The sequence below is a fragment of the Rana temporaria genome, chromosome 13 (genome assembly GCF_905171775.1).
Source record: "Rana temporaria chromosome 13, aRanTem1.1, whole genome shotgun sequence".
Classification (NCBI taxonomy): Eukaryota; Metazoa; Chordata; class Amphibia; order Anura; family Ranidae; genus Rana; species Rana temporaria.
Window position 1 is genome coordinate 74,171,996 of NC_053501.1, and position 288,358 is coordinate 74,460,353.

Genomic DNA, 288,358 nt, shown 5'->3' on the forward strand with positions numbered 1-288,358 from the left:
CGTCAATTGACGGCAGTTTGGAGATTGGGATCCGCAATGTAGCCGTCAATTGACGACAGGCGGATCACAAGTGGTTAAAGAATTGTTCTTCCTCCTCAGTCTTAAAGGGGCTTCTACGCTTCCAGGTCTTAAGTCTCAAAACTTTAAGTTCAGGTTCTTTCCATTCTCTTATAACTATTAGCTGGATTCAGAGACGCCGCCGCAACTATAAGGCGGCGTAGCGTATCGTATTTACGCTACGCCGCCTTAAGTCAGAGAGGCAAGTACTATATTCACAAAGTACTTGCCTCCTAACTTACGGCAGCGTAAATGGGGCCGGCGTAAGCGTGCCTAATTCAAATTAGGCTGAGGGGGCGTGTTTTATGTTAATGGAGGGTGACCTGACGTGATTGACGTTTTTTTTTTACCCCAGTGTGCATTGCTCCAAAGTATGCCGCAAGGACGTATTGGTTTCGACGTGAATTTAAATTACGTTCAGCCCTATTCACGGACGACTTACGCAAACAATGTAACATTTTCAAATTTCGACACGGGAACGACGGCCATACTTAACATTGATTAGTCCAGCTATTTGATGGAATAACTTTACGCCTTACGTAAACCGGCGTATCTTTACTGGGACGGGCGCACGTACGTTCGTAAATAGGCATATCTAGTCATTTACATATTCTATGCCGAACTCAACTGAAGCGCTACCTAGCGGCCAGCCTAAATATTGCACCCTAAGATACGACGGCGCAAGCCGTCGTATCTTAGCTAGGTTTAAGTGTATCTCAGTTTGAGAATACACTTAAACTTAGGACGGCGCAGATTCCGAGTTAGGTCGGCGTATCTACTGATACGCCGGCCTAACTCTCTCTGAATCTAGCTATATATCTTTAAGAGATTGGTGCACTGAAAAAGACTTGGCCTGAGGTTTGCCAAGTCCCCTGTACACTCTATCCTGTGACGAGACCGGAGTAGACCGCATCTGAATATCCTCTGATGCATAGATTGTCTTTAGGAGACTCTCCATGTCTTCGGCTGCGAAGAGATGCTCCCGGGCCTAGCCTCAAACTGGCTTTCCTGGTCTGAATCCTATCCTTCCTCTCGAGAGGTCTGGTCCGAGGACTCTGCCTCTTCCTCATCAGAATAACAGGGGGTCGGTCCCTGGGATCCCCCAGTGTTACTTGCCGGGGTTCCCTCCTGAGAGGGGGAGCTCTCCCTGCCTGAAGGGTCTTCCTCCCGCTTCTCAACCGCAGTCCTGAAGGATTAGAAGGTCGCCAGCATCTCAGACTGTAGCGCCCGGCATTCATTCATAGCCTGCGCTGCCTCTTTGCCTGCTAACCTATAGATGCATCTGAAGCAAAAAGGTTTAGCGTGGTCTTGCGGGAGTTTCTCATTACAATTCCCACAGCGCTTAGACTTATTAGTGGCTTTGGACCTACCGGCCGTCCCCTGTGCATGGCATTCAGTCTCTGTAAGAGATAAACAAATAACCCTGAATAAGCCATTTACCCATAGTGTATTTTGTAGGGGAGAGGGAAATAGGCCATCCCAAATTGACTCCCCCCACCAGCCGGATCACTCACCCCCTGTGGTGACCTCTGATCTCGGTCCATCCCGCTTAGGCAACCCACCCGACCGGGTAGCATCCCTTAGGGTAGATCTTGAGGGACACAGGACCGCGGACCCCCGTTTTGTTACCGCTCTTGTTTGCATTCTTGCGCTATTCGCCGCCATTTTGCTGTAGCCTGGAATGCCTGGATATGACCTCAATCGAGCGCGCCGTCAGCATCCGGACATACGCCGTGGACCAGCAAGGCAGTGAGAAGCAGGAGATCTCTCGGCTCCGCCGGCCATCCTGACCGGGATACCACAGCATGCCTGAGCCCTTGCCTCCATCTGGAATTTGCAAGTAAAAGAGACTCCCTCCCCATCAGAAGAGGGATATGCCAGCGGCTCCTCATTACCATCCGCCACTGTCAGGTACAAAGAGAAAGTGGGATGTAAGGTCCCTGGTGTTATAGACACCCTCACTGTGTCTAGTGCCCCCAGTCTCTTAGCGGGGTTCTTGAAACACTCCTCGCTCTCATGTTCCCCCTGTTGTTGATTGTGTTTCTTGTCAGGTGGGACCCGTCATCTCTGAGACCCGGTTCACACTGGGGCGACTCAGCCGCCTGACAAGTTGCGTCCCATTCTAGTGAATAGAACCGCTCTAATAGAAGCGACGCAAGTCGCTCCGACTTAGGCCCCGTAGAGACGACCGAACATGTCTGCTGAAACGGCCGTCTGTACAGCCGAGCGGACAGGATTCCAGCGTACATTTGCCCGCCGGGCCTTTTTTCCAGCGGGCAAATATTTCCAAACTTGTTTAGAAAACAGTCCGCTGGAATCCTGTCTGTCGGACATGTTCGGTCGTCTGTACAGACCTACCGTACATGTCCGAGCGGCCGCCATCCCTCGCATGCGTCGAATGACTTTGACGCATGCGTGGAAGCATTGAACTGGCAGGGTCGCGCACGTCGCCGCCTCGAATCGAGTACGCGCGGATTTCTGTATGATGGTGTGTACAGCCATCATACAGAAATCCCCGGGCAGACATGTACGCTGAAAATGGTCCGGCGGACCGTTTTCATCGTACATGTTTGCCCGTGTGTACAAGGCCTTAGAGAAAGGTTCTTGTACTACTTTGGGGGCGACCTGCATTGACTTCTATACAGAAGTCATTTTGCAAGTCGCCTTAGATGTCGTCTTCATGTCGCCTGGCCGAGTCGCCCCCAAAGTCGTGCCGCCCCTGTGTGAACTGGCTCTCAGGTGTGCCATCCTGAAAGATGACTTGGGAAAGCTTGTTAACCGCGTTACTCGCAATCCAAAGTATTGCTGTATAAATGACACTGGCAGGAAAGGGGTTGTAAAGTCTTGTTTTTTTCACCTTAATGCATTAAGATGAAAAAACACCTGGCAGTCACCATCTCCCTTGTTTTACTTACCTGAGTCTCTTCATCTCCTCTGTGTGTCCCACCGACCTCTCCACTGAGTCCTGGCTTTGATTGAATAGATTGATAGCAGTGCAGCCATTGGCTCCCGCTGCTGTCAAACAAATCCAATGACGTTGAGCGTGCCCGTAAGGTAACCCCCTCGGGCGAGCGCTTCTCTTAGAGCAGGGATATGCAATTAGCAGTCCTCCAGCTGTTGCAAAACTACAAGTCCCATCATGTCTCTGGGTGTCATGCTTGTGCTGTCAGAGTCTTGCTATGCCTCATGGGACTTGTAGTTCTGCAACAGCTGGAGGTCCGCTAATTGCATATTCCTGTCTTAGAGGGTTATCTAATGTGGGAGGAGCTGCCAAGGGACCCCAGAAGAAGACCTTCAGGGCCACTCTGTGCAAAACTAGCTGCACAGTGGAGGTACTTGCAAATGGAGTCAGTTATTTGATACATTCTATTACAAGTATGACATGTTTGTTATTTAAAAAAAATTAAAATCTTTAGTATCACTTTAACTGTGTTCCTTGCATGGAGGTGGGCTCACTGGGGCAACACAGAGATCGCTGTTGCTGATTACTTCTTGAAACTGCACGCACTGGTGTGAACTATTGCATTGAACACCATATAACTTGAAAAACAAAAAACACGCACTGGACTGCGTGTGGTGAACTGGCCAAAGTTAAAACACTTGCTTCAGAGGCAGCCAAGAGGCCATTTCCTGTTGTGTTTGTAGTACAGTACTTTCACCTAACCACCGAGAGCTTATGAGTTTTTCCTCTGTCACTGCGACAGGCCTAGTAATCTATCCCCTTCTCACTCCACCAAAGCACGAGCCCGCACACAGGTACGCGCACGCAATGACCAATGCTTTTCTGGAGGTACGTCCATGTGGAAGTCACACGCCCTCTGTACTCTTGGATCAGATCAATTACCAAGGTGAACGTCCTGCGTCACTTCCCCACCAAGTCTCGTGACGATTCTCCGAGATTTCCTTGTTTGATGGAGTGACGTCACCTCAGCCGCGCAGCCATCTCCTCTGCACAGGACAGGCTCGCTCAATCGAGATGCCTATCTGATCGATGCGGACCCCTTCCAAACCTTTGTAAAACGTCGTCTTATTGCAAAAATGAACCCACGGCCATATATATTCCGTCATCAGTTGTGCCTGGCTGCAGCCAGCCGGTCTTTCTGCAGCCGCTGGGTATCGGGAGGGGTAGAGGAGAAGAGATGCAGCTCGATTATTTTGGCCTGGGTAATGGCGCCGCTCCCCCCCGCCATGGCTCCCTGTCTCTCTGCTCGCTCAGAGAAGGAGAGTGGCCGCTGCCTGCAGGAACTAACCAGGCCGGGCTCGCTCCGAGCAAGCCCCGATATCCAGCGGCCCGAACCGGCGCCTGGGGAGGAGACCTGAGGTGAGGCCTTGGGGGGAGCGGGAGGAGCCGACACGGCTTCTAATGCCATGAAATGGAGCAGCTGCTGCATACAAAACGTGCTGCGTCATACGGGCCCGGATTAGGGCGAGGAAGCTGAGGGCGGCTCGGGCTTGGTTGTAGGCCGAAGTGGATGAAGGCAGTATAGGGGACCGTGTGACACCTGTAAGGGGGGCCGAGTGGGAGGAGAAGCAGGGCCACATGGGGGAGGGGGGAACCACACTGCGCTCCTCATTAATTTCATATTCTCTTAGCTGAGGAACCCCTGGAGAGGAGGAGGCTTGGACAGAATGGGATTTGTTTATGATCGTTCCCTGGCCTGTACACATGACTGGGAGAGCGGGGATAGAATGGGGCCTCCTCTACTGTGTGCATGGGGCACCACTGACCATTGGAGGAGATGAGGGGGGACACCACTGATCATTGGAGGAGATGAGGGGGGGGGACACCACTGATCATTGGAGGAGATGAGGGGGGGGACACCACTGATCATTGGAGGAGATGAGGGGGGGGGGACACCACTGATCATTGGAGGAGATGAGGGGGGACACCACTGATCATTGGAGGAGATGAGGGGGGACACCACTGATCATTGGAGGAGATGAGGGGGGACACCACTGATCATTGGAGGAGATGAGGGGGGACACCACTGATCATTGGAGGAGATGAGGGGGGACACCACTGATCATTGGAGGAGATGAGGGGGGACACCACTGATCATTGGAGGAGATGAGGGGGGACACCACTGATCATTGGAGGAGATGAGGGGGGACACCACTGATCATTGGAGGAGATGAGGGGGGACACCACTGATCATTGGAGATGAGGGGGGGGGCACACACCACTGATCATTGGAGGAGATGAGGGGGGCACCACTGATCATTGGAGGAGATGAGGGGGGCACCACTGATCATTGGAGGAGATGAGGGGGCACCACTGATCATTGGAGGAGATGAGGGGGGGGGACACCACTGATCATTGGAGGAGATGAGGGGGGACACCACTGATCATTGGAGGAGATGAGGGGGGACACCACTGATCATTGGAGATGAGGGGGGACACACACCACTGATTATTGGAGGAAATGAGGGGGGACACGGCTGATTATTGGTGGAAATGAGGGGGGACACGGCTGATTATTGGAGGAAATGAGGGGGGACACGGCTGATTATTGGAGGAAATGAGGGGGGAAACAGCTGATTATTGGAGGAAATGAGGGGGGATACGGCTGATTATTGGAGGAAATGAGGGGGGATACGGCTGATTATTGGAGGAAATGAGGGGGGGGACACGGCTGATTATTGGAGGAAATGAGGGGGGGACACGGCTGATTATTGGAGGAAATGAGGGGGGACACGGCTGATTATTGGAGGAGGTGAGGGGGGACACGGCTGATTATTGGAGGAAATGAGGGGGGACACGGCTGATTATTGGAGGAGGTGAGGGGGGACACGGCTGATTATTGGAGGAGATGAGGGGGAGGGGGGACACGGCTGATTATTGGAGGAGGTGAGGGCTGTCCTGGAACCAGAACCTTCACCCTGAGCACTTGGCAGCATTTTCCTCCTGTTTTGGGGGAGGGAAGCTCCCTTTTCACTGGGACATGCTCTTCCTCATTTCTCACCTAGGCAAGGATGACGTTCTTGTCCCACCCCAGTACTGTAGCTTCTGACTTTTATTACTTTAATACAGTGTTTCTCAATTCCAGTCCTCAGGCCCCCCCAACAGGTCAGGTTTTCAGGATTTCCCTCAGATGAAAAGGCTGTGGTGATTACTAAGGCGGTGAAACTGATCAAATCACCTGTGCAAAATAATGGAAATCCTGAAAACCTGACCTGTTGGGGGGGCCTGAGGACTGGAATTGAGAAACACTGCTTTAATAGCACAGTGAAGTTCCTGTTTAAATTGATATTAAAGGATACATTTTTTTTTTTTTTTAAATTATAAAATAAAAGCTGTTATACGTGCCTGCTCTGTGCAACAATATTGCACAGAGTGGTCCATTGTTGGCATTGACTGGTTCTCCCTGCTACAGGTGCCTCCTGAGCAAGCCATGCACACTGGTAGCTGATGCACTCCTTAGCCAGGCAGTGTGCATCCACACCCAGCACTGGTAAGCCACGCACCCGCTCCCTCCTCATAAGCATTTAAACCAAAACGTACCCCTTTTACTTTACGGCCAAGGAAGCTGCCATCTTGGCCTCTGTTTGACTCACAGGTGCCATGATGGTGCACAGTTATAACACCAGCCATATTATTTTTGACAGTTTGGATGAGAACACAAGCAAATGTGACCGTTGGCACTTCCTGTATCCCGGGAATATAACTGTTTTTTTAAAACTGTTAAATCGATGGATTTAGTTCTGCTTTAACTGACAGCAGCAGGAGCCTATGACTCCCGCTGCTGCCTTTGCCTCCTGTAAGAGGAGGAGAGCAGTTCTGCAGAAAGGGCAGCAGTGAGAGGAATCTAGTGTTTAGGGATGGGGGGGGGGGGGGCAGTTAGTGGTATGCGCTTTACCTCAATGCAGTAAGGCAGGGATCAGCAACCCTTTTCCACTTAAAGCGGGGGTTCACACTAAAACTACTTTCTAGTATTACAATGTCCCGACACATTACAATACAATTATGCCTATTTTTTTTTTTTTATGCTGTACATACCTCGGTACAGCTAATTCACCCGCGGCTTCCGGGTTGCGAATCCCGCGGGAGTGGGCGTTCCTAACTTGCTGGTGATTGACGTGATGACCAAAAACGAGCTCCCCCCGTCGCGTAAGCTGCGTCACGATTGCCGAAAGGAGCCGAACGGCGGTGCGCATGCGCAGTATAGCTGGATGGGGGCGGGAACTGCAGAGGGTAACTTTTCACATTAGCAGGCTGGTGATTGGTTGCCGGGCAATCCTAGCAACCAGTCGCCTACTGTTTAATGTGAAAAGTTAACTAGCAGTTCCTGCTCTCATCCAGCCCTGTGATACCAGCTGCTGTCCAATAAAGAGGAGAGTGGCAAAAATGTCCGTGGGCTGGGTGCCTGTGACTACATCACAGGTACTGATGGGCCGGACATTTAGTGGTGGCGAGCTGGGTACGGCCTGCTGGTCGTAGGTTGCCAACCCCTGCAGTAAGGTAAAAGATAGTTTGATGGCTGCCGACACGCCTGCAAAGTGCTTTGGCAGCAGCGTTGGTAACCCTTTATTCGGCCGCTAACGGGGGTTAAAAGCATCTCGCTAGCGGCTAAAAAGCACTGCTATAACAGCGGTAAAGCGCCACTTAAGACCCGGACCAAAATGAAGCTAAAGGACCCAGCCAGGTTTTGCAATTCGGCACTGCGTCGCTTTTACCACTTAAGGACGGCCTCCTGCATATATACGTCAGCAGAATGGCACGGCTGGGCATATGTACGTACAGGTACGTCCTGTACTAGTACCTAGCCGTGGGGCGCGCGCCTGCAGTGCGCTCCCGCGACCCGAAGCTGCGGGACCAGCGGACACGATCGCCGCTGGAGACCCGCGATCGCTCACCGGAGCTGAACGGGGAGAGCCGTGTGTAAACATGGCTTCCCCGTGCTTCACTGTGGCGGCTGCATCGATCGTGTCATCCCTTTTATAGGGGGGACACAATCGATGACGTCACACCTACAGCCACACCCCCCTACAGTTGTAAACACACTTCAGGGAACACATAACCCCATGAGCCCCCCTGTGGTTCACTCCCAAACTGCGACTGTCATTTTCACAATAAACAATGCATTTTTTGCTGTGAAAATGACAATGGTCCCAAAAATGTGTCAAAATTGTCCACCATAATGTTGCAGTCACGAAAAAAATCGCTGATCGCCGCCATTAGTAGTAAAAAAATAATAAATAACAATTTTTATCTTCCTCTAACCAATAAATCTTTTTTATTTTTTATATATCTTCTGTGTTTTGGTCTCTACTTGCTGGCACTGCAATAATCCCATATCCCTCCATTTCCTTCTTCAAAAATAGAGCGACAATTTTGAAAAAAAAATCTGTATTTTTTACTTTTTGCTATAATAGATATCCCCAAAAATAAATTGAATAAATACCCCCATATATTGATTGGTTTGTGCAAAGGTTATAGCATTTTTTTTTTTTACTAGTAATGGCGGCGATCTGCGATTTTTATCGTGACTGCGACTTTATGGCGGACACATCAGACACTTTTGACACATTTTTGGGACCATTGTCATTTTTACAGCGATCAGTGCTATAAAAATGCACTGTTTACTGTGAAAATTATGCTGGCAGTGAAGGGGTTAACCACTAGGTGGCGCTGAAGAGGTTAAGTGTGTCTTAGGGAGTGCTTCTAACTGTACGGGGGATGGGCTGTGTGTGACATGACACTGATCCCAGCTTCCGATTACAGGAAGATGTGATCAGTGTCCGTGTCACTAGGAAGACTGGGGAAATGCTTGTTTACATCAGCATATATTACACGTCCTTCTGCCTGTCCGTGCCATTCTGCCGACGTATATCGTCCTGCGATGGTCGGGAAGCTGTTAAAATCATTTTAAGGGCTCTGTGCAGGAAAGATCAGAATCTGAACCCAGAGAAGCTGGAGGCTGCTACAGTGCATTCATAAAGTGTTCAGATTCCCTTCACTTTTTTTTTTATTTTGTTATGTTGCAGCCTAATACTACAGTTTAAATAATTGTATTTTTTTTATTAACTGCTTCCCGACAAGGATATATTTCAACAGAATGGCATGCCATAATATCGCAGTCATGATAAAAATCCCTGATCGCTGCCATTACTAGTAAAAAAAAAATATATATATATTAATAAAAATGCCATAAAACTTTTCCCTATTTTGTAAACGCTATAACTTTTCTGTAAACCAATCAATAAACACTTATTGCGTTTTTTTTACCAAAAATATGTTGAATAGGTATCGGCCTAAACTGAGGAAACATATTTTTTTTATATATATTTTTTGGGGGATATTTATTTATTATAGCAAAAAGTAAATATAAATTTTTTTTCAAAATTGTCGCTCTATTTTTGTTTATAGCGCAAAAAATAAAAACCGCAGAGGTGATCAAATACCACCAAAAGAAAGTTCTATTTGTGGGGGAAAAAAAGGACGTAAATTTTCTTAAGGAGCCACGTCGCAGTGGCTCCCAAAGAATTGTCCGTTAGGGTCCTTTCACACTAGCGGACCGTTCGTCCGCTCATTACAAGTCAGTTAACGGACTTGTAATGAATCCCTATGGGAACGCGTCCGTTAGCGGATGGAGCATCCGCTAGCGTCCGCGTCAGTCCGGATCCGCTTTTCCGAACGGAAGAAACCCTATTTTTCTTCCGTTCGGCGAAACGAACCGGATGCAGACGGTCCGTCTGCATCCCGTCCCCCATAGGGGACAGCGGAGCAGAGACAGGGCGGTCCCTGCACTGTGTGCGGGGACCGCCCTATCCGCCGACAGCTGAGCGGGGATCCCCGTGGACACACAGAGCCAGAAACGCTCCGCTCCGTGTGAGCCCTTAAAGCGACGCAGTGCCGAATTGCAAAAAGTGGCCTGGTCTTTGGCCAGCGAAATGGTTTGGGGCTTAAGTGGTTAATCTACACTCAGTACCCCATAATGATAAAGTGAAAACAGAATTTTAGAAATGTCTGAGCCTGGGTTCACGCCTAATGCGAATTGGATGGCAAATTCGCATAGCAGGAGATTGTGTCCGGTTCATGCATCTCCGCAGTGGCTCCTGTGTGTCTTTTGGTCAGTTTCAGGTTTGAATTCAGCCCCAAATTCAGATTTTAGCCCGACCTGAAACGGTGATGGAGACGCACAGGACTCCCGCTGTGAGCTGCTGCGTGTTATCGTGTGAACCCAGTCTGAATTGATAAAAAGAAAATACTGAAATATTACCTTGGCATAAGTGTTCAGTATTCTTTGTAACAACACTAGAAATGTACCTCGGGTGCTTCCCATTTCTCTTGATTGTTGCTGACATTTTTGGATTGGAGTCCACCTGTGGTAAATTACGTTGATTGATTGGGAATGATTTGGAAAGGCACACACTTCTGTATAAAAGGCCTCACAGCTGAAATGCATACTGTATCAGAGACAGGATTATTGGAAGGCTACCAAAAAATTCTGCTGCACTGAAGGTTATCAAGAGCACAGTGGCCTTTCTAATTCTCAAATGGAAGAAGTTTGGCACAACCAGGACTCTTTCAAGTGCCTGTCGCCTGGCCAAAATGAGCCATTGGGGGAGGACTTGAGTAAGAGGTGACCATGAACCCAATGTTAACTCTGACTGAGCTCCAGAGATCCCTGTGTGGAGATGAGACGAGTTGCAAAAGGAACTAGATAGAAGCCTCTCCTCTGCAAAACACGTGAAAGCCTGCTTGGTCTTTGTAAAAAAAAAAAAATGCACCTGAATGACTGTGGAACAAAATTCTCTGGTTTGATGAAACCAAAATTGAACTGTTTGACCTTAGTTCTAAGACCCCTTTTACACTGAAGCGTTTTTACAGCGTTTTAGTGTTAAAAATAGCGCTCATAAAACGCTCTCCATGCATCTCAATAGACCCTTTCACACTGAGTCCTGCAAGCAGCATCTTTGGAGCAGCTTTTGAGCGCTGAAAAAATGCCCCTCTCCATTAAAATGAATTGAAAAGCGCTGTAAAAACACCTTACCCTTTCACACTGCGGCGTTGAACTGGCGGGCGTTGAGAAAAGTCCTGCAAGCAGCATCTTTGGAGCAGATTTTGGGCGCTGAAATAAATGCTCCAAAAACGCCCCTCTCCATTGAAATGAATTGAAAAGCGCTGTAAAAACTCCTTACCCTTTCATACCGAGGCACTGCGAAAATAACCTAAAACTTTAGGGTGTTAGCGGTGCTTTACCAGCACATTGGGATTGCAGATGAGGCTTCGCTCGAAAAACGCCCCAATGGGGCCTAAATGTTATGTCTGGAGGAAGCCAGGCGCCACTTATCACCTTCCCAATGCCATCTCAGGAGTAAGGCCGGGTTCACACTTGTCTGACAAACGCTCCGACATTGGGAGCTAATGTCCCATGACGTGTAAAAATCAATGTTTCCCTAAGCGCCGTCTTAACTGGTCCGACACAAGTCGGTCTGACTTTGAAAATGCTCCCTGTACTACTTTGGTCCGACTTTGATCCTACTTCAGCCCATTGAATATCATTGAAGTCGGACCAAAGTAGGATCCTTGTCCCAACCATCTGACTTTTGACATCCGACATGGTGATTACAGCAGCAGTAAGCCTAGGTTCACACTGCTGCGAATTCAAAATCGCGGTAAAATGTGCGATTTTACCGCGATTTCGCGGCTGCGATTTCGGCCACAATTTAATGTAAATCGCGGCCCGAAATCGCAAAAAGTAGTACAGGAACTACTTTTTGAAATCGCAGATGCTGCGTCGCACTGATTAGGACAGTGCCATTGCCGCCGATTTGAGATGCCATTTGACATGTCAAATCGCATCTCAAATCGTTCCAAATCGTACCCAGTGTGAACCAGGGCTAAAAGGAATTTATCTCACTCTGGGATTGTTTTGATTGGTCAAAGAACAAGTCAGACTACCACAAAGTCGGATCAAAGTAGTATCCTGTTCATGAAAGTCGGATGGATGTCGGACCAATGTAGGACCAATGTGGGACTGATGTCGAAGAGCAAAGTAGGATGAAAGTCGTATAGTGTCGTAAAGCATGCTGTTGGGGGTGTTTTTCAGCAGCAGGGACTGGGAGACTGGTCAGGATTAGGAGAAAGCTGAATGGAGCAAAGTACAGAGATCTCCTCAATGAAAACCTGTTCCACAGCATTCAGGACCTCAGTTTGTGCCGCAGGTTCACCTTCCAACATGACAACAATCCTAAGCACACAGCTTAGTGTCCTTAGGAGTGGCTTAGGGACAACTCTGTATAGTGGCACAGCCAGAGCCCTGAATTGAACCCTATTGAGTATTTCTGGAGAGACCTGAAAATGTCCGTCCACTGATTGGTCCCCATGCAGCCTGACTGAGTTTGATTGGATTTGCAAAGAAGAATAGCAGAAAAGCTTGTCGTGTTATATCCAGACTCGAGGCTCTAGTTGTTGCCAAAGGTTCGGCAACAAAGTACTGAGTAAAGCGTCTGAATACTTAAGTACATGTGATATTTCAGTTTACTTCTTTTGAATAAATTCAGACATTTATTAAATTCTGTTTTCACTTTTGTCATTATGGGGTACTGATTGTAGAATAATTAGAATGTTTTTTTTTTTTTTTAATAACTAGTATCAGGCTGCAACATAACAAATTGAAGGGGGGTATGAATACTTTATGAATGTACTGTTTACTGGAGGTAATTTAAGGCAGCGGTCCCCAACCTCCCTGGCACCAAGGAACGGCCTTGTGGAAGACAACCCCTTCCCCATGGACTGGGAGGGGTGTGGCGATATCTAAATACATTTGGACCCTAAATGCTGTTTAAACACCTGCTACCCTTCCAGCATATAGTGGTCGTAGCACAAAGCCATTCTTGCTCAGGTGGGAATTAAAGCTGGCTTAACATTGATGTAACATTGGGGTGCCAGCTGTAAGTGACCATTTCTGTAGGGGTTAAAAATAGTGGTGATCTTGCGCTAAAATGTGTAGTGGTCTTTCGGGCTACTGTGAGTAAAGAAAATTAAACGGGTGTAGATACAAATTCCAAAGCAGAAATATCTAAAAGTGTTCACTGTAGGGGTTTCACATGCAAAGCCTTACGCTACTTTTTATCCATGGTTGCCAACACAAAGTTCCCATTACTGGTAAATGTTGACTTTGTCAGTATTACACATTGCTTCCATGAGTGGCCCTAGCAGTGCTCACCTGTTTGGCAGTCCTGGCTTGGGTGAAGCAGAGCAGCAATGCGCATTTTCCAATGGAAAGCACAAAGTAACTCAAGCAGCAAAGCATAAAGGGTGCATACCAGGTAGATGGCGCGGCGGCAGCAAGACAGCCCCTCTGAACTTGCTCTGCTGCTGCCTCAGAGAAAGTAGACTGCAGTAGGAACATGAACATGGTGATGACCACAGTGAAATCCTGACGGTATTGAGATTCTGCCACTGACCCCACAAGAGGCAGGGCCCAGGCGGCAATGCAAGCTGCCGCAAATACAAATCAAGCTACGCTTGCCTGCATCCCAGACCTTGGACCAGCTCCAGGCTGGGGGTTGGGAACCTCTGATATAAGGCATTTCAATTAAAGAGGAGGTCCGCCCACCCCTGCAAAAATGAAAAGCCGGCAGCTACACATACTACAGCTGCTGACCTTTAATAATAGGACACTTGCATGTCCTGGAGTCCAGCGATGTCGCCACCGCCGCTGATGTTTCCATCAGCTGTCGGGTGCTGCCGCCACCATTGCCAGTAAGGGAACTCGGCAGTGCAGCATTATGGCTTCACGCCGGGTTCCTACTGCGCATGTGCGAGGCACCGCTGCACTCTCCTGCTGGCTCGGCAGCGGGGGAAGGAGGAGGGAGCCGAGCCGCTGACGTAATTTACTGCGGCCCGGACTCCTGGAAGTGGGAACAGTGCTTCCCCCCCGAAAGGTTGCAAATGTGACATCGGGAGGGGGGGGGGATTGGAGACAAATGAGCGGAAGTTCCACTTTTGGGTGGCACTCCACTTTAAGTATAAAGTTATTTAAAAAATGATATCCATGCAAATAAAGCCTTTAGTAACCCCCCCCCCCCCCCCCCAATAGCTTCATGTCTGACTCCTAGTTAAAAAAAAACGTGTATATTCTACATCTGGTTATATTTATTAATAAATCTATATACACAGTTGGTATAGAAAATAATCACCCCCCTTTAAATAATCAAATTTTGTTCATTTGCAGCCTGAAATGAAGACACGGTTTTTGTTTTATCTAGCTGTATTAAAATATATAACACCAGCATGTCGGAAAATAATACAAATTATTCAATAATAATCACGAGTTGGAAAAAGGATCACCCACATCCTAAAAATGGCTTGTAAACTCAATCAGGTATAGCTAATCTTCTCAATGGCACACAAAGCAATTTGACTTTCAACTGTGGTCATTTAGGTTTGCTCAGCATGAAAAGAGCTTTTCTGCAGCATTTGTGAACTTGGTAGTGCAACTGAAGCAAACAATCAACTATGGGTAGCCAGACACTGTCAACAAATCTCCAGGATAAAGTTGTGGACAGGCACAAGTCAGGAGATGGATACAAAGAAAATTTCAAGGGCTTAATGCCTGTAAGCTCAATGAAGTATATTATTAAGAAGTGGAAGGTATTTGGTACAACACAGACCCTCCCTGGATCAGGGTGTCACTCCAAACTGGATGAAAGAGCCAGGATGAAACTGGTCAGAGAGGCTACAAGAGGCCTACAACAACTGAAGCAGTTGCAGGAATTTATGACAAAGAGTGGTCATTGTGTGCATGTGACAACAATATCACAAATTCTCTACAAATGTGGCCTGTATTGGAGGGATGCAAACGAAAGGCCACATGCAGTCATGAATGAGCTTTGCCAAAACACAGCTTGAAGATTCTGAGACCACATGGAAAAAGGTGTTGGGGGCAGATGACACTAAAATTGAATTATTTGTCCTCAACACCAAAAGATATGTCTGGCAGAAATCCAACACAGTAAAGCATGAAGGTGGTTATATCCTATTATGGGGGTGTTTCTCTGGAGCACTTGTCAGGATAGAAGTACAAATAAACCGGTCAAATTCTTGAGGAAAATCTGCTGCCCTCTGCCAGAAAATTGTCAATAGGAAGAAGGTTTACCTTCCAACAGGACAATGACCCAAAGCACACAGCAAAAATGACCACACAGTGGTTGAATGGGAAAAGAGTGAATGTCCTTCCATGGTCTAGTCAGAGCCCAGACTTAAACCCCATTGAAAACCTGTGGAATGACTTGACTGCAGTCCACAAATGATGACCACCAAATTTAACAACTTGAGCAGTTTTGTGGGCAAATATTGCAAAATCTAGATGTGCAAAGTTAGTATAGACCTATCCCAAAAGACTAAAGGCTGTAATTAAAGCAATAGGTTGTTCAACAAAATACTGACACAAGGGGGTGATCTTTTTTCCAATTCTGATTCTGCTGTTTTCTGACATGTTGGTGTTATATCTTTCACTTGGATGTTCTAAGTTGTACTGAGTGAATACTGCTGGATAAAACAAAAACTGTCTTCATTTTGGGCTGCAAAACAACAAAATTTGATTATTTTAAAGAATAAGTTTGCCTTTCATAACATGTTACACCCATTTTCGGGATGTAACATGTTATGAATGCACCGCCCCCACACCTTCCCGATCCCTGCTGTGCCAGCAAGCGGGAGTTCTTCTCCACCCCATTCACCCAGCCGCATCGCTCATTCACAGCGATCTGTAAATGGAAAACTGCAAGGTTCGGCAGCCTTCGCTGCTGTTGGCTTGTAGCTTTCAATGTACTAACACGGCGCTGTGACTGCTGTGGTAATTCATCCATTCTTCCTGTCAGCATGTATCGGCTTCCTCTTACAAGGTACAAGTAAGCCTATACACTGACTGGTCTGCAGGAGAACTGCATGGCATCAGCGATCAGTGAGGCACTGCAGATACTTCGCTTTTGTACTATTAGGGGTAATTTTTGTTTTTTAACCCTATCATGACAGGTGATACAAACAGCATGGTGCTGCTACTACATGTCTTACTGACAGCAGGCGCAGGTAGCTTGTATCAAACTACCTACCCAACACTAGGGGATGATCAAGGGGTTAAATGTGTTCCCTAGGGAGTGATTGTAACTGTGGGGGGAGGGGACTGACTGGGGGAGGTGACTGATCGGTGTCCCTATGTACAAGGAAGACACCATCGGTCTCCTCTCCCCTGGCAGGACGTGGATCTACACACACGTGGGTTTACACACACAGATCCACGTCCCTGGCTCTGTAACCAGCATTTGCGGGTGCCTGGCGGACAGGCGCGCACCCCCTAGCGGCCAGGAAGCTGAGGGCGTCCTATGACGACTGCCCAGAATGGCAAGGCCACCTTGCGCCGTCATTTGACTATACGTAGGATGGGAAGAGGTTAATCCAATAATCAAAACAATAATTGGCCAACTACCATATTATGAAAATAATTGTCGCAGCACTTCTATACTTTTCTAAAACAGTTAAAGTGATTTAAAAGCTTTCTTTTTTATTTTCCTAAAATAGTAAACAGGTAATACTTACCTGCTCTGTGTAATGGTTTTGCACAGAGCAGTCCCGATTCTCCTCTTCTGGAGGCCTGGAATTTGCATCTGAATCAGAAAACACAAAGGACTCTTCAGATTCGCATTGAAATGGCACTGCCACTGCACTGCAGATATGTGAACCAGCACCATACGAGGCCGGTTTGGTTCATGTGTAATGCTAATCAGATGCAATTCAAACTGCATTCAATTTGTATATATGTGAACAGAGCCTTAGGGTGATATACATAGGCTGTAGGAGGAGGGGTAAAGTGAGGACATTTTGAAGACAGGGAGCATATTGGAGGGAAGAGAGTTGGAATCGGGCTTCATAGGAAATTAAATATTAAATGTTTGTTTGTATCTTCATACTGCTTTAGTTAAACTGTTGTGTTGAAACTGCTACAACACTCGTTCAAGAAACATTGTGTCCACGACTGAACACTGCGTGTGCTTTCCCTGTAAGCTGATCTAAATATACAGTGCCTTGAAGAAATATTCATACCCCTTGAAATTTTCCACAATTTGTCATGTTACAACCAAAAACTTAAATGTATTTTATTAGAATTTTCTGTAATAGACCAACATAAAGTAGCACACAATTGTGAAGTGGAAGGAAAATGATAGGGTTGTCCAGATACCGATACTAGTATCGGTATCGGGACCGATACCGAGTATTTGCGGGAGTACTCGTACTCGCGCAAATGCTCCCGATACCTAAATAGAATACTTTTTTTGTATTTATCAACATGTTCTATGAAAATTCTTTGAGTTTTTTACTACTGCGTGACAAGCAAATAAAACATTTTTATTCATTTTTACTAATTTTTATTCTTTTATAATGTCTTGAGTTAGAGTTCTTCATAATTCTAAAGAAAATATCCTTAGTCTGTATTGTGGTTTGAAAACTGTCACATGACATTTAAAAAAAGTATCGGTATTCGGTATCGGCGACTACATGAAAAAAAGTATCGGTACTTGTACTCGGTCCTAAAAAAGTGGTATCGGGACAACCCTAGAAAATGATAAATGGTTTTCCAAAATGTTTACAAATAAATATGTGACGTGCATTTCTATTCAGCCCCCTTTTACTCTGATACCCCTAGCTAAAATCTGGTGGTACTAGTTGCCTTCAGAAGTCACCTAATTAATAAATAGAGTCCGCCTGTGTATACTTTAATCTCAGTATAAATATAGCTGTTCTGTGCGGCCCTCAGAGATTTGTTAGAGAACCTTGGTGAACAAGCATCATCATAAAGGCCAAGGAACACAGCAGACAGGTCAGGGATAAAGTTGTGGAGAAGTTTAAAGCAGGGTTAGGTTATAAAAAAAATATCCCAAACTTTAAACTTCTCACAAAGCACTGTTTAATCCATCATACAAAATGAAAAGAGTATGGCACAACTGCAAACCTATCAAGACATGGCCGTCCACCTAAACTGAAAAGCTGGGCAAGGAGAGCATTCATCAGAGCAGCAGCCAAGAGGCCTGTGGTAACTGGAGGCGCTGCAGTGATCAGCAGCCCAGGTGGGAGAATCTGTCCACTATTAGTTGTGTACTCCACAAATCTGGCCTTTATGTAAGAGTGTCAAGAAGAAAGATATTGTTGAAAGAAAGCCATAAGAAGTCCCGCTTGCAGTTTGTGAGAAGCCATGTGGGGGGAGGGTGCTCTGGTCAGATGAGACCAAAATTAAACTTTTTGGCCTAAAGGCAAAACGTTATGTGTGTTGGAAAACTAACCCTGCATATCACCCTGAGCACGCCATCTCCACCGTGAAACATGGTGGTGGCAGCATTATGTTGTGGGGAAGATTTTTTCTTTAGCAGGGACAGGACAGCTGGTCAGAGTTGATGAATGTAACCAAATATGGGGCAATCCTTAGACGAAAACCTGTTAAGAGTCTGCAAAAGACACGAGACGTGGGTGGAAGGGTTTGGATCAAAGCATATTCATGTGTCCCAGTCAAAGTCCAGACCTAAATCCAATTGAGAATCTGTGGCAAGACTTGAAAATTGCTGTTCATAGATGCTCTCCATTCAATCTGACAGAGCTTGAGATATTTTGCAAAGAAGAATTTGCAAAAATGTCACTCTAGTTGTGCAAAGCTGCTAGAGACATCCCCAAAAAGACTTGCAGCTGTAATTGCAGCGAAAGGTGGTTCTACAAAGTATTGACTCTTGGCTTTTTTCAGATATTTTTTTGTAAAAAATAATTGAAAACCATTTATAATTTTCCTTCCATTTCACACTTACAGCATCTCACAAAAGTGAGTACACCCCTTACATTTTTGTAAATATTTTATTATATCTTTTCATGTAACAACACTGAAGAAATGACACTGTGCTACAATGTAAAGTAGTGAGTGTACAGCTTGTATAACAGTGCAAATGTGCTCTCCTCTCAAAATAACTCAACACAGCCATTAATGTCTAAACCGACCACAACACCATCTGCCTGGAGTTTGCATGTTCTCCCTGCGCCTGCGTGGGTTTCCTCCCACACTCTAAAGACATGCTGGTAGGTTAATCAGATCCTGACAAAATTGGCCCTAGTATGTATGAATGTGTGTTGGGGACCTTAGATTGTAAGTTCCTTGAGGGGTAGGGACTGATGTGAATGTATAATGTACATGTAAAGCGCTGTGTAAATTGGCGGTGCTATAAAAGTATCTGAATTAAATAAATAAACCGCTGGCAAAAAAGTGAGTACACCCCTAAGTAAAAATATCCAAATTGGGCCCAATTAGCCATTTGCCCTACCCAATGCCATGTAACTCATTAGTGTTATGAGGTGTTAAATTTGGTGTTATCGCTCTCTCTCTCATACTGGTCACTGGAAGTTCAAAATGGTTCCTCATAGCAAAGAACTCTCTGAGGATCTGAAAAAAATGATTTCTCTTATCGTCCATGGACGGACACAGCTCCTTAAATCTTGACAAGTGGGTTTTGTTCCCTTCATTGAATGCTGCGCCCTTGTTATCCAGGGCTTGGCAGGAGAGGACTACGCAGAAACATGTTAGATAATTAAATACATGTTACATTAACAGAGTTGAACAGCCCCGCCCAGGGGGCGGTCACTCCAGACATAACCCTCCTCACTGCAGCATGCAGCCTCAGTTTCGTTCTGCTTAGCAAGGAGAAGGACGTATGGCTCCCTTTGGGCCCAGCGCCCTGAGGAGAAATGTTATTTTATTTGACTTTTTCTTGAAGAATCTTCTTTCAACTGTCGGCTGAGAGACAGGCTGAATAATATAGATCCTTGTAGTCTACTCAGTCCGACCAGCAAGCGTTGGCACACCTTTGCAAAGAGGCTGGGTCTGCCACGCCATACCCCATGACTCCTGGGGGGACCGGTGAGCTTTGCTCCGAGGTCCACATATGACTGGGCTGTGGTGTTGTCTCACTCACAGTGGACCGGGCCGACAGCTACCTCCATTGCGGTTGTAGTTCTGTCAGAAATGCGTCAGCGAGTCCTCGCTCGGACGGGTAAGTACAGTCCCTCCTGCTTCGGTGGGTTGGTACGGCTGGGCATTCCTAGGGTTCGGGGTCCTCTTCTCCTCCCTTCCCTGCTCCTTTTCCCTTGCTGCATTGCTAACATTGTCGGGGGAGGAGGGCCTTCCTGAGGGGACTGTGTTATCTGGCCTGTGTTTTTTTTTTTAAAGTGTATTTTGTGCGTGTACTCGAGAGAGGAGCCGGACTGCAGGAGTTGGGAGTAGGCAGGCTTCCCCTGGAGGCAATCTGCCACCTTTCTCCATGCCCCGGGTGGCAATGGTGGGTGTGTGAGGGGGTCCTCCCACACAGCCCGCCCTACCTGCTCCGCTTTGACGCCCAACGGGGCAGAGGGACTCCCTATAAGGGAGTGAGAGGATCTAGCCCGCTCGACCAGCCCCGTTAGTCCTTCGCCTCTCTTTTTAGAGACCGCGTGGTCAAAGTGCGTGCATGTTAACCCAATTTTGAGTGCGTGTAAGTGTGGTGGTTTTTGTGGGAGGGGGGTGGGCATACTAATCGCAAGCTTACCTCACATAGCACACCCACCGGGAGCCGGGCTGAGACCACCAAACTCAATTCACATGTAGCTGAGACCGGGATCCGAACCTCTAGCTGCAGAGGTGAATGGCTTGTCAGCGCAGTGCCAATCGCGTTGAGCCACCGCAGCTCCTGTGTTTTTTCTTTTTTTGATGGGGCTTTCCTGTGAGGGGTTTTTCACTGTTAAAAAGCCAGAGGAGGCTTTTCCTGTTTAAACGCAGCATTTTGCCACCATTTGGCACACAGATCCCTGCAGATGCTGCACAGTTACCTCACGGTTCTTTTCCTCTCACACGCTGTGTGCTGAGAGCGGAAGTCTCCTCCTGAGGTGAGTCCCCTGGGTACCCCTGATCAGCGCAGCAAGTGGGTAAGAGGCCCTGAATAGGGTTTTTGGAGCTTTTGTTTATTTGTAAGGACAGGTGTGCATACATTTACATACACACTATGTAAATATTAATATCTGGGTCCTTCCCCAACATGCTGGTGGTGGCAACAGGTGTTAGCACCTGGGATTCCCACAGAGGTTTTATTGTTAGTCCTGGACACATTTGTGCCAGGGTGGGGGTGGACTGCGGACGGGCGGTAAAAAAGTGCCCCCTGCCACCGTTATCCCCTGGGGAATGCTCTGTTATGGAGCCATGGATCAGGTACCTGGGTAGTAAAAAAAAAAAAAAGCAGGATAAGGCATTTTGTGGGTGCACTTTTCACTGCTGCAAGGGACTCTAAAGCTGGATAGTGCAGCTGGGTTTCCGCCGAGGGCTCTGTCTTTTTTGAAACACACAAATGAGACCACTCTGTGTAGGTTTTTTTCCTTCTGTGCCCTTCTTTGATAACTTCTAAGAGGCGGAATGAGAACAGCCACTGAGGGCTTTTGTGGTCTCTCACCGCCGGGTGGTTCAGTGCCCCTTTGAGGAGAGCCTTTTCAAAAGGTGGGCTTTTTCTCCGGTGGTGGACCCTCCGGGTGTCATGTATAGGTGACCACTCTCCCTATTGCGGGAACCCCCGCTTGTATGGATCTGACTGGTAGAAGATCTGAAGTACTGACCCGTTCCATGTTTACCATGCTGGGGTCTGACCTGCAGCCTATTGTGGCCACTACTCTGGGGTCTCAGTCGGCGCCATTTTTTGGGAGGTTTTTCAATTACATTGAAAACTCCCATTGGCGGCCATTTTGTTGTAGCCGCGCTATGGCGCAGCTTGCAATGCGGTCGGCCATTTTCCTGTGGCCACGTTCTGAACGCTCGGCGGCCATCTTGGAGTAGTCCTGACCCCTAGTGCTGTATACAACTCAAGGAGTGAGCATTTTGCACCAGACAGTGGAGGAGCACCAACTCTCTCCCGAAGTTATTAGGCTAGTGGACCATCTGATCCAGGGCCTCATATAGGTCTGTGACGTGGGTTTTTCTCCCGGGTACTCCGGTTTCCTCCAAGGCATGTGTGCATACACCTACATAATATACATACACACTATGTGTGTGTATTATTTTGGGACAATCCTCCCAGGCCGTCAAAGGCGATCACGCGGGCACCCAAATCCTGCCAATGTATGTAGCCTTCCCTCCCTGTCTCTAGGTGGGAGGGGCGGCTTGCAGGTTCACAATTCGGTGGGTCTGCGAGGTGGTCTCTTCGGAGTACTAGATAGGGTTTCCTCCTATCCACAGAACAAAGTTCTTTCCTCGTGTCTTCCTCTCCCGGCCCGTCGGTCTGCCTTGGGCTAAGCTGCGTGTAATTTCACCTTTCCTGCAGGACAAGAGGTTTTGGGTTTTCTATGGGCCTCAGGCCCTAAATACCTTTGTGAACGTCGGGTAGTTCCGTATGGAATCCATTCATTAAGGTGGTAGCTGCGCTCTATCTGGGGGACGTCCTGGCGTCCTTGGACATCAGGGACGCATACATGCATGTCCCGTTTTGCGCATGTCGCAGTGTTTTTTTCTGTGCTTTGTGATGAGAGAGGGTCTCTGTCAGTCTGTGGCCCTCCCTTTTGATCTGGTGTCAGCACCATGGGTTTTCAGCTGGGAGCTCGCACTTATACTAACTTTGTTGGGACAGCAGGGCTTTGCCTCATTGGCTACTTGGACGACTTTCTTCTGAGAGCAGCTTCTGTCTCAGACCTAGTGGATGGGTTATTCCCATTCAGACCCTCCGAAGATTCAGGTAGGTGTTAAACGTTTAGGCCAGAAGGTGTAGCTCAGTGGCAGCAAGCCTGCCCTCCATGTGTGTGACCCAGGGTTCAAATCCTGGGCATGCAAGGTTCCGACTCGGAGTTGGAGTATCTAGGGTTGATCTGGACTCCTCGGTGGCAAAGGTCCTTCTTCCCCTAGAGAAATTGCAGACTCTTTAGTCTGCGGTGAAGGTATTGGCATCAGGTAATCATGCTTCTCTCCGGGCGCCTGCTGGTCCGGGGGCCTGTGGGTAGCCTCCTTCGAGGTGGTACTGTATGCCCAGTTCCGCACTCGGGTTTTCCAGGGGAAATGCTGTTCTGGTGGTAAAAATCTCGTCTCTGAAATCATCAGATTCCGGTGGGCCACCTAGTCAGAGTCTCTCTGAGTTGGTGATGGAGATCCCCGACTCTTCGGTCTGGGAAGTTGTTTCTTCCTTCCAGTGGTCGTGTTTACGACGGATGCCAGCCTCACGGGTTGTGACCTGGGGGGTCCAGTCGGCCCTGAGTCGCTGGACTTGCGTGGACCTACGGCCACGCCTCCCTGAATGTGCCCGCTCTCGGTAGCTACCCAGGGTCGGGCCTGGCTAGTGCCTGGGTGGGAGACCGTCTGGGAATACTAGGTGCTGTCTACCGTTCATTGTCCTACTATTTTAGGCGATCAGGCTATGCTTCTCCTCGTGGTCGAGGTGGTTGCAAGGTCGTCCGATCTGGTTTCAGCTGGACAATGCCACGACTATGGCTTCTGTCTACCATCCGGCAGGCGGACTACTGGAGTCGCCAGATGCTGGACCAGGGCGACTGGTCTTTGTGCTTGGGGTGTCTTGGCTCCCTTGCAGGAGGTCACAGGGCATGGATCTCCTGGCCGCTTGTCTCCACCGCAAGGGTGTCGAAGTTAGTGGCCAGGTCTAGTGATCTGGTACAGACGCGTAGTTCGCGCTTGTGGCCCTGTGGGGTCTGTATTGGCGACTTTTTGCTGTTCCTCCATTGTAGTTGCTTCCTCGGCTGCTCCACAGAGTGGAGGCTGAGGAGATCCCAATGATTCTAATCGCTCCAGATTGACCTCGGCGTCCTTGGATCTAAAAATTGCTTAAAGCACCGTTTGGGGGCAGATTTCAGCCTTGGCTGTGTTCTTTCAGTGGCCTTTTTGCAGCCCGTTCCCTGGTGGGTTTCTTTTTGTGTGCAGGGGATTTGTCCTATACTTTCCCCTCTTGGTCCATCTCTTCCCCCATGAGTTTTGACTTTGGTGCTCTTGGTTTTTCAGGAACCTTCCTTTTGGAAACATTAGAGAGATTTTCTCTTGACACTATCTCAGAAGGTGGCCCCTTTAGTGGCCTTTACCTCTGTTAGAGGGGTTTCTGGGTTGGCGGTCTTGTCTTGCAAGCTGCCATGCTTGATCCTCCATAAGGATTGGGTGGTGGTGTGCCCGCGACCTTCCCTTTTTCCGAAGGTGGTTTCGGCCTTTCGCTGGAATAAGGACTTTGTTCTTCCATCCTTCTGTCCTCGGACGGTGCATCCTACGGAGGTTGCTATTCATACTTTAGGCGTGGTACGCGCTTTGCTGGTGTACCAGCCTGCTACGGCTCCATTTCGGAGTTCTGACTCTCTTTTGTGTCAGTGTCTGGTCCACAAAAGGGCCTGGCGGTCTCGTCGACCACCATTTCTCGGTGGATCAGGCAGGCTGTCATACAGGCCTATGCTCTTAAGGGGCGGGCCCCCCTTTCCGGTCATGGCACTTTCGACCAGGGCAATTGGTGCTTCCTGTTTTTTTCCCCCCGACATCATGCATCGGTCTCGCAGGTGTGTTCACGCTTTTTCCAGAATTTACATGGTTGCTGTGAGTGCATCTTCTGATGCTTTTTTCGGCCGCTAGTTTTTACGGCGGCTGTTTAAAGTTGTACCTCCTCTGTTGAGGAGCTCTGCTTGTTTTGGGGTGAAGTTATATATATATATTTACCACCCCTCGTTTTTGACACTGCTTGGGGACGTCCCACTTGTCAAGATTTAAGGAGCTGTGTCTGTCCATGGACGATAAGAGAAAATAGGATTTTTTGTATTTACCGTAAAATCCTTTTCTCTGAGTCCATGGACGGACACAGCACCCACCCCTCCTTTTTAGGTTTGTACTGCTTGTTACGAACTGAGGCTGCATGCATGCTACAGTGAGGAGGGTTATGTCTGGAGGGACCGCCCCCTGGGTTGGGCTGTTCAACTCTGTTAATGTAACATGTATTTAATTATCTAACATGCTTCTGCCTAGTCCTCTCCTGTAAACAGGGAACATAACCCACTTGTCAAGATTTAAGGAGCTGTGTCCGTCCATGGACTCAGAGAAAAGGATTTTACGGTGAGTACAACAAATTATATTTTTTGCTCTACATAAAGATAGCCTAGGCTATAAGATGATTGCCAAGACCCTGAAACTGATCTGCAGCACGGTGAACAAGACCATACAGGACAGGTTCCACTCAGAATAGGCCTTGCCATGGTCGACCAAAGAAGTTGACTGCACATGCTCAGCGTCATATTCAGAGGTTGTCTTTGAAAAATAGACATATGAGTGCCGCCAGCATTGCTGCAGAAGTTGAAGGTATGGGGGGTCAGCCTGTCAGTGCTCAGACTGCACACTGCATCAAATTGGTCTGCATGGCTGTCGTCCCAGAAGGAAGCCTCTTCTAAAGATGGTGCACAAGAAAGCCCACAAACAGTTTGCTGAAGACAAGCAGACTAAGGACATGGTTTACTGGAACCATGTCCTGTGGTCTGATGAGACTAGGATAAACTTATTTGGTTCAGATGGTGTCAAGCGTGTGTGGCGACAACCAGGCGAGGAGTACAAAGACAAGTGTGTCTTGCCTACAGTCAAGCATGGTGGTGGGAGTGTCATTATCTGGGGCTGCATGAGTGCTGCTGGCACTGGGGAGCTACAGTTCGTTGAGGGAACCATGAATGCCAACATGTACTGTGACATACTAAATCTGAGCATTATCCCCTCCCTTCAGACTGGGCCACAGGGCAGTATTCCATCATATTGACCCCAAACACACCTCCAAGACGACCACTGCCTAGCTAAAGAAGCTGATGGTAAAGGTGATGGACTGACCAACCATGTCTCCAGACCTAAACCCTATTGAGCATCTGTGGAGCATCCTCAAACGGAAGGTGGAGGAGTGCAAGATCTCTAACATTCACCAGCTCCATGATGTCATCATGGAGGAGTGGAAGTGGACTTCTGTGGCAACCTGTGAAGCTCTGGTGAACTCCATGCCCAAGAGGGTTAAGGCAGTGCTGGAAAATAATGGTAGCCACAAAAAATATTGACTCTGGGCCCAATTTGGAAATGTTTTACTTCGAGGTGCACATCCTGATGTGGCCAGTGGTTTAGCCATTAAAGGGGTTGTAAACCCTCTTGTTTTTTCACCTTAATGCATTCTATGCATTAAGGTAAAAAAACACCTTGCTGTGTCCTGCCCCCCTGTTTACTTACCCAAGCCCCAAATTTCCGTGGGTACGATCCCAGGTCGTTCTCTCCAAGACTTCTCGGTTTCTTCATTGGATAGAGTAGTTGGCTCCTGATGATGTCAATCAAATGCAATGACGCGGCTGCTGGGGGTGGGGCCGAGTCATACACTCAATGGCTATGGACGCCGAGTGTATGACATGGGAGCGCCCCCGCAAGGTAACCCCTTCGGGAGAGAGCTCTCCAGAGGGGGTTATCTATTGCGGGATGAGTTGCAAGAGCTGCCGTGGGACCCCAGAAACAGACGATCAAGGCCACTCTGTGCAAAACGAACTGTACAGTGGTCTGAAATGGAGCCAAAGACGCACAGGACCCTTCTGCTGTGCGCTTCGCGGCCTCTCCATTGAGAGCCGGTCACACTCCTGTTCTTTGCTTCCTGCAAGGGTCACATCTGACAAGTAAATAGATAAAGTAAAACTTATGTAGGTGGATTTCTTTCATCTGTGTATTATCTGAGGATAGTCACTTCAGTGAGTAAATGTAAGAGTTTATAACCACTAAACAAATATTAAAAAACTCTTGTCCACGTTTATTTTTAGCAGAGGTACATGACTCCCTCATACTAACACTCCCTTTTGGTATCCCATGCATATATTGTAGATATACACAGTTTACATACATATAGGGGGAGATTTACTAAAATCTGTGCATGGTAAGCAATCGGCTTCTAAATTCAGCTTGTTCAAATAAACTTTGACAATAAGCCCACGTTCGCATTGGGTCGATTTGGCATGTGATTGTCAAATTCAGAGCCTATTGCCGGCAATGGCACCATCCGAATTGGTGAGATGCCGACTTTGCGGCACTGCACCGATTCCCAATAGTAGTTTCTGCACTACTTTTGGTGACTTCGGGCGATTTCAATAGACATCTGTGCTTGAACCCCTACAGATATATTTGTCAAATCGCCCCGAAGTCGGACTGAAATGCAGATTTGAAATTGGTTGAAGCCCTCACTGTGAACAAGGGCTTCAACCTAGAAGCCAATAGGTTACTTTGCACAGCTGCACCAGATTCTGTGTGCACCAGTTTTAGTAAATCTCCCTGTTGTGGTTGGACCAACAGAAACATGTCAGTTTCAGAGATGCATATTTTGTCCTTGTGGAATATTCAAGGGAACCTCAAAGTGTTTTGTGGGAGAGATCTGCAAAAGTGTAGCAAACCTAATCAAAAATAGTATGGTAATCCTTGTTATTGGTACTAAAATTTAACAGTTCACAAAATGAATGATGGTACTCACTGCATCCAATACTGTGAAAAAGTATTTGCCCATTCCCGATTTTTTATTTTTTTGCATATTTGTCACACTTGAATGATTCAAATCGGCAAACAAATTGGAATATTACAGAAAGATAACCGGAGTAAATACAAAATGCAGTTTTTAGATGATGGTTTTACCCAAAAATTGAACTTCCGCTTTTTGGAATCCTCCCCCCCTCCGGTGTCGCATTTGGCACCTTTCAGGGGGAGGGGGAGCAGATACCTGTCTAATACAGGTATTTGCTCCCATTTCTGTGCATAGATCGCTGCAGTATCCTCGGCGATCTACGTCATGTTCAGCCCCCCTGCTGTCTTCGGGGAGACACACAGGTCTCAGAAGACAGCAGGGACCAGTGAGATAGCGCGACTCGCGCATGTGCAGTAGGGAACCAGGAAGTGAAGCCAAAGGGCTTCACTTCCTGATTCCCTTACTGAAGATGGCGGCCAAGGGACAGATCGGCTTCAGGTGCTGACATTGTGGGTGCCCTGGGTAGGTAAGTGACCTAATATTAAAAGTCAGCAGCTGCAGTATTTGTAGCTGCTGACTTTAAATTTGTTTGGCGGAACTCCGCTTTAAGAGAAAAAAGCTGTCCAAACCTGCCTGGCCCTATGTGAAAAAGTAATTGCCCACTAAACCTGATAACTGTTTGTTCCACTCTTGGTGGCAACAACTGCAATTAAGAGTTTGCGATGACTGGCAATGAGTCTTTCATATTGCTGTGGAGGAATTTTGGCCCACTCTTTACAGAATTTTTAATTCAGCCACATTGGAGGGTTTTTGTGCATGAACTGATGGCTGTACATCTCCTTCAGGATTTTATGTTAGAGCGCAGAATTCATGGCTCCATCAAATTTAATTTGACTCCACCTTCCAAAAAAATGTGGTTAATCACAGTTTATTCATTATTAGGCAAGGGGAAGGGACAATTACTTTTTCACATAGGACCAGGCAGGTTTGGACAGTTTTTTCCCCCCTAATAAATGAAATCATCATTTAACCGCCTCCTGCCCACCGTATAGACAAATGGCAGATCGGGGTGGCATATCTATTCAAAGCTTTATTCATTGTGTTAAAACTTTTATATGTAAGCAAGTAGGCATGTATAATATGACCTTTAACCAATAAAAATAATACACATTTATTCAAGGAGTATATATTTTAGCATATTCATAAGTTATGAATAAATCAACGAAAACACTAGCCATTATTCTAGCTTTTTTGTGGGGAAATATGGTCTTCTGCCAAAGTATGTGCCTTTATCAGAAGTTAGATTCGTTCACGCAGTACTATGCCACCGTTATCTTCTAGTTACATTTATCAAGGACATAAGCTCAAGCAGAACACAGAGAGGAATGAGAAACAGACAGAGACTTAAAGCATTTGTTTACCCCCCCCCCCCCAAAAAACAGATCCTATTCCCTTAAAGCATGCTATACAGCACCGTTCTTGTGCTGTGTAATTTGGACCCCTGTATACCCTAAAAAATCTGTCTGATCCTGCCTGGCTATACCCTCATGGCTGCTGAGCCCTGACACCCCATCCTCCAGGTCGTTTATGAATAAATTAAATAGGATTGGTCCCATGACAGAACCCTGGAGGACCCCACTTTCCACCCCCGACCATTCTGAGTTATCCCCATTTATCACCACCCTCTGAACTCCCCCTTGTAGTCAGTTTTCAATCCATGTACTCACCCTATGGTCCATGCCAACTGACCTTACTTTGTACAGTAAACGTTTATGGGGAACTGTGTCAAATGCTTTTGCAAAATCCAGATACACCACGTCTACGGGCCTTCCTTTATTTAGATGGAAGCTCACCTCTGCATAGGTTAATAGATTGGTTTGGCAAAAATGATTATTTCTGAATCCATGCCGATTACTGCTAATGATACAGTTTTCATGACTAAAATCTTGTATATAGTCTCTTATCATCCCCTCCAAGAGCTTGCATACTATTGATGTTAGGCTAACTGGTCTGTAATTCCCAGGAATATATTTTATCTCTTTTTTAAATATTGGTGCTACATTGGCTTTTCTCCAATCAGCTGGTACCATTCCAGTCAGTAGACTGTCAGTAAAAATTAGGAACAATGGTCTGGAAATGACTTGACTGTGTTTCCTAAGGACCCTCGGTGCACGCACTCTTGTCCCGGTGACTTATTAATGTTAAGTTTTTCAAGTCTATTTTTAATTCTGTCCTCTGTTAGCCATGAATGGGTTGTTAACCCATTTGGCTGGTGGGTTAACAACCACTGTTAACAGTAACTCTATCACGTACTAAGAAAAGCAAAGAAGCTTAAAGGGTAACTCTATCGTCTCCTCCTTTTGTTCCAAAGGAACAATTAATGACCAAATGAGGGAGGATACTGTCTCATTATTCATATTTCATCATCCTAAACCTCCTCTGCTGCTAGGATAGTTTTCTTACATATGCATCGACATACCTATGTCCATATACAAGAAAATAAAAAAATACTTGAGTTATTATGGGAAAGGAGATTGATTAATTTCCCTGGACTCCTGATACATTTTGTATACTTACTGTAGGGGTGGCATTCAAAAAGGGAGTGATATTCACTGGTGCAGCCATTAAAGGAATCCTCATTGTACCTGGGTGTAATTTACTGCAAACCCAACAATTGTATACTGACTTTTGTGTATACCCATTGTGAAACTGTAGCAACAACATTTTATCAGTAAGAGATGTATCCACTGACGTTAAAGTGGTTGTTAAGCTTATTTAACATCTTTATACTATACTATCCGCATGGTCTCCTAATGCCATGTGCCCGTGTGTGTGTGTGTGTGATTTATAAAAAAATGCAGTATTTACAGTGCCTTGCAAAAGTATTCACCCCCTTGGCATTTTTCTTATTTTGTTGCCTCACAACCTGGAATTAACATGGCTTGTTTTGAGGATTTGCATCATTTAATTTATAGAACATGCCCACAATTTTGAAGACAAGTTTATTTTTATTTTTATTGTGAACAGCAATCTTTAAGTCTGACCACAGATTTTCTATTGGATTGAGGTCTGGGCTTTGACTATGCCATTCCAACACATTTATATGTTTTTCCTTAAACCACTCAGGTGTTGCTTTAGCAGTGTGTTTGGGGTCATTGTCCTGCTGGAAGGTAAGGCTCCGTCCTAGCCTCAAATCACACACAGAGTGGTAAAGGTTTTGCGCAAGAATATCCCTGTTTTTAGCACCATCCATCTTTCCCTCAACTCTGACCAGTTTCCCAGTCCCAACTGCTGAAAAACATACCCACAGCATAATGCTGCCACCACCATGTTTCACTTTGAGGATGATGTTCTTTGGGTGATGTGATGTGTTGGGTTTGTGCCAGAAATAGCATTTTCTTTGATGGTCAAAAAGTCCAATCAATTTTAGTCTCATCAGACCAGTGCACCTTTCTCCATACATTTTGGGAGTCTCCCACATGCCTTTTCGCAAACTCAAAACGTGCCATTTTGTTTTTTTTTGCTGAAAGTAATGGCTTTCTTCTGGTCACTCTGCCAAAACTCTATGGAACGTACAGCTTATTGTCCTCATATTTACAGATACTCCCGTCTCTACTGTGGAACTCTGCAGCTCCTCCAGGGTTACCTTAGGTCTCTGTGCTGCCTCTCCGATTAATGCCCTCATTGCCCGGTCCATGAGTTTTGGTGTGAGGCCGTCTCTTGGCAGGTTTGCTGTTGTGCCATGTTCTTTCCATTTGGTTATGATAGATTTGATGGTTCTCCTAGGGATCATCAAAGATTTGGATATTTTTTTTATAACCTAACCCTGACTTGTACTTCTCAACAACATTGTCCCTTACTTGTTTGGAAATATCCTTGATCTTCATGGCAGTGTTTGGTTAGTGGTGCCTCTTGCTTAGCTGTTGCAGCCTCTGGGGCTTTTCAAAAAGGTGTATATAAGTAATTACAAGTCATGTGGACATCATTTCATGAATTATGTGACTTATGAAGGTAATTGGTTGCACCAGAGCTTTTTATGGACTTCGTAAAAAAAGGGGGTGAATACATACGCACATGCCAATTATCGTTTTTTAATTTCTGATATTTATATGTATATATTTTTCTTATTTTACTTCACCAACTTAAACTATTGTGTTCTGATCCATCACATATAATTCAGATAAAAAAAAAAAACATTAAGCTAAAGGCTGTAATGTAACAAAATGGGTAAAAAGCCAAGGGGGTGAATACTTTTGCAAGGCACTGTACCTCATTTCAGAGCGCCTCTTGGCCGTCATGTGACCGGGCTGGTCTCTCCTCTCCCTGTCTGACAGCTACAGCAGGCAGGGCCGAAATTCCCCCATTGACGTTAGTCGGGAGGAGAGAGGTGGCCAATCATGTGAGTACCAAGCGGCGTTCGGAAATGAGATATATACTGCATTTTTGTTTATAAATCATACACACAATGGGACACAGGATTAGGAGACAGTGTGGATAGTATAAAGATGTAAATGGTATTCCAGCAGCAGATGACAGGCAGGGATGGGAGAGGAGGACAGGGGAACTGCAGAAGATGGAGGTACGTAAACTGACCACAGTGTCAGGGCTCAGCAGCCATGATATACCATGGTCAGTTTACAGAGGGGAGGGCATAGCCAGCCAGGATCAGCCAGTTATTTCAGGTGATACAGGGGGTCAAATTACACAGCACAAGCACTGTGCTGTATAACATGCTTTAAAGGGACAGGATCCATTTTTTTAAAGTTAACAAACGCTTTAAGTCTCTGGTGTGTTTCTGGTGTCTATGGCGTGTCTCATTATGTGGTACATGACCTGGACAGAAAGTCAATTCCTGTGGGTAGTACCAGCATATGGAGCTAATCCATACAATACCGTAATCTCAGTGAGTTTTCTGTAATCAATCCAAAGTTCTTGTAGGCATAGTCTGGAAGAGTAACATCTTCTTGGCCCAATGGGTGGGGGGAGCATTCTTGACTGTTGATGCATCTATCCAGGATTGTGAATCTGCTGTTAATACTGCTGTTTTGGTCACTAAGGTTGGTTCTCCATAAGGGGGGGGGGGTCTGTTGACTTGTGCTTGTGGAGGGCTTTCACTACCACGCTGTCTCCTGGTTGAAACGTATGTTTCCGTTTCTATGAAGGTAAAGGAAAAGAGACAGATACATCACTGTAGGGGTGCAACGGATCAAAAAACTCACAGTTCGGATCGTTCCTCGGATCAGAGTCATGGATCGGATAATTTTTCGGATCAGCAAAAAAAAAAAATCATAAATGTACATAAAAGTTCATTGAAAATATGGAAAAACGGTTATAACGTCAATGAGTGATAACAGTCCACCCGTGCAATGGCCGATAAAATCCACCCTCATACGAGGATTCTTCAGATTTTGAAAATAAACCAAAGTGATGTCCACTATAGTATTCAGAGAGGAGGATCTACCATCACTTACATGCAGTTACATATTAGGTTACTGTGGTGAAGAAGGGAGCGCAGCATTGTATATTTTATTGTAAGATTTACATAGTATTTATATTGTTTAAATATTAATTTGTTTCATTCTAATATGCGTTTCCATCATAATTTGGAATGTCAATAAACATCAGAGCCCCCATACATCAGAATCCCCCATCAGAGCCCCCATACATCAGAATCCCCCATCAGCACCCCCATACATCAGATTCCCCCATCACAGCCACCATACATTGCATGCTCACCTAGGCTGCCAACGGGTGGACTAAGATGGTGGCCATTCCGGGAGCTAGGCCGAAGCCGTGGCCTTTCCTATGGCCGAGGCAGCAGAGCTCACAATTAGCAGATCATGTGGTGTGTCGAACCAAATATGTTGACCCGCTCAGATCACGGATCAATGACGATCCGTTTCAGCACTACATCACTGTAGACGCCTTTCAACACACGTATTAAATTTACCACATATTCCTCGTATCAATTCCAGATCATCAGGCATTAGGACCATGAGTTGTCTCGTCCAAGGGGTGGGGAATGGTCTACCCAACACAAATTCAAAGCGTGACGATTTGGGAGTTTTGTTTGGGGTCATTCTGCGTTCTTACAACCTGCTTTTGGGCAGGCTCACTGCTGTGTGCAAAAGCTTCTCCTCTGTCCATGCCCCTTTGGTTACAAAGAGCTGCAAAATCTATAAAGACAGGCCCCATTAATGAACAAATAGAATAGGCAATTTATGACAATTGGATCACTTCAGAAAAAGATTTTCACACCTTCAAAAATCTTTGCTTAAGGGCTCTTTCACACGGGCGGACCGTATGTCCGCTTTTTCATCCATCCGTGTACGGATGAAAAAGGGACATACATTGGTCCCTATGAGATTGCGGGTGTCCGCTGACACCCAATCTCGCCCGCTTCCGCAATCCTCCGATTCTGCAGATGGAGGAAAACCCTATTTTTCCATCAGTCATCGGATCGGGTGAACACGGACAGACGGTCCGTGTTCATCCGATCCCCCCCATAGATGAGAGCGGAGAAAAGACAGGGCGGTCCCTTCACAGTGTGCGGAGACCGCCCTGTCATCCGCCGGCTCAGTGGAGCGATCCCCGCTGAGCAAGTGGAGGTTCACGGGGCGGATCATTACTAAAACGTGTTAATAAAAAGTCTCTCATAGCTTGGAACAGCAATAAATATGATCATTTCATAGAGTTGTAACTGTGTAATGAGATGAAGGGTGCACCTGACGATGTCCGTTGTGATAAAACGCATAGGGTGGAGTCACGGCGTGTGACATCATCACACACTGGCACAGACCGCGACCATCTTGATGGTTAGATTCCTAAAAGTTTTTTTACATGCTTTTTATTCAGCTTTGCATTTTTTAATTTAAACAATTTTGGTTTGGAAACTTCCTCCAGTATGAGGAGGTTGTTCTCTCTCTCTCTCCCCCAATATACTGTATATGCTAATCTGGTGAGGAATGTGAGCGTTACTGCAGTACTGGATCTTGAAGTGATGTTTTGGAAAATGTTTGGCTAATCTTGCCTGGAGCGGTTAAACTCTGCTATTTGGATGCTTGTTCTGATAGCCAAATCTCTGTGGTAAGAGGCTGCATGTTTGGAGTATTGGTGGAGGATTTTTTTGCCCATATCTCATCACACAATGACAATTCTATGAATCCCAAGTTTATGAACTGATCAAATTTATTGGTGTTCCAAGCTACGAGAGACTTTTTTTGTTTTTATACTATTTACTTATAAATTTTATGTTTTTGGTTGTAACATGACAAAATATGAAATATTTTAAAGGGGTATGAATACTTTTTCAAGGCACTGTAAGTGTTTAAGGGGGAGCGAACAACAACTAGTGGGAATTTTTTTTTCCTAATTCAGGCAGTGTACTAAGGTTTAGACTTTAGAACCACTTTTCAAAAGCATCACACCTCTTGCCTCTTCCTTCTTATTTCACTTTTTTTATGCATAAAAAAAAAAAGTCATAAATACTATGGGCCAGATCCACAAAGAGGTTACGCTGGCGTATCTATTGATACGCCGCGTAACTGCTAGGTTGCTCCGGCGTATCTTTGTTTTGTATCCACAAAACAAGATACACCTGAAGCTGGGCTAGATCCGACTAGCATACGTCTTAGTACGCCGTCGGATCTAGGGTGCATATTTACGCTGGCCGCTAGGTGGCGCTTACGTCGATTTCCGCGTCGAGTATGCAAATTAGCTAGATACCCCAATCCACAAACGTACGTCCAGCCGATGCATTTTTTTACGTTGTTTCCGTAAGTCTTTTTTCGGCGTAACGTTACCCCTGCTATATGAGGCATACTCAATGTTAAGTAATAGAGGTCAGGCCAGCGTCAAATGTTATGTCGTTTGCGTAAAACGTTCGCCAATAGGGCTTTGCGTAGAATTTACGTTCACGTCGAAAGCATTGGCTTGTTGCGGGTTAATTTGGAGCATGCGCACTGGGATACCGCCACGGACGGCGCATGCGTCGTTCAAAAAGAAAAGTCATTTACGTCGGGTCAAGACGTATTGACATAAAACACGCCCACAACTTAGTGATTTGAATTGCGCGCACTTACGCCGACACAGTTACACTACGCCGCCGTAACTTACGGTGCAAATTCTCTGTGGATACGGGAAATACGCTGTAAGTTACGGCGGCGTAGTGTATCTGAGATATGCTACGCCGGACGTAAACATGTACGTGGATCTGGCCCACTATGTTCTTTGTTACACTGACATTTTTGTCTTCAATGTTTACCAGTGCTCTTCACCAATTTTGAATAAAGAAATACTTTATCGTTTTTTAGGCTCCATGCTCACTAGACTCTCGAAAAATGCTAAATAAAATATTGGATTAAAAAACACTAAGGCCCCGTACACACGAGAGGATTATCCGCTGGAAACGGTCCTCCGGACCGTTCCCGCGGATAAATCCTCTGGCGGATTTTGATCTGATGGTTGTACTAACCATCAGATCGAAATCCGCGCGGAATCCATCCGTGGTGACGTGTCGCACCGTCGCCGCGATGATGACGCGGCGACGTGCGCGACGCTGGAAGGTAAAGACTTCCCACGCATGCGTCGAATCATTACGACGCATGCGAGGGAGGGGATCGGACGGATTGATCCGGTGAGTCTGTACAGACCACCGGATCAATCCGCTGGACAGGATTCCAGCGGATAGATTTCTTAGCATGCTAAGAAATTTTTATCCGCTGGAAATCCATCGGCCCGAAAAATATCTGCGGATAAATATCCGCTGGGCCGTACACACCACAGGATCTATCCGCTGGAACTGATCCACGGATAAATACCAGCGGATAGATCCTCTCGTGTGTACGGGGCCTAACATTTATCGTTTTTTGCCAGCATTTTTGCAGTGTTTCGGAGTGGTGGCACTTTTGTTAAGGAGCCAGCCCGGCAGTCTGCTCACATAATTTTTATTAAAAACATCTTTGCCATTCTGAAGCTTCCCTCCAACCACTTTGCATATGATTTTATATATACTATGATTCTGTACTTGCCAAATATACTGCAGAAATCTCCCTCCACTGAGTCTGACTGCAAGCATTTTAACTGTGGGCTGCTAAAGCTTCTGCCTGTTCCTGGATTTACACAGAGGCACCACCTGCTCTGCAACTCTCATTGTCTCTCTTCCTGGCAAACTCTGAGGCCCCGTACACACGACCAGTTTCCTCGGCAGAATTCAGCTTCCGACCGAGTTTCTGGCTGAATTCTGCCGAGAAACCCGGCCGTGTGTACACTTTCGGCCGAGGAAGCCGACGAGGACCTCGGCGAGGAAATAGAGAACATGTTCTCTATTTCCTCGTTGTTCTATGGGAGAACTCGGCCCGCCGAGGTCCTCGGCGGCTCCAGGACTGAACTGGGCGAGGAACTCGATGTGTTTGGCACGTCGAGTTCCTCGGCCGTGTGTACGGGGCCTCACAAGAGTGAGGGAGAGAGCTGTGCATGATGTCATAAGCCTAGACTTTTTACCAGAAAAGAGCTAGTGCACCCTCCCCCCTCCTAAACCATACCAGGCCACATAAAACTTTAAAAACATGGGTGGGTGCTTTAGGGTTGTGGGGCTCACCCCCCCATAAGCACCTTGTCCTCATGTATATACCCTGGTTCAATGATTGTGGGGGTGCAGGGGGTGACTTATCGGAATCTGGAAGCCTCCTTTAACAAGGAGGCCCCTCCCATGTGAGTTAGAGGTACTGTATTGTACCCCTACTCATTCACCAGAAAAGTGTCAAAAAGTAAATAAAACGCACAAACAGTTTTTGACAAGTCCTTTATTGACCCACCTGGCGGTATTTCCGAGTCTGACCCGGGGTTACATTTTCGTGCTGCGATCGGTAACCCTGAGTCAGACTCAGGCTCGCCTCGCTGACTCCACAGGCAGTGTTTACTTACCTTGTCCCTGGATCCAGCGATGCTACCGTGCTGTGTGAGCGAGCGGGTGCTCTCTCGATTCACACAGTGCCTCTGTGTGCCGCCGATCTCCGTTCCCTGCGACATTACGACGCAGGGGGGCGGAGAACGGCGCCAAATTCAAAAAGGAAAACAAACACATTACATACAGTATACTGTAATCTTATAGATTACAGTACTGTATGTAAAAAATACACAGCCCCCTTGTCCCTAGTGGTCTGCCCAGTGTCCTACATGTTCTTTTATATAATAAAAACATTTTTTTCTGCCTGCAAACTGTAGATTGTCCATAGCAACCAAAAGTGTCCCTTTATGTCAAAAATGGTTTTAGATAATAAATTATAATCACTTGCAGAATTGTGCGATAGCGATTTGTGGGGAAATTCGTCATAAAAAAAATAAAAGTAATGACAGCGACAATTCTGTAACTGAGCAAATTTCAGTGATTTTGAGTTGATTACATTATTGAATAATTTTTATTATAATTATATTATTATTTGTTATAATTATTTATTATATTATAATTTTGTTTTTAAAAGAATGTCATACCCGTAATGCCTACTAGACTCTTGTTTGGTCAGATTTAAGTGAGTTATTCCTAAAAATTACAGACCTACAATGTAAAACACCCAATTTCCTTGCAAATAATGGTACCGCTTTCAGCACCTAAAATCTAAAATAATCATACCGCCAGGGAGGTTAAAAAAAAACAATGTGTCCTAGTGTAGATCTGTTGTCAATCGCAATGAACGCCAGCCGCCGAATAAAGAGGAAAAAAAAGGTCCGCACCCAACGAAGGCTTCTGCAGTTTGACAGCTCCGCCGCTAAATATCCGAAGGGGTGGGGCCACCTGGTGACATCACTGGGTGACCCCCACCTACTTGTGGTGTCACTGGGGCATGCTGAGCCAATGACGTCACAAGGGGGTGGGGTCACCATGTGGCGCCGCTCCTTAGTTTATTTAGCGATGGAACTGTCAGACGGCGGAAGCCCTCAACAGGTGCGGCCTTCACCATCTGACAGCTCCACTGCCTCCCGTCATTAAATAAACTAAGGGGCGGGACCACTCAGTGATGTCACCTGGTGATCCGGCCCCTTTCTGATGTCATTGGCCCAGCATGCTCCGGTGTATGACGTCACCCCTTTAGTTATTTAGCGATGGTAGGTGGTGGAGCAGTCAATCTGCAAAAGCCTTCATTGGGTGCGGACCCTATTTTTATACTGCTATACACTGGTTGTTAAAGAAGCTGGTGGGCTGCTGGATGAGGAAAAACATGTGGGGGAACTGGTGCTTTGCAGGTGCGTCTAGGAGCTGTCAGCATTTATTTCTGCTAGTAAGTCGCTCCCATAAACGCTAAAAAAAAAAAAATTCTGCTCCTGGATGCCGACGCTTGAAAAAAAAGCTTCTAGCCTATAATAGTGTGCATGGACACATAGGATAACACGATTTGCTCCTCAAAAAAAATATGCTCAAGGAGTTGCTAGGTGCTTAAAAATAAGCTAGTATGCATGGAGCCTTAAATTTTTTTAAAGTTTGAAAAACATTTTAAAGTTTTATGTGGATTTCTTGTTTGCAACTGGAAAAAAAAAAAAAAAAAAATCTAAATTTGAATTTGTTAATGTAAGAATTTTTCTTCCACAGCCTTGAGCTCCTTGAGGCTCACATTCTGTATGAAGAGAGGTTGGGTCTATGGCAGCAGAGCTAGAAGCCACAGAGGATGGCTGTTCCACAGACCTTGCAAAGCCCCTCTACCTTCAGTACCTGGAGCGCTCCCTGCGACTGGACCAATTTCTTCGGCAAACATCTGCTATATTCAATAGAAACATCTCCAGGTATATACCTGCATGTGAACAAATGACATTTAACTTCCCTGAATATCTTCATTCAAACTGACAGCAACAATTTTCTATATAAACTGTTTAGAATTTATTTTGTGTGTGTTATTATTATCATTATATATATGTGTGTGTGTGTGTGTGTGTGTGTATATGTATGTATGTGTATATGTATGTATGTATATATATATATATATATATATATATATATATATATATATATATATATATATATACATATATATATATTATGTGTGTGTATATATATATATATATATATATATATATATATATATATATATATATATATATATATATATATATATATATATATATATATAGATATATATAAAATCTGGTTTAGGATAGAAAATTTACCTGCAATTAATACAAACTTGATTTGATATATTTGTGGATTTGATTATTCTTGGCTGTAAATAAGCACCTACAGTTGGCCATTCACAAAAGATATATAGCTGGATTCACGTAGATGAGCCTAACGTTAGGCAGGCGTAGCGTATCTCATATATGCTACGCCGCCGTAAGTTAGAGAGGCAAGTGCTGTATTCACAAAGCACTTACGTCCTAAGTTACGGCGGCGTAGCGTAAATGTGCCGGCCTAAGCGTGCCCAATTCAAATTGTGAAGAGGTGGGCATGTTTTATGCTAATGAATCGTGACCCGACGTGATTGACGTTGCACCGTCCGTGGACATATCCTAGTGTGCATGCTCCAAATTACGCCGCAAAGACTTATTGGTTTCGACGTGAACGTAAATTACGCCCAGCCCCATTCACGGACGACTTACGCAAACGACGTAAAAATTTGACGCGGTTCCGACGTCCATACTTAACATTGGCTGCGCCATCTTTTTGGTGGAATAACTTTAGGCCTGAAAACGCCTTACGTAAACGGCGTATCTTTACTGCGACAGGCAAGCGTACGTTCGTGAATAGGCGTATCTCGCTGATTTACGCATTCTTTGCGTAAATCAGCGTATACGCCCCTAGCAGCCGGCCTAAATAGACAGCTAAGATACGACGGCGCCCGCGGTCGTATCTTAGCTAGATTTAAGTGTATCTTAATTTGAGAATACACTTAAATTTACGACGGCGCAGATTCAGAGTTACGACGGCGTATCTACTGATACGCCGACGTAACTCTCTCTGAATCTGGCTAATAACCTACACAAGTTTACTAGTTTATCCATTAGCATGTATCAGAGCAAAAATGAAGCCCATCCTCTGTCCCAATGCTGACCTTACAACAGGAAAAAAATGAACATACTGCCAAGGTTTCCAGCCCAGCCACCCCATAAATAATAAGCTTTCACAATGCCAATCAGCCGATCACCTCTAACCTGGCCTCATACATTTTGTTGTCAAGAATTGTTGCAGTTAAAACTATTTCAATGGTTGTACTTTCACACAGAGCAGTGCAAACAAAGAAATATATTGCAACCAAATTACATTATTTAAAAGGCTTGTGTCATTGGGATTTCGCTTGCAATCCCATACAATCTATGGGAAGGGCAGGCAAGTTATTTGCAGATGGAATGCACTGTCAGTGAATTCTGAATGATCTTATAATCATCTCAAACTGATGCCGTCGACACAGACCCCAAATTACAAAAACAAATGTTAACAACCGTATTGAATTTTTGTGCATTGTTGGATATAATAATTGTAAAATAGGAATTATAGACAGACGGTGCTCATTTTTTATCATGTTTTGGATCTCTTTCACCTAACATGCCTACACCACATTCAGTGATGAGAGTGAGGATGGCTTGGATGAGACCCCCCTGCTTACAGAGTCTGAAGATCCTTCCATGCAGGTGAAGGAGGAGCCCATGTCGCCTCTGCTTGGAGAACTGTCAGGAGAAGGTAATCCAGGTCTACCTTCTGTACACTCGCTCAATGGAATCCTACAAACAGGTTTGTTTTAAACGTTAAAAACTCTAACTTCTTTATGCTTCCAGTTGTTTGAGAACCCTTTTCAAGCCTAGCAGTCTACAATTTAATTAGGCTACATAGTGCACTACATGCATAATGTCTTGTCATTCCATGTAAAAATGAATGCTGTGTCTATCCCTATTGGTATGCCTTGACTGTTAAAAGTTGCAGTCACAGTGAGGATTGTAACTAACACCCCAGGTAGATACCGTGTTTCCCCGAAAATAAGTCCGGGTCTTATATTAATTTTGGCAACAAATGACACAGTAGGGCTTATTTTCGGGGTAGGTCTTACCATGTACTGTGCTGTCTTTTCTCTCCCTCTCTCTCCCTGCCTGACAGGAATCCCCAGTGTAAATGGAGTTAAAATGTTTGTAAAATCCTATAATCCATTCTATTACAGTAGTATATAATGTATAATGTGTGTGTTTCTGTAATATAATTGTGCCAAATACCTTCATTCAGCACTTCTGTGATCCGCTCTCTTCCCCGCAATTATATTACAGAAACACTCACATTGTACATTATATACTACTGTAATAGTATGGATTATAGGATGTTACAAACATTTTAAACTAGGGCTTATTTCTTTATCGTACATCACGGGACACAGAGCCGCATAGCCATTACATGTGGGTTATAGAGTCTACCTTCAGGTGATGGACACTGGTGTAATCAATTAAACAGGAAGTTCCCTCCCTATATAACCCCTCTCCTACTGGGAGTACCTCAGTTTTTTCATCAGTGTCTAAGGTGTTGGTCACGAGTTAACATGTGCTCTTAGGAGCTCCACTGGAGGGATCCATGCTGGATGTAAAAAGCCTCCATAAATCCGGATCCGTCCAAGGTGCTTCATAGCCAAAGTGGACGGTACCCGGGCCTCGGTACGAAGAACGAGGTTTAGCCTATAATGCCTCTCTGCGGAGGGCTGGATCCTGGGTTCCAGAACTTTGTGCCTTCTAAGGACCAAATGTTTTTTCTGCTGCCAGGGTGCTATATAGGTCCAGGGGTGTGGTGTTCCTGCCATGGACCCCAGTCCCTGAAGGTCTAGGACTATACCCACGGTGAAGGGGGAAGATTGGGCCTCTTGCTTGGCAATACCCTGCAGCGTGGAAAGGTAAGAGAGGGACCTACGGGACTTGGTTCGACAGTAGGTCTTCTGTAGGGGACTATGGGTCTCGCCTATATTATGTTTCTATGCATGGGCAATGTAAACCACAATGTCTTCTGAGACGGGATGGCTCAGGGCACCCATATACCTCCCCTAGCCGGCATGTAGCCTGGGCCACTATGTCTGTTCAGACAGGATGGCTGTAGTACCCATATATCTCCCCTTGAAGGGGCTGGTACATAAAAAAAAAAAAAATGCCCTTAATCCTATGCAAAGGATTGTCTTCCATGAGTAGCTGCAAGTCTTATCTGTTTTTCCACTACTATGGGCAGTAAAAGACATGCCTGATGTTTTCGCTTACCATGCTTTCCAAAGACGGAAGCTTAAGTGTTAGCTGGTCTATTGTGCGTCCCACTTCCTCAGCTTCAGGCTCTACCATGTCGCACGTGCTCACCGGCTCAGTGCAGTCGCAGAGAGGGCTCTTCAAAAAGGCCCAGACATCAGAGCTCTGTAAAGCTAGGGGGACACAAACGTAAGCACCTTGTGTGAGTTGGATACAGATTCATCTAAGACGCCTACTCCGCATCTAGCTGTGCAGATTAGCAGGCATTGTTGCTGCCAGACTAGTTCAGCTGTTGATGCACCTGGGTTAAGCTCCTCTGCTTTTAGCTTAGGATTTTTGTCTCCCCATTGAATAAGGTCAGGGGTAGGAATATAAAAAGGAATCGCCACCTGAACCTGGTGGCCCCTTATTCTCCCCTGTAGAGACTTAAACAGCTCACAGATTGAGCCATCAGACCTGTCAGGCAATCAATGCAGCCTCCCCCAACATTGCAGCCACTGCTATGTTCGCAGCATCCTCACAAGAAGCAAAAAAAAAAAAAAAAAAGCAGGGTGTGTCCCTTTTCCTGCTTTAATCCTTAAACAAAGGGATTAGAAGAGCTGGGGATGAAGGTTCACTGTCAGAGGACAGGAGACAGGAGCTGCAGCCTAATGAGGAGAAGCTATCAAAAGCCCTACAGGTTCTGATTGCACCTGCAGTCTTTTCAGAGATTCATGCTGCATATAATTTCCCTCTGCCTACTCGGCCAAAGCCTCTATCTTCTCCTTAGAGTGTAAAGAGAGGTTTTCCTATAGGTGGCTAGTAAGACCTCCATATGGTCCTCAGCCTGGTGTCGGCTTCAGGCTAACCAAATGCACATCTGAGGGATGCACAGTTGCTGGTACACATTGCTAACATCTCTTAATTGAGGAAACGCACATCTACAGAGGATAACTTCCTCTTTACCGGTCCACATGTTGCATAAGATACATGCGTTTGGAATGCAGGTGGGATAAAAACAAGTAACAGAGCATGTTTTATTGTGGATCGCATAAGGATACATGTTTCTGTCTGTATGGTGTTGCATGTTTGTTAGAGTTGCATAGAAATGCTTGAGTGCATAAAGATGCTAGTTACCTGATCACTCAGGTCCTGGATTACCCAAGGATATTTGGTCACACAGAGAGACTTGTTTCCACAGAAAGGCCTAAAATCGCATAAAGACGTTTGTATGCATTAAAATGCTGGATCACACATTCACCCAAATCCTTGATTACCCAAGGATGTTTGGTCACACAGAAGAGGTTTGTTTCCACAGAAATGCCTAAAATCGCATGAAGTTGCTTGGATGCAAAAAAGATGCTGGATCACACATGGTTACCTGATCATCCACGTCCTGGATTACCCAAGGATATTTGGTCACACAGAGAGGCTTGTTTCCACAGAAGTGCCTAAGTTCACATAAAGATGCTTGTATGCATAAAAATGCTGGAATCACACATGATTACCTGATCACCCAAGTCCTTGATTCCCCAAGGATATTTGGTCACACAAAGAGGCTTGTTTCCACAGAAATGCCTAGAATCGCATAAAGAGGCTTGAAGGCATAAAAATGCTGGAATCACACATGATTACCTGATCACCCAAGCCCTTGATTCCCAAAGGATATTTGGTCACACAGAGGCTTGTTTCCACAGAAATGCCTAGAATCGCATAAAGAGGCTTGAAGGCATAAAAATGCTGAATCACACATGATTACCCGATCACCCAAGTCCTTGATTACTCAAGGATATTTTTGGTCGCACAGAGAGGCTTGTTTCTACAAGAATGCCTAAAGATTGCTTAAAGATGCTTGAATGCAAAAAGAAGCTGGATCAACCATGGTTGTCGGATCAACAGCATCCTGGATTACCCAAGGATACTTGATCACATAGAGAGGCTTGTTTCACAGAAATGCCTAAAGTCGCATTAAGATGCTTGAGTGCATAAGGATGCTGGATCGCACAGGGGTGCTTGGTCACACAAGGGTTCTTGTCCGCACAGTAGTGCTTAAAATGCATAAGATGTTGATCGCATGGAAGATGCTGAATTGCATAAGGATGCATGATTACTTTAAAGTTGCACATGGCGGCCTAATTAAGCAATACAGGATTCCTTGTGTTTGCATAGAAATACGTGTCTGCATGGGTTCATGTTGCACATTGTTGCATAACACGTTTATAGCGCATGCTTGCTTGCAAGATGCTTGTTCCAGAGCACACATGCTATATGCATGTTTTGCTTAAAACATATTTATATGAATTCATGCTTCCAGGAACACACGCTGCCATGTACACACACTTCCATTGAGGCATATGGCTTTAACACTTGCCACATACACATATGGGGAGCCAGTTGCATATGTGTTTATTTACTTGGGTCTGCAGAGGTTGTCTGCGTTTCGCAGGGGAACAGCACTATCTCCAGTTGGTGGTCTTGCCCTTTTGGGTTAGCCTCCGTGCCTGGGTTGTAAGGGTGCTAGGGCCGGCCTCTAGCAGGTCTGTAGGCCCAGGGTATAGCAGTAATGGCATACCGAAGCAAACTCCTGCTGATGGGTCAGTCAGTAGCATGGCTGGACCTAAGGGTGTCCAGCATGGTCAAGTATCTGGAACTCCTGGGTTGGGATTCCAGTCTAAAGATACATTCTTTCATTTGACAAGAAGCTGGGTATGTTTGGCACAGTCCAAAAAGGAGATTTTTTTTTTGGCCTCAGACAAGAGCATCGCTATAAGAAAACTGGTCTATGTGGTCACGGCAAGGAACAGTTCCTTACTTTTGGCCTTTTGATTAAGGCACTAGGGAAGATGCTGGCTTCATTCAAGACAATTCCCTATACTAACTTTTATTCAGGGCTGTTATAAACAGTATTTTGTCGGCCTAGAAAGAGTGGATCTTGACCTAGCTTTTTCCAAAGAACCCAGTCCCAGAGATATGCTGGAATTCCTCTTGGTGATTCTTAACTAAAAGGGTTTGCCAGGTCAGGAAGAGACCATGGCCCAGGGGAAGTAGTCAAGCTCCAAGGGAGCCTTATCTGTCAGCTAGAGCTACCAATGGAGCATCTGGCTTAGGGGCCTGAACGTTCAGGTGGCAGGTTGGTTCTGTCAGAGTACAATCAGACTATGCCATACTAGTGATTTACTTAATTTACCAAGGAGGAGCTTGTGCCTTGCCTATAGACATTCGTCATTTCATGAAATGCAGAATTGTCAGGCGATTCGCTGGAGCCGTCAACAAGTGTCTCTGGGAGAATGACCTCTACACCCTGACTGTTTTCCTGACCAAATGTCACAGAAATAGTACCATGTACATAAGATGTATTGGCGTCCAGGCTCAACAAGAAATTGAACAGCTTGGGGTCAAGGATAAAGGGTCCACCCGCATGCGGGGCAGATGTGTTTGTAATCCAGGGGGACCAGTTGTCACTGGTTGTGTCTCTCCCCCCAGTGCCGCGACTTTTGTTGCTTCTATGCAACATTAGAGGAGAACGGAAGCTGGCCTTATTACTCCGGCATAACCCTGACGACCTCTCGGTGCAGGAACAGTAAGGGTGGTAGTAGAGGACCCACGGTCCCTTACATCTTGTCCAGGCCTACTTTGCAGGGGGTATTACATCCTGCCTTGCAACAGGTGAATTAATGGTCTGGCTATTATAGCCCACATTCTCGAGGATCGGGGCTTTCAGAATCAGCGGCAATTCCCTTGATTCATACAAGAGAGCTGGCCTCCAGGACCAGATATCCTACAGTCTGGAAGGCTCATGTTCCTGGTGTGAAACCAGATGGTGGCATCCGTGGAAGTCTGTCAGGTAAAATTCCTGCCTTCCTACATTTGGAAAGGTGACGGAGCTAGCCTTAAGTTATAGCAAGGATCCGATCTCGGCCTTGCTTCCAAAGGTCGATTACTTCACACTCTTTGGTCCGGGCTGTTATACAAGGGGTGACGTGCATAAGTCCACCAGTTGGGTCGCCCTTGTGCTCGGAGGATTGGCTCTAGTTTTGTCGGCTTACAGGGTCAGCTCCTTGGGCCGATGCACCATATTTCCCTTCATCCTTTAACAAGGGAATTGGTGTTCTTGGTTGTGGTAGCCTCCAAGAGAGTTTCAGTATTGGCAACTTTCTTGGTATAGAGCCATACTCAATTATTCTTACAAGTAGAGTGATATTCATCCTCACCCAACCTTATTTACTAGAAGGATCTAGTATTCATTTGAATCTAGATATTCTTACCTTCCCTTTTTTCAAAACCTTGTTTCACGGAAGGAAAAGTTATTGCTTTTCTCTCAATTGAGATGAGAGCAGGTAAATACCTATCTGAAGGTTTCAGATATAGAAAGCTGACGTTTTTATTGGGCTGCCAGAAGACCCTAGATGGGCAGGCAGTGTTCAGGTCAGCTATTAAAATGGTTACACTCTCTCTCTCGTTGGAGTAAGAAGGGTCTAGGCCTATCTGAAGCGGCTGCTCGGATACGGAAAACTGATGTTGTTGCGCTACCAGGAGGCCCCAGGAAAGGGCAGGCAGCGTCTAAAATCAACTGTTTTTAAGGTTGATTCATCAGGTTATTATTCAGGCTTGTGGTTTAGTGTAGGATTCCCCCTGTTTTTTTGTGGGGGTGCTCGCTACCAGGATGGTAAGCGCTTTATGCTAAATGCATTTGCAAGCCTTTATGACGCAGATTTTCAAGGCCGCAACTTGGTCATCTGTGCTTACGTTCACTAATTCCTATCAGGTGAACATAAGACGGCAAGAGGATGCAGCTTTTTGGCGCAGTATGCTGCAGGCAGCATTATAGGTCCTCACGTCTGATGGCGGTCTGCTTTGTTGGTGTCTCCCTCCCCTCAGTAAGCATTGCTTTGGGACATCCCACATGTAATGGCTATGCGGCTCTGTGTCCCGTGATGTACGATAAAGAAAATAGGATTTTTATAACCGCTTACCTGTAAAATCCTTTTCTTGGAGTACATCACGGGACACAGAGCTCCCACCCCTCTTGTTTGGGGATATTGGGACACTTATTGCTTTGCTACAAAAACTGAGGTACTCCCAGTAGGAGAGGGGTTATATAGGGAGGGAACTTCCTGTTTAATTGATTACACCAGTGTCCATCACCTGAAGGTAGACTCTATAACCCACATGTAATGGCTATGCAGCTCTGTGTCCCGTGATGTACTCCAAGAAAAGGATTTTACAGGTAAGCTGTTATAAAAATCCTATTTTTCCGGGTAGGGCTTATATTGCAGCCCTCCTGGAAAATAACGCTAGGTCTTATTTTCGGGGTAGGTCTTATTTTCGGGGAAACACGGTAGTATTTATAATCGTGTTTTGCTGTGGTTCGATTTTTATACAAATGTTTTGTCTCCTTATTCCGAAGTGAAGATACAATGATGCATATTGTTCAGACATTTTTAAAAGCAGAACATTTTGAAAAAATAAATAAAAAATACATTCATAAAAGGTCAATTGTTGCAGAATAGACTATATATTGTATCATTATCATTATTGGTTATACTTTTCAGGAGATAATTATGTTTTCTCTCTTTAGAGCCAAAATTTGAGCGAGGAAGTTTGTATAACTTTTCAAAGTTAAAGAAAAGTCGAAAGTGGTTAAAGGTAAGTAATGACGCGACTCCGCTTCATCATATTAGATCTCTCTACTATGGAAGATACCCTTACCCAGCTAGCATACCCTATCTGTAGGTTAATATTCCTAGGCACAGGTAACCAAGAAAAGCAAATGTAAAGCATAAATGACTTTGGGTAAAATGATACATTCCCCATTTTGACAGCTGGGGGATTGTCAAGGTGCGTGTTCCCAGCTAAGATACCATGCTGTCTGAAAGCTCTGGTTTCTATTAATGACTGGGAAACAAGCTACATGGTTCCTAAACATGTAATTACATAGCATCTATGAAAATAAGCTATGCAGTGTCTTTATGCATAAATGACTTTGGGTAAAATGATACATGCCACAAGAGAAATGCTAATTTTCTGCTTTTCATGCAGGTTCTTCTGGCATGCAAAAATAAAGTTAAAGGGCCAGATTCACAAAGAGATACGACGGTGTATCTACAGATACACCATCGTATCTCTGACGTAAACTGGTCCTATCTATGCGCCTGATTCATAGAATCAGTTACGCATAGATAGGGCTAGATCCGACAGTGTTACAATGTGTTACACTGTCGGATCTTTTTTTCAATTTAAAAATGGCGCCGGGGGCGTTCCCGCTGATTTACGATAAATAATATGTAAATCAGTGAGATACGCAAATTCACGAACGTACGCGGACCCGTCGCAGTGTTCTTACGTCGTTTCCGTAGTGGTTTTCCGTCGTATACTTACCCCTTCTTTTATCAGGCGCAGCCAATGTTAAGTATAGCCGGCGTTCCCGCGTCAAATTAGAATTTTCCTACGTTGTTTGCGTACGCCGATTCACGAACACGCGCGTCGCAAGTCCCGCTCACGTCGCAACCACTGACGTCCTAGTGACGTCAGTGGGAGCAATGCACGCCGGGAAATTCCCCGGACGACGCATGCACATTTAAATCGGCGCGGGAACGCGCCTGATTTAAATATGACACTCCCCTAGCCGCGGAATTTGAATTCCGCTGGGGGATTTAGGATCCGCCGTCGCAAGTTTGGAGGCAAGTGGTTTGTGAATTAGCCACTTGCCTCCTAAACTTGCGGGAGCGGATCTTAATTCACGTAGATCGAGCGGATCTATAGATCCGCTGAGCTACGTGACTCTGGCCCATAAAGTTTTTTTTACTGTATGTGTGTTTTTTGTGATTGATTGCAAAAGAAGTTTCTTGACTACAGTAAAAAATTTATATTTTAAAATTTTCTGTGACTTTGATTTTTTTTTTGATTTGTGTCTTTTTAGAGCATTCTGCTAAGTGATGATACCAGTGATTCTGATTCAGTGAGCGATGAAGAAGAGGATGGCTACACTCTTTCTAAAGAGGAGCTTTATAACATGCTGCGGATCCACAAATACAAAAAACTTCACCAGAACAAATATCATAAAGACAAAGAGGTACTTCCAAGAGCTCCGTTCTTTCTACTTAAAATAGAACTATAGGCAAAACATTTTTTTTCATTTTGGATAGCGTAAGAGAGGGGTATATTTTTTACCATTTGTGCCCCATTAGAGAGATTTACCTTCACTTCCTGTCCTAGCCTAGCCAGGAAGTGATAGGAAATCCCCGGGTGACCACAAGGTCTCCAGAACTATTGTCCCCATTAACCACTTAAGGACCGCCTCCTGCACATTTACGTCGGCAGAATGGCACGGCTGGGCACATGCACGTACTGGTACGTGCTGTGCTATTGTCCAGCCGTGGGGCGCGCGCCCGCGACCCTGTCCGAAGCTCCGGGACCCATGGACCCGATCGCTGCTGGAGTCCCGCGATCGGTCCCCGGAGCTGAAGAACGGGGAGAGCCGTGTGTGGCTTCCCCGTTCTTCACTGTGGCGGCGTCATCGATCGTGTGATGCCTTTTATAGGGGGACACAATCGATGACGTCACACCTACAGCCACACCCCCCTACAGTTGTAAACACACATGAGGTCACACAACCCCATCAGCGCCCCCTGTGGTTAACTCCCAAACTGCAACTGTCATTTTCACAGTAAACAATGCATTTTAAATGCATTTTTTGCTGTGAAAATCACAATGGTCCCAAAAATGTGTCAAAATTGTCCGAAGTGTCCGCCATAATGTCGCAGTCACGAAAAGATTGCTGATCACCGCCATAAGTAGTAAAGAAAAAAAAAATGCATTAAAACTATCCCCTATTTTGTAAACGCTATAAATTTTGCGCAAACCAACCGATAAACGCTTATTGCGATTTTTTTTTTTACCAAAAATAGGTAGAAGAATACGTATCGGCCTAAACTGAGGAAAAAATAAAGTTTTTTTTTTTATATATTTTTGGGGGATATTTATTATAGCAAAAAGTAAAAAATATTGAATTTTTTTCAAAATTGTCGCTCTATTTTTGTTTATAGCGCAAAAAATCAAAACCGCAGAGGTGATCAAATACCACCAAAAGATAGCTCTATTTGTGGGTTAAAAAAGGACGCCGATTTTGTTAGGGAGCCACGTCGCACGACCGCGCAACTGTCTGTTAAAGCGACGCAGTGCCGAATCGCAAAACCTGGCCGGGTCCTTTAGCTGCATTTTGGTCCGGGTCTTAAGTGGTTAAAAGATTTCCCCTCCCATTTCTTTCTTTTACTTTCACTTTCAATGCTAATGGTAAACAGGATAAATAGAGAGGATGAATCTCCCTAATGGGGACACAGACAGCAATAAAAACCTGGGGTTCTAATTGTTCTCCACTACATCCAAAACTATAGAAAAAGTTTTGCCCTTAGTTATACTTTATTGATTTTAGTAAAATTGTGCAAGTTTATGGATGTCTTATCTCCAGCTCTTTTTGTGTTTTGTTAGAACGTCCTGTCCTGATTTATTTGTTAGTTGTTTTCTTCAGAAATGTGTCCTTTCATAATGCTACCCGTGTCTGTCATTTTATATTATTCTTATTTTGTGGTCCAGCTGCAGGGGTATCAGTATTACAGTGCAGGTCTCCTGTCCACCCATGATCCTTTCTATGAACAGCAGCGTCATCTCATAGGCCCAAGAAAGAAAAAAATCAAAGATGAAAAAAAATTTAAGGGTGAGTGTATGAAATCAGATATTCATGAAATGTCATACTATATCAGTTTGTTTAAACAAATGGTTGTTGCTTTAGGTAAATCTTTATTGTCAGGAAGCACCACCAATGTAACAATGGACTATTTTGTTAAGAAAAACTTTACCACTTGGTAGAAAATGTACACAATTGTTCCATAATTGTTTAGTCCCATGGTCTGCTTTTAGATATTCACACACCATTAGGGCTCATATACAGTATATGGGGCTGTATAAAATAAAGTCTGCGTTTATTTCCGCATCTTGAAGGCACAGGCGCTGTGTACAGCTGCATGAATGGCTGTATGTGGATATACAGTTTGCCTTCAGGGTTTTACATCTTTATACTGTATGTGCAAGAGACTTTAAAGGATAAGATCACCTTTGGAAATATGTTGTTTCACCCGTTTTTAGGGTGGAACATGTAATATGTTCTCACTCCTGCAGCCTCTTGCTGATCCCTCCCCCCTCATTGTGACAGCGGCTGGGAATCCTCTCCCTGCACCCGCTGTCTCCATTTGAAAAGAACGTGGCCATGTGGGGCTCTGCTTACACAGCGTCGTCATTCATTCACAGAGATTTGTGAATGAATGAACTACAAGTACCAATAGCCTCTACAGCTGACAGAATGTAGTTCTCAATGAACTGCCAAGGAGCTAGTGAGCATTCTAGGTAGTTCATTGAATCTTCCCGTTATTGTGTAAATGGCTGTCCATATGTGGTACAAGCAGACGGATATACTGACAGTCTGTAGGAGCCTGAGATTGCACCGGTACAATGCTTTACAGGCTGCTAGAAAATAAATTTACCTGCAGAAAAATGTAATATATTTTTTTTTTTTTTTTAGAAAGGTGAACTTATTTTTTTAATCACTTTTTTACATCTATTCTATAGCAGTGTAGAACTGGTATGTGCTATAAATTGAAGTGAGATAATACAGATTATACCTTCTGTAAAATTAGATACCTAATCTGTCCATTTATATGACTTGGTAATCAAGTTCGATGTATAGGCTCAAATGCACACCCGAAGAGCAGTTACTTTTGTATTCTAATGAATGCATTTTGAATTACTTTTAAAAACAGATTTTAAGCCCTTTTTTTCCCCCTATTTTCCTTTAAGTGGTTGCATACCACAGACATAAAATATGATAGAAGCATATCTTTTAAAAGTGGGTGCTTGTCTCAGTACAAAGCACTAAGTGTCATTTTTGTCTGCTGCTTCATTCCTCTGATATCTGTATGAGTCATGTCTGACAAGTTTCCTGAAACGAAGCGTTAAAAGGTGACAGGGCACAGAACTCCAGCCTGTGATGACAGCCACAACTATGTTTCTGTGTGAAAGAGGTGTTTGTCTTTCATCCAATCTTCTCACTGAGTGTAACTTCAACTCCCTGTACTCTGCTTTCTGGAAGCTCAGCCAATCTGTACTAATTCTGAGCTTTGATTGGATGTAATGGAGAGAGAGAGAGGGCTGCATATAACCATGTACAACTTATGTAGGGGGATTTGTTTCATCTCTGTGTATGATCTGAGGGCAATGATTTCACTGGGTATATGGAGGGTTTACAGCCACTTTAACCACATTCTTCAAAAATGATCACTCTTCCCCTTTGCTTCCTAAAGCTAAGCTTAAAAAAGTGAAGAAAAGAAGACGGCGAGATGAAGACCTTTCTGAAGATGAGTCTCCTCATAGGCACCACCGTACTAAAGTGTTTGCAAAGTTCTCCCATGATGCTCCAACTCCTATAGTGAAGAAGAAGCACATGACACTAGAACAACTTAATGCTCGTCGCAGAAAAGTCTGGCTCACTATCGTAAAGAAAGAATTGCCAAAGGTAGATGGGGGGGGACCTTGAATTCAGACTCGGGTAGGCAATTTTTTTTGTGCATTATGACCTGATAGCATGGGAATGTTGTGAGCTGATCTCCAGGCAGATATAAAGGACACAGTTTAATAGGGCTCTTTATTCATTAATATATCCATAAATGTAAGCAGTCTAATTGCATTCATTTGAGTTGGTATGAGCCTTTTAAAATCCCTGTACAACAGAGCTCAGACTGGGAAGTCTGTTGATTATGCTGCAGTGCATATGTGCTAGCAAGAAACATCCTAATAGGAGAAGAGAGAAGCGTGACAGGTAAAATAGCTCCTTTATACAGTATGTATTTCATCTATAAAGTCAGCTGTTTGCCTGAGCTGCTACTTTTAATACTGTGGCCTAAATCTACAACGTTGCCTGTAAATCTAAGTTTTTTTACTATGTTTTCTATAAATGGCCATACTTCCAGCTTGGCGTTCTTGTTCCAAGCAGGTTGCATGCCATTCTTTTTAGGGAAACACGGAGCAAACCATTATTTGAACAATGCTCTTATAGAAAACCACAAGCCATAGTGGAAAAGAGAAGTTCTGTCTTTTTTTTATTTTGCACAGTACACCCTAGCTACAGTTGCTTTGTGGATTTGTGAATATACAGTATTTGGGCATTACAATGGCCTATTCGTACCCATTGGACCCCAAGTCTAACCTGTACACTGTCCAATGCAAGATTAGCTCCTGCCCCGATCGTTTTGTTTTCAGGTGGATATTGAGGGCCACTTTGTTGCCGGGGCCTAGAACCTAAGTATCTTCACATGGATCAATTTAAAGATTAACACATATTCCTGGTCTGTCTGCATTTCATAACCATTGATATATAAAGTGATATTAAAGGCTTTTTTTTTTTTTAAATAACAAACATGTCTTACTCACCTGCTCTGTGCAGTGGTTTTGCACAGAGCACCCCCGATCCTCCTGTTCTCTAGTCCCTTGTGTCCCTCGCCAGTGCTCTTGGCAGCTTGCAATGGGGGCACCCAAGCAGGCTCATTCCTGGATCTATTCACACCCAGAGCTGTGGCTCCACCTCCTCTCTCTCCTCATTGGCTCCTGCTGCTGTCTCAGCCAATGAGAAGGGAGAGTACCCGGAGAGCCAAGGTTCTCGTTCACATTCCTGGATCGAGATATTGGGGGGGGGGGGGGGGGGGGGGCGACTGCTGCACAGAGAAGTTTTTTTACCTTCATGCATTCTAAAAACTTAGAGCAAAACTCTGAATATTTAGCCCACCACCCCCTGATGCTCTCCTAGATATTTTTTACTTAAAAAAAGCAAACGACTATGCAAAGAATAAATTCTAAAGTCTTTATTTTCCACGCTCTATGCCCTTACATAAGGTTTGATCTCACAGGAGATGATTTTAACCACTTCTTGACCGCCGCATGTATATGTACGTCCACAGAATGGCACGTACAGGCAAATGGGCGTACATGTACGTCCTTGCCTTCTAGCGGGTGGGGGGTCCGATCGGGGAGCGATCCGGGACGACGGCGCGGCTATTTGTTTATAGCCGCTCTGTCGCGATCGCTCCCCAGAGCTGAAGAACGGGGAGAGCCGTATGTAAACACGGCTTCCCCGTGCTTCACTGTGGCAGCGTATCGATCGAGTGATCCCTAAGGGAGACTCGATCGATGACGTCATTCCTACAGCCACACCCCCCTACACTAGTAAACACACACTAAGTGTACCCTAACTCCTACAGCGCCCCCTGTGGTTAACTCCCAAACTGCAACTGTCATTTTCACAATAAACAATGCAATTTAAATGCATTTTTTGCTGTGAAAATTACAATGGTCCCAAAAATGTGTCAAAATTGTCCGAAGTGTCCGACATAATGTCGCAGTCACGAAAAAAATCGCTGATCGCCGCCATTAGTAGTAAAAAAAAAAAAATTAATAAAAATGCAATAAATTTTGCGCAAACCAATCGATAAACGCTTATTGCGATTTTTTTTTACTAAAAATAGGTCGAAAAATACGTATCGGCCTAAACTGAGGGAACATTTTTTTTTTAGATATGTTTTTGGGTGATATTTATTATAACAAAAAGTAAAAAATATTGAATTTTTTTCAAAATTGTCGCTCTATTTTTGTTTATAGCGCAAAAAATAAAAACCGCAGAGGTGATCAAATACCACCAAATGAAAGCTCTATTTGTGGGGAAAAAAGGACGCCAATTTTTTTTGGGAGCCACTTAGCAAGGACCGCGCAATTGTCTGTTAAAGCGACGCAGTGCTGAATCGCAAAACCTGGCCTGGGCATTTAGCTGCCTAAAGGTCCGGGGCTTAAGTGGTTAACAACTGTGTTGACAGAATACTTAAAGCTGTAAGAGATGGGCTGAGCCCCAATAAACAGTCAACTCTTTCAATCCAGGCACACTATAATTTGTGGCACTTTTGCAGGCAGCCCCAATCAGTTTATTTCTGTTTTTCAATCAAGACGACGCAGCACATCTCTCAAAGCCAGTGTAATATTACATGTGGAGAATTGGAGGGCGTCTAGCACTTTTGTTTTCTTACTTTGCAAAGTTCCTTGCCCACAGCATCAGCGGGATACAGGTCCATAATAGATATGTCCAGGTAACCGAAAATTAGAGGGTTGCACTTCAAGGAAGGATCAAATGCCATATCTAGCAGGGAGAAAATGTGACCGTATCGGTGCACTTTTGGGTATCTCTATAGAAGAAGAAGAAGATCTGCACCATCCCTCCCACATTTACCTCAGTTAGACTCTCTACACAGTCTGATATTAAATAGAAACAGATGCATGTAATATGCAGGATAAACAATTAAGACGGCCTGCCTGTCAGAAAACCACTTTTTTTTTTTTAATACAGGAAGGGGTTTGGTGGGATAGAAAAAAAATATGAAAATGGTGTTCCACTTTTTTTTTAATACAATACAATTTTTAATTTATCAATTTCAAAGCTGTAAAATATCTAATTGTACTACAATATTAAAATGTTGAAAAGATGTGTAAGCAATTGTAAAATAAAGAGGAATGCGACAATCGGTATTTATGTTTTGCACTTTTGGGGTTCTGTTGTTGTATCATAAACCTTTATAATAATTATTTAACATTTTTTTCAGGCCTACAAGCAAAAGGTTTCAGCCCGCAATTTACTGTTAACAAACAGCAAAAAGGTAAACCTTCCGTACACTATCATTTTATGGAGAAAGTTCTAATTTTCTTGTATTGTTGTATTTATTATAATACTATTATTTATTTGGATTCCAAATGTAATACTGATGCATACCTATAATCAGGGGTCAAGTCCTAGGGAAAAAGTGTGGGAACTCCCACCCAAGATCCACTCCCCCACCAAAAAAAAAAAAAAATGATACCCTTGTATGCATAATTACTAAACTGCATGTTTTGTTTTTCTCGATCCACTGTACCTTAGTAATCCTTTTTGTTACTGGCTGCTTCCTGTATATGGATTTATCAGGTAGTGTGCGGGTATTCCGTCACTTCCCCGATGCCGCAATGTCTCCTGGGAGCTTTTGTCATTTTTCCCAGGAGACATTGCGGAGGTCTGCCGCGAGTTATCACAGGAACTTTAAGCAAGTTCTTTCTAAATCCTGTGTTAACTCGCGGCAGACCTCCGCAATGTCTCCTGGGAACAATGACAAAAGCTTCCAGGAGACATTGCGGCATCGAGGAAGTGACGGAATACCTGCACACTACCCGATGAATCCATATACAGGAAGCGGCCAGTAACATAAAGGATTACTAAGGTTCACCTGCCCCTGACAGTGACTCAAGCTGGGCATCGCCGCTTAGTGAAGGATTGGCTCGGGCGGCTCGGCTGCTCTAGTCCTGCAAAGGGAACTGTGTTCCTGATGTGAAAAAAGTGCAGGAACTCCGTTCCCACGCGTTCCCGCAGGACTTGAGCCCTGCCTATAATGTACAAGATGCTCGCTTCATTGAAATCAGGATAGGAGGGGTTGATTTGGTGAATTTTTTTAAATTATCTTATTTGTTATTTCTATTGCGCATTAAGTACAGTAAAACCTTGGTTTGAGAGTAACTTGGTTTGAGAGTGTTTTGCAAGACAAGCAAAATGTTTTTAATAAATCGTGACTTGATATACAAGCGATGTCTTGATATACAAGTAGCGTCATGTCACAACTGAGTATAAAAGAAGAGAGGCGCCTCTAAGTGTAGCAATATGGTTACATTTAATGAAGGTACAACATATTGCTACACTTAGAGGCGCCTCTCTTCTCTTTTGTACTCTGTAGCTCCTGCTGGATTTTGCTTCTAATCCCCTTGGGGACACTTCCATTTGTGGAAGGACATTTTATGGTTACACAACCAATCACATTGCTATAATCTTTTTTATATGGACTATAAACTGAAGGACATATGAATAAATGGTTGTGGAAGGAATCATTTGAGTTTCCATTATTTCTTATGGGGAAATTTGCTTTGATATACAAGTGCTTTGGATTACAAGCATGCTTCCGGAACGAATTATGCTCGCAATCCAAGGTTTTACTGTACATGAGTTTCTGACTAAATATAATCTTTTTTTCTATTAGTTGGCTCATAGAGTATATATAAATATACCTTTTTCCCTGTTAGCTGGCTCATCAATGCATGCGGGAAGTTCGCAGAGCTGCTATTCAGGCACAGAAGAATTGCAAGGAAACGCTTCCTAGAGCACGCAGGTTAATGAAGGAAGTGTCGCTGTACTGGAAAAAATATGACAAGGTGGAGAAAGAGCATCGTAAACGGGCAGAAAAAGAAGCCCTTGAACAGCGCAAATTGGATGAGGAAATGAGAGAGGTAAAGGAATTAATCGTTTATTTTGTTTACTGCCGAAATATACTGTGCATGGAGCTGCTGGATACAACATCCAGCGAATGTATCCCTACCAAGATTAGTCTGTCCAGTGGCCACCAGCCTCTATAGTCCAGTTTGCCATACCACAGCTAAAACTGTGGGTAGCCATTAGGATTTCTTTCTTGTTCATTCTGGGATACCGGCACAAGAAAAAAAAAATTATATTGTGAGCCAGCCAAGGAACCTCCTTTCCACTACAAGCATGTCTCCGTTTTTTTTTTTTTTTTTTGTGTGCTTGGAGGACTAACCTAATATTTTACTAGTAAGTTTTATGTCTTTGACTTTTCTTCAATCAAGATATTTGTCTGCACCTCTGCTTGCGGTTTCCCCCCAAGTCAACAACTATCTGGTTTGGTCATCCCCAGCATGGCCTTTGGTGTAGTACTGCATCCAGACCCTCTTGGCTAGATGTTGCAGGAATAGCCTTGAAGTGACATTCAGGCACTGGCTTTCACACGGGACACTTTCCAGACTCTGTTATGGTAAAAGTTATCTGCGTATCATTATCTACAGTCACTGGCATTGCCTCAGCGCTTTCCCTGTCTCTCAGGGCTCAGTGAGTAGGCAGTCTAGCCGAGCACCAGGAGCTACCTCATTTTCACTAGTCACTGAACGCCATTGTTCCCCTTTCCTTTTGGTCATCTCCAGCCATCTGACACTTGCCTCTTAGTTTGAGCTATGAGGTGTTGGAGGGATACAGTCCTGCTGTATTGGGTGCTCCCAGATCTCTTTCTACTAATAACTCTTTTCACTCTGGGGCTGCTTGCGGCACACCTACTAATACTGCTAATGTCTGCACCCAGGAGAAATTCTGTCCTCTGCTGTTAGTCTCTCCCATCCTCATTGGGTGTGGCTGGGTCATCTGCCATCTCTGCTAAGGTTTTTTCAATGGTTAAGCAAGACTTATTCATCCACATTACCCAGTTGTTTGATGACGCTGATCTGGGTGATGCAAGTGCTCTCCCACACCCTCTCCAGCATATTCTTTGCCTGATTTACCCATAGCCATAGTAGCTTGTGAGAAATAGTCCACAGAGACTGTCTGATTCCGAGCTGACTCTTCAGGAGTCGTAGTCTACTTTTACTCCTAGATTTTTTAGATTTTTTTATAAATTCTTTAGTTAATGAAATCAACCATGCAATATAACAATGAAGGTCATAGAATCATTTAAGGTGTCATATTCTGTAAATACAGAGCATGGAGTAGAAAGACATTATAGTGATATGTTCGTGGAACCATAGCATTGCAAATTCTGAAGTTTTTCTGATTTTTAAGAGCATGAGACACAGGCTAAGGGAGTAAATAAGAGATTATATGTTTCACATTTGAGGCTGGGTTCACACTTGTCCGACAAACGGTCCTACATTGGGAGCCTCATGTAGCATGACGTGTGAAAAATGTTTCCCTATGAGAGCCGTCTTAACTGGTCCTACACAAGTCGGTCCGACTTTAAAAATGCTCCCTGTACTACTTTTGGTCCTACATTGATCCTACTTCAGCCCATTGAATATCATTGAAGTCGGACCAAAGTAGTATCCTGTTCATGAAAGTAGGATAAATGTAGGACCAATGTAGCAGAGCAAAGTAGGATCAAAGTAGTGTAGTAGTGTGAACCCAGCCTCAGGGAGTGTGCTGGGTGCTGGCAGCTTTAATTAATTAATTAATTATTTTTTGGTTTGACAGGTAGTTCCTCAAAAGAGTAAAGCTGGCCATACGTTATACAATTGTCTTCAATTGGTTCAATTTCCTTTAGATTTACCTTCAACTATGTGGTACAAGAGCCTGCCTGATTGAAAGTAATTAGGTTTGAGCTCATATTATATGGTTTTGGTAAATCTAAAGAAAATTGTATAATGTATGGCCAGCCTAATACAAAAATGTATTGGAATAAACAAGAGGGATAGGGAAAAAAAAATAGGTTGGGGGGGGGGGAGAAGTTGGGGAAGGGGGATTTAGAACCCAACAGGACTTTTTATACAAGTAAGGGGTCCAGATCTTCTGTAGCATCTGGTAACGCCTGATATCTACTTGCTAATATAAGAAAGGAGTAAAATTCTTTATTTTTGTGCCTATGAAAAACGTTAAGGTCGCTCTCTAATTGTTGCTAGAAAGAGAGTTCCTGTGGGGTCCCAAGCACTGTTAAGGAGGGGGGCAGATATTGTATTTAAATTCTATTAGCTAGATTCAGAGAGAATGGCTTAACTGTGAGCCGGCGTAGCGTATCGCATATACGCTACGCCGCCGTAATTTAGAGAGGTAAGAGCTGTATTCACAAAGCACTTGCCTCCTAAGTTACGGCGGCGTAGCGTAAATGGGCCGGCCTAAGCGCGCCTAATTCAAATAAGGAACACGGGGGCGTGTTTTATGTAAATGATTCGTGATCTGACATGATTGACGTTTTTCCGAACGGCGCATGCGCCGTCCGTGGACATATCCCAGTGTGCATTGCTCCAAAGTACGCCGTTTCGACGTGAACGTAAATTTCGTCCAGCCCTATTCGCGGACGACTTGCGCAAACGACGTAAAAAGATAGGCTTGTTCCGACGTCCATACCTTGCATGGGCTGCGCCACCTAGGGAGCAGCTTTATCTTTACGCCGGCGTATCTCTTACGTAAACGGCGTAACTAATTGCGACGGGCGCACGTACGTTTCTGAATCGGCATATCTAGTCATTTGCATATTCTACGCCGAACTCAACGGAAGCGCCACCTAGCGGCCAGCGTAAATATGCACCCTGAGATACGACGGTGTAGGAGACTTACACCGCTCGTATCTTAGCCTAATTTAAGCGTATCTGGTTTCCAGAATACGCTTAAATTTACGACGGCGTAGATTCAGAGTTACGACGGCGTATCTACTGATATCCAGCTATATGTATGTCTTTACAGTGGTCCGTTGTGCTTCCATTGTGGTGTTAAAAATTCAGCTTGGTGCATTTTTGTTCAGTTAAAACGCACAAAAAAATGCACCTCTCAGTTCAAATGCATGGAAAACGCAGCAAGAACGCATCATTAACGCACTCGTGTTAGGTTTTTAATGCATTTTTTGAGTCCCTTCACCTATGAAAAACTCACCATAAGCACAGTGATCATGGTAAAATCGGCCCAAAATGTATGCAAGTTCGCAGTAAAAACGCGGTGCGTTTTTGGTTCATTCTGCAGATAACACAATTTTCCGCCAAAATGTTTCAGCGGTCGAAATTTTGTTGCAACTCTAGTTCCTAGTTTACCCATGTTTCTTTGTCTCGATTGCACCAGTCTATCACTCGGACTAAGTTGGCAGCTTCTTGATATTTTATCGTGTCCAGAAAGCTGATCCTGCCTTTTGCTTTTAGCAGGGATAGTATTGATCTACGCACCCTCGCAGGTTTGCCTGCCCAGATGAACCTGGAGTGCAAGTTTCTTATACCCATGGCTCTGACTTTGAATAATTTACTCCTGGATTTAAAGGGTGCTCTTATTGATGCAGTTTGCACCACTCTGAAGCTGGAAGGTCAGCTTATTGCTTCTGCCAGTAGCGTTTCCAGTCTTGGGTCATTTTAAACTCCTAAAACTACAAAGACTTTGGCCCGGATTAACAAAGCACTTATGCCGACGTATCTCGAGATACGCTGTGTAAGTGTAAATATGCGCCGTCGTATCTGTGCACCGTGCCCACAAAACTAGATACGCCTGAAAATAGGCTTCACCCGACCGACGTAACTTTTCTACGCCGGCGTATCATTGGCGCATATTTACGCTGGCCGCAAGTGGTACTCCCATTGATTTCCTATTCACCTATGCAAATGAGGGAAATACGCCAATTCACGAACGTAATTGCGCCCGGCGCATAATATACGCGCTTTGCGTAAGTCCTACGTCCGGCATAAAGTTATTCCCCATATAGGGGGCGGAAGTCATGCAAAGGTATGGACCAGGGAACACAGCCGTCGTATTTTACGTTGTTTACGTAGTACGTGAATAGGGCTAGGCGTAGGTTACGTTCACGTCGTAGGCAGTGATTCGACGTATCTTAGGCAATTGTTTCGACGCGATTCTGAGCATGTGCACTGGGATGCGTCCACGGGACGGCGCATGCGCCGTACGTTATTCGTAACTTTGACGCTCAGTCCTTCATTTACATGGGATCACGCCTCATTAGCATGGCTCACGCCCACTTCCACCTACGCTGGCTTACGCTGAGGAAACCCAGCGTAGATTTGAGAGCGACTGGGGGTGAGTGCTTTGTGAATACTGTGCTTGCCTCTGTGCGCTGCGTAGCGTATATTCGATACGCTACGCCAGCATAAATATGCGCCAATGTATGTGAATCCGGGCCTTTTTCTTTACACCTGCTTTTCCAACTCTTAATAAGTTGCTTGCTTCCCTCAAGTGCTTGTTATTGTTGCATATTTTGTGAATATTTTGTTCAGAATTTGTTCATTATTATTTGTGGACCCATTGTCCGGATCAGAGGGGTAAACTGGCGGCTGGGAGACCATTCAATCAACTTAAAATACACTTTATTCAGCAAAACAGAAAATAATGACAAACTTTATCTTCAGGGGCAGCTCAAAACAACACAATGAACTTGTCATCAGTACAACACAGTATTTTCTAAATAATGTTCAGCGTCCCAGCCACAGCGTATATATTATTGCAAAGTCCCATTTACAGACAAGATCACCCAGCAGTTTCAAGTAAGTAGGCTTCCATGCAGGCATCCAGGTCTCCTCACCACTGATGGAAATACAGCCATCCACCAGCCTCTCTGACCAGCTGCTTAATAAACAGGCATGAAAAGGGAAGTAGCTTCCCTCTATTATAAACCCCCTCCTAAACCTGCTCCAGGCTGAGACTCTACACCAATTTTAGAGCTCTATTTTTGCTGGTGGATCTTGCTGTACCCCAAATCCTGGCTGTGATTTACCTTGTCAATTCATGTCTGACTGGTCAAAATCCTAAAAGAAATCTAGGCACTGCCACAGATGATCCCATTCTTATTTTGCTGAAAGCCCCCATCTTATTGTTTGCATGTGCCTCATGTTGGTGCAGATGCAGAGACCATTTTGGCTAAAAAGCTGAATTTCTACAAGAAGCATTTGAGGGACAATGTCTCTTCGGACCCACTCTTGGTAACATTATCAAGCAGCTTTATTTTAAGCTGCTTTGTCTGGGAGTCACTGTTCTTACTGCACAGCCAGGCACCTGCCTATCCTTCACTGCCTTTTATGCTTCCCAGCCCCGTCATTACCTGTTGTAGACATTGCTTTCTCTGCACACACTTCTTTGCTATATCCAGCAGTGGAACCCCTGAAAACCTCTCGAGGAACCCCAGTTGAGAAACCCTGTCCTTGTGCATCCGAAATTTCTACTCTGTCATATACACTACCAGTTTGGGGCCCTGCCCTTTGCCCCTTGGATGTTGACAGTTTCTGGCTCCAGTTGTAACCTTTGTGTTCTCATGGCATTCCCACTATGACACCTCCTGATGAGGTATAAAGTTGGCCTCTGAAAAATACATATAAAATAAAATTAATAAAAAGTACCATCATCCAGGATTCTGAGTAGAATAGAGATAGGCATTTGGATCCCAAGCCAAAAAGGGGGAGGGGCCAGTTGGACTATTGCGGTACAATAAGCAAATGTAAAATGCACGTGTAAGGTAAAGTATAAAATGTTTTTTATTGGTATAAGCACAGAACATACAAACAGTACAGTTTAAAATAGTGACGATCCATATGTATCACCACAGTATTCAACCCCCACAAGGGGGAAGGTCACAGTGGGAATAGGGGTCACTGGGGGTGTCTCTACTAGTTTTGCGGCTTTAGAAAAAAAGTGGGGTTGAGGCTCTGGAGGTCTTTCTTGCCCTAATATAGTTGCTTCCTTTCACTTTAACTACGACTTTGTTATTCCCTTTGTCTCGCTCCAGTTCATCAAAAGGTTATTGTTGTGATGTGCAAAACGGGCCATAGATGGATCAATTCAGCAGAGACCACTGTTCGACTCCTCTCAAGTGGGACTGTTGGTAAATTTTTCTGCATCACTGATCAGTGTATTCTGACAGCAGAGGAGACCTGCTAGCGTCCCACAGTCAGAATACAATAGCACAGCAGGGAGTATTCCTCCATCCACCTTGCATTAGTGCAGTCATTTTTTGTCTGGCATTCATACACTTTTTTTAAAAAAAATCTTAAGTCTGTTCATTTTGTTTGTATTTTAAGGACTTTTCTTTCTGTTCTTTCCTCTCTTTTTTTCATACGACCAGGCTAAAAGGCAGCAGAGAAAACTGAACTTCTTGATAACGCAAACAGAATTATATGCTCACTTTGTCAGCCGCAAACGAGAATCTGGTCCCGATGAAATACAGGAGGAGATTTTACGAAAGCTAGAAGACCATTCAACCCCCCGACAAGCAGGAGGTGCCTTCTTGAGTATCACACAGGAAGATTATGGTATTACAATTTGACATGATTTGCATTCACATGACAGTGGCCATAACATTTGTTATTTTAATACAATTGACTAATGTATTTAGTATATGGGTAGGAAGTTGTTCTCAATGAGAACTCACTGTTTGTTCATTGTGAACCAATTGTTTGTTGGTAGAGTGGCAACATCAGTCTAAGATTCTGATCAGACATGAAATGTCATATAACTTAACGCCTCAATAGGGGACATTCCCCCTGATTTCTTTTAAGTCTGTGAACCACTTCCCCCTTCTGATAATTAATATGAAAGTTGGAGAGTTCACTATATTATTGAAATTCAGTCACAGGTTTGTGACAGTAATGCTCTTTTGACTAAGAAAGAAAATCAGGTCATCTGCATATACAGAGACTTTGTGGTGTTGTTTTCTACCCACAATCTCTGAAGTGTTCAGGTTCGTTCATATGCACTGTAAGAAGGGTTCTAGGGTTAGAATAAACATGAGGCAGACAGTGGGTATCCCTGTTGGGTTCTGTTATTGATGTCAAATGGTGTTGATAGGATCCCATTTAATTTGACCCATGCCATAGGGAAGGAACACAGGGTTTCCAACCTAAGCTTGCATATGCCTACATCGATGGTTATCAGGGTAAGTTGAATAAAAAACCAGCGGACCTCATGAAAAGCCTTTTTGGCATCAACAATATAATGGTTTGGTCTGGTTTTGACAGAGCTGAACGGATGATGTTTTTTGCATGAATGCTGCTATTTTGAGCCTCCCATGTGGGCATAAAGTCAACTTTATAAAAGTGTATTACTTTGTAGAGGTGAGGCATAAGTCTTGAAGTGAAGATTTGGGCAAATAATTTTTAATTTATATTGAGGTTCAAAATGGGTCTGTAGTTAGAGCAGTGTAGAGGGGATATTTCCCTTCTTTATGAATAACTGAAATATGGGCAGATAATGCATCTAAGCGTGGTGTTGGTTGTTGACAAATACATCCCTGGGAATCACAGACCAGTTAGCCTAACATCAATAGTATGCAAGCTCTTGGAGGGGATGATAAGGGACTATATACAAGATTTTAGTAATGAAAACTGTATCATTAGCAGTAATCAGCAAGGATTCGTGAAGAATCGTTCTTGTCAAACCAATAGACCTTTTTAATGAGGAAGTGAGCCGCCATCTAGATAAAGGAAAAATCGCAATAAGCATTTGATTGGTTTACGCAAATGTTATAGCGTTTACAAAATAGGGGGTATTTTTATGGCATTTTTATTAATGCTTTTTTTTACTAGTAATGGCGGCGATCAGCGTTTGTTTTTTTCGGTACTGCAACATTATGACGGACACTTTTGACACATTTTTGGGACCATTGGCATTTTTATAGCGATCAGTGCTATAAAAATGCATTGGATTACTATAAAAATGCCACTGGCAGTGAAGGGGTTAACACTAGGGGGCGGGGAAGGGGTTAAGTATGTTCCCTGGGTGTGTTCTAACTGTAGGGGGGGTGGCCTCACTAGGGGAAATGACTGATCTTCTGTTCATACATTGTATGAACAGAAGATCAGCATTTCCCCCCCTAACAGGACCGGGAGCTGTGTGTTTACACACACAGCTCCCGGTCCCCGCTCTGTAACGAGCAATCGCGGGTGCCCGGCAGCGATCGCGCCTCTCGCGCAGGGGAGCCGACTTGCCGCCGTAAAATGACGGTGGGCAGTCGGCAAGCAGTTAAACTGTCACTTTAAAAAAATCTAAAAATATTATGTTTTTCTATTTATTTATTTTATTTACCTGTAGTTCAGATACTTATGAGGTGTTGGTAAGTGGCAAAGTTGGTAGCAAATGTAATATTATACTGGATCTTTTCAGTTTGTAGAATACAACGTGGAAGTGCCCTTCTTACTGTGCAAACCTTTTAGGCTTGTAAACCTTCTTTGTTTAAAAAACAAAAACATCATGACTATGTAGTACTTAGACTGAGTCTGCTAACTTTTTTTCAGACAGTGACTATTTCAAATCTCAAGCATTGAAGAATGCAGAGGAGGCTTTCAGGATACACCAGGCACAGGTGAGATTCCTATTGCTGTTTTCCTGTGTGGTCTTTTTTGTTATTTAGTTAAATTTATTGTTACATTTTAGGAAACTGTTCTTTTCTTTTTTTAGGGTAGGTAGTCATGACTCCTATTTTATTGGTCTTCGTTCGAAAAATTGCTACTTTAGCTGATGTACTCTGCAGAGCAGTCATCGTGAGGAGGCAATATGTATAGATGAACTTATTTAATTAGCTGTTACATTTTCTTACTTATTATATGTGGAATTTGTTATTAGCTTTAATTGCATATATGAATTTTATTGTGTGTTTTTAAAGTGGATCTTCACTCGCATATAAGACAAAATAATCTAAACCTTCACTGTTGCACATTTAGATAAATTTTTTGGGTAACAAGTACCTTTTGCAGCAGATACTTACTACCATTTTCCTATTCCTTGCCTAGGCAAGGGTAATGTCCCCCTTCCCCCACAGCCTCCTGGGATGCATATCACACATCCTAAGAGGTTTCCCTGCGCCCCTTGATCTGGCGCTGGCTTCGACTGATCAGAAAAGTCAGCAGCTACAGTAATTATAGCCGCAGACTTACATTTTTTTTCAATACCGAGTGAAGTTCCTCTTTAAGCCTTGTTATTCAGATTACAAGAGCTTGAAGATCATAAGTCACCCAGCACTTATTTTGAGACATATACTACTTTCCAGACCAGATCGTTTGATGAAGATGCCAAGGAAAGCAGAGCAGCAGCTTTACGGGTAGCTCAATCAAGCTTTGGAGAGAGTTACAGTCTGGCTAATCCATCAATACGAGCAGGGGAGGATATACCCCAGCCCACAATTTTCTGTGGGAAACTTAAAGGCTACCAACTTAAAGGCATGAACTGGCTGGCAAATCTTTATGAACAGGTGAGTTAAACGCACGGATTGTGTAATGAATTGTGAATAATTCCATTGTACTCGATATTTAAGGGATTCAATTGTGTTTTTTTGTATGTTTTATGCTTCAACTTCAAGGAACAACAAAAAGTAAATGAAAATGCCACTTGATTTCATAATTTCAGATGAAGTTTAGTAAACTTTTTAATAAAATGTATCTAAAGCCCATTTTCTGACGGCCTATGTTCCCGCTGGTAAAATTCACCCTCCCTTCCAAATGATCCTTGTAACTAGGACAAAAAATTTGGGAAAATCCAACATATTGGGTAACATTGGCGAAATCTTTTGTTGGTGACAGTAAGAGTCGGTTCACACTAGGGCGACACGACTTCCAGCGCGACTTTCAGAGGAGACTCCGAAACGACTTCAGCATGAACCACAGGGTTATCTACAACACGACTTGAAGTTGTCTCCAGGACAGGAGACTTTCCAGTGGCCAATCAAACAACAATCAACTCTAGGGGAGGGAGGGGGAGGGAGGGGTTTGCCTGAGAAATGTATGTTATCTTCCTGGAAAGTCGCTTCAGTTAAGACAGTGATCAGACTTGGATCAGACTTGGAGGCGACTTCCATTGAAATCAATGGGTACAAATCGCCTACAAGTCGGATTGAAGTAGTACATGAACCTCTTCTGAAGTTGGAGCGACTTGAGTAGTGTGTATTAACACCGCTCCCATTCACTTACATTGTTTTTCTCTACAGCGCGACTTGGGACGACTTGAGGCGACCTCAAGTCGGATCCCAATTCGCCCCAGTGTGAACCGACTCTCAGGAGGAGATTTACTAAATCTGGGAAGTGCAAAATCTGGTGCAGCTGTGCATGGAAGCCAATCGGCTTCTTTTTTTCAGCTTGTTCAATTAGGCGTCAAAAAAAAAAAAAAAAAAAAAACTGGAAGCTGATTGGTTTCTGTGCAGAGCTGCAACAGATTTTGCATTCTCCAGATTAGTAACTTGTCTGTCTAGGAGAGGATTTCTATTCCTTTGGAGAAAGAAAACCAAAGAAAAAAAGGTTTGACTTTTGATACAGCTTAATATTTCATTATATGTTGACATGTGTTTCATGTGCTATCTCTGAACAATTCTTTCTCTAACAGACTGCCTCTAGATATGATTGGATCAGTTGCATTACAAGCACAAACCAAGTAGTTAAATGCCATAACCCACTTTTGTTCTTTTAGGGTATTAATGGAATCTTGGCTGATGAAATGGGCCTGGGAAAAACTGTGCAGAGCATTGCTCTGTTGGCTCACCTTGCCGAGGTAAGGCTATTTGTTTCTTTAAGATTATGTTTCAGTTGTTGAACCATTAGTAAGAGAAAAAATAATAATTTACAAAAGGAAGCAGTTGGGCTCATTTTTTTTTGTGATAGACCAACACAAAGTGGTACATAATTGTGAAGTTAAAGGAAAATGATTAATGGTTTTCACATTTTTTTACAAATAAATATCTGCAAAGTGTGGCGTGCATTTGTATTTGCCCCCCTTTACTCCGATACCCTGAACTAAAATCTAGTGGAACCAATTGCTTTCAGAAGTCACCTGATTAGTAAATAGAGTCAATCTGTATGTAATTTAATCTCAGTATAAATACAGCTGTTTTGTGAAGCCCTCCAAGGTTTGTTAGAGAACCTTAGTAAACAAACAGCATCTTGAACACGCCAGACAGTTTAAAGCAACGTCGCACGGAACACTGTCATCATCCGAAAATGGAAAGAGTATGGCACAACTACAAACCTACCAAGACATGGCCGTCCACCTAAACTGACAAGCCGGGCAAGGAGAGCATTAATCAGAGAAGCAGCCAAGAGGCCCATGGGAACTCTGGAGGAGCTGCAGAGATTCACAGCTCAGATGGGAGAATTTGCCCACAGGACAACTATTAGTGGTGCACTCCACAAATCTGGCCTTTATGGAAGGGTGGCAAGAAGAAAGCCATTGTTGAAAGAAAGCCATAAGAAGTCCAGTTTGTGAGAAGCCATGTGGGGGACACAGCAAACAAGTGGAAGAAGATGATCAGGTCAGATGAGACCAAAATTGAACTTTTTGGTTTAAAAGCAAAATGCTATGTGTGGCGGAAAACCAACACTGCACATCACCCTGAACACACCTTCCCCACCGTGAAACATGGTGGTGGCAGCATCATGTTGTGGGGATGCTTTTCTTCAGCAGGGACAGGGAAAGTGATCAGAGTTGATGAGAAGATGAATGGTGTCAAAAACAGGCCAATCTTAGAAGAAAACCTGTTAAAGTCTGCAAAAGACCTGAGGCTAGGGCAGAGGTTCACCATCCATCAGGACAATGACCCTACAGCCAGAGGAATGGTTTAGATTAAAGCATATACATGTGTTAGAATGGCCCAGTCAAAGTCCAGACCTAAATCCAATTGAGAATCTGTGGCAAGACTTGAAAATTGCTGTTCACAGACCTTCTCCATCCAATCTGACAGAGCTTGAGCTATTTTGCAAAGAAGAAAGGGGAAAATGTCACCCCCCCTTTACATTTCTGTCTTTAGCAACCCCCCCTATGTATATTACCCCCTCCTTCTTCAATCACCCCCAGCTTTCCCCCCACAGGTCCAGGGCTGACTTCAGGAAACGGACAGTTCTGGATGGAGGGTTGGAGCTGCACAACTTATCCTGGTAACCAGCTTGTAATTGGTTGCTTGAATCACCCTGCGCCCTAGCAACCAGTTACCTGCTGCTTAACTTAAAATGTTAATTAGGCAGTTCCTACCCTCCATCCAGAGCTGTCCTGTCTCTGACATCAGCAGTGATGGCGGCTGAGAGGAATAGCCTGCTCCTAAATGGTGGAACTGCAGCGGTCTCGATGGGACAGTGACTTGGTCCGGATCTGGACAGCGGTCTGCCATTTGGTGATGTCTGCTGTATATAGTCCGCAGTGTGTCATCTGTAGCGGATAACTTACATGTCACCTCTGACCGCTTTCTGGTTTACGGGTGCACATTTATATCACCCAGACTCCATCCTTACTATGTTTTTCCTCTCACTTCTGTTTGCACACTAGTTGCTGTGATGTGCACTGCTCTATGCACACTACACATCCTATAGTCAATAGTTCCTAGTTCATCTTGGGAGCAAGTGAGATAGGGTAGCTATGTTCCTACATACAGTGGGACCATGGAGAACAAATGTTGCCTCTTCCTAGCACCTTTCACCTCAACCAGGATATTGAACTTCCATGCCTCTGTTGGACCCCAGTACATCAGAGGGATATTTCCCTTCACTGTCTGAATGTAAATTGTGCTGTTTGTGTCCAACTTGCAGCCAATTGGACTCCATCTTAGCCATCCTGGATGGTCCATACAGAGGGGGGGGCAGGCTTCTTGCTTCACCACTTCTGGGTGACTTAGACAGATCATTGTTCAAGCCCATGGTCTTAGGATTGTGTTCCACCCTTCTCTATCAAAACAAAGTCCATTAAATCTGTGAATGCATCTTGGGATTGTTTGGCATCAGACAACTCTTTTCTCAAATTTGTAAAGCTGCCACCTGGTCTTCTGTTTACACATTCCCCATGTTTTGCTAGGTGGATGTTTGGGCCTCATCAAATTCCAGATTTGGGCATAAGGTCCTCTGGGCATTTTTTTTTTTTACCTATAATGGGGTTAAGCTTTACGAATGTTAGTACTGTGGATGTTGACGCATTGGCTTCGGTGCTTTCTTATGCAAACACATATGCATATGAGGAATTCGGCCACTTTTCCTTTTTTAAGACATGCTTTCAGAGTTCATGACTGAAAACCAGACAGAGCCAAGCTTTTTTTTTTTTTTTAGAAAAGCCCTGATCCCTGTCATTCAACTTTTAAATACCAGATCATCTATTGCCCATCGAGGCTTTGTCAATTGGAAGTTAAATGATGGGATGAGCTTCATTTTAAGTTGGAGAAAAGGCAATTCCTAGTGTACTTTCTTGGCCCAGTGTTCCAGGGGATGCCCAAGAACATAGGGATCAATTTAAAGACATGCATTTGTACTTTCAGGCACCACACGGTGATGGGGTACAGTAAGTAAATGTTCACATGTCAGTGTGTCCTTCAGCTATGTGGAATAGTAAAGTCAGGTACCTGTCACACAGGTGAATGTGATAGTTTTGATGTCAGTTACTTTCTTTGTGAGCTCAAGGTTATTTATTTGAAATAAAGAACAATCTTAATTTGTGTTTCTTTATACAGAGAGAGAATATCTGGGGCCCTTTTTTAATTATTTCACCTGCCTCCACCCTAAACAACTGGCATCAGGAATTTTCAAGATTTGTGCCCAGGTTCAAGGTAAGGGGAGGGCAAACATGTATTTATCCATGTAATCATGCTAATTAAACATTTGAAAGATAAAAAAATCAATGCACTGGATTTTATATGCATTATTGTTGTTAAAGCGGTTGTATACTGCTGGACGTCTCCCCCCCTGCAAGATAAAGTCACAATGTGCTAGTATGCATCGCATACTAGCACATTATGTGAAACTTGCCTTAAAACAAAGCTGTTCCAGCGCTGCAATGTCAGCGCTGCTTCCATCTTGACCCGTCTTGCTTCCGGGTTCACAGGCTCCGGCTGGCACTTTCATGCATTCGCATGGGAGCCACTGTTCACGGCACAGGACTCTGAAGGAATGGCACAGGTGGCCATCCTTCAGAGCGCATGCACCAGTGATATCACTGGCTGCATGTAATGTAAATATCTCCTAAATGGTGCATGCTTAAGAGATATTTACGCTACCTATAGGTTAAAGGCAGTAAGCAAGTTTGCTTTGTTTTTTTTGTTTTTTTATGTTGTACTTTCAAATTTTTGTTTAGTGACTGTAATAGTAATAACAAATATATATATTTATTCAAGACCCGATTGTATATATTTTTTCCTGTATTTTTAAGTTTGCATAATTTGCAAACTGACATTTTTTAACATCCTTAAAATTATTACATAAAATCTTTAGTTTACCAATAAACATTTTTTCATGATTCTCAGAATGCAAAGCATTCTTCGCTTTCTAATATCAAAGCCCAGCATGGTCCCTTGTCCTTTTTCATTCATCAATTAGTGCAATCTAATTTCTACTGCTATTCAAGTCTGCTTTATATAACAACAGTAGAAAGAGCTTCTCAAAAGCTGGCAATCCAGCTTTGAACTTGCCACCTGCAGGCAGCATGTGGTAAATATGAAATGTTTTATATTTACCTGATTGAAAAGATAAAAATAAAGTATTAATAAAAATATTTATATACTACTATATTTAGTTTTTTGTAATGTTGTGTTTCATTTTAGGTGCTGCCATACTGGGGCAACCCTCATGAAAGAAAAGTCATCAGGAAGTTTTGGGGCCAGGTCAGAATCAATAAAACATATTTGTGTGATTTTATTTGCCTGTACTAATCAATTGTTAGAATTTACTTTATGGTCGTTGTTCAAAATGACTGGTAAAATACGATAGTCATTATGCAAAAGTTCTTATGCAAACGGACATAAAAAACATATTTATTAATAAATTTTTTGGCATTAAATGCAGGTCTATGTAAGCCTATGTGGTCATCAGACATTTAATACCGTATTTTCAGAGCAGCGTTTATAGGCATAAAATAAGTATGCACCAAGAGAGGGAGAAGCTTATGAGCATAATTTACTTGTGTATTCCAATAGCCAGACTAAATTAATATTCTAGTCAGTATTACAAGTACACTCAACACCATACGTGCGTGTGACATTAGAGGTTTTTTTTATTTATTTTTTTCTGCCAAGTTCTGACAGAAAAAATCCAGCATTTTCAGAATATAAATTCATATGCCAATGTGCATGAAGACTTAATTATATCTGAGCCCAAATCAAAAATATGTTGCAGCATTAGATCCTTTTTTTTTTTTTCATTTTTTTTCCCCTTAACTTTCCAAAGGTAAAACCGCACATTAAAACACTTTCTGTCACGTCATAGCTACACATATTTCTTCACTGTATACATAGAGGGAATCACTGTTTCCACACGGGTTGAATTTCAAGCGTGTCTGCCTATATCAAATTTACATCCTGGATGATGTGATCAAGGAGGTAAAACCTTCCGGATCTGAAGTGGTTCATGAATGATAGAAAAAAATTGTATGTGCTCCATTTCAAGATGAGCATTTGTAATGTAATAATTTTACTAGAATCCAACATTGTTTTGTTGGTAAAATGCTTGATAGGGTATTCCACACATTGCTTGAGTACTAAAATTTACCCAAGAACCCTTCAGCCAAAACACAGTATTCAGTAATGAAATGTGAACAGCTGGTGTTATTTGCTTTTAAATGCTCTGGCTAGAAGTACTGTTCTACAACATTTGAGCCTGCACCATGATTAGGGATGAGCTCCAGCGTGTTCGCACAGTCCACATGCAGAGCCCGCCAGGAAGTCTGCACCGCGCTGCGCTAATCACAGGCAGGGAGACATTTCCCGATCTCTGCAGCCGAGCATTGGGACAATGTCTCCCTGCGATTAACGCAGCGCGGTGCAGACTTCCTGGCGGGCTCTGCATGTGGACTGTGCGAACATGCCAGAGCTCATCCTTAGCCATGATGTTACACATCTATTGTTGTCATAAGTTATCCCATCCCCCGTTCCTGACTTTTGGCTAGAGCGAGGTAATTGAATTTACCTTGATATCAACAACCTGTAATTCTTTGTACAGCAGCATTTAGACTGAAAGTATGAGAGCCAGCATTGGGTGCCAACCAGGTTGGCGCAGTAGTGCACATGTGCTGACAGAAGGAGAGAGAAGGGGTGTACCTTGTCATTGTGCTGCTGCTCCATTATTGACTGATCAAAAGATTGGAGTGTTTTCTTGAATACATACCGTATATACTCGAATATAAGCCGAGTCTTTCAGCTCTTTTTTAGGGCTGAAAATACCCCCCTTGGCTTATACTCGAGTCAGTGTACCTGAATTGTTGACAGGCGTCCATTTTTTTTTTAAAGTCGCGGCTTCCTCCTGGCATTCCATTCTGTGATAGGCATTTGACACTGTGTTCCGCCTATCACTGAGGTCCTCTCATCCTCGGACAGTTTCTCAGCAGACACTGTGTTCAGTGTTCCGCCAATCACGGGCGTCCTATTGTCCGAGGATGAAAGAATGTCTCTGATTGGCGGAACACTGAACACAGTGTCTGCTGGGAAACAGAGGAAGAGAGGACCTCCGTGATAGGCGGAACACAGTGTCAAATGCCTATGATGGAACGCCAGGAGGAAGCCACGACTTTTAAAAAAATGGACGCCTGTCAAGAATTCAGGTACTCTGGCACAGTGAGACTGCAATGGGCACAGTGAGGTATGGCACAGTGAGACTGCAATGGGCACAGTGAGGTATGGCACAGTGAGACTGCAATGGGCACAGTGAGACTGCAATTGGCACAGTGAGGCGTGCAAATGGGCATTGTTGACCCTCTTTTCCACTTACAGTGGCTGCTGCATTCTCACCCTAGGCTTAAGCTTGAGTCAATAAGTTTTCCCATTTTTTTTTCTTGTGGTAAAATTAGGTCCTCGGCTTATACTCGGGTATATACGGTAGTTGTGCTGTCTGGCCTGAGTTTTCCCTATTACAAAACTAGCCACACAAAATTCGAAATTCCTTAACAAATAAATCCATTGCTGTCTATGTATTTTAACTGTATGTATTTTGCTCTTTTAGGAAAACCATATCTTGAACAGTCATTTACATTTTTCTCAGGGACACAGAAAGAATCTTGTATCAGTGTTGTCTTGTTTGTTATCATTTATCAAAGCACAATTACAAGCTTTTTTCTAAAATGTTTTATTCACCATTATTCCCTCTTCTTTTGACCTAACAGAAAACATTGTACACACAAGAAGCCCCTTTCCATGTGGTGATCACCAGCTACCAGCTGGTTGTACAGGATGTGAAATACTTCCAGAGGGTAAAATGGCAATATATGGTGCTAGACGAGGCCCAGGCGCTGAAGAGCAGTTCTAGGTAATGTTTCAGCAAGTTACCATTATTTTCTGTCCAGCATTAGAGATACTAACTAGATTTGATTTGCCAGTATCTAAAGATAGCCAGCTGCTGAGTAGGCCTGCGCAGAATATAGCTGTCTCAACACAGGAATTCGAGTGGGCATAAATGGTTACTGAAAAGTCAAATGGCTGTGAATCTACTTGGTTAAAGCGAAGACCATCACCCCAAGCACCAAAGTCAAAAGTCTCTGAGTCATCTTTGACTCTGAGATGTCGATGGATGCACAAATAGGATCAGTAGTCAGCGGATCTCACCACCTTCTCTGCCTGATGCGTAGACTCATCCCCTTCATCCCAGAAGAGGAGATAGCAGTAGTTGGAACAATCATCAATTCCCGACTGGACTACACAAACTCCCTCTACATAGCACTAACTAAATACCAGATTTTGCGCCTGCAAGTCGTCCAGAACACGGCAGCCAGACTGGTAACAGGGAAAAAAACGTATGAATCCATCGCCCCATCCCTGAGGACCCTTCATTGGCTAACCGTAAAGGATCGGGTCACTTTCAAGACCCTCTGCCTCATCCAGGAAACGCTCCTCAATATTTATGCGAGAAAATAAAACACTACTCACCCAATCGCATTCTCCGATCAACTAACCAAAACCTCTTCCACATCCCCAAGTCCCGCTACAAATTGAAGGGAGAGCGAAGATTTGCAGTCCAAGGACCACGGCTATAGAACGCTCTACCCACAAACATCGGCATGGAAGAAAACCACCGGGCATTCAGGAAAAAACGTAAGACCCACCTCCTCTGAAGGTGTCAGGATGACACTGAATGGAAAAAGCGCCTTGAGGCGATTTAGTTTGCATCTGTAGCGCTATACAAGTTACTCACTCACGCTTCCTAATGCATAATATAGGGGCTGTTGAGAGATGTAGCAAGATGAGTTAGAACCCAACTGCTAGCTTATGGCGAGATTATGAACCCCTTTTATTTTCCTATTTAGTATTGTGTACAGAATATCTTGCACATGTTCTGCCCAATAATAGTTCTTGTGTAAGGGCCTTATTAAACATATGCATCCATGTGTCTTTTTTATTTGTTACTGTATGCATTTTTTATTTTTGTGTCTATTTAATGCAAAGTTTGATAGGGCAAAGATTTTAGAGTGGGTTATATATAGACCATGGGCTTTATACTGCGTCCTTCACTTGTTTTAGCATGGTCTGTTTTGATTGTGACAATGAAAGCTGTAAGGACATTCCCAATATATCCCCCGACTACCAGCCAGACTCTTGCTAGTGTCTCTAGATCAGTGTTTCTCAACTCCAGTCCTCAAGGCACCCCAACAGGTCATGTTTTCAGGCTTCCCATTATTTTGCACAAGTGATTTAATCAGTTTCACTGCCTTAGTAATTACCACAGCCGTTTCATCTGAGGGAAATCCTGAAAACATGACATGTTGGTGCGCCCTGAGGACTGGAGTTGAGAAACACTGCTCTAGATCATGGGTCCTCAAACTATGGCCCTCCAGTTGTTCAGGAACTACAATTCCCATCATGCCTAGTCATGTCTGTGAATGTCAGAGTCTTGCAATGCCTCATGGGATGTGTAGTTCCGCAACAGCTGGAGGGCCGTAGTTTGAAGATCCCTGCTCTAGGTGATGGATGTTCTGTTAAAATATTTAATTAGCATAATTGGTACTTCACCCAGGTAAATGCACAGTGATTTCAGTACTTATACTTTACGAACTTCACATCCTCCATTCAACGTACAGTTTTCTCTTTCCAACTTTTTTATTGAACTGAAATCTAAATGATTTTGCTAACATTTTGTTTTCTTTTTATTTAGTGTTCGGTGGAAGATTCTGCTACAGTTTCAGTGCCGCAATAGGCTTCTTCTAACTGGCACTCCTATTCAAAACACAATGGCTGAGGTATGTTTAGTGAATGACACTAGTGATTGGAAGATGTAATGAGTTGTTAACAAAAGTTTTCCTTTTGAACTTTGTATAGATTTGTTTCCATATGACATATACAGTGGACCTGAAGATATATCAAATTAATGGAGAACAACATGGAATTTGGGGTGTGTGTGTGTGTGTGTGTGTGTGTGTGTAGATAGATACATAGGGTAAAATAAGTATTGAACTCATCACCATTTTTTTATGTAAATATATTTCTATAGGTGCTATTGATGTGAGCTGTTCACCACATGTCAGTAACAATCAATGCAATGCATACATACAAAGCAACCAAAACAAATAAGTTCAGAAATTAAGTTCTGTGTAAAAAAAAAAAATGGAATAACACAGGGAAATAGTATTGCACACACTGGGCCAGATTCACGTAGGGCAGCGGCGGCGTAAAGTATCGTAGATACGTTACACCGCCGCAATTTTTCATCGCAAGTGCCTGATTCACCAAGCACTTGCGATGAAAACTACGCCGGCGCAAGGCAGGCCAATTTAAATGGGCATGTGCCATTTAAATTAGGCGCGCTCCCGCGCCGGACCTACTGCGCATGCTCCGTTTCTTAACTCCCGCCGTGCTTTGCGTGCCGTGACGTAATTTTTCCGAACAGCGACGAGCGTAGTGTAATTCCGTATTCCCGGTTGGCTTACGCAAACGACGTTATTTTTTAAATTTCGACGCGGGAACGACGGCCATACTTTAGACAGCAATACGTTTGCTGACTAAAGTTAGGGCACCTAAAACGACGACTAACTTTGCGACGGGAAACTAGACTAGCGGCGACGTAGCGAACGCGAAAATCCGTCGTGAATCGCCGTAACTCCTAATTTGCATACCCGACGCTGGTTTACGACGCGAACTCCCCCCAGCGGCGGCCGCGGTACTGCATCCTAAGATCCGACAGTGTAAAACAATTACACCTGTCGGATCTTATGGATATCTATGCGTAACTTATTCTATGAATCAGTCGCATAGATAGAAACAGAGATACGCCGTCGTATCTCTTTGGTGAATCTGGCCCACTAACTTCAATGTATTTAACCACTTCCATACCGGGCCTATTTTGGCACTCCTCTCCTACATGCAAAAATCATCATTTTTTTGCTAGAAAATTACTCAGAACCCCCAAACACTATATATGTTTTTTTAACAGACACACTAGGGAATAAAATGGCGGTAATTGCAACTTTTTATCTCTCACGATATTTGCGCAATCATTTTTCAAATCGCCTTTTTTGGGGGAAAAAAACGGTTTCATGAATTAAAAGATAACAAAACAGTAAAGTTAGCCCAATTTTGTTGTATAATGTGAAAGATGAAGTTATGCTGAGTAAATAGATACCTAACATGGCACGCTTTAAAATTGCGAACACTCATGGAATGGCGCCAAACTTCAGTACTTAAAAATCTCCATAGGCATTGCTTTATTTAGAGTTACAGAGGAGGTCTACACATGTGTGGTTTGAATGCCGTTTACATATGTGGGCGGGACTTGCGTGTGTATTCGCTTCTGAGCGCGAGTTACTGGGGATAGGGGCGTTTAAAAAAAATATATATATATATATATATATATATATATATATATATATATATATATATATATATATATTTTTACATAATTTATTTTATTTTTACACTTTTTTTTTTACATATTTCTTTTTTTTTTATCGCTTTTATTCCTATTACAAGGAATGTAAACATCCCTTGTAATAGGAATGGTGTGTGACAGGTACTCTTTATGGAGAGATGCAGGGTCAATAAGACCCCACATCTCTCCTCCAGGCTGGAAAGCATGAGACCATGAACAAAAAAAATCACGGATCTCATGCTTTCAGCCGCGATTGCGGCTTTGTTTACATTCCGTTACGGGGGCGTGACGTCATAACATCGCGCCTGAGCCGCCGACGATCAGAGATGACTGGTGACCATCTGGTCACCAGTCATCTCTATGCCTCTCATCCGGCGCTGGCAGATAGTTTCTCCGGGTCTCCGATGGCACGGGAGAGCCCGGAGTAGCACCGGATGGTGGAGGGAGGGGGGACGTCCCCTCCCGTCGCATATAAGAACGATCAAGCGGTGGAACTGCCGCTATGATCATTCTTATGGTGCACAAAATCGCCGGCTGAAGAGATGGATATCTGAATGATGCCTGTAGCTGCAGACATCTTTTAGATATCCCCACTGAAAGTCCAGGACGTCATATGACGTCCTTGGGGTGGAAGTGGTTAATGTTTGGTACAACATCCTTTGTTGGTAATGACAGCGTCAAGACGCCTTCTGTATGGAAAAACTAGTTGCATGCATTGCTCAGGTGTGATTTTGGCCCATTCTTTGGACGGAGTCTTCAAATCTTGAAGGTTCTGTGGGTCTCTTCTATGAACTCTGATCTTTAGTGCTTTCTATTGATTTTTTTTTTATTGGATTCCAGTCAGGTGATTGGCTGGGCCATTCTAGCAGCTTTATTTTCTTTCCTTGAAACCAATTGAGAGTTTCCTTGGCTTTGTGTTTCGGCTGAAATATCCACCCTCGTTTCATCTTCATCATTCTGTTAGATGGCAGCAGATTTTTAGCAAGAATGTCTTGGTACAATTTTTCATCCATTCATCCTTCCATCAATGACATGAAGCTTGCCAGTACTGTATGCTAAAAAAAAAACAGCTCCACTTGCACCATGATGTTCCCACCTCCAAACTCCACTGTTGGTATGGGGGGTGTTTTTGGGGTAATGTGCAGTGCCATTTAACCTTCAAACATGGTGTGTATTGTGGCATCCAAAGAGTTCAGTTTTGGTCTCATCTGACCAGACTATATTTTACAGGCTTGTGGCGTTTGAGTGCATTACTTATTGTTTTCTTTTAAACAATTGTACATGCTATTTCCAGGTCTTTCTTCAGCTCTCCACAAGTTTTTCTTGGCTCTTGGACTCTTCTGATAATTCTTTTCACTCCTCTGTCAGAAATCTTGCGAGGAGCAGCTGGTCTTGACCCGTTTATAATGAATTGATGTTCTTTCCACTTCTGGTGCTCACTGGAACATTCAGTAGTTTAGACATCCTTCTGTAACTAATGCCGACAGTATGTTTTACAACAATATGGTTGCAAAGGTCTTGAGAGAGCCCTATGCTTTTACCCATCATGAGATGTTTCTTCTGTGACACCTTGGTACTGAGACATCTTTTTATAGGCCATCAGTTGAGCCTGAACCACATGATATTAATTAGACAGATTAATTTGGTTTAGTGCTTCTTGGGCTGGTATTTTTGAGCCTGGTCATTATGGAAACAATTTTTTATTTTCCATATTTATACTTAATCGCATATTGCTATAATCGCATCTCATTTAAAGTCCCAATCTTCCATTTTTTAACCCTTGCAGGGATGGAGGCCCGTGGCGGTCTAAGCCACGTGCCTCATACAAAGTCCCAACTCCATTTTATATTTTTTTAATATTCATGAAGGGGTTTGTGCAACTAGTTGGCATTGATGAGTCCTGTTTGTTATTGGAATTACTCAGACAAATCGCTCCACCAACTAAGAACGGCCATGCATTCCAAAACTCAACTTCCAGGGGTGTTTGTTACATGGTTTCAATACTCTTTTAAGGGGTTATACCCCTTATATGACTTTTGTGTCATTTTTTTTCTATATAAGCCTGGTATAGAACAAGAGCTTAGCCATTAAAGCCTTTTTTTCATTTTGGATAGAGTTGCACCCTTGTCAGATTATTGTTTGCTATCTTTATCACATTTGGGATATTTGGGATACGTCCTGTTCCATAGCCAAAACAAGAAGTAAGAGGAAATCTCTTCAATCCCTAGTTTTCTTTCGGGATCTCCAGAACGAATGCCCCTACTGGAAGATTTCCCCTTTTATTACTGTGCTTACTACCCAAAACGTGGGATTTTCTTTCACTTTCACATTTGGTGCTAATGGTAAACAGTACAAATAGAGAGGGTGAATCTCCCCAATGGGAGCACAGATAGCAATACAGACCTGAGGGATGTTCTAGACCTTCTCCACTCTATCCAATCCAAAAACAAAAAGGTTTGCCTTCAGTCATACTTTTAATCTTCCTTCAGTTGTAGAATTAGGAGCACACTCCTACTTTGAAACTTTACTATAACTCACAAATCCTGGTTTGAGCTAATGACCCGTAACAAATCAGCATGGTTTCTAATCATGTGATCACCAACAGCTTTGAAATAACCTGGTGTGGACTGTTGGCCAGAAAAACTGTTAAGCCCTGTACACACGATCGGTTTGTCTGATGAAAATGGACCGATGGATCGTTTTCATCGGACAAACCGATCGTGTGTGGGCCCCATCGGTTTGTTTTCCATCAGTGAAAAAAAATATAACATGTTTTAAAGTTTTCCTATGGATAAAAAAACGATCGTCTGTGTTGAACTCCATCGGTCAAAAATCCACGTATGCTCAGAATCAAGTCGACGCATGCTCGGAAGCATTGAACTTAATTTTTCTCAGCCTGTCGTAGTGTTTTACGTCACCGCGTTTGACACAGTCGGATTTTTGACCGATGGTGTGTAGGCAAGATTGATGAAAGTCAGCTTCATCGGATATCCGACGAAAAAATCCATCAGATATCCGATCGTGTATACAGGGCTTTACTGTCTTTTCCTAGCCAGACTCCAAAACCTAAACGCTTAGTTCACTTGCCTGTTTAAAGCGGAGCTCCTCCCAACTTTAGTACTTGGTCTTAAACGAAAGATCATCCCTCTACCCCTCATTTTTGAATATACCATTTTTTTTCTCCTTACCCTAGTAAGGAAACGTGAACTTTCGTCCCAGCCTCGCCGCGGCGATGTATGTCATTTCCTCTTATGGCTCTGCCCCCCCCCGCTGCCTTCTGGGACCTGTGTTTGTCCCAGAAGACGACGGGGCCATTCATTGCCAGTTTCCCTTAGTTACAATGGTGGCGCCTGCACCTGATCTGATGGACGGATCCATCCCATATTGCATTTCTAAAAAAGGTAGTTGAAGCAATGCATTTTATCAAATTATAATGTTGCATGCAGGGGCGTACCTAGAGCATTTGGCACCCGGGGCGGATCCAATATCTGGCCCCCCCCCCCCCACACGTTAAAATGTAAAAACACCCCACTGTGCCCCCTGCATACCTCTGCATCCTTCAATATCTTTTTGTTACTACTGTGTACCCCTCTCCACAACTGCACCTCTGGACCCCTTTACATTGCACAGTACCCTGCACCCCTTTACATTACACAGCCCCCTGCATCACTGGACCCCTTTACATTACACAGCCCCCTGCATCACTGGACCCCTTTACATTACACAGCCCCCTGCATCACTGCACCCCTTTACATTACACAGCCCCCTGCATCACCGCACCCCTTTACATTACACAGCCCCCTGCATCACTGGACCCCTTTACATTACACAGCCCCCTGCATCACTGGACCCCTTTACATTACACAGCCCCTGCATCACTGGATCCCTTTAAAATTACACAGTACCCTGCATCACTGGACCCCTTTAAAATTACACAGCACCCTGTATCACTGGACCCCTTTACATCTCACAGCCCCCTTCACCTCTGGACCCTTTTACATTACACAGCCCCCTGCACCACTGGACCCCTTTACATTACACAGCCGCCTGCACCTCTGCACCCCTTTACATCACATAGCCCCCTGCACCTCTGGACCCTTTTACACTACACAGCCCTCTGCACCCCTTTACATTACACAGCACCCTGCACCTCTGGACCATTTTACATTACACAGCACCCTGCATCACTGCACCCCTTTTACATTACACAGCCGCCTGCACCTCTGCACCCCTTTACATCACATAGCCCCCTGCACCTCTGGACCCTTTTACACTACACAGCCCTCTGCACCCCTTTACATTACACAGCACCCTGCACCTCTGGACCCCTTTACATTACACAGCACCCTGCATCACTGGACCCCTTTACATTACACAGCACCCTGCATCACTGGCCCCCTTTACATCTCATAGCCCCCTGCACTTCTGGACCCTTTTACATTACACAACACCCTGCATCACTGCACCCCTTTTACATTACACAGCCCCCTGCATCACTGGACCCCTTTACATTACACAGCCCCCTGCATCACTGGACCCCTTTACATTACACAGCCCCCTGCATCACTGCACCCCTTTACATTACACAGCCCCCTGCATCACCGCACCCCTTTACATTACACAGCCCCCTGCATCACTGGACCCCTTTACATTACACAGCCCCCTGCATCACTGGACCCCTTTACATTACACAGCCCCCTGCATCACTGGATCCCATTAAAATTACACAGTACCCTGCATCACTGGACCCCTTTAAAATTACACAGCACCCTGTATCACTGGACCCCTTTACATCTCACAGCCCCCTTCACCTCTGGACCCTTTTACATTACACAGCCCCCTGCACCACTGGACCCCTTTACATTACACAGCCGCCTGCACCTCTGCACCCCTTTACATCACATAGCCCCCTGCACCTCTGGACCCTTTTACACTACACAGCCCTCTGCACCCCTTTACATTACACAGCACCCTGCACCTCTGGACCATTTTACATTACACAGCACCCTGCATCACTGCACCCCTTTTACATTACACAGCCGCCTGCACCTCTGCACCCCTTTACATCACATAGCCCCCTGCACCTCTGGACCCTTTTACACTACACAGCCCTCTGCACCCCTTTACATTACACAGCACCCTGCACCTCTGGACCCCTTTACATTACACAGCACCCTGCATCACTGGACCCCTTTACATTACACAGCACCCTGCATCACTGGCCCCCTTTACATCTCATAGCCCCCTGCACCTCTGGACCCTTTTACATTACACAACACCCTGCATCACTGCACCCCTTTTACATTACACAGCCCCCTGCATCACTGGACCCCTTTACATTACACAGCCCCCTGCATCACTGGACCCCTTTACATTACACAGCCCCCTGCATCACTGCACCCCTTTACATTACACAGCCCCCTGCATCACCGCACCCCTTTACATTACACAGCCCCCTGCATCACTGGACCCCTTTACATTACACAGCCCCCTGCATCACTGGACCCCTTTACATTACACAGCCCCCTGCATCACTGGATCCCTTTAAAATTACACAGTACCCTGCATCACTGGACCCCTTTAAAATTACACAGCACCCTGTATCACTGGACCCCTTTACATCTCACAGCCCCCTTCACCTCTGGACCCTTTTACATTACACAGCCCCCTGCACCACTGGACCCCTTTACATTACACAGCCGCCTGCACCTCTGCACCCCTTTACATCACATAGCCCCCTGCACCTCTGGACCCTTTTACACTACACAGCCCTCTGCACCCCTTTACATTACACAGCACCCTGCACCTCTGGACCATTTTACATTACACAGCACCCTGCATCACTGCACCCCTTTTACATTACACAGCCGCCTGCACCTCTGCACCCCTTTACATCACATAGCCCCCTGCACCTCTGGACCCTTTTACACTACACAGCCCTCTGCACCCCTTTACATTACACAACACCCTACACCTCTGGACCCCTTTACATTACACAGCACCCTGCATCACTGGACCCCTTTACATTACACAGCACCCTGCATCACTGGCCCCCTTTACATCTCATAGCCCCCCTGCACCTCTGGACCCTTTTACATTACACAACACCCTGCATCACTGCACCCCTTTTACATTACACAGCCACCTGCACCTCTGGTCATGTCAGCTTTTTTTTTTTTAAATCGGGATGGTGTCACCCCTCTAGTGGGTGTCACCCGGTGCGGCCCGCACACCCCGCACCCCCCTAGCAACGCCACTGGTTGCATGCTAATATGTCTTGCTGCTATAAATGCTAAGCTTTATAAAAGCACTACACTAAATATTCACTAGGTGGCAGTGCTATATTACAAATAGATTTTGGTGTCCTGATTTCCATATACAAGGCATTAAATTTACTAAGGGTTCGCTCACATCTGTGTTTTTTATTTTTTTCTGAGACACATAGGACGGAAAAGGCAATACTGTAGAAAATGCCCAAAAGGTTCAATATTTTAAATTGTCTACGCTAAAGTGTAATTTTTTTTTAAAACAGCAGAATGTTAACGCTAAAACAGAATGCATGCCTTTTAATTTAGGAAAGATTGTTTCACCACTGTGGACGCTAAATTGCCAAGCTTTCGGGTAAAACAATCGGTTTGCATTCATTGTTGGAATAAGATGAGATCAAGTCTGGTTCGCAAGGACACAACATCACATTTTTACAGATTTTAGATCCCCAAAGCTGTCCATAAATGGATTGAAACTCAGATGAAAATTCAGCGGGACTGGCTGAATTCCAATCCATGTATGGGCACTGTGGTAATACAGAAGTCAATCTACTGATCGACGTCTGTACATCTGTCCTCTTGGAAAATGTTCTCTTGATCAGCGCTGCAGGCTGATAAGTGTGTTCTGCCCCCCCCCCCCCCCCATCACAATACAATGACACAGCAAAACATTCCCCCTTCCACCTCGAATGTGTGGATGGGGGAATTGGGTCAGTTTTTCTTTGTTCAACCTACCCGTTGAGCAAAAAAAAAAAAACGTACTTATCTATGACCAGCTTTAGATTAGGAAAGATATTGGGATTGATGATGTGACCATGTGGTGCCAAAAAGTAAACAAAAGTATCATCTCTAGATTATAATGTATAATTGGGATTTAGTTTTTTTACATTAGGTGGGAGTGTCTGAAGCTGTGCAGCAACAGAAACCTTGTAAGCCCACAATCTGCTTCGCTCCTAAACTTAGTGCCGTTACTGAGAGTAGGGGGCACCAGCACAATTTGCCACCAGGTTTTTCAGAAGCCTGGAGTCCAGACGCGGTTTTAAAACACTGGGATGAATAGCCACTCCTTACTAAAGCATTTAAAAAGTATTTCATAGAAAACCTAACACCTACCCCCCCATGTAAAGAGTGAGACTCTTTCCATTGTTACATACATGACTTGGTAGACAAGTGAGATGTGGTATTGTTGTGAGACCATAGAGTTTGTTGGTTCCCACAAACCATGCATTTGCATTTTTTTTTAATGCCCATTTTAAAGCAGAAATCCAGGTAAAAATAAAATTTTAATTTTCTGCTCACATTAATCTTATAGATATAAGCATACAATTATCACCACTATATTGCGGTCATCTCTGTGCTCTTTATTTCTGTATAAATGATCAGAGAATAATGCTAGCCAAACATGCAATTTTCAACTTTCCATTAGATTTACCAAAACCTTATAATATGAGGTCAAACATAAACACTTTCAATTTGTATGCAATCGGGGCAGGCCCTTACATTACATAGTTGAAGGTAAATCTAAAGGAAATTGAATTAGAAAATTGTATAATGTATGGCCAGCTTTAGACTGGCTCCGCTGATAGTCTCATACTTCTGATCTCTTCCTGTCAGTCTGGTCACTGCTAAGCTAATATAAAGGTAGGTTATTTATACTAGGTACAAAAATATATGTACTAGGTTTATAAATATAGTATATCTAACTATTTTTATTGGTTACATTACACATTTATATAAATTTTTAAACATTTTCCTGGATTTTTTACACTACTTTTGGCATCTTTTCTGGTTCAAAAGTTTTTATTTGCCATAACGCAGATGAAACAGCATTCTAAATAATTACAGCAATCAAAATAATTCCTTGATAAATAATACTGTGGTATAAAAACAATAGAGACAGCAGTGCATATTTGCTCAATTGAGTAGTGTAAACGGAACAAGAACCCCCCCCCCCCCCACACATCCTCTATGACAGGTGGCACGAAAAATAGGGACAAACTCATTAAGCCGTGTTGGGACCCAGTCCGTCATTCGGATGGTGTGGCGGTGCATTAGTGATGGTGGAATGGGCAGCTTACACATCTGGAAAGGCATCATTGATCCTGGTTTTAGAGCAGTATATGCTCAGGCAAGACTGAGACAACATTCTTCTCTCAAAACTCCAGCAACTGGTCTCATGTCCCAGACATTTATAGAGTGTTGGTAAAAAAAAGACTGGGATGCTACACCGTGGTAAATATTTTTTAAATGATTTATAATATTTTGTATTTTTTTTTTTTTAAATGGTAAATCGTCTCAGTTTAAACATTTGAAATGTTTTCTATATTCTGTTGCGAATAAAGCTGGGTTTATGAGATTCGCAAATCACTAAATTCTGTTTTTATGTAGATTTTTACACAGCATCCCAACCTTTTTGGAATTGGGGTTTTGTAGCTTGTTGATCATGTAGGAGTATAACCCAGATATGAGGCCAGTGAATGGAAATATTTGGTACACATGTTTTAAAGGAAGAAAGTTGGTCCACGGATGTCCGCCACTGGATAAGAACAATATAAAATAATGGATGGCGAATGAAAGATAATAGCAGGAAGTGTTGGGAGAAGACTAAACTTTTGTTTTAAGTGATTCTTTATTCATAAGTCCTGAAGTGAAATAGGGTTTGATGGCCCACTACGTTCAGAGGGTTTAAGCCATTACATATTGTCTATGGAGAGAGGGTTGAAGTCTGCCACTTTGAGACCAACCCAGAGTAAGATTTCCCAGGTAGTGTGATACTTTGTATTTGGGCTAATTGGGAAGCATGGTAATAATTCAATAAATGAGGAAGGCCTAGAACACCACATACTCTTGGCAAACATAAAGTGGCCTTTGGTAACCTAGGTTTTAAGCCTTGTACACACGATAGGTTAACCAGAGGACAACGGCCTGAAGAACCTACACACCATCAGTTAAAAAAACGATCGTGTCAGAACGCGGTGACGTAAAACACAACGACGTGCTGAAAAAAACGAAGTTCAATGCTTCCAAGCATGCGTCGACTTCTGAGCATGCGTGGATTTTTAACCGATGGTTGTGCGTACTAACGATAGGTTTTGACCTATCGGTTACCAATCCATCGGTTAAATTTGAAAACAAGTTGTCTTTTTTTTAAACCGAAGGTTAAATAACCTATGGGGCCTACACACGATCGGTTTTGACCGATGAAAACGTTCCTTCAGACCGTTGTCCTCTGGTTAACCTATCGTGTGTACGAGGGCTTAAAGCGGAGGTTCACCCAAAAATCCACTTTTTGACATTAGCTGTAGCATACTGCTAACATCTGCAGTATGCTGTTTTTTTTTGTTTTTTTTCTTGTACTTATCGTTATATGAGCCCTTGTTATCCGGCTCCGAGCGGGGAATCCTGCGGGGAATGGGCGTTTCTAAGCGAAGAGGAGTTGATTGACAGCTGCTAAGGCGCGTCACGCCTGCCGAAAATACCCGAAGTGACAGTCAGGCGTTTACGGCGCCTGCCGTGTAGAGCTGACTGCGCAGCCGCCGTAAACACCTGAGTGTGACTTTGAGTATTTTCAGAAGGCGTGACACGCTTTAGCAGCCCGTCATTCAACTCCTCTTCGCTTAGGAACGCCTATACCCGGAAGTAATCCCCAGCTCAGAGCCGGATAACAAGGGCTCGTATAACGATAAGTACAAAAAAAAAAACAGCATACTGCAGATGTTAGCAGTATGCTGGAGGGATGTAGCTAATGTCAAAAAGTTTATTTTTGGGTGAACCCCCGCTTTAAGGACCCCCAAACATAGTGAAATACTGTATATTCCTCTGGAGAGCCTTAAAAAATGTTCAGGGACTGTGACCAGTAGTACGTGGAAGACATACACGTTTTTTGGTAGTAAGGTAATTTTTACTGCAGCTACTCTTCCCTAGCCAAGAGGTCAGCAAGGGTCAAAAGACCGATTAGCTTTTGAAGAATAGGTGGGTAGTTCATAAACCTTTTTTTATATTGCTGTAATGACATGTTACAAGAATTTTTTTATATAGTTTTGGTTAAGCAGAATTTTTCCATAATAGTAATAGTATTCATGATTTTAACTGATGCTTTAAAGCAAAATTCCTGAAGATTGGTAAACTTATAATAATAATTTTTTTCTAGCTATGGGCACTGCTGCACTTTATCATGCCTACACTGTTTGACTCCCATGATGAATTCAATGAGTGGTTCTCTAAGGATATTGAAAGCCATGCCGAAAACAAGTCTGCCATTGATGAAAGTAAGTGTTTGTTTGCTTTTAAAGCTTCCATTTATAAAATGTGTAAAGGCTTACTCATTTGGGCATTGCTAACAGTAGTGCAAAGAGCAGTAATCCATAGCAGCTAAATAGGAACCATAAAGGGAATTCAGATTGGCTGTTCTGGGTTATTGCATTTTACACATTTTGCTTGCTCTTTGTACTGACAAACATACTTATTTTACATTAGTAAATTTGCATAATAAATGGACCTCCTCTACACACTAATACTGGCAATAGTTACATCGTTTGGTTGAAAAAAGACACACGTCCACCTAGTTTAACCAACAGCAAAAAAAAAAAACGAAAACCTTTACATACACAATCCTATACCCACAGTTGATCCAGAGGTAGGCAGAAAACACTAACAAAACATTATCCAGTTTGCTCCAGCTGGTGAAAGATAATTCCTTCCTGATCCCCCATGAGGCAATCATATATTCCCTGAAGTAAAATGTTAAAATACAGTTATATTTTCTGCATTTAGAAAAGGCATCAAAGCTCTTTAAAAAAATAAATAGAAATCTACTGAGCTGGCCAGAACCAGTTCTTTACATATGCACTGCTCTTACTGTGAAGAAGCCTTTCTGTATATGGAGGATGAGTGTCTTTTCTTCCTGATGTGAACCATGCAACTCCACCCCTCCCATAATTCCTAATGACCTGAAAGTACAGACCATTTGTGTATTTATAGGAGATGAAGATCATATCTCCCATTAATCATCTCGAGAGAGAGAATAAATTAAATTCAGATACCCTTTCCCTGAGCTCCTCCATGCCTCTTATCAGTTTGGTTGCTCTTCTCTGCACTTTCTCTAGTTCTTTAATATCCATTTTGTGAACTTGTGCCGAAAAATAACCTGCATATTTCTGATGAGGTATTACATTAGTAAAATTTGTACAATTATAAAATGATGTCTTTCCCCCTGGAGTCCATACCTCGTTTTTTGCAAGAAACTATTCTGCCAGCTTTACAAACTGCTGTTTGGTATTGCATGCTATTATTAAGTCTATGATCTACCAGAACACCCAAATGCTTCTCAACCATTGACTCTCCCAGCAGTTCTCCTTCTAGAATGTATGATGCGTGCATGTTTTTAGCCCCCAATTGCGTAACTTTACATTTATCAACATTAAACCTCATTTGCTACAAAGTTGCTTAAGTTCATTGGGCCAGATTCACAAAAGAGATACGATGGCGTATCTCCTGATACGCCGTCGTATCTCTGTTTTAGGGCCGTTCTAACTATGCGACTGATTCATAGAATCAGTTACGCATAGCTAGCCCTAAGATCCGACAGGTGTAATTGAATTACACCGTCGGATCCTAGGATGCAATACTTTGGCCACCGCTGGGGGGAGTTTGCGTCGTAAACCAGCGTCGGGTATGCAAATTAGCAGTTACGGCGATCCACAAAGGTTTTTCCCGTCGTTACGTCAGTGCAAGTCTTAGTTTCCCATCGCAAAGTTAGGGGTACTTTAACATGGTGTAAAATTACTCCACCATGTTAAAGTATGCCCGTCTGTCCCGCGTCGCTTTTGAATTTTTTTGTTTTCCCGGCGTAAGTATGTTACGCACGTCGCGATTCTCAACACGCCGGCGCGTCGTAATTTCGCGCAAAGCACGTCGGGAAATTTGCGAACGGAGCATGCGCAGTACGTCCGGCGCGGGAGCGCGCCTAATTGAAATGGTAATTGAATTGGGCCGCCTTGCGCCGGACGTGTTTACGATACACCGCCGCAAGTTTACAGGTAAGTGCTTTGTGGATCGGGCACTTAGACTGAAAACTTGCGGCGGTGTAACGTAAACGGGTTACGTTACGCCGCCGCAGGTACGAGAATCTGGCCCATTGAGTTTAGCTTGTAAATTGGAGGCATCCTATAAGGATGATATTCCACTACATCGCTGGTGTCATTTGCAAAAACCAAAATGGTACTTTTAATCCCAATTTTCTATATAACTTACAAATGGGTTAAAAACTAAAAACCCTTCCAACACTACTTTCAAGTGTAGCTTTGTACATATGTGTGTTTATTAAAATGTGTTTAAACCATAGCAATGTTATCAGGCCCTTCCTGAGTTCTCTCTGTGGACTGCAGATTACAGGTCATGTTATAGAGATGATTGGGGGTGTTCTGTAGTCTCAACCCCCTTCCTGTCCTAGGGTGACAATGCTGCTCCTCTATAAATACAGTGCAGTGAGTGAGAATTGTCACCCTAGGACCAGATTAAAGGTAAACATAAACTAAAAAAGATGGGCAAAAAAAGAATGGGCTGGTAGTTCGCTTATCCACAACTCTTCTTAAGGAGAGCCTAGCAAGCATCTTCTTACTTCATGCGGAAGTGAAGCCCGGACACCCTTGCTTCTTCCAGGAACAGGGTACACATGACATTTCTGAGACAAGGTCACAGCTTTTCATGACAGGTATTTTCTCAACATATGTGCTAATAGTGCTACATTACAGCTCTAAAACTGCATTTTTTCTTTGATTTATATTTTATTCTATTCCTCCATATATTGATAGCAGTTTGTGGGAGAGTTTTCACATTATTGTTTGAAAACCTATTTATTAATGAAAAGGATAAATTGCAATGACTCTTCATTGTGGCAAAATCGGGGTATATTTTAAGATGACTAATACATTGGGTTGAACTGAGGATCCTCTGTAGAAACCATATTTGAATAAAAATGAATGAAGTAATATATCCAGACTTTTGACCCATCAAACCAGATTCAAAATAAACCTATTTTGTATATATTTTCTTTTATGTTCTTGGCCAATTAGCTAAATGTAAAATAAATGATAAATATATTTCATATTGACCTCCTGGCAAAAGGACCAGGTTTCTGGAGGCTCAGGCAACAGCTATTGCTCTGACATGGATCTGAATATCATAGGTACATAGTTACATAGGTGAGGTTGAAAAAAGACACAAGTCCATAAAGTCCAACCTATGTGTGTGATTATATGTCAGTATTACATTGTATATCCCTGTATGTTGTGGTCGTTCAGCTGCTTATCTAATAGTTTCTTGAAAATATTGATTCTCTCCACTGAAACCACCGCCTGTGGAAGGGAATTTCACATCCTTGCCGCTCTTACAGTAACGAACCCTCTACGCAGTTTAGGGTTAAACATATTTTATTCAAATTTTAATGAGTGGCCACGTGTCTTATTTAGTTTTATTACTATTATCCCTATTGTGGGGTCACCAGTATGGTATTTGTAAATTGAAATCTTATCCCCTCTCAAGCGTCTCTTCTCTAGAGAGTAAAAGTTCAGTGCTTGTAACCTCTTTTCATAACTAATATCCTCCAGTCCCTTTATTAGCTTTGTTGCCCTTCTCTAAACTCGCTCCATTTCCAGTACATGCTTCCTGAGGATTGGTGCCCAGAACTGGACGGCATACTCCAGGTGAGGCCAGACCAGAGTCTTGTAGAGTGGGAGAATTATTGATTTATCTCTTGAGTTAATCCCTGTCACAAATCGGGTGTGACCAAAACTGAGTGGATAGCAACAGAGGAACACCAAACACATGTAAAGTGAAAATATAGTGATTTATTAAGATAATTGAATAATATAAATACAACCACTTCCAATATGACACAGTGCACAATAAACCAACCAACAGACAGGGACCCATAAATAACAGTCAGACAGGTATATACAAAAAATGGGAACTACCGGAACCATAAACAATAGCCAGGCCAGGGTCATTCACAGGAGATCAGCAGATGGGTCAAGGAGCAGGACAGGAGAGGGAGAGGAGAGGATGGACAGGATCAGACTGCGGGGCAGGGATGCAAGGTAACAGGTGCGACAGGATAGGGATCAAGACAGGGAGACAGGATCAGGTTCAGGGTACAGAGTACAGGATACAGGTTCTCAGACAGTACGGATCAGGGCACAAGGACAATACCAAGGCAACTGTGTGTGTGTTTCCGGGTATTTGTACACATCTCCTGCAATCAGGCTTAGGTATTGCCTGATTGCAGGAGATAATGTCGGCTCCACACTGCCGAGAAACACCTGCTGGTGGACGTCAGTACTGCGACCCAGAGATCAAATAGTGTCACCAGCATTGCAAACCTTTCCTGACAACCCCCCCCCCCTCCCCCTCGAACAAGCGGCCTCCGGATGCTCCAACTAGCTGCTGCTGAGAAAAGTCCATGGCATGAAGCCCGGCAGAGGCATATCAAACTGGGCATGAAAAAGGTCCATATCTGTAAACCGGGCAACAGGCAGAGGCAACTCAAGCTGGGCAGTGGACAGCGGGACATCAAGCCAGGGGAAGTTGGCACAGGTACATCAGGCTGGGCGGCGGGCACAGGCACACCAAGCCGAGCAGCGGGCACATCAAGCCGGACGGCGGGCACATCAAGCCAGACAGTAGGCACATCAAGCCGGACAACGGGCACATCGAACTGGGCCTTGGGCATCCGATCGAATAGGTACTAAAACATCAGGCTGGGCAGTAGACTGGACGGCAGGCTCCGGGTCACCTGGCTGGACAGCAAGCTCCGGGTCATCTAGCTGGGCAGCAGGCTCTGGGTCACCAGGCTGAGCAGCGAGCACCGTAAGGTCAGGCTGGGTAACAGGCCTCGGCCCAGTGGGCTGGGTAGCGGGCCCCGGTTCAGCAAGCTGGACGCCGGGCATTGGGCCAGCAAGCCGGATGATGAGCAGGCCAGGTAACGGGCAACGGTTTAGCAGACTGGGTAACGGGCACCAAAACTTTAGGCTGAGACACAGGCACCGGATCTTCGGGCTGGGACACCCGATCTTCAGGCTGGGACACCCGATCTTCAGCCTGGGACATAGGCAGCGGAACTGGAGGCGGGAACACAGGCACCGGAACTTCGGGCTGGAACATGGGCACTGGGACGTCAGACTGGACAGGCTGAACAGCAGGCTCTGGCACAACAGGCTGAACAGCAGGCGCTGAACAGCAGGCTCTGGCACAACAGGCTGAACAGCAGGCTCTGGCACAACAGGCTGAACAGCAGGCACTGGCACAACAGGCTGAACAGCAGGCACTGGCACAAGAGGCTAAAGAGCAGGCACAACAGGCTGAACAGCAGGCACTGGCACAACAGGCTGAACAGCAGGCACATCAAACTGGACAGCAGGCCCTGGAACATCAGACTGGGCGGCAGGCACTGAAACAGCAGACTGGACAGTAGGCACAGGTGCTGGCACAACAGGCTGCGGGGACATCAGGCTGGCACAGCACGCAGAGAGCAGGCAGGATTAGGTGGGTCATCAGGTTCAGCTGGCATGAAGGCAGACTGGGGCAGGTTGGTCGGTGCGGAAGCAGGCTGGAGCAGATTGGCTGGCGTGGAGGCAGGTTGGGTTACTGGCAGGATTGTGTGGGTTGGAAAGAACTTCCGTTTCTTCTTTGGCTTGGCTACTGGAGTTCTGTAGGTGACTGCAGGACTGTAGGTAGGGGGTGAAGCAGACTGAAATGAAGGGTTGGAATATGGTAAGGAATGGGGGAACAGCGGCCAGAGGAAGTTCTTGTGGGGTAGTTGTAGGTAGCAGAGAAAAGGCAGGTGCAGCGAGTAGAAACAGGGAATTGATATTTGGTGGGAAGCAGAGTATATTGGGCTGAAATGGAGGTTGCCATGGGTGAAGGGGAAAAAGGCACTTGGGCAGGTACGGATCAGGGCACAAGGACGATACCAAGGCAACTCTGTGTGTTGCCGGGTATTTGTACACATCTCCTGCAATCAGGCTCAGGTGACGCCTGATTTGACGAGATAATATCGGCTCCACACTGCCGAGAAACACCCGCTGGTGGATGTCAGTACTGCGGCCCAGAGATCAAATAGTGTCACCAGCATTGCAAACCAAAGCACCACCAGCAGATGGAAACCTTTCTGACAATCCCCTTTTTAATGCATGCCAATATTCAGTTTGCTTTGTTAGCAGCAGCTTGGCATTGCATACCATTGCTGAGCCCATCATCTACTAGGACCCCCAGGTCCTTTTCCATCCTTGATTCCCCCAGAGGTTCTCCCCCCAGTGAGTAGATTGCATTCATATTTTTGCCACCTAAATGCATTTTTTTTTTTATTTCCACATAACCTTATTTGCCATGTAGTTGCCCACCCCATTAATTTGTTCAGCTCTTGTTGCAAGGTTTCCACATCCTGCGGAGAAGTTATTGCCCTGCTTACTTTAGTGTTGTCCGCAAATACAGAGATTGCACTGTTTATCCCATCCTCCGGGTCGTTTATTAACAAATTAAATATGATTGGTCCCAGCACAGAACCCTGGGGGACCCCACTACCCACCCCTGACTATTCAGAGTACTCCAGATTTATCACCACCCTCTGATCCTGCCCTTGTAGCCAGTTTTTAATCCATGTACTCACCCTATGGTCCATGCCAAGGGACCTTATTTTGTACAGTAAACGTTTATGGGAAACTGTGTCAAATGCTTTTGCAAAATCCAGATATACCACATCTACGGGCCTTCCTTTATCTAGATGGCAACTCACCTCCTCATTGAAGGTTAATAGATTGGTTTGGCAAGAACGACTCTTCATGAATTCATGCAGATTACTGCTAATGATACAGTTCTCATTACTAAAATCTTGTATATAGTCCATTATCATCCCCTCCAAGAGCTTACATGCTATTGATGTTAGGCTAACTGGTCTGTAATTCCCAAGGATGTATTGTGGGCCCTTTTTAAATATTGGTGCTACATTGGCTTTTCTCCAATCAGCTGGTACCATTGCAGTCTAGACTGTCAGTAAAAATTGGGAACAAAGGTCTGGCAATTACTTGACTGAGTTCCATAAGTACCTCGGGTGCAAGCCATCTGGTCGCAGTGATTTATTAACCACTTCCAGACCTTAGGTGTTTTTCAGATTCGGTGTTTGCAAGACTAAAACATTTTTTTCTGCTAGAAAATTACTTAAAACCCCCAAACATTATATATTTTTTTTTCTAACACCCTAGAGAATAAAATAGTGGTCATTCAATACTTTTTTGTCACACCGTATTTGCGCAGCGGTCTTACAAGCGCACTTTTTTTTGGAAAAATTCACTTTTTTGAATTAAAAAATAAGACAACAATAAATTTGGCCCAATTGTTTTATATATTTTGAAAGATAATGTTACGCCGAGTAAAATGATGCCCAACATGTCACGCTTAAAAATTGCGCCCCCGCTCGTGGCATGGCGTCAAACTTTTACCCTTAAAAATCTTGATAGGCGACGTTTAAAAAAATTCTAACAGGTTGCATTTTTTGAGTTACAGAGTAGGCCTAAGGCTAAAATTTTTGCTCTCGCTCTAACGATCGCGGCGATACCTCACTTGTGTGGTTTGAATACCGTTTCATATGTCGGCGCTACTCGCGTATGCGTTCGCTTCTACGCGCGAGCTCGTCGGGACGGGGCGCTTTAAAAAAATTTTTTTTTTTGTTTTTCGCATTTATTTTTATTTATTTTAAAATTTTTAACACTGAAAAAAAAAAAAAAAAAAAAATTATCACTTTTATTCCTATTACAAGGAATGTAAACATCCCTTGTAATAGAAAAAAGCATGACAGGTCCTCTTAAAATATGAGAACTGGGGTCAAAAAGACCTCAGATCTCATATTTGGGCTTAAATGCAAAAAATAGAAAAAAAATAAAAAAATGTAATTTTTTCAATGACCAAAAAAAAAATTTGTCTCTTAAGAGGCTGGGCGGGACTGACGTTTTGACGTCACTTCCGCCCAGCCGAGCTATGGGACAGGCGAAGGAGATTTTCCTTCAGTCTCGTCCCCGCTCACCAGGCCGACAGCATCCGATCGCCCTCCGCCGCTACCCGACGGCTCCGGTAAGTGGCGGAGGGCGGCGGGGAGCGGCGGGAGGGGGGGGGGCCCCTCTCCCGCCACCGATAACGGCGATCTCGCGGTGGAACTGCCGCGGAGACCGCCATTATCGGATTCCAGACCGCGCACACTAAAGATGGATACCTCGGTTGTGACAGGCAGCTGCTGCCGTTACCGAGATATCCGTCTTTAAAAATAGGACGTACATCGTCGTGCGCAGGTCTGGAAGTGGTTATTGTTTAAGTTTCCCAATTCTAATTTTAATTTTGTCCTCTGCTACCATGGAGGTGCTTCCTGTATGTGTCATGAGGATAAACACAAGCAGTTTTGGTTACTGAAGCCCCCCGATTCCCATGGTGAATAAATTATGAATAAATTCAATACCTTTGCCATCTCCCCATCCTTTGTAACCAGAATGTCCTTAATCATTCTTTATGGGGCCAATATGGTCGGTCCCTCCCTTCTGATTAATTGCAACTGGAGAAACCAACTTAACATTAACATTAGTCCATACACTAGGTTAATGTAATTTATAGATCTGGAGTAAAGTAGGATTCAACCATAGGGCATTTGGAGAAATTGCATGCTCTAGGATAGTGCTCACATCTAAGACCAGCCCCTCGAACAGTTGTAGCATTGATAAGGGGCCCAAGGGCCTCTGAACAACAGAACTTTACAGCTTCTATAGATTCTACCACTGGCTGCTTCAACCGAATGGAAGATTAGATCTGGGCATAAACACTGTGCGGCCGGTCACCAGCTAAACTAGAAAATATTTTTTAAAGATCTGGAAAAGCAGGGGCGCATGAAAGTTGTCAATTTATATCTCGCTTTTTTTGGGCCCCATAAAAAAGAGAAGAATCGTTGATTGAGTCTTACAAAAAACTGATATAGGGATCCACTGAGGAGAATGTCTTAAATAGTATGGTAAATTTTGGAATAATTTTAATTTTTAGAAGATTAATGCATCCAATATGGATAACCGTAAAGATTCACATGCTTTCAGTCTTGGCCGCATATCCCTCAAGACTGGGTCAAATTAATAAAAATCAACTCCGAAGTCTACCGAGATATCACCACTCATATGTACTTAAAATTCTCTACCCCACTGTAATTGGATATCAGAAGGAGCTGTATTTCGAGCTTTAACCACTTGCCCACCAGGTTAATTCTGGCACTTCTCTCCTCATGTGAAAATCACAATTTTTTTGCTAGAAAATTAATCAGAACCCCCAAACATTATATATTTTTTTTTAGGCAGACATCCTAGGGAATAAAATGGCAGTCATTGCAATACTTTTTGTCACAACCGTTATTTGCGCAGCGGTCTTACAAGCGCACTTTTTTTGGATAAAAATCACTTTTTTTGAATTAAAAAATAAGACAAACAATACATTTTGCCCAATTTTTTTATATATTGTGAAAAATAATGTTACGCCGAGTAAAATGAATACCCAACATGTCACGCTTAAAAATTGCGCCCGCTCAATGGCATGGCGTGAAACTTTACCCTAAAAATCTCGATAGGCGACGTTTAAAAAATTCTACAGGTGCATTTTTTGAGTTGCAGAGTAGGTCTAGGGCTAGAATTATTGCTCTCACTCTAACGATCGCGGCGATACCTCTCTTGTGTGGTTTGAATACCGTTTTTCATATCGGGGCGCTACTCGCGTATGCGTTTGCTTCTGCGAGCGAGCTCGTCGGGACGGGGCGCTTTAAAATAATTTTTTGTGGTTTTCTTATTTATTTTTATTTAGTTTTATAATTTTTTACACTGAAAAAAAAAAAAAAAAAAATTGATCACTTTTATTCCTAGTAACAAGGAATGTAAACATCCCTTGTAATAGAAAAAAAGCATGACAGGTCCTCTTAAATATGAGATCTGGGTCAAAAAGACCTCAGATCTCATAATTAGACTTAAATGCAAAAAAAAAAAATTTCTTTAAGAGGCCTGGGCGGGACTGACGTTTTGACGTCACTTCCGCCAGCAGAGCTATGAGGACGGGTGAAGGAGATTTCTCCTTCAGTCCCGTCCCCGCTCAGCTGCCGGACACATCCGATCCCCTCCGCCGCTACCGACGGCTCTGGTAAGCGGCGGAGGGCGCTGGGAGAGTGGCGGGAGGGGGGGGGGGCCCATCTCCCGCCACCGATACGGCGGTCTCCGCGGCGGATTCGCCGCGAGATCGCCGTTATCGTGTACACCACCGCCCCCTGAAAAGATGAATATCTCGGTTGTGGCAGCAGCTGCTGCCGTTATCGAGATATTCAACTTTAAAAACAGGACGTCTTTTTGACATGGGGCGGTGGTCAAGAGGTTTAATATCTATTGGAAATAACAATGATTTTGTCAAGTTAACTTCAATCCCGTAATGGATGAAAAGGAATTTAATATCTGTAAAGCACCCTGTAGGGAAGGTTCCGGCGTCATTTAGGAACAATAGGAGGTCTTCCGCATATAGGGCTACTCTCTCCTCCAGCCAAACCAACTCGCAATCCCCTGGAGAGTGCCCCTATATAAATAAAAAGGGGATGACAACCCTCCCCACAGTCTTATTGCAGCTGTAGGACATCTATATAAAACTTGTACCCATTTAATGAATGTCAATGGAAAACCCATCCTACAAAGTACCTCCCACAGAAAAAGCCACTCAACAGTGTTGAAGGCCTTCTCTATGTCCAGGGAGGCCACAACCCTGGTACTGATATTAAGATGTGAGGCATGAATGTTAGTATATAGCCTACGTAAATTCACATTTGTGGCCCTCCCAGCCATAAACCCAGTCAGGTTTTGAGTCAAATATTGTGGGCAGAATGGGTTGAATTTGTCAGGCAATGAGTTTGGTCAATAGCTTGAAATCTATATGAGAAGAGCAATAGGTCTATAGAGTGCGCAAGAGGATGGATCTTTTTGTGATTGTGAATCGGAACTATATGAGCGTGACTCCGGCAATGCCCGCTCCTTCAGACAGTGGGAATAGAGAGAAGCAAGAAGGTCTCCATGAGCCTTATAAAATTCATCAGGTCCCGCTGACTTCCCGTAGGGAAAGAACCAATAGTTTGGAAAACCTCTGCTGATGTTATAGGACTTCTAAACCCCTTTCTCTGTGTCCCTGACAACCAGGCAAGCGCCACTGGATCCAACTAAGCCACCATATCATTAGGCAAAAAATCTGCGGCCAACTGGGATTTAGACAATGTCTGGTAGTACTGTTGAAAGGCTATAAAATATTAGATTGCAAAGAAACCGTATCCCCCAATGAGGTACGTATCTGAGTTCGAGGTGGTAGTAGAATGCTCATGTTGAGCCATCATTGGCAAAAAACAACCCTCCCGGTCCCCCTGCTCAAAGACCTTTGTTTATTTATGTAAATATCCATTTTCGTGGCCTCTGTCATATGAAATGTAAAGCTCCTTTTGCATGTAATAAACTCTATTTGTGGGATGTCCCACAAAACGTCAATTTTGTTTGGGAGCCACGTCGCACGACCGCGCAATTGTCATTCAAAGTGTGACAGTGCCGAAAGCTGAAATTTCGCCTGGGCAGGAAGGGGGTATATGTGCCCAGTAAGCAAGTGGTTAAATAATGGAAAAACAGCGCTCTCTTAAATTTAGAATTAAGGCCACGGCTTTTAATATTACTTTAAATGAACATCCTTTAAGGGGCTGTTAATTGCAAATGTATAGGAATATTTATGTTTTTTGTTTTTTTTTTCCAGATCAACTTTCTCGCTTACATATGATCCTTAAGCCGTTTATGCTCAGGAGAATCAAAAGGGATGTTGAGAACGAGCTTTCTGACAAGGTGAGATATAAAGTACATTTTGGATAATTCTGAATCCGTAGATTATGATAGTTTTAAACACCTCATAAATAATGCCCACAAGCTTTTTTGTTTTAGTAAACTGTATGCCAGCATTGTCCATCTTTTGTAAATAACTTTTTCATTTTTTGGTCTCTGCTATTTATCCATTGCCAAGTAAAACCACAATGGACCAGAAGAGCCTTTAGCTGTCATACAAGCTAGCAGCATTGCGTGGCCTTGAACTTATTTATAAAAGACATTTATTACTCTCATTCGTGATGTAATAAAAAGGAAACTTCGCTAAGCACATTTTGCATCTGAACACATATTTTTTACCACTTGTAGCCAGACAGCTGACTCGTGGTGTGTGTGTGTGTGTGCGTGTGTGTTATGTATGTATGTATTGTATGTGTGTGTGTATATATATATATATAATGTGTGTGTATGTGTGTGTATATATATATATATATATATATATATATATATATATATTATATATATATATATAAAATATATAGTATCTCACAAAAGTGAGTATACCCCTCACATTTTTGTAAATATTTTATTATAAACTAAATTGTATTGTATTTCTCAAAGAAAAGTATTGCAGTACCACATGTTTTGCTATACACGTGTTTATTCCCTTTGTGTATATTGGAATAAAACAAAAAAAAAGGGAGGAAAAAAAGCAAATTGGACATAATGTCCACACAAAAACTCCCAAAACTGGGCTGGTCAAAATTCTTGGCACCCTTAACTTAATATTTGCTTGCACACCCTTTGGAAAAAATAACTGAAACCAGTCGCTTCCTATAACCATCAATAAGTTTCTTTCACCTCTCACCCAGCTTTTTGGACCACTCTTTCCTTTGCAAACTGCTCCAGGTCTCTCTTATTGGAAGGACGCCTTTTCCCCAACAGCAATTTTAAGATCTCTCCACAGGTGTTCAATGGGATTTAGATCTGGACTCATTGCTGACCACTTTTGAACTCTCTGAAGGACCGTTGTCCCTAGGTTAACCTGTGAAGCTGACCGATGGTCCGTTGTGCATACACACCATCAGTTAAAAAAACGATCGGTCAGAACACGGTGACGTAAAACACGACGACGTGCTGAAAAAAACAAAGTTTCAATGCTTCCAAGCATGCGTCGACTTGATTCTGAGCATGCGTGGATTTTTAACCGATGGTTGTGCGTACTAACAATCGGTTTTGACCTATCAGTTAGCAATCCATCGGTTAAATTTTAAAGCAAGTTGCCATTTTTTTAACCTAAGGTTAAATAACCTATGGGGCCCACACACGATCGGTTTGGACCGATGAAAACGGTTCTTCAGACCGTTGTCCTCTGGTTAACCTATCGTGTGTATGAGGCCTAAAGCTTTATTATTGTCAAAGAGATGGGTGTAAAAATTCTTGACTTGAAGGTAACGTAATAATTCAGATTGAGATTCACATAAATCTGGAAAGGAACGGATTTTTGTTTTTAGAATGATGTTGTGTAAGCGTGGGATACCTGTTTTGGACCAGGCCTGAAAAGATCTGGGAGATATCCATGCTGGGTAAAAGTTTTTGAGAAAAGAAAGAAGTGGGTTGTGTGTTGATTGTAGACTGTGTGAGCTTTTGTGTCTATCCCAAAAAGATAGGGAATGTTTAGCGATTGTGTTCTGGTATAGTCTTACGATCCTATTGGCGTAACCACAAGATATTATGTTTGGAGAGAGGGTCACAATCCATTGCTTCAATGATTACCCAAAAGGGGAATTTCTACATTGGTGTGATATTTTGTTAAAGTGGTTGTAAACCCGTTACAACCAACTTTTACCTACAGGTAAGCCTAAGATTAAGGCTTACCTGTAGGTGCTCAAAATATCTCCCCAAAACCTCCATGGTTTAGGAGATTTTTAGAAATGAGACGGGCACCAATGCCTATGGCGCATGCACCGTAGACCAAGGTGCAGGTGCACTTTAGACTCCTTTAGAATCGGCGAGCGTGCCGTGACTGGCAGCTCCCGCACGCATGATGTCATCGCAGCTCCGGCCAATCACATCACTGGCGGACCGTTTTCATCGGACAGTCCGTCCGTGTGTACGAGGCCTAAGATGCACATCTAATAGTTTTTTTTTCAAACTATCGACACCTTCTGATACCACTGCTTGTGGGAAGAGTTCCATATCCTTACCGCTCTGACAGTAAATAACTCTCTACGCAGTTTAATGTTAAACTTCTCTTCCAATTTCAGTGAATGGCCGCATGTCTTTTTTAAATTCCCTTTCACTGAAAAGTTTTTTTCCCTAAACTAGGGTCACCAGTATGGTATTTGTACATCGCTATCATATCCCCTCTCAAGCGTCTCTTCTACAGAGAATAAGTTCAATGCTCGTGGTCCTTCCACATAGCTAAGATCCTCTAGTCCCTGTATTAGCTTTGTTGCCTTTTACTGGACTGTCTTCAGTTCCAGCACATCCTTCCAGAGGACTGGTGGCCCAGAAAATGGATGACATACTAAAAGTTGCGGCTGGACCAGAGTCTTGTAGAGCGGGAGAATTGGCATGCCAGTGCTGAGCCTATTCATCTACTAGGACCCCAGGTCCCTTTCAATCCTAGATTCCCCGAGAGGTTTCCCCCCTAGCCATTAGCTTGTGCTCAAATTTTTAGCACCCAAATGCATTACTTTACATTTTTCAACATTAAACCTCATTTGCCATGTAGTTGCCCCCCCCCCCCCCCCCCCCATTATTTTATTTAGATCTTCTTGTAAGGTTTCCACATCCTGCGCATAACTTATTGCCCTTCTTAACTTTGTATCATCCGCAAATACGGAGATTGAGCTGGTTATACTATTCTCTATAATGTTTATAAATAAATTAAACAGAATTGGTCCAAGGACAGATCCTTGTGAGACCCCACTTACCACACTGGACCACTCCGGGACATTTTGAGTCACTAAGACTCGCTATTTTTCAGCACCCTTTCAATCCAGGTACTCACCCTATGGTCCATGCTGACAGACCTCAGTTTGTAAAGTGAACATTTGTGGGGAACTGTATCAAATGCCTTTGCAAAAGTCAGATACACACACCACATCCACAGGCCTTCCTTATCTAGATGCCAGCTCACTTCTTTATAGAATGTTAATAAATTGGTCTGGCAAGAACAATTATTCATGAATCCGCCGTGGTGATTACTACTAATGATACAGTTTTCATTACTAAATCTTATAATCCCCTGCAATAGCTTGCATACTATTGATGATAGGCTAACTGGCCTGTAGTTCCCAGTGATATATCTTGGCCCTTTTTTAAAAATTGATACCACATTGGCTTTTCTCCAATCAGTTGGTACCATTCCAGTCAGTAAACTGTCCATAAAAACTATGATCAATGGTCCTAGCTATCACCTGAGTTCCTTAAAGCGGGGAGTTCACCTAAAAATCAACTTTCTGCAGTTAGATCCAGCATACTGCTGACATCTGCAGTATGCTGGTCTTTTTTTATTCATAAGACTACACACAGGAAAATTTTAATCAAATATTTTGTGGATTTGTTAACCTTAACCAAAAATAAAGTTAAAGTGGTTATAAAGGCAGAAGTTGTTTTTATCTTGATGCATTCAATGCATTAAGCTAAAACGCCTTCTGTGTGCAGCAGTCCCCTCAGACCCCCTAATACTTACCTGAGCCCATCTCTTTCCAGTGATTTACACAAGGAACTTTCCCTTCTGATTGGCTGATTGGTTAGCCAGTCAGGAAATAGAGGGCGGGGCAGAACAACAGCTCCATGTCTGAATGGACATTCACTCAGCTTGAGTGCCCCCATAGCAAGCTGCTTGCTGTGGGGGCTCTCGACAGGAGGGGGGCAGGAGCACTGAAGAGGGACCCGAGAAGGAGGATCCGGACTGTTCTGTGCAAAAACCATTTTACAGAGGAGGATAGTATGACATGTTTGTTATTTTTAAAGAAAAAAGAGCCACTTTAAATATGCAGTGAACAATATGAGTATCATTCTCTTTTGGGCAATATATGTGAGAATATGTTAAAACGATCAAGGAGGGCAATAGATTAACATTCCAACACCTACACTGACCAGGAAGGCAGTATATAAAGGAGCATGGTAATCCCATGATAATAGGGAAAAGCGTAAATGACCTAATATATACTATATTGTCAAAAGCATTGGGGCGCCTGCCTTTACACGCACATTCATTTTTTATGGTGCCTTAGCCCATAGGGTTCAATATTAAGTTGGCCCACCCTTTGCAGCTATAACAGTGTAAACTGTTCTGGGAAGGCTGTCACACATTTGTGAGGTCAGGCAGTCATGTTGGACAAGAAGGCCTGGCTCGCAGTCTCCGTTCTAATTCATCCTAAAGGTGTTCTATCAGGTTGAGTTCAGGACTCTCTGCAGGCAAGTCAAGTTCTTCTACCCCAAATTCGCTCATCCATGTCTTTATGGACCTTGCTTTGTGCACTGATGTGCAGTCATGTTGGAAAAGGAAATTGTCCAAAATGTCTTGGTATGCTGACGCATTGACAGTATTTTTATTATTATGTGTGTATGTAAATATATATATATATATGTGTGTGTGTGTGTGTGTGTGTGTGTGTATGTGTTTTTTAAAGAATATACACATTTCCTGTGTGTGTATGTGTGTGTGTGTGTGTGTATGTATATATATATATATATATATATATATATATATATATATATATATATAATATATATATATATATACACCTTTTTATCTAAATCAAGTCTTCATATATGTGTTTGGATCGGCACATACCTGTTTTGATTTGCATGAATTGCACTTTATTGAATATATGAGATTTGCATATATAAAGATTGTGAGGCACGGTTATATGTTGCACAGGCACAGTTTATTATTTAAGATGGTAGATATAAAATGTGGCACAATTATTCCCTGCTCCTCACAAGGCCCATTAGGTATTGTCTATCAAATGAAGAAACAAAATACAATAACTAACACTGTACTATTGATTTGCCTTTCCAGATTGAAAATCCTGATGTACTGCAATCTGACCAGTCGACAGGAAACTGCTCTATCAGGCTCTAAAGAACAAAATATCCATTGATGATCTCCTTCAGTCCTCCATGGGTACAACCCAGCAAGCACAGAACACCACCAGCAGCCTTATGACCTGGTCATGCAGTTCAGAAAGGTAGGCTGTTCTCACACAGTACTATATGCTTCCGCTGAAAACACGTTCTGTTTCATTCTTTTTTTTGTTTTTCGCCTGTAGTCCTGGATAACCACTCTGACGGGTAGGGCAGTCATACCTACAAACCTATTGGAATATACTTGTGTACAATACAGATACATGTACACTTTTGCTTCTATTTTTTTAATTATAGCTATATCTCCACCCATTGTTTTGAGTGTTTTGGGTTAATCCTGTATACAAAAAATTATTTTTTTTGATTAACCTAGGCTATATATATTTGTGATGGGCTTTGTGCATTTATTAAAAGTAGTTATTCTAAGAGCCCTTTCACACTTTGCGCCTTTAGCGCTATTACCGCGTTCTTAGGGCACTAGCGGTAAAATTAACGCACCGCTGCGGGGCGTTTTAAACAGAGTTTTTTAAGCGTTATTGAAGCATGGGCAATTTTCAGACCCGCTGTTGTAGATGCTCCTTTTTTTTTGGGGAGATCATGTGACTTTTCTACAGCTCAGAGCGGATTATAGGCGCTATTCAGGCGTTTTTACAACGCCTTAAAAATTCATTTCAATAGAGAGGGGAAGTTTTTGGAGTTTTTTTTTTCAGCGCCCAAAAGCTGCTCCAAAGATGCTGCTTGCAGGACTTTTCTCAACGCCCCGCCAGCGCAACGCCTCAGTGTGAAAGGGTCCATTGAGATGCATGGGGAGCATTTTATGAGTGTTTTTAATAGCGCTATTTTTAATGCTAAAACGCTGTAAAAACACTCCAGTGTGAAAGGGGCTTAATACTTGACCGCCTTGATCAAAATGAACCCACCCTTTCCTGCCCCAGATGTTTACTTACCTTGCTGTCACACAGACATCTACGTACTGCTCATCCACAATTCCTCCATATAGACTTCTATGGCACGATCTCCCATCACAGGGGGCACTCAGAGCCGGTTCACACAGGGGCAACCTGACTTACAGCGAGACTTTGCAAGGCAACTTCAGTGCGACTTGGAGCAACTTACAACGTGACTTAAAGTTGCCTCCAGGACAGGCGACTTTGGGTGTGGCCAATCACAGAATAATTCAGCTCTGTGGGAGGGAGATGTTTGCCTGAGTAAACAATTTTCTCTTCTTGAAAGTTGCTTCAGTTAAGACAGTGATCCGACTTTGGAGGCAACTTCCATTGAAATCAATGGGTACAAGTTGCCTAGAAGTCGCTTTGAAGCAGTACAGGAACCTTTTCTGAAGTCGGAGTGACTTCAGTAGTGTGCATTAAGAAGGCTCTCTTTCACTTCAATTGAATTTCTCAAGTCGGATCCCAAGTTGTGGTAGTGTGAACCGGCACTTAGTGGTCTATTTAGGTTTTGTGCTGCCCTAGGCCTGACTAAACTCGTGCACCCCTAAATATGACCCACCCCTTCCTGTTAAGGCCACACCCCTTTTTTGAGTAGTGACACTAGTTTTTAGGGCCTTGGGGAGCAATGGGTTCCCTTAATTTGCATAGATTTCCTCTCACTTCGTGTTTGGCTATGGGGCAGGAAGTGAAGGGAAATCTCTGCAATGGGACAGGGATGGTATAAACTGACAGGGGATATAACCCTCCCCTACTCTATCCAAAATGAAAAAAATGTTGCCTATAATTCTACTTTAAGCTAAAATTTCTGATATTTTTATGAATAGGACTAAGAAGATATAACCATGCCAATGGTTGCAGCAGAAACCTAGCACAGTGAGAAAGGTTTGTGGTTCAGGCTGATAGGACAGTCAAAATTAACAGTGAGCAGTGTAGCGCAAGCCAGCGGGGACTCTTTCCCTGCTGCCCCCCCTGCAAAGTTCTGCCCTAGGCCTGGGCCTTGTTGGCCTAAGCCAGGATACAGCATTGGTTGGCACTATGGGAGATGGCCCCATAGAAGTAGGAGGGGAGGGACAGGACAGGAGCTGCTAGTGCAGTTGTGAAGTGTGCTGAAGGTCATGGCTGTGAGATTTAGGTAAGCATCTGGGGGAAGGGTGGGTTAATTACAATGAAAAGGTTTAGACAATTAAAGCGGGATTTTCGGGCATAATGTTTTGTTTTTTCAATCCACAAATATTCTTTTTACAATTATCAATAAACACGATCGGTACATAAAACAGTGTAAACACTTACCTGATATCTGCTCAGCGATCTTGTGGCCGTTTCTATGTTAGCTGGTGGGCATGAGAAGCCCAGTTCCTGTGTCTTCCTGGATTTCCCTAGAGAGGTGCATGCTGGGATTTTTAGGCACAGCAATGCCCAGAGATTTCTGGGAAATGAGTGTCATCATTTCCCAGGAGGCAATGGGGTCTTAGGACAGGAAGTTGAACCACGCGGATAAGGAACTAGGCAGATTATGAAATCTGCCTAGTACCAGCCTTATACAAGTGAGTGTAAAAAATGTTTTTTAATAAGTTATTTTTTTTTTTTTTAGATTAAGGCAAGCTGTTAATAAAAAATGTGTTTTTTAGGGTGGAACTCTACTTTAATTATAGCTGTACTTTTTAAAATGTACTTTAAATTTACCGGCAGAGTGTATTAGAGGTAAACGTTTTCTTCTTGGAGAACACAATATTAATCTTATCCTCCCCAAACGCACCCCTACACTTCACTTTAGTGGACTTCATCCACATGTTAGCTGCTCAAGGGATATGTGATAGAAAGAAAGTCGTTTTTTGGTTACCCACACCAGTGTTTGTATTGTTTTCTATTCTTTTGCTCCTAGGTGTGTAATCACTCTGACCTCTTTGAACGTCAAGAAACTTGGTCACCTTTTTTCCTCGCTTTAAGGCCATACAAGGTGTCTAAATTTCTATAATTCGTCACGGCAATATAGAATGCTTCAACCACTCACGAAAACAGGCAAGTATATCAAATAAAGATGTTTTAGGGAAGTTATGGCATATTGTTAGAAACTGAAGAACCCAATTTGTTACCCCTAAATAGCAATAAAGGATAGTTTCACTAGCAGTAAAAACAAAGGATTTTATGTGTAAAGTGTATATCGGTCTATTTTCTTTGATGGATACTCTGGGCCAGATTCACATAGAATTGCCCAGGCGCAGCTTATCAGAGATACGCTACGCTGGCGTATCTTACCTGGCTCTAAGTCGAATCCAGGAAGATTTTGCGCCGTAAGTTACGGCGGCGTAGTGTATCTCTCGGCGCGTATTTCAAATTGGGGCGGGTAGGGGGCGTGATCATTTAAATGAGCGCGTCCCCGCACCGATTGAACTGCGCAAGCTCCGTTTTGAAATTTCCCGCCGTGCTTTGCGCGAAATGACGTCGCAACAACGTCATTTTTAGAACTTCGGACGTGACTTACGTCCATCCCTATTCACGGACGACTTACGCAAAAAAAAACGGCGGCCATACTTTAACATGGCAAGTCTATCTATACGCAGCAAAATAAGCAGCTTTTAAACTATACGCCGGAAAAAGCCGACTAGCAAAAACGTAAGAGAATGCGACCGCCGCGCGTACCTTCATGGATTGACAGAAAAAGCAAAATAGCATACTTGACGCGAAAACCGATGCAAACTCCACCCAGCAGGCGCCGAAGTATTGCACCTACGATCCGAAGGCGTACGAAGCCGTACGCCTGTCGGATCGAAGCCAAAAGCCGTCGTATCTTGGTTTGAGGATTCAAACTAAAGATACGACGCGGGAAATTTGAAAGTACGCCGGTGTATCAGTAGATACGCGGCGCGTACTTGCTCTGTGAATCTGGCCCTCTAAATAGAGGTCAACTATCAATGTAAATCCCAAGCCTCCCTAACTAATGTTGCTGTTTGGCCTGCATTTGTTCAGTGAACACAAAAAAAAATGAAAAGCTTGGATTGGTGGCTTGTGACTTTCATGTCTTTTCTTGAATCAGAATGTGGGAAGATCAGCTCAGGTTATAACCTTTAGCCGCAGAGCTGTCACTCTAACAAGTGCAACTGTAAATGAATGCTGTTTCATTTAAATGGGGCCCCCTGCCATGTTATGCCATGGTTGTGCTAGTATGCATTATATACTAGCATATTATGGCAAACCAACCTTTAAACGGAGCCCACTGCACTTCCATCTTCACCCAGTCTTTCTTCCGGCTTTGTGCTCTCCAGCCATTTGAATGCCAGGCCATGATGACGTCATTCTCGTACTTGTGCATTGGAGTCATCCTCACAGTATGGTGCTCTTTGCATTCACGGCACATTCACTACATTTGCAGTGACATTATCAGCTAGGGCCGAGGTGTAAATCTCCTAGTTGGCATGAGTTTAGGAAAAATAATACCATACCTACAAGTAAAACTTCATAGACGCTTACCTGTAGGTAGAAGTTTTGAAATAGAGTTTACTAGAGTTCAAGTGCTGTTGGGCAGGTTAATACTCACTGAGTATATCTAGGGCTGGGGTCGGCAAACCCATTGATGGCAGGCAGGTGACGGGTAGATCTTGATCAAGTCCCTGTCCTGCTAACCCACAAGTCCTCCTCCCTGCTGCCCTATTTGAAAACAGCACAGAGAAAGCGATCAAACTGGAAGGTATAGGCAGAGGGCATTCCCAGCCTGCAGCACTGAGTGCAGTGTGCTGATCCCTTCTGGCCCTATACTAGTGCTTTAAAGTGGGTGTACTTGTGGGTGACATCATGTGCTGAGAGAGGAGGATCAAGCAGGACCAGCGCACCACAACAGCTGTAGCTGTGCCACCGCAGTTTTCCTGCTCAGCTCTGCATCTGGAAACCACTTGTACCCTACTGACCCCCAGTACCATACCCTCCTGACCCCTCTGTGTGTCATTCTGGACCCCCAGTGCCATACCCTCCTGACCCCTCTGTGTGTCCTTCTGACCCCCAGTACCATACCCTCCTGAACCCCTCTGTGTGTCCTTCTGACCCCCCAGGACCATACCCTCCTGACCCCCTCTGTGTGTCCTTCTGACCCCCAGTACCATACCCTCCCTGACTCCTCTGTGTGTCCTTCTGACCCCCAGTACCATACCCTCCTGACCCCCTCTGTGTGTCCTTCTGACCCCCAGTACCATACCCTCCTGACTCCTCTGTGTGTCCTTCTGACCCCCAGTACCATACCCTCCTGACCCCTCTGTGTGTCCTTCTGACCCCCAGTACCATACCCTCCTGACTCCTCTGTGTGTCCTTCTGACCCCCAGTACCATACCCTCCTGACCCCTCTGTGTGTCCATCTGACCCCCAGTACTATACCCTCTTGACCCCTCTGTGTGTCCATCTGACCCCCAGTACTATACCCTCTTGACCCCTCTGTGTGTCCATCTGACCCCCAGTACTATACCCTCCTGACCCCTCTGTGTGTCCTTCTGACCCACAGTACCATGTCCTCCTGACCCCTCTGTGTTTACTCCTGACCCCCAGTACTATGTCCTTCTGACCCTCCAGTACCATCCCCTTCTGATCCCCCAGTTCATTACCCTCCAGACCCCCACGTATTGTGTCCTTTCTGACCCTCCAGTACCAGACCCTACTGACCTCTCCTGTACTATGCCCTCCTGATCCCTAAGACTGTGCCTTCTTAACCCTCAGTACCGTGTCTCCCTATCTCCCCAGTACTGTGCCCTCCTGATCCTCCAGTACTATACCCTCCAGAACCCCCTGCGTTGTGCCCTCCAGACCCCCCTGAACCAAGCTCCTCTGACTTGTTCTGTACCAGGCCTTTCTGACCCGCTGTACTGGACCTTCCTGCCCCCACTTTACACTGCCCTGCTTGACCCCCTGTCCTTTAATTTTTCCCTTCTCTGCTCTGCTAACCCCTGTTCTGCTCACTGGTGTCATCTGCCCTACTGATTTCTGTACTTCTCTACATACTACTGACCTCTATGCTGCCCTACCTACTACTAACCTCTGTAAACTGTCCTACCTACTACTGACCTCTGCAAATGCCTCTACCCACTAGACATGTACACTGAGAAAAACGTGTTCTTTTTTGTTTCATTCTTTTTTTGGGGGGGGAATTCGAAAATTCAAAATTCGTAAATTGTAAAATTCGAAAATTCTGAAATTCAAAAATTCTGAAATTCAAGAATCCTACTTTTGGAATTCCCAATTTTCTTATCCCAAATTTTGGAATTTCCGATTTTCAAATTTAGAAATTTAAAAGTTTCAAATTTCCGAACTTTCGAATTGTCGAAATTTCTAAATTTAGAATTTTCAAATTTCCGAATTTCTGAAAATTCGGAAATGGCGAAATTCGGAAATTTCGGAATTAGGAAATTTGTCAAAATTTGTTAAAAAAAACAAATTCGGAACTAAATGATTTGCACATGTCTACTACCCACTACTGACCTTTCTGGTCAATAAAATAGGATGCATTAAGGTAAAAAAACATGAACCTTTATAACCCCTTTAAGGATATAGAAATGTTCTGTCATATCCTGAATGTTTTTTTTTTTTTAATAGGTGGCTGCGCAACCTTCTTTCACCATTTGCACCTGATCACATTCAGCAATCACTCTTCCATAAAAAACGTAAGTTATTGTTTGATGTTCCAGTGTTTCTATAGTTATGCTTTCTAGTCATGGGTTGCTTGAATCATGCATACTAATGTTTACACAGAAAGAACAATTGTGCTATTACTGCCCCTGGTTGGCAGTAATGTGTATCCAGTGAAATCTCCAATTCTGTGGAACTGATAACAGGAGGAAATGGACATCTCACAGGAGGATTTGGACACTGGCATACAAAAATAAGCTGTTGTCTCAAAGGGTTGCCAACCCCCGATTACTTTTTTTTTTTTTTTTTAAACTAACAAAACATGGAAAATTTACTGACAGAGTAAGTTTTTTTACGGACAACCTGAAATATGGTGATAAACACTTACTATAAACTAACACAATATACACTATATTGTCAAAAGTATTGGGACACCTGCCTTTACACACATGAACTTTAATAGCATCCCAGTCTTAGTCCATAGGGTTCAATATTGAGTTAACCCACTCTTTGCAGCTATAACAGCTTTAACTAGGTTTAGGAGTGTGTCTATGGGAATGTTTTACCATTCTTCCAGAAGCGTATTAGTAAGTGTAACGGCTACCCACTGGTAGTGAGGTGGTATCAGCCGTCCTTTTCCCTGGCAAGTTGTGATATGCAGGTACAGCCGGTATATCCCATCGAACGCCCTTTCAAAAACGAGACGAGGCTACGTTTGAAGGGTCAAGTAGACTGATTTTAATGGTACATACACCTAGCTTATATGTGGTTACACTGTTACAGGAACAATGACAATCTCTGCCCCCCCTCACACTGGGGGGGCTTCAATACAGATACTTTGAAATAATGACATCTCCTTGAATTAATCACTTAGTCAGGATCTAGCCACTTCGGCACCACTTAACATGACCTGATCAGACACATTCCTTTCTCAATAAAATTCAATTAACCTTTAGAACAATACACAAAAGAGAGTCAATTAGCTGAGGAAGGGGGGACATTAGAATAGAGTCACTCTACAATTAACCCTGTGTATGCCTCACTGCAGGATTATTATAGGATGTCCAGGCAGAATACATAGCTCTGTTACAGTAAGGTTAGGCACTGGACGAGAAGACCTGGCTTGCAGTTACCACTCTAATTCATTCCAAAGGTGTTCTATCGGGTTGAGGTTAGGCCTCAGTGCAGGCCAGTCAAGTTGCTCCACTTGGAAATGCTTAAGGCATTAGCATACCAAGACATTTTAGACAATTTCATGCTCCCAACTTTGTGGAACAGTTTGGGGATGGCCCCTTCATGTTCCAACGTGACTGCACACCAGTCCTGACCTCAACCCGATAGAACACCTTTGGGATGAATTAGAGCGGAGACTGTGAGCCAGGCCTTCTCGTCCCCATCAGCGCCTGACCTCACAAATGCGCTTCTGGAAGAATGGTCAAACATTCCCATAAACACATTCCTAAACCTTGTGTATGGCCTTCCCAGTAGAGTTGAAGGTGTTATAGCTGCAAAGGGTGGGTCAACTCAATATTGAACCCTACGGACTAAGACTGGGATGCCATTAAAGTTCATGTAAAGTCAGGCGTCGCAATACTTAGTGGTGTTGGTAGTGGTATATGGTGGTGATTGACATTATTTATTTTTATGTTTTTACACATGCGGTTTTCTTCTTTTATATAATTCTTGTTGTCTGTATTAAAGTATAACTTAAGTAAAAATGTTTTTTTAAGTTTTGAACAGAGTGGAGATGAATTAGAACACCTCTTTTTTTGCTGCTGTCTGTGTCCCTGTTAGGGAGATCCACCCTCTGTATTTGTCCTGTTTATCATTATCATTGAAAGTGAAAGTAAAAGAAAATCCCACATTTTGAGTTGTCCTCAGAAAAGTAATAGAGGGGGGGGGCACTCATTCTGCTGACCTGGGGGGCCCATAAGAGATTTCCTTATTTTGCAGGGATTTCTTCTCACTTCCTGTTTTGGCTATGGGACAAGAAGTGAAGGTAACTCAATGGAACACAGATAGGGAAAAAACTGACAGGGGTTATAACCCTTCCTTATTTAATCTAAAATGAGAAAAAAATTGTTTTGCCTATAGTTCTACTTTAATTTGTCCTAAAGTTTCAAGAAGAGCTAGTGAACTTACAAAACTACAACTACTTGACGTTGACAATTTTTTGTGTTTTAGTGTTTATATTTAACCTTAAGAATAAGGGGGGACATGATCAACATGTATAAATACATACGTGTTCCATATAGCTAACCTGGGGGGGCACTCTTTAAATCTGGAGGAAAAGAGATTTAGGCTGGGTTCACACCTATGTAAATTGGATGAGAGTTTCTCCGCATCCAATTCGCACGACAGGAGATTGTGACCGGCTCTCAATGGAGCCGGTTCACACATCTCCGGGCGACTGCGGAATGCATTGCACCAAGTCCTGTGCGTCTTTGGCTCTGTTTCAGGTCCGATTTGGGGCAAAAATTCTGGCCTGTTTTGGCCCTGAAACGGAGAACAGGGACACACGGACTGCTGCTGTGAACCCAGCCTAAATCTCCAAATATGGAAAGGTTTCTTCACAGTAAGAGCTGTGAATGTGGAATAGACTTCCTCAAGAGCTGGGTCTGTCCAGCTCAGTAGATTGCTTTAAAAAAAGTCTGGATTCTTTCTTAAATATACACAATATAACTGGATACTAACATTTATAGGTGAAGTTGATCCAGGGAAAGTCTGATTGCCTCTCGGGGGATCAGGAAGGAATTGTTTCCCCTCCTGCTGGGGTTTTTTGCCTTCCTCTGGATCAACTGTGGGTATAGAATTGTGTATATTGTATCATTTTCTTTCTTTTTTTATTGGTTGAACTAGATGGACTTGTGTCTTTTCTAAACCAGCCCAACTACAGTATGTAACTATGTATCTTAACATGATGTCTGTTTTTATTCATAGGGTCAGACCAAGAAAGCTGCTTTTCTTTTCTTCGATTTATTAACGTGTCTCCAGCAGAAATGGCAAATTTAATGCTTCAGGGACACGTAGCCAGGTATCATCAAACAGTCTATGGGATGTACATCTAAACCTTTAAATTGCTACAACTTTGTAAAAGTATAATGCAGAATAGACATGTACAGGCATTTAGTTTGGGTCCGAATTTAAATGCGGACACATTTTCGGGTATTCAGAGATTCGGATGTATTTGAATCTCTGAATAAAAGATTCTGATAAGCTGCCTACCAGCAGACCCCCACAATCACCACCGAGGGTTGTGGGGAAGAGGCCATTTACCCCATCAGCATGCGGACAAGGTGCTTTGGGGGGGGGGGGGGGGCGGCAGAGCCTGGTATGGTTCCGGTGGGAGAGGGTGCTCACTTGTCCCCCCTTTCCTGGCCCGCCGGGCTGCATGCTCCAGTAAGGGTCTGGTATGATTTTTGAGGGGGACCCCACACCGTTTTTTTTAATTTGGCGATTCTTTTTTTTTTTCCCTTAAAATTCATACCAGACACGAAGGGTCCCCGCATAGTTTTTTGGGGGGAATTTGTCATTGGCAGAATTATTTTGTTTACATTTCAGCTGTCAGTGGGGAAGCTTGCTGACAGCTGATAAGTCCACTTCCCCGCCCACTCCTTAACAACCAGCTATTCTGCACTTAGAATCGGCCGATCGTTTTTCAACTAATGCGAATTAGAATCCTTCCAAAAATGTGGAATTTGTTAGAAAAAAAATAAACAAAATGAAATTAAACAAAAACTGAACTAAATGCATTCCAAAAAAAATCAACGAAATTAAATAAGTAGCTAAATGAATCGAAAATAATTTTTCCGTGCTGCACATGTCTAATGCAGAATCCATTTGTCTGTAGTTACATTTAGTTTACCATTAAATATTTGATTTTGCTTTTTAGAGACAGCTTTTCTCTAGGTACCTTCAGATTACTGGTGCTTATGATTTTGTTATGTGATTTATTATACTATATGCAGGTTAAAAGAACGTATGCCATATGTAGGACTTTGATAAAGACATTGGTAAGCAGTATACAGACTGTGTTTTACCACACAACTTTAGCATATTATAGTAGGGATACATTACTTTTCCACTTTTTTTATTATATTATAACGATCAATAAAGACTTTACTAATTTGACACCTTAAAGCAGTATTAAACCCAAGACCAAAAATGTTGCATCTTACAAATCATTGGGTATGGTGGCTGTATTTGTTTTCTTTTGGATTTTCCCCCCCTGTGTTTTTATCCTGGTGATTTGTACAGTAACATACCTCCTGTATTAGGGAGACATAGCTCTGGATGAATGAGCACAGGAGGCAGAGCAGACGTCAGTATTGGGGGGACAGTAGTGTAAATGTATTAGCAACAAATTGAAGTCAAACTCCAGCTCACACTTTATAAGCAGTTACTGCAAGCAGTTTTTTTTTTCTTTTGGGAGAAAGGATTTGCATGAATAAAAAAAAAAGCTGATCATTTCAATCACCCCTGCCAGTGTTAAGTGGTTTGTAAACTGATATATTCTGCTAGATAGCTTATGCTTTTGAAAAACAATATACTTGCTGGCTGGATCACTTGATTAAAATAGAAGAAAGGAAGCCTAAAATAGGAATGTAATACAGTCATCACATCTGATTATTAGTAAGCTGCAATATAACATATATATATATAATATATTTTGGGTTTAATACTGCTTTAATGATAACATTTTCATGTGAAGTAAACCTTTATGGCATAATTCGAGCATGCTATTGTTGAATATAGATAATTTGTGACCACTGAAAACACATGAGACTGCACTGGTGGTTGTAGGTTCTAGGGATCTGAATAGGACTAGTGTACTATGCAGGATTTTACACCACTGACAGTGTACACATTGCACCAGTATACTGTGAGCACACTGACCTCTTTATCTGCTTAGAATTGTTGCTTTCTATCCAGTGCTACATACATGCATTGTAAATGGTTAGCACTTTTTTTTTATAAATTAAAGTAAGCATATGTGTTTTTTTTTTCCAGATGGTTAGCTCTTTTCCTGTCTCTGAAAGCTGCCTATAGGCTCCACCATATCGTTTCTGGAGGGAAGAAGAGCAAATCTGAAACTGCACATGCCTACCTGTCCAAAAGTGATTTCATCCTCTCGGTCAACTCCCCACTTTCCTTTCCCAACATCCACAGTTCCCCTAACTTAAAGGTAATATTTGTTTTCATTATTATGGTTTTTATATAAAAAAAAAACAATGTTATATTTATGCTACTGAAAAACTAAGATGTTCCATCCGCTGTATATCGCACACCCTTGCAAAACCACTGTGACACCACCAGTGGGATTGTTGCTTCCACATACTGGAAACACAAGCCCTAGAAGCATTCAGGGGTGTTCATTAGGGATTTGTGATATACAGGAAATGGGAGTCAGATTTCGGAGTATTGCTGCAGGGTTTATCCTGGACAAGCTTTAACCATTGTTGGCTGGACCACTGATAGAAGTCACTAGACTGCTATATACTGCTGATGAGAAAAGGTATTTAGCAGTTAATATTTACTAAAATGATTGCATTTCTGTGTACGGTGGGAGACCATATATAGTGAATGCAGGGTCCTGGGATTAGTAACACTTTAATGTCAGAGCTTACACACCGGATACTCCATGGGCTGGCAAAGGAATAGTAGGAGTGTCAAATAAGGGTAGGGAAATGAAGATACCTATTAACCAAATCCATAAATGTGTCATAACATCCCACATCTCGACACAAGGAGCATAATAAAGTGTTGTGCCAAACATTCACTTACATGAAAGACAATGTGATGAACGAAGTAGCATTCATTACTAAGCTACAATACATAGTTCCCCAAAACGGGTCATATCTAAGAAACAAAAAATAAATTATTATCAATGGCTCCTTGTGTTACTGTCAGTTATGTAGCACAGCACATGTATTGATAATAACCATAGCTACATATTACCTTATTATATGACTCTATCAACAGGCCCAACCCTAGATGCAGTGGTGGAAGTCTTGAGTTGTGTGTACCCCTTGTCATGCCACTAAAGTCAGAAAAAAAAGATTTTGCTTCTTTCTGTGTGATTACCGGATGTGGCAGTGTATTGTTGTATATACTCGAGTATAAGCCGAGTTCTTCAGCACATTTTTTGGTGCTGAAAATGCACCCCTCGGCTTATATTCGAGTCACCTTTTTGCGCCTGATCTTCCGGATTTTTGGGACCCAGTACCGTCCGACCGTAGGTCCCCTGGACCCCAAACTTGGCACACATATAGCCCCACTCTTCCTCTACAAGTGTGCAAAGTTTGTTGTCTGGGGGACCTACGGCCGGGGAGCACCGATTTTTCATAGCCAGGCACCCCTTGCATAGACTCCCATGTTAAACATAAGTCTAGTCATGGACACAGTGAGGCATGGACACAGTGAGGCATGCAGATGGACACCCTAGGCTTATACTCGAGTCAATACGTTTTACCAGTTTTTTGTGGTAAAATTAGATGCCTCTGCTTATACTCGAGTATATATGGTATTCTTTTCTTTTGACATTGGCTTTAAATACAGCTTTTCGTTTACTTATAATCTGAATAAAACCACCAATTTACAGGTATACTGCAATGCTATGCTCATTCTCTGCACTAATAATGTAAGAACATTTCCAGCAGGCCAACTATTCATAGAACTATTCTTTGTGTTTTCAATGAATCTATTCCTATTCCAAACAATAGTAAAGCCGTCAATTTGGAATGATGCTTTCCTTAGGCAATACATATATGGCCCGGATTCAGATACAATTGCGTATCTGTCGGCGGGCGTAACGTATCTCAGATACGTTACACCGCCGTAACTTAGGGCGCAAGTTCCGTATTCAGAAAGAACTTGCGCCCTAAGTTAAGGCGGCGTAGCGTATGTGGTCCGGCGTAAGCCCGCGGAATTCAAATTCTGGATGCAGTGGACGTGTTGTATGGTAATGAAGGCTGACCCCACGTAAATGACGTTTTTGGCTAATGGCGCATGCGCCATCCGTGTACGTATCCCAGTGAGTATGCTCCAAATTAACCCGCAAAAAGCCAATGCTTTTGACGTGAACGTAAATTACGCCCAGCCCTATTCGCGAACGAATTACGCAAACGATGTAATCGACGGAAAATTTGACGCTGGCCCGACGTCCATACTTAAAGTGGAGGTTCACCCTATAAAAAAATTCTAACACTGCATCCAAGCCAGTTGTGCATATTAAAATGACACTGACCTTTTTTTTCTCTTTTCCGTAGATAGCGTTTAGCCGTGGAATTCACTGCGGCCTTCCGGGTAGCGAATCCCGCGGGAGTGGGCGTTCCTATTGACATGCCAATTGATTGACATGCTAAACGACGGCGCACACAGTGCGTCACGACTTCCCGAAGGAGGGTCGGCTCGGCTCTATTCGGCGCCTGCGCACCGGCGCCGAATAGAGCCGAGCCGACCCGAGCTTCCTTCGGGAAGTCGATGCAGTGTTAGAAATTTTTTATAGGGTGAACCTCCACATTAACATAGGATACACCTCATATAGCAGGGGTAACTTACGCCGGAAAAAGCCTAACGTAAACGACGTAAAAAAATGCGCTGGGCGGAACGTACTTTCTGAATCGGTGTATCTACCTAATTTGCATATTCCTCACATAAATCTACAGAAGCGCCACCTAGCGGCCAGCGTAAATATGCAGCCTAAGATACGACGGTGTAAGAGACTTACGCCGGTCGGATCTTGGGGAAATCTATGCGTAACTGATTCTACGAATCAGGCGCATAGATACGGACCCTGCACACCCAGAGTTACGACGGCGTTTTCGGAAATACGCTGTCGTAACTCCTATCTGAATCCGGGCCATATGATTATAAATGTTATCTACACTTTAATTTATGAAAGGCTATCTAGTGATTTAGCTTGTTTCAATGTGTGCATTTTTGTTTTGTCTTGGCAGTTAAACCCAGATCTGAAAGTTTATCTTATATTCAGGTCACTGAGAGGAGAATAACTACATACTTCTTGGCTGCCTTGACAGGAAAGCTCTTTCTCAGCCTTTGTTTGCTGTATTTGTAATATTAGGAGAAGAGGGCTTCTTAAGAGATATAAGATGTTGCTTAGCCATGATCTCCTTCAAGCTTCTTGCACAATTCTTTTACAGCAGATGCTCCTTTCTGCAGCTTCTCTTGGGTTGACCTTTGCCATTTTGGCAGTTATCTGATCCTTTCACTTTTGGTAAACTGATCCTTCCATATGCTAGGGAGAGGAAACTTTACAGTGGGTAGCGTCTGTGGTGCTTGTCCAAGCAATAAATAATTAATGTTTTCTTTGTCTACAAAATATATGTTTTAGGCGCTTACAGAAGTCACTGAACTGTATGCCTGTCAAAAGACAAGCCTAAATTTTGCTTCCCCACAGCTTATCTTTCTAATTGTCTGTAAAATAAAGTCAGAATATCGAATAGCTATTTAAAATAAACATATATTTTTTTTAACGAGTTCTAAAAAAAAAGTAATGGCATGAAAACATCCAAATATGTTTTTTATTTAATGTCTTCTTTTGTTTTTTAGAGGTTGGTTTTCACTTGCCACTGTAAGCCAGTCAATGGATGTACAGACCATGTGTTATATCAAGCAAGCACTGCCCAACCTCGTGTTCTTCACTGTCAGATTACAGAATTGCCCTTGTTCTTGAGTATCTCACCAGCAGTGGTAAGTATTCTGTTACCATGTATTTTACTGAACATTGTGGGGAGGTGCCAGTAACTAGTGTCCGAAGTTCTCATTGTTAAAGGGGAGTTCCACCCACAATTCCACTTTTTAAATATAAATACCCCTGTAATACACAAGCTTAATGTAGTCTAGTAAAGTTAGTCTGTAAACTAAGGTCCGTTTTGTTGGTTATTAGAGCATTTAGTTAGTTTATAATCTAGAAATAGACCGTGGCCATCTTAAGTGTGGGCATCATGAAGCCAGACTGTATGACTTCATGGATTTCAGCCTTGCAGATCTCGCACATGCTCAGTGCTGCACAAGCGATGTAATAGGTTTCAGTCAGGTTTCCATAGCAACGGGAGTGTCAGAGGAAGTTGCCGCCCCTTCTCTATGCAAATAGGCTATTTGCAAGGACTACTGGGATACATGATGCCTATCCCAGAAACCCTTGCGAATAACCTTGTGACTTAATAGCCTAGGCTAATAAGGAGGAGGAAGTAATGAAGGACTATAAAATAAAGGTATTTACAAGCAACAAAATAAATAAAAACTGTCTATTCTGAACACTATGAGATAAGGGCATGCAGCACAGACAAACAAAAAAAATGGGTGGAACTCCACTTTAATACATGAAAAGAAAAATGTAAATAAAGGTGTTTTCAGCTTGAACCCGAATAAGAAAAATCGGATACATTTTCGCTGGTAGTGATTTTTATTACTTTGGAACAAGGTAAATATGTAAAGTGGGCAAAAAGGAAGTGAATGTGGATATTTGGCCTTTTCGTTTATACATGCTTTAAAGTGCAATGCTGTATATTTCAATTATTTTTCTCTCACCGACATCACGATCAAGCCTATGTGTGTCTTTTTCTAGAACTGCAGAATCATATTACAAAAGCGTATTTAAAGGGAACCTGTACTGTAATATGTAGTCTGCTATTGCAGACCTCCTCCTAAAATGCTATCTATTAGCCTGTGTCTGGCTTCCAAACATTTTAAGTCAGTGACCAGTATGAAGCAACTAAAGGCTGAGCAAGAACTCTTGATCTGCATATTTGTTTTATGCAAATCGGTAATTATTAATAAGGAGGTCAATACAAATGTGTATTCAGGAACACATCATCGCACATAGGATTCACAGCAGTTGCACGTTCCAGAAAATTATACAGTGCAGTGACGTAGCCAATCTGGAAATACAATGTGAAAAATGTGGTAATACTGCGCTATCAAATAAATGAACAGAAAACAAATATGCAATCAGCTTTAAATGTGAGACACACACAAATAGGATCAATGTAAAGCAAAAGTAAGCCGCGCAAATAACGTGATAGTTCTAAAATGAAATCAACTAGAATACGTGATTGAAAACATAGTGCTATTGTTTAAAATGATATCACTTAAAACGAATAGGTTGCCCTATAAACAATATATTTCAATGAGTCCCAGTGAAAAAAGATGAAAAAAATCAATCAATGTCTTGTATTCAAACAAAGGACGCATCAGATGGTGTTCTGGTGGCTGAAAATACACTGTTCTCCTTCAGATACAATCGTGACATCAAACCAAAAGGAACCATAGAACAGTGTAGAGATAGAAAGGAAATCCTCCACCTTCCAAACAAACTGCCTCTTACCGAAAGGGAAGATCCCAACCAGAGATCTTCTGTTGGCGGGTGGCTTTTCTACCCAGCCTAGGGGTCTATGCAGCAAGATATCCGGTATCCGATAGATCTCCCACCGTTCACAGATGATCAATAGTGATTATAACCAAGGTGAGGAAAGAAAGAAGGCTGACATAGCGTAATCCAGTAAAACAATTTAATATAAAAAAAGGTTAAAATCGCACTTACAATAAGTAGATAAAAATTTGCATGTGAAATATGTAGCCGCCCGGCTAACACAGCCTGTTCACTCCGGGACACTGTATGTAGTGATGACGTCAGCACGCCACTACCCTACGCCGTTTCGTCACAATTGACTTTGTCCTGGGGCCCAATAACAAGAACTGTATATGTGAAAAACATTTCAAGTATATACGAGAACAGGTAACTACCCCCCTTCCACTCGTAATAATTTAAAAGCTTCAATTATGCATTTTTAGTTATTGAAAATGCTGATCCAGAAGAATATCTTGCTCTTGCAAGACCATGATCAAGTTTCTCCTGATTTCCAGGTGTCTTTTTTTTCTATAAATGAAGGTATTGTGTATTTTGGGAGACCCTGGTTTGCAACACTTCGTTACTTGAAGATGCTGCTGGTGAAGAAACATTTTGTGATGATCAGAGGCAGCAGGATGATTGTTTCTGGGATGAGAACTCTGGAGGGAAAAGCTACTTACAATTTTGTTATGACCCTCATCACTTCATTCCATGAGTGCTTTTAATGTCCTTTGGAGCACCTCTGTCATGCAAGGATGTGTTTTGTCATCCTTGTAGCATTTGGAATATTTCTTCTTATAATATTTTAAAATTACAGTATTGCTCTTAGCAGAAATTGCAGTGTGGAGATGTTGGTCTCACCATTTTACTGAGAGGAAGAAAACAAAAAACAATTTATTGACCAGACTAGGTAAACGTTATAATGCGATGTGGAGAACATAAATGGGAATTATTTAAAGGTTAATTAAGAAACACAAATTTCTCAAACCAATTTAACCCTCTTACCTGTCAATTAGTTCCCGTGTCTTGTCACATTCGGCTCCCCCATCACAGATTGCTCCGGGAGTGACGTTCCGTCACCGCCATCTTGCTACACCCCACACCATTGCACAGTAATGATAGAGTGAGAAGGGGGCAAGTGGACATCTTGTTACACCCACCGGAGTTTTAGATTTCACAGTTATTTTTAACACAAAACGTAGCCTATTCACTTAAATACAGTGTTTGGAAATCCGACGGACTGTTTACATGTTACATTTTTAAAGCAGCAAACCTGCTGACCTTACATGCTTGCTAATGTGACAAGAACATCTCTGATTTTTACATTTAACGTGTAAACAGTCCGTCGGATTTACAAACACTGTATTTAAGCACATAAGCTCCGTTTTGTGTTGAAAATAACTGTGAAATTTAGAACTCTGGTGGGTGTAACAAGATGTCCGCTTGCCCCCTTCACACTCTATCATTACTGTGCAATGGTGTGGGGTGTAGAAAGATGTCGGCGACAGAACGTCACTTCCCGGAGCAATCTGTGATGGGGAGCCGAATATGACACTACACCGGTCCTCTCTGGCATTATCATCAATTGTTTCCCAACAATCACCCAACTAAGCGAGCCCACAAGAAAACTAAACTAGAACATTGCCCTCGCAGTGTCCCCTATTGGCAGAAATGCATGTTTCTCATGTTTGAGAACTGCATTGAGAAGTACAGTGTTACTTGAATTGTATTCCAGGATTTGCTTGGCTTCACCTGAGAGAACTTGCAATAATTTAAGACTTTACATAAAGTCTCAGAAATCTTTCATTTAGATCTTCATGTTATATAGTTTGAATAACATGACATAGATATTTTATTTAGCATTGTAAAAGAACATATTAAACGCTTTTTTTCAATTATTCAGGAACAAAAACAAAAAACGACGTTTGGGGGGAAAAAACATGAAAGCATTTCCCCCCCTAATTTTTCATTTTTTTTTTTCCAGGCCTTCCCATCCCTAGTTGAGACGCGTGTTTGTTTTTAGTTATTTTTCAAAAGAAGAAAACACATTGCATGCTCATTTTTAGTGTCTGGGCACTCTTCCTTTAAACTCCGTGAAAGCAGTGCATTATTAGGGAAAATTAAATAGTTTAAACATTTTAAAAATAGTAGAAAACTGTTGAATAACATTTTCGAAGTATCCCTTAAATCTAAAGCCTCATTAACACGATCGGATTTTCTGCTGACTAAGCGTAGGACTTTTGCCTAAAGAACGTTGGCCAGGAACTTGTCTTGCATACAAACGGCAAAGAATTGTCGGCAAACAAACACAAAAATACGTGTTTTTTCAGCTTTTAAGCGCCACTTCCTTGGGCAACTTCTGCTAATGTTGTGTTGTGGTAAGCATTGCTTCTGAGCATGAGTGTTTGTACTTTGGAGTTTTGTCCGATGGACTTGTGTACACACAATTGTTGGCGTGCTATCCCACATTTGTGACAACAATTGTCCAATGGAGCATACAAACAGTCAGATTTTCCGACAACAGCCCGTCATCACACAATTCCGTTGGATAATCCGATCGGCTTTAGGGTCCTTTCCAATCAGGGCTGCCTGTCCATTTTTCAGCCGGGCAGTCAAATGTACACAGATGTGTGTTCTTTTTACATCCATCCAGGTACAGTAACGATGTCCTTTTCCATTTTTCTGGGCCTAATCATGACAAATTGGAGGTAGCTGATATAAACTGATGTGCATCATTTTACATCCATCCAGGTTCACAAAAAATGGAAACATAATAATAGGGAGGTAGCCTTATGTAAACTGATGCAAGTCTGTTTTCATCTGGCTGCCCATAGAGGTTCACTGTCAAAATGCAGAAAGAAACTGAACAGGTATGGATATTACACCCATCCCATTCTGCTCTGACGGTCTCTTCACAGATTCACTGCTGAAGTGACCGGACACAGCCAGAACTAATGTGGTTAAATGAATCATTAGCGATTTAGGGGTCTAAAATGGGAATACTTTGCGATAAAAAGTTGTACTTGTGTTTGGAATTAAAGCGGAGGTTCACCCATGTTGAACACATTTTCCCCATAGCTGGATGCTCGTTGTGTCTAGGGGAATCGGCTATTTGTTTAAAAATATGATCCGTACTTACCCGTTTACGAGATGCATCTTCTCCGTCGCTTCCCGGGTATGGGCTGCGGGACTGGGCGTTCCTTCTTGATTGACAGTCTTCCGAGAGGCTTCCGACGGTCGCATCCATCGCATCACGATTTTCCGAAAGAAGCAGAACGTCGGTGCGCAGGCGCAGTATAGAGCCGCACCGACGTTCGGCTTCTTTCGGCTACGAGTGACGCGATGGATGCGACCGTCGGAAGCCTCTCGGAAGACTGTCAATCAAGAAGGAACGCCCGCTCCCGAAGACCCATACCCGGAAGCGACGGAGAAGATGCATCTCGAAAACGGGTAAGTACGGATCATATTTTAAAACAAATAGCCGATTCCCCTAGACACAACGAGCATCCAGCTATGGGGAAAAGGGAAAAAAAACACAAATGGGTGAACTCCCGCTTTAAGTAATAAGACTTGATTTGCCTAATTTGAGCAGAGATTTGGATTGTTAGATGTATTTTACAAAACACTGTACTATGTTAATATTATTCAAAATATGGTTTAATCAGTAACTATCATGTTCAGATTGCAACAAGAAAAACCATGTGTTTTATAGCTGTAAAATGGAAACATGAATACTGAAGGAGATACCTCGCCCGTCACGATTCATAGCAAAACCTAATCTCAGTCACACACCCTTTGTTGACTTTTCTTTATTGTTCAATAAAACCTTGCATCGGGGACTTATAAAAAGAAGTAATCATGTACACTCATATAGTCATCACCCACAGCTGTTATCACACTAAATACAGGCCTGTAGCCTGCCACCTGCTGAAAAGATAAGAGAGCCTCCTCCCGCTCTATATCTTTTTCACTTTGTAGTGTTTTGTTTTTAATCAGGATGAAAACTGTCCTGTGAATACTGTATGTACATACAGTGTGTGTGTGTGTGTGTATATATATATATATATATATATATATATATATATATATATATATATATATATATATATATATATATACCCACAATAATTTCCTCTAAGTATTTTGTTACAGTAGTATATGTCGGTTTTAGGGCAATCCAAATGTATTTTCATGCCCAAACTCCAGCTTTTAGGAATAAGTGGGGGGGGGGTGCACACACTTCTCAATGTCTTTTAGCCCAGGTTCACACTATAGCGATCTCAGACATCACATGTGATTCACACTCGCACTGCAGGTGCTGATCACATGTGATGTTTGTGCGATGGCTGAACTTGCACAGGATTTGCAGAAAAAAAAGGTGCAGGGACTTTTTTTTTTCCTGTCCAAATCCACAGTTTACACTGCGATCTGTGAACCGATTAACATTGTATTGACAACCGCAGTGGTTCACAGAGGGCAGTGTGAATGGTCTGCGGGAGAGACAATGCGGGAACCGGCGCTGGTTCCCGTGTCGCTACAGTGTGAACCTAGGCTCAGAGTTGTAGCTTAACTACTTCCCAGCTGTCCTATTGCGGATTGAAGTCCACAAGGTGGCTCTGTTAAACGGACTGGGTGTCATATGGCGTCCAGAAGGATAAGCCACTCATGCGTGCCAATCGGTGGTGCTATGTATCACTCCGACACCCTGCATCTCTGATCGTGGTAAAGAGCCAATGACGTAGGCTTTTGACCACGTGATCAGCTGTGACCAATCACAGCTGATCACAGTGGTAACCAGGAAGTGCCAGTAATCGGCTTTCCTCGGTTCGCCCTGGCAGGGAGAGGCAGTCGGTGGGTTTCCTGATAGATTATCAGCTCAGCCCCCATCAGATGCCAATTAGTGCCCATCAAAATGCCAATCGGTGCTGCATATTAGTGACACCTTATCAGTTCCGCCTCATCAGTGCCTGTCAGTGAAGGAGAAAAACAACATTTTATAACAGAAACAAACAAAAATTTATAAAAAAATGTAGTCTTTTTTGATTTGTTTAGCAAAAAATAAAAAACACAGGGGTGATCAAATACCACCAAAAAAAGCTCTACTTATTGGAAGAAAGTTATACAATTTTAGTTTGGGTACAGCATTGCATGACTGTGCAATTGTCATTCAAAGTGTGACTGCACTGAAAGCTGAAAATTGGCCTGGGCAGGAAGGGGGTGAAAGTGCCCAGTATTGAAGTGGTCCACACCAGATACTGCACTGCAGCATCTCATAAAGTTCAATTGCCAGCCAAGTGGTACGAGGCAGTGGATTGCCTACCACTGAAAAAAATATTGCATGCAGTACTTTTTATCAGCGCATCATGCCCACACACCGCCGCAACACAGAGTTTTGAACCAGGCACATAGGAGACCAGACACTTTGCCTTGTCCATGTGGTGGGACTGCACTGGAATAGCCGCCCAACTCAGTCCCACCGCATCTTATGTGAACCAGCCCTTATGATTGTATGACAATATCATATGTAAGTATATGAATTTACATTAATGATTAATGTGATCATCTGCTTTTACATATTAAGCATGATTTATCACACATAGAGAAATCTAATCTAGCAAGGTGTGCCAAGAGTACAAGGCACTCACACTAACAAAAAGTAGCATAGTTGTGTAAGAAAGCTACTTATAGCATTAACATTTTCATTTTAGCCAAGCAGGAATGATTTTTTTGATTTGTAGGAACCACAGACACCCTACTTTCAGCCCTATCTCGGGAAACTATCTTTAGTTATGCTTTGGTGACCGTAGTCTAAATAACAAATACCTGCTATCTTACAAAAATGAACAGAAATACCTGTAAGCTTTTGTTATGTTAACCACTTCCATATCGGGACTATTTTGGCACTGCTCTCCTACATGCAAAAATCATATTTTTTTTGCTCAAAAATTACTCAGAACCCCCAAACACTATATATTTTTTTTTAGCAGACACTCTAGGAAATAAAATGGCGGTCATTGCAACTTTTTATCTCGCACGGTATTTGCGCAATCATTTTTCAAACGCCTTTTTTTTGGGGGGAAAAAAAACGGTTTCATGAATTAAAGTTAGTTTGTATAATGTGAAAGATGAAGTTACGCCGAGTAAATAGATACCTAACATGTCACGCTTTAAAATTGCACACACTCATGGAATGGCGCCAAACTTCAGTACTTAAAAATTTCCATAGGCGTCGCTTTTTTTTTTTTTTTTTTTTTTTACAGTTACCAGTTTAGAGTTACAGGGGAGGTCTAGTGCTAGAATTGTTGCTGGCGCTCTAACGCACGTGGCGATACCTCACGTGTGGTTTGAACAGCGTTTACATATGTGGGCGGGACTTACCTGTGTGTTCGCTTCTGAGCACGAGCTACTGGGGATAGGGGGCGTTTAAAAAAAGCTTTTTTTATTATTTTATTTTACGTAATTTATTTTATTTATACACTTTTAAAAAAAAAAAATGTGATCACTTTTATTACTATTACAAAGAATGTAAACATCCCTTGTAATAGGAATGGTTTGTGACAGGTACTCTTTATGGAGAGATGCGGGGTCACTAAGACCCCACATCTCTCCTCCAGGCTGGAAAGCATGAGATCGTGAAAAAAAAATCACGGATTGCGGCTTTGTTTACATTCCGTTACCCGTGTGTGACGTCATAACATCGCGCCCAGGCCTCCGACGATCATAGAGATGACTGGTGACTATCTACCCTCCCGTCGCCTATAAGAACGATCAAGCGGCGGAACTGCCGCTATGATCATTCTTATGGTGCACAGGATCGCTGGCTGAAGAGATGGACATCTGAATGATGCCTGTAGCTGCAGCCATCTTTCAGATATCCCCACTCAAAGTCGAGGACGTCATATGACGTCCTTGGGCTGGAAGTGGTTAAATACGTTTAAAATAAATAAATACACAAATTCTGAGTTGCTAAAGATTCCTATCAATGGATTCTATGGGCCAGATTCACATATAACTGTGGCGTCGTAACGTATCGTCTATACGTTACACCGCCGCAAGTTTTCAGCGCAAGTGCCTGATTCACCAAGCACTTGCGTGTAAACTTATGGCGGTGCAACGTAAAGGCGTCCGGCGCAAGCCCGCCTAATTCGAATGGGGCGTGTACCATTTAAATTAGGCGCGCTCCCGCGCCAGACGTACTGCGCATGCTCTGTTTTGAAATTCCCGCCGTGCTTTGACGTGTGACGTAATTTTTTTGAACGGCGACGTGCGTAACGTACTTTCGTATTCCCGGACGTCTTACGCAAAAAAAAAAAATTTAATTCGCCGCGGGACCGACGGCCATACTTTTAACATGGCTCGTCTAAATTTAAGCCATGTTAAAGCAGCCGTAACTTTGCGACGGGAAAAAACGACTAGCGACGACGTAACGAACGCGAAAACCTTTGTGGATCGCCGTAAAAGCTCATTTGCATACCCGACGCTGGAAAACGATGCAAACTCCACCCAGCGGCGGCCGAAGTATTGCAGCCTAAGATCCGAAGGCGTACGAAGCCGTAAGCCTGTCGGATCTTAGACCAAAAGCCGTCGTATCTTGTTTGTGAATCACAAATTAAGATACGACGTCGTCTGTGAATCTGGCCCATTGTGCTTTGAAGTAAAATGACTTCTCCTATCCAGTGGTAAATAATGTAAATAAATAATTCTGTTTGTTAAATGTGATTGGCTATGCCATTATCTCTATAAAACTGTGCCGGTTCCTAAACCAGCTAATTTGGATTGCTGTGTCTTTAAATGTCGTTAGTTACATAGTGTTTTTTTGTTTTTTCATACTTCATTTGAAATAATTTGGAAGCATAGAGGGGACAGTATAACATTGTGGCTGGGCCAAAGTCACACAGCTGTGCACTGTTGTAGCAAATTGACATTGCGAGCATGAAGGATTTTTGTTCATACACAGAGATAATAAGCTAGCATGGCCATCTGGAATGTAACCTATAAGCTTCAGTAATATGACCATTGGCTTATCGAAGTTGTCTGTGTGAGTGTGGCAGCCATTTTTTATTGTTACATTGCCTGCATTTTTTTTTTTTTTACAGCCTAATTTATTTTAATGCATAAGACATTATTGTGTGTGCTGTGTATCCTACGTGTGTTACACTGTGCTGAATCCTATATGCATATGCATTTATCACTGGTGTCTGATGCCCATGCAAACCAAAGTACATGTAATAAAATGTAATATTCCTAAATAGGGATGAGCTCAGACACGTTCGAAAGCCGCACATGCAGAGCCTGCCAGGAAGTCGGCACTGCACTGCTCTAATCACAGGCAGTATGACATTTTCGGATTTCTGCAGCCGCGGATCGGGAAAATGTCACACTGCCTGTGAAAAGCGCAGCGCATTGCTGACTTCCTGGCGGGCTCTGCACGTGCGGCTGCGAACACGCCTGAGCTTATCTTTGCAAAGTCTCTAGGGTTCAAAGTTTCTCTTTTTAGATCAAAGGCAGTTTCCTAATAGGTAACTCAAATAGACCAGTTCCATCTACTATGATGTTAAGCAATCCACTACAGAATGTGAAAAATAATGATCTTACCACTCCATTAGTGAACCCTAATACATAGTTTCCTTCATACAAGGTAAAGGTTCCTTTGCAGTGTTACAATCGCATTGAAAACCACAAATCTGTTCACCAAACCCTGCCCTGACACTCTTTGTGTTTTTCAGCCCATACACTGTGAGTTTGTCCTCTGTATGTGTGTGTGTGCACTGACGCTGTGCACATCGTTGTCCTTACACTGTGGGGGTTATTTCCGAAAGGCTAATCCACTTTGCACTACAAGTGCACTGCATCTCAGTCGCTGTAGATCTGAGGGGGACATGCAGGGAAAATAAAAACCAGCATTTTTGCTTGCACATGATTGGATGATAAAATCAGTAGAGCTTCCCCTCATTTCAGAGCTTCCCCTCAGATCTACAGCGACTGCACTTACACTTAGTGCTTTATGGCTGATTTGGCAACTACTATCAGCAGAGCAAGGATGCAACATGTGATCCTAGGTCTACTCTTGGCTGGGTTCACACATATGCATTGCAGGAACCAGCACAATTCCTGTACGGGTTACCAAATCGCATGTAACTCGCAGGCAGTTCACACTGCCCACTGGGAACCACTGTGGGTGCAATAGAAATTTAGTGACAGCCCCAGATTGGTTTGCAGATCGCAGTGCGAACTGTCTGTCAAATAGTACAGAAATCAGATTGCATGGGTGTGTGAACACCCATGCAATTTGATTCCAGTGCAGACCAAAAATAGGATCCTGCACCATTTTGGTGTGAATGTGATGCGAGTTTGTATGGCTTAATTTACATTGCACAGACATCGCATGTGATCTGCACAGCAATGCGCTGCAAATCGCATGCAATGTCTGTGTTCGCACCAGCGTGAACCCAGCCTTTTGTATTTAGACCATTACTTTTACACGTCTATTTTTATTTTCTAGTTATTTTTGCCACCAAAACCTCTGTGGTTCACTTGTGAAATGCTACCATTTGGCCTTCTGTATTCATATTTTCAAAAGTGCATTGATGTGCTAAAATCTTATTTCACGCTTCTGGGTCCTGTTTTACTCCAACGTTGTTTGTCTTGTCGCAAGTTAACATCATTGGCAGATGTCGCATTGCTGCTATTGTCAATGACACATATGCCTGACTTAAGGCAATCATTACTCCTGCAAACTTAGAATTTTAAGTTCAATTGACTATATTACATTTTCCTGTATTTCTTGTTTTAGGTTACAGCTTTCCCCATAGAATCTTATTGCAGTGACCGAAGTGCAGAATATGGAAAACAGATGCTCAAGAATGGAGGGAGCCCTGAAGCCAGGCAATGTTTTTTATTTGGAGCTCCAGAACTACATGTGGATTGGTCCTTGAGGGATGTACAGTTTTTCCCAGAAAGCCTAGGTGGTCTAAAGGCCTTTAAACCCTGGCATGGTTGGTCATTTATCCGAATACCAGGTAAGCAAGCAGGTAGCAGTACAAATTGAGAAGTTGCTGGCATCTTTAGTATTTGGAGCTTTTTTTTTAGGTTTTGAAATATATCAATGAGATGGGATTAAAATAGGCGCACCAAAAAGTAGACTGTATTTCGTTTTGTATATATTTACACTAGCTACAAGGTTCAGTTTTACATATGCAAACTAAAATGTCATTCTCAGTTTTACTTCCTTATTTTACTGTTTTATATCCTTTACATTCGTTTGCAGGACTTCATGAAAGCATTAAACAGTTTATATAGTCAGTTTTCATTTACCTTATCACAGCCAACTCCTCTATAAATATGATTACTTTACCACCTGATTCCTTTGTATAGGTTGCATTTGATGAGTTTACTACCTACCAAATGCATCAGGATCACTCCTGTCAGAATTACTCCTGTCAGATTCAGCGAGCAGTAAGCCTGCTGAATGTGACACATTCGACCAATTCTTGTGAAACTCATTATAGTGTTCAGGCAGAAAATGCTTATTACAGTGATTTCCTGCATGTAATTAAATAAATGTTCCCTTATTCAAGTTTTTAATTCTCCTTTCCTTCTGCCTATGTACTCTTCCTGGCATGGGCATTTTTCACAAATCGTCACACCTTTTGTAGCACATGTAATAAAATCCTTTGTTTTCACTAAAACACAACAAAACTATGAAATAAATTCCTTCAGCTTCCTCGTTCCATGTGTAAAAGCCGACCAGATTCAGAATTGGGAGGAACTTCATGTTAGAACCCAGGCATGGAACATTGGTGATCAGACCTACCATAGTTGACAAGGTTTAGACGCAGGAGAATGGTCTCTGATCCTAGAAATGTTTTAGGACTTTTGTCGCAGGTGGGGGTACATCAGGCATGACCTCTTGGCTTCCAGATTCAACAGCCAACTTAGCATGTTTGTTTCCGGGTCCATGGTTCCTCTAGCCATAGCTATGGATTCCCTGGTGACCCTATGGAATCAAGTCAACCCGATCTACGCCTGTTTGTCTGCAGCTTCTGCCTCTGCAGAATCAGAGTAAAAGGCTTAAGCATAGTAATTACATGAACTTTGCCAAGGTGGATGTGGTACTCGGACCTCATCGGACTTCTAGCAGACTCCATTTGGGCTCTTCCAGGTTGACTGGATCTTTTGTAAATAGGACTGGTTTAGCTCTTTGCTTCATGGTCACCAGACTTGAGGGCTTGGCTGTTGAAGTCCACATTCTGAGGGATAGAGGCCTTTCTGATTTGGTTATTCCTACACTCCCAAAAGCTAGGAAATCCACCTCACAAGCTCAACCGTCACATTTCGAAAGTGTCATTGCGTGGCAAAATGCAGGGAAGTGTCATCCCAGGAAGTAGAGCACATCCTTACCCTTTCTTCAGTCTGGTTTGGGTCAACACTTGGGCCTGATATTAAGGGACGCATCTTGGATCTAGCAATTATTTTCTTTTTCAAAGACCACTCACTCCGTGTACCTTGACCTTTGTACAGGATGTGGCTTATATAATTCCACCTGTGTGTCCATCTGTAACTCTCTGGTATCTCAGCCTGCTTCTGTGGGCTCTTAAAAACCTTTGAACCTCTCAGGGATATTCCTCGGTCTACTCTCGCACACAAGGTGGTCTTCCTTATTGCTGTCACAGGTGGGTTTCTGAGTTGGCAGCCTTGTCTTACAAATACATTTTTTCTAATTATACACAGAGACAAGGCTGTCTTGAGGCCCAGGCCCCCGTTCCTCCCTAAGATAGTTTCTTTGACCTTAACCAGGACACTGTACTTCCACCTCTCTCCTGCTCCAATACATCCTATCGAGATTACAATCCTTGGATGTGGTTCGATTTATCTCTCCGTTACATCTTCTTTCAGACTAAGAAACTCTTGTTTCCCAAATCACCTTCCAGGACAGCACATGAGATCCCTCTGCTGGTCAGTTTTTGTGTTTCCTCCATCCAGAGGAGATGCATCACCTGGAATATGGGTGAGGGAGGCCTCTGTTTTTCTGGCTATCCTTTTCTTCCACCCACGCCTTTACCTACCTGGCTAGTAGGCTTTTCTGCAAGGTTGCCCTCCAGCACATGAAGGAGGTAGCTTGTTTACCTTTCTCTCTGTGCTTAGGGAAGGCCATGAGAGGTACTGGTACAGGCAGGGTGAGTTCCCAGTCCAGGTGTCTGGGTGCATGCACTGTAGGGCACTTTTTGTCGGGAGCTCGCGTAGTAGCTGCGTTGGGTTTGTGGCCTGTTTGTGTTTCAGTTTGACCAGATGATGCATGGGCATTAATCCTGGTAGGGGTAAAGTAATTTCCAGGTGCTAGAGGCTCTGGGTCCAAGCCTCATTGTTGGGGAAGGGCTGGCTGTTGCCTTTTAATAGCGTTTCCTTTAAGCACTGGCTGTAAGGACGCTACAGGTGAAAGAGCTAATCCTGCATTTTGAATTGTTCAATGCAGACTACACCTCAAACAAATACAGGCACCCTTGGCACCAGCAGGACACGGGTAAGATGGAGGTTACTGTACCTACCTACTGTCACTTGTGTTTTCACCAAGCCTGTAATATGTCACCTGGGGCCCCTGAGTGTTGGATTTTATGCGACAAGGCACTGTTAGGCTCTCCCTATCTACTGCAGTGCAGGTGGTGCCCAAAGCAGTTTGGCATAAAGGCATGTCCCCACCCCCCCCCCCTGTCCCAGGGCTAATCTAAAAATGGGTGGAATGCTCACTCCCCAGCTGTAAGGGCTTCTGATGGGGAGTTGGGGGTAGATATGAGACACCTGCCCAACCTGACCAGTGCCAAAATCCCCTACTCCTGTGCTGTTGGATGTAGGGGTTCCCCGGGAGGTGAGTTTTGTGTGTAAAATAACTGACCCCACTACTCCTCCTCAGCTGCATTCATATAGTGGATCCAGCAAAAGAAAATTCTCCTTAACTTTAAGGAGAGAGTAACAATTCCTTCTGTGAGTGTATTTGTTAATTCTCTGGCAGTAAGGGAGCACAGTAGATTACATTTCAGGGGTTGTTGTCCCTAGAAGATGCGGGTGTCCTTTTTAAGTTTGACGTTCAAAGGAAAGTCTGTATTTTTGCATGCTAGTTATACTAGTTACTAGTCTGTTTGCATACTAGCATGTGTTTAGAGCTTAAGACAGAGGAAAGTTTTCTTTCCAATCAACTTTAGGCCCACAGATTACATTAATTAGCATTAAGAGCCCTTTCACACTGTGGCAGAGGGGGTAGTAGTGGTAAAGCGGCCCTAGTTGTAGCAGTGCTTTACTGGTGTTATAGCGGCACTTTGGCGCCACTATTCGGGTGCTTTTTACCCCCTAGAAGGGGTTAAAAAAGGGCTAAAAGCGTTGCCCATTCATTTCAATGGGCAGGGGTGGCAGAGGAGCGGTGTATACACCGCTCCTAAACTGCTTCAAGAGCCTTTGCTACCTGTTTTGTATAAGTAATCACATTATATTTGCATGGGGACTCTATTTAGACTCTGAACAGGAACTTAAAGTGGTTGTAAACCCAATTCATGAAATATAAACTAAACACATAGATCTGCAGTGTTTACCTTTTCTACCCAAAACTTTAAGTGTTGTTTCTCTCTGGTGCTTTGTTTTTCTGTTATCAGCATTAATCACTTCTGACAAGTTCTCCGGTACATGAGATAGCATGAGCTAAACATTTGTGTGGGGGAGGGTGCTTGGAGGAAGATAAGCACTGAGCTTGTCTATTCAGAATACATCTGCCTATGTGGAGGGGAATGTGTCCCTTTCCTCCAATTAGCTCTCACACAGTCTAATTGCTGTCTCGCCACCCTTCCTTATGTATTGCTGGCAGATGAAGAAAGTTTTTTAACAAAAGCTGCACTTTTGAAAGGTTGTAGAAAGAGGAAGGCAGCAGATATACAAGTAAAACTTATGTATAAGGATGTGTTTCATCTCTGTGTATTATCTGAGCTGAGGCTATTCACCTCACTGTATATACAGTATCTCACAAACGTAAGTACACCCTCATATTTTTGTAAATATTTTATTATACCTTTTCATGTGACAATACTGAAGAAATTACACTTTGCTACAATGTAAAGTAGTGAGTGTACAGCTTGTATAACATCACAGAGCTGGTGGATGTTGGAGACCTTGTGCTCCTCCACCTTCCGTTCGAAGATGCCCCACAGATGCTCAATAGGGTTTAGATTTGAAGAAATACTGCCATGCGGCCCAGTCTCCTAAGGAAGAGGATCACGCTCTGCTTTAGTATGTCACAGTACATGTTGGCATTCATGGTTCCCTCAATGAACTGTAGCTCCCCAGTGCCGGTGATCTGCCGGCACTGGTTAGGTATCGATATGATAGGAGGTATCGATATGGTTCCCCTCTTGACTGCGCAGGCGCAATCCGAGCCGACGGGAAATCGCCAAACCTGAGCAGCTGTAGCAAGAGGTCCAGGGCAACGTGGAATTTGCTTTAAGTGGCCAGTCGGCCTCACGTCCTCGCTGCGCTCGCTCAGCCTCCTGGCTCTTTTTTTAACATCCTCCAATCCATGGGGATGTTAAGGAATGAGCTTGGATGACGCCCGAGGTTCGGAGATTTCCGTGGGCTATGTCTGCGCCTGCGCAGTCAAACAGGGAACCATCTCTATAGGGGAACTAGATCGACAAGACACCGTCAGCACTCGTGCAGCCCCAGAATATGACACTCCCACCACCATGCTTGACTGTAGGCAAGACACACTTGTCTGTACTCCTCACCTGGTTGCCGCCACACACGCTTGACACCATCTGAACCAAATAAGTTTATCTTGGTCTCATCAGACCACAGGACATGGTACCAGTATTCCATGTCCTTAGTCTGCTTGTCTTCAGCAAACTGTCTGTGGGCTTTGAGGAAAGATTGGCTGAACTAAATGTAAACTAAATTTTCTCTGGAGAAGAGGTGGTTAAGGGGGCATATGATCAACATATATAAATACATAAGTAAATTGTTTTAAGAAAGGCCTGATTTCTTTCCTAACTGTACATAACATAACTGGATACTAACATTTATAGGTAAAGTTGATCCAGGGAATATCCGATTGCCTCTTGGGGGATCAGGAAGGATTTTTTTCTCCTGCTGGAGCAAATTGATTTCCTCTGGATCAACTGTGGGTATATGATTTTTATACTGTATATATGACTATATGCGCGTGTGTATATATTTTAGGAAGTGAAGGGGAACTTTAAAGTGGGCACTCCAAGTCCCAGGACTTCACAGTAGGACATGCTAGTTACTACCAGAGCATACTAGCAGCATTTAGTATGTAGGAAAAATGCATTCTTTCCTGAACACTTTCGCTTCTCTTTACTGAATGCTTGATGTAAGTAAAATTTATGTCTGTCACTTCTCATATTCATTGAGTTACAAGCTTTTATTTATGCTTGATAGTTGCATTTCTCAATGTGACTGTGGGAATCTCCATTCCCTTCCTGTTCTGTTCAGAGAAAAAAATACTCAGGTTTAAATGGGAGGAAGTGGCAACGTTGTTAGAGTGAACCTTCGCGACCGCTGATTGTGAGAGCTAGACAAGGGCCTTCGCATGACCCTATTGTTTCTTTTAATGTAAGAGGGAATGATGGGATACCCTCTAAAGGTTCAAGGTTATCTGTCTTACAGCACAGCTCTCAGACGTTCTTGGCTTTCTTCTTATTTCCAGGTCATGCCTTCATTTTTTATCATCGTCAGCCTCTTAATGTGGAAGAACACTTCTATGCTTTATACATATTTTTGGCTTAGAATGCTTCAGATTTGTCGCCGTTAAACCTTTAGTAATCCTCATAAAACATAATCATGGTTGTAGATGAGGGAAACGTATCCTTAAATTACAATCTCATGTGTGGCTATGAGCAACAATACTAAAGTGAAAGTTCACTAAGGTCTGAGAAAGCCCTGAAGACTAAATACGAATAATGTTTTCCTAGATCATATTTTCCCTTGAATTGCTTTATATGAAAAAATATGCGAGGATGTTAAAATCCCCCCTTATTTCTTACTGAGTGGCCCCACATTTTTAAAGATGTACCGTATTTTTCGGCGTATATCGCGCACTTTTTTGCCCTTAAAATCGGCGGCGGCACAGTGTGGGAAGCGGGGATCGGCTCAGAGACGGCGCGGGACAAGCGGAGTGGACACCACAAAGGCCGCAGACGGACGCCGGACCGGACAAGGCCGCTGATGGACGCCGGGCAAGACACCAAAACTGTAAGTAGTAAAAAAAAAAAATTCAGGAATTTCACGTGCAGATCAGGGGTGCGCGCTATATACGCCGGTGCGCGCAATAGGCCGATAAATACGGTATGTACACCTTGACATGCGTTGTGCATGCTAAACATGTTGTGCAATAAATGTACAGTAATTATTAAATCAAACCGGGGTATTACACAAAAAATTAATTGGGAATTGACTGCGAGTGGCACATCACCGTGAGAATATCAATGCTAATTTGTATTATTTCTAGCATGTGTCAGTACAACCTAACCTTCATGAATGCCTTTCTGATGCTGTTCACCAACATGGGGTTGGGTTTAAATCTTCCCTGAAGTCTGCTCAGGGAAAACAAATCTTTAAGTAGGAAGAGGCAGAGGAAAGGTTTCCGGCAACATGTTTTTAAACAAGCTGGTCTGATTTCCTGTTGTGAGAAAGTGTGTTGTACATTCCCACCGTCAGATATCCCTTGTTTTTGTTGTATGTTATGCTCAAAATGACCACTAGGTGGTGCCTTTGTACATGGAATCACTTATGCTATGTTGCTTCCCTATGGAAGTGCTGTCTCGGATATCTTTTTTTTTTTTGCGTACATGTAGTGTGTTTTTTCTCTGATATTTAATATAATAAATTCAAGAACTTATCATATTAGTACTTAAACAATGACTCTTAATAGAACATACATACAAAAAACGTTGATGTATTATTCGGAAACAGCCCTCCCTGACAGCTTCCCTGTCTTGATCTCTAAGCTTTAGCCATTTTCGATTAAGATGAATGGAGGTTGCAGTACTAAGACTTACCAGCAAGTGACACCCATGCACATATTATATTTCCTTTTGATTACCTAGTCCCGGTTGTTTCTGCAATCGATGGCCTCAAGATCTGCTTGGCATCCTTTAGTGATCTACTGCTAGATTGTGATTTGTAATTTGTCTACCCCTGTTCTGTGTCACTCGCTCTGAAAGAAGTTTAAATGTAGGACCTGTCTGTGGCTGTTCTAGCATGTCTTAGCTGAGTAAGTCGGAAACATGAAATTGAACTCCTTTGAAGCAATTAGAGCCTTCTTTCCTGCACTATGGAGTGGCCATAGATAACAAATTAAGCTGGATGTCTGGTTTTGGGAGTTTAGACATTTTGCATATTATCAACTCTCAGCTTCAGAAAGCAAGACAAAACGTTACAAGGTTATATTTAGAGATCTAAACCGCTCTGCTGTCAGAAACATTTTTGTTTAGACTGACGTTCTTTAAAGCTGAACTCTGGGTAAGTAAAAAAATGACCATTTATTCTAGTTATGTGTTTATTAAAGGTCATTTAAAGAGGAAGTAAACACTGATGGGTTTTACTTCCTCTTTGTTTCCCTGCAAAGGTAAAGCATAATGGGCTACTATGCATTGCGTAGTAGCCCATTTTGTGTCACTTACCTGAAACCACAGCCTGCGATGTCACCGCTGTCCCCTGTGCAGGAAGCGCCCATTCTTCACCCCTCTTCCTTCTGGGGTCACGGACTCCGACTCTGTGACTGGTTCGGAGTCCGCGTGCCCTTTCTAAAGTGCGCATGCACCAAATACATCGGCGCATGTGCAGAAGATATTGCCGTACGGGGACATTGTAAAAATTTCCTAAACCATGTAGGTTTAGGAGATATTTCCAGCACCTACAGGTAAGCCTTAATATAGACTTACCTGTAGGTAAAAGTGGTTGTACTGAGTTTACAACCACTTTAAAGGAGTTGTAAAGGAAAATTCCTTCATCTATATCACCTCCGGCATTCTAGTTTCTGTTCTCTCATTCACTTCCTGGTTTGCGGCACTCGTTCATGTAAGAACTACATTTCCCAGTATGCATTGCGGCACGCCTAGTAATTCACACCTCCTTGAAGTCTCTAACACGTAGAGAGCGTCCTGCCGCACAGATGTAGTTCCCAGGAGGGGGTGAGCTTGTTACTGACCACCGCAGTAAAGCCTCCCATCACTGTGGTCAGTAAAATCAGACAAGCATGAAGTGAACAGAACAGAGAAGAAAAAGAGCAACTTCTGAGCAAAAACCAACAATGAGGAAGTGAAAAGAGAAATCTCTGCAGGTAAAGGATGCTTAAGGGGAAAAAAATGTTTTCCTTTACAACCCCTTTAAATGCATTTTACTTAGACCTCTAATTTTCCAGCTAAAATGCTGTTTTTTTGGATATACTCGCCGTAAAAAACGACTCCCTTCCCCCTCACTGTGCCATTGCATTCCTCACTGTGCCATTGCATTCCTCACTGTGCCATTGCATTCCTCACTGTGCCATTGCATTCCTCACTGTGCCATTGCATTCCTCACTGTGCCATTGCATTCCTCACTTCGACGATCTCCATACCCTATCCCTGGCAGAGTCAGTCAGACTGCAGGAAGCGTCTATTGTTCAAAAGCCGCCCCTCCTCCTCGTGCTGTTCTTTGATAGGCGGAACACTCCGTTTCCCAGCAGAGCCTGTGTTCAGTGTTTCGCCTATCACAGACGTCGTCTCGTCCGAGGCTGATCCGGCGTATAAGACGACCCCCGATTTTTGAGGCATATTTTTAAGTATAAAAAATCGTCTTATACGCCTGAAAATACGGTACCTATATATGTATTAGTATCAGCATCTATGTACAGCAAGATTCCTAATTAAAGATTGAGTGACAGCACTCTGAAACAGTCAGCGGGGAACACCCCATCCGCATACTGCTGCCCTTTCATTATCCAGTGATAGGCTGGGGTAGATCCCAGCCAGTTCTGTAATGCTTCACTACTGGGAGGTCCAGGGCCTGGCTATGCTGTCTGGCAAGAATGCCCAAATTAACAAGACTGCACACCCCCCCCCCCCTCGTTCACTGGAGCAATGGGGAGTGGGCGAGAGCGGCCTGCTCAGCACTTCGCTGAGAGGCTGAGCCGGGTGCAGGTCTGGCATGTCCTGACTTTGTTGCAATCTTGCCTGAGCCCCTTAGTGACATAAAAAGTCATAATAAGGGTCACCAAAGTATCAAAGACATACGGTATTGGACCACTGGGTAAATCAGCTCATTTGCATCTCCTTTAAATGAAAGTATCAGTTTTGGCTAGATTAACCCTTTTCATTTTTCATGGTCATAGTAGTTTATAGTTTTAACCATTTGGGTTAACCACAGATCATATTTGGGTTAACCACTGATCATATTTGTTTTTAGTGTAGTAAACCAGCTGCTGCCTAGCCCGGTTCAGGAACCTCATATACTACATGCAGTCCATATTAGCCCATCTTCAGTCTCAAACCCTGATGAAGAGAGGGCTTTCTGACCCCTGAAATACTGTAATAAAGGCTTTTCCCGTATTTTGGAATTAATCTACAGTATATCTAGATCAGTGATGAGCAATTAGCGGACCTCCAGCTGTTCCAAAACTACAAGTCCCATCATGCCTCTGTCTCTGGGTATCATGCTTGTGGCTGTCAGAGTCTTGCAATGGCTCATGGGATTTGTAGTTCTGCAACAGCCGGAGGTCCGCTAATTGCATATCCCTGATCTAGAGGATCAATTTCAGGTGCGGAGCTTCAATATTAGACTTTCTCAGTTACAAACCAAGCTAACAGTGGCAATCCTTTAGTATAGAGAAGCTACCATGCATCATTTTATATACAGTATTTTGCTCATATAATACTAGTACTGTACTTCTATAGGCAGTAGAAAAATCCCACAGTACCAGAGCTATAGCCTGTGTTTCCCCAAGTCCTGCTACATAGTTATTCAGGTTGCAAAAAATACTTCTGTTCCTCGATTTCCACCAGAAGACAGAAATACATTTAATAACTTGGACTGTCAGCGCCATAAATGCGCAGTTGATGTTCTGAAACCTTTTTTCTTTAATCTTTTAGTTTTAGTGCTGCTGTAATGCTGTACTTGTGTCTTTGTGTTCAGCATGATATACTGAGAGATCCATTTTACTGAGACGTCTGCGAAAGAGTTAAATATATGACAGAGTCAGCAGCGTATTGTTTTAAAATTTTGTTTATGACAAGAGCTGCAAACAGGATGCGCATTTTTCCTGAGACACAGTTACAAGGCTGTTCTCAGCACCCCATCTATTTTCTGCCTCTTAGAGAACCCTGTAATCTGAGTCTTTATTCAAGTAATGATAGCCCAACATAAATATATATATATATATATATATATATATATATATATATATATATGTATATATACATATACATAAGAAAAATGGCAGGGATTGTTGTTTTAGATGCATCAACAGCTGCAGGTGAATGCATTATGATTAGGAATGTTGCTGCAGGTTTGATTACCATGAGCTGCTTTGTTATACTGGTACAATTTCAGGGTTAAATACCAAGTTCATCGTTACAGAAAATATAATAAATGCACATATTTTTGCAGAAAAAACAAGTGTATTTATTATTTTTTCCTGCAGGAGCCTGGAAACATTATCATCAGTGCAATGCTAGTGCAGCCTCATCAGTGCAGCATATTAGTGCTGCCTTATCAATGCAGCTTATCAGTACCGCCTCCTGGTCATCAGTGCAGCCTCGTCATTGGCCAACAGTGCAGCATATCAGTGCTGCCTTATCAGTGCAGCCTTATCAATGCCTAGTAATGCCCTTCAGTGCAGCCTTTTCAATGCCTAGTAATGCCCTTCAGTGCAGCCTATCAGTGCTTAGTAATGCAGCTTATCAGTGCAGCCCCACCCCCTCCGGGCCCCTCTGATGGCCGCACCGCTTCTGCCAGAAGTGATCAGCCAGGAAACTGTCAGCCAAGTCTGACCCTGCTCCACACTCTCCCTCGCTAATTTCCACTCGCCAAATGCGAGCAGGTAAGGGGAAATTTTAAGGGCTGCTTTAACATGCACGCTAGGGTACTTAGATGAGAAAGTATATACACCACAAGTCCGGACTTCTATGTCAAGATTTCTATATTTGGCTCTGAAGTGCATTATGTTAAAGTGGCTTTCTCCTCTTCCTCCAAAGTCTGAGGATTGACCAACGCAGGTTAATTCCACCGTACTTAAGGAAAGGCGCATTCTGTTACAACAGGGCACCCCCCATATGTTTAATAAGATATGAGGCCCATGGCTACAGGTTCCTAGTTTAGCTTCTTTAAAATTGGTGTCTATACACACAGGCCGAATGTTGGGTGACATCGGGCAGTTCAATAAAAAACTGTCCATCATTGGCCTGTGCGTATGACAGCCGGTCCGACAGAAAGACTGACAGTGAAAAACCAGCAGCCCTCTGGCTCCCAACCAGCGCTCTCAGCCAATGGCCGTCCCCCTGTCAAAACACAACAGCTCAGCGAGGGAGATCGATGTACTAACATCGGATTGTTAGTACAGCAGCTCCAATAATCATAGTTTTCATTGATCGACTAGGCAGTAGTACTGATGGATGTGGGTGACTGAAACACACAGAGAATATGCATTCTTTAGTTGAAATCTATTTTGTATTTGTACTGAATATGGCGGTGGTACTACTTCCTGTTATGTTTATTTTTATTGGGTAATTGTTATGGCCTTTCTAATCCTCTTTGTGCTTGTGTGCATAGAGGGATCTGAGTAGCGCTACGTATAATCTTTGTTTAAGGATATATTTCTTTTGCTTGACATACATTACCGATGCCTGGATATTTCCTTACTTATACCTAGTATGTAAGGCGGTTGCTACACTTTAAAACTGTATTGTGGGAATGTACAACTGCTAACATTTTGTTGTGATATTTTTATTTTTTGTATTATTGAAAAAAAGCTTAATAAAAAGCAATTCATAAAATAAATCTGTTAAGGGACGCTTTAGAGGGAGACAGAGGAACTTGACTAGACTCCATTCATCTGTTCCTAAGCCTAGGTTGGGCTAAGCTCGGGACATGCCATGCCAGAATGTCTGGGAGATGTCCTAATTGTTTTCACTAACAGATAAAGGAAACCAACTGAGGATATTTAGCAATAGTGCCGACCTTCCTGCTAGCCCCTGTCTGTTTTGGTGCCGTATCAGAATACTATCTGCCTAAACTTTTGGGACCCATCTTATGCCATTTGTGCCCTGAACTGCACCTAGAGAGAATATCATTAGCTCATCCATTTTTCTTGTGATTGAATACTGTTTACTTGTGAACAATCAACCACATATTTTGCACCCTGTGAACCCCTGAGGAAGCCAACAGTGCAAAATGTTTTGGGACAAAGCACCCCAATATACCCTTCTTTCCCATGCAGGACATTGTGTATTACATACAGGTGAAACTCGAAAAATTTGAATATCGTTCAAAAGTTCATTTATTTCTCTAATGCAACTTAAAGGGTAAAACTAATATATGAGATAGACTCATTACATGTAAAGAAAGATAGTTTAAAGCCGTGACTTGTCATAATTGTGATGATTATGGCTTACAGCTCATGAAAACCCCAAATCCACAATCTCAGAAAATTTGAATATTGTGAAAAGGTGCAATATTCTAGGCTCAAAGTGTCCCACTCTAATCAGCTAATTAAACCATAACACCTGCAAAGGGTTCCTGAGCCTTTAAATGATCTCAGTCTGGTTCAGTAGGAATCACAATCATGGGAAAGACTGTTGACCTGACAGTTGTGCAGAAAACCATCATTGACACTCTCCATAAGGAGGGAAAGCCTCAAAAGGTAATTGTAAAAGAAGTTGGATGTTCCCAAAGCGCTGTAACAAAGCACATTAATAGAAGGTTATGTGGAAGGGAAAAGTGTGGAAGAAAAAGGTGCACAAGCAGCAGGGATGACCGCAGCCTGGAGAGGATTGTCAGGAAAAGGCCATTCAAAAGTGTTGGGGACTTTCACAAGGAGTGGATTGAGGCTGGAGTCAGTGCATCAAGAGCCGCCACAGACAGACGGATCATGGACATGGGCTTCAAATGTCGTATTCCTCTTGTCAAGCCACTCCTGAACAACAAACAACGTCAGAAGTGTCTTTCCTGGGCTAAAGAAAAACACACCTGGTCTGTTCTCAGTGGTCCAAAGTCCTCTTTTCTGATCTTATTTGGAAACCAAGGACCCAGAGTATGGAGGAAGAATGGAGAGGCACACACTGCAAGATGCTTGAAGTCCAGTGTGAAATTTCCAGTCTGTGTTGATTTGGGGAGCCATGTCATCTGCTGGTGTTGGTCCACTGTGCTTCATTAAGTCCAGGGTCACTGCAGCCGTCTACCAGGAGATTTTGAAGCACTTCATGCTTCCTTCCGCAGACAAGCTCTATGGGGATGCTGACTTCATTTTCCAGCAGGACTTGGCACCTGACCACACTGCCAAAAGCACCAAAACCTGGTTCAATGACCGTGGGATTACTGTGCTTGATTGGCCAGCAAACTCGCCTGACCTGAACCCCATAGAGAATCTATGGGGCATTGCCAAGAGAAAGATGAGAGACATGAGACCAAACAATGCAGAAGAGCTGAAGGCCGCTATTGAAGCATCCTGGTCTTCCATAACAACTCAGCAGTGAGACAGGCTGATAGCTTCCATGCCACGCCGCATCGAGGCAGTAATTGCTGCAAAATGGGCCCAAACCAAGTACTGAGTACATATGCATGCTTCTACTTTTCAGAGGTCCGGTATTGTTCTATGTACAATCCTTGTTTTATTGATTGCATGTAATATTCTAGTTTTAGTCTAGTATTAGTTTGACCTTTTAAGTTGCATTAGTGGAATAAATTAACTTTTGCACGATATAAAAAAATTTCGAGTTTCGCCTGTGTGTGTATGTACATGTGTATATGTGTATATATATATATAATATATATATATATATATATATATATATATATATAATATGCTACACATCTAGGCTAATGCCGCGTACACACAATCTGACATTCGGAAACATACAACACTACAATGAGCCGAAAAAAATGAAGCTCAATGATTCCGAGCATGCGTTGAATTGATTCCGAGCATGCGTAGGATTTTTTTACGTCGGAATTGGCTACAGATGATCAGAATTTCCGTCAAGAACTTTTGTTGTCGGGAAAAATTGAGAACCAGCTCTCAAACATTTGTTGTCAGAAATTCCTACAGCAAATGTCAGATGGAGCTTACACACGGTCGGATTTTCCGACAACAAGCTCACATCGAACATTTGTTGTTGTAAATTCCGACCGTGTGTATGCAGCTTTAGTGATTTATGTCCTGGAAGGGGGGTGACATAATCTCCTGGGGTTGGCATTTAGTATTGTGGTATGCTGAGTTTATGCTCTTAAGGCGTTTTTTACTTTTTAATGAGTTTTGTAATAAATATATGTTTTTAATGAATTGAACTCATGTTGATGTAATCAGTCTGGTAGAAGGAGTCAACACAGATAAAATCCCATAATCCTCTCATAAATGGTTTGTTGACTACACTTTGGGGATGTTGGGTTGGAGCATACAGTTGAACTAATTTATACAGTAGTTCTTGGACTGTCTACTCATCTGGCGGTTTTCATCTATTCATCGAGAAATAGTCTAATGTATGACTTCCTGCAGAGGCCCATGGCCAAGGCTCATTGGGGTAGGAATTTCAGTCAGCTAGGTTATCCTCTCTATCAGGCCTAAACGTTTGAGGCAACTGTTTTGTGTTCAAAGTTGCATTGGCTGGCAGAGTTGCCTGTAGGCCGTCGTATCGGGCCTTGCCATTCAACAATTCTCTAGTGTCCATAGTCAGCCAGCCATGGCTACAGCTGTCTTACCAACTCACATTGTTCTGTAAGCATGCCTAAGTAGAATAGGAACTTGGACAGGAGTTCTAAAAATTCTCTTAGTAAACCCATAATCAGCAATTTGGATGTACTAGTATTAAAGAATACAGTTATGCAAATAAGTGTATTTCATCTTGCCATTACAGCATCTATAGGAAAATCCTAGGTTTACAAGTGATATGTGTCTAAGTGTGGTTAGTCTATGATACACAGTAACACAATCCTTATTAAATTGATCTTAATTTCTGTATTACAGACAAGGAGAGTCTGATCACAGACAGTGGAAAGCTGTATGCACTGGACCTTCTGCTAACACGACTCAAGTCCCAAGGACACAGAGTGCTTATTTACTCACAGATGACTCGGATGATTGATCTGCTAGAGGTAATATACAGTACTGTGTACTTCACACCTATGGGGTCAGTGCATATACTTTGACAGCTGGTGTACACAGGCACTCAGTGACCCCCTCTAGCTCTTTTGCAAAACTTCAGCAGGGCAACAAGATCTAAGCTGATGACGCTCATTTGGTATACCGAACTTTAGATTTACCACTTGCTTTACTGTGCACTTAAACCCCCCTCCTGCACAGACCAATTTTCAGCGCTGATGCACTTTGAATGACAATTCCGCGGTCATACAACACTGTACCCAAATAAATTTTCATCATTTTTTTCCCCAAAAATAGAGCTTTCTTTTGGTGGTATTTGATCACCTTTTTGTTAAAAAAAAAAAAAAAAAAAGTTAAAAATAGTTTTCTTTTTTTTTTTTTTTTATATTGTGTTCTAAAATTTTGCAAATGGGTAATTTTTCTCCTTCATTGATGTATGCTGATGAGGCTGCACTAATGGGCACTGATAGGCTGCACTGATGGGCACTGATAGGCTGCACTGATGGGTGGCACTGAAGGGCAATGATAGGTGGCACTGGTGGGCACTGAGAAGTGGCACTAAAAGGTGGCAGTGATGGGTAGATGGGTGGCAGTGATGGGTACTGATGGGTGGCAGTAATGGGCACTGATAGGCAGCACTGATTGACACCACTTGTGGGCATTGATAGGTGGCAGTGGCAGGGGGTACTGACGGCACAGAGGAGGCAGGTGTGCCTCCTTCCTCTCTGGGACCGATTACCGGCTTTTGTTTATATCACGTGATCAGCTATCATTGGCTGACAGCTGATCACGTGGTAAGGGGCTGGAACGGCCCCTTACTCGGATCTGTGATCACCCGAGTCTCGGTGACTTGGGTCATCACAGCGTGCACCCGAAGAGGAGGACGTCTATTGACGTCCTCCCGGCATTTGGGGTCCGCTCTGTAGCCGTCATTCGCCTATAGCACGGGTGCCAAGTGGTTAACTGGCATGTTTGAACATTCCAAGCAGCCTCAATGCTTTTCTACACACTCTAAGGCCTTGTACACACGACCGGACAGTCCGCTGAAAACGGTCCGCCGGACCGTTTTCATCGGACATGTCCGGTCGGAGATTTCTGTCTGATGGTTGTACACACCATCAGACAGAAATGAGAGGCAATCCGCGTGGACAGACAGCGCGGTGACGTGTCCGCGCCGCGACGATGACGCGGCGACGTGCGCGATGCAGGAAAGTCAATGCTTCCACGCATGCGTCAAAGTCATTCGACACATGCGAGGGATGGGGGCCGCTCGGACATGTACAGACGACCGAACATGTCCGACGGACAGGATTCCAGCGGGCTGTTTCTAAACAAGTTTGGAAATATTTGCCCGCTGGAAAAAGGCCCAGCGGGCAAATGTATGCTGGAATCCTGTCCGCTCGGCTGTACAGACGACCGAACATGTCTGCTGGAACTGGTCCGCGGACCAGTTTCAGCAGACATGTTCGGTCGTCTGTACGGGACCTAAGGGTAACCAATCACAGATGGGAAAGAGGCATAAACTGAGGGTGGCTTTTAGTATTTATATCTTGTGTATTACATAGTTAATCTGGTTGAAAAAAGGCACAAGTCCATCCAGGTCAACCAGTTTAATAAGCATGTAGTTGAGAAATACCCTTTTATATTCACAGGAATATATGGTATATAGGAAGCACACATACATGCGGCTAGATGGCTCATCGAAGATCTCAGAGAGGAGGGACATGGTGGCAGATTTTCAGAGCAGGTAAGCTAATAAAAATATAAAGTACTGTGGTTACCAAATTGTTAAATAAATATAATTTGTTTGCCTAGATTGTTTTCTAATTTTTGTGGTTAAGGTCTAGAATTTTTCAAATGCAGGTGCAACTTTTTATTTTCAGGTACTGCATATATAACAAAGTATTGATAATGAACTTTTGAAGCATTACAAACCTGTAACATTTTTGATAACCAAGTATATAGATTATAAGGTAATGGTATGTCAGTAAAAAGAAACTTAGTAAGCTTTGCATAGGTTTGAGCTGCCTTACTAGGGCCTGTATCTATGGGCTTTGGGCTTGTGTTAGTGGCATCCTCCATGTAATGGAGATAAACAAAGGGAGACATGTTTCAAGTCCAGCTTGGGTGACAACATGGCTCCCGCTATATATACAGTAGAATATCTGAACAGTGGACACCCAGGGCCAGGAAGTGTGGTGGACTACCAGGTGAAAATAAAGAAAACAAATTCGGCCCCCTCATTTAAGGAAAGGTAAGCTGTAATATATTACATGTTTGGCTTTTTTATTGGATATGTTTAACAACTGCTTGTCAGAAAATAACTAGTGCTCACAGGAAACCATTATTTTTGAATGGTCCATGTTCAATACCAGTTGTTACCAGCTGCATTGGTAGAGTTTACCCTTCCATGGAGAAAACAGCAGTGATTTTGAGGATAAATGGAAAATATTGCCAGTTTAGCATCAATGTCATCTGCCTGAACTCATTTGTTTGACACAAACTCGTGTTCCTATCCTATATTGCTTAAAAGTTGTTTCTCTTTTGCTTTAGGACTGACATATTTGTTTTCCTGCTAAGTACTAGAGCCGGAGGGCTTGGTATTAACCTTACGGCTGCTGACACGGTAAGCACACACTGCATTTAGAAAGTTACATGTCTGTTATATGCACTTGGAAACTCTAAAGATGTAGAGGCTGATTTACTTTGAGTGAACATTTGGTTATCTAATCATGTGAATTATCCAATCAGTAAAGATTCTCAGATCTTTTAGTAAATCACAGTGGGGCATTGTTTTCAGTGCATTGAAAGAAAGTCTCTCTATGCATTATATGGCATTATATACCATCAAAGTCCAATGCATGTCGATGCAACAGGCAGCATATAGTACCCAATGATAGACTGTGGTGAGAACAACTCCTTAAGCTGTACAAACAGTCATTTCAGCAAAAAATAATTTTTATTTACAACTCCTTAAAATATTCTGAACTAGCGGAGTTCCACCTATATAAACGTCAGCAGCTTCAAAAAGTGTAGCTGCTGACTTTTAATAATCGGACACTCACGTGTTCCACTATCCAGCTATGCGGGCGAACAAAGCCCCTCTCCCCTTTCTCTCCTCGACGCCAGCATTCTGACTGCATGCGCCCGGCTGTGGCTTAACAGCCTGACACGCACTGTGCATGCGCGAGCTACGCTGTGATTGGCCGGGCAATCTTCTGGGACCTGTGACGTGTCACAGAAGATTGCAGGGAGGGAGAGGGGAGAGGTGAACTTCCTACCGGTGCCCCAGGAGGAAGTGGGAGCTGGATGCCCTCCCAAAAAGTTGAATTTTGGGGTGAAACTCTGCTTTACCCGCTTCAGCCCTGGAAGGATTTACCCCCTTAATGACCAGACCATTTATTGCGATAAGGCACTGCGTCGCTTTAACTGAAAATTGTGCGGTCATACGACGCTCTACCCAAAATTTACATCCTTTTTTACCCACAAATAGTTTCTTTGGTGGTATTTGATCACTTCTGCGGTTTTAATTTTTTTCGCTATAAACAAAAAAAGCGAAAATTTTGAAAAAAAAGCAATATTTTTTACTTTTTGTTATAATAAATATCCCCCCAAAAAAACAAATTTCTTCCTCAGTTTAGGCCATAATATATTCTTCTACATATTTTTGGTTAAAAAAGTCGCAATAAGCGTATATTGATTGGTTTGCGCAAAAGTTATAGCGCCTACAAAATATGGGATATATTTATGGCATTTTTTTTATTATTTATTTTTTTTGTTACTAGTAATGCCGGCGATCTGAGATTTTGATTGGGACTGCAACAATGCGGCGGGCAGATCGGACACTTTGTAAATTTTTTGGGACCACTGACATTTATACAGCAATCAGAGCTAAAAAATAGCCACTTATTACTGTATAAATGTCACTGGCAGGGAAGGGGTTAACATTAGGGGACAACAGATGTGTCTCCTCCCCCCTGACAGAACGGAGATCTGTCTGTTTACATTGACAGATCTCCGTTCAGTATCTCTCAAGAGCGAGCGTGGTTGCCCAGCGAACATCGCAGCCGCCTGACAAGTGCATCGGCTTTGGCTCGTGCCCCCTAGTGGTCTTAAAGCGGCCAACGTATGCCTATGGCGATTTGCCCAGGCAAGCTAACCTACCGCAGTATACCTGCAGCGGCTGGTCATCTAGTGGGTATATAAGCTTTAAAACCAGTCCTATTTAGGGTTGTCACCTGTCTGGGATTCGCCCAGGCAGTCTGAGTTTTGATTCATGTGTCCCGAGTTTCAGACAGACTGAGACACGGACGCATTATTCAGATGGGGCTGTGGCTCCCCAAGTAACCAAGAGCTTTGGGGGGCAGGTTCGGCATCACTGGGGGTAGGGTCAGCAATTTGGCCATACCCATTGTTTGCTGCAGCATGCTATGCGCACTGCAATACTACTCTCCTTGGAGCACCCAAACGGGGTCCCAGGCTGCTAAAGTGTTCTGGTTTTGCTTGAAGAAAAGGTGGTGACCCTAGTCCTCACTGATCTGCACTGTGGAGCAATTTATCCTGTGAAGCACTGAAGTACTTGAAGTCTTTCTCTCTGAAGCTCAGTTCACCTTGCACCCACCTCCTCAGAGCTCTTGCTTTGTGTTTAGATTGGATATTGGAATGCTGCCATATCACTGTGTGAGAGGGGCTACCATATCACTGTGTGAGAGGGGCTACCATATCACTGTGAGAGGGGTTACCATATCACTGTGTGAGAGGGGCTACCATGGACAGATGAGCTATCTAATGAAACAAGTGTTTCTAAAGTAAAGTTTCCCAATGAAGTGCTCCACAATGCTTGCCGTTAAAGAGGTCAGCAAGGGCTTGTTTAAAAGCTCATGTAAAGCTTGTTACGAATATGTTAATATTGAATACTTATAGCCTGGTCACAGTTTCACCTTAAAGGGTTTGTAAAGGTCCGTGTTTTTGGCCTTTATGCATTAAGGTGAAAAAACGCCAGGCAACCCCCAGCCCCTCCGTTTTACTCACCTGAGCCAGTTCACCTGCTCGGCGCGTCCCCAGCGTCCTCTTCTCCACGAAGTTCTGGTGTTGATTGGATAGATTGATAGCAGCGCAGCCATTGGCTGCCACTGCTGTCAATCAAATCCAATGAAGCGGGGGCAGGGCCGAGTCATACACTCGGCATCTGTAGACGCAGAGTGTATGACTCGGGAGCCCGCCCGCAAGGTAACCCCCTCGGTAGTCTTCTTCTCCAAGGGGGTTATCTAATGTGGGGGAGAGCCTCAGAGGAACCCAAATAGAGAATGTTCGGGGCCACTCTGTGCAAAACGAGCTGCACAGTGGAGGTAAGTATGACATATTTGTTATTTAAGTCAGAAAATTATGAAAAACTTTATGCAGATGTTTTGAAATGTCTAGGGATGAGCTTTGGGTTTGGGTTACAATTAGGTTTGCAGTGAACCCAACCCATTCACAGTTTATAGACATGGCAAACTAATGCTGCTGTTGTTTTGCATCATAGCGATGGACAACCAGTAATGCACTTCCTGGCCATTGAACTGAGGTAAGGTAGCTTAGAATGGCCAGTAATGAGGACTTCATGTGACAACCCCCTAACTTTAAAAGTCTGTGTTCTCAGCAGACATCTGTCAGAGTATGTTGAAGTAGATGGGGACAGTGTGTGGTTGGGGAGAGATAGTTGTGCTATACAGTGCTTTGCACAGTGCTGTATTGTTCTGCAGTCCTGTGTATTGCAGTGTCATAGGCTGTTGTGTTACAGTGCAATATTGTGCTAATTTACTGTGAATTGCAGTGTGTTAGGCTATATATTGTTGTGTACCCCTCTGTGTACACAGTGCATAGACCCAACAGATGAATATTTTATTTTTCTATGGCCTTTTTAAAAGAAATAATAATAATTTCATGGTCAGTAACAAACTTGTGACTGACAGACTACACAAAGTAGGGCCAAGAGCAGGCTTGAAACTCACCATAAGTCACCTCTGCCGGGTTAGCCCCCCCTTATTAGAAATTTTGACTTTTTTTTATGCAATTTGTTAGATCTTTGTTAGATCAGGTTAGATCAATCATTGTTTGCGTTAGATCTCACACAGAAGAAGCAATATTAACAGTTATTTGCTGGGGGGGCTAACCCGTCATCAGCCCCCCCTATCAAATTTTCTGGCCAAAAATCATTCAGGCTAATAGATATTCGTTAGATCCGGTAAGATCAAGTGGTTTTAACGTTAGATCTCACATCATTTCAGAGATATTCCACATACAAATACAGATATTGGGTGTATACAAGGACTAATGAGGGGGGGCTGGCCCCCCTTCTCAATATTTTTGACCAAAAATCATTCAGGCTAATAGATATTCGTTAGATCCGGTAAGATCAAGTGATTTTAACGTTAGATCTCACATAATTAGAGACTTATTAAGTGATTAATGAGGGGGGGCTGGCCCCCCCTTATCAATTTTTTGGGCCAAAAATCATTCCGGCTAATAGATATTCGTTAGATCCGGTAAGATCAAGTGGTTTAACGTTAGAACTCACATAGTTTCCGAGATATTCCACATATAAAAATAGATTTTAGGTGGTACATATGCATGGACATATGGACGGGTTGGCCCCCCCTTATCAAATTTTCTGGCCGAAAATTATTCAGGCTAATAGATATTCGTTAGATCCGGTAAGATCAAGTGGTTTTAACGTTAGATCTCACATCATTTCAGAGATATTCCACATACAAATACAGATATTGGGTGTATACAAGGACTAATGAGGGGGGGCTGGCCCCCCCTTATCAATATTTTTGACCAAAAATCATTCAGGCTAATAGATATTCGTTAGATCCGGTAAGATCAAGTGGTTTTAACATTAGATCTCACATAATTAGAGACTTATTAAGTGATTAATGAGGGGTGGCTGGCCCCCCCTCATCAATTTTTTGGGGCAAAAATCATTCCGGCTAATAGATATTCGTTAGATCCGGTAAGATCAAGTGGTTTTAACGTTAGATCTCACATCGTTTCCGAGATATTCCACATATAAAAATAGATTTTAGGTGGTACATATGCATGGACATATGGACGGGTTGGCCCCCCCTTATCAAATTTTCTGGCCGAAAATCATTCAGGCTAATAGATATTCGTTAGATCCGGTAAGATCAAGTGGTTTTATAGTTAGATCTCACATCATTTCAGAGATATTCCACATAGAAATAGGGATATTAGGTGGTACAGAAGGTACATCCATCTACAAGTGTCTCTGGAGGGTCTCTGGAACAATGGGGCCTTCTTGACAAAGCATCCGCGTCTTATTTAAGGCTGAAAATAAACCCTGATAGAGTAGCCAATCATTTGTGACCCGTGGTGTCCAACTTGGTGGTAGTGATGATGTAGGTGAAAGGATTGTTGTCGTTCTTAATCACAAACTCCCTCAGCTTATCCACCACCACCCACTTCAAGGCCAGGAACTCAAGTTTGTGCATGGGGTAGTTCTTCTCGTTCTGACTCATGTAGGCAACAGGCCGTAGATGGCCATCATGCACTTGACATAGAACCACCCCTAAACCATCTTGACTGGCGTCAACAGGGCCATCTTTAATATGGTTTGGACCCTGGGCAAACATTTTTTTTGGGCTCCCCCCCAATGTAATTTTGCTCTTCACCCCAACATAGGGTGAAAGTATTCTTTAGTAAGAGGATTGCTTTTGTTTTGCTTACTTTCCTATTTAGGCCTTTTTTTATGGAGGAGTAGCAATGTATTGCTTGCACCAGTAGCAGCAAGAGGGCAGGGAAGCTGACATTGTGCCCATCAAACGCACACAGTGTACGCATAGCAAGGGGCGGGGCCAGAGCATCAGTGGAGCTCAAGGCCCCGCCCACCCATGGCCCACTCCTCGATCAATAAAATACAGCACTAACACTGACTGTTAAACTGTGCGCGCGCCGCCGCCGCCAATGAAAGTGACAGACTGTCTGGATGTGTGTGGGGATCAAGGCCGATTTGCAGGCAGCACGCGGGCTTAACGAACAGCTCTGCTTTGGGCCTCAAACAGTGAAAGGGCCCTGGGCAGCTTCCCCGTTTGCCCTGTGGTAACGATGGCCCTGGGCGTCAAAGTGTAGCTCGTATGGCTTGGTTGGCTCTGCATAGACCAGGACTGGAGCGGTTGTTAGCCCCCATTCACACCTAGGCGTTTTTACGCCTGTAGTGCTACGCCGCTGCTGCCAGAGGGATGAAAACACATGTCCCTCTATGGAGATGGTTCACATCTCCACGCTGAACGCCGGACGCCTGCCGCCTGAAAAAAGGTCCCGGACCTTTTTTTCAGCCGGCTTTCGGCGTTCGGCTAGGAGATGGGAACCATCTACATAGAGGGGGTCAATCTGGGGCACATCTAGGCGGACAATACCGGCGTTTTGTCGCCGCAAATCGCGGTACAAAACGCTGCTATTTGTACCGCGATTTTGTCGCCGCGAATTTGTCTGCCTAGGTGTGAATGGAGCCTTAGGCTCCACTTCAGCTGCCTAAAACCTCTTCACACTTCGGAGTCCATTGTTACTGGACGGACTCTCTGGGTTTTCTGGATCCTCCAGTTGGTCTGACAGACTTCGCAAGATCAAGGTCAACATTTCAGCAAATCCCTTGACAAATCTTCTGCAATAAGAGCAGAATCCTAGAAATGACCTAAGCTCAGTCACGCTGGTAGGCGTATATCTATTTGTATGTGGAATATCTCTGAAATGATGTGAGATCTAACGTTAAAACCACTTGATCTTACCGGATCTAACGAATATCTATTAGCCGGAATGATTTTTGCCCCAAAAAATTGATGAAGGGGGGCCAACCCGTCCATATGTCCATGCATATGTACCACCTAAAATCAATTTTTATATGTGGAATATCTCGGAAACGATGTGAGATCTAACGTTAAAACCACTTGATCTTACCGGATCTAACGAATATCTATTAGCCGGAATGATTTTTGGCCCAAAAAATTGATAAGGGGGGGCCAGCCCCCCCTCATTAATCACTTAATAAGTCTCTAATTATGTGAGATCTAACGTTAAAATCACTTGATCTTACCGGATCTAACGAATATCTATTAGCCTGAATGATTTTTGGTCAAAAATATTGATAAGGGGGGGCCAGCCCCCCCTCATTAGTCCTTGTATACACCCAATATCTGTATTTGTATGTGGAATATCTCTGAAATGATGTGAGATCTAACGTTAAAACCACTTGATCTTACCGGATCTAACGAATATCTATTAGCCTGAATAATTTTCGGCCAGAAAATTTGATAAGGGGGGGGCCAACCCGTCCATATGTCCATGCATATGTACCACCTAAAATCTATTTTTATATGTGGAATATCTCGGAAACGATGTGAGATCTAACGTTAAACCACTTGATCTTACCGGATCTAACGAATATCTATTAGCCGGAATGATTTTTGGCCCAAAAAATTGATAAGGGGGGGCCAGCCCCCCCTCATTAATCACTTAATAAGTCTCTAATTATGTGAGATCTAACGTTAAAATCACTTGATCTTACCGGATCTAACGAATATCTATTAGCCTGAATGATTTTTGGCCAGAAAATTTGATAGGGGGGGCTGACGACGGGTTAGCCCCCCCAGCAAATAACTGTTAATATTGCTTCTTCTGTGTGAGATCTAACGCAAACAATGATTGATCTAACCTGATCTAACAAAGATCTAACAAATTGCATAAAAAAAAGTCAAAATTTCTAATAAGGGGGGGCTAACCCGGCAGAGGTCCATAAGTCTGCTAACTCCACTCCCCCCATCTCCAGTAGTATTTTTGACTAGGCAGGTGTCTCTTCCACAACTTCAGGAGAGAGAAGAAGAAACAGTTTTCCTCTAATCACCCCAGTGTCTCAATACCAGCTTGGCAGAACCGCTGAAGTTTCATCTGCTCCTATTCCAGCTCAGGGAGTTGGCCCCCTTCCGCAAGTTTATGGCCTGTACTGCACCACAGTGGCAGGTACCTGGCTGCTTGTTTTTTTCACCAAGATGGTCATCCCTGCCCTCCACCAGCATGTGGAAGGTAATGTGTCAGTGTTGCTGGACCATGCTGTCAGTAGCAGGGAAGGATGCAGGATGGGGCACACTGGAGCTGTGGTGCCACTCTGTCTTACACATTGGTGTAGGTTACAATGCAGTAACCTCTACTTTCCATCTTTGACTCTTTCAAATGACCAGTATTCTTCCGGTCGTGGATGTCTCAGCAATGCTTTTCAGTAGTTTTTCCAGCGACAGGCCTGGCTACAGGCAAGGGTTACAGGCAGTGCCTCAATCAAAATGATTGCAGACTACTTGGGGTCTAGGACATTTTTTGAAGCAAGGATCCCATAGAGTCTATGGGTTGCCCAGAGTGGACCATAGTAAATTTATTCATTTAATAAATTTATTTTATTCACTTAATGTAATAATTGAGTTAAACACATATATAATTTATTAATAATAAAGTTGTTAAACAGTTATATAAAAGATACAGTATTTTTTACCCTTCAAAGCGAACAAAAATCCCCAAGAAAAATCCTAGTTCTCTAATTTATTTCTTTCTTACCATCCTTTAGGTAATCTTCTATGATAGCGACTGGAACCCAACTGTAGATCAGCAGGCTATGGACCGAGCTCACCGCCTGGGTCAGACCAAGCAAGTCACTGTTTACAGGCTGATATGTAAGGGCACTATAGAGGAACGTATCCTGCAAAGAGCAAAAGAGAAGAGTGAGGTGAGAACTAGAGTTTGGCTTTAATTATGTTCATGAAATAGTTTTATTTCCTTTTATCAATTGGCTTTATTAATCACATTTCATTTATAGCCTTACAGAAGTCATTTTTTTTTCATGAATGATTGGTAAACTCAGATAGGTAGATTAACCACAAAAAAAAAAATAACAGATTTCTTTTAAAATGCCCGCACTCATTACAATGCAATTGTATTATCTCCTTTAGATTTGCCAACCACTAAGTTGCGTGAGGAAATCTCTACTTGCATATACATTAACCAGAGTCTTTAGATAGGCCATTGCACTTTTGTAAATGTAAGAGAGATTGTACAATTGTATTGTAATGGATGGGGGTGCATTCAAATTTAAAACTTACTATACTGTGTTCACCAAGGGAAGGCTGGGCATGATAAATCACTTGGCCCACCTGGGACACATGGACCACCTGGGAGAGATTTTAAAGTTAACACAGATAACTCTTTGCTTAAGGGGGTTGTTAAGTCAGAAGGTTTTTATCTTAATTCAATATATACATTAAGATAAAAGCCTTCTGTGTGCAGCGGCCCCCTAATACTTACCTGAACCCCATCTCTTTCCAGTGATGTCCACGAGTGTCTCAGCTGTCCGATACTCTCCCTCCTGATTGGCTGAGACACAGCAGTGGCACTATTGGCTCCCACTGCTGTCAATCAAAGCCAGTGAGCCAATCAGGAGAGAGAGGGGGCAGGGCTGAACCACAGCTTTGTGTCTGAATGGACACAGGGAGCTCTGACTCGGCGCGGGTGCCCCCACAGCAAGCAAGCTTTGGTGCCAGGAGCACCAAAGAGGGACCTGAGAAGAGGAGGAAAAAAGACAAGAATTTACAATCGCTTTGAGGAACTCATTTTAAACCAGCACTGGGGAGCCATTGTCACACTTCAGAAACACATGGTAAATGCATTATTTTAAAGCCTATGTGGATTTAGGATGAAATATTCTGTGTTAATTGTGCCCAGCCACAATTTGGTGTAGTCGATCCCAATGTGCATCTTGGCAGCATTGTTCAACATTCATTTTGTTTTTATATGGAAAAACATCTTTCTTTTTTTTCCTGAAAATGCATACCTAATTCTCAAAGCTGCAACATTTTTTTCTTCACAATTATTGGAAGCCTTTTTTTTTTTATTGCAGATTCAACGAGTGGTCATTTCTGGAGGAAACTTTAAACCAGACACGCTTAAACCAAAAGAGGTCGTTAGCCTCCTTCTGGACGATGAAGTGTTAGAGAAGAAATGTATGTAAATGAACGGTTTCTGCTTGAGCCTCACAGCCTTTCTCCTTCTTTCAACCTTAAAGTAATACTAAATGCACACACTTTCACACGTTTCATTTACAGTAACCCTTCTCTTTCTGTATGTGGTTGATGGCACTGTAATTATTTTATTTAAAAAACTCTAAGTACCTTCTATCCTAAGAGATTATACAGCTGTCACATAACTCGGCTCTTTCCCAGCCTGTCTGTCTGGCAAGAGGAGCTTCTAGTCCTCTGCTGCTGGTCACATGTTAAAAAAGAAAACAGCTTATGGCATAAAGAGTAAAAATAAATTATTCTCATCAACAAACAGTTTTAAATTGTCATACAAATATATATTTGGAATGAAATCTTTATTATTTTTTGGCATTAACAAGGTGTGGTTGAATTTCTGCAAGCCACAGGCTGTGTCACGCTCCCCCAGCCTGTATCCTAGAATAACAGGGAGGTGAAGCCATCATCAATCAAGATGTAATATCCCTCCCCTATTGTGTTTAGCTGGTTAGTGGATATGGAGGAGGAGGGAGGAAGGGAGGGAGGGGGTGGACTGTCATTTACCACTGTGTATATGGCCACATGTGTGATTCTATGATCACATGGGCTGCTCAGGTGTGATATGATGAAAATGAACAGGGTAGAAAATACATTAAAAACTGAGCATGTGCACTAGCTGCCAACACCGTTCTGCTAAATTCCCAGCTGCAGTGGGGACATGGACAGGAGGGTGAGACAGAGAAGAGTAGGATCAACCAGGTTTTTTTTTGCAGAATACAGAAAACAAATCTTATAGTGAGTATAAGCAGCTGGTAATACAGCATGTGTTGATATTTTTTATGTGAGTTTATTGACACTTTAAGTTCCTAAGTATTTTTTGTACAAATCCTTGTATTATTTCGGGACAGATAGGGCATTGTTTGGCAGCAGATTTGGATTTAGATACACATTTTTATTTTGAAGATTAAATTATGTAAATATAAGGATTTTTTTTTAAATGCCTTTTTGTATAACTTTTCGTAAAACTTTTGTTAAACAATGCAATCAGTGAAGCCTTCTGATTAAGTGGATGTCACATAAGAATAAAGCTCAGTGTTATATTTAACCTTTTCATTTTTGGAGTTTTTTCCCCCCTTTCAACATTATGTTGCAACATGCACAGGAAAAGAAATTCTGTTTGCATAATCTGTTAGTATAAAATTAAGATAAGGTTTGGCAGACAGAAATTGGCATGATTGGGATATTTTCACAGGTTGGCAACTATTAAATTCTGATTGAGGTTACGCTTGCTTTAGTATTTAACTCTAACAAAGTGATTGGAAATGTCATTCAGAGCATCTGAGATATTTGTTGGATACTGAGGATTATTCAGATATGGGGGGACCTTTTTAATTTATTTATCACTTTTAAAATCAATTTATTTTCCAAAACCTGGACCAGCCGCTTGCACCTCAGCAGCAACAGAGCACTTATAATATTATAATATTTTTTTTTAACAAACATGCAATAGATCACTATTGTAAGGATCTGCTGCTACAGGGGAAAGCAGGGCAAACACAGACCAGGATGTACATTTACCACTTAAGGACAGAGCCTCGTTTGGAGATTTGGGCCCAGATTTACAAAGACTTACGACGGCGTATCTCCAGATACGCCGTCGTAAGTCCGAATGGCTGCCGTCGTATCTATGCGCCCGATTCTTAGAATCAGTTACGCATAGATTTGACCAAGATACGAGCGGCGTAAGTCTCCTACGCCATCGTACCTTGGGGTGCAATAATTACGCTGGCCGCTAGGTGGCGCTTCCTTGATTTCCGTAAATGAGCAAGATACACAGATTCACGAACGTACGTACGCCTGTCGCAATTAGTTACGCCGTTTACGTAAGACATACGCCGGCGTAAAGTTAAAGCTGGTCTCTAGGTGGTGCAGCCCATGCAAAGTATGGACGTCGGAACAAGCATATCTTTTTACGTTGTTTGCGTAAGTTGTACGCGAATAGGGCTGTGCGTAAGTTACGTTCACGTCACAGGCATTGAGCCGGCGTATCTTTGGACGTAAATACGACGTGATACTGAGCATGCGCCGTTCATTCGGCCATGCATCTACATGGGGTCAAGCCTCATTTAAATACAACACGCCCCCTACCAGCCTACTTTGAATTACGCGTGCTTACGCCGGCCCATTTACGATACGCCGCCGTAACTTAGGACACAAGTGCTACAGCACTTGCTCTATTTAGAACCCCCAAACATTATATATATATATATATATATATATATATATATATATATATATATAATTATATAATTTTTTTTTTCTAACACCCTAGAAAATAAAATGGCAGTCGTTGCAATACTTTCTGTCACACCGTATTTGTGCAGCGGTCATACAAGCAGTTTTTTAAATTAAAAAATAGGACAACAGTAAAGTTAGCCCAATTTTTTTTTATATTGTGAAAGATATTGATACCCAACAGGTCACGCTTCAAAATTGCGCCTGCTCGTGGAATGGCGACAAACTTTTTCCCTTATAAATCTCCATAGGTGACGTTTAAAAAAATTCTACAGGTTTCAGGGGAGGTCTATGGCTAGAATTAATGCTCTCGCTGTAACGATCACGGGTGATACTCACGTATGTGTTTGCTTCTGCGTGCAAACTCGTCGGGACGGGGTGCTTTAAAAATATATATATATATTATTATCTTTCAAAATTGGGTCACTTTTATTCCTATTACAAGGAATGTAAACATCCCTTGTAATAGAAAAAAAGCATGACAGGACCTCTTGAAAATGAGATCTGGGGTCAAAAAGACCTCTAAAATGTACACTAAAATTCAATGTGTGGGTGTGTCACTACCATTTTCCATATCCCTGTATATTGCATTTGCTAAGATTCCCATCTAAAAGTTTTTTGAAACTATCAACACTCTCCACTAGTAGGATCACATGTTCAGATCCTTAGCAATTCAGCACCTTGCCTTAGTGCTGAACCATGGCAATCACTAACAGGCTGTGGGTACAGCAAGAACACACTTTCCCTCTAGACCCACCACTGTCACTGAAACCAGGTGCTGGGTGGAACGAATAACTGCTATACCAGTGCTTTGAATGGCACCTGGTATTACAGTGGTTAAAATGTTAAAAGATCTTTAGGTTTTTGTTGAAAATAAGAGCCGTATGAGAGTTCTAAATGATTTGTTGCGATGTTTATTGATATGTAAGCAGTTACCTATATAGTATGTTCCGTTTTCAGTACGCCAGAGGCAAGACGAGAAGAGGCAGCAAGAAGAGACCAACAAAGTGAAAGAGCGCAAACGGAAAAGAGAAAAGTATGCAGAAAAGGTAATTCTATTTTCCTCTTCACCTACTGCTGTGAGGTCACATGTTTTTTGTTTTGAACCATTCCAATGTTCATGTTTTGTATGATTACTAGAACAGATATATACCATGTTATAGAGTGGCATTTCAGCTTTCTTATTTATGTGTTTACAGAAGAAGAAAGAAGATGAGATTGATGGAAGAAAAAAGAAAGATGGAGTTAATCTGGTTATTCCTTTCGTTCCCTCAGCTGATAACTCAAACCTATCTGCTGATGGAGAAGATTCCTTCATCAGTGTGGATTCCGCAATGCCAAGTCCCTTCAGTGAGGTCAGTGTAGTTTGGAAAATAGAACTAAGTTCACAATCAAAACACAGTGTGGATGATGGCAAAATGTAGGGCTAAAATATACAGTTATCACCCTAGGGTTCTCATTTGATTGCTATATAAATGAACCACTTAAGCCCCGGACCATTTTGTTGCTAAATGACCAGGCCACTTTTTTTAGGTTCGGCAATGTGTAGCTTTAACTGACAATTGCGCGGTCGTGCAACGTGGCTCCTCAACAAAATTGAAGTCCTTTTTTCCCCACAAATAGAGCTTTCTTTTGGTGGTATTTGATCACCTCTGCGGTTTTGAAAAAAATTAAATGTTTTTTACTTTTTGCTATAATAAATACCCCCAAGGGCGGCCAGGTTGGTGTAGTGGTTAGCGCTACTGCCTAGCAGTTATCACGTCTGTGGTTCGAATCCCGACCACGACACTAGCTGACTGGAGCTTGCATGTTCTCCCTGCGTCTGCGTGGGTTTCCTCCGGGTACTCCGGTTTCCTCCCACACATAACAAAGACATGCTGGTAGGGCTGTAATAAAAAAAAATACTCCCAAAAAATATATCAAAACATTTTTTTTTTTCTCAGGCCGATACGTATTCTTCTACATATTTTTGGTAAAAAAAAATCACAATACGTGTTTATTGATTGTTTTGCGCAAAGGTTATAGCTTAAGGCCTTAAGGGGATAGTTTAAGGCCTCGTACACAGGTTAACCAGAGGACAACGGTCTGATGGACCGTTTTCATCGGTCAAAACCGATCGTGTGTGGGCCCCATAGGTTATTTAACCATCGGTTAAAAAAAAGGTTAAAAAAAAGCCAACTTGCTTTAAATTTAACAGATGGATTCCTAACCGATAGGTCAAAACCGATCGTTGGTAGGCACGTCCATCGGTTAAAATCCACGCATTCTCAGAATCAAGTCGACGCATGCTTGGAAGCATCGAACTTCGTGTTTTTTTTTCAGCACGTCGTTGTGTTTTACGTCACCGCGTTCTGACACAATCGTTTTTTAACCGATGGTGTGTAGGCGCGACGGACCATCAGTCGGCTTCATCGGTTAACCAATTCAAACGGTCCATCTGTCCGTTCTCATCGGATGGACTGATCGTGTGTACGCGGCTTTATGGCTTTTTTTTAATATTTTTTTTTTTTTTTTACTAGTAATGGCGGCGATCAGCGATTTTTATCGTGACTGCGACATTATGCCGGACACATCGGACACTTTTGACACATTTTTGGGACCATTGTCATTTTTACAGCGATCAGTGCTATAAAAATGCACTGTTTACTGTGAAAATTACACTGGCAGTGAAGGGGTTAACCACTAAGTGGCGCTGTAGGGGTTAAGTGTGCCCTAGTGAGTGTTTCTTACTTTAGGGGGGATGGGCTGTGTGTGACAAGACAATCCTCACCACTTCCGATTACAGGAAGCGGTGATCACCGTCATTGTCACTTTGGCAGAGCGGGGAGATGCTTGTTTACATTAGCATCTCCCAGCTCTATCTCTCTGTGAAGAAGATCATGGGTATCCCCACGGCGATGGAGTCCCGCGGTCAGGTTCCTTAAAGGGGACGTATATATACGTCCTTCTGCCCAGGAGTGCCATTGTGTCGACGTATATATGCGTGCGGCGGTTCGGGAAGCGGTTAAAACATGTATCTGAAACTTGATCTGTCAGGAAAATCTTTGATTTCTAGTAGTGCAGATTGATTGGTATTATAATTGTTTATCAGAATATTATTACTAGTTCATACAACTTCACACATGCCTTTTGCCACAGATTCCTGCTGCTGGGATTGACAGCTTGGATCGGGGATCTCGGCTAGCAGTTTGCAGCTGTCAAATCCAGCAGCAGAAATCAGTAGACTCCTGCCTCTGGAACAGAACACATGTGAGAACTGCGAACGTACCCTTACTAGTCCTGTTCTTCTTCATGACTAGATATCCATCAGCAGTGAACTTCACGCAGGATCGATTGCAATGGATGAGAGCAGTAATGACATGCTGGTGATAGTGGATGACCCTTCTTCTTCGGCTCAGCAATCTAGAGGAACAACCTCCCCAGCATCTGTTACTGGTTCAGTCTCCGACACACTTAATGGTGAGTGCTTATTTAGGGGAATCCTTCAACTGAGATCGTGTGCTATGTCTGTTTTAGCCCCTCCCCCACCCAATTTTATTAAACAATCTTTTTATAGTCTGTTGTTCCAGTTTTCCATTTTATTATACTTACACCTTTCAGGCAATCTATTTTATGACTGAAAACAAGGTGTAGTGTTAGTAATAGTCCCATTTTTACTTCACAAAAAAAGAAAAAAGGAAGTTCTTGGCCACTAGAGGGAGATGCTTTCTACTAAAGATTTTCTTTTTTTGTGATCAAACCAAGGAAACAGTATTTTTACCCTCATATTGGCACATTCTGTCCTCCAAACTGATCAATTAACCAACATGCTTGGTGGAGTAATTATATTTTAGGCAATCCTTCTAAGGCCCCGTACACACGACCGGATCTATCCGCTGGGATTTATCCGCGGATCAGTTCCAGCGGATAGATCCGGTCGTGTGTAGGCCCGAGCGGACAATTTTCGGCGGATAAAAATCCAGCCAACGGATTCCCAGCGGATAAAAATTTTGTAGCATGCTACAAAATCTATCCGCTGGAATCCAGTCCAGCGGACTGATCCGGTCGTCTGTACAGACTCACCGGATCAGTCCGTCCGCTCCCATCCCTCGCATGCGTCGTAATGATTTGACGCATGCGTGGAAGTATTTACCTTCCAGGGTCGCGCATGTCACCGCGTCATCGTCGCGGCGACGGCGCGGCCACGTCACCGCGGATGTATTCCGCGGGGATTTCGATCTGATGGTGAGTACAGCCATCAGATCCAAATCCGCCAGAGGATTTATCCGCTGGAAACGGTCCAGCGGACCGTTTCCAGCGGATATCCTCTCATCTGTACGAGGCCTAAGGCTTCATGTACACTACAGATCCTAAACTTGAGTTTAGGAGCTTTTGGTGTTTTTTTGCCAAAGCTGCTAAACTTAAAGCGGATGTCCGCTGAAAAAAAAATATTAAAAGTCAGCAGCTACAAATACTGCAGCTGCTGACTTTTAATATCGACACACTTACCTGTCCTGGAATCTAGCGCCGTCCGCAGCAGAGGACGAGCAATCACTCGTATCTCTGCTGCCCCCCCGCCATCCTTGGTGAGAGAACCAGGAAGTGAAGCGATCCGGCTTCACTGCCCGGTTCCCTACGGCGCATGCGCGACTTGCACTGCGCCTGCTGATTGGCTCCTGCTGTGCTCTGGGAGCCGAGTGTTCCCAGAGCACAATGGGGGGTGGGGGGGGAGGTGACGTCCAGTTCACACCAGACGTGTACTTTTTTTCTGCACAAAATGCATGCACAGTGTTTTCCATGTATTCCAATGGCTCTAGTTCACAACGTGCACACACAGTACACACAGTTTCTGCACCGGAAACTGACTTGCATGGTGTGAACTAGAGCCATTGGAATACATGGAAAACACTGTGTATGCGTTTTTAGTGCAGAAAAAAATGCACACAAAACTGTACTGAACTGCGTCTGGTGTGAACTGGCCCCAAATGTTTTTTTTTTTCTTTGTCTGAATTTCTCACTTCCTGTTTCTCCTCAGTAAGCTTGCCCCATCATCCAAAACCTTCTGGCTGGGAGTTAGTCAGCCAGAACAGCTTACTGAGGAGAAACAGGAAGTGAGAAATTCAGACAAAGAAAAAAATCATTTAGAAGGGAAATCGAAGGCAAAGGTAAGTGAACCAACAATGCACTAGCTTAAAGGAACCTATTTAGAAAATAAAAAACAAACCTTTACAACCCTTTAACTCCATAAAAGCCTGTGTGTCAATGTACACATAGGGTTTTACCAGAGTTTAGGAGCTGCTGTGGTTAGGGGAGCTTCAATCTCCCTCTCCTAGATGTGGAAGAATCACGTTCAGGAAAGATTTGACAAATCACATGGCAGCAACTCAATGATTTTAGACAAGGTGAAGACAACTTGCTAAAGTTCAAACTGAACATCAGAATGGGAAAAAGGAGATTTAAGTGACTTTGAACATGGCATGGCTGTTGGTGCCAAAGAGGCTGCTTTGAGCATTTTGATAACTGTGGATCTACTGGGATTTTCACTCGCAACCATCTCTAGAGTTTACAGAGAATGACCCAAAAAATAGAAAATATCCAGTGCTAACATGTTATTAGGTTATTACTCCAGGAGTATATAATGAGTTTAGCAATTGTAGAGAAATGCTTAAATAATACATTACAATTTAACTAAACCCATAAGGCTACATTCATACATGATCGCGGGAGGAATCGCTGTGATACCCCCCCGCAATTTCAAATGGCTGCAAAACGTGGGACACGTTTGCGATACCATTACTTCTAATGACACCCCAATCGAGTTGTGATTTTATCGCAATTGTCGTTCTGCATTCGCAACACGCACCGCTTATCGCTCAAAAAGGAACATAAGATTCCTTTGGGCAACAGCGTCATGCATTGCAATTTGCCGTGTGACAATTGGGGTGCCATTACAAGTAATGGCATCGCAATTGCGTAACGTGTTTTGCAGTCATTTGGGATTGCAGCGATTTCACTTGTGATCATGTGTGAAAGCAGCCTTAGATTTGAGTCGACTAAAATGTACTGGAGATTTGAGTTGACTAAAATACAACTAAAATTAAAACAATTCAGATAACTAAAATGCGACCAAAACTAAAATGGCATTTTAGTCAAAAGACTATAACTAAAACTAAATCAAAATTTGATGTAGCAATTAACACTGCCAGCTAGGCAATCCTGTGTATGACAGGCTGACCGCGGCCGCAACTGTCTATGGAGCTACTTTTGTCCAGGAGCGATTGCCCACCCACAGACTGCTGTGGCTGCTGACAGCTTGTAATTGCTTTGTACAGGCTTCCGAACACACATGGGCTCCAGGCAAAGTTTTGCTCAAGATGCTTACTACACCATGGCCTATTTGGCTGTGTGATTGAAGCCTTGGATGCGATTACAAGTGTGAAGCATAATGCCTCACCAGTGAAACTTCAGCTGATTTAATAAATTCAATCTCCTATTAATAATTATGATAGTAGTGGAGATTGGCAATTATTTTCTAACAATGATTGACGAATTGTAATAACAGTTTTGATTAGATTAGAATTGACATGCATTCACTTTGTGCTGTACACTGTTTCAAGTCTCTTGCCCAGTACTGCAGCTTATCTCAGTAGTGCCTTTCTGTTGTTCCTGCAGAAGAGTCCATGATGATGAATTGTACACAGTTACATAGGTTGAAAAAATAAAAGGTGGGGTGGGGGGTCATACAATCATCATACAATCCCATATACACAACCCTATACCCACAGTTGCTCCAGATGAAGGCAAAAAAAATCAGCAAGGATCCAATTTGCTCCAGAGGGGGAAGAAATTCCTTCTTGATCCCCCAAGAGTCAATGGGATATTCCCTGGATCAACTTTACCTATAAAGAATAGTATACAGTTATATTATGTGCATTTAGAAAAGAATCCAGACCTTTTTTTAAAGCATGCTACTGAGCTGGCCAGAACCAGCTATTGAGGGAGTCTAGGGAAAAGGGAGTAGCAGCTCCAGGTGGGAACCTAGATGAATATCCTCCGTTGCAGACAACTCAGGTGCAGGCAATGCACTTAGCAAAGCAGGAACAAAAATAGTTTTTGGACAGCCGCACTCTGAAAAAATTGTAGCCTTTATTAAAAGAAGGACAGCACTCCAATCACAGCAGCATAAAATAAAACCCGACCACTGACGCGTTTCACACTGAAACTAGTGCTTAGTTATAGCGGCTGTCCAGAAACTATTGAGGGAGTCTAGTCCACATTTTCTCAGCCCTTACTGTGAAGAATTTTGCTGCATTACTTCTTCTTTTAAAGAGAGACATACACACACAATGGAAAATCCAGTTAACTATTGCTTTAATGAAACGGTGCAGGTTTTAAAGAACTCTGAAGTCTAGTAAAAAGAGATTTATTACATGTTATGGACCTTGGCACATTGCTATCATAGTGTGTATTATTCTTTAAGTGTTGGTCTTCATTTTTTCTTTTTAATAGGCATTTCCAGTCAGGATGCACAGTATGGTGGCCGAGGATGCTCAAATCGCAATAGAAATCGAGCCAAGTCTGGTGGAATTGGCCCAAAAGGTGGAAAATCTCGAAATCGCAAACCCACTGCTGGCAGTGCAGCAGCAATTGCAGGAGCAATGGCGGGGGCAGCTGCAGCATCTGCAGCAGCTTATGCAGCATATGGATACAATGTATCAAAGGGTATGTGCCAGCCTTGTGTGCAGTTATTGAGCAAACCTATTTGATTCTGTCCTGAACATATTTATTTTGTTTAGTTTAATTAGAGTAATTTTCTCTTTCTGCAGGTCTACCAGCAAACAGTCCCATTCAGACTTCTCTGTTACGAACTTCTGGCATTTCAGACTTTGGCCCATTAAACACCTCCTCTCCAGTTACCTCACCCAAAAATAAAGGAAACAACGTATCTGGCACTTCTAAAATGAATAACCCCCTCTGCTTAACTCCAGAAACCCCAACACGAAGACACAGTAAATCTACTGGAAACCCAGGGGGTGTGTAAATTTCTAAAGCCTATGGGCATGTTCATCCAGGTAGTTCTGTAAATCAAGGTCTTTTCTAATGGACAGCCAAAGATCTACAGGAGGACATCCTCAAGCACATCCTATATGTGAGCCTGTGCATACCTCGCAGATTCTGAATTCCATTGCCTTAAACTAAGGCAACCTTTGACGAAACAACGACCTGCGTGATAGCGTCCCTGCAGAAACATTTCACGTGTCTGGCTCCAGTTTGGGATACCTGGATCTCAGTGAGAATCCTTGGCCCTGAAATCAATAGACTTGTAGCAGGTACGGTGCTGTCTAAATGCTCTGAAAGCATTCGCTGTTGTAAGCTCATCAGTAATGGCGGTTTTTCAATTCATTTTTTACCTTTCCTGAACACAAAATTAGCAGCTTTATTGCAAGAGGCTTCCAGCTTATAAACTTTTAGGAATCCAGAGGCTCATCGTTCCCTTTTTCCGTGCAACATTTTGAAGGCCGTTTACGCATAACTGCTGTGTTCTGTTCATCAACTTAAACCTCAGTCATGTGTTGAGTTTCTATACAAAGGTTGAATGCATTTCCAGGAGCAACACAGCATGGTTTCATCGGAAGACACTTTGTTAACGGATGTGGTTGTTGGCTGATGCCTCCTACCTCCTTTTCACATATGCAGAATTATTGCTTTCTGTCTCAGTCTTACCCAAGAGATTAAGAATTAGAACCTCTGCATTAGATGCCAATTACTCTGTGAACATATGATGGCTTCAAACCCCTTTTCTGCGGTTAGGACCTGCAACAAGCTGTAAAGATAAAACTCTGCATTTATTTGCACACATACATTTCAGATGAGCATATCACAAGTGTGTGTAAATACACAACAGTGGGAATCTAAGCAATGCAATGCCTTTTCTTCTTTTCCTCTTTACAATGTGTTGTCTATTTTTATATCTAATTTGTATATATGTATAAAAAGAGGCACATCTTTCTTTTACTAACTGGAGACAAAACAAATCTGAATAAATGAAAGATAATTTTAGGTACCTTTTGCAGTTGTATTTTGCACTTATTTTTGTATGACAGACGCATGTTTTTACTACAACTATATCTCCATGTGTGTACATAAGATAGTTGGAAAATTGATCCAGCAGCAATGTCTTTTAAGGAAATAATGGAGAAATGTACATAATTGGCAATATGGTGAGAAAAAGTAGATCTAGTTAGGACACATTCTTCTATACATAAAATATGTCATCTTATCTACCCATAATAACTATGGGGGCATCAGAAGAAACTAAACAAGATGACCACTAGAAGGGGATTGCTTACTACTTATGTATGTTGTATATACAGTATATATGTATTCATGTGTGTGTGTGTATATTTATATTTATTGTCTGGATGTAGCCTCTACTTCTTTCAAGAACATCCATTCTTTTTTTGTAATCCTGGATGTACCCTGTATGCAGTGGCGGTGCGTCTATAGAGGGCACTGGAGCGCTGCCCCCTCTGGCTCCGCACCGCCACTGATACAATAACATAGATTCTTGCATTGCATGAATCTATGTTATTGTTGCCGGCCGCTGGTCTATTCAGATGGCCGGACGGTGGGCGCCGACCACCTGAATAACGGCAGCTGGTTGGCTGTGCGGAAGTGCCTATCAGAGCCAGCGGCTGTGATAGGCTTTCTGAGTACAGCCCTCTGCCTTCCCTGTGCTTATCCAGGGGATGTACGGGGGGTGCGTTCCTTGGATAAGACTGACAGGCGTCTCAGCCAATCATGTTCACCGGTTCTGGTAACCTGATTGGCTGAAGCATCATCGAGGGTGGGAGAAGACATCGAGGGACGTGGAAGGAGGATGGCTGACCCGCCGAGAAAGGCAAGTGCCGGTAAGTGCATTTTACAGGGCACAGCGGCGACAATGGGCACAGTGGCGAGTGGCGACAATTTAAGGGCACAGTGACATCAATGGGCATAGAGGCGACAATGGGTACAGTGGTTACAATTAAAGGGCACAGTGGCGACAATTGCCACAGTGGCATCAATGGGTACAGTGGCGACAATGGGCACAGTGGCGACAATTAAAGGGCACAGTGACATTAAAGGGCACAGTGGTGACAATTGGCACAGTGGCGACAATTGATGGGCACAGTGGCTGCGTTTGATGGCATGGCACAGTGGCGACAATTGATGGCACAGTGGCTGCGTTTGATGGCATGGCACAGTGACTGCGTTTGATGGCATGGCACATTGGTGACAATTGATGGCACAGTGGCTGCGTTTGATGGCATGGCACAGTGGCTGCGTTTGATGGCATGGCACAGTGACTTCAAATTGGTGGCACAGTGGCTGCATTTGATGGCATGGAACAGTGGTGACAATTGATCGCACAGTTGCTGCGTTTGATGGCATGGCACAGTGGCTGCGTTTGATGGCATGGCACAGTGGCTGTGTTTGATGGCATGGCACAGTGGCTGAGTTTGATGGCATAGTGACTGCATTTGATGGCATGGAACAGTGGTGACAATTGATGGCACAGTGGCAGCAGAGGCTGCAATTTTTTTCCTTTTTTTTTTTTTTTTTTTTTCGTTTGCTCCCCCCCAAAAATGTTGAGCACCAGCCGCCACTGCCTGTACAGGTGTGCCCGACCTCACATGCCATTATTTTTAAGTGACCCAGGCAGACCATTATATGGTTTCAATGATCAGGCTCCACACATTACTAGATCAGGGTGTTTCTTGGACTTTTCAGCATCAAACTGCTGTTTTGCAAGGCTGCTACCTGGGCTTCTGTTTTCACATTCTCTAAGTTTAGGTGGATGTTTTGGCTTCTTCTGATGCCAACTTTGGATGCAAGGTCATTCAGGCGGCTCTTGGAGCTGATCGCAGACCCCAGCTGTTTTCTTGGGCCTGTTCGTATTTGCTTTTATGTTGGCACCTCTCAGTTGAATTATTTTCTACTAGTAGGAGGAGTTATCTTGGGGGCTGGCCTACAGTTTTCTTGTTTGCCAATGTCCTGTCTCCTGTAGATTGCATTATAACTTCAAGATTAAAGGTTTCTCATGTCCCTCAATGCACGCGAAATAAAGGATTTTACAGTAAGTATTAAAATCGTATTTCTTTATCTTACAATACAGGCAAACTATTAATAGACCTTGGGTTATAGGTTTGTTACTTCAGGTACTGGCAAAGCTTTAGAGGGCACACCCCTAGAGCACCTTCTATCCCACTCCGTGAGTCTTTTTTTTTTTTTTTGCTAGTGTCCTTAAATGATGGACCTTATAAACTTTGTGGAGAAATCACTGTTAGCTTAACTAGTGTGTGATATTTCAACATTTTATTGTTTTATCTTCTGATTCTTCAATGGTTCAATCATCGCCACTGCATTCTAAAAACAAATAGAAGCAGTGCATCCAGATTGGGGCAACCTTGGGAGCTGTACCCAGACCCCACACCATGGGGATGTACTGTAATGTTGCTTCGGCAACTCACCTTGGCACTTAATGCAATGTGTTATAGTCAGCCACAGGTTGCTATATACAGTATCTCACAAAATGAGTACCCCTCACATTTTTGTAAATATTTTATTATATCTTTTCATCTGACGATACTGCAGAAATTACACGTTGCTACAATGTAAAGTAGTGAGTGTACAGCTTGTATAACAGTGTAAATTTGCTGTCCCCTCAAAATAACTTAACACGCCATTAATATCTAAACCGCTGGCAACGAATGTGAGTACACCCCTAAGTGAAAATTTCCAAATTGGGCCCAAAGTGTCGATATTTTGTGTGGCCACCATTATTTTCCAGCACTTCCTTAACCCTCTTGGGCATGGAGTTCCCCAGAGCTTCACAGGTTGCCACTGGAGTCCTCTTCCACTCCTCCATGACAACATTACAGAGCTGAGGATGCCCCACAGATGCTCAATAGGGTTTAGGTCTGGAGACATGCCTGGCCAGTCCATCACCTTTACCCTCAGCTTCTTTAGCAAGACAGTGGTCATCTTGGAGGTGTGTTTGGGGTCGTTATCATGGTAGGATACTGCCCTGTGGCCCAGTCTCCAAAGGGAGGGGATCATGCTCTGCTTCAGTATGTTACAGTAGATGTTGACATTCATTGTTCCCAAAATTAACTGGAGCTCCCCAGTGCCGGCAGCACTAATGCAGCCCCAGACCATTAACACTCCCACCACAATGCCTGACTGTAGGCAAGACACGCTTGTCTTTGTACTCCTTACCTGGTTGCTTCCACATACGCTTGACATTGTCTGAACCAAATAAGTTTATGTTGGTCTCCGACCACAGGACATGATTCCAGTAATTAATGTCCTTAGTCTGCTAGTCTTTAGCAAACTGTTTGCAGACTTTTTTGCAAATCATCTTTAGAAGAGGCTTCCTTCTGGGACGACAGCCATGCAGACCAATTTGATGCAGTGTGCAGTGTATGGTCTTAGCACTGACAGGCTGACCCCCAACCCTTTTAGATTCTGCAGCAATGTAGAATGTATATTTCCCAAAGACAACCTCTGGATATGACGCTGAGCACTCTTGCAGGCCCAGTCCTGCAACCAGCTCTCACTGCACTCAACTTTTTTGGTTGATCATGGCGAGGCCTGTTCTGAGTGGAACCTTCCCTGTTAAACCACTGTATGACCTTGGCCACCGTGCTGCTGCTCAGTTTCAGGGTCTTGGCAATCTTCTTATAGCATAGGCCATCTTTATGTAGAGCATCAATTCTTTTTTTTTTTCAGATCGTCAAAGAGTTCTTTGCCATGAGGTGCCATGTTAAACCTCCAGTCACCAGTAGGAGAGAGTGAGAGCGATAACACCAAATGTAATAGACCTGCTCCCTATCCACACCTGAGAATGTGTAATACTAATAAGTCACATGACAGTGGGGAGATAAAATGGCTAATTGGGCCCAAATTGGACATTTTCACTTAGGAGTTTACTCGTTTTTGATATTAATGGCTGTGTGTTAAGTTATTTTGAGGGGCCAGCAAATTTACACTGTTATACAAGTTGTACATTGTAGCAAAGTGTAATTTATTCAATGTTGTCACATGAAAATATATAATAAAATATTTGCAAAAATGTGAGGGGTGTACTCACTTTTGTAAAATATTGTAGGTCCAGAATCATGGTCCATCCCTACAGGTCCCAGTCCCTAAAGATCCCTTGGGGGGTGCACCCAACTGTGACGGGAGAAGTCTGGACTTTATTTACAGTCCAATTTCGAATAAGATAAGAAAGGGTCACCCTGTATCTCTGACCGTTACTCTTCAGACCTGGACAATATTTTAAATGTTTTCTACAGTGTATTTTTTTTTAAATTTGACATTTAAACTCAATCACTCAGAGCTTGGGCTCAGGTGGATGACCAGGTGTGACATCACACAGATTGCACATTGTACTGCCACTTCCATATAGTACTCAAACGCTTCCTCCTGCCCTTTTGCCACAAGGATTTTCTACTGGACAGTGTACATGCTCATTGCTGCATTCTCCCTGTGGACATGCTTACACCTATATTCCTCATCTACTCTGCGAGTACCTCACAGGAGAATACCGTCACCAGTAGCTATAGAAAAAAAAATAGGTGCCAAGGAGCTTTTGAAAAACTGCAGGCAAACATTCGCTCTGCTGAAGGTTGGAGCAGGCAACAGCTCTGACATAGATCTCTGATTCTAGCTCTATTTCAAGCATGCAAAAAGCTGCAGAAAATTCCACTTTTGTTAAAAATGCAAGTAACAATTTTAATACAACCATCTTTGCCCAGGGCTCAAAAACACCATACCTCTTCTCCTTCTCCCATAACTGTACCCAAGTTTAATCCCGATATGCCTGCCCTAGATGAGGCATACACAAAAGGGAATAGTGAAGACATTGAGGCAGTTTTGGTGGGAGATGCGCCAGATTTTTCTTCCCCGGTATGCTGCTATATTGAAGAGGGAGTTTCATGCAACATGCTTGCTAACATGGAAAGGCTCATTAGTTCATTGACATTGTACAGCTTGATTCTTCTCTGCCTTACCATACCCCTATGGGTGCAAAGAAACTTTCAACATTTTTCAAAACATTCCCAGTTTATGAACAAATAGAATGTGCAGTCCATGACGATTGGTTCACTCCAGACAGGATTTTTACTCCCAAAATCTTTGCTTAACTCCTATCCGGTGGAAAAAAAAGAGTTAACAAAAAAGTGGTCTATTCCTGTGGTTGGTGCTGTCACCTCGGTCTTAAACTTCTCACTGTACCTATTAAAGATGTTCCTTCTTTCAAAGAGTCTGTCGATTGAAAGTTTGACAGTATTAAAGGCTTTCTTTACTCTTGCAGGCCAAGTCCTGCAACCAGCTCTCACTGCAATTTCAGTATGTCAGTCTGCAGCTAACAGGACTAGGACAATGAACAATCAACATGACCCTGTTTTCCAGGATCATGCCTTAACCAAGCAATAGCCTTCTGCACTGCACTTTTGTCTAGAATGCCTAGATTTCATGATCATGATAGATTTCTAGAATGGCTTCAGTCTCCATTCACATGCGCAGAATCTTGTAGCAGACGGTAAAACAGCGCTTCACACATATGCCTTTTCAAGGAAGATGTCTATTTAGAGAAGCACTTGACCAATTTAGAAGTGATGTCACAGGAGGGAAGGTTTTATTCCTGCAGTTGAAAATCTCTGCCCTTTGTCCTATTGGCTCCCAGAGTATTCACAAAGGTCCCAGTGCTTTTTTTTTTTTTTTTTTTTTCAGAACATACAGTGCCTTGAAAAAGTATTCATAGCCCTTGACATTTTCTACATCTAGTCATGTTACAACCAAAAACATAAATGTATTTTATTGGTATTTTATGTGATAGACCAACACAAAGTGGCACATAATTGTGAAGTGGAAGGAAAATGATAAATGGTATGCAATTTTATTTACAAATAAATATGTGAAAAGTGTGATGGGCATTTGTATTCAGCCCCCTTTACTCTGATACCCCTAACTAAAATCTAGTGGACCAACTGCCATCAGAAGATGCCTTATTAGTAAATAGAGTCCACCTGTGTGTAATGTAATCTCAGTATAAATACAGCTGTGCTGTAAAGACCTGAGTTTTTTTTAGAGAATCTTAGTGAACAAACAGCATCATGAAAACCAAGGAACACCTCCGACAGGTCAGGGATAAAGTTGTGGAGAAGTTTAAAGTAGGGTTAGGTTGTAAAAAAATATCCCAAGCTTTTAACATCTCATGAAGCTCTGTTCAATCCTTCATCCAAAAATGGAAAGTGTATGGCACAACTGCAAACCTAACAAGACATGGCCGTCCACCTAAACTGACAAGCCAGGCAAGGAGAGCATTAATCAGAGAAGCAGCCAAGAGGCCCATGGTAACTCTGGAGGAGCTGCAGAGATCCACAGCTCAGATGGGAGAATCTGTCCACAGGACAACTATTAAGCCCCATACACACCATCAGATTATCTGCAGATTTTTGTCTTCAGATTTACCAAAACCATGTAGTACAAGGGCCTGCCTGATTGCATACAAATTGAAACTCTGAAGGTTTGACCTCATATTAGATGGTTTTGGTATATCTGAAGACAAAAATCTGCAGATAATCTGATGGTGTGTATGGGGCTTTAGTCGCGCACTCCACAAATTTGGCCTTTATGGAAGAGTGGCAAGAAGAAAGCCATTGTCGAAAGAAAGCCATAAGAAGTCCCGTTTGCGAGAAGCTGTCGGGGACACAGCAAACATGTGGAAGAAGGGGCTCTGGTCAGATGAGACCAAACTTGAACTTTTTGCTCTAAAAGCAAAACGCTATGGGGCAGATCCACAAAAGGATTACGCCGGCGTATCTACTGATACGCCGGCGTAATTTTAAATTTCCCGCGTCGTATCTTTGTTTTGAATCCTCAAAACAAGATACGACGGCATCTGGGATCGATCCGACAGGCGTACGTCTTCGTACGCAGTCGGATCTAATGTGCAATTTTTCGGCGGCCGCTAGGTGGCGTTCCCGTCGAAATCCGCGTCGAGTAAGCAAATTAGCTAGTTACGGCGATCCACGAACGTACGTCGGGCCGGCACATTTTTTAACGTCGTCTGCGTTCGGCTTTTTCCGGCATATAGTTAAAGCTGCTATACTGAGGCGTACTCAATGTTAAGTATGGCCGTCGTTCCCGCGTACAATTTTGAATTTTTTACGTCGTTTGCATAAGTCGTTCGCAAATAGGAATTTGCGTAGAATGACGTCACCGTCGTAAGCATTGGCAGGTTCCAGTTTAATTTCGAGCATGCGCACTGGGATACCTCCAGGGACGGCGCATTCGCAGTTCCAAAAAAACGTCGTTTACGTCGGGTCACGACGTATTTACATAAAACACGCCCCCATCACTTCCATTTGAATTCCGCGCCCTTACGCCGCAACAGATACACTACGCCGCCGTAATTTACGGTGCAAATTCGTTGAGGATTCAAACCAAAAAAAGTTACAGTGGCGTAGTGTATCTGTTGCGGCGTAAGGGCGCGGAATAATGCGCCGTTGTATGTGGATCTACCCCATTGTGTGGTGGAAAACCAACCCTGCACATCACCCTGAACAGACCTAAATCCAATTTAGAATCTGTGGCAAGACTTAGATTGGATAGAGAGCATCTGTGAACAGCTAACAGAGATTAAGCTATTTTGCAAAGGAGAATGGGCAAGAATCTCACTCTCTAGATGTGCAAAGCTGGTAGAGACATTACCCAAAAGGACTTGCAGCTGTAATTGCAGCAAAAGGTGGTTCTACAAAGTATTGACTCGGGGGGAGCTGAATACAAATGCACGCCACACTTTTCACATATTTGTAAAACATTTTGAAACCATTTATCACTTTACAATTACATGTGCCACTTTGTGTTGCTCTTTTACATAAAATACATTTACGTTTTTGGTTGTAACATGACAAAATGTGTACATTTTCAAGGCGTGTGAAGACGTTTTAAAGGCACTGTAGGTCATCCAGGTCACAGATTATCACATATTATCTAGATGATATTCGCACCCCAGCTGTTGGCAAACATTTACAGGACAATTCAGATGCTCCAGGTTTTTGAAAAAGCTGCTTTTCAGCCTTCTCTTCACCGAGAATACTTGGTCTGGTCCTGGACACATCCCAAGCAGAGGTTTTCCTTCCAGAATTGAGGTCAGAGATATGCCACAAAGAGATTCACTGTGAGAGTTCTAAGCATCATGGTGGCCTTCTTCGAGGCTGTACCATTTGCCCAATTTCATTCAAAACCTCTCCAACACAACATCTTGTCAACCTGGAACAAACATGTTCCTCCTCTCTGTCTTCCCATGCTTCTGCCCAGTCCCGCAAGGGATTCCCTAACTTGGTGCATCTCAAGCCCAGCCCTAACAATAGGAAGTCTTTCCTTCCTTATCACTTCCCCCCTGACCTTCTGTGTGGTCACTCAATCACAATGTAGTCCGACAATGCCTCAAAGCTACAGCTTCCAACAGACAGAGGTAATCCCTATTTGACTTGTTCTCAGGACACTATCACTTAATGGATAAAAAAAATCATATCGCTTGAGCTTACACTCTCAAGGACAAATTACCTCCTGTGCTTTAATGCTCCCATTTCACCAGATCGTGGAAGTTTCCTGAGCACCATGTCTCTATAGAGCCTAGCTGTCATCTGGTCCTCTAGTTCATACTTTTTTCAAAGTTTTACCAGGTGGATATCCAGTGTTCTGCAGATGCAGCTTTTGACTGCAAAGTTCTTGTAGCAGCACTATAAAGTTGAGTCTTTTGGCATATTATCATTTACCTAGCTTTTGCCCAGCCTTGTTTTTTGGGGATGTCGCAGAGTCTATGAATACATTATCCTGTACTGTACTGTACAGTTAAGATACGAGGAACTTTGACTTGCTTAGAAATTCCATATCCTGGAGTACTGTACAGGACATAGAGCACCCTCCCTTCCATATCGTAAATTCTCAGTTTTGTAGAAAACAATGCAGAGGACTCAGAGTGGGGTAGGGAAACGGCCCATGGGGCATGTCTTCTAAAGCATTGCCAGTGTTCAATCACCTGAAGGTGTGAGCCTACAACCCAGTACTACTTTTAGTATTGCTTGTAATATCCCCAATGTATCTAATATCCTGCTTATGTTGGAACAGGCACCCTTAGGCTTCGTACACACGATAGGTTAACCAGAGGACAACGGTCTGATAGGTTATTTAACCATAGGTTAAAAAAAGCCAACTTGCTTTAAATTTATTTAAATTTACCTATGGATTCCTAAACGATGGGGAAAAAAATGATCGTTAGTAGGCACAACCATCGGTTAAAAATCCACGCATGCTCAGAATCAAGTCGACGCATGCTTGGAAGCATTGAACTTCGTTTTTTTTAAGCACGTTGTTGTGTTTTACTTCACCACGTTCTGACACGATCGTTTTTTTAACCGATGGTGTGTAGGCACGACGGACCATCAGTCAGCTTCATAGGTTAACCTATGACAACTGTCCTTCAGACCGTTCTCATCGGATGGACTGATCGTGTGTACGAGGCTTTACAGTGGGTATAGAAAAGAACCTGAAGTGAAGACAGACACAGTTTTTTGTTTTATCCAGCTGTATTTACTCTTATAACAGCCAAGTGAAAACTAGAACACCAACATGTCAGAAAAAAATAAAATAAAAAACAGAATCCCTGAATTGTTAAAAGAATCCGCTTATAGCCATTTGACTCTTAACTGTGATCAGCTGTGATCATTTTGATTAGCTCAGCATGAAAAGAGATTTCCTGGAGTATTTCAGTCCCTGGTAGTGCAACTGAAGCAAACAATCACCTATGGATGGCAATGTACTGTGCTGTCAAAAGATCTCTGGGATAAAGGTGTGGCAAGGCACAAGTCAGGAGATGGATAATAAAACATTTCAAAGGCTTTATCCTAGAAGCACAGTGAAGTCCATTATAAAGAAGTGGAAGGTATTTGCTAAAAAACAGACCCTCAGGCCCCGTACACACGTCCGAGGAACTCGACGTGCCAAACACATCGAGTTCCTCGTCGAGTTCAGTGTGGAAGCTGCCGAGATCTCGGCGGGCCGACTTTCCTCATTGAACAACGAGGAAATAGAGAACATGTTCTCTATTTGGCCCGACGAGTTCCTCGTCGGCTTCCTCGCTGAAAAGTGTACACACGACCGAGTTTCTCGGCAGAATCCAGCTCCGACCGAGTTTCTGGCTGAATTCTGCCGAGAAACTCGGTCGTGTAAATGGGGCCTTACTGGATTAGGATATCGCTCCAAACTGAAAGAGCCTGGAATAAACTGGTCAGAGTCTACCCAGAGGCCTACAGCAACTCTGAAGCAGTTGCAGGAATTTATGACAAATAGTGGTCATTGTGTGCATGTGACAACAATATTACAAATTCTCTGCAAATGTGGCTTGTATAGGAGGATTGCAAGCAAAAATACACTTTCTTAGAAAGGCCACCTGCAGTCACGACTGAGCTTTGCCAAAACGCACCTTGAAGATTCTGAGGCCACATGGAAAAAGGTGTTATGGTCAGATGAGACTAAAATTTATATTTTTTTGACCTCATCACCAAAATGATACAGTACATCATCCAAATAACACAATTCCTACAGTAAAGCATGGAGGTGATAAAATCCTGTTGTGGGTGTGTTTCGCTGCAGCAGGGACTGGAGCACTTGTCAGGATAGAAGGAAAAATGTATGGGGCAAATTACAATAAATTAAGGGAAATCTGCTGCCCTCTGCCAGAAAATATATCAATGGGAAGGTTTACCTTCCAACATGACAGTGAGCAAAAGCACACAGCAAAAATGACTACACAGTGGTTGAAGGAGAAAAATGTGAATGTCCTTGCATGGCCTAGTCAGACCCCAGACTTAAAACCCATTGAAAATCTGTGAAAAAACTTGGAGACTGCAATCCAAAAACAGTCACCATCAAATTTAACTGAATTTGAGCAGTTCAGCAAATATTGCTCGGCCCTGCCACCCCCATTACTGGCTCGGATTCAGAGCAGCGGGAGCCAATGACTCCTGCTGCTGTATTATACCCAATGAGCAGCGAGAATGCTTCAGCTCTTGTGCACATTGCTGGATCGAGATCAAGCTCAAGTAAGTATTTAGAGGGGCAACGGGGGAAGCTGCATGCAGAAGGTTATTTACTTTACTGCACAGAATAACCACTTTAACTACTTGAGCTCTGGAGGGTTTTACCCCCTTCATGACCAGGGCATTTTTTGCTGTTCGGGACTGCGCTAATTTAACTGCCAATTGTGCGGTCATGCAACACTGCACTGCAAAAAATTAATAAATCAAACTTCTTCATAAATTTAGACTAAAATGTATTCTGTTACATGTCTTTGGTAAAAAAAAAATCCCAATAAGTGCATATTGATTAGTTTGTGTTAGGCCGGGTACACACGAACAAACATGTACGGTGAAACCGGTCCGTCGGACCGTTTTCACCGTACATGCCTGCCAGAGGGCTTCTGTACGATGGTTGTACACACCATCGTACAGAAGTCCGCGCGTAAACAATACGCGGGGCGTGTCCGTGTCGTCGACGCGGAGACGTGGGCGGGCCTGCCATTTAAAGGCTTCCACGCATGCGTCGAAGTCATTCGACGCATGCGAGGGACGGCGGGCGCCTGGACATGTACGGTAGGTCTGTACTGACGACCGTACATGTCCGAGCGGGCAGGATTCCAGCGGACGGTTTTAAAACACGTCCAGGAATATTTGCCCGCTGGGAAAAGGCCCGGCGGGCAAATGTTTGCTGGAATTCGGCCCGCTCGCGCCTACACACGACCGAACATGTATGCTGAAACTGATCCGCAGGCCAGTTTCAGCATACATGTTTGGTCGTGTGTACGGGGCCTGAAAGTTATAGCATCTACAAATGATGGTATGTGTGTGTGTGTGTGTGTATATATATATATATGTATATATATATATATATATATATATTGACATTTTTACAAATGTATATATTTTTTATACTAGTAATGGCGGTGATCAGCGACTTATAGTAGGACTGTTATAGTGTGGCATGAAAATCTGAAACTAACTGACACTGGGTGGGAACTGAGTAATTGACACTGACATCACCAGTGACACTAATACAGTGATCAGTGCTAACACTGTCACTGTACTAATGACACTGGCTGGGAAAAGGTTAACATCTAGGGGCAATAAAGGGTTAACCGTGTGCCTATCAAGTTTAATGTGTGCAATATGTGCTGCTTTTAAAGGGGTTGTAAAGGTTTGTTTTTTTATTTCTAAATGGGTTCCTTTAAACTAGTAGTGCATTGTTGGTTCACTTACCCTTTCCTTCGATTTCCCTTCTAAATGATTTTCTTTTTTTTTGTCTGAATTTCTCACTTCTCAAATCACAGCACAGACAGGGCAAGGGGTGCGCACCCCCTACCTGGAAATGGCAGATCACGTACATGATGCAGTGCAGAGAGGCTACCCCAATGCTATCTATGCACAGGCGGTCTGCAAGTGGTTAAAGTAGATAATGACACCTGTTATACATAAGTAGTTTACTATGTAACACAGGAAGTTTAGCAATGACTGAACCCGAATCTTCAAAAGCAAGTCAGCAGTGGCAGTTCCCATACTTACTGCCTGTATATCGAGTGAAGTGACTGAATCAGGTGATACACCGCGATGAAACAAACCTTACGTATATTGTAACTGCTTATCTGCAGTCTTCTCTTCTCCACAGTTGTTCAAAGTCTGGAACTTATTCAGCTTGTCTGACCTTTCAAAAATCAGGGGTCAGGGAGCTGAAGTTACACTCTTCAGAGCTCAGCGAGAGCTGATTGAAGGGAATGAACACCCCCTTCACACAGGATCAGAGCTGAGGCTGTCAATCACAGGCTGTGTGCTGGAGCTCCCTACCCTGTCAGCTTTTTCCTCTTGGTGTCAGGAAAACTTGTCAGAAGAGACTTATACAGATGGCAAGTAACGAGGCAGCAGACAGAAATTAAACTTGGTGCTCTGGACTGAGGATATGCTTTGTTTATATTTCATGAACACCCACTTTAAATTATTAGCATGAAAGGGTTTAGAGGATAATAGTCTGCTGAAAACAGGTAAATACCCTTAAAACGAATTGCTTTGCTTTGCAGCCCATTGAATTATTTTTACAAATTAATGTGAGCGTAATGTTGGATATATTCTCATAAGAGCTGCTACTATATGTGAACTACTGGGGCATTCAATATGTTCTTTATTTTCTATTATATCTACCTGACAATAAAGGAAAATGCATTCAAAGTAAAATGCAGAAACGTCTCCATGATGCATTGATCTAGAAGGAATAGGGGTATGTGGACTCTTTAATCCCAAGAATGGTGTTTCTCAAGAACTAATATGCCACTTTCTAATGGCTAGTATAAGCCCTTAGGACATCTGTGGGAAACGGATGGAATAGTTAGTATTAATTATCTGAGACCTAGATTCTGCCCATTGTATGACCAGCAACCGTCCAGAGCATGTGTGAACACTTTGGGGGGTATAATATGTCTAATGCCTCGTACACACGCTCTGTATTTCCGACGGGAAAAAATCAGTCGAGAATCCAGACGGGAAAAAAAGAGAGCCAGTTCTCTTTCGTTCATTGACGACACAGCTCCTTTCATCTTGACCTTAGGGTTATATGCCTTCTACCAGGAGAGGACTAGGCAGAATCATGTAAAACACGTAAAAACAGCAAAGCCGAACAGTACCACCCAGGGGGCGGTCCTACTGGCTATTACCCCTCACCCTGCATTCAGCAGCTCAGTTTTTTCTGCCTACTGTAGAAGGACCTGGCTCCCGGTTGGGACCATTGGTCCTGCAGTTTTTTCTACTTTTTTTTTATCCTGTGATCTACTATCAACAGCCGGCTGGGTGACAGGCTGGATAATATAGATCCTGGTAGTCTACCCAGCCCGGCCATCGAGTGTGAGCAGACCTTTAGCTGCGTGCTGGGTCGGCCACGACATGTCCCTTTGCTCCAGGGGTGGCCGGTGAGCTATATGCTCCGGGGCACACATATGACCGGGCTACTGCTGTCTGAGTCACAGTATGCAGAGGCCGACAGCCACACCGTACTGCTCGGGTGATGGGTCTGTCCTTGATGCGTCCAGCAGTCCCCACAGGATGGGTAAGTAGGGTTCCACCTGTTTCAGCAGGATGGAACAGCTGGGCATTCCTGGGGAGGTTGACTAGGGGGTCCCTCACTCTCCCCTTCTTCTCTCCCTCCTCCCCATGCATCTGTGGTGGCTGGACCCGCTGTGTACTTGACGGGGGTCCTCCGGGATGGGGCTCCGAGTCCTGGCTCAGGGCTGCGCTCGGTGTTCGGGTTCCGCTCTCCACAGTGAAGGTGTTCTGGTCTGTCTATGTGGGAGGCCTCCGCACGGAGGTTCAGCATGTTCGTGGCCTTTTTTCTTGGCCGGCGGCCATTTTGGCGGAGCCTGGTGGGCATTTTCTTGTAGCCTGCGCTCTTTTTTGGCTGAGGCGGCCGGTGGCCATTTTCTTGTGGTCCTCGCTCGTTTTACTGAGGCGGCCGACTCCCATTTTCTTGTAGCCCTAGCTTAGTTTTTGCCTCTAGCGCTGGGAATATGCTTTCTGAACGGCGCCAACAGCATAGAACACCTCAGACACAGGAGAACACCTCAGACAACAGGAGAGAGCAGACGGCAGCGCTGTGCAGTACCTGGGTCAGGGTGGTGAGTCCTCAGGGGGCCCCTCAGTTAGTGGCAGCTAGGAGGGTGGACCTTTTTGTGTACCTTGCCTTTGGCCCCTACTGGGTGTCAGGCGAGTGTGGCGTCAGAAGCTGGCGCCTCTTCCCCAGACATCTCGGTGGTAGCGACCGGTGCCTATGGACGCCTTGTTTGCTGTCCTGGAATCCTTTGTTGCCAGGGTGGAAGCAGTGTGCGGGCGCAAGGGGGGTAAAAAAAACCCCCTCCCACCACTATTTTTTGGAGAAAGCTCTGATTTTGACTCGGGCCTTGCCGTGGCACACGTCTCCTGTTCTGACGTGTCAGAGGATGCGGACCAGGACAGTGAGGATGACTCCCTGTCCAGGTCAGCGCAGGAAAGGACGCTTGTTGGAGCATTTATCACCGCAGTGCGGGATACCCTAAAATTGGAAGATACGGCGGGGGCATCCGCTGAGGTGTCAGCCCCTTTTGGGTCCCACAAGCCGGCCCGCACTGCTAAGGTGTTTCCCTACCTAACTTATTTTGATAAGTTTATATACAAAGAATGGGAACGACCGCAGCGGGCCTTTTCAGTCCCAAGACGCATGGCGGTCTGTTACCCCTTTGAGGAGAGTTTCCTGAAAAAATGGACATCTTCCCCGATTGTGGACCCACCAGTATCCAGGTTAAACAAGGTAACTACGATTCCAGTGGAGGGGACCCCTGCTTTTAAGGACCCTGCAGACAGGAGGGCCGAGGCAGTGGCCCTTTCCATGTTCACGGTGGTGGGGTCAGCCTTGCAGCCAGTGTTGGTCATGGCCCTGGTGTTACAGACACTTACTGAATGGGCAAAATTGTTGCACCATGATTTGGAAAAGCAACAGGTTTCCCTGGTCTGTGTAGAACTGGCTGACCAGTTAGTGCATGGCCTTAAGTATGTCTGCGATGCAGCCTTAGATACAGCTCCCTTGCTTTCAAGAGCCTCAGTATCTGCTGTGGTGTTACGTCGCCTGATTTGGCTAAAATGCTGGTCCGCAGGCCAGACATCCAAGAAGGCTCTGGCGGATTTGCCCTTCCAGGGAGAGAGGCTATTTGGAGCCTCGCTGGATGACATTATTAAAAATGTCACTGGGGGTAAGAGCATGCTGCTCCCACAATTGAGGAAAGGTAAGGAGCCACGCTGTAGGCCAGGGCCCTCCTTTTCCACTCAGAAGCCTTTTTTTAATCCGCCCGGGCCCGCAGGTAAGCGTTCCCAGGCCGACAAGGTGCCTGCTGAGGGACAGAAGCGTCCCTGGTTTCGCAAGCCAAACAAGCCTGCGACCAAATCTGCGGCAGCATGAAGGTTTGCCCTCAGCCAACTCATGGGTGGGGGGTCGCCTTCGAGAGTTTGCAGTTTGGTGGGACTCCCTGCTTTCCGACCGGTGGGTATGCAAAGTGGTTTCAACCTTCATCTTCTTCAGGCTCGTTGGGACGCCCTGTTTGGGGCAGTGCAGGACCTGCTGATGCACGGGGTGATAGTCCCTGTGCTGACACCGGAAAGGTTTCAGGTTTCAGGGATTCTACTCCAATATGTAGTCCCAAAGAAGTAAGGGGTCCATCCAATTCTGGATCTCAAGGCCCTCAACACCTTTGTAAAAGTACAAGGGTTCAGGATGGAATCAGTTCGCTCGGTGGTCACTGCACTCCATCCGGGGGATTTCTGGCGTCCTTGGACATCACTACCAATTTTTAGCTCTCCCTTTTGGCCTGGAGGCGGCACCAAGGGTTTTCACCAAGGTGCTCACCCCGATCCTGGCTCTGCTGAGGCAGCGAGGGATCGCAATCGTGGGCTATCTGGACGACCTTCTTCTGAGAGCTGCTTCCGCCTCAGAAGTTTGGTTGGGTACTGAATCTCCAGAAGTCAGTGTGGTGCAGACTGGAGTACCTGGGTTTGATTCTGGACTCCTCAGAGGCAGGAGTTTTTCTCCCTTCGAACAAACTGAAGACTCTTCAGGCTGCGGTGAAGCTGTTGGCATCCCGCAGGTGGTCGTTGCTGCGCTTTTGCATGCGAGTCCTGGGTCTCATGGTGGCCTCCGAGGCGGTACCGTATGCTCAATTCCACACCCGAGTCTTGCAAAAGGAGATCCTGTCAAAATGGGGCAAATCCCCGTTGTCTCTGGATTGTCAAATCCAGGTGAGCTGCCTAGTCAGGGAATCCCTGATCTGGTGGCGTTGGTCGGGAAGTCGTTCCTTCCTTTTCACTGGACGGTAATGATGACGGACGCCAGCCTGACCGGTTGGGGGGAGTTTGAGGCGTATAGTCGACACAGGGTCCATGGACGCAGAAAGAATCCCGCCTGCCGATCAATGTGCTGGAACTTCGGGCGATCAGGCGGTGCCTCTCCACATGGTCACAGAGGCTGCAGTAACGCCCAGTCAGGATCCAGTCGGACAATGCCACGGCGGTGGCGTATGTCAACCATCAAGGGGGAACAAGAAGCTTTGCTGCAGCATTGGAGGTCGCTCACATCCTGCGGTGGGCGGAGCGTGCCAGCTCTATCGGCCGTATACATTCCGGGCATAGAAAACTGGCAAGCGGACTACCTAAGTCGTCAGATGTTGGACCAAGGGGAATGGTCGCAGCACCCGGATGAGTTTCGACTCCTTTGCCTGAGATGGGGCACGCCAGATGTGGATCCGGGCTTCTCGACTCAATCGGAAGGTATTGAGATTTGTGGCCAGGTCCAAAGTTCCCTGGGCAGACGCGACAGACATGGTGGCTCCGTGGGGACAGTATCGGCTAATTTATAGAGACCGAGGAGATTCCGATGATTCTAATTGCCACGGATTGGCCTCAGCGCCCCTAGTACGCCGAATTAGTAGGACTAGTGGCTGATGTTCCTTGGCAACTGTCAATGCAAGAGGACCTTCTGTCGCAAGGTCCTATACTTCATCCTGCTTTACAGTCGCTGGCTTTAACGACATGGCTGTTGAAAGTCAGATGCTAAAGGACTGAGGCCTGTCGGATTCGGTTATTTCCACCATGCTGGGGGCACGGACGTCATCTTCTCTGAAGATTTATCATCGCACGTGGAAGGCTTACATCTCTGTGTGAGGAGATGGGGTGGCGTCCGCATTCGGTTTCCAGGATCCTGCTGTTTTTGAAGCGTGGAGTGGATCAAAACTTGCCTTAAGCACCATTAAGGGACAGCTGTCTTTTTTTCCAACGACCCTTGGTGGCTCATTCACTGGTGAGCACGTTTGTGCAAGGGGTTTGACATGTGGCCCCTCCGGTTCGACCACAAATGCCTCAGTGGGATCTGCATCTGGTGCTCTCGGTACTTCAGAAAACACCATTTGAGAACATTAGAGAGATTCCCCTATTGACACTCTCAAAAAGTAACCTTCCTGGTGGCTATTGCATCTGCCAGGAGGGTTTCTGAGTTGGCGGCCTTGTCTTGCAAGTCTCCCTACTTGATCCTCCACAAGGATAAGGCGGTGCTACGCCCACAGCCTTCGTTTATCCCTAAGGTTGTTTCGGCTTTTTATCTAAATTAGGAAATTGTGCTTCCATCCTTGTGTCCTTGGCCGTCACAGCGCAAAGAGTTTGCTTTGCATTCCTTGGACGTGGTCCAAGCTTTGTGGGTGTATCTGTCTGCTACGGCTCCATTTCGGAGGTTAGACTCGCTGTTTGTGTCGGTGGTTGGTTCTAAGAAGGGCCTGGCAGTTTCGTCGGACACAATTTCTTGCCCTAAAAGGGCGGGTGCCTCCCTTTCCTGTCACGGCACATTCAACCAGGGCAATAGGTACTTCCTGGGCTTTCCGACATCAGGCATCCATTTCCCAGGTGTGTAATGCGACGACATGGTCGTCCGTTCACACTATCGCAAAATTTTACAAGGTTGATGTGAGTGCATCTGCGGATGCTTTCTTAGGCCGCAAGGTTTTGCAAATGGCTGTTTAAGGTTGCAACTCCTCTGTTTAGGAGCTATGGTGTTTGGGTGGAGTTTGTTTGCTTACTATTCCCACCCCTTGTTTTTTTTTACACTGATTGGGGACGTCCCTAAGGTCAAGATTAAAGGAGCTGTGTCCATCAATGAACAAAAGAGAAAATAGGATTTTTGTACTCACTGTAAAATCCTTTTCTCTGAAATTCATTGATGGACACAGCACCCACCCCTCCTATTTATGTTTATACTTATTTTTGACGAACTGATCTGCTGGATGCAGGGTGAAGGGGTTATAGCCAGTAGGACTGCCCCCTGGGCAGTGCTGTTCAGGTTTGCTGTTTTTACATGTTTTACATGATTCTGCCTAGTTCTCTCCTGATAGAAGGCATATAACCCTAAGGTCAAGATTAAAGGAGCGGTGTCCGTCAATGAACTTCATAGAAAAGGATTTTACGGTGAGTACAAAAATCCTATTTTTTTTTTGCCGGCAGTTTTCCCCTCGGAAAAACTGCGAGGGAGCATACACACGGCCGGGATTCCTGGCCAAAAGCTTTTATTGCAGTTTTCCCGTCGGAAATCCCGGCCGTGTGTACGAGGCATCAGAGGGGTGTTTATACCCAGAAGGCAGCAACCATTTTGGGTGTTATGCCTTGTATGCCATGGGAACCGAGATCCTTTTCCATGGGGTAATAAGAATACCAGTTTGGATTTCCAGTATCACACTAATATAGTGTGCTAATGCTTCAGATGCTTGTGAATTAAAAGCTGACCATCATATTTGTTTGATTTTGCACAATCTGTACAGCACAGGCGATCATCTTAAGAGTGTGTCAAGTCCAGGGAACTGAGTCATGCTGTACTGTACTATGCAGTTGTAGGCACTAAAAGAACATGTTCTGAGAAAAATAGAAGCTGCATTGCTAACATTTGATTCTGCAAAATGCTAATTGTTTAGCTGTCCAGTGGCTTCGGTTTTTCCATAAAAATTCTTATTCCAGATCAGTGCCTGAGAAAGTATTCTTAGAAGGGAGTCCACGATTGCAGCCTCCATATTTCTCCAAAAGCTGGTTTCCTTAGACACTAAACCCAAAAATGTAAACTATATCAGAATATATTTGCATTTGTTTTCTTTTGGCAGCATAGAACAATTTCAGCAAGTACAGAAAAGACCTGTTGTTCTTGCTCAAAATGCAATGTCCTTGTCACTTCCTGCGAGATTAACTGAAAGCACAAACAATGTTAAATTATTTTTGTGATCTACTAAACCAATCAACCCCCATGTAATCAAGATGAACTTGACTGAGAACTAAGATGTTATTAAAAAGTTGTACCCGGTCATTTAAATACTCCATTTACTGCAAGGATCAACACAATTAAAAATAACATCAGAGAGCAATATTGAAAAATGTTATTAAATGTTAACCTGCCATCCCATAATGTGAAACTTTAAACCCGTTCAGAATATTTATCAGTGGAATACATGCTATTACAGTAATGTAAGGAACTGCTGTTTAGCTAGGGGCAATCAGTTTATCTGCTTGTGGAGAAAGTGAATATTTTGAATGCCATTATCAAAACACAGCCCTCAGTGAGATAAACAGACGTAAGTATGAACCCAGTGAACCAGCCCCTGCCGGGGACATCCTTGATGCATTTGAACTTCAGGATTATAAACCTTAAGAAACATGAACTTGTTTGAGAGTTGCTAGGAAAAACATACAGCTTCTTTAATATGAAATGTAAAGCTAAAAACTGATGCAAGGAGTTAAATATTAAGCCGTTTAAAGCATGGCAACAGAGGAAAGTCATACAAATACATGCAAATAATGAATTTAAAAACAGCCTGCCGAAAAAACTGGGCTTATCAGCAAGAAAACTGCATATCCACTATATTCTTATTTATATAATGAAAGTGTCAAGAAATTGAATCTACTTACACAAGTAATGAAAAGCATTATCTGAATATCTAAAATGTTATTGAATAGTTGCTAGATCTTGAATGCAGCTGGTGGCAACTACTGTTTCATTATTGGGGGAAGATATTTTGTGACACAAAAAAATAAATACATATATATATATTGGGGCAGATCCACATACATCTGCGCCGGGCGCAGCGTATGTAAGATACGCTACGCCGCTGTAACTTACTTTGCTTTGGTTTGAATCCTCAACGAATTTGCGCCGTAAGTTACGGCGGCGTAGTGTATCTCTCGCGGCGTAAGGGCCCGGAATTTAAATGGATCCAATGGGGGCGTGTTTTATGTTAATACGTCGTGACCCGACGTAAACTACATTTTTTTGGAACTGCGCATGCGCCGTCCCTGGGGGTATCCCAGTGCGCATGCTCAAAATTAAATCCGAACCCACCAATGCTTACGACGGTGACGTCATTCTACGCAAATTCCTATTTGCAAACAACGTGAAAAATTCAAAATTGTACGCGGGAAGGACGGCCATACTTAACATTGAGTACGCCTCAGTATAGCAGCTTTAACTATACGCCGGAAAAAGCCAAACGCAAACGACGGAAAAAAAGCGATGGGCTGACGTACGTTCGTGGATCGCCGTAAATGGCTCATTTGCATACTCAACGCGGATTACGCCGGAAACGCCACCTAGCGGACGCCGAAAAATTGCATCTAAGATCCAACGGCGTACGAAGACTTACGCCTGTCGGATCTAACACAGATGCCGTGGATACCAAAACAAAGATACGACGCGCAGAATTCGAAATTACGAGGCGTATCTAGAGATACGCCACATAATTTCTTTGAGGATCTGCCCCATAATCTTTTTGGATCCTGGAAAAACGTACAAAATTCCCTTTGAATAATTTGGAGGATCTACTTGTTATCCTTGGAAATGGAGAGACTTCACATGAGGCCTGATCATAAGGAACCATCAGAAGCCTTTCTTTATTTAAAAACTCTGGCTGGGTTCCCCAATTACATATCTTCAGTAAAGAGTGCTGGTGCAGCTTAGGACTAGTCCAATCTAAGATGCTATGAAAAAGTTGTACATGGTAATTTTAAAACTCAATTATTTACTGCAAGTGTCAACACAATTAAAAATAACATCAGAGAGCAACATTGAAAATTGTTATTGAATGTTAACCTGCCATCCCATAATGTGAAACTGTAAACACGTTCAGAATATTTATCAGTGGAATACATGCTATTACAGTAATGTAAGGGACTGCTGTTTAGCTAGGGGCAATCAGTTTATCTGCTTGTGGAGAAAGTGAATATTTTGAATGCCATTATCAGAACACAGCCCTCAGTTAGATAAACTGGAGAAAGTATGAACCCAATGACCCAGCCCCTGCTGGGGCCATCCTTGATGCACTTGAACTTCAGCATTATAAACCTTCTAACAAACATGAACTTTTTTTTGCGAGTTACTAGGAAAAACATACAGCTTCTTAAATATTAAAAGTAAAGCTAAAAACAAATACAAGAAGTTAAATTTGAGGCCGTTTAGAGCAATGTAACAGAAAAAAGTAATCAAAATACATGCATATAATGAATTTAAAAACAGCCTACCTAGAAAACTGGGCTTTTCGGCAAGAAAACTGCATATCCACTATATTCTTATTTATATAATGAAATTATCAAGTAATTGAATCTTCTTACACAAGTAAGGCTGCTTTAACACTGAGGCGCTTTGAAGGCGCTATTGCGCTAAAAATAGTGTCTGCAATGCGCCCTGAAAGAGACAATCCTTTCTATCCAGTGTGATAGCGCCCCTGCCTATTGAAATCAATGGGGTAGCGCCTCCAAACCGCCCGCAAAGCGGCATTTTTGCGGACGGGTTTAACCCTTTTCGGCCGCTATTGGGGGTTAAAATCACCCTGCTAGCGCCCAAAAATCGGAGCAAACACGCCGGTAAAACGCTGCTAAAAATAGCGGTGCTTTACCACCAGCGCACCAAGCGCCTCAGTGTGAAAGTCCCCTAAGGAAAAGCATTTTACTGAATATCAAAAATTGTATTGAATGGTTGCTAGATCTTGAATGCAGCTGGTATATAAAACAATATATATATATCTTTTTGTTTCTGGAAAAAATTTCCTTTGAATAATTTGGAGGCTCTACTTGTTATCCTTGGAAATGAAGAGGCTTCACATGATGCCTGATCATAGAAGGAACCTTAAGAAGCCTTTCTTTACTCAGAAACTCTGTCTGGGTTCCCCAATTACATATCATCAGTAAAGGGTGTGGGTGAAGCTTAGGACTAGTGCAATATTGTATCCTCAGCACACATGATAAAATAACACTTTGAGCAGTTGAGAGCCCTGCATGGTGGGGTCTCTTCTTGGTTCCCCCCTTGCCTCTTCTTGTGTACTTCTTTTCTTCCTGGGATTCTCCATACTGCCAGCTGCAGTTGTAGCTTCCCCTTGGGCACATCCACACTATATTTATTTGCCCAAGCAAATGGGCATGCATGGCTCCTTGAGCCTTAAAATCTCAGCAAATCCTAGACTCTGGTTGCCCATTGCAGCATTTATGTATTTTACATTTCTTTAGATTCTTGCAGACCTTGCTGTCCCAATTGATTAGAACCCTGCCTGTCCTAGCCTGTGAAAGTACTGTTCCCCAACTGTTCACCCCTTGACAAGTTTACTTTACTAGTTTGACCCTGTGCTTTGATCCCTGGGTATCCTGGGACTCACCATCTGGCAGTGTGCTTACCTTTTCCCCCCTCACCTTCCAGGACAGCTACTTGAGAGATGATTGGCTCCGCCCTCTACAGGAAACACAAATCAGATACAATTGTAAAAGGCCCCTCCCTTTCCTCTGACCTTCAGTTGTTTTGTGTTTCCAGACCCTCCAGGAGCACCGACATGTTTTTTGTTTTTCCTAGGTCTGGTAACTGTGGTTGGCGGACCCCCCTTCTCTGGCAGCATCCAGTACTGGTTGTGTTCAGTCCCTGTTTTTGGCCAGAAGGGTTCCCTGTTTTTGAAGGTTCTTGCCTCACCTGCAAGGGTAAAATGGCAACTTCCTTCAGGTTCTCCTCAGCTCTGCTGGTGGAAACCTTGTCTTCCTCAGCTTCATCGAGGTGTACCAAAATGGCGTCGGAGGACTTCTGGTGACGCGGCAAGATGGCGTCACGTGACACATTTTCCGGCGCCGTGTTCATAAGGACTATGGCGCAGTACACTGTGGACATACTGCCTGGGACAGCAGCTATTTCTCTTCGGCCGATCACCACTCACCAATGGAGCTTGAAGATAGGCCTGAGGAGGGAGCACCCGCTCGGATGGAGCCAGCGGCAGCCTCCGGTTCCCATACTACCTCCAAGGTAAGCCCTTGTCTGTAATTATGCAACAGGGGTCCTTTTTTTGGGTATGGGCCTGCTTCTTTCTTATGGCTTGTTTCTGTTCCTTTTCTAGGATAGACAGATGAAAAAGAAATGTGGAAATTGTAGAGCCAGGCTGCCTGATGTATATAAAAAAAACTTTTTTGTGAAGATTGTTTTCCATCTAGGGCTAGTTCAGAGACATCATCTTTTAAAGACCTATTGTCTTCTATGAAGGAGGTGGTTGCCTCCTTCCAGCCTTTCAGTGACAGGGCAGCAGGTCTGGGACCTTTTTCCTCTGGTCCCAGGACTCTAGAACCGTCAGTTAGACCCTCTTCTCGGTCCGAGATCAATGGTTCTCACTATACCTCAGATCTGGAAGAAGGGGAGAACCCGAGCTCCTCATCTGATGGGGATTCCGAATCAATGGGGGGGAGGCAGGTAACACTAAGTTTCTTTTTCCAGCTGAGGAAATTGATGAGTTTTTAAAAGTCCCTCCCACTTATTGCTAAAGCAGTAGCCTTCTTGGCTGATGCAGCTGCATCCTCTGAGAAAGCTACAGCAAGGTCTTCTGCTCTCATTAATTCAAACAGACAAGCAATCTGGCTTAAGGCTTGGGAGGGGGACCTGGTCTCAAAGAACAAGCTCTGCGGGAAGGGGTTCTGATCGCCCCCTGGTGGCCCAGGAGGAGTTGGTTCTCCTCTCTGAAGACCCTCTCTGTGGATCTTCCCTGGCCCCTGCCAGAGCGGAAGGATCTACTCCATCAGGGACCAGTATTGCATCCAAAACCTCAGATCTTCTATTTGACAGCTTGGAGGCTTAGCGGTGCATCTTACAGTTGAAAGGGTGTTCAGAGACCGTTATTCAAACTATCCTGGACAGGCGTAAGTTGGTAAGTAGAAGAATCTATGGGAAAGTTTGGAAAACTTTTTATTCCTGGCAAAGGAAATCCGGTTTAGATTATTTTTCTACTCCTTGTGTTCTAGATTTTTTACACAAGGGAGTGGAGAAAGGTCTTTCTGTCAGCACCCTTAGGGTTCAGGTTGCGGCCCTGTCTGTATTTTCTGCCAAGAGGCTCGCTGAAGATCCTTTAGTCAGGAGGTTCCTTTCAGCCAGATCTAGACATGTTCCCAGGATCGTCAAACATGTACCTCCTTGGGATCTGTCATTAGTGCTTAATGCTCTAACAAGGGCTCCGTTTGAGCCTTTGCATGAAGCTTCCCTGAAATGTATTTCCTTGAAGATTTCTTTCCTTTTGGCTATTACGTCAGAAGGATTTCTGATCTGCAGTCCCTTTCCTGTAAAAATCCCTTCCTGAAGATTTTAAAGGACAGGGTAGTGATTCCTTCTATTTGTCCAAAGTTTCTTCTAACTTTCATAGGTCCCAGGAAGTAGTCCTTCCTAGTTTTTGTTGCTCTCCCAAAAATGTGCAAGAGGAAAGATTTATAGGTAGATTCACAAAGGGTTAGGCCGGCTTATCAGTAGATAAGCCGACCTAACTCAGAATCTACGCCGACCTAAGTTTAAGTGTATGCTCAAACAGAGATACGCTTAGACCTATCTAAGATAGGACGGCTTGCGCCGTCCTATCTTAGATTGCAATATTTTGGTTGACCGCTAGGTGGCGCTTCCATTGCGGTCGACGTAGATTATGTAAATTTGTTTTTACGCCGATTCCCGAACGTACGCCCGGCCGCCGCAGTCGATTTACGCCGTAACTTTTTCGTAAGGCCTTAGGCGGCCTAAAGTTATTCCAACTATGAGGTGGAATAACAATGTTAAAGTATGGCCGCCGTTCCCGCCGCGAGGTTCGAATTTTTTACATCGTTTGCGTAAGTCGTCCGCGAATCGGGAGTTACGTCGTTTACGTCCACGTCGAAATCAATAGTCCCGTACGGCGTACTTAGCCGCAATGCGCACTGGGAAATGTAGTCGCCCGGCGCATGCGCAGTGACAAAAAAACGTCAAACGTGAGGTCAAGCCTCCAAAAGCTCTATTGCTAGATGGATTAGGGAAGCTATTTGTGAAGCTTACAAAGCATCAGGTCGTCCTTCTAGAATTAGGGCTCATTCAACAAGATCCATGGCTACGTCATGGGCAGGAAGAGCGGGGGCATCATGGGAATTTCTAAAACTGCCGTCTGGCCCTCCTCTCATGTATTTGTCATACATGGATCAAAAATAGATTCTACCGATCGACCTCTGTTCAACAATCCTATGTGTATTTTATTGCTCAATCAGTGGTGCAGGCAATAAGCTGCAGCACTGACCAGTGTATTCTGATGATGGGGGAGTCTCTACACTATCAGAATACATAGACACAGTGGGAGGATTCCCCCATCCATCTCAAATGTGTGGTTGGGGGAATCGGGTTTGTTTTTTATTTATTTTTGTTCAAACTGCAGGTTGAACCATTGCAGCATGTATGGCCAGTTTTAGAATGCCGAGCAGCGTAGCAATAGTTACAAAGCCCTAGCTAGGGCTTGCATGTTGTATGTTGCAATATGTTATTTGCTGATTCAGAAAGCCAAGCTTCCTCATTAAATATGTTTGTTATATTGTCTTTAGTTCCGGTATGCAACTTGTACTAAACCAAATACTATCTATAGATATAAGAAGAAAGTCGGCATGGCCATTTCCACCATTGCATATCTAAAGGAAGACTTTGACACCAATAGCCAGCTTTTCCAGTCTGGAAAATGATTGATTTGATTTGTAAGATAAGCTGCTTTGTGCTTTACTGTTCTCCATTTGCTGAGCAATGCCACTTATGTCCTACTCTCCCCATTTTTATCTTTTGACATGAACAGAAACATTTGCCTAAGTTGAACATTTCTGTTCATAGATTGCTTGGGCCTCATAGGTTCCAGAGAGAGGCTGAATCATGCCTGTACAGTGCCTTCAAAAAGTATTTATACCCCTTGATATTTTCCACATTATGTCATGTTACAACCAAAAACGTAAATGTATTTTATCTGCATTTGATGTGATAGACCAACACAAAGTGGCACATAATTGTTAAGTGGAAGGAAAATGATAAATGATTTTACATTTTTTTTACAAATACATATCTAAAAATACAAATACAAATATCTAAACGAAAATCTAGTGGAACCAATTGCCTTTAGAAGTCACCTAATTAGTAAATGGAGTCTTAATATAAATACAGCTGTACTGTGAAGCCCTCAGAAGTTTGTTAGAGAACAAACAGTATCATGAAGACCAAGGAACACGCCAGGTCAGGGATAAAGTTGTGGAGAAGTTAAAAGCAGGGTGAGGTTATAAAAAAAAATATCCCAAGCTTTGAACATCTTATAGAGCACTGTTTAATCCATCATCCGAAAATGGAAAGCCTATGGCACAACTGAAAACCTACCAAGACATGGCCGTCCACCTAAACTGACAGGCTGGGCAAGGAGAGCATTAATCAAAGAAGCAGCCAAGAGGCCCATGGTAACTCTGGAGGAGCTGCAGAGATTCACAGCTCAGGGAGAATCTGTCCACAGGACAACTATTAGTCGTACACTCCACAAATTTGCCCTTTATGGAAGAGTGTCAAGAAAACAGCCCTTGTTGAAAGAAAGCCATAAGAAGTCCCGTTTGCAGTTGGTGATAAGCCATGTGGGGGACACAGCAAACATGTGGAAGAAGGTGCTCTGGTCAGATAAGACCAACATTTAACTTTTTGGCCTAAAAGCAAAATGCTTTGTGCGGCGGAAAACTAACACTGCACATCACCCTGAACACACCATCCCCACCGTTAAACATGGTGGTGGCAGCATCATATTGTGGGGATGAATTTCTTCAGCATGGACAGGGAAGCTGGTCAGAGTTGATGGGAAGATGGATGGAGCCAAATACAGGGCAATCTTAAAAGTAAACCTGTTTGAGTCTGTAAAAGACTTGAGACTGGGGTAGAGGCTCACCTTTCAGCAGGACAATGACCCTAAACATACAGCCAAAACTACAATGGAATGGTTTAGATCAAAGTATATTCATGTGTTAGAATGGCCTAGTCACAGTCCAAACCTAAATGCAATTGAGAATCTGTGGCAAGACTTGAAAATTTCTGTTCACAGATGCTTTTCCATCCAATTTGACAGAGCTTGAGTTGCAAAGAAATATGGGCAAACATTTCACTCTCTAGATGTGCAAAGCTGGTAGAGACATACCATAAAAGACTTGTAGCTGTAATTGCAGTGAAAGGTGGTTTTACAAAATATTGAATCATCGGGGCTGAATACAAATGCATGCCACACTTTTCAGATATTTATTTGTAAGAAATTTGGAAAACCATTTATCATTTACCTTCCACTTCACAATTATGTGCCACTTTGTGTTGGTCTATCACATAAAATCGCAATAAAATAAATTTACGTTTTTGGATGCAACATGACAAAATATGGAAAATTTCAATTTCTAGGCACTGTTTGACCAACTGCACTAATATGTCCATATTAATGTAATGCCACGTACACACGATCGGTTAAACCGATGAGAATGGTCTGATGGACCGTTTTCATCGGTCAAAACCGATCGTGTGTGGGCACCATCGGTTAAAAAAAGCCAACTTGTTTTTAAATTTAACCGATGGATTCCTAACGCATAGGACAAAACCGATCGTTAGTAGGCATGACCATTGGTTAAAAATCCACGCATGGTCAGACTAAATTAGGGGACGGGAGCGCTTGTTCTGGTAAAACTCGCGTTCGTTTTGAAGATGGCACATTCTACATTTTTAAAATTAGTGCCTTGTTTATTGCAGCGCATTTTCTTTTTGGCTTGTGATCTCATGAATAATCCTTTTTTTTTTTTTTTTTAAATAAGCCAGATCTCCCAAATTTTTTTTTTTTTTACTCCAAATCTTTTTTTTTTATCAAGTTTTCTCAACTTTTTTTTTTTAGCAAGTTATCACAACAAATTGTGTCCCCCCCCCCCCCCCCAAGGAGGTTGTGTCCTTTGTGAATTACACATTGTATTTCTGAAATGTTTTATGGCTATTTACCAGAAAAACACAATAGACTTTAGTATTTAACTTAAAATAAATCTCCATTTATTCTGGACCAAATAATTAAACATGAAGGGCAACAATTGAGCACTCAGCCAAATCTATGCAGACTTTGGAGCCCAAAGGCACATTCGATTTGATTAGGGCTTTATCACTTTATGAAATTTATGCTTGCTAATATGACATTTGGCATTAGTGTGCACATTTAAGTTTGATGCAGTGTTTTCTTTGTGCAAAGTTTTCTATGAACATGTATAGCGCCTTATCCTTTAGTTTCTATAGTGTTAATGTGGTCATCCAAGTCCTTGAATTCTTGTTTAAAGGGTCACTAAAGGAAAAATTATTTTTTGCTGAAATGACTGTTTACAGGGTATAGAGACATAATAGTGATTCCTTTTAAAAACGATTAAAAATAGATAAAAACCAATCATATAATGTACCTACAGTTTAGTTTTGTTTTTGCTGTTGTTTCCTGGTTCTCTGATGTACAGAGACAAAGAGCCAATAGAGGGCAGCGATGCTTTGTCTAAAACCCCTCAGCACCAATCCAGTTTCGTTTTACAAACAGTAATCACACCTCCTTGATTAGTGACCACAGTGAGAAATCTCCCAGTACTGTGGTTATCAGGAAACAGACAACCAGGAAGTGTCCAGAACAGAGAGGAATTACAGCCACATCAAAGCAAAAACGACAATGAGGACATGAAACCAGGACTGCAGTAAGGTAAAGGAAGCTATTTAGCTAAAAAAAAAAAATCCTTTAGTGACCCTTTAAGCTTATATGTAATGTGCCTGCCTACTTTCTCCAGACCTTACTCCAGCAGGGCGGAAAACCTGGCCAAGATAATCAGATCTCCAGAGTCCTCAGGCTGGGGAGGTGGGAAGACAAGAATAGGCTTGTAGAATGCAGGAAAGCGCTCCCTAAAGAGTTACCCCCAGTCCTAGAAGAAAGTTGTGGGAAAAGGAGTGCTTGCTCGCCCATATCTGGTGGAGAGAACTCCAGCTCTGTAGCCTTTGTGGTCTTCCTCTCGCTGTGCAGACTGTGTGCATTTGAAAGTAGTGGTGGGCATCTTGCCTGCCGAAATTGGCACAGTGAAAGTTGCAACAGTTTGCCCTTGGGACTTTAAATGAAGTGTGACACGCCCAATGATGAGATATAAAATGCAAGTTTATTAGCACATACAATGTCAACAAGTAAGCACAGACAAGTACCGTATTGTCAAATCGATTTGTGATATTATACATAGTATATTATTATATATTCATAGTCCAATACAGTATTCCATAAAACAATCCATAATGAGTATGAATGCATCCTGGTAGCCCAACGCGTTTTGTGAACAACCATTCACTTCCTCAGAGGTTGATGCAATACATAGCATCTATGAAATAAAACCGTTTAATAAAGATAATGGATGATGTTGTACTTATGCAAAATACTAAGGGGCCACTGCAGGGCCAATGGTTACAAATCTGTTGAAAAAGAGATTGCATGCTCATATTCTATTGGCTGCCGCTGGGTCCCCGTGTGCACCCTGTATCAGCAGCTGTAAGCCTGGATGGTGCGTAGAGGTCGGCTCAGGGTGCTGGCATGGTCCATTGTGCACGTGCGCCTTTTTAAACAAACAATTAATTTGAAAAAAGGTAGCAAATGTCATGGCCTATGGCCTTGTAAAAGTATAAATGACAGATATTACAACTTGACAACTTTAATTGTATTGATTACGACAACTGGAGAGGCTCAGCTGTTGGCATGGAAGAGTATAAAGTGTTCACCAGCATAGCAAAGGCTTTGTCCGTTCAGTCAAAGGAAAGCAATTACTATTATTTTACAGGATTTACATAGCTCCAACAGTTTGTGCAGCGCTTAGCAAAGTTAGGGCAGACATTACAATATGGTACAAGAGGAATCAGAGGGCTCTGCTCGTTAAATTAGAGAAAAAAACAAAAGGGAGGGGATAATAGAGGACAGTTGCATGGGGGGGGGGGGGGTGAATGGAAGAACCATTAAAGTGTTTGTTAACCCCAAAAAATTAAAATACAGATCCTGGTCCTTTAAAGCAGATTAAACAGCACAGTGCTTGAGCTGTGTAATCTGCCCCCCTCTAAACTCTAAAAAAAAACCTCCCTGAATCTGCCACTTGTATGCCTTCTCTAAACTGACCATGATAATCAGGGCTACTCAGCCCTGATCACCGTGGTCAAAGTGCGTCCCTCCGTCATAGGCTGTCCTGCTCTGCTCTCCTCTCTCCCCCCTCACCCCCCTCCTTCCTGCCTGTCAGCACCCTCTCTGTCTCTGTCTCTGCTCTGTCCCACCCCCCCCCCCCCCGCCACTATTATTGAAAATACAAAAATTAAAATTTTCACTGCCAGCCTCTCTATTAGAGGTTGGCATACAACACTGTGTACATTCTTTCTAAAAAGAGCAGTGTAAATAGCTGTTTAAAACTGTGTTCAGACCGGTCACGTGACTCCCGGCCGCTTTACAGCTCCGAGACAGGAGCCGAGTGGCCACGTGATCTTCCCGGCTGACTTCAGAGGGAGAATAGGGTCCCTCTTGCAGTAGCCGTGTATTGGAGCTGAAAAGCAGCCGCAAGTCATGTGACCGGCCTGAAGACGGCTGTAAATAGCTATTTATATAGCACGGTTCTAGAAAGGATTTACACAGTGTTGTATGCCAGCCTCTAATAGAGTGTCTGGCAGTGTTTTTTCTTTTTTTTTTAAAAGCAGAAATGTATACAAAAAGTATATGACCTATAAATAAAGAGTTATGATAAGTATAAGATGGGATTCTGCCTCAGTAATGTGGTTCAGGTCACGTGTTTCTAATTCTATAGTACCAACATTTATGTTTAACTCTAATAATGTGTTTTTTTTTTTTTTTTTTTTTACAAACCAGGAGTGCTTTATTGAAGAACAAAACAGTACAGATAAAATAGTCACAGAAACAAAATACAATGCCATACATAATTGACAAGTAAGAGCAGGACATTAGGACCCAACCATGCAATGCCAAGGAGCATATAACCACATACACAAAAAGAAAAAAAAATCCTAGCCCACCTGCATGAGACACATAATAACACCAGAGGAATTATCCATCCACAAATATGATCATTTTGGCAAACTTCCTTACTGCTTATAAAAGATGTACCACTGTTATTGTAATGTTTGCTTGCTAACAGGTTATTTTTACACTTTGTTAATTTTTGGGTTTGAATGAATATTTTAACAGGTAGTTTGTAAATGTGCAACTGGTGTCGCTGAGCCCCCCGTGGCCCCACACCTCCCGCCAGCCGCCACCAGGATTTAAACACAGACAGGCTCACTGGAAGTGAGAGTGAGCCTGTCAGCAGTTGCGGGAGACTCCCCCCCTCTCTTCACACTGTGCAGTGAGCCAGCGGCAATCACAGGGACTCGGCCACCCGTTCTGCTCCCTCCCCTGCTTCCTCATTGGCAGGAGGAGAGAGAGCCTATCACTGGGCAAAGCTGCTGCAGCAAAGGATCCTGGGACATTACTGTGCTTGCGTTAACACTGTTTACTAGGTGTGTCAGAGGGGCTGGGACAGTTCTAGGGGTTGAGGCAGAGTACAGAACCAAACGTACTCAAGCGGATCCTACAGGGGTGGCGCTACAAATGTGTAGAAGGGAAATGAGGCATCTTCATGAATGGTGACCATTATTTGTCTTGAGGAATCAGACAGCTCACCTCTCCAAGCTGGTATGGCTAGTAAACACCACTTATAGTCTGTGACTAACAGCTTACAGAATGTTCCAAACATGTTGCTGTTGGGTATGATAATAGTAAGCCTTCAATTATATCATGCTAGACCAGAAAAACCTGCTTTTGTGGTGTTATTATAGGAAAATTTGACTTAACTCGCTACATATTGTAGAAATACACTTTCAAACCTTCATAAACATACAGTGGGGATCGAAAGTTTGGGCACCCCAAGTAATAATTTGCATTAATGTGCATAACGAAGCCAAGGAAAGATGGAAAAATCTCCAAAAGGCATCAAATTACAGATTAGACATTCTTATAATATGTCAAAAAAAGTTAGATTTTATTTCCATCATTTACACTTTCAAAATTACAGAAAACAAAAAAATGGCGTCTGCAAAAGTTTGGGCACCCTAGAGAATTTATAGCATGCACTGCCCCCTTTGCAAAGCTGAGACCTGCCAGTGTCATGGATTGTTCTCAATCATCGTCTGGGAAGACCAGGTGATGTCAATCTCAAAGGTTTTAAATGCCCAGACTCATCTGACCTTGCCCCAACAATCAGCACCATGGGTTCTTCTAAGCAGTTGTCTAGAAAACTGAAATTGAAAATAGTTGACGCTCACAAAGCTGGAGAAGGCTATAAGATGTCAATATCCTCTGTTCGGAATGTAATTAAGAAATGGCAGTCATCAGGAACAGTGGAAGTTAAAGCAAGATCTGGAAGACCAAGAAAAATATCAGACAGAACAACTCGCAGGATTGTGAGAAAAGCAATTCAAAACCCACGTTTGACTGCACGATCCCTCCAGAAAGATCTGGCAGACACTGGAGTTGTGGTACACTATTCCACTATAAAGAGATACTTGTACAAATATGGTCTTCATGGAAGAGTCATCAGAAGAAAACCTCTTCTACGTTCTCACCACAAAAATCAGCGTTTGAACTTTGCAAATGAACATATAGACAAGCCTGATGCATTTTGGAAACAAGTTCTGTGGACCGATGAGGTTAAAATAGAACTTTTTGCCCGCAATGAGCAAAGGTACGTTTGGAGAAGAAAGGGCACAGAATTTAATGTTAAGCATGGGGGTGGATCAATCATGCTTTGGGGTTGTATTGCAGCCAGTGGCACAGGGAACATTTCACGATTAGAAGGAAAAATGGATTCAATAAAATTTCAGAAAATTTTGGATGGTAACTTGATGCCATCTGTGAAAAAGCTGAAGTTAAAGAGAGGATGGCTTCTACAAATGGATAATAATCCTAAACACACCTCAAATCCACGGGAGATTACATCAAGAGGCGTAAACTGAAGGTTTTGCCATGGCCTTCACAATCTCCTGACCTCAACATAATTGAAAATCTATGGATAGACCTTAAAAGAGCAGTGTGTGACAGACAGCCCAGAATTCTCAAAGAACTGGAAGACTTTTGTAAGGAAAAATGGGCAAAGATACCTCAAACAAGAATTGAAAGACTCTTGGCTGGCTACAAAAAGCGTTGACAAGCTGTGATACTTGCCAAAGGGGGCAGTACAAGATATTAACTCTGCAGGGTGCCCAAACTTTGCAGACGCCAAAGTGTAAATGATGGAAATAAAATCTAACTTTTTTTGACATATTATAAGAATGTCTAATCTGTAATTTGATGCCTTTTGGAGATTTTTCCATCTTTCCTTGGCTTCGTTATGCACATTAATACAAATTTTTACCTGGGGTGCCCAAACTTTCGATCCCCACTGTATACTGTTGATGGTATTGTTCACACTCTTAGTACAGTAGCTGTGATGAGGCTCTTGAGGTAAGGTAGCAGACCTACACCCATTAAAACAGCTTTATTTTTTTGCTTTAATATTTTTTATTGACTTTTATTGTAATGAACATACAAAAGATGAACAGCATCTGTCATACATGTCAATAAAATCACGTGGATGAAATCTTATGCTACTGTAGCGCCCTGCTCCCAAATGACTGGGCGTTTTGTTAAATTTAGTGGGTGTCTGAGCCCATAATATGGCTCAGACTGTGGCAATTTATACTAAATTAGCCTCTGTTCTGGCAATGGCTTTGCCTGAAAAAAATGTGATCAAACAATGGCGCCCTATTGATTCACACCTCTGCGCTCAGGACAACAACAATAGTAGAAATCACAGCTGCTGTTCTAAAAGTGTCAATATGAAAAAGTATATATAACTTGTTTAAACCAATAAACCAAAAATTATATATAAAACAGCGCTCAAGTGTGTGTGATCCACACTGTGATGAATAATAAATAATAATAATCCAAATATAAATGCAAATGAGTCAAAAGCCTGTGATAAAAGTGTTCATAGAAAAACATAAAGTTCATGGAAGAGCGAAAAGGAAAAACACTTCTTTCTCTCCTTCAAGGTGTAAAATCTTCAAAACATATTCAAAGAAATCTTCTACCACACCCGATGTGAAAAAATAGTGAATCCTCCACCAATAGAAATGGCCACTCACCGGAACTATATGCCTAGCACTCTCGTGTTTTGGCACAGTAGCTTTGTTATAGTTAGTTTACATCAGCAGGCGAGCTTCCGTTCCCAAACAGGTGGACAAGTAAGATCCTCATAAATGAAGAAAGTGTGACATAGTGTAAAACCGTAAAAGTAATTTAATCACAAACCACAAGCAAAATCTTCAAAAGATGCACTCACACAATGCCAAAATTAAAAAGCGTGATAAATACACAGCAAAGATTCCTCTGTATTGTGCGGCTGAAATGCAACGGTCTCGGCGGACCCAGAAAATAATACCCAGGCAACTCACACCACTCGATCCCCACACTGTGTTGGAAGTGAAATTGAAGCTGGCGTGAACGAAAAACCGAACGCCGGTCACTGGCGAACAAACACGCAATTGGCCTATCTTCTCACGTTTAGCAATTGGTCACTGATCAGATGATAACCAAGCTTCCGACATGTTTCGTCGTAAAATTTGACTTTGAATTTGAATAAGTCAAATTTTACGACGAAACATGTCGGAAGCTTGGTTATCATCTGATCAGTGACCAATTGCTAAACGTGAGAAGATAGGCCAGTTGCGTGTTTGTTCGCCAGTGACCGGCGTTCGGTTTTTCGTTCACGCCAGCTTCAATTTCACTTCCAACACAGTGTGGGGATCGAGTGGTGTGAGTTGCCTGGGTTTTATTTTCTGGGTCCGCCGAGACCGTTGCATTTCAGCCGCACAATACAGAGGAATCTTTGCTGTGTATTTATCACGCTTTTTAATTTTGGCATTGTGTGAGTGCATCTTTTGAAGATTTTGCTTGTGGTTTGTGATTAAATTACTTTTACGGTTTTACACTATGTCACACTTTCTTCATTTATGAGGATCTTACTTGTCCACCTGTTTGGGAACGGAAGCTCGCCTGCTGATGTAAACTAACTATAACAAAGCTACTGTGCCAAAACACGAGAGTGCTAGGCATATAGTTCCGGTGAGTGGCCATTTCTATTGGTGGAGGATTCACTATTTTTTCACATCGGGTGTGGTGGAAGATTTCTTTGAATATGTTTTGAAGATTTTACACCTTGAAGGAGAGAAAGAAGTGTTTTTCCTTTTCGCTCTTCCATGAACTTTATGTTTTTCTATGAACACTTTTATCACGGGCTTTTGACTCATTTGCATTTATATTTGGATTATTATTATTTATTATTCATCACAGTGTGGATCACACACACTTGAGCGCTGTTTTATATATAATTTTTGGTTTATTGGTTTAAACACGTTATATATACTTTTTCATAATGGCTTTGCCTGATAGCATTTTCCCACTGTTGCCTGTAGGTGGCGATACCACCACAGGCAAGTTTTGGAACATGGGCAAGCCATAGATTGAGTATCTTTCCTCGGAAACAGCCCAGTGGGTGTGGTTCCCCCCCGCTGTGCATGCCGGGGAAGGGATACTTAAGGGGCAGACGCCATATTTTGTGGCCCTCCTGGCACGAGGTATGTGTTGCGTGATTTCCAGCCTTGGGACCATGTTGGCCCGAGGCTGCATCTTTATCAGTAGACCCAGTTATGCTGACTGGGGCCTAAGAATCAAGAGGGATCCCAAGCTGTCCATCTAAGCGAAGGAAGCTATACTTAATAAAGGAAACCAGGGAAGGACCTACCCTGGAGGAGACCAAGTGGAAGGCTTATGTCTCGGGATAGGCCTGGTGACCTTATTAAGGAGGGATCCACAACTTAAGTTGTCCTACAGTTCGCCGGGTCGGCTTAAAGGCTCTTTAACCGTGGGGCTGGAAGTTCGGGTATTACATCCTGTGGCAGAGGATTCCGGACTGTTCAATTTGCTCTCAATCAGTCTGTGGCAGAGACGGTTATTAAACTGGTTCGTGCATCATTCCGGCTGCTAGGCCAGGTGAGAGGGGTCTATCCGGGTGAGCAATACCCACTCAAGAGGGAGTGGTGAATGACTTTGGAGTATAGAGGTTTTTCCCCAGTGATCTGTACTGAGTACCTGAACCTTCCCCTCCCCCTTCATCCTTCTAACTTCTTCACAAGTTTTGAGCAAAAGAAAAAAAACCTGACAGCTAGAGGTTTTACATCTTGTGTGGACATTGGAGTTCCTTCAGCCTTTTTTCCCATAGATTACAAATGTTGAGGTAACGTGCAAGGCCCAAATCTAAACCAGCAGCTCCTACGGGGGTAGTGCTACACTACAATTAGGAAAGAACAAAATGAACACTATGGCCCGGATTCACAGACACTGGCGCATATTTATGCCGAATTCAGGAAGCCAGTGCTCCCAAAGCTGCGTCGGCATGGCTTAGATTTCGAAGGCGTAAGCCGGCGTAGGTGGAAGTGGGTGTGACCCATGCAAATGATGGTCCGAGCGTGGTGCAGTGATTTCCGCCCAGCGTATTCTGAATGGTACATGCACAGTGACGCCGACGTCTGTCCAGCACCCCTGTGCGCATGCTCACAACTACGCCGGCACAACTTCCTGAGATACGCCGGCCCACCGGCTTACGCCGAGCGCATAAATACGCCCAGCCATACGCCCGTCCAGCGCAAAAGTACATCCGTTTGCTTGTTTCCCCCCTGGAGCAAAGTACTTTTGTGGAGCCATGGCAGCTGCTAAGGTGGACAAGGAGAGGCGGAAGAGAAATTTCTCCATGGAAGAGAGGGCTATACTGACATCTGCAATAGCCCAATATGATGCGTACCTCCATGGTGCCCACAGTGCCAAGACCAGCAAGGCATGCAAGAGGGAGATCCTGGAGAAGATCACCCTGGATGTCAATGCCCTTGGGCATGAGACCAGGACCCCCGACGATATCCAGAAGAAGATAAATGATATGAGACCTCAGGTCCGTGATAAGCTGGCCAGTATGAGAAGGCACGTCAGGGGCACGGGGGGAGGACCAGCCTCATCTCTGAGGTTGACTGATGAGGAGGAGGTCATCGCCAGCTGTCTGGAGTGGGAGCAGATGGAGGGCATGGAGGGCTTTGACTCCAGTGACCAGGACTTGGAGAGGTAAGTGTGTTTTATGCCCCATTCGGTGTGTAGCATGTGAGGGGGTGGAAGGGAACATGTGACAAGTGTGTGGGTCCACCAACATGTGAAAGTTTTGTGTCATCCACAGATGTGCTGGAGGGAGCTGGGCCGTCGTCTGCCGGTGTCCGACCCATGCCATCCCCTGAACATCCTCTGCCTCAGCCTGACCCCCTGGGAAGCCCAGTAATATCGGTGGAGGGGAGTGCCCCCCCCTTTCCTCTAGAGGTAGTAGAGGAGGAGCCGGTGGATATCCACCAAGAGGAATGCCTCTATTTTGAGGATGCTTCCACCTTCCCCGGACCCTCAGACACCTCCCCATCCATCAGGGGAACCCCCTCCAGGGCTACCCCGTCCAGACGGGCACAAGCCTCTCCATTCCCCAGGAAGGCTTTACGAAAGACCAGGGGTGTACCCGGAGCCCTCCAAGAAGGGCTGCAGAGGGAGCAGGCCCGGCAGACACGCCACATGGGTGCTCTAGCCGGTGACCTGCGCCGTGTGGCAGACAGCCTGGCCTCCTCTGCCAAGACCGCGGATGCAGGCGGAGACGAACTCTGTCCTCACTCGCATTGCCCTTGCATTGGAGGGCATGCAGCCAGCATCTGCCAGGAGTGACAGACCAGGGGATGATCCTCCTCCTGATGCCCCACCCCCCCCACCCGAAGCTCCCCCCAGACAACTGAGGAGCCGTACCTGTGGCACCAGGCCTGGCCCACGAGAGGGCAAATGAGTGCTCTTTTTTTTTGCTCAGACTAGGAGCTTTTTTTTTTTTTGGAGACGTGCACAAAGGATGTGCCATCCTCCTATAAGGGCATGACATGTCGGCCAATGGCATGATCCCTTTTATTTTTTTTTTAGTCACTGCACACGGTCAGTAGTGCAGGCTACAGTGTGACTGGTGTGTGAATGTGTGGGTGACATTCCTGCCAGCAAGGCGTGTCACCTTGGGTCGTCGGGGAGAGGTTATCCCCACGACCGTGTGAATGTGGTATGAATGGACAGCAACATCATTGGGGCCTTGGCGTGGCGTTGCTGCTCCCAAGTCCTGCACAGTGGACTTGGGCTAAACCAATGTGAGGTGGATGTGGTGTGTGTGAGCTAGGGACCACAGTGGTGTGCATGCGTGCATTGTCCGTGTGCCATGATGAATGTGTGTGTTTAACGTGCAAAGATGCATTCCACGAGGCAACTCCTGACTGCTGTTTTTTCAGCAGATGGGGTATCCTCGGGCAGGGGGGGACTGTCTGGTTCGGGGGTCAGGTCATCACATATGTCAATCTCCAGGCCCCTTCTCATGGCATAGTTGTGCAGAACGCAACATGCACCGATGATCTGGCACACAAAGTTTGGGGAGTACAACAAGGTTCCCCCCGGACTTATCCAGGCATCGGAAACGGGACTTCAGGATGCCAAATGTGCGCTCCACCACTGCACGGGTGCGTATGTGTGCAGCATTGTATCTTCTCTCGCCTCTGGTTTGGGGATTCCGGTATGGAGTCAGGAGATGGTGCCCAAGTGCATAGACAGAGTCACCTGGAAGGGAAAAGACAGGAGGATGTTAGTCATGCATGTGCCCCTCGTGATGTCTGCATCATGGGGTCGGACAGTCATGCCTGACTCCCATGTCACTCACCAACCAGCCAGCTGTCCCTGTACACGTTCTGTTCGAATTCTGTTGGAATGCTGCTTTGACAGTATATGTAGCTGTCGTGGCTGGCCCCGGGGTGTTTGGCACGGGCGTGCCATATGAGGCATTGGGCATCGGCTATCACCTGTACGTTGATGGAATGCCAATGCTTACGATTGCGGTATATGTGCTCTGTGGCACAGGGGGGCCGTAGTGGCACATGTGTGCAATCAATGGCCCCCACGGTGCGTGGGAATCCAGCAATTCTGTAGAAATCCTGAATTGCCTTCTGCCGCAGATGCTCATGGGTGAGTTTGATGATGTGGTGGGACATGCGTGTGAGGATTGCTGGGACAACCTGGTGCATGCATCTGCTCATGGTGGATTGTGACATCCCAGACACAACTCCACATGTACGTTGGTAAGATCCACTGGCGAGGAAATGGAGTGTTGCCAGTACCTTGACCAGTGGCTGCACTGCATGTGAGCATTGTGTCTGGCTGGTGATTTCATCATGCATGGCTGTGGCTAATTCAAGGATGGCATCAGGGCTGAATCTGAAGATGCGGTACACCTCCGATTCCCCCATGCCAAAGACGTTCATGCGCATTCGGTATATCCTCTCCCGTGCCCTCCTCCATGCCTGTGGACGCAGTAGTGCTATGACCATGGCTGCCTCTGGCATGTTGGCATACAGATGTGTTCTGCAAGTGTGGTTGCTCAGCTCAGCTCTTCCGTAACGGTGCTGCTGCAGCTGCTCTCCAGCTGACCTGTGCACGTCTGTTGCTGAGTTACACCTGCTTTATGAGGATACTTTAGGCCGGACGTACAACTTACGCGCACATCGCCTAGCCTGCGCCGGGGGCAAGTACGCTCGTGAATTGCCGTATCTCCCTCGCTTGCATATTTGAATATAAAATCAATGGGAGCGCCAGATGTGTCCAGCGTAAATATGCGCCCACGATATGCCGGCGTACGCAAGTTACGTCGGTCGGATGAAGCCTATTTTTAGGCGTATCTCGGTTTGTGGGCACGGCGCATAGATACGACAGCGCATATTTGCACTTACGCGGCGTATCTCGAGATACGTTGGCGCAAGTGCTTTGTGAATCTTGGCCTTAGTAATGCTAAGCCTAAAGCAAAGGCGCTGATTGATGCACCGGGAGGGATATTTAAATCCCACATGAAACCAGCCATGTTTGGGATCTCCTAGGAGCTCACGCTGGATCGGGACTTTCAATACAGGTAACCACTCCTCCAATGGTTGGTGGAGGTGGCTGTAGTATGGTCTCCTTCCTTTCTATGGATATAGGTGTGAGATCTTGAGGGCCATCCTGATGGGGACCTGCCTGCCCGTAATCCCACTTTGGCTTTCTCTTTGGAGTGGAGTGTATGGTGGCCCCTGGAGGGGCATTTGGGCATGTCAATCAGAAACAAAGAACCCCACTATTAGTGAGAATTAACCTCAGTATCAATGGTTGATAGGATGGTAGTACATTGACATATATTTATATATGTTTAGGCTTTATTGGATGTGCGTACCCTGTTGTTACCCCAATATACACCATAGTCCAGCTGCATATAGAAGTTCCCAGTTATTCATTTAATTCCATTATAGGAGTGAGGTGAGTGCAGTCCACTACACTGTGCCTGCTGTGGACGTATGTCCTCTCTAATTTGTTTTACTGACATATTGAATATGTATTACAGGCACTCTATGAAATACTTACCTTTTGGTCTTAATAAACATCCCTCCCTACGGGAGACCTGGCTATATTTGGATGGGATTGAGTGGAGGGGCCACGATATGCTTTAGGAAGAACCACTTCAGTGCATTTGACTCCTACCCTCTATTCAGAGGTATTGAGTTTTGTGCATTTGATTCTGTCCATTTGTGTGACCCATGATCATGCATGCTTTAGTTAAAGTCATATACTACATTTAGTTGCTGAAACATTTGTATGATGTGTAGCGTCCCCTTGCTTTCAGCATGGGCACTACGCTTTAATTTAGTGGGGAACGGGAGAGTCACCTTGCTCCCATTCAATGTTTGTCTAAATTTGATGATCTCTGTCATTCTGGAAGTTCCACTGGATCAGACTGTGGTCAGGGAGTGCAGTACCACCCCTGGCTGGCAGCTGGCGCTAGAGGGGTTCTGACAGAACAGATCTTCTCCCAGCAGCCAATTAGAAGATGTTTTCCCTCGCGGGGCATGCTGGGGGAGGGTATATCTGTGAGAGAGGTCATGTGTCGGAAACTTTCCACAGGGTCCCCGTTCCAGGTGCGGTACCCACCTTCAGGGTACGCGCATCCATGGACCCCGCCGGCGTGGCCCACCTGGCCAGAGCTGAACTTTGCAGCGAACCTCTTCCTGAGGAGAGAAGGGACCCCAGTGTATACATTTGGTTTAATGCAGAGCAGAGTATTGCTCAGTTCTATATCCAGGCCTGATACCGCATGGTTCTATTTCTTCCTTCATCAACCTTGACCTTCCTAATGTATGTTGATGTTGGCCGTGTTTGGCCTGGACAATAAAGCATTGAAAACTCTTTATTGGATGTCTGGACCTCCACTCACTGTTGCTATTGTCACAGTTACACCCTTAGGCCTCATTCACACTTCGCGGACTCTGTCACTACGGAGTCCACCTGCTCCCGTCGGCTCAGAGGGAGATCAGTCCGCAGATCTCCGCTGAGCCGACGGATGACAAGCTCCTCTCTGCTCACTGAGCAGGGAGGGGCTTGTGGGGCACCGCTGTGTCCTATGGAGCGATCTGATGAAAACGGACAGCATGTCCGTTTTCATCAGATCTTACCTGATCCGCATGGACGGATGGGGACGTGGCCCCCATACGTCTGTTTTTAGCGGATCGGATCGGGTCGGATGTCAGCGGACATGTCTCCGCTGACATCCGACGCTCCATAGGAATGCATGGAGCGGCCGTTCAGGTCTGTGACAGACGGACGCGAATGGCCCGTAGTGTGAATGAGGCCTTAGACACTGCCAGGGTAACTTAGTAGGCCGGTCCCAAATCATTTAGCGGCTCCTCCGGGGGTAGCGCTAAAGATGTATTAATAATATTTTTTGTTTCTGTTCTCTTCCATATATACACCAATAAGTTGAATGACCTATGTATCATCACATACAATTTGCGTCCATATCCTGAAGAAGCCTTATAGGTTGAAACTGTTGAAATAATGGACACTACATCAACTTGTATATGTGTATAGTACCTCCAATGTCACTTTATATGTAGTAGGTGTACACCTATGACTTTAAATCAACTGTGCTCATTACTTTTTAAAAATCTTGTATTAATAAATATTTTTCTTACTTTGCTTTTGAGTGAACTTTCATTGCACCGTTAAATCCTGTATATACATTATTCTTAATGGATAACATATGTTGAAAATGATTACCTTTACTGTTCGCCCTCATGGACCACCACCCTCCTTCACAAATGATCCGATGTGTGTTCTACTGTTTAAATGTTTTATTACACTGATGTGCCTCAATTATGCTATATATGCCTGTTATGCTACTGGGCTCATGGCTCAGACTCTCATTTTCGACCTCCCACCCTCAATAGGCTTGGCACGGACTGTGCCCTTATTACGTGATTTTTCACGTGGTGTCCCGTCTTCGTGGGCCCCTTAGGCCTTGTACACACGACCGAACATGTCCGCTGAAACTGGTCCGTCAGACCAGTTTCCGCGGACATGTTCGGTCGTGTGTAGGGCCGACCGGACAGTTTCCCGGCCTAGCGGACAGGTTTCCAGCGGACAAAAGTTTCTTAGCATGCTAAGAAACTTGTCCGCTGGAAGCCTGTCCGTCAGACATGTCCGACATGTCCGCTGGCCCGAAATCCCACGCATACGTCAAAGTGATTCGACGCTTGCGTGGAAGCATTGAACTTCCTGGTGCGCGCACGTCGCGTCGTCGTCGCTGCCACGTCACTGCGTATTCTGTGCTGGGAATTTGGTCTGATGGTCTGAATTTGGTCTGATGGTGTGTACACACATCAGACCAAATGATCCCAGCGCACATGTCCGATGAAAACGGTCCGCGGACCGTTTTCATCGGACATGTTGGGTGGTGTGTACGAGGCCTTAGAGTTTTTTAGGCTCCTTACTTGGGTGTCCCCCTTCCTAGGTTTTGTCCTGGTAAATTTCTGCCATATTACAAGTTTCCCCTTCCCTATCTCTCTTCTTATCTCTGCTGTCTATAATCTGATTTTTTTTCTTATTCTACTGCCCATACAGTAATATCTCGTCCTCGCCTGAAACTTTGCTCCTACAATGCAAATGTCTCAATATTGCATCCAAAAGGGGTCAAATCCCCTAATACATGCATAAACAGGTCAATGTGTTACTATTACAGGAAACTCATTTCCACACTGATTCCACCCCTTCCTGCGCCAACAGGTACTTTAACAGATGGTTCCACAGTACAAACCCTGCTTAGAAGACTAAAGGCATTTTTGTTGCCTTCCACAAAACTTAGAATATATGCAAATACCAAAAATTGACCACTTTAATACCAGGCACTTACGCACCTTCCTGCCCAAGCCCATTTTCAGTTTTCAGTGCTGTCGCAATTTGAATGACAATTGTGCGGTCATGCGACACTGTACCCAAACAGTTTTTTTATAATTTTGTTCCCACAAATAGAGGTTCCTTTTGGTGGTATTTTATCACCTCTGCGATTTTTTTTTTTTGGGCAAAAATAAAAAAAGACTGAAAATTTTGAAAAACAAATTAAGTTTTACTTCGTATCTGTTAATTTTTTTTGTAAATAAGTTTTCTTCTTCAATGACGGGCCCTGATATGGCGGCACTGATGATGGTCACTGATAGGCGCACTGATGGGCACTGGTATGTGGCACTGATGGGCACTCATAGGCAGCACAGGTGGGCACTGATGGGCATGGGTGGGCACTGAGAGGTGGCACTGATGGACAATGATAAACACTGATGGGTGGCACTGCTGGGTATCACATATTTTTTTGTTCATAATGTTGCCAGTCAGTGCCCATTTGTGGGCACTGGTTGACATCTATTGTGCTTATTTTTTAATATGTGGATGGCCATGGGGTACATACTTGACCATCCACATGTTTCCCCCTTCCCTGGTGGTCCTAGCGGCTTCCCTGGTGGTTCAGTGTGGGCATCTGTGGGGGGGGGGGGGGGCTCTGCGCTGCTAAACAATCAGCATGAACTCCCCTGTCAGGAGAGCATTCGATCGGCTCTCCTCTACTCGCGTCTGTCAGACACGAGTGAGGAAAAGCCGATCATACGTCTCTTCCTGTTTACATCGTGATCAGCTGTTATTTGACACGGCTGATCACGTGGTAAAGAGCCTCCGACGGAGGCTCTTTACCAAGATCGATGTAGCTGTGTGTCAGACTGACACACCGCACCACTGATCGCCGCGATGCGTGCCCCCCTGGGTGCGCGGCGGCTGTTATTCTGCTGGACATCATATGACATCCAGTCAGGATAACGCAACCACTTCCCGGATGTCAATCTGCTATTGACCAGGCGGAAAGTGGTTAATAAGTGAAAAGCGTGCGTCAACAAACAATCAAAAGTCTCTGTGTAAAATGTGAAAGAAAGTAATCAATCGGGTCTTCTAAAAACTCCAACTCCGTGCTTCCTATATAGTGCTACCAGCTTCAATCAAAGTGCTTCACCCTAAGTGCCATACAATTGTGCTCACCAGATTTCCAAGGCCATATATCTATAAAGACATATAAGACACCAGACATATAAAGGAGATCTTTCCTCCGTAGATGTTTCCTCCTTCAGGCCCCACACAGGCTATAATCACTGATTCCAGATAATAGCAGGACTTGTCTTCAATCAGTTTAAAATGTAAAGTAAAACTCTTCAATCGGCATAACCATATACACTCATGGCCCTTTTTCTATCCAATCTGCAAGGATGTGGCTCCAGCAAAATGAGCCACAGAGAGGAAATAATAGTGTAATTGTCTTTTTATTTAATAAAATCACTTACAAGACTTGTAGCTTGTGTCAAATATGGCAGGTTAGCAGCGCAGGTTGAGGGAAGGCAGAGGCCGGACCGTCACGGACTTGTGATAAGAAAGGCGCGGCGTGCGCCTCACCTGTTTCAATGGGGGCAGAGGGCTCCTGTCTCATGCGTGCCAATACCAAGCCTCACTCTCAATGCATTTCACGCTCGTGCGCACTTAATTAGGAAAAAGAATGATCTCCATCTCCTTTACTAAGCTGAGGGCACTCATAACGGGCTATTTAGGACCTTTGCCTAATCGACATTTGGCAGGTTCCGGTTCCGAAAAACTTGCAACTATACTCATTTCTTACAGGTTCATCACTCCTATAGTCGTATCAACTATTTTCTTCTTGATCATAGCTGTTTGGATTGGTCACCCAATTGCGAGATAGATAGGGGAGTGGTCAGACCATATCATAGAGTCTGACACTTTCACTCCCTTCCACTCCGGTGAGGGAATGGACGTGGAGGCTGAATGACTCACTTCTCACGAACCCTAAATGTTCCAACAAGGTTTCGAAAACCATCTCTAATTTCTTAGATCATGCCTTGGACGCTACCCTTAAGGCCGCGTACACATGGTCGATCCATCTGATGAGAATGGTCTGACGGACCATTTTCATCGGTTCACCGCTGAAGCAGACCGATCGTTTTTTTAACTGATGGTGTGTACGCACACACCATCAGTTAAAAAAACGATCGGGTCAGAACGCGGTGACGTAAAACACACAACGTGCTGAAAAAAATGAAGTTCAATGCTTCCAAGCATGCGTCGACTTGATTCTGAGCATGCGCGGGTTTTGAACCGATGCTTTTGTGTACTAACCATCGGTTTTGACCGATGGTCAGCCGTCCATCGGTTCGATTTTAAAGCAAGTTCTCTCATTTTTGTCCAAAGGACAACAGACCGATGGGCCGTACACACGGTCGGTTTGGACCGATGAAACTGGACTTCAGGCCGTTTTCATCGGTTTGGACCGACTGTGTGTACGCGGCCTCACAGTGGAGGGTGCTTAAAGCGGTCCTGCAGGGAATCCTTACTCAAAGAATTATATGAGGCTTCAACTCGTACCTATGCGGACAGACTTGCCCTTCATCAGTACCAATTCCAAGATAAATGCGGTAGACCTTTGGCTCGCTACCTTCAACCGAACATGTCTTTCACATTTATACCCCACATTCGGGCCCCATCTGGGGAAATGATTAGTGAGCCCTCTAAGATATCACAAACATTCCAAGATTTCTACCAAACACTGTACAATCTACCACCCGGCGTCTCTTCTAGTCCCCCCTGATAGACAGTCTTATATTGAGGAAACAGCGCACCCTACATTGGCTAGTGATACTGTAGATGAGCTGCAGTAGGTAGTTACAACAGACGAGGTCATTGGAGCGATAGCGGCCACCCCATCCGGTAAAAGCCCTGGTCCAGATGGTTTCACAAAATATTTGCCCCCCTATTAACCCCCTTCTTAGCTTAGGTGTTCAACTTCTTATGGGAAGGCTCAGCGTTTCCCCCACAAACGCTTGAAGCTCACATTGCCATTATCCCAAAACCAGATGGACCCAACCCTGTGTGCCAATTATAGACCCATATTGTTAATTGGAGTGGACTCCCTTGCCTCCTACACCTTAATCAGGTGGGTTTTGTGAGCGGTCGCGATGCAACAGACAACACGCTGAAAACCCTGCTTTTTACTGACTATGCTCACATCCATGATGTTTCTCTATGACCTTTTCGATCGGGTCGACTGGCAATTCCTCCAGATGTCTCTGGTGCAGATAGGTCTGGGCCCCAATATTCTATCCCGAATTATGTCCCTATACTCCTCCCCTTCCACTAGCATTTGGGTGAATGGCTCATTATCCCCCACATTTTCTATCCACAATGGGACACTACAAGGCTGTCCTCTATCTCCCTTCCTATATGTCCTTGTCATGGAACACCTGGCAATTGCTTTGTGCAATAATCCCAACATCTCAGGTGTAGGGATGAGCCGAAAACCCCCTGGTTCGGTTTGCACCAGAACCAGCGAACGGACCGAAAGTTCGCACGAACTTTAGAACCCTATTAAAGTCTATGGAACTCGAACGTTCAAAATCAAAAGTGCTAATTTTAAAGGCTAATATGCAAGTTATTGTCCTAAAAAGGGTCCCAGGTCCTGCCCCAGGGGTCATGTATCAATGCAAAAAAATAAGTTTTAAAAACGGATGTTTTTCGGGAGCAGTGATTTTAATGATGCTTAAAGTGAAAAAATGAGAAATATTCCTTTAAATATCGTACCTGCTGGGTGTCTATAGTATGCCTGTAAAGTGGCACCTGTTTCCAGTGTTTAGAACTGTCCCTGCACAAAATGACATTTCTATAGGGAAAAAAAGTAATTTAAAACTGCTTGCGGCTTTATTGTAATGTCTGGTCCCGGGAATATGGATGAAAATCATTGAGGAAAAACTACATGGGTTCCCCCCCCCCCCCCAGGTCATTACCAGCCCCTTTGGGTCTTGTATGAACATTAAGGGAAACCCTGCACCCAAATTTAAAAAAAGGAAAGGCATGGGGCCCCCAAGCCCTATATACTCTGAACAGCAGTATACAGGCGGTGCAAACAAAACAGGGACTGTAGGTTTGTTAAGTAAAATCTGTTTAAAAATTTGCTAGTTCAAAATTACAAAGTGTAGCTCCAGCCAAAAATCTATTTTTAAGCTTTTTGGAAAACATAGGGAAGGGTTATCACACCTGTAACATTTGTTTTGCTGTCTGTGCACCTGTTCAGAAAATTTCACCTCACTTTCTGTCCCAATGACAATTTTTTTTTGAAAATTCGTTTTTTTTAGTGAAACAAGGATTGGTGATAAAGCATCAGTGGAGAGGAGAGACCTTGTTTCCCATATTAACTCTTAGGAGAGAATTTCCCTTCCTAGGGGTAGATTTCCTCTCACTTCCTGTTGTCTCCTTCCGTTTGCAAGTAGAAGTTGTTTGTAAGTTGGATGTTTGAAAGTAGGGGCCTGCCGTATATACTCTGCAGAAATTTGGGCCTTAGGTGTTGGTGTTGTCACAACACTGTAAGCCCTCACAGTTAGTCTTGGTGTGCGCTGGAATGCCCTGCTGTGAACTATTATATCAAGAATTGTAATAACATGCACCTGTTGAACAGGGGCAGAAAAATTGGGCCTTTGGTGGTGGTGGTGTTGCAACAACACTGTAAGCCCTCACAGTTACTCTTGGTGGGCGCAGGAATGTGCCCTGCTGTGAAATATTAGATCAAAAATTGTAATTGCATGCCACTGTTAAACAGGGGCAGAAAAATTGGGCCTTAGGCACTGGTGCCACAACACAGCAACCCCTCACAGATACTCTAGTTGGAGCGCAGGAATGAGGCCTGCTGCATATTGCATCAAAAATTGTAATTTCACACCCCTGTTAAACGGGCAGAAAAATTGGGCCTTAGGCACTGGTGCCACAACACAGCAACCCCTCACAGATACTCTAGTTGGAGCGCAGGAATGAGCCCGCTGCAAAGTATTGCATAAAAAATTGTAATTACAGTACATGCCCTTGTTAAACAGGGGCAGAAAAATTGGGCCTTAGCCACTGGTGGCGGTGCCCAGAACCAAAAATGTTCTTACAAGCTATCAGCATGATCATTGAGGAGGAAGAGGATAGTCACTCAGCATAACAGGATAGTCACTCAGCATCAGCATCAGCATAGGCAGTCTTGAAGGGATCTGACATTTAAAAAAAAAATATTCGGTTACATCAGCATCAGGTGCGTGGTAGCTGGTGGTGATCCAAGACTGATTAATTTTTATCAAGGTCAGTCGATCGACCGAGTCGGTGGACAGGCGCACCCTGTGACCGGTTACAAAGCCTCCAGCAGCACTGAATGTGCGTTCGGAAAGAACGCTGGATGCAGGACAGGCCAGTAGCTCAATTGCATACTGTGCAAGCTCTAGCCAGTGATCCATCCTCAAGACCCAGTAACCCAGAGGATTTTCGGTGGGAAAGGTGTCCAAGTCTGATCCTGCCTCTAGGTATTCCCGCACCATGTAAACTGACGCTGGCAAATGTTGCTGGAACCGATCATACCTTGGGGATGCGGACTAAAAAATTGTCTAAACACATCGGCAACACGTCCAGGACCAGGATTTTGTAACCTCCCAGTCTCTGGGAACGCGTTGCACAGACCTTTCTGCAAGGCCTCCCGATGATGTTTCAACCTCTACTCCCTCTGCGCCAGCAAGATAAGGTCCGCAACCTTACCCTTGTAACGTAGATCAAGGAGGGTTGTCAGCCAGTAATGATCCCTCTCCTTGATACCACAAATACGAGGATCCTTCCGCAGGATCAGGGAGGCCATGCAGCGTAGGTTTGCTGAGGCATTCGGTCCAGAGTCTTCTGGGTCACTCAGGACGACATGATCCACAGCCACGTACAAGTCCATGGGTTTCTTGGGACTCCTCGTCGTCCTCCTCCTCTAAGTCCTCCTCCTCAAAGTCCTCCTCCTCCTCAAAGTCCTCCTTTTCCTCCCCTTGAGAGGTAAGCAAGTCCTCCTCGTCCTCCTCTTCCTCCCTCTGTTCTGCCTCAAGTGCCCTGTCCATTAATCTATGCAGCATGTGCTCCAACAGATGGATAAGAGGGACATTGTCGTTGATGCATGCACTGTCACTGCTCACCATCCTCGTGGCCTCCTCAAATGGTGACAGGACAGTGCATGCATCCCTGATCATGGCCCACTGGTGTCGGGAAAAAACCAAGCTCCCCTGACCCTGTCCTGGTGCCATACTGGCACAGATACTCATTGATGGCCCTCTGCTGCATGTGCAGCCGCTGCAGCATGGCCAACGTAGAGTTCCACCTGGTGGGCATGTCACAGATTAGGCGGTTCTTGGGCAGGTTGTATTCCTTTTGGAGGTCTGCCAGCCGAGCACTGGCATTATATGACCGGCAGAAATGCACACAGAGTTTCCTGGCCTGCTTCAGGACATCCTGTAAGCCCGGGTACCTGCCCAAGAACCACTGCACCACCAAGTTAAGGACGTGGGCTAAACAGGGCACATGGGCAGTTGTCCCTGTCGGAGGGTGGAGAGGAGGTTGTGCCATTGTCGCAAACAGTGGCGTCTCCAGCTTTCATATTTAGGGGGGGCACATGGGGGGACAGGGGAAAAAGTAGGGGGGCCAACTATAAAATGCAATTATATATATATATATATATATATATATATATATATATATATATATATATATCCTGGGCCCTTTATTACGATTCCACTATGGGCCCTTTCACATGTTCTGCAGTGAGCTCCCTTCCTACTATACTGGGGCCCCCCAGGGTGGCAGAAAACAAGAGATATATGTCACCAGCACACCAAGAAAATATAGGGGTCCAAAGCAGTGGGAGAACTATCAGGGTTTCAAAGGTTGTCTTGCCACCGGGCCCTGGTGTTCTGCCACAGTGGGGATCCCCAGCTGTCCTGTCCCTGCTATTTACAGAGCTGGTCTGGCGTCTGTCTCCTTGGCAGCGGCGGCAGTCTATTAGAACCTAGTGCTGGTGACATTATGGGTGCATGCAGGGGAAGGCTGGCACTATTGGTTATAGAGAGCTGAGCCCCCAGCTGGTCACCTAGCAGCAGTAATGCTGTATAACCTTCTCTGTTGACATGCTGATCGGCATGTGATCCAGGTGATGCTCCCAGTCAGATCTAATAAACACAGTATTTATTAGCATCAAGAGTACAACCACATAAATATAATCAACCATATGATCAGCAGCCATGTGGGCTCTATGCCTGTAAAGTGTGGGCTTTGATCAATAAAATCACTGATATTTATGACTAAGATTTGACTAAGAGCATCACCTGGATTGCATCCCGATCAGCATGTCAGAGAAGGGTCCACTGCTGCTAAGCAACCTGCAGGGAGCTCAACTGTCTACAACCAATAGAGATGGGCTCGGGTGTGTTTGAAATCCCACATGCCCGATCACGCCAGGAAGCCGACACTCCACAGTGCTAATCAATGTATGGGCTGCCTAAGAGCTAAGACCAGCCATAGACAGTTTTAAATCTCAGCTGGTTCAGCAGAAACTGGCTGAGATTTGAACCATTAATGAGCAGATTATCTTATGATTATCACTAGTGGTTGCTGTATAGTCACTGGTGATAATCACTGTTTGTCGGGAGAATATAATTGCTGGGCAGGAGGGATTTTCCCCTGTCACCACTGTCTGTTGATGGGGGAATCATGCAAGTTTCTTTCCTGCAATCTGTGGATGCAGGAAAGAAATTTGCACCGTATATTATCTGCCTAACTGAAAGTGAAAGTAAATTGTGAATGTTTTGAAAGAACAGGGGAGGGAGACAGATCGGGGGGGACAGAAGGGATGGAGATAATGAAGTTCAGTGATTACAGTGTACTGCAGTCTGCAGTGCACACACTTAAACACGACCCAGGCTAGAATATCTGGTTGTGTGAGCGCTCGCATTATGCAGTGTCGGCGAGCACAGGGAGGTGGAGGAATCCCCCGCAGAGCTGACTGGGGACGCTCTCCCTCTCGGGGAGCAAAATACAAAAATTGCAAAAAAAAAAAAAAATGTTTTTTTTTGGGGGGGGGGGGGGCACAGCATGATGTTGGGGGGGTCAGGGCCCCCTCTGGCCCCCCCCTAGGGACGCCTCTGGTCGCAAACCACCATTCCTGGCTTAAGCTGGCGTGGCGTCAACCACCTTTGAGCCTGCCCCTGCAGAGCTGACAGAACTTCTGCCCCAGTGTGGCTCCTGTCCCCCAAGCACACCTGCTCAAGCACCGCATGGCATCTTTTTGCCTGCGTACTTGCGTAGCCCCTTGAATGCCTACAGAGCACCGCTGGTTCCGAGGACAAAGCACAGGAAGAGGCCATGGAGGAAGAAGAAGAGGAGGGGGTGGAAGAGAGAGAGGTGTGTAACAATCACCAGTAGTAGCATTTTGGAGGCGTGGTGGCGGAACAACCTCCAACACTACTGTACCTTGTCCTGCATCATTCCCAGCTGCCAGCAAAGTCAACCAATGCGCCGTGAAAGATAGTTAACGTCCCTGTCAATGCCTGCTGGACCATGAGTCAGTGGTAATATGCACCTTACCGCTGACCGCCTGTCCAGCAAGGCCAAGACATTGCCTTTCACATGCCGGTAGAGAGCTGGAATCGCCTTCCGTGAGAAAAAGTGGCGTTTGGGAACCTGCCACTGAGGTGCCGCACATTCCACAAACTCACGGAAGGGGGCAGAGTCTACCAACTGAAAAGGCAGCAGTTGAAGTGCTAGAAATTTAGCCAAGCTAGCATTCAACTGCTGGGCATGTGGATGGCTGGGAGCAAACATATTTCGGCACTGCAGCAGCTGGGGCAGGGAAATCTGCCTGGTACAATCTGACGTCGGTGTGCCAATAGCAGATTGCTCGCAAATACTTGGCTGTGACACACCTAATTCTACACCCTCTGTAGAATCTGCTGTATTTTACAAGGCTATTTAATATAATCTAAACTAATAATCTCAAGAGATATTCACAGGTTCCCTCTATCTACTGCATAAATGGATTCATTGATCTACGCCTATTAAGACACACACACACGCACTGCTGCTGGTAAAATGAACATCTGTGTTTATTCCCAAGGAAAATAGGGATAATCCGATACCACACATTAAAACATCATAATATACATACATATACAAGAGAAATTCATAGATATTTATCACATCTGTAAGATAAGCTGGTTAGCAGTGAGCCTAGAGCTCCCATGGCCGGTATCAAGAGGAGGGAGAAAGAGCTATGAGGCCTTGGCCTGGCCACATGTCTTATACCCAAGATGGCCACCAGGTTTCCATGAAGCCTTTGGCCAGCCAAGATCCTCACTCACCTAGCATCCAAGAGAATAGACAGCTCTGAGATCCAGCCCCACTCACTCAACACTCATTCAAACCCCACCCATATTTGCCTGTCCAATCAGCTGCACTTCCAAAACATTCTCCCCTCTAGGGGGGGGGAGGTATTGCAGTCCATTTGTCCCAAAACTCTTTGAAGCCTGTAGCACAGCAATGCAAACTGCAGGGGGCCCATTTCCTCTGTAGCTTAAAATACACCATGGGATCAAGTGTCATTCCATTGTAAACCCAGATCTCTTTAGCCCAGATTATTTTGACTGTACTCCAACATATGCCGCTTTGCGCCTGAAAGGCGCATATTACCCTTCTTCAGCCACGGCTCCCATGTGATCCAAACAGTCCTCAACTGTTTCAAGTGTAGCGTTCTTCAAAATACGCCTCATAAACAGCTCCTATGGCACAGTCCATAACTAACTTCCAACATGTGATTCCGAAGCAGTACCTCTGGAACAGTCTTTCATTCTTCAACATGTGAAACAGCTCCTATGGAACAGTCCATAAATGTCTTAACGCAGGTGGCTTCCCAACCTGTTTTTCCGGACCAGTACCTATGGAACAGCCCTTAATGGTTTTACCTTATTGCGCCTCTCAACATAGGCTTCAGAACCAGCTCCCATGGAACAGTCCATAACAGTTCTAACGAGCTGTGCTTCTCAACACATGCCGCTTTGCTACTGGGTGACGCACCAACATCATTCTTCCGTGACAGCTTCCCTGTCACCATTCTGTATCTTCTGTATCTTCTTCTTTCTGCCATCTTCAGGACGGCGTGCAGTACGGGCAAGGGGTGTCCATTCACTCACCATTCACCAGCACACACTCAGAGCAGCATCTTAACCCGCTTTCAGATACAGAGTCTCAAGGAGGGCCTTTTCTTGCCCATCTTACTAGCCTAAAATACAGTTAATACACTACACCATGACATAAATCAACCCATTACCATAATATCTACGCATATGACCCATCAAATTACATATCCCGCTCCCAACCTTCTATAACTATTTACTGTAAATACGGGTCGGGATTATGAAGGCTTGCTCACAGTGGTTTTACCTACCGCAACTTGGCCTGTCTGCGGTACCTTAGGGATCTAACTTGGCAGCAAAGTCCCTAATTTGTACGAAGAAACCCCACCGTCAATTCGTCCCTCAACTTGCATAGATAAGCAGGAGAGCTTTCTATACAAGTTTTGAGTCTAACAACAAATATAAATATCAAACAATGACACCAAAACCCACACAATTCTATCCCTGTGACTGGATTCCAGTGACCATGCCCAGGGTATCCTGCACCTCTACATACCGTTACGTTCCAGAAATACCCTTGTTACATGACTGACGTTACATTGGTATCCTTTAGGACAAGGATGAACTTGTCTACGTCATAAATAATACCCAGGTGCTTCCTTCCCAGCAATGATCTCTCCATCCCGAACACAGAGTACTGTGTATCGACCTGGTATGCAGAGGACATCGTGGTCATGCTTTCGACAGAGGGAAATATAGACCTGCCCCCCGCTTCTGCACTCTCTGACCACATGTGGGTCATTTAGCCACACATGCAACAAGGTAGAATCCCCAGTCAGTAAGCCCATTGACGTCACACAATATACACACCGAGTCTGCACTTCTGTACATGGCTCATACAGCACACCCTTTCACAATCCGTACCAGTACAGCCCATCCAGGCATTCGATTACCACTTTGGATTACTGTAAGAGACTTGTTTTTCAAAGTCTTACTGAGCGGTGATGCTAACTCATCAGGCCACTTGCCCCTCATAGAGAGACTGTACAATCAGCTTGATGGTGGTCGATAACTCCGCCTGCCGCTGCGTGCACGCCAGAGCCACTGACATATCTGTCCTATACCATCTCACACTCTTTACCAACCTCTCACCCCGGTTGACAAAATCTTGAGCCACTTTACACTGGGTCCTATTCCCACAATATAGTGTTGAATACATCCCTCCTCTTCTGGTTACTCCTCAGAGATAAGCGCCCTGAACCTCACTCTGCGTCCGCACATCTCTGAGAGCAAGCCACAAATATATTGCATTTGATTCAGAGTATATTCAGCACATAAAGGGTACTAGGATTCTATCAACCACTGCGAGATGCTGAAGCACCATGTGATGACGGCATACTGTACCCTGGTAGCCAGCGTTTATTGCTGTCACTGGCATTACCCCTGCAGGGGTTCAACCTCTCAGGTAAGACATCAATAAGGTGTATCTCCCACATGTCCAGTAACCGAGAGCTTCTCTATAGGACTGCTAAGATTGAGACACCGCCCCTATGAGGACGCTTTCACCCCATTGATGTATCACCTGGCACCCTCTAGTCTGGCCCACAGACACTGTATTATGCATAAGTGCCAGCCTCCTAGGTACCTGCACCATATTCAGTTATGTCAATACATCTAAACAACAAAAAAAAACATTTCCTTTCCTAATAAACAAAAAACATATTTTGCAACTCTTGTTCTGAAGGATTGGATACGTTGTATTCCTTCCCCAACCTCCAACCCATTGCATTTGTATTCAAGTCCGTTTGCATCCATAAATGACAGGAGAGACTTTGGCAAAACGTTTCACGCGTCTCGTTGTTGGGCAAAGTCTTTCAGATTCAGTATTAGTGCAAAAATTGTCCTTAAGAAAAAGAAACCTTATATTTCAAGTATTAATCTGAATCTTTTCTCTCCTGAACGTTTATCAGAACACATTTTCGGTGTGGTATGGCACAGACAAACTGCCAACCAGATGAACATTCTTCATCTCTGTTCCACAATCCTCTCCAATTTCGCTCCACCAAGATTCTGGAATTAAAGAACAAGGGCAGAATCTAATTCGTATCTCATAATATCTCATAACTAGTGTTGAGCAGAATATGCCATATTCGATTTCGCGATATATCTCGAATATATATTCGAATATTCGAGATATATTCGCTAAAATGATATTTTATCGAAATTAATTGATTGCGATTTTTCGCTATTGCGAATGCGAAAATAATTGCGATTTTTTGATAACTGCGGTAGGAGCGCTCTGATTGGCTCAGAATATTCGTGATATTTTATCGAAATATCGCAACATGCGAATGCGATATTTATTGCGCAATTTCGAGATATGCTGGAGGAGCGCTCTGATTGGCTCAGAATATTCGTGATATTTTATCGAAATATCGCAACATGCGAATGCGATATTTATTGCGTAATTTCGAGATATGCTGGAGGATCGCTCTGATTGGCTCAGAATATTCGTGATATTTTATCGAAATATCGCAACATGCGAATGCGATATTTATTGCGCAATTTCGAGATATGCTGGAGGAGCGCTCTGATTGGCTCAGAATATTCCTGATATTTTATCGAAATATCGCAACATGCGAATGCAATATTTATTGCGCAATTTCGAGATATGCTGGAGGAGCGCTCTGATTGGCTCACTCTGAAATCGAATATTCGAGATATTTTAACGCAATTTCACAAAATGCGAATGCGAAATTGATTGCAGATATTTCGAAAACTGCTGTAGCAGCACTCTGAAATCGAATATTTATGATATTTTACCCAAAAAACATATTGCGATTGCGATTTTTCGATCGCGCATGCGCAATTGCGCGAACAGCACGCGACCATTTCCTGGAGCCTTGCCAGTTTCCAACTTATGATCGCAGCGCAATCACACAGCAACATGGTTGGAAGCAATTTCACTAAGTCTGAGGAAAAGATGCTGATTTGTGTAAGTATTTTGACCACTGTTATTTCATCATCTTCAACTGCATTTTAGTCTAGTTTAAAAGTTAGTATATATGATCAGATATTAGTATTTCACAAAAAATGTGTCTCCTGCTTTTACAAAACTACAAGTCCCAGCATGCCTGGACAGCTGCAGACACCCTGGTTGGCAAATGTGTATTTAGGCACTTTTCCTTGTTATTTAGCATAATGAATTTAACATTTTTTTGGACATAGGACGTATGCGAACGTCCTCAAGGCCCAAGGACGTTCGAATACATATTGCCCTTTAGATGTTGCAGAACTACAACTTCCAGCATGCCTGGGAATGCTGGCACTTCTAGTATTGTAAGTTCTGCAGGCCCCCATTTTTCAGGCCTTTATGCACGGGTCTCTAAACTGTGGCACCCTAGATGCAGCAAAAGTAAAATTCTTAGCATGCACTGACAGACCGTGGCTGATGGGAGTAGTAGTTTTGCAACAGCTGGAGGTGGACTGGTCTTGAAACCCAGAGTTAGGTAACAAACCCGTAGTGTTTTGCAACCATTCTGCCTCCAGCTGTTTTTTTTCTGTTGAAAAGCCTGTGGCGTGCAAAACACAACCCAAAAACTCCACCCGGTGGAACGAAAAATTTGCACACACCTAAAGAGTGACATCACAAAAAACTGCGACGGTTGCATACGTCAGTGGTCCTCCGAAAAGGTCCCGTCTCTGACCCCCCGGGGCGTTAGGCTCCTGACAGGGAAAAGAGTTACTGTGGTCCATACAGCCGAAGCCATATGGACCCATCTCGGTCCAAGCAGCGCAATCAACACGCGAACAACACGCGACCATTTCCTGGACCCTTGCCAGTTTCCAACTTTATGATCGCAACGCAATCGCAGAGCAAGATGGTTGGAAGTAATTTCACTGTATCTGAGGAAAATTTGCTGATTTGTGTAAGTATTTTGACCACTGTTATTTCATTATCTTCAACTGCATTTTAGTCTAGTTTAAAAGTTAGTATATATGATCAGATATTAGTATTTCACAAAAAATGTGTCTCCTGCTTTTACAAAACTACAAGTCCCAGCATGCCTGGACAGCTGCAGACACCCTGGTTGGCAAATGTGTATTTAGGCACTTTTCCTTGTTATTTAGCATAATGAATTTAACATTTTTTTGGACATAGGACGTATGCGAACGTCCTGACTTCAGTGTCCTCAAGGCCCAAGGACGTTCGAATACATATTGCCCTTTAGTTGTTGCAGAACTACAACTTCCAGCATGCCTGGGAATGCTGGCACTTCTAGTATTGTAAGTTCTGCAGGCCCCCGTTTTTCAGGCCTTTATGCACGGGTCTCTAAACTGTGGCACCCTAGATGCAGCAAAAGTAAAATTCTTAACATGCACTGACAGACCGTGGCTGATGGGAGTAGTAGTTTTGCAACAGCTGGAGGTGGACTGGTCTTGAAACCCAGAGTTAGGTAACAAACCCGTAGTGTTTTGCAACCATTCTGCCTCCAGCTGTTTTTTTTCTGTTGAAAAGCCTGTAGCGTGCAAAACACAACCCAAAAACTCCACCCGGATGCAGTGAAAAATGTGCACACACCTAAAGAGTGACATCACAAAAAACTGCGACGGGTACATACGTCAGTGGTCCTCCGAAAAGGTCCCGTCTCTGACCCCCCGGGGCGTTAGGCTCCTGACAGGGAAAAGAGTTAGCAACGCATATCTCCCCTATACGTGTATCCTGTGTTGTTAATAATATATTCATAATTATGCAAATGATAATGGCTGCTATATTTATGCAAAAAAGGTGGCGACCGAAATGGCAGGATATAAAATCTGTCATGTTACCCCTGTCATTGATTAATAAGGCGAGAATGCTTCCAATTGTTGAATAGCATACATTTACGTCATATATCCATAAGGCTGTCAACAGAAGTATTACAATATACTTTGTTCTTCATCTTGCAGAAGTTCCTGGAAACAGGATACGATGAGCTGCGGAGGCAGCCAGAGAAAAGGGCTGTGGTCAGCGCCCTAATCGCTGACTTTGGCGGCCAACACGACCACAAGGCGATTGTGAAGAAGTGGTCTGACCTGAAGAGGCGCCAAATGGATCAGGTCAGACGTCTTCGGGCTAAATATCATCCAGGTAAGTTATTGTTGACAGTTATGTTTTTTTTTTCAAAAGTGTATTTTGTGCGTGAACTCGAAAGAGAGAGGAGCCGGCCTGCAGGAGTTGGGAGGCCTCCCCCAGAGGCAATCTGCCACCTTTCTCCATGCCCCGGTTGGCAATGGCGGGTGTGAGGGGGTCCTCCCAACCCAACCTCGCATAGCACACCCACCAGGGGCGGGGCTGAGACCACCAAACTCAATTCACATGTAGCCGAGAGCGGGATCCGAACCCCTAGCTGCAGAGGTGAATCACTTGTCAGCGCAGTGGCAATCGCGTGGAGCCACCACAGCTCCTTTGGTGACAGTTATGTAAGGTCATATGTAATTCATGTAAGGTCAGATGTTGTTAACCAAGATGCCATGTTGTGCTAACATATATCACCACCAGCCAAGGTATTCATAGTACTGTTGAAAAAAGACATGGGACAGCAGACAGGAACACAGAAGTTATGTGGGAACATACTTTTCCCATTGCTTTGCATGGGACTTTAAAGAAAAACCCCGACCATGGCAAATGGGGGTGGGTAAGGTTTAAACCACCTATCCTATGTTTGTGGCTGACATATAAGTAACCTGTGTGCCAAGTTTCATATAAATATCTTTAGCCGTTTGTACGTGATGCTGGAACATACATACATACATACATACATACATTTATGCACACACACGTTGAGTTTTATATATATAGATTACCACTAAATTCCTGTGTTAGGAGTGGGGTTGTTATAGTAATCCCGTGTGCTCCATCAGGCCCTTTTTTTAACATGAGATCGTCTGAACAAAACAAAGGAGACAAAAACAGCTCATTTTAACATGGTGGCATCCCAGCTCACGCTCAGTCCCCTGTAGTGCCCACAAGACCCTTTAATATAACATTGTCCCATTGGTTAACTGTCTATATAAATCAATTTGTATTCATATACAATACAGCAGAGTACACAGAATTTGCATACGTCATTAGAAAACATTTTTATAATATATGAACATTGTGTTATTATAGGTGCTCCAATACCAGCTGTGCGCGCCAAGCGCAGAAGGCGCCAGGCCGATGAGGAGGAGGAGGAGGATGCGGCAGAGGAGGAGATGGATGAGGAGGAGCAGCCAGGGCCCTCCCACTCCCCAACCCCAGCTGCTGTTGAGGAGCAAGCTGAGGAGCTTCCCCCCCCCACCACCCCAACTTCTCAAGCAGAAGAGCAGGAGGAAGAGAGCGGTCCTGTGAGCCTCGTTCAGGAAGGTAAATATGTGCACAATGATTAATAACATTTCAACAATAAAATGTAGATATAAAAATGGACAACATATAAAGCGCACCTGTCAGATTGTAGAACCATAATATGGTATTGATGCTAGAAGTATACAGGTAGTGCATAATTATTAGGCAAGTTGTATTTTTGAGGATTCATTTTATTATTGAACAACAACCATGTTCTCAATGAACCCCAAAAACTCATTAATATCAAAGCTGAATTTTTTTGGAAGTAGTTTTTAGTTTGTTTTTAGTGTTAGTTATTTTCGGGGGATATCTGTGTGTGCAGGTGACTACTATTACTGTGCAGAATTATTAGGCAACTTAACCAAAAAATAAATAGATACCCATTTCAATGATTTATTTTTAACAGTGAAACCAATATAACATCTCAACATTCACAAATACACATTTCTGACATTTAAAAACAAAACAAAAACAAATCAGTGACCAATATAGCCACCTTTCTTTGCAAGGACACTCAAAAGCCTGACATCCATGGATTCTGTCAGTGTTTTGATCTGTTCACCATCAACATTGCGTGCAGCAGCAACCACAGCCTCCCAGACACTGTTCAGAGAGGTGTACTGTTTTCCCTCCTTGTAAATCCCACATTTGATGATGGACCACAGGTTCTCAATGGGGTTCAGATCAGGTGAACAAGGAGGCCATGTCATTACTTTTTTTTATTTAATACCCTTTCTTGCCAGCCACGCTGTGGAGTACTTTGACATGTGTGATGGAGCATTGTCCTGCATGAAAATCATGTTTTTCTTGAAGGATGGTGACTTTTTCCTGTACCACTGCTTGAAGAAGGTCTCTTCCATAATCTGGCAGTAGGACTGGGAGTTGAGCTTGACTCCATCCTCAATCCGAAAAGGCCCCACAAGCTCATCTTTGATGATACCAGCCCAAACCAGTACTCCACCACCACCTTGCTGGCGTCTGAGTCGGACTGGAGCTCCCTGCCCTTTACCAATCCAGCCACGGGCTCTTCCATCTGGCCCATCAAGACTCACTCTCATTTCAGCAGTCCATAAAACCTTAGAAAAATCTTTCTTGAGATATTTATTGGCACAGTCTTGACGTTGCAGCTTGTGTGTCTTGTTCAGTGGTCGTCGTCTTTCAGCCTTTCTTACCTTGGCCATGTCTCTGGGTATTGCACACCTTGTGCTTTTGGGCACCCCAGTGATGTTGCAGCTCTGAAATATGGCCAATCTGGTGGCAAGTGGCATCTTGGCAGCTGCACGCTTAACTTTTCTCAGTTCATGGGCAGTTATTTTGCACCTTTGTTTTTCCACACGCTTCTTTTGTTTGATGATCACGCTTCAGAAGCGTTGCAATTTTAAGAGTGCTGCATCCCTCTGCTAGATATCTCTCTATTTTGGACTTTTCAGAGTCTGTCAAATCCTTCTTTTGGCCCATTTTGCCAAAGAAAAGGAAATTGACTAATAATTATGCACACCTGATATAGAGTGTTGATGTCATTAGACCACACACCTTCTCATTACAGAGATGTACATTACCTAATATGCCTAATCTGTAGTAGGCTTTCGAGCCTATACAGCTTGGAGTAAGACAACATGCATAAAGAGGATGATGTGGTCCAAATACTCATTTGCCTAATAATTCTGCACTCCCGGGATGTGTTAGACACATACAAGTGTATACACATGATAATGATTGATTAATAAGCAAAAAAAATATTTTATTTATTTGGTAACGTTCTTTGAAATCCAAATGTTTTTTTATTATATCCTAAAAGCATCAAGAGATCTGAGAAGGCAGAACAGACTCATCGAAAAGACCCACCAGAGGATCCTGCAAAACCAGCGGAAGATGAGCTACCTAACCCAACAAAATGCTCTGCTAGAGCAGCAGCTATCGGATCATATTGCGGAACTGCACCGCATTCAGAAACGCATTGATAGTTATATTTGAATTTATTTTTGTATTAAAAAATCTTATTTTTTGGAAATGTTTCATTTCTTTTTGAGATAGAGTTGTAGGTTTTTCAACACATCTAACTTCACATCAAACAAATCAACATCAACACATTTAACTTCATAATAAGCAAAAACATTTTATACTATTATTTTATTTAACAGTAACCTAGGACAAACTAAAGCACACGACACAGACACGACGAACACAAAATAAACTGTTGAAAAATGAACATAACAAAAGCAACAATATATATATATATACAAAGAGAGAGAGAGGGAGAGCAAGAAAGAGAGAGAATGCAGATGAGCTCTTGCAGACAGCCCAATGGTTGCAGTATAAATGCCACAAAACAGGGTTTAACATAAGGTTCATTGTTATAGTTACACTTGCTGTTTAGATCCGGTCTGGTAGCTTGTAGCGGAGGCTGTTGGTGGATCCGCTGTGCCAGAGAGGTCATGAAGCTTTACTCAGCATGGAGGCAGCAGCAGGAGTATTAAAATATAATATAACTAGACAATGCATTTCCTGAGGAAAATGCGAGTGGGAATGCTGAATAGCTTAATTGGTGAGCCCCTTGCCAAAGACATTCACCATAACCACTACACTATCTTTAGGACACACAGCTTCTTTCTCTATCTGCAAAGTATAGAGTATGCTGACTTCCTGGTCGCCCCTCCCCCCTCAATAGGTTTCCCCTCCCCCCCAGGTCAGTGAGGAGGAATATTGCACTGAGGTCAGGAAAGTTATTTATGGAAAGAAATAACATTACAAACGCTTTTAATTCACAGATCTAATACATGATTTAAGCCTCCAAACAAAGCTTAATAAATCCTCAAACGTACATGCAATTGATACAACGACTACACCGTTTGAAATACACGGCCCTTGTAAACGCATCGATATGAAATTTATGTAGATAAACTTAAAAATGTGGCCATGTCTGCGATTTAGAAAAGAGCGTCTTTGTGAGTTCTGCAGCAACATTTTTTAGATAATTTAACATGAGAGTCTATGAGACATAATTTCTGGCTGTTGCTCCAATAACTAAAACTAAAATACGTATCGCAGAATTGATCACATTGCCATAAACCAGACAAGCATAGCTACGTTTTGATATAAAAATTGTGTATAAAAAGTAGATCTTGTGGGCGTGAGACCAATTTGTTTCCCCTTTTTGTAAAGATATTTTTAATTACAAAGATCTCCAATGTTAAGGTCACATGACAGACTCTAAATCCCCTCCATAGGATTACATTATAACCGATTGCATTTTTGTGAAAAATTCGCAAAACGTAAATTGCGTTTTCACCAAAAAATTGTAAACGATAACGATCTGAAAAGTCATAGCCGGATAGCTAAATATTTTGTGACCGCTTTAAAGTTTTTGCAGTGTCTGTAAGTGAAAGTATGAAGTAGCTGAAACTTTTGGCAGGGCATGTGAATTCAAAGGGGAAAAGGATGTTCTCATTGACTTCAATGTTAAAAAAAAGGGTCTAAAAGCTTAAAATTTATAAAAGTGTAAAAAGTAGAAAAAAACTTGAAGAAGTCCCATCATTAGCTGAACGAGACGAACATTTTTACAGTTGAATGGTCTCAATAGCTGAAAGTATGCCGAAGTTACGCAGAACCAAAAAACGTAAGGAATAATAAGATTACTAAATTTACGTATATCAATACTGGAAATGTTTATTAAAGCATTCACACTAATTAAGATTAATACATTTACAGGTATCCATACTGGGAATGCTTATTAAAGCATTCCCACTAAGTATCACACAGGCATGATTTACAAGCAGTAGTGGTAATAGTAATAGATAGCATAAAAACACTTGGGGAATACTTTACAGCATCAGTAGTGGTCATAGTAGTCAATAGTGTACCAAAAAATTGGGACACAGGTGTCTTGACTGAGCTGTAATAGTAGTAGTAGACATTGACAATACAGTGTCAAATCACTCGGGCAAGAGGTGCCATGATGAACAGCAGTCTTAATAAGAGTATATAGGGTGTGAAATAACTGCTGACATAGGTGTCTTGACTGGGCAGCAGAAGCAGCAGTAGTAGTATTACCAGTAGTAGTTGATACAGAGTCATATCACATGGGCAGGAGGTGCCATGATGAACAGCAGTAGGAATAGGAGTATATAGAGTGTCAAATAACTGCTGACATAGGTGTATTGACTGGGCGGCAGCAGCAGCAGAAGCAGCAGTAGTAGTATTAACAGTAGTAGTTGACACAGAGTCATATCACTTGGGCAGGAGGTGCCATGATGAACAGCAGTATTAATAAGAGTATATAGGGTGTGAAATAACTGCTGACATAGGTGTCTTGACTGGGCAGCAGCAGTAGTAGTATTAACAGTAGTAGTTGATACAGAGTCATATCACATGGGCAGGAGGTGCCATGATGAACAGCAGTAGGAATAGGAGTATATAGAGTGTCAAATAACTGCTGACATAGGTGTATTGACTGGGCGGCAGCAGCAGCAGAAGCAGCAGTAGTAGTATTAACAGTAGTAGTTGATACAGAGTCATATCACATGGGCAGGAGGTGCCATGATGAACAGCAGTAGGAATAGGAGTATATAGAGTGTCAAATAACTGCTGACATAGGTGTATTGACTGGGCGGCAGCAGCAGCAGAAGCAGCAGTAGTAGTATTAACAGTAGTAGTTGATACAGAGTCATATCACATGGGCAGGAGGTGCCATGATGAACAGCAGTAGGAATAGGAGTATATAGAGTGTCAAATAACTGCTGACATAGGTGTATTGACTGGGCGGCAGCAGCAGCAGAAGCAGCAGTAGTAGTATTAACAGTAGTAGTTGATACAGAGTCATATCACATGGGCAGGAGGTGCCATGATGAACAGCAGTAGGAATAGGAGTATATAGAGTGTCAAATAACTGCTGACATAGGTGTATTGACTGGGCGGCAGCAGCAGCAGAAGCAGCAGTAGTAGTATTAACAGTAGTAGTTGATACAGAGTCATATCACATGGGCAGGAGGTGCCATGATGAACAGCAGTAGGAATAGGAGTATATAGAGTGTCAAATAACTGCTGACATAGGTGTATTGACTGGGCGGCAGCAGCAGCAGAAGCAGCAGTAGTAGTATTAACAGTAGTAGTTGATACAGAGTCATATCACATGGGCAGGAGGTGCCATGATGAACAGCAGTAGGAATAGGAGTATATAGAGTGTCAAATAACTGCTGACATAGGTGTATTGACTGGGCAGCAGCAGCAGAAGCAGCAGTAGTAGTATTAACAGTAGTAGTTGACACAGAGTCATATCACTTGGGCAGGAGGTGCCATGATGAACAGCAGTATTAATAAGAGTATATAGGGTGTGAAATAACTGCTGACATAGGTGTCTTGACTGGGCAGCAGAAGCAGCAGTAGTAGTATTAACAGTAGTAGTTGATACAGAGTCATATCACATGGGCAGGAGGTGCCATGATGAACAGCAGTAGGAATAGGAGTATATAGAGTGTCAAATAACTGCTGACATAGGTGTATTGACTGGGCGGCAGCAGCAGCAGAAGCAGCAGTAGTAGTATTAACAGTAGTAGTTGATACAGAGTCATATCACATGGGCAGGAGGTGCCATGATGAACAGCAGTAGGAATAGGAGTATATAGAGTGTCAAATAACTGCTGACATAGGTGTATTGACTGGGCGGCAGCAGCAGCAGAAGCAGCAGTAGTAGTATTAACAGTAGTAGTTGATACAGAGTCATATCACATGGGCAGGAGGTGCCATGATGAACAGCAGTAGGAATAGGAGTATATAGAGTGTCAAATAACTGCTGACATAGGTGTATTGACTGGGCGGCAGCAGCAGCAGAAGCAGCAGTAGTAGTATTAACAGTAGTAGTTGATACAGAGTCATATCACATGGGCAGGAGGTGCCATGATGAACAGCAGTAGGAATAGGAGTATATAGAGTGTCAAATAACTGCTGACATAGGTGTATTGACTGGGCGGCAGCAGCAGCAGAAGCAGCAGTAGTAGTATTAACAGTAGTAGTTGATACAGAGTCATATCACATGGGCAGGAGTTGCCATGATGAACAGCAGTAGGAATAGGAGTATATAGAGTGTCAAATAACTGCTGACATAGGTGTATTGACTGGGCGGCAGCAGCAGTAGTAGTATTAACAGTAGTAGTTGATACAGAGTCATATCACATGGGCAGGAGGTGCCATGATGAACAGCAGTAGGAATAGGAGTATATAGAGTGTCAAATAACTGCTGACATAGGTGTATTGACTGGGCGGCAGCAGCAGCAGCAGAAGCAGCAGTAGTAGTATTAACAGTAGTAGTTGATACAGAGTCATATCACATGGGCAGGAGGTGCCATGATGAACAGCAGTAGGAATAGGAGTATATAGAGTGTCAAATAACTGCTGACATAGGTGTATTGACTGGGCGGCAGCAGCAGCAGAAGCAGCAGTAGTAGTATTAACAGTAGTAGTTGATACAGAGTCATATCACATGGGCAGGAGGTGCCATGATGAACAGCAGTAGGAATAGGAGTATATAGAGTGTCAAATAACTGCTGACATAGGTGTATTGACTGGGCGGCAGCAGCAGCAGAAGCAGCAGTAGTAGTATTAACAGTAGTAGTTGATACAGAGTCATATCACATGGGCAGGAGGTGCCATGATGAACAGCAGTAGGAATAGGAGTATATAGAGTGTCAAATAACTGCTGACATAGGTGTATTGACTGGGCGGCAGCAGCAGCAGAAGCAGCAGTAGTAGTATTAACAGTAGTAGTTGATACAGAGTCATATCACATGGGCAGGAGGTGCCATGATGAACAGCAGTAGGAATAGGAGTATATAGAGTGTCAAATAACTGCTGACATAGGTGTATTGACTGGGCGGCAGCAGCAGCAGAAGCAGCAGTAGTAGTATTAACAGTAGTAGTTGATACAGAGTCATATCACATGGGCAGGAGGTGCCATGATGAACAGCAGTAGGAATAGAAGTATATAGAGTGTGAAATAACTGCTGACATAGGTGTCTTGACTGGGCAGCAGCAGCAGAAGCAGCAGTAGTAGTATTAGCAGTAGTAGTTGATACAGAGTCATATCACTTGGGCAGGAGGTGCCATGATGAACAGCAGTATTAATAAGAGTATATAGGGTGTGAAATAACTGCTGACATAGGTGTCTTGACTGATCCAGAGGAGTCATGGGAGAAAATCATGTGGTCAGATGAGACCATAATATAACTTTTTGATCATAATTTCACTAACCGTGTTCGGAGGAAGAATAATGATGAGTACCATGCCAAGAACGCCATCCCTAATGTGAAGCATGGGGGTGGTAGCATCATGCTTTGGTGGTGTTTTTCTGCACATGGGACAGGGTGACTGCACTGTATTAAGGGAGAGGATGACCGTGGCCATGTATTGCGAGATTTTGGGCAACAACCTCCTTCCCTGAGTTAGAGCTTTGAAGATGGGTCGAGGCTGGGTCTTCCAACATGACAATGACCCAAAGAACACAGCCAGGATAACCAAGGATTGGCTCTGTAAGGAGCATATCAAGGTTCTGGCGTGGCCTAGCCAGTCTCCAGACCTAAACCCAATAGAGAATCTTTGGAGGGAGCTCAAACTCCGTGTTTCTCAGCGAGAGCCCAGAAACATGACTGATGTAGAGAAGATCTGTGTGGAGGAGTGGGCCAAAATCCCTCCTCCAGTGTGTGCAAAGCTGGTGTAAAACTACAAGAAAGGTTTGACCGCTGTAATTGCAAAGAAAGCCTACTGTACCAAATATTAACATTGATTTTCTCTGATGTTAAAATAGTTATATTCAGCACTGTAAATACATCAGGTCCGGGGCTTCATCAGGGAATGCATGACAAGGGACCCTTCAGCGCCCTGAACCGACGACGGGTGCCAGAAAGTCACCGCCGATCCAGGACTTCTTTATGAATGTGAGTCTGTCCACGGAGTCTGTGGACAGACGGGTCCTCTTGTCCGTGACCACCCCACCTGCCGCGCTGAATGTCCGCTCAGATAGTACGCTGGAGGGGGGGCAAGACAATTACTCCAGCGCATACTGAGCGAGCTCGCGGCAGGTGTCCAATCTGGCAACCCAGTACTCCATGGGGTCGTCGGTGCTCATACTGTCAGAAGCACCGACGGACGCCATGTAGTCTGCCACCATGTGGGCCAGCCGCTGGTGGTGACTGCTGCTGCTGCTGGTGCTGGTACTGGGTCGCTCGGTTTGGAAGAACATCCTCATCTCATCCATTAGGTCCCCTGCTCGGCTGCTGCTGGGTGCAGCCACCTGCTGGGTGAGATGAGGGGGGACAACTGGAGGCCGGGGAGTTGCCTGCTCCAACCGGCTGACAATGCCTGCCTGCAGTTCCTCCATCCGGTGCTGCCTCCGGCTGGCTGGGATGAACTGCTCCAGTTTCCCCTTGCACCTGGGATCCAAAAGGGTGGCCATCCAGAAATCATCCCTCGCCTTGATGGTCTTAACCCGGGGGTCCCTCCTGAGGCATCTCAGCATGTGGGCAGCCATGGGGAAGAGCACAGCCCGCTGTGACTCCACACTGCTGGCCAGGTGAATGAGGTCCGACTCTTCATCCCTGAGGCGCTGCTGGTCACGCTCAGAGATGCCCAACCCCCGGACTATCGGTGCCCTCAACACCGGCTCTCCCTTCTGACCAGGCCCTGACTCCGGGACGACACCAGCAACCACCTCCTCCTCCTCATCATCATCATCATCCTCCTCCTCCTCCTCCTCGTCCTGGCCCTGGTCTCGGTGGAGCATTGCTGACTCCTCCTGCTCCACCAAGGCACACTCCCCAGCTTCGAGCAGGCGATCTAGTGTCCTCTCCAGCATGAACACTATTGGCAGCACGCTATTGAGGCCGATGTGCTCACTGCTGACCATCTTGGTCGCCTGCTCGAAGGAGGACAACACTTGGCAGACCTGGTTTATCTGCCCCCACTCCGCACAGGCGATGAAAGGGAGTTGTGGTGAAGCCCTCTCAGTGCCTAGTTCCATCAGGTACTCCCTCACCGCCCTTTGCTGCTCCCACAACCTCTTCAGCATGTGGAGGGTGGAGTTCCACCGCGTCACACTGTCCACAATCAGCCTGTGAAGGGGCAGACTGTACTTCCGCTGCAACTTGGACAGGGACGCGGTAGCGGTTGGGGAGCGCCTGAAGTGGCTGGCAATCCTACGCGCCTTTGCCACAATGTCACTCAACCCTGGATAAGTGCGCAGGAACTTCTGCACCACCAGGTTGAGGACATGTGCCAGACAGGGCACGTGGGTCAGACTGCCAGCACTAAGGGCGGCGAGTAGGTTGCTGCCGTTATCGCAGACAACCATACCTGCCTGGAGCCTTCGGGGTGTCAGCCACTTCTGGACCTGAGCCTGAAGTGCTTTCAGCACTTCTTCTCCAGTGTGTCTCCGGTCCCCTAAACTAACAAGCTGGAGCACGGCCTGACAGCGCACGTGCCCCACACTTGAGTAGCTACGGGGGCGCTTGCTGGGAGGCTCAGCAGCTGCGGAGACAGTGGCTTGAGGGAGACCAGCAGTTCTCCCCTGGACACCCCGGTGCGGCACCACAAGATCGGTTGCCGCCGATCCCTCACCGACGCCTCGGAGGGAAACCCAATGGGCCGTGAAGCTGATGTAGCGCCCCTGCCCATGCCTGCTGGTCCAGCCATCCATTGTCAGATGAACCCTGTCGCTGACAGCGTGATCCAGCGACAGGGTTACATTCTGCACAATGTGCTGGTGTAGGGCAGGGACACCAGTCCTGGCAAAGAAATGGCGGCTGGGGACACGCCATTGGGGTTGGGCCTGCTCCAACATCTGCCTGAAGGGGTTGCTGTCAACTATGTTGAAGGGCAGCAGATGTTGGGCAATAACCCTTGCCAGGAGCCCATTGAGGGAACGCACACGTCGGTCTCCAGGGGGGAAGGGAGTGGTGCGGTCAAAGGCGTCTGAAATCGACGCCTGGCGCCGGACGGCAGTGCGGGACACAGACGTGGAGGGTGCTGTGGAAGTAGAGGTCTGGCTGCCGGTACCAGTACCTCTACTAGAGGGAGCGGGGGGGCATGACCTGCTGGAAAGAGATGAAGATGTGGCAGGGGCTGCTGTACCCTGCCCACTTGTGGTGGTGGCGCTGCTACCATCCACCACGCTTCATCTCGTCAAACACCGCCCAGTGGTTTATCCTCAGGTGCTGGTTCAGGGCTGTGGTACCCACCCGAGCCAAACACTTCCCTCTCTTCACCCTCACTTTACAAATCCGGCAGATGGCCACGGTAGGGTTGTCTGCCACCAGGGTAAAGTAATTCCAGACAGGTGACTTTAGCACCGCCCTCCTGTCAGATGGGGTGACGCTTACTTGCACCTGCTGGGACTCGGTGCGCACAGGTGGAGCTGCCTGCTGCTGCTGCTGCTGCTCCTCCTCCTGACACCTCCTGCTGACATCACCAGTGGAGACCCTGACGATGGTCTCCCTGGTGGTGACCTGGCGCACCGTTTCACCAGGGTGCCTACCTTCCCCGTCGTCACTGACGTAGTGAGCCGACGCGTCAGATGGCAACCATGATGGGTCACCCTCTTCGCCCCCAGAGATGTCAGACCAAGGGCTGAAATGTGTTGGTCTGAGGGAACCAACTGACATGGAGCCTCTAGCCTGGCTCCGCTGTCCTCTCACCCACGCCTGGGTCTGACTAGGTGCTGCTGTTTCCTGCACCAAAACAGCAGCACCAGTTTGAAGGGATGTCTCTGGGATACTGCCAGCAGGTATCCCATCCTCCTCATCCATCCCTTCAAAAAGGTCCTGACCATCAGGACAGAGCTGAAGGTCTGCCTGATGCATGGCCTCCCCCAAGATATCCCTATCACTGTCGCTGTCGAACAGTAAGATGCTGGACTCTTGGGGGCTGGGGGGGGGGGTACTACAGGCACCGGTGTAATGGTGGTACTACTGTGAGTCGGGACCGACGACTCAGTGGCACTGCTGTGCCCCATGTAGTCCACCACTACTTCAGCCTGAGATGGCAATATCGGGCGGCTGCCCGATGGGAAGAACTCCCGGATCAGGCGTACTCCCCTTGCACCCGATCCTCTAACACTAGTAGGGGCACGAGAGGTACCCCGTGCTGGCAGCGATCCAGCACTGGGAGTAACTCCCCTACCCCTGCTGCCACGGCCACGGATGCCGCTCATTATTGCTGATATGTGTGTGGGGGGGTAAACTTTATTGGGGGGGGGAAATGTGAACAAAATGTGTTTTTTTGTTTTTTTTACAAGACAGGCACGCAGACAAAGACGTACACAGACAACTACTAAACTATAAGAAAAGTAGTACACCAAAGACAAGGACTACAAAATTAAAGAAAAAAAAAAAAGCACTAAACAAACACTAACTTTTTTTTTTTTTTTTTTTTTTAAACACAAAACACAGACACTAAACACACACTAAGCTAAGCTAGATGAAATAAATGTACACTAACAGTGTGTACACTTACTACACAAAATTTAACTAAACTGAACACAAAACTTAGCTTTTAGAAAAGCTCTTTAGGAAAAACTAAACAAAATGTGAACTGAAATGCCTAGCAAATATCACTGAACAGCGAACCTGCAAGATCTAACAGTAACACAAGATGAACAAAACTTAGCTTTTAGAAAAGCTCTTTTATAAAGCTCAGCAAAATGTGCACTGAAATCTCTAGCAAATATCACTGAACAGCGAAGATGCAGGATCAAACAGTAACACAAATGAACAAAACAGCACAAAACAGCACAAAACGTAGCTTTGAAAAAAGCTCTTGGGTCTATTGCTTTGAAAAAAGCAGTTGATATACTGGAAAAGATCCACTGGAATCACTAAATAGCAATGCTGGTGATGATATAAATCAATCAGGAACAAAGACACAGGAATACAGAAACAGCCTCCACACTCTCTAGCCAGCTTCTGAATCTGCAATGAAATGGTGCTGGGAGTGAGCTTATATAATGTCCATGCAGGCAGGTTCCTATTGGTTGCTAACCTCTGACGAGTGTGGAAGGAGAACTCTGATTGGCTCTGATGCAAAAGGGCGGAGCAAATAATCGCGCAATATTCCTATTGCCGAATATTCGCATTGCGAATATTCGGCAATATAAAATGATCGCTTCAGCTACTCGGCCCAAGGTCTCTAATCATACCAGCAATGCTTTTAGACGTCTATGGAGATCACTAGGATGTGATCTGTTTTAAAAATGAAACTGTAAAAATCGCTCTGATGCGGAAGATCGGGGCGAGGAAAATAATCGCGCGATATTGCGTTTGCCGAATAATCGCATTGCGATCTTTCTGGAAAATTCAATGAACGCTTCAGCTACTCGGCCCAGGGTCTCTAATGCCTAATGATACCAGCAATGCTTTTAGACGTCGATGGAGATATCTAGGATGTGATCTGTTTTAAAAAAAAAATTGTAAAAAATCGAATATTCGGAATTGCGAATATTCACCGCGAATTTCGAAATATAGCGCGATTCGTTAGCAACACTACTCATAACACAGTAATTTAGTGTTCCTGACTTCTGAACAAATTATCAGAACAACCATGACTCCTCTCGGATGACCCATTCTAAAATGGATCCCCATGGTACAAGCAAAAATCTAAAATAATAAAAAAACTGAATGTGAACGTTGCTTCTCAAAAATTCGAAATTGTAAGCATTAAAAAAAACAATGCATTATCTGTACTTTAAGATCTATGCACTACTCGCCCTTTCAGGTGGATAAATCACAAAATATTGGAATTCTTTCCACCTGAATGAAACAAGAAATAAAATAGATGAAACACTAGTAATAAACAAATGAAGGGAGAAGAAAAAAAAATTGAGAGATAAAAAAAAAATAGAAAAATTAATAATAATAAATTATAAAAAAAAAATAAATAATAAAAAAAAAATTAAAAATATGAAAATTAATAATGATAAAAAAATTGAATAATAAAAAAAATAGAAAAATGAAAATTAATAAAATAATAATAAAAAAAATGAATGATGAAAAAAAAATTACAAAATAAAAAAAATTATGCTACAAATTATGGAAAAAAAAAAAATATATATATATATATATATATATTTTTTTTACATCTGGCCATCAACACACAACAATAACACGGTAAGACAACCACCATCAAACAATGACAAACACTCAACTTTTAATTAACGATATCCATGGACTTTCCTCCTGAGAAGAGTAAGCGCTCATTTCTATCTGGAAGAGAATTAGTTAATGGGAAAAACAAAACAAAAACAAACATCTGTACTTCATCACAATCATTTGTAACCTCACTTGTAACTCTATCATCCATCAATGTCTGACTATTGTTAAAAAAAAATGTCATTGTTTGCAAACAATTACTAATTAATGAGCTCATGGTACCATGTGATAATCGATTATACATTTACAATAACCCAACCCCTTTTCTGTTAAATTTGCCCACTGTTGTTCTCACTTGTAGGATCTGCAAAAAAACAAACATTAGTATCCAAACCAGTTTAACGTCTTCCCTGGCTTCTAGAAAAAGGAACACAAAGACAGTTATGCACAATTATCACCACAATTTACTTTTTAAATCCCTCCAGCCTTTGCCATTTTGTAATGCAGGGGGAACAATTGCCATATTTTTCTATACCAAGCAGGCAGTATTGTGAAACTTTGCCATATTACACAGGAAAAATGGCAATGCCATCTGCATCCAACTACATACAAGCCAGAATGGTAGATTAGCCCAGGGGGCACACATTGGAATGTTCATCCAGTCTTGTTGGCTGTAATTAGGGCGTTGGCTGTCATTCATTATCTCCTCTTGATAACCTTGTGCTCTGTCCTGGCTGCTACCTTTCATATCAGACTTTTGAGGTAGGCTGTTCTTACCCTGGGAGAGGGGTTTTACTGCAGATACCTGTATTTCTGGCACTTCCTGCTGCATGCTAGCAATCTTAAAGCGGATCTCCACTCTAAAGTGGAGTCCCGCTGATCGGAACCCTCCCCCCCTCCGGTGTCACATTTGACACCTTTCAGGGGGGAGGGGGGTGCAGATACCTGTCTACAGACAGGTATCTGCACCCACTTCCGGCCCTACGATACGGGCAAAGGACGGGTTTTTCCTCCGCTTCCCGTCGCCCCCCCCGTTGTATGCTGGGAACACTCGGCTCCCAGCACACAGCGGGAGCCAATCGGCGGGCGCAGCGCGACTCGCGCATGCGCCGTAGGGAACCGGGCAGTGAAGCCGGAGCGCTTCACTTCCTGGTTCCCTCACCGTGGATGGAGGGGGGAGCAGCAGGGTGACGAGCGATCGGCTCGTCATCTGCTGCGATCACCGCTGGACTCCAGGACAGGTAAGTGTCCTTATATTAAAAGTCAGCAGCTGCAGTATTTGTAGCTGCTGGCTTTTAATATAGTTTTTTAGTGGCACATCCGCTTTAAGGGCTCTATTCCATTTAGAACGTCTAAACTCTCTATGCCTTCCTGTACCTCTGCTTTTTAGGGATAAATCTGCCTTTGACCCATATTCCCTATGACTGGACTCCTGACAGTAGTCATATGCAGGGGGCCCATTTCCTCTGTAGCTTCAAATACACCATGGGATCAAGTGTCATTCCATTGTAAACCCAGATCTCTTTAGCCCAGATTATTTTGACTGTACTCCAACACCCTCACTCACGCCTCCATGGGATTGCATCAGCCTGTGGCACTGCAGTGTGTTATGGAAGCCCAGGTTGCTTTGATAGTGGCCTTCAGCTCGTCTGCATTGTTGGATCTGGCGTCTCATCTTCCTAGTGACAATACCCCACAGATTCTCTATGGGGTTTAGGTCAGGCTAGTTTGCTGGCCAATCAAGCACAGTGATGCCATGAGCATTAAACCAGGTATTGGTACTTTTGGCAGTGTGGGCAAGTGCCAAGTCCTGTTGGAAAATTAAATCAGCATCTCCATAAAGCTGGTCAGCAGAAGAAAGCATTTAAGGCTGCATTCACACCTGAACATAGCGTTTTGCGGCATTCTTTACCGCGATATTTGCGGCGGTTTTTACCGCAATTTGCCACGATTTTTGCAGCATTTTTTACCTCGTTTTGTCGCGAATTTGGACAGGTCTAGGGTCACCAATGTTAAAAACAGAAAAACGCCCAAATCTGCCTAAAAAAAAGTCCCAGAACTTGTTTGAGCTTCAGGCATTTTTGAACTTCTGGCTTCAGGCGTTTTGTAGTGGAGATGTGAACCATCTCCATAGAGAATAATAGATTTTTTCCCCTCCACCATTTTGTAGCTTCAGGTTCCAAGCTACAAAACGCCCAGGTGTGAATGGGGTCTAAGTGCTCTTGAATTTCCTGGTAGAGGGCTGCGCTGACTTTGAACTAAACACCAGCAGATGACATTTCTCCCCAAATCATCACGGACTGTGGAAAATTTTGCATTTCATTTGAAAATCAAGGTCCCAGAGTCTGGAGGAAGAGTGGAGAGGCACAGAATCGAAGTTGCTTGAGGCCCAGTGTGAAGTTTCCACAGTCAGTGATGATTGGGGAGCCATGTCAACTGCTGGTGTTGGTCAACTGCATTTTATCAAGTCCAAAGTCTGCGCAGCCTTCTTCCAGGAAATTCTAGAGCACTTCATGCTTCCCTCTGCTGACCAGCTTTATTGAGATGCTGATTTTATTTTCCAGCAGGACTTGGCACCTTCCCACACTGCCAAAAGTACCAATACCTGGTTTAACGATTAAGGTATCACTGTGCTTGATTGGCCAGCAAACTAGCTAGACCTAAACCCCATAGAGAATCTGTGGAGTATTGTCAAGAGGAAGGTGAGACACAGCAGACCCAACAATGAAGACGAGCTGAAGGCTCTATAAAAGCAACCTGGGCTTCCATAACATCTCAGCAGTGCCATAGGCTGATTGCCTCCATGCAGTGCCGCATTAGCATAGTAGTTCATACAAAAAAAGCCCAAACCAAGTATTGAGTGCATACTATACTGTACATAAACATTCTTTTCAGTAAGCCAACATTTCTGTTTTAAAAATCCTTTTTTCCCTATGCAATATAAATTTATTCGGAGATACTGAGATAGGGGTTTTTAATTTTCACTAGCTGTAGGCCATAATAATCAAAATAAAAAGAAAGAAATGCTTGAAATATATCACTCTATGTGTGACGCATCTATATAAAATATATGAGATTCACTTTTTGAACAGAATTACTGAAATAAATGAACTTTTTGATGATATTCTAATTATAATGAGATGCACCTGTAGAAGAATCTCTGCATTTTCCTCCTACAGCCTCTGAATGCCTACAGGAGGGAGAGGAGGAGAAGCGGACTTTAACCACTTAAGGACCGCCTCCTGCACATTTACGTCGGCAGAATGGCACGGCTGGGCACATGTACGTACAGGTACGTTCTGTGCTAGTACCCAGCCGTGGTGCGCGCCCGCGACCCGGTCCGAAGCTCCGGGACTGCGGGACCCGCAGACCCGATCGCCGCTGGAGTCCCGCGATTGGTCCCCAGACCTGAAGAATGGGGACAGCTGTGTGTAAACACAGCTTCCCCGTTCTTCACTGTGGCGGCGTCATCGATCGTGTGATCCCTTTTATAGGGGGACACAAACGATGACATAAACATTCCTTGTAATTTTTAGCGGCACTATTCAGCCGCTAGCAGGGTGCTTTTAATGGCCGCAAATTGTCGCTTTAATTCCAATGGGCGCCTCAAAGATGCTGCTTGCACTGCTCCAGTGTGAAAGCACTTGGGCTTTCACACTGGAGTGAATGGAACCACTCTTTCAGGGCGCTCTGCAGAGGCTATTTTTTGTGTTATAGCGCCTGCAAAGCGCCTCAGTGTGAAAGGGGTCTTAGACTACTTTCACACTGAGGTGCTTTGCAGGCGCTACAAAATAGCGCCTGCAAAATGCCCTGAAAGAGCCTCTCTTCTCACTCCAATGCGAAAGCTTTCACACTGGAGCGGTGCGCTGGCAGGATGCGCAAAAAAGTCCTGCTAGCCGCATCTTTGAGGCCCTGTAGGAACAGTGTATACACTGCTTCTAAAGCGCCCCAGCTAGCGGCTGAATAGCGCCGCAAAAATGACAGTAAAGCGCTGCTAAAATACTGACACTTTACTGCCGACGGCACAATGCCCCAGTGTGAAAGTAGCCTAAGAAAAAACCTCACGTGACTCACCGACCCGCTCGCTCGGGGAAAAGATTAAGGAAGAGCGCAGAGGAGGGTAGGTGGAGCTTTAGGTGGAGGCCTCCTCCAGTCAAACAAATGACAATCTGGCCGAGTGGCCGGTCACACTCGTAAATGAGCATGGGGGGTGCCTGTCACACTCCTCCATACTGCCAACAGCTAAGTAACAGAATTTTTCAGGTAAAGTGCCGTACCGCTGGGGCTATAGTGCGGGAGGCAGCCGCAGGACAGGTGGGATTTTTTTTGACGTTTTTGGCTGTTTTTTTAATTACAATTTGCAGGGGCAGCAAAGGTGACAGAGAGGGGGGGTGCAAATTGTAACCTAAACCTGTATAATAATCTCTCTCACAAGGCATTGCACGGTGCACTCCCCCCCCTCCTCTCTGAGATTATTATACAGATTTCAATTTTATTGCAGGGGCACCAAAGGTAGGTGACAGAGAGAGAAGGGGGGGGCGGGGGGTGCAGATATGGTAAGAGAGAGATTCGTTTTATAAATTGCATTAAAATGTTTTTTTTTTCACCTTGTGCTCCAAGGCAGAGTGGCGACTGGGGCGGTGGGGGCATCCTCTTCTGCTCTGCGGCTCTCCCATCACTCGTGACCGTGCAGACACATTGTAGGCTCTCGTTTTGGCGCCGCACGGGACGATGGATCTAGTCCTGACGTTTTGTTTCTCCTGCTTGGCTCCTCCCCTTAGACACATGATCAGTGATGCTGCTCACTGATTAGCTAGGTAGCCTAGCTAATCAGTGAGCAGCATCACTGTTAATGTGTCTAAGGGGAGGAGCCGAGCAGGAGAAAAACAAAACGTCAGGACTAGTTCAAGAAGGCAAGTGCGGCGCCGAGCATGGCGGCCGCAACCCGCCAGCCTGCGGCTGCTTTTAACTACCGCAGTCTGCAGGTATGTAAAAGCAGCCCCAGGGAACAGCAGCCGTCACCCCTGCACAAGTGAAAAGAGCGGCGGCCGCGGCGATCGCGGCTGCGGCCCGCCGCTGATTACTGTACATTTGACTGACAGGCAGACTGCAGTGACAGCAGGCAAGAGCAGGCGGCCGGCCTACCGGGAATTTTCCCGGTCTCCCGGTTGGCCAGTCCGGCCCTGGGGGCAAGCCAGGCTATGAGTGTATATAGACTCAAACGGGGATTAAACATGCATTGATGTCCCCATAGGATGTAACTTGCTATGGGGGGCACTCACTGGGGGGGGGGGGTGGGATCCAGGAGTGCCAGAAGGGGACCCCAGAAGAGTAGGAGCAAGGCTGCTCTGGGCAAAACCATTGCACAGAGCAGGTACATGTGACATGTTTATTCCTTTAACCTACTTTAAGCAGGAAGGCTGGTTTGCATTTTATTGCATCTATTCACTGCTCCACAAACACATAAAAACACACAAAATTATGATATATTAGTTTGTATTTGACTAAATTATGTAAACTTATCACCAGTGCCAAGTTTCTGGTGAGTCCTACAATAACAATTAACAAAGTACAAAAAACAAACCTTTTTATGGTCTCAGACCACAATAATCAAATAACCTATGCCATAATCATATGGACAGAGTTCCGGTAACCCCCCTTAAAGCCCAACTTAGGATTCATGTTTCAATGAGTAAGGGCTTGTTCACATGTGACTACATTTTTAACACTTAAAGCAGGGGTCCATCCTAAAGTGGAACTCCCGCTGATCGGAACCCTCCCCCATCCGGTGTCACATTTGACACCTTTCAGGGGGAAGGGGGGTGCAGATACCTGTCTAAAGACAGGTATTTGCACCCACTTCCGGCCACACAGTCTCGGGCCACCTAGCCCCCCCCCCCCCGTTGTGTTCTGGGAACACTCGGGAGCCAATCGACAGGCGTAGCGCGACTCGCGCATGCGCCGTAGGGAACCGGGCAGTGAATCCGGAGCGCTTCACTTCCTGGTTCCCTCACCGAGGATGACAGGGGGGGGGCAGCAGAGTGACGAGCGATCGCTCGTCCTCTGCTGCGGACGGCGCTGGACTCCAGGACAGGTAAGTGTCCTAATATTAAAAGTCAGCAGCTGCTGGCTTTTAATTTTTTTTTTTCACCGGACATCCGCTTTAACAAACACTTCTATAGCGTTAGTATGGACAATAGACCCACGTTAATGAGCATTAGACTGAATTTTTTTTGAAGCATTTGAGCGTTAAATGCCTATTCAATTACAGGAAATTAACTAATCTTAACTAATCCCGCAACCGCACTGCAGCTGCCTGCCAGAGCATTTGTGAAGCGTTAGACTTGAATGGGAGGCATTGAAAGGCTTCAAACTTCTCCTAACTCGACACAAGGCTTCAATTTTGAAGCAACGGAAACGCCTTATGTTTTGATAGTGTGAACAGCACTGTGTGCGGTCTATTGTTTCTTGTGCATAGGCGTTTTAGAGGTGTTTGAGGGGCGTTTTTAACGCCTCTAAAATGCCAGTGTAAACTTAGCCTTAAAGTGTCAATTTTTTGTAAAGTAGTTATGCTTTTTTTCACAGTTTGATAAATTTGTCAAAGGTCAAAATTTAGACATAATAATTCTGTTTAGTTGTGTTGTACTCAATAACTTCTTTAACTAGCTGTTCTCTCTTAGCTTCTGTAAGAAAATGTTTGTTGCTTAGTACTATACCATCAAAAGAGCTATTCTGATATATCTTATTGGGAATATATAAAAATGGTCAGATATTACAGAAATACACCATGTAATAAAATTTCAGGCGAAACTGGCCTGCCGTTAAATCAGGTAGAGGGGAGGCAAATTAAGAGTAAACAACAAACACTGAAAGGTCATTACACACGTTAATTTATGCCTTTCAACCTTTCATCCCATTCCACTACTCAGATTCTTGGAAACGTGGAAGCACATGTTCATAGAACCTAAATACAAACCCACAAACATAATGTTCTGTGCCAGGCTCAGCGCTCACATACAAATTGAAATAGCAGATGGTACTATGTGTGCCAAAATAAATGAAAACATTAGCAGACAGCTGGAAATAATAGTGGCTGGCAAATATATACAAGGTCATATTCTGGGTCAGGCAGAGCATGTGGCTTACTAAATAGAGAAAAGTAGTTCAGAATCAGCTGATGAGACCCCAAGGAGTACACTGCAAATGTTTTTTGGAGCGGAATGATTAAGGTATACAGTACATGTCCTGTTATATACTCAGAAATGTATGTGTTCTGGTTCAGATATTAAAATAATTGTAAACAATCACCTTGTTACATAGTTACATAGTTAGTCAGGTTGAAAAACATGACACAAGTCCATCCAGTTCAACCGAAAAAAACAAAAATACATTCCCATACACCCAACTCCATACCCACAGTTGATCCAGAGGAAGGCGAAAACCCCAGCAGAGCATGATCCAATTTGCTGCAGCAGGGGAATAAATTCCTTAATGATCCCCCGAGAGACAATTGGATTTTCCCTGGATTAACTTTACGTATAAATGTTGGTACCCAGTTATATTATGTACATTTAGGAAAGAATCCAGGCCTTTTTTAAAGCAATCTACTGAGCTGGTCAGAACCACCTCTGCAGGGAGTCTATTCCAAATTTTCACAGCTCTTACCGCAAAGAAACCTTTCCGTATTTGAATATGAAATCTTTTTTCCTCTAGACGTAAGGCATGCCCCCGTGTCCTCAGTGTTGACCGTAAAGTGAATAACTCAACACCAAGTTCACTATATGGACCACTTACTGTATGAATTTGTACATGTTCATCATATCCCACCTTAATATCCTCTTTTCAAGAGAATAAATTCAGTTCCTCTAATCTTTCCTCAAAGCTGAGCTCCTCCATGCCTCTTATCAGTTTGGTTGCCCTTCTCTGCACTTTCTCCAGTTCCGATATCCTTTTTGAGAACTGGTGCCCAAAACTGAACTGCATATTCCAGATGAGGTCTTACTAATTATTTTGTACAGGGGCAAATGATATCTCTGTCTCTGGAGTCCATATGTCTCTCAATACAAGAAAGGACTTTGCTCGCTTTGGAAACCGCAGCTTGGCATTGCATGCCATTATTGAGCTTATGATCAACTAAAACCCCCAGATCCTTCTCCACTACGGATCCCTCCAGTTGTACTCCCCCTAGTATGTATGATGCATGCATATTCTTAGCCCCCAAGTGCATAACTTTACATTTATCAACATTAAACCTCGTCTGCCACTTAGTTGACCAATTAGACAGAGCATTGAGGTCGGCATGTAAATTGGAGACATCCTGTAAGGACGTTATTTCGCTGCATAGCTTATTGTATGTAGGGGTATGCATGAGAAGATTTTAACGCCACGGGGGCACCATCCCTGCAAAATATGAAAATTCAAAAGGTACAAAGTGGGGTGGGACTTTAAATGTGCCTCGGTGGGGTTTAGAAAAAAGTAAATAAGTTCTATCACAATTTTAAAACATAGAAAAGATTTTATTTACCATCCTTGGATGGGATTCTTTAAAACAATATGTCACAGTTTGATACAAAATACAGTTTTACTGTTACTTTGGTCCATGTGTAGATCCTGGTCAGATTTATCATAAGTATGGCCTACGCGTTTCAAGGGTAGCCCCGCTTCGTCGGGGCCTTAAAAAAATCACACACAAGAAAAACAGCACATAGGATAAAATTAGAATCAGAATTTTGAAAATACAATGTTAACAGTGGTAACAAGTATATAAAAGGTGTTATACATATAACATTCAGGACAGGTCATTATCATAGCATAAAAATAATAAAATCAATGCAGGGCATTTGTAATTGCCCCCTTATGGACCCATTAATTCATGATTTTAACAAAACATGCGCAACTACAGAGAGTTTTGTACACTGCCCAGATGTGTTTCATTATACCAAGATTCTTTAGATTGAAAACAAATGTTTTTATTCAAAATGGAGTATGTTCATATTTTACCTTCAAACTGTGTGGTTGGTGTATCAGTCCCACTTCACTGCATAGTTTAGTGTCATCTGCAATGACAGAAATGTTACTTTTGATCTCAGACCCAATATCATTTATAAAGTTATTAAAAAGTAAAAGGTCCCAACATTGAACCTTGGGGTAAACCACTGATAACCTTAGACCATTCAGAGTAAGAATCATTAATCACTACTCTCTGAATTCTGGGCTAGATTCAGGTAGGGGCGCGCATAGTTACGGCGGCACAGTGTATTATATTTACGCTACGCCGACGCAACTTACAGGAGCAAGTGCAGTATTCACAAAGCACTTGCTCCGTAAGTTGCGGTGGCGTAGCGTAAATGGGGCCGGCGTAAGCGCGCGTAATTCAAATGTGGAAGGGGGGCGTGTTTTATGTAAATATATGATGACCTGACGTGATTGACGTTTTGTACGGACGCATGCGCCGTCCGTGTGCATATCCCAGTGTGCATTGCTCCCGAGTACGCCGCAACAACGACGTATTGGTTTCGACGTGAACGTAAATTACGTCCAGCCCTATTCGCGAAAAGACTTACGCAAACGACATAAAAAATTCAAATTTCGAAGCGGGAACGACATTTATACTTAACATTGGCTGCGCCTCATAATAGCAGGAACAACCTTACGCTGAAAAAGCCTAACGTAAACAACGTAAATAAATTGCGCCGGGCGTACATACGTTTGTGAATCGGCGTATCTAGGTAATTGGCATATTATACGCTGACAACAACAGAAGCGCCACCTAGCGGCCAGCGTCAGAATGCACCCTAAGACACGACAGCGTAAGAGACTTATGCCAGTCGTATCTTAGGCTAATGTTGGCGTATCTAGCTTTCTGAATACAGAAAGTAGATACGCTGACGCAGCTTTGAAATTACGTGGCATATCTATGGATACGCCGGCGTAATTCTTATTGAATCTAGCCCTCTGTCTTTTAGCCAGTTTTCTATCCATTTACAAATTGATCTTTCCAAGCCTGTAGACCTTGTAAAACAAATAATTTAGTGTAAAATAGAAATGAATGGCAAAACATTTTTCTACAGTGACAATTTTTGTTTTTAAATACCTTTTTTCCTTTTTTATAAGTGATCACATTCTTCCTGTTTTCAGCTGCATACGAGCTGGAGGAGGAGGAGAAGCAGCAGCACACTGAGCTTCCCAGTGAATGGTTGTGCAGTGCGGGCGTGTCAGGACAAGTCTGATCATTGGAGGAGCGTATACAGAGTTCCCAGAACAGCAAGAGAACTGACCACATTGTGCTTTCCCGATTAGCGTGGTCAGTTTTTAATAGGACATAGTGGCGGCTGGTGCTCAATATTTTGGGGGGCGGCAAACCAACGCCAATCCCCCTCCGCCGTGGGAGATGAATGGGAAAGTGTCAACCCCCCCCCGCATGAGATGGACGGGCTGCAGCTCCTCGCTCTGGGCCATTGCTTCTCCTCCAGGCAAAACAGGAAGTGGGTCCGGACTGAGACCCGATTGGCTGGGAGTCCTAAGACTCACACAAGTAGACCACTATTTTTTTACGCCAATTAGTGCCTCAGGCTCTAATCATGTGCTTTAAAAAGAAAAAACAAACATACATTTCAATCCATGCGTTCATCACCCCGCATGTAGATTAGGGGGCCAGACGCAAGGATAGGAGGGGCGGTGTCCGTGTGCCCACTATGGACGGGCCGCCACTGATAGGACAGCAAGGGTGCTGGTAGGAACACCAGGGATTTCACATAAAGGAAGCAATACAAAGAGAACAGGAGACTTTCTCATACAAATACATGGTATGGCAGCATAGTGTTGGGGTAGAAAACACCTTAAAGCGGGAGTTCTCCCCCAAATCAACTTTCTGACATTAGTTCCAGCATACTGCTAACATCTGCAGTATGCTGTTTTTTTGTTTTTTTTCCCGCTACTTATCGTTTTATGAGCCCTTGTTATCCGGCTCCGAGCGGGGATCGCTTCCGGGTATAGGCGTTCCTAAGCGAAGAGGAGTTGATTGGCGGTCGGCTAAAGCGCGTCACGGCTTCCGAAAATACCCGAGTGTGACACTCGGGTGTTTATGGCGCCTGCGCAGTCAGCTCTACACGGCAGGCCGTTTAGCGCCGTAAACACCCAAGTGTAATTTCGGGTATTTTCGGAAGCCGTGACACGCTTTAGCAGCCCGTCAATCTTCGCTTAGGAACGCCTACTCCCCGCAGGATTCCCCGCTCGGAGCCGGATAACAAGGGCTCATAAAACGATAAGTAGCGAAAAAAAAAAAAGATGTTAGCAGTATGCTGAAACTGATGTCAGAAAGTTGTCAGAAAGTTGATTTGGGGGTGAACTCCCGCTTTAAGTGGGCAAACATTGCATGAACAGATTAGAACACAACACGTGAAAATCAAGATCCCAGATAACTTTTCACTCAAACTCATTTCTCAAGTCTGGATGGATAATAAAAAAAAATCTAAACTGTTCTGAACATTATCATAGATATATCAGTATGGGGTGAAACCAGTTCTCAGTTATGACAATCACTCTCTACTATTCTCCTTTCTCTTGGAAAAGTAACAAACAAAACTGAGTTAAGATCAGTAAAATCCAATATTCCCCTCTAGAACAGGGGGAGCTCAAAGGTTTGTTAGGCTGCATTCACCTAATGAGAGTGCGTATTGGTGAACACAAGTGTGACATTATTAAAACCAGAGTTATATATCCGGTCCCTAGGCATTTTCAAGAAGCACACCAAGGCGATCCATCTGGCATGAGAGTATTTGGAATAGAGTCTATTGGAGGAGATCTAGACAGGGGTAGGAGACACCAGAGGCTCTGTAAATTAGAGGCCTATTGGATTTTCACCCTTGGGAGTCTCACCCCTGGAGGGCTCAATGAAGACCCAGAAATTCATAAAATCAGTTAAAACAGTCCATACTAGTAATAAATTAGTCTAATTAGTTAGTCCGTCGGTAGGTTAGAGTCAGCCAATTGCAGCATCTCTATTTCTTTCGGGGATGCAGCTTGCTGGCACCCACCTTAGTCCATTTTGTTTGATTTCATTTTGTTTGTGATTATATACCATATAGGTTTGTAACTATTTTATTCCTGTTTTACATATATTATGTCACCCTTAGGATTGCAGGTCCAGCATATAGAGTTGAAAGATTGGTGTACAGGGCCTTTGTTTATTTATATATTTTTAATATTTTATATTCAATATATTTTGGATTTTATTTTATAATTTATTCCTGTCTTAAAGTGGAGGTTCACCCTCAAACAAAAATCTGACATCACACGGAGTCGCGCCATCCTACCGACAGAATGCCGGTGTTTTTTTTTTTTCTCAGCACATACCTCTTAATCCCGATTTTCACCTCACGGCAATCCCGCGGGAGTGGGCGTTCCCAAGCACTGCCTGTGATTGACAGGCTTCCGAACGGCGCATACTGCGCGTCACAGGTTGCCGAAAAAACCCGAACGTCAGTGCGGCTCTATACGGCGCCTGCGCACCGACGTTCGGGTTCTGTCGGCAACCTGTGACGCGCAGTATGCGCCGTTCGGAAGCCTGTCAATCACAGGCAGTGCTTGGGAACGCCCACTCCCGCGGTATTGCCGTGAGGTGAAAATCGGGATTAAGAGGTATGTGCTGAGAAAAAAAAAAAACCACCGGCATTCTGTTGGTAGGATGGCGCGACTCTGTGTGATGTCAGAATTTTTTTTAAAGGGTGAACCTCCACTTTAATCACCATCAATAGCAATATATATATATATATATATATATATATATATATATATATATATGTTACACAGTGGGGGTCGAAAGTTTGGGCACCCCAGGTAAAAATTTGTATTAATGTGCAAACCAAGCCAAGGAAAGATGGAAAAATCTCCAAAAGGCATCAAATTACAGATTAGACATTCTTATAATATGTCAAAAAAAAGTTAGATTTTATTTCCATCATTTACACTTTCAAAATAACAGAAAACAAAAAAATGGCGTCTGCAAAAGTTTGGGCACCCTGCAGAGTTAATATCTTGTACTGCCCCCTTTGGGAAGTATCACAGCTTGTAAACACTTTTTGTAGCCAGCCAAGGGTCTTTCATTTCTTGTTTGAGGTATCTTTGCCCATTCTTCCTTACAAAAGTCTTCCAGTTCTTTGAGATTTCTGGGCTGTCTGTCACGCACTGCTCTTTTAAGGTCTATCCATAGATTTTCAATTATGTTGAGGTCAGGAGATTGTGAAGGCCATGGCAAAACCTTCAGTTTACGCCTCTTGATGTAATCCCCCGTGGATTTTGAGGTGTGTTTAGGATCATTATCCATTTGTAGAAGCCATCCTCTCTTTAACTTCAGCTTTTTCACAGATGGCATCAAGTTACCATCCAAAATTTGCTGAAATAATATTGAATCCATTTTTCCTTCTACTCGTGAAATGTTCCCTGTGCCACTGGCTGAAATACAACCCCAAAGCATGATTGATCCTCCCCCATGCTTAACAGTTGGACAGAGGTTCTTTTCATTAAATTCTGTGCCCTTTCTTCTCCAAACGTACCTTTTCTCATTCCGGCCAAAAAGTTCTATTTTAACCTCATCGGTCCACAGAACTTGTTTCCAAAATGCATCAGGCTTGTCTATATGTTCATTTGCAAAGTTCAAACGCTGATTTTTGTGGTGAGGACGTATAAGAGGTTTTCTTCTGATGACTTTTCCATGAAGACCATATTTGTACAAGTATCTCTTTATAGTGGAATAGTGTACCACAACTCCAGTGTCTGCCAGATCTTTCTGGAGGGATCGTGCAGTCAAACTTGGGTTTGGAATTGCTTTTCTCACAATCCTGCAATCCTGATATTTTTCTTGGTCTTCCAGATCTTGCTTTAACTTCCACTGTTCCTGATGACTGCCATTTCTTAATTACATTCCGAACAGAGGATATTGACATCTGAAAATGCTTTGCTATCCTCTTATAGCTTTCTCCAGCTTTGTGAGCGTCAACTATTTTCAGTTTCAGTTTTCTAGACAACTGCTTAGAAGAACCCATGGTGCTGATTGTTGGGGCAAGGTCAGATGAGTCTGGGCATTTAAAACCTTTGAGATTGACATCACCTGGTCTTCCCAGACGATGATTGAGAACAATCCATGACACCGGCAGGTCTCAGCTTTGCAAAGGGGGCAGTGCATGCTATAAATTCTGCAGGGTGCCCAAACTTTTGCAGACGCCATTTTTTTGTTTTCTGTTATTTTGAAAGTGTAAATGATGGAAATAAAATCTAACTTTTTTTGACATATTATAAGAATGTCTAATCTGTAAATTTGATGCCTTTTGGAGATTTTTCCATCTTTCCTTGGCTTCGTTATGCACATTAATACAAATTTTTACCTGGGGTGCCCAAACTTTCAATCCCCACTGTGTATATATATATATATATATATATATATATATATATATATTTGTGTTGCTTCTATATATGTTATATGGTTCTATGCAATTATGTTGTTTATCTTATTTGGTCCTGCACCTCGAATGTTTAACGTTGAATGGGTTTAGCCTCCGTTAGGATGTTGGGGTATTGCATCCACACCAGCCATTGCGGTTCTGAATAGTATGAAGATTGTGTATATGGGATGCACCCACATTCTAGTTGTATACACGCATATATGCATTTCATACAAACAGGAAGACCATATATGAAGCGCTGAAAGGAATGAGGGCATCAATGTCAAGGCAATTATTAAAAAATGTCAATGCAAACAACCAGCATGACTTGTGTGGAGATGGAGATCTCCATCTCCACACAAGTCATGCTGGTTGTTTGCATATGTTCCATCCTGGTCACGGAGGATTGTTGTACATTTTAAAAGTTTCTCATGGCAATAAAATTGACATTTTTTAATAATTGCCTTGACGTTGATGCCCTCATTCCTTTCAGCGCTTCATATATGGTCTTCCTGTTTGTATACAATTTCTATGACATCACTCCTGATGTGTTCACCATATAGCTGCTGATTGTGGTCGGGCAGGACTTTCTACATCTTGTAGTCCACCGTTTACAGATACAATATACCTTGTTATTGGCGCCAGACTTTTTTTGTTGTCTTGATATATGCATTTCATGCCTGCCCCTGCAAGTCGTTGTGGCAGTTGCAATAATTATAGTTTGAGAGACGCGGCCATTCTATAAGATTTGTGGTCCCATGGAGTGCAATAATGCAAGTATAGCAATAAATCTGCAATAATTAGCCATTTAGCAGCGACACACCTCGCCACTGGGGGTGTATCAGTTTGCCTCAAGAGCTTGGCCTTCACCAAAATGGCGGCGATCGAGGGAGTGTCTGTTTAGTCTAGTTGGTTTGGCTCTTCCCGCACGTCACGAGTGTGCTATGCGGGCGGGTCTCACAGTGATGACGTGGGGCTTCGGCGCTGGACAACGTAGACCGCCATGGTCCACGCTGGCACGGATCCATGTGTATCTGTGGCCGCCCCACACCTAGGAAAGCTAGGTCTTCTTCAAATTGCTTCAAAACGATCCACGCGGTGAGTTAAGCAAAGAGCTCTATTTATATACACATGTATTTGCAGTTATACCAGTCTCTGCATAGTGGCATTGCCTGTATATTTATACTAGCGACTTTATAACATTAATAATAATATTATCTACCTGGCCATTGTCTTATGGTGGTGTGTTGGTATTGGCACTTCCACTATTATTGATACTATTACTATCACCATTAATGACCACTTGTGTCAGTCTCTAGTCCTGCTACTGTCACTTCCGTTGGTTTTGTAGCCAATGTTCTTGCACTCCATGGTTGCCTTTTAGCTGTACTCTCCCGCTTGTTGTATTACCATTTGTATTTATAATTATGTTTTGTGTTAGGCACGCAAGACCACCACCTTTTAGGTCGGAGGAGTCTGGGAGGATCCTCACGGCTCATTGCCATGGTGCACGGTCATGTGTGCGTATGTGTGTGTGTGTATAAAGGGGAGGTCTATAGAGGGTGTTTCACTGCTGGGCTCTGATGAAGAGGCTTAGAGCTTCGAAACGCGTCAGCTGGCGGTGACCCTTCTCACTTTCTCCATGACCGGTCGGTGTATGGTTCGAGGTCTTCTCACTGCAGCTTATGTTGATTAAGCCTTACTGCGATTCTTTCTACTACACTTGTGAGTAGGCCCTGTATATATATTTAAATTTATTAAAATCTTTTAACGGTAATACACTAGGCTGGTGCGCCTTTGTTTTCTTTTCTCTAGGCTGCATTCATACCTGAGCATAGTGTCTTCCTGCGTTTTTTCGTATGTTTTTATGGGCGATTTTGGCGCATTTTTATGCATCACTTAAACGAGTTTGGGGGATTTGGTGTTTATTTATTAGCCAATAGAGAAAACTGTTACATAATTTGTTGCTAGGTATTTCAGATTTTTTTAGTTTTTCCCTTAGCTTTTATTTCTTTTTACATTATTATTATTCATTTATTATTATTTTTTTCTGTTTAAGGGGTTAGAGTTAAGGTTAGGTTAGAATTAGGAGTTGGTGTTAGGGTTAGGATTAGGGGTTAGGGTGTCACGTACCTTATTGATGAGAAGGCTTCCCTTGCGGTTCTGGTGGGACCCCCTCTGAATGTGGTGACAGATGTACAAGGCTCAAAGAAGCACGGTGTCAAGGAAGCATGAATCAGACGTACAAAACAGATAAATGAATAAGAAGATTTTATTGGAAACCAAACAGCAAGGTCAAAGTCCACACTGACGGTCGAAACAGCCAGAAGAGTCGTCCAACAGAGCCAGGGTCGATAGCCAGGGATGAGAGTCAGCCAAGCCGGAGTCTGTAGCCAGAGACGGGGTGAAACGAAGCCGGGGATCAGGAACCAGAAGGAACGTCCGTGCCGGGTCGGTCGAAAATTTTCTAATTTTTCATTTTCGATTTTCAAAATTTCGAATTTTTCATTTTCAAATTTCGAATTTTTCATTTTTCGAATTTTCGTTTTTTTTTTCGAATTTTTCAATTTCGGATTTTCCAATTTCAAATTTTTCGCATTTTCAAATTTTTCAATTTCGTATTTCCGAATTTTTACATTTCCGAATTTTTACATTTCGAATTTTCGTTTTTTTTTTAATTTTCGAAATTCCAAATGTTCGAAATTTCAAATTTTTCATTTTTTATTTTCGAATCTTTCAATTTTAGAAATCTCAAATTTTTCATTTTTTTTAATTTTCGAATTTTTTCATTTTCGATTTTTCAAATTTCGAAATTTTAAATTTTCGAAATTTCGAATTTCGAAATTTTAAATTTTCGAATTTTCTAATTTTTTATTTTTCGAATTTACGAATTTTTAATTTTCGAAATTTCTAATTTATGAATTTTCGAAATTTCGAATTTTCGAAATTTCGAATTTTCGAAATTTTGAATTTTCGAAATTTCTACCGAATTTTCGAAATTTCTACCGAATTTTCGAAATTTCTACCGAATTTTCGAAATTTCTACCGAATTTTCGAAATTTCTACCGAATTTTCGAAATTCCAAATTTAGAATTTTCGAATTTTTCATTTTAGAATTTTCGAAATTTCAAATTTTTCATTTTCGAAATTTCGATTTTTGGAATTTTTCATTTTCGAAATTTAGATTTTTTGAAAAATTCGAAAATTCGAAAGATAAAAAATTTTAAAATTCGAAAATTAAAAAAATCTGAATTTTCGAATTTTCCAAATTTGTGGAGTTTCCGAAATTGTGGAATTTTCGTTTTTTTTAAATTTTCGAATTTTAGAAATTTCGAATTACATTTTTTTTGTACTTTTAATTTCCGAAATTTTCCGAATTTCCGAAAATTATTTTTTTTAATTTTCGTTTCATTTCGTTTTTTCGTTTTATTTGTTTATTTTGCTTTTTCGGAAATCCGAAAATTCGGAATTCGGAATTTTCGAATTTCCCGAATTTACGAAAAAAGCATAAAAACGAATAAAACGGGAAAAAAATTCTCGATTTTCCCGAATTTACGAAAAAAAAAAAAAAAAAAACGAATGAAACAAAAACGACATTTTTTTTTTTGATTTTCCCGAATTTCCGAATTTCCAAAATAAAAAACCAAAATAACATAAACGAAAAAAACAATTTTTTTGGCAGTGCACATCTCTACCCATCAGTGAAGGAGAAAAAATTACCTGTTTGCAAAATTGTATAACAAAATATCAAAAAATATCAAAATATCAAAAACAGGCTAGGCTAGGCCGTCCTAAATATAAGCCTTTCTACGTGAATCTACCTAGGTGTCCCATGGACGTGGAAAACACTGAATAATGCACACCTATTGTGCAATTAGTGGTTTGGATCCGATTATCATTTGTATTATGCTTGTGTGCCTGGGACTTGTTAGTCAGTGCATAAAACAAATGTAATGAACATAAAGTTATTATTGTTGAATAATGAGTGTTTCATCACATTTAAACCAAATTAACTTTATCAATTATATGTGATAATTATATCATGTGCATACCAAATGGATACTGACAGGTCCCATGGGATGAAAGTTTTTAGACTTTACTACAGTATTCAGTGTTACTACAGTAATACTACAATATTCTCTTTCTAATTGCATGCTTTGATTCATGAAGGCTTCATAGGAATGCACTGGGAAGTGTAGTCATTGATGCACTAATATGGCCACAGTGACAACATTTGGAGTATTCTATTATTAGGTTATGATAACCATGGTTAACCACTTCAGCCCCGGAAGATTTTCCCCCCTTCCTGACCAGGGCACTTTTTACAATTTGGCACTGCGTCGCTTTAACTGACAACTGCGCGGTCATACAATGCTGTACCAAAACAAAATTTGCGCCCCCCCCCCACAAATAGAGCTTTCTTTTGGTGGTATTTGATCACCTCTTCAAATGAACTGCGCATGCGCCGTTCCTAAATTTTCCGCTGTGCATTGCGCTAAATGACGTCGCAAGGACATCATTGTTTTGATGTGGACATAAATTACGTCCTGCCTGATTCACGGACGACTTACGCAAACAAATTATTTTTTTTTAAATGATACGCGGGAACGACGGCCATACTTAACATTGAGTACGCCACCAAACAGCAGCTTTAACTATACGCTAAAAAAAGCCGACTAGAGACGACGTAAAAGAATGCGACGGCCGCTCGTACGTTCGTGGATCGTCGGAAATAGGCAATTTGCATACTCGACGCGGAAAACAACGGGAACGGCACCCAGCGGACGCCGAAGAATTGCATCTTAGATCCGAAGGCGTACGAAGACGTACGTCTGTCGGATCTAACCCAGATGCCGTCGTATCTTGTTTTGAGGATTCAAAACAAAAATACGACGCGGGAAATTTGAAAGTACGCCGGCGTATCAGTAGATACGCCGGCGTACTCGCTTTGTGGATCTGCCCCTCAGAGCGTATCCACCATACCGAATTTTCGAAATTTCTACCGAATTTTCGAAATTTCTACCGAATTTTCGAAATTCCAAATTTAGAATTTTCAAATTTTTCATTTTCGAATTTTCGAAATTTCAAATTTTTCATTTTCGAAATTTCGATTTTTGGAATTTTTCATTTTCGAAATTTAGATTTTTTGAAAAATTCGAAAATTCGAAAGATAAAAAATTTTAAAATTCGAAAATTAAAAAAATCTGAATTTTCGAATTTTCCAAATTTGTGGAGTTTCCGAAATTGTGGAATTTTCTTTTTTTTTAAATTTTCGAATTTTAGAAATTTCGAATTACATTTTTTTTGTACTTTTAATTTCCGAAATTTTCCGAATTTCCGAAAATTATTTTTTTTAATTTTCGTTTCATTTCGTTTTTTCGTTTTATTTGTTTATTTTGCTTTTTCGGAAATCCGAAAATTCGGAATTCGGAATTTTCGAATTTCCCGAATTTACGAAAAAAGCATAAAAACGAATAAAACGGGAAAAAAATTCTCGATTTTCCCGAATTTACGAAAAAAAAAAACGAATGAAACAAAAACGACATTTTTTTTTTGATTTTCCCGAATTTCCGAAAAAAAATAAAAAACCAAAATAACATAAACGAAAAAAACGATTTTTTTGGCAGTGCACATGTCTACCCATCAGTGAAGGAGAAAAAATTACCTGTTTGCAAAATTGTATAACAAAATATCAAAAAATATCAAAATATCAAAAACAGGCTAGGCTAGGCCGTCCTAAATATAAGCCTTTCTACGTGAATCTACCTAGGTGTCCCATGGACGTGGAAAACACTGAATAATGCACACCTATTGTGCAATTAGTGGTTTGGATCCGATTATCATTTGTATTATGCTTGTGTGCCTGGGACTTGTTAGTCAGTGCATAAAACAAATGTAATGAACATAAAGTTATTATTGTTGAATAATGAGTGTTTCATCACATTTAAACCAAATTAACTTTATCAATTATATGTGATAATTATATCATGTGCATACCAAATGGATACTGACAGGTCCCATGGGATGAAAGTTTTTAGACTTTACTACAGTATTCAGTGTTACTACAGTAATACTACAATATTCTCTTTCTAATTGCATGCTTTGATTCATGAAGGCTTCATAGGAATGCACTGGGAAGTGTAGTCATTGATGCACTAATATGGCCACAGTGACAACATTTGGAGTATTCTATTATTAGGTTATGATAACCATGGTTAACCACTTCAGCCCCGGAAGATTTTCCCCCCTTCCTGACCAGGGCACTTTTTACAATTTGGCACTGCGTCGCTTTAACTGACAACTGCGCGGTCATACAATGCTGTACCAAAACAAAATTTGCGCCCCCCCCCACAAATAGAGCTTTCTTTTGGTGGTATTTGATCACCTCTTCAAATGAAATTTTCCGCTGTGCATTGCGCTAAATGACGTCGCAAGGACATCATTGTTTTGATGTGGACATAAATTACGTCCTGCCCGATTCACGGACGACTTACGCAAACAAATTATTTTTTTTTTAAATGATACGCGGGAACGACGGCCATACTTAACATTGAGTACGCCACCAAACAGCAGCTTTAACTATACGCTGAAAAAAGCCGACTAGAGACGACGTAAAAGAATGCGACGGCCGCTCGTACGTTCGTGGATCGTCGGAAATAGGCAATTTGCATACTCGACGCGGAAAACAACGGGAACGCCACCCAGCGGACGCCGAAGAATTGCATCTTAGATCCGAAGGCGTACGAAGACGTACGTCTGTCGGATCTAACCCAGATGCCGTCGTATCTTGTTTTGAGGATTCAAAACAAAAATACGACGCGGGAAATTTGAAAGTACGCCGGCGTATCAGTAGATACGTCGGCGTACTCGCTTTGTGGATCTGCCCCTCAGAGCGTATCCACCATACACTCTGACACCATGCACGTTTCAAAAAAAAAGAAAAAAAATGTTCCCCCGGGACATACCACTGCCTTTATTATCACCTTATATAGCTTAATAATGCATATCATTATAAAACAAAACAGTGTTTTAAATTATATAACCTGACAGGAAATATTCATTGCACCATTATTGTTCTTTTTTTTTTTTCTTTTTTTTTTCACGTCAGACATACCCACAGCAAGACTGCTCATGATTTTATTCATAATTCCGTCTCTATTTCAGGTATAGCATCATTTGTGGTAGTTTATTTTTTATTTTTTCTTGATTCTATATTTGTTATTCTGCTATTTGCGTATTGTTTGATTTTTTTTTTTTTTTTTTTTTAAGCATATCTTCTTTCAGCCCTTTAACAATTTAAACGGGCTAGAGCGTTCCTCATATATACGAGATCCAACATGCTATCATTACGTGATAACGTGACACATCACCCCATCCCAGTCCCTTCCCTCCCCTCCCTCCCCCCCACTACCCTTCCCACCCCTCCCAGACCATCTCCCGACTCCACCTAGTATTTTTATTTCCTATATTGCTGCATTCTTATTCCTCTCTCATATTTTCTGCGTATTTCCGAGACTTTTTAAAATCAATCCATGTTTCCCAGATATCCTTATTTCCTGCCTTGTTCTTTTCGCCACCGTATTTTACTTTCTCCCTCCTATAAGTACCCTCTACAGAGTCGATCCACTCCCATATTTGCGGGCTTACCGGGTTTCTCCATTTTAGGGGTATCAATCGTTTCGCAGAGTTCAACAAATGCGGAATTAGTGATCCCCTATAATCGTTCACTGGCGTTTCTCCCCCATGAAAGAGGACTATCCAAGGATTATTTTCCAATTCTTTTTTAGTTATCTCTTTTATCAAAGCCAAAACTTTTCCCCAGAACGTTTTGATTTTTACACAGTCCCACCACAGGTGGGCCATCGTTCCTCTTGCCTCACATCCTCTCCAACATTCCTCTGACTCCCCTACTCCGAATTTGGCCATTTTATCTGGGGTAGTGTACCATCCTGTCAGACACTTGAAGTTCATCTCGGCGGTTTTTACATCAACCGCCGAAGTATGAGTCAAATTAAGGATTCTCCCTATGGTCGTCTTCCCCCTTGGAACTCCTAGGTCTCTCTCCCATTTCTGTATGTAGTTTAGCGTATCCGACTCGTCTATTTTCTGTAAATATTTATATACTTTGGAGATATTTCCTTTTGAGCTTTCGGTACTGCACATCTGTTCCAATGTAGTGTACTCCTCTCGTGACCTCAATGGATGTGGGAGGCACTTAACGAATGACACCAACTGAAGGTATCTCCACTCGCTGAGTGCCTCCATTTCAATCCTAATTTCGTGAAGGGTCATAATTTTGCCCTCTAGTGTTATGTCTTTTAACTGTGTTCTATTTTTAATCCACTTACCACCTACCTCTTTAGTCCCAGGTGCAAAATATTCGTTTTCTTTCAAATCTATAAGGGGTGAGTTGAATTTAGTTTTTAATTGTTTGTGTAATCGATCCCATATCCTTAAAGCGTTATGTGTAATTGCGTGTGTTGACGTGTGTAGGGTTCTATAGTGTGGGGGGTTCCAGATTAATCTCCCTAACTGTGCCCTCGCTAAGGTGCATTCAATACTTATCCACCTTTTATCCTGTGACTCTTTAGCCCATTCTATGACCCGTGTGAGGACCGAAGCGTTGTAGTATAATCTAATGTCAGGTACAGCCAGGCCGCCTTTTTTCTTGGTTCGTTTTAGAATTTGGGCAGAGACTCTATGTTTTTTATTGTTCCATATGTAATTCATTAGAAGGGAGTTAATTATTTTAATATATGACGGAGGCAAATAAATTGGGACCATTTGGAATTTATACAAAATTTTGGGGATAAGTACCATTTTTACCACATTTATCCTCCCAAACCACGATATTGGTCTATTGTATATAGTTTTAATTTCTCTTTTAATTTCGTCGAGAAGGGGGATAAAGTTTATTCTATATATTTTTTTCAAAGTATTTGCCATTTTTATACCCAAATACTTTATCTCTCTTTGCCAGGAGAAATTAAATTTCTTCCGCAAATATAATTCTTCGTCTTTGTGGATATTAATATTCAAAATCTCCGTTTTTGTTGTATTCATTTTAAAGTTTGAGACCTCGCCATATTGTTTTAAGGTATCTATTAACTTCGGGAGGGTGACTCTTGGGCTGCTTATGTAGAATAATAAATCATCAGCAAAGGCTGACAGTTTATGCTCATCTTCGCCTACTTCTACCCCATAGATTTCTGGGTTTTGTCGGACCATTGCCAGGAGGGGTTCCAATGCTAGGACAAAGAGGAGGGGGGATAGGGGACATCCTTGCCTAGTCCCATTTTTCATCTCAAAAGGGGCGGATAAGGATCCGTTAATTTTGATCCTTGCACACGGGTGGAAATATAGGGTTTTTATTCTCCTTATCATCCCTGGACCTATTCCTATGAATTCTAGGGTTTGTATCAGGAATCCCCAGTCTACCCTGTCGAAAGCTTTCTCAGCATCAACCGACAGGAATAGACCGGGGGTCCCACTTTCTTTGATCTGCTCCAGGAGAAGGAGCGCCCTCACACCATTATCCTTTCCCTCTCTCCCAGGTATAAAACCTACCTGGTCTGGGTGGATGATGGCTGTCATCGCTCCCTTCATTCTTTCCGCTAAAATTTTTGCATACAGTTTCGTATCTGCGTTTAGGAGTGAGATCGGTCGATAACCCGAACAAGTCGTATTATCCTTTCCCTCTTTTTTGATCACTGTAATCGTTGCTGTTAAAGCCTCTCTACTCATTTCATAGTCAGTTCCAAGGCCATTAAAGTATTGGCAGAGTCTGGGGATTAAGATGGTACTGAACTTTTGTAGGTAGGCAGATGTAAAGCCATCTGGCCCGGGACTTTTCCCCTTAGGAGTGTTTTTTAAGGCCTCCCTTATTTCCTGTTCCGTTATTGAACCTTCCATCTCTTCTACCTCCTCTTCTTCTAATTTTGGGAGATTGGCTAACTGTAGTATTTCCCTACTCTTGACCATTTTTTCGCGTGGGCACCTGATCTTTTGTTGTATATCGTAAAGTTCTTCATAGTAGCTCCGGAATACTTCTGCTATTTTATTTGTCGCATATACTAAGTCACCATTCCTGTCTCTGATTTTTTCTATAAAATTCCTAGTTTTCTTTTTTCTTACCATTCTGGCCAAATTTTTACTAGGTTTGTTTCCCCAGACGTATCTTTCTCTCTCTGTCCGGTCTATATGTTTCTTAGTTTCTTGTTCCGCCAGAGCTCTATATTCATCCCTTCTTATACTCAACTTATGAAATATTTCCCTCTTTTGCCCCTGTGACTTATGTTCCTGTTCGAGCCGATATATCTCCTCCCTTAGTGTTTTTAATTTACTCGTTCTTATTTTGTTCTTCCTTGCCCCTTCTACAATAAAGATTCCCCTTATATACGCTTTATGGGCCTCCCAAAGGGATGCTCTTGAGATACCCTCCTTGTCGTTCTCCTGAAAATAACATTCCAACTCTTTCTGTATCCTCTCCGCTACCTCCTCGTCCCCCAACAGACTCTCATCCAATCTCCATTCTGGTGGTGTGTCTTTTTGTATATAAGTTTTTATTTTTAAGGTTATAGGGGCGTGGTCTGATAACGTCATGATCTCACACCTTGCTTCTATCACACTCTCCAGAAGTCTGTGGTCGACGAGGACATAGTCGATCCTCGAGTACGTCCCATGCACAGGTGAGAAAAACGTGTAGTCGCGGGCCCTCGGATTGAGGATCCGCCATACATCCACCATTTGATTTTGTGTCATTTGTTTTATCAGTATTTTTAGTTGCTCACGATTTGTCCCCTGTGCACAGGACGTACTATCGAGGCTTGGACTCATACAGGTATTGAAATCTCCCATCAAAACTACATGGCCCTCTTCAAATTCTTTTAGTTTTCTCATGATTTTACTAATATATTTAACCGAGTTTACATTGGGGGCGTACACATTAGCTAGGGTATAGATCTCTCCTCCCAGTTTTATTTTCAGGAACAGAAATCTCCCCTCCGGGTCTGTTTGTCTATCCACCAATGTAAATCGGATTCTACGAGCGAATCCAATAGCAACCCCCCGGGATCGCGATGAGATTGTATCCCCATAATACCATATCGGGTATTCTGTTGAGTAGAGCTTTATATTGGATTCCAAGGTAATATGGGTCTCTTGAAGATAGGCAATATCTGTTTTATACTGTGTTAATTCACAGAGAATTTTGTGTCTTTTAATATGGGAATTTAGTCCCTTTACATTATATGAGAGAAACTTGACATCTGTCATATGTCTTTTTTTTTTTTTTTTAAGTGTTTGGAATATTTTCTTGTGAAGTCAGTCAGATGGTCTCTCTGCCTCCCCCCACCCCCCCACTCTTCCCATTCCCTCCCCCTCCCTCCTCCATCCCATCCCCCCTCCCTCCCTCCTCCCCCCTGGCCTATTTTTGGCCTATGAGCCTTGGAAGGGCGATTTCTCATCTTCACCCTCAACTCCTCTAATTGTGGTGGTGCTCGGGCACTCCCCTGGCTCCCCCCCCTTCCCCTCCCCCCCCCCCGTCCATAATCCCGGGAATCCAGGCAATTCAGAACATCCCTAATCCACCCAAGCCGATAAATCGGGGGGTGCTATCTGCATTTTAGAGCAAAAGTCATTCAGTTCTTCCGGAAATCTTAGTCGAGCCGTTTTACCTCCCTTAATGCCTATAAGGCATGCCGGGAAGCCCCATTGGTACTTTATATTTTGTGCCCGCATCAGCTCTAAGAGTGGTTTCAGATGCCTTCTCCTTGCCAGTGTTTCTTTAGATAGATCAGAAAATATTTGTAAGTCAGTCTCTCTATATCTCAGGGGGGGTTTCCCCCTAAGTCTTCCCCAAATTTCTGCTTTATCAGCAAAATTCTTGAACCAAACAACAACATCTCTTGGCCCGTATCTATCTATCATCTGAGGATTTCCCACTCGATGCACTCTTTCGATTTTGAGGGGCTTCGCATCTGCTGGTCTGTCAAGTAAGGGGCAAAAAATTGTATTCATGACCTCCATGAGGTCTTCCTCCTTTTCCTCAACTATCGCTCTAACTCTAAGGTTCTGTCGCCTGTTGCGATTCTCCTGGTCCTCTATCCTGTAAGCCGCTACTCTCTGACTCTCGGTCAGGGCCTTAACCTGCCCTTTCAGGGCGTTTATTTCTTGATCCTGTTCCTCTAATCTCCTTTCTGTCTCTACTACTCTTTCTCTGAGTCCTCCGAGGTCCACTCTCACCTTATTGATCTCTGTCTTTATGACATTTTCCATCCTTAATAGCATAGCGTTCATTTCTGCCTTTGTAGGGGGCTGTGTGTCCTGTAAGTCTGGGGCCAACACTTCAGTGTTATTGTGGTCTTGCTCGCTTTCTATTGTAGTTTCACTTTTAGAGCTCTCCGCACTATTCGCTCCCTTTTTCGATTCATTCTTCTTCCTTTCCGTCTTTTTTGCGAGCCCCGGACTTTTAAGACTCCCCTCTTGTGTCATGTATTGCTGTATAGAGCTATTCCCCGGGTTATTCTTAGAGGGTTTTATGGTGACACCTCTCGTTGACCTATTCATTTTATTGGAGGGTCTAATTCTCTTCCCCAGTTTGAATGAGGATTTTTTCAATCTACTCTTGATGATTTTTCCCCCTTTTTTTTTTTTTTTCCAACCTTGCCTTAGCTCCTCTATATGGGGGTAACTATTCTCCTCTTGTTATTTTCTCCTCTCCCTTTAAGAGGAGAAATAAGGGGCAGTGGGGGTACAGGCGACAAAGAAGAAGAGGGATATGGCCAAGGGCATCAGCAAGGAAAGAAAATACAGGGGAGGAATCCCCCGTATAACGCACCGGGAGAAGGGGGGACCAGACGGGGAAGTAAGAAGTAAGAAGGCAAATGAAAAGGGCCCGAAGTAGGGGCACCTCCTCTCCGCCTCCCTATTGAATCCCGCCTACTCCCCGTCCGCTACCTAGCTTAATTATTGCAATGGACGAACCAACTGTTTTTTTTTTTTTTTTATCTTCTTGTGTCTGAACTGTCTTCCATATGATTTTAAATTTTGAGCTGCGGTATTTTCTCTGGCTTGTCCTCCTAACCCATAGGGGGCTTTCTACAGGTTAGATTCCCCAGGCCGCTAATAAGGATTTATATGTATATCTGTGGTTAGGGTGAAATTTTTTTTTTTTTTTTTTAACTCCTTATCTATTTTGATTGTCTTCACCCGGTTAAACACTGTATACAGTTCTCAATGTTGTCTGGCGAGATGTTATAATCTTCTATAGGCACCTGGAGGTTAAGCTCTATTCAGCATCCCTTGGCACGCTATTACCTTCAGCCTATGGTTACATTGCCGGACTAGTTATCCTGTGTGTCCGCGTTATTTGATCAATACAGTCCTTTTGTATATAGGGGGAGTCCTGCTCCTTCATAGGTTAGTGTATTATATACAGACTTTTTTATATGTATACCAGAAAAAAGTAGGACTCACCAGTATGCCTTCCCTGGTCTAACTGCCCCTCAAAATACTGGTTACCAGGTATGCTCACCTTACTGCCATAATACACAGAGGGAGATCAGGCAGGGAAGGAACACTAATGAAGAGGGGGTGAAAAAAGGAAAGAATAAAAAGCGAAAAGAAGCGCGTGTCAAAGTCCGCTCAGCATCCAATAGGATTTCTACCACAAGTCTCTTTCCTGTAGGGTAGGCAACTTATATCTCTTAATCTTTAGAGACACTTGTCAGCTTGGTACTTATTTAAAAATCGCCCATAAACGTTCAGTCTCTTGCTTGGTGATCATGGAAAGCAATACCTTAATAATAATGACAATAGTCCTACTATCCCATTGTATCAAGACCATGGCTCAGTCCTTATCCCCGTATATACAGTTTTAGCTCATTGCATATATAATAAAGCACTTATAACCGCTTAATCAAAAAAAAAATTTTTTTCCCATTTGTCTCCTGGGCTGCGGCACCTGAAAAGAGTCCCAGCGCAGTAACACAATACCAGGGGGATCAGGGGGGGGGGGGGCCAGGGGGGGGGGGGGGGGGGGGCGCGGGGTGGCACCCGACCCTGCTCGGCTCTACTGAGCGTCTCACCCAACCTCAGGACCTCCTTGGCGACCTGTTGCTGCCGCTGCCAGTGCTGCTGGGGCTCCGTTTTCTGTCCTGAGTCATCCCCGATCGTAGCACAGCGTCCTCCGCTCCACAGCTGCTCCCGGCGTGGTGCTGGCCAATCACGTGGCTTCTTCCGGGTCACCAGGTATCCCTCTGGGTCCCGACCGTACGGGGGGGGTTCTTTCGTCGAGCCGTGCAGGGCGGGGGGTGAGTCTCCGACTCGGTCGCCGGGGGTGTCAGCCTCTCACTCTGACATCCACCGGCCCGCTGCTGGATCCGTCGGCTCTCCACTCCCGCTCCCGTGACCACACGCCATGGAGCGCTCCGGCATCTCCCACCTACACCTCCCACCTACACGTGCGCGCACATCCCAGCCAGATAATCGTCCTTAGACTGCATTTATTTATGGTGACCATTATTGTTCTTATGTTGTATTGCTATGTTCTTTTTATGTGTACCATTCACCTCATATTAAGTACATACTTGATATACCGAATGTACCTTTGTTTCTGTTACACATTTGTACTAAAACTATGACCTTTTACAATAATGAAAATCATTTGTAAACAACAAAAAAAAATCGTAATAAGCATACAGTATATTGATTGGTTTGGGCAACAGTTATAAGTGTGTGAAAACCATGGAAAAGATTTATGGCGTTTTCATATATTTTATTCTTACTAGTAATGGCAGCGATCTGTGATTTTTAGCTGTACTGCGACATTGCGGCAGACAGATCGGACACTTTTGATACATTTTTGGGACTATTGACATTTATACAGCGATCAGTACTATAAAAATGCACCGATTGCTGTGTGTAAATGTCACTGGTTCGAAGGGGTTAACACTGGGGGCGATCAAGGGGTTAAATGTGATTTCCCTCAGTGTGTTCTAACTGTATGGGGATAGGACTGACTAGGGGAGGAGACATATCGTTGTTCCTACTTAGCAGGAACAAACAATAGGTCTTCTCTCTCCTGACAGAACAGGGATTTGTGTGTTTACACACACAAATCCCTGTGCTGGCTCTCGTGCACACACTCTGGTGGCTCTTAAAGGGGCAGTATATCTGCGTGATGGGGTCGGCAAACGATTAAATATGTGCATAAAGTAATTATGATCATGCAATATAATTTACAGTATTATGTTGTATGCATATGTTACACAATCAGGTAAATTCAGCTATTAATTGTCAGGCAAAGATTGCTGCTAGTAGTTATTGCTTATGAAAATGTATAATAAATTAACATGTGATTGATTTTAAAATAATTGGTGGTAAGATGTTTTGCATGAGCACATGTAACTTTTTTTGTGGGCATAACTATAAAGGAGGTAGGGTGTTAATGAACACAATTAGGTTTTCTTTTTTCTGGAAACCACTAGTTCACAAACGGCTGAGACATCTGGTTGATTCATATGAAGTCATATTCTACTATAGATGTGATATGTTTTGTGGAAATAATCCATACAGTACTACTTGCATTAGCCTCTTTCACTAGGTATCACCACCATGTAAAAAAAAAAAACCAACAACAACTGTGCTACCAGTTTTCTCCTGCTTTTAAAAAGCCCAGTTAATATTGGTTTTGCCATGACTTTGTTGTGTTAATCACAATATACATGTAGCACCCTAGATAGTGTAAATAGGTTAGCTGTTCGAGTAGGCAAATTGGCTGAATCTGGGTCAGGGTTTAGTGACTTAGGGAGGCTGGATGACTTATATGGCAGCTCTCCGACACTTCCCCCTGGTCTGGAAATTGGTAGAAATTTCCAGAACTGGAGGGATGGAGTAAGGAAGGGCTTGCGTGCATATTTATGAGGTTCCTGGCCAATCCCCAGCAAAATGGACTGGCAGGGGGCAGACTCACCTCATAATTAGACATTAGTCATGCCAGCATGGGAATTTGGTGGAAGATGGAATGCTAAGGAGGTCATCACAGGCCCTCACACGGTGCCCCCTAGTCTCGGGTGCTGGAAGGATCCCCCACAACACAGAGGAAACCCTTCCTCGGGGCACGGGAGGAGTAAGAGGAAAGCAGGATCAGGTCAGCACATCCGGGAGATCTCCTGAGAAGTTGAGAAGTCAGCCAGGTGGGCTGAGTGAGTGAGAAACGTGTAAAGCGCAACACATGCGAACTGAATCGCCTCTGGGCGCTGTATCCATTTTATGGGTAAGGAACCCCTTGACCTCAGAAGAGATGGGTTTTAATCTTTCTCCTGAATGCCAAGTGGTCCGACTCCAGTCGGATGGTGGTTGGTAGTGCATTCCACAGGCGAGGTCCCTGGACTGCAAATCTTCTATCTCCTTTGGACTTGTATCTGGCTTTGGGTATCTGGAGTAGGTTTTGATTGGTGGATCGCAGAATGAGTGTTCAGTCTGGGAAGACCGTAGAGAGAGTGTCGGTCTGGGAGGACTGTGGAGAAGTTAGCCAGGAGGACTAGTGAAAGTTCAGGTCGGCAGTGCCTTAAGAGGTGGTGCTGAGATCAGTGACCACAGAGAGGAAGTGCTGGGAAAGTGTGAGCTGTGTCACTGTCAGAAACCATGAATCAGACCGAGACAGAAGTACAGTTAAATCACACTTGTTTAATAATAAAAATAAATAGAACAAAAAATAAATAGAACAAAAGTAGTCAAAACATAGCCAAAGTTTGGTAACCGGAACGGATAGTCAGACAAGCCAGGAAGTCAGGAAGCCAGGAATCAGCGAGCAGCAAGTAGGATCTGGAGCCAGAAGGAACATGGGCCAATGAAGGAAGTCTTTAACATGAACTTAGGAGATGGTCTCTGATGTTGACCAGGCGAAGGCAGACATCATCTGGGCTGGACAGCTTAAGTAAGCAGGACTGACGAGCAGGAAATCATCATAAACAGGTGGGTCACTGTGGAGACGTAGGAGCTGGCAATTAACCGACAACTGATCGGCCACCGGCCAGCCCAGAGAAGAGCTCAGCCCTGACAGTCATCCGATCTACAAGTATAGGTGCTGCGAGTCCCTGCCTGTAAAGGGCAAACAAGTGAGTGCTGGAAGATGAAATTGAGCTGTATATAGGACTGTATATAGGAGAAGGTGTCCCTGAAGTTTGGTTGAAGTCAAGTGGGCATGCCATAATTTCCAATCCAAGTACATATCCAATCCATCAATAAAACAAATAAACCTAAGTCACGGACAGTTCTCCGGCTGAGTGCCTGTGGAAATTCGGTGTGCATGGCTGTACAGGATGGGAAATCCAATTCAACTTGCGGTTCCTTGGGGGGTGCGCTACATTTGGGGGCTCATCCAGGATATTGCCCACAGGAACCTGCACAGTCGTTGCTCCTAGCAATTGGATATTCATCAAGCCGGGGAACTGTGCTTTGCTTCCAGGACTACTGAGGGTTAAAAGCAGGGAGACAAACTTATGTGCTCTGCCTATTTGTGACTGTGTGCTCAAGTCAAGTGCCATTGTCCCAAGCAACCAGCACGAGCTGCTGTCGACTTAGTGCTGAACTGCATACCCAGTTGCCCCAAACCACGGCTGGAATGGACACTTGTACTTAAAACCTGCCATTTAGTGAGAACTGTGTTATGTGCTGTCACCCATCGCAACAACGGCAGGCGATTGCGCCCTTGGATTACAAAATGTGTGCTATGTGCCGTTACTCGAGGCAACCACGGTGGGTGATCACGCCCATAGATTACAAAATGTCCAGCATCTGCTTAAAGCTGGAAAAAGTGACTGTATGCTGCAATGTCTGCTAAGAATAGTAAAATGTGCAACAATATGTCTACTGTTGCCCATGGTGATTTTACACAGTAAACACTTACTCCCAGTTGCTCTGGCACAGTCGGTGCCAAGCGGCAAATGCTGACACGTTCTGCAAGTGCCAGTATGTACATTAGACATGTGCACACTGAAATATTTTGTTTTGGAATTTCAGTTTCGTCTGAAATTTTTTTTTATTTAGTTACTCCCGAAATTCGTTTTATTTATTTTGTTTTGTTAAAAAATGCATTTGTCCGAAAATCCAAACTAAGGTCGAATCTGTCATTTGAAGGCTTATGGTGTCTGTTGAATGTTCGACGAAGTAGCTAAAAGATTTGATGCCGCAATCGTACATTTCTGGTCGAATGCTCCGCCCACAAGCTATAGTAGAATTTGAATGTTGTACGACTAGTAGTAATAATATTTATTATTATTATTACTAGTCAACCAACATTAGAATTCTTCTATAGTCTATGGGCAGAGCATTTGACCATAAATGTCCGCTTGCCGCGATCGTATGTTTTTAGCCACTTCGTTGAATTTTCATGTCTCTATAATGTTGAATCATTTCTCTCTATGTCGAATAATCTTGGACTAATAGAGTTAGGTCGGCACATTCAACCACAGGTTCGATAGACACAGTTAGACACAGATCGCTATTGTCACCGTCATGTCGAATCTTCTATCTGTATCGAACTGTTGTCACAACAAAATGAAAATAAAGCATTTTTTATGTAGGATCTTTCGGATTTCGATTTTGTTTGTTAAAACGAATGCGAAAATTCCCGAAACTTGGATGGAAATGCATTCGGACCAAAATGAATGCACATTTCTACACCATGACCATCCACGTGCTGCCTGTGCCTACAAAGTTCAGTACAGGAGGGGTTACAGCAGAGCGTGCAGGAACGGGCCTGCTTATCAGAGATGCAGGCGCCAGCCAGTCTGGAAGCTTGGGGGCAGAACCATTGCCCAGAGAAGACCCAGCATGCCCTGCTGGCAGTGAGGAAGAGAAAGAGGAGCAAGATGGTGGAAGGTGCACTTGAGTACTCAGCGCTGACCTGGTTGCCTGACATGCAGGAGCTGACACTGGTAGACCAGTGTCAGGCTGGAGCATTAGGGGGATTCTCCCTCGGGATGATCGAGAAGATGGAGAGGCTGTGTCTACTGTGTCCTGGTTGCAGAAGAGCGACTGGTGTGGTTAGTGCCTGGATCCATTGCATGCACTGTGACAAGCTTCTCACCAGGCTCATGGAAAGCAGAAAGGAGCTACTTAACTTCAGTGTGGACCTGTGGTCAGGTCTCTGCACAGAACAGCTGTGGAAGACCGGAGTGGGCCTTGAAGTAGCTGCTAAAGGCAGGGTTGAGTCTGAGGCTGGTGGCTCCCCTGCAGGCCCGGACTGGCCATAGGGCATACCGGGCATATGCCCGGTGGGCCGCGGCGGCCCGCGGGCCGGTAGTGGCCCGCGAATGGCCCTTGGCGGCCCGCGGGCCGATCGCGGCCCGCGAACGGCCCTCATGTCACTTCTACCCAGAGGTGTACCAAGGCCCTTGGGGCGGACTGGGCTGGGTTGAAAGAATGCATTTGCCCCCTGGGCTGCTCTAATGTCCTGCAAAAAGGCCACTGAGCTGGCCGAGTGCGCCACCTGCCACAAGTTGTGGATTGTCCACTGGCCACGTCACCTGCCATGTCACCTGGCCACGTCACATGCCACAAGTTGTGGATTGTCCACTTGCCATGTCACCTGGCCACGTCACCTGCCATGTCACCTGGCCACGTCACCTGCCACAAGTTGTGGATTGTCCACTTGCCATGTCACCTGGCCACGTCACCTGCCACGTCACATGGCCACATCACCTGGCCACATCGCCTGCCATAAGTTGTGGATTGTCCACTGGCCACGTCACCTGCCACGTCAACTGGCCACGTCACCTGCCACAAGTTGTGGATTGTCCACTTGCCACGTCACCTGACCACGACACCTGCCACAAGTTGTGGATTGTCCACTTGCCACGTCACCTGCCACAAGTGGATTATGCACTTGCCAAATCACCTGGCCACGTCACCTGCCACAAGTTGGGGATTGTCCACTGGCCACGTCACCTGGCCACGTCACCTGCCATGTCACCTGGCCCACGTCACCTGCCACATCACCTGGCCACGTCACCTGCCACAAGTTGTGGAATGTCCACTGGCCACGTCACCTGCCACGTCAACTGGCCACGTCACCTGCCACAAGTTGTGGAATGTCCACTGGCCACGTCACACGCCACATCAACTGGCCACGTCACCTGCCTCAAGTTGTGTATTGTCCACTTGCCATGTGATCTGCCATGTCACCTGGCCACGCCACCTGCCACAAGTTGTGGATTGTCCACTGGCCACGTCACCTGGCCACGTCACCTGCCACAAGTTGTGGATTGTCCACTTGCCATGTCACCTGGCCACGTCAACTGCCACGTCACCTGGCCATGTCACCTGCCACATCACCTGGCCACGTCACCTGCCACAAGTTGTGGAATGTCCACTGGTCACGTCAACTGCTTACGTCACCTGCCACAAGTTGTGGATTGTCCACTTGCCACGTCACCTGCCTCAAGTTGTGTATTGTCCACTTGCCACGTGATCTGCCATGTCACCTGGCCACGCCACCTGCCACAAGTTGTGGATTGTCCACTGGCCACGTCACCTAGCCACGTCACCTGCCACAAGTTGTGGATTGTCCACTTGCCATGTCACCTGGCCACGTCACCTGCCACGTCACCTGGCCACGTCACCTGCCACATCACCTGGCCACGTCACCTGCCACAAGTTGTGGAATGTCCACTGGCCACGTCACCTGCCACGTCATCTGGCCACGTCACCTGCCACAAGTTGTGGATTGTCCACTTGCCACGTCACCTGCCTCAAGTTGTGTATTGTCCACTTGCCACGTGATCTGCCATGTCACCTGGCCACGCCACCTGCCACAAGTTGTGGATTGTCCACTGGCCACGTCACCTGGCCACGTCACCTGCCGCAAGTTGTGGATTGTCCACTTGCCATGTCACCTGGCCACGTCACCTGCCACGTCACCTGGCCACGTCACCTGCCACATCACCTGGCCACGTCACCTGCCACAAGTTGTGGAATGTCCACTGGCCACGTCACCTGCCACGTCATCTGGCCACGTCACCTGCCACAAGTTGTGGATTGTCCACTTGCCACGTCACCTGCCTCAAGTTGTGTATTGTCCACTTGCCACGTGATCTGCCATGTCACCTGGCCACGCCACCTGCCACAAGTTGTGGATTGTCCACTTGCCATGTCACCTGGCCGCGACACCTGCCACGTCACCTGCCACATCACCTGGCCACGTCACCTGCCACGTCAACTGGCCATGTCACCTGCCACAAGTTGTGGATTGTCCACTTGCCACGTCACCTGAGCACGACACCTGCCACAAGTTGTGGATTGTCCACTTGTCACGTCACCTGCCACAAGTGGATTATCCACTTGCCAAATCACCTGGCCACGTCACCTGCCACAAGTTGTGGATTGTCCACTGGCCACGTCACCTGCCACAAGTTGTGGATTGTCCACAATGCAATGCAAGCAATTACATTTTTCAATTTTTTTTTCATAATTTGCCATCATTTTTGAGATTTCTAATGTAAAAAAATAGGTCACCTTTAAAAACGCCTATAAACGAAATCGCGGCAAAACGCCGGTACCGCGTTTTGCCGCGATTTGCGTCTGAAACGCGAAAACTTTTGCGTCTGAACCCAAAATTTTGCTTCTGAAAAAACGAGCCTAAACCCAACTGCTTTAAAACGCAAAAAAACCCGAATGTGTGCATGGACACATAGGATAACATTAAATGTGTTCAGGGGCAGTTGAAAAAAATGCCCAAATGCCTCTGAACTCGAGTTTAGCAGCGTCTCGTGTGCATGGGGCCTTAGATATGCCCAGCCCCTCCCTCCTCCACACAAAGCTCTATCAGAGGCTGGGTGGAGCTGCTCTTTCTTTCCCCGCCCACACTCCTGGCAGCCCTGTGTTGTCTGTGAAGAAGATTTGTGGGCGGGAAAGTTAAAACAAAGCAGTCAGCTCGGCATCCACAGCCTTAGAAAAAAAAAACAAGTGAGCCCCTCCTGGGACTGTCCATTATGTCCCATCCAAGTAAGTGACAACAAGTAAGCTTCTCCTCCCTCCCTTCCTGCTCTCTCTCCCCCCTCTCTGCATATTAAGTGTTATATTACAGCAGCCTGTGACAGTTTATTGCCCTCCTAGATGTTATGATGTGGGTTCACACTGGCAAGCTGCAGTTTAGCTGCAGTGCTGGTGTTCTGGCATGTTACCCTCCAGTCCCATAGACTTCTATTAGGTTGTACATTTTTGCTGCATGTCCTGAAAGTGCACAAAAAGTCCTGCATGCCGCATCTGTGGTGCAATTCCAAAAAATGCAGCAAAAACGCACAATTTCTAATTAGAAGTCTGAGGGACTGGGGCTATGGAAAACCGCCACAGTGGCGGCCTGTCCATTAAGGGCACACGGGCACTGCCCCCTCCATTATGCCACCCCCATATGTAAAATGGATAGATTCATGCCTGACCGGCCACTAAGATGGGGTAAGTGTCGGTCAGACAGCGAGTGGGTGGAGGGTGTGTCACAGTGGCTGCATTTGATGGGACAAAGTGGCTGCATTTGATGGGACAAAGTGACTGCATTTGATGGGGCACAGTGGCTGCATTTGATGGGACAAAGTGGATGCGTTTGATGGGGCACAGTGGCTGCATTTGACGGGACAAAGTGGCTGCATTTGATGGGGCACAGTGGCTGCATTTGATGGGACAAAGTGGCTGCATTTGATGGGGCACAGTGGCTGCATTTGATGGGACAAAGTGGCTGCATTTGATGGGACAAAGTGGCTGCATTTGATGGGGCACAGTGGCTGCATTTGATGGGACAAAGTGGCTGCATTTGATGGGACAAAGTGACTGCATTTGATGGGGCACAGTGGCTGCATTTGATGGGACAAAGTGACTGCATTTGATGGGGCACAGTGGCTGCATTTGATGGGGCACAGTGGCTGCATTTGATGGGGCACAGTGGCTGCATTTGATGGGGCACAGTGGCTGCATTTAATGGGGCACAGTGGCTGCATTTGATGGGGCACAGTGGCTGCATATAATGGGGCACAGTGGCTGCATTTGCTGTTTTTGTTCAGTTTGATTGCTTCCCCCCAAAAAAATGTTGAGCACCAGTGTGAGCCAAAAGGCTTGCACTCACAGATACTCCACTGAAAAGTTATCAATTCTCATGTCACTTTTCAGAGGCATTTGACAGACAGTAAGGAGGTGATGCCTAATTTCCTCCCTGCCTGTTTTAACCTCAGCCAGTCCCTCCAGATATTTCACTTTGTACTCCACCTTATTTTCATTACTCTTTATAGGTATTAGATGTTCTCTCACCTTATTCTTTGCACATCTAATACCTAATGAGAGTTCTGGAAATAAGGTGGAGTTCAAAGTGAATTTCTAAACCTAAGTTGAGAACCCCTTTCAGGAGATTTGAGGATATTATTAAACTCGGAGACTGGTGGACTTAGGCCATCATAAATAGATTGAAAATCTCCCAGTTCAGCAGAAATTTCAATCTATCAATGTGCAGACTGGTTATACAGACTCCGATCTATCAACTGACTTCAGTACAACAATGGGAAATGTCAACGGATTTCTCTCTGTTCCAGCAATGTGGAGTGATTTCTCTCTGTGCCACAAATGTGGAGCAGTCTCTCTCTCTGTGCGGGCATTCCATCATTAACCCCCGCCGCGTGCCCCCCCCCCCCCCCCGGGCTGCTCAGTCTAAAATGCCCGGGCCTATTTTTTGTCCCAGTCCGGGCCTGCTCCCCTGCAAAGAAAAGTGACATCAGGGAAGAGAGATGGAAGTCTGCCTCGATCTGTAGCCCGATTGGGGAGCTGGAACCTGGGCAGTAGCCCAGCAGGAAACAGACACCGTCCCCGAAATGTCATCTGTTCCCGTAAACCCTGTCAGCCTGACTGACTGAGTTAGTACAGACCTAAGGAAAAAGTTCAGCCAGCCATGAGGGAGTGAAGAGACCAGACCTGAGTAGGGATGAGCCGAACACCCCCCCCCCCCCATTCGGTTCACACCAGAACCTTTGAATGGACCGAACGTTCGCACGAACATTTAGAACCCCATTGACATCAATGGGACTCGAACGTTCAAATTCAAAAGTGCTCATTTTAAAGCCCAATATGCAAGTTATTGTCAGAAAACGGGTTTGAGAACCCGGGTCTTGACCCAGGGAACATGTATCAATGGAAAAAAAAAGTTTTAAGAATGGTCGTTTTTTTCTGCAGCAGTTATTTTAATGATGCTTAAAGTGAAAAAAAAATCCTTTAAATATCGTACCTGCTGGGCGTCTATAGTATGCCTGTGAAGTGGCACCTGTTTAGAACTGTCCCTGCACAAAATGAGATTACTATAAGAAAAAATAAATTTAAAACTGCTTGCGGCTTTAATGTAATGTCTGGTCCCTGCAATTTGGATGAAAATCATGAGAATAGCATGGGTTTCCCCCCCCCTCCCCCAGGTCATTACAAGCCCCTTTGACCCTATATACTTTGAACAGCAGTATACAGGTGGTGCAAACAAGACAGGGACTGAAGGTTTGTTGTCAAGTAGAATCTGTTTGTAATTGTGAACTGGTACTTTTTTTTAGTGTAGCTCCAGCCATATAATCTATTTTTAAGCTTTTCTGAAAACATAGAGAAGGGTTATCACCCCTGTAACATTTGTTTTGCTTGCTTTCTGTGTGCATCTGTTCAGAAGATTGCAATTCACTTTCTGTCCCAATGACAAATGATTTTTTGGAAATTTGTTTTTTTTTACTGAAACAAGGATTGGTGATAAAGCATCAGTGGACAGGAGACACCTCATACAGTATATAATTTCCCTTCCTAGGAGTAGATTTCCTCTCACTTCCTGTTGTCTCCTTCCGTTTGCAAGTAGGAGTTGTTTGTAAGTTGGATGTTTGAAAGTAGGGGCCTGCTGTATATACTCTGCAAAAATTTGGGCCCTAGGTGTTGGTGTTGCCACAACAGTGTAAGCCCTCACAGTTAGTCTTGGTGGGCGGCGGGCGCTGGAAAGCCCTGCTGTGTGAACTATTATATCAAGAACTCTAATTACATGCCATTGTTGAACAGTGGTAGAAAAAATGGGCCTTTGGTGCTGGCGCTGGTGCCAAAACACTAAGTCCTCACAGTTACTCTTGGTGGGCACAGGAATGGGCCCTGCTGTGAAATATTAGATCAAGAATTGTAATTACATGCCCCTGTTGAACAGGGGCAGAAAAATTGGGCCTTTGTTGGTGGTGGTGCTGGTGCCACAACACTGCAACCCCTCACAGATACTCTAGTTGGAGCGCAGAAATGAGCCCACTGCAAAGTATTGCATCAAAAATTGTAATTACACGCCCCTGTTAAACAGGGGCAGAAAATTTGGGCCCTAGCCACTGGTGGCGGTGCCCAGAACCAAAAATGTTCTTACAAGCTATCAGCATGATCATTGAGGAGGAAAAGGATAGTCACTCAGCATCAGCATAGGCAGTTGTTACATCAGCATCAGGTGCTTGGTAGCTGGTGGTGATCCAAGCCTGATTCATTTTTATGAAGGTCAGTCGATCGACCGAGTAGGTGGAGAGGCGCACCCTGTGATCGGTCACAAAGCCTCCAGCAGCACTGAATGTGCGTTCTGAAAGAACGCTGGACGCAGGACAAGCCAGTAGCTCAATTGCGTACTGTGCAAGCTCTGGCTGATCCATCCTCAAGACCCAGTAAGCCAGAGGATTTTCGGTGGAAAAGGTGTCCAAGTCTGATCTTGCCCCTAGGTATTCCCGCACCATGTAAAATAGACGCTGGCGATAATTGCTGGAACCGGTCATACCTTGGGGCTGCGGACTAAAAAATTGTCTGAACGCATCGGTCAGACGGCCACCTTCTCCACCGCTCCTTCTGTGACTGACCGAAGCCTCAGCAACACTTTGTCCAGGACCAGGATTTTGTAACCTCCCAGTCTCTGGGAACACGTTGCACAAACCTTTCCGCAAGGCCTCCCGAAGATGTTTCATCTTCTGCTTCCTCTGCACCGGCAAAATAAGGTCCGCAACATTTAGGCCTTTAAGGCTTACATGTAGGTACTGTAAATATCTCCTAATCTTGCACCGTTTCAGATATATTCACTGTATCTGCCGACATCATATGCACACTGAAGAAACGGCTCGATCGTGCCGTTTCTTCAGGAGCTGTGCCGTGACCAGCGGCTTCCATGTGCATGAGTAGGAGTGACGTCATCGCAACTTCGGCCAATCACAGTGCCGGAAAACCTGGAAATAACTCCGGGAGACATGTTGCCGGTCTCTGCAACAGCTTTGATTTAAGGTAAGCATTTCATAATAAGCTAGTATGCGATGCATACTAGCTCATTATGCCCTTGTTTTGTAGGTTGTTTTTTTTTCTTTTCTTTTACAGTTTACAACCACTTTAATGCAGAGTTTCGCCATTTTTTTTTACTAGTCCGCAGCTACAAATGCTGCTAACTTTTAAAATAAGGACACATACCTGTCCAGGGCGCCCACAATGTCGACACCCGAAGTCGATCTGTCCCTCGGCTCTCGGGTGCTACCGCCGCCATCTTCGTTAAGGGAATCAGGAAGTGAAGGGGCTTCACTTCCTGGTTCCCAACTGCGCATGAGCAAGTCACGCTGCATGATCCCACTGTTCCCTGCAGTCTTCTGGGACCTGTGTGTCTCCCAGAAAACAGCGTGGGGGGGGAGAGGAGGCGCCGGACGTGGCGTAGATAGCCACGGGATGCTTGGCTATCCATTGGGAGCAAAATACCTGCATTAGACAGGTATCCGCTCCCCCCTAAAAGGTGCAAAATGTGACACCGGAGGGGGGGGATTCCAAAAAGCGGAAGTTTCATTTTTGGGTGGAACTCCGCTTTAAGTCTGGGCTCTAACTAAGCCATGCAAGGACATTCGCCTTTTTCTCCTTCAACCACTATGTGGTAATTTTTTCTGTGTTCTTTGGGTCATTGTCATGTTGAAATGTAAACCTTCTTCCCCATCTTTTTCTGTTAAAAAAAAAAAAAAAAACCTTCTTCCCCACAACTTTCTGGCAGAGGGCAGTAGATTTTCCTCAAGAATTTGATGGTATTTTGCCCCATGCACTTTTCCTTCTATCCTGGCAAGTGCTCCAGTCCCTGCTGCAGAGAAACACCTCCATAACAGGATATTACCACCTCCATGCCCTACTGTAGGAATGGTGTTTTTTGGATGGTGAGCTGTATCGGATTTTCACCAGAAATATAGTTTGGTGTTAAGGCCAAATAATAAAATTCTAGTCCCAAACTTGAGTTTGAGACAAGGAGGATATGTGTTAAGGGGAAGAGGCTTAATTCAGCCGAGTCCTGGATGAGTTTTTTTTCTCTCCCAGATTGTAGTATGCCTCAAATCCTTATGCGTGCGTAGGGGGTGTGCCAGGATGGAGAGCAGGGAAGGGTTAGTAAATATGTAATCTACTGCTGCCTTCCTTTTCTAAATGAACACAGTGAACACACTCGCTCACTGTGTTCATAACTGAAGCATAGTAAACTGTTTACTATGCTTGTTTGTGAATGAACAAGAAGCCGCTCAGCACAAAGCACTTCTCATTTATTCACTGCCCCATGCAGCTGAGGCTACAGAGAAAGGCATATGTATTTGAGCTTTGGGGTGCATACCCTAATGCAATAGGCTGTGCACACCTATGCTAAAATCCCATAAGCACAGGCAGGGTTTTCCTGGATTGAGAAACTTCAGATGAGGTTTATGAACTCCTGGCTCAGTGTGTGCTTTGCTCTGGCCTGAGAGTGGACACCACATTTATCTATGGAGTTAAAAATTGAGCAACACTACTGTAGCGCTCACCCCCGAAGGAGCCGCTGATTAGTTTGGGACCGGCTTCCTAAGTTACCTTCTTGACTTGGTCTAGGGGTGACTTCTTGAGTGCAAATAAAGAGCAAGTGTCCAGACACCAATCTAGTTTTCAATGCTTTATTCCAAGGCCC

The 288,358-nt window shown here is 43.9% G+C and overlaps 1 protein-coding gene across 1 annotated transcript; it reads left to right on the forward strand.

Moving 5' to 3' along the window:
- Positions 1-4,204: 4,204 nt before the first annotated feature.
- INO80 (INO80 complex ATPase subunit) lies at positions 4,205-171,994 on the forward strand. The gene is given in 39 exon segments (XM_040332513.1): positions 4,205-4,378; positions 39,119-39,309; positions 41,082-41,248; positions 48,278-48,345; positions 49,619-49,771; positions 51,292-51,412; positions 53,052-53,263; positions 56,388-56,441; positions 57,886-58,089; positions 64,398-64,584; positions 66,565-66,632; positions 67,317-67,517; positions 68,726-68,806; positions 71,739-71,834; positions 72,825-72,884; positions 75,374-75,516; positions 77,356-77,440; positions 89,482-89,599; positions 101,163-101,249; positions 106,265-106,302; positions 106,304-106,406; positions 106,409-106,431; positions 109,160-109,249; positions 109,252-109,289; positions 112,843-112,916; positions 115,822-115,915; positions 117,892-118,066; positions 121,453-121,593; positions 133,047-133,272; positions 148,464-148,591; positions 150,251-150,345; positions 151,152-151,224; positions 159,211-159,369; positions 160,537-160,639; positions 163,907-163,995; positions 164,146-164,301; positions 166,246-166,405; positions 170,435-170,647; positions 170,752-171,994. Coding segments are annotated over 38 exon segments (4,641 nt in total). The 5' UTR covers positions 4,205-4,378; positions 39,119-39,166; the 3' UTR covers positions 170,967-171,994.
- Positions 171,995-288,358: the final 116,364 nt, after the last annotated feature.